The sequence below is a fragment of the Aulonocara sp. 'chitande type north' Nkhata Bay genome, linkage group LG7, assembly GCF_057382095.1.
Source record: "Aulonocara sp. 'chitande type north' Nkhata Bay isolate Kocher_YH1m ecotype deep benthic linkage group LG7, A_spYH_male_GT1.1, whole genome shotgun sequence".
NCBI lineage: Eukaryota > Metazoa > Chordata > Actinopteri > Cichliformes > Cichlidae > Aulonocara > Aulonocara sp. 'chitande type north' Nkhata Bay.
The window spans coordinates 36881840-37170197 of NC_141350.1; the positions used below are offsets into that span (position 1 = coordinate 36881840).

The following is a 288358-nucleotide window of genomic DNA, read 5'->3' on the forward strand; positions in this document are numbered from 1 at the left end:
CATATCATAATTGTTGAGCATAGCATTTTTATATTTATTTCTATGTGGGTCAAAATGCCCCAGCTTGGCAGATGCAGGTATAAATGGTCTTTGTTTTTTATCCCACTTACTCTAAAATACACTATACAGTGGCTAAGCTCATTTTAGAAGAAGTCATGAAAGAAGAGATGGCCAGAGATTGTCTGACTTTAACAGATCTTAAGTGCAAAATAGCAGTAGAGTTATCTAAATCAACAGAATTGCAATCAGCAAGCGATTATAAATTAACTGTAATGTTCTCAACTATGAGGACTTCTATGAAAGACAGACAGTCATCTCCATATTGGCTTAGCCTAACAGCAGGAAGATAGCTATTCGCTGATAAAGGCTTGCAGTAATAAGAATCTCCATTACAGCAGGCTTTTCTCTCCAGGAGGTTAATGACAATTAGATGTATACTACTGTCCATCCATCTATCACGCGGCATGAAGTCAAACAGTTAACCTTAAGAGCTCTATGAGTGTGTCTTCTTTTTTAAGACACAGAGAAACACAAAATCTCAAAGTCATTTACGTGGTATGGTGCGCAGATCAAGGCAGGCAAATTTGATGGTTATACACATACAGCAATCCTAGGATTGCTGATGTGCACATATAAAAAATATACATCCCGGGTAATATCTTTTGATGACCAAGGCTTCGTCTTTTCTATGGATTTATGCTGAACTTACATATTCAGTCCTACTAATCTTTTTTTTATTGCAATGAACTGCAATAAGCATCCATAAACACAGCATCTTATACTTGAAGCCAGAACTCTTGTGAACTTCTATTTTGATGCTAATTACATAGGAAGTCTCAGGTTTCTCTGCAGCAGCCAGTCATTATTCCACTCAATACTGCACATCCAAAGGCCATCACTCACAAAAGTCACAACAGTCACTAGCAAATTAACTTCCTGATGAACGCAGTCACTGGACAAGCTAATTCACCCATCATCTAAAGGAATCACAATTTCCTCCTTTACTCCTTTCTTTTTCTTATCCACAATTTCCTCAACTTCCCAGCATCAAACTGGAGCATTCAGCTTCAGACTGTTCCATTTTTTTGGAGCACAGACAAGGTTCATTACACTTCGAGTAACAGATAGTTAAATGCATGTTATTGTAGTTAATTAAGTACATTTGTATGGTTTTAATTGTTAGACAATTGGCAGAGGGGAAGGAAAATCTGGGGAAATATGAAGAAACATAAAAGATGTGATTGTTCATATTGCTCAGCATCACCCACTTGGGCTGTTGTTTCATATTGCACAATCTGAGATGCAACTCCAGGGCGCAATGCCTATTGAGTGAGAACATATTACAAACCAGCATGGTGGCACGCTGTTTACTGAGGAAATTACACATTATGCCGCTGTGTCCCATAAGGAAATTATTCAATTACACTTCCATTGCATTTGTTGATTCGAGTTTGCCTGAAAATGAATCTTAATGGCAGTTGGGAATAAAGCATTAATAGAAGTAAAGAGAGGAAAAAGGAAAAGGAGAAGAAGGAGAAGAAAATGCACAGATGGAGGTCAAGTATCTTTATTTTTATGTTGACTTACAAAATGTGACTAGCGAGGGGAGATTTACAGAGTGGTGAAAGATGTGGAAAAATAAGTGATGCATACACTTGTGGAGGGGGCTAAGGGATGATAAGGAAAGATGGATGGATGATAAGGAAGATGAGCAAAAGTGTGAAAGAGTAAATAAATGGAGGGGGGGCCTTATTGGTGATGTTTGTGCTGTGTGACAAGCCATGGAGCTCCTGTTCTCAGCACTTCACTGAAACATTACACTCGACTATGAACCGGATCTGCATCGCTATGGGAATATTAACCATCTCTCAGGTTTTTCAGGAAAGAATTACAGAGTTTTTAACTTCGTGCCTTAAAGCAAGCAAGATGAGCTACTATGCACTTAGAAAACTTTCAGAACTTTTAACATTTTAATGTTTAAACAGTTCTCATTTAAGAATCTAGGTCAAAATAAGGCTGCTGGTTTGGCCACTGAAATGAGATACACAGCAGTTAAAGCTAAGAATGTACTTCACCATTCTTAGTTGTTTTATTATATATGATTTTATTTTTATATCTATCAGCTGCTAAATAACCTGTACAAAAATGCCTTATCTAGTTTAATAAGGCCCTTTTCTCAAGCTAACAAATAAAGAGTTCACCTGCTATTGCTGACTCTGGAAATAAGTATAACCTTATATTTTGTTGGTAGTGAAAACCTTTGTGGCACACTACGTCCTTCACTAATAATCATCAAGCTGACACAAGCTGATCTTTGGCTACGTCCACACTAGACTGGATAGATTTGAAAACGGCATTTTCATCTGAAAACGCTCCGCGTCCACACTAGCGCTTTCAGTCGTTTTCACAGAGTTGTGCGTCCACATTGTAATGGCCGAAAACGCTTATGTTCCAGTACTGGACACCCGTCCACTCTCTTAACACATACAAACACGCAGAGATTCCCATATATTTGCTAATATTTTTCTGCAACACGTAAAAAAAAAGACTTATAATAAAATAGATAATATATAATTATATAATATGTAATTTTCATTTAATCAGTTGTTGGAAATACCAACACTGCCAGACTGGCAAATAACTAATATCAGCCTGTCAGTAAATCAGAAGGACTGACAGAAATCAGAGGAAACATAGTCCTTAGCTGAACTGGTCAGCTATGAACAATTCAAACACATGCATATTCCTTCTGTTTGTTACTTGTTTATTACTAATGTAAAACCTCCTCCAACTAAATGAATCAGTATTTATTTTACTTTTATTCTCTGTATCTAAATTTGCCTTTACAATCACTATTTTTGTTACATCCAAAGACTCGAGCCTGCAACCTACAAGTTACTGATCAGCTGCTCTAACCCACAGTCTTTAATTTTTTTACTCAAGTAACCATGTATTATTTTTAGCTGCTCTTCCAGATATAATACACTAGATCTGATCCTTGTAGGGAACCACCAACCACCTGCAAATCCACAGCTGTTTGCAAGATTTTCTTCAACTACAATATGCTGCCACAATGAAAACTTGTCTTTGTGACACAATATACCTTGGTAAGACTAAAAATATACCATTACCACACAATTTTGGATTTTGGGAGGTGAGGTAAGGATTTTAAATACTTTCTGGGATTGACTGAGGGGCTGATTGCTCCTGAAAACAATGCTTGTTTAAAACCTGACTGGCTAACCTGAAAAATTTACCCTGGCACGCTACTGGCTTGAGTGTTACAGCAATTTACTGTTGTACTTAGTGTAAGTGATTTAGTACCATAGACATGCTGAAATGGCCCAATTTGTCTGGCTTTAAGAGTATACCCACCACTTAAGCCTTGACTGAACTGTGCATTGTACTGTGAACGTAGTGGTTTGTTGCAGCTTAGGAAATGTTGCAATAAATCCATTCTTCTCCTTCTCGTGGCTCTTGCCCAGATATCTGGATGTTGCTAAGCTTTAACAAACAGGCTCCCTCTGCTATCAGCCCTAGTTATCAGCCCGTCACACTGTATGGGGAAGATAAATCTAGGCAATTAAAATTTAAATTGCTATGTGCAGTGCCGAGACTTCCTTCTTTCTGTGTATCTCCAGATCTCTCTCTCTCTCCGGCACTTGGCTGGAGTGGTTCAGACTGCTTATGTCAGGAACAAAAACCAGGTGTAATCCTGGAAACTGCATCTCAAACACAGAAACATCTCACTTGAGAGGAGATTTTGGGGTTAAAAACCTAATAAAAATCTAATGACAAAAATGTAATTAAATTGCATAAATAAAATAACTAGTAACACCTCAGTGCAACCAATATTAGATCAAAGATGCTCTGGAGGCAAGAGACTTTTTTTTTTACCCCAGACAGCTTTTAAAAAGAAGTCCCACAAGGCTCTTCAGTCATCTTAATGGAGCAGTTTTCCCAACTGGCCAGAGTAACCAGCCAGTCCTCATTTGGTTAGAGAAGCTCTGAGACGGGTCAGAGGATGAAAATAGCAATAGCATGTAGGGTAATTCAGTACCTCTGGCAACATCAGAGCAACACCTTTCCCTTTTCTGAAAACCTGGATCACAGCAGTGGAGAGAAGAAAGGTAGAAGTGATAGAGACAACAGGGTTTTGAGAACAAAGAAGACAGCTCCACGTGACAAGTGCTCCTTACTGGTTCTCGTGTAAATGATAGGTTGAGTCAACTCACTTGTGTAGGGACATGACTGAAGGTAACTGCTGGAGCCAAAGACGAAAGGACACTTTTTTTTTTCATCATATCTGTATTTAAGCTACAAAAACCTGACTCGCACTTGTTTTACCTAACCTAATCCAAAGTTTAAAGATGACTGACTGTAATGATTCCTTCTTTTAAATAGTTTATTATTCATCTCACTCCACTGACTAAATAACTGATTCAATTTGTCACGAATCATCTGCCAGTTGATTCTAGCCCTAGTAATGAAAATCTGAACAATATTTTAAAGTGAAATATTGTTAAAATCTACCTCATGGCTGAGTGATATTAGTTGGAAAGCTACAGGGTACAAAACGGATTCCTGACTGTGGTTGATCCTGCTTGCCAAAGCAGATGTGTCTCTAACTCGCTGATCAATTGCAATGGATCTAACACCAGGGGTGCTTTCACTGATATCAGTGCACATATTGACAAGGTGTTGGATCGGCATCGGGAGCCAATTCGGGCGCAAGAGTCAACATTATTAAATTGTTGAGGGTAATGCACATGTACTTTGATGAGGGTATTAGAGTTACTTAGAGTACTTGAATAAATAGGTCTGAATGGTTTTAATGGGTGTGAACTCTGCCTTTTTAAACCAGTCTGCTTTGAAATTGTCTATTTGCTCCTTTGTAAATAGGCCAGAGGAATAAAACCCAAGTTAGACATTACAGCATTTTTAGAACCCATACTCATCTCTCTCTCTTTCTCCCGCTCTCTCTCTCTCACTCTCTCTCTCTCACACACACACACACACACACACACACACACACAAATTGCCTAAAAGCCTCAGGGAAGGCAAAGCTCCGACAATTTTCATGCGTCCATTTGCTTTAACTGCTACTCCATCATCACAAAGATAATCTTTGATCTTTGATCCATGACAATGGTTTGGCCTTTCCTTGCCCTCCTCCTACACCCTGCCCATTTACACTGTATCCATCTATGTGGAACAACAACAGTAACATCTCCCTGCCAGAAAACAGCAAATCCAACACAATGCAGTAGCTGTGCCCAGATAATGCAAATGACCAGATAAGAATTAGAGTGATAACCTCACACACACACACACACACACACACACACACACACACACACACACACACTACTGCCGGATGGTTTGCATCTTTAAGATAGGTGCACCACACAGGGCCCACATGAGGCAGAAGATATGAGGATGATGAGTCTCAGACATGTGGTGGGGCTCTGTTATAATTGAAGATCTTGTCCACCAGCTGGAGGAAGGGCTGAGAGTGCAGGCATGACTCAGCTGCAAAGGCCACGCCCAGGAAGAAAAAGCATATGCAAACACAAGAGAGTCATTGAATGAATGGAAGCATGCTGATCAAAAAAGAGACATCCCTCATTTTTCACACATTGCTCTGGCTTCGTGATAAATCCTCATCCAGTTTGCAACAATCCATCTTTCTAATGGTACTACTCTCTTATCCAAACTGCTATGGAAATATAATCCATTATATCAGAGGCAACAGTGTTTGTACTGCTGCGTATGTGCATGTTCACGTATGTGTCGGATGATGTGTACTCTGTGTGTGTCTTTGTTTGCACAATAAAGCAGAGCAGTAAAGCAGAGCAAATGGTTTCATAAAGGCCACTGTGGTTCAGAGCTCTTCCACCTGATTTAGTTTACAGGCGCAGATGATACATACTACCATTACCGTTAATATACAATAAAACGCAGATCATCTAAAGTGGCCCAGAGGAAAATGAATCAAACCTGAAAAACAATTTGACTGAGAACCTTCACAGACAATTTGAGTGTATATTTTCCTTTGTCCACTAATCCTTCAGAGGAGGTCTCTGCACTGCACTATATAGCACTCTTGCCAATCAGTGAGCTACTGAATGCTAATTGAAAACAAAGTGTGTGCTTTTTGTCACAGAGGCAAATCTGTCTAGGCGTGACTGCCTGTGTGGTACCCTCAATTTAAACATGCAGAACTCCCAGCTTGAGTTCCCTTATCTTATCAGAGCCAAAATAAATAAATAAATAAAAAATAGGAATCGAGCCCACACCTTTGCAGATATTTCACTCCTGCTAGAAGAGTTTGGGTTAATGTGGTTTTATTTTTTTCTGCTTTGCTGAATAACAATCACTCAAAGCTTTCTGTTCTTAATAAAGTGGTCATACATAAAAGGGCATTATCATGAAAAACTTAAATAAAAAAACTAGTAATACTGTCAGAAAAAAAAAGAAAAGTAAAAACTAAATGAAAATCCAGGCAGTTCAAACAACCTCAGCTACAGAGAGGGGATTTTCCCATGAGCAAGCAATGCAAACTTTTACAGGCATAGTTCCTGTATACCAGCTACAGTTGAAAAGAAATGAGTAAAATGAGCAACTACCCTAGACACAAAATCAGTTGTGAAGCTTCCTCTGGCTGTTAGTCGACAAAGACAGAGAGGGGAAAGACCTCCCTGCCCTATAAATAAACAGCACTCGGTCCTGACTTCCTCTGCACTCATGCAAAAGAACCATTACAAAAGCCCGTCTGCAGTGCTGAAACTCACGGGTGACCACTAAACTTGCATACCCATAGGGATAAGCTTGGTTAATCACGTCTGAAAATAAGTTCTGAGAGCAAAGAACACCACAAGTCGCACTGCTGTCAACAAGCTGACCATCTGTCCTCACTTCTATGATACAGGCACGGGCCTGGGTAAGACTGAATTAAAAATAAGGTCTAAAATAAGAGGTCAAATAATCACTAATTTAATTTAAAATGCGGCAACCACCCAAACATCACTGTAAAATAACTGAAACGTCATAATATTTCAATACTATAACTTTTATTGATTGGGGTGGCTTGCTTCAAAGAACCTACTCAAACACAAAGATTAAACACAAACACAAAGAATTTCAAACTCGTGCAGCTAATCTGTTTGTGTTTGATTTGTTTGTTTTTAATAATCTTATTTCTGTGTTAATTCTAATGGTCTTCTACTATCAAAATACTACAAAGTCTTTTTTAACCAAAGGAAATATCAAGTTTAGATGCATGAACAATTCTTAACCCATCCATTAGGCTTCATAGTAGAGTTACATCACAACTTCCTCCCAGTGGAGTTCCCTTGGTCACTCAGGGGAGTGTGTGTGTGTGTGTGTGTGTGTGTGTGTGTGTGTGTGTGTGTGTGTGTGTGTGTGTGTGTGCGCGTGCGTGCGCGGATGTTGTTGGGGAGGTAGGACACATCCCTTCCAGATTCCAACCCCATGGTTCAGCACGTCAACCTCTGCATCCCTACCAAACCGGAAACTGCCCCTCACCCCTATCCCTCCTCCCTGTTCGTGATTATTTTAGGATTACTTTAGAGGCTCAGCCATTAGATGTTGTTTTTCCTCCATATCCATTAAGAGACTTGTGCCTGCAGCAAGGGGACATGACTGGCAAGGAGGGAGTCACTCAGATAAAAGAAGAAAGGCACGCTGTGGGAACTCCCTTATTTATAGCTTATAATAGAATAAAGAGGGCTTCTTAACAAAAATGAGCAGATCTGCCTAATTACCTGCAGTGAAGTTACTGTAAAAAAAAGTAGCAGTGATGCAAGGCTCAAGAACCTTGTCTGATTACTCCAATTTTTGGTCATCAACAAGAAAGCAAGGATTTTTGTTAATATTATTTATCTTCTGACTATAGTTTTAATTGAATAGCAAGTCCTGGCTTTATAAGTACCTAAATAACATCTTCTGCTGCCAAAATAGTTAAATGTTTCAAAACCCAAAGATACAAAATACTAAATGTTGAATGACTTCAGAAAACAATCAAACAATTAAAAAAACTTATCAAATTGTACTTCATTTACATGATGTTGATTTAAACATTTCCACAGCCGGTACGCAGCAGAAAACCTATTTTCCCTGAACATAATAACAAGCAAGAAACCTACTGCAAGATGTTATGTTCATTTCCAACTCCATAATTGTATTCTTTGACTCTACAAGCATACCTTTGCAATATTCACTGTTCAAAATATCCTTATTCATCCTCTACTGAGCGAAAATGCAGTGTCTCAGTCCATGCATTGAAACATGTTATAATAGCACCTCTTCTCTTCTCTTAGAAGCAACAAGGGGATTGGCTGTCCTTCACAAACAAAGGACTGGAACAGGGCTTATGTGGGGTGCCTGTGCTCACGCGTGAAAGGACATTATTAAGGACATCTCCTCTCACTGTTAATATTATGATACAAAAATAGAAACATTAACGTCATTTTTTTAACCTTTGTCTATGATCATCCACCATTAATGTGTGGATAGCAATTTCGAACAAACTTGTATAACAGAAAAGAGACTATGTGGCAAAATATCTCAAATGTAGCTGCTGTAAAATGCAAGTTAGTTTAAATTCTGGACTGAAATCAGCAATACTTTGCCTTCCTTTCTGACACTTCACTCGTTAAACAAAACAAACTATATTACATTTTACTGTATATATTTCCAGAAGGGCAGACACTAGTGCTGAGTCATCATCCACATTTAAATTATTCATTAAACCTTGAGCCGGATCCGCCCGGTCAGGCTTTCTGATCAATTTCCGCGTCTAACTGTGTCGTGAACAGCATGCCTGCTTTCCTTCCTTTAACCAACAGCAACCAATCATCACGTTTACTTTCAGGCTTTAAACTATCCATCACAATCCGACACCGTGCTAGTGATGTGCAGAAATCTTGAGCCACCCCCATTTCTTTGGGTTTTACTACCAAGGAATCAGACTTTTTAAGTGGTGTAGTGCAATAGCTCACCCGGCTTTATGAAGGTCTTTCAAAGTCTTTTCTAAATAACTGGCAACTTTTTTCCACTTGTATTTAGGCTAGCCCTTGCACATTATCGTTTGTCACCAGTCACCAAACACATAATCTGTTCCCATTTCTTTAGTTAGATCTAACAGCTAAAATAATAGTTTGACAGGCATCAAACGAACAGTATCTGAGATTCCTGTCCTTAAGAAATAGGAAAAAATTCAGTAAACTCGACAAGAAGACCTGAAAGATGTGCGTAGACTATTAAATGTTCCTGACGACTATTTTAAATAATTACAAGCTTACCTAAGGTGGTTCAACATAAAAGTGGTCATGCCAAATATTGACTTTAATGTCAGTTAGAACTGTGTTTTTGCCTTTTATAGTTCATTTTAGACTGCATTTGCATTCATGTTTGGACATGTCTGAATGCAACTAGCTCCCATTTTCCTAGCAAAAAGAAATGAGGGGTGAATAAAAATTTTTGCACAGCTGAAATAAAAAGATAACTATGACTACGTTTGATATGGCTTTATCTTAAAGGAAGTCCATACTATGTTTATATTTGTTTTAAAGAGGCTGTATTGTAGTTCTTAGGTATGTTTTGCTGGATGAATTAAAAATAAATTAATCAACAAAAATAAATCTAAAAACATCTTAAGTTAAAATAAATAAATAAAATAAAATAAGATTTAGAGGTGGAAAGCAAAGGGTTGATAATAACTTTAACTAGGGTTAAGATTTACAGAAAATAAAACTCTGTGCATGGGTTAACACGCAGAACTCTCACGTTCACCCTGTCAAATGTCAGTATGCTGTACTCACTCTAATCTAATTGGAGTGTTTGAGTGTTTTATGTGCTATGTAATGAATGACAAACACACTACACATCACAGGGGGATGTCCTGCAGAGGAAGCAAATGCCAACACATTGCTTTAATATTCAACAAATGAACAGTCAGATCTTTCACACGAGCACTTTGGTTGAGCCAAATAAGATAGAAATGCAAAATAGACAACAAGCCCACACTTGATTTGCTAAGGGCTGCAGTTAGCCTTAAACAAAGCACAGAAGAGAGCAGAAGTAAGGTGTGAATGGTCTGAAAATTTCCAAAACCAATAATACCTCGCTTTGTTCTTAAACTTTAATCTGTTACACTTCTGCCACTGCGACCGGTGAGTGCTCGAGCACCAGGCACACACAGCTGAAAATGTGCACTTACTGTATATCTAGAATTGCATAAACTCCCATTGTACCCTTTTTTAAAAAATGCATGGTCTTATTTTAAACACTGCTGAAGTTAGAACCAGAAGGCATTGCTGAAGAACAAAAAGTCAAATCAGCATCCAAGTTTGTGTAGTGGCGGGCTTACTTACACAGTCAGCACTTATTAATGTTTTTGAGAATAAACTTGAAAAGGTGGTTTGTGGTTCACACTGACTCTATGGACCACATTTATGACTGCAAGTCATCTAGCTGGCGTGTACATTAAAACCCTGCAGAATTTGCTTTGATGTAATTCATAGTTATAAACTAAAGGTTAAAGAGCTGGGATAGATTACATATATTTATTTTAAATAAGAAAAACATCCCATAAGGTATAGAGTATATAGAGTGTCCATAATACATAATCCCACCAACATTCTGTTTTCCTCTTACAATAAATAAATATATATTCTGAATAAAAAGCAATACTTTGACTACACTTTCTGATGGGTTTCATTTATAAAGCACTACTGTTGAAGCTTTCAATCATCTGCCATTTATTCATATGCACACGCTAACCTCGGCAGAACTGGTTTCAGTTGCCGTGCACCCTTCAATGGAAAGATTTGCTTCCGCGTAGCGAGCTATATTCCCCTTTGAGATCTAATCTAATCTAATGATTTGTGTACCCCTTTTATTATTTGTTGTTTTTTGTCTGTTAATTGGGTTCTTGTGAACATTTCTTGCTCTTGGGTCTCCCTTGGAAAAGAGTCTTAATGAGACTAATTGATTAAACAAAGATTAACGAAAATAAATGACCACTGCGGCATTCACTGAAGTGGTCCTCTACCCCACTTAGGTTCGTTATAAATTTGGCAGGTTAAAAGCCCATCATCATCTAAATTTCCCCCCCTCACAGATACATTTCTTTGACACCTTCTGTTCACAGTTCCACTTGTCTGCCAGACACACAGTTTCACACCCCAAGTTTGGGTAAAAAATTTAATTAAATTAAAAAATGGTCATGTTACACAGCAGGGGGTGAGCTGTGTAGCTTCTTTGAAGCCCTGAAAATGAGAGAAAGTAAGCACATTCAATTTTTTAATGTTTTTTGAGATCATCGTGCATTTCCAGACTTTAAAAAAAATTATCAACACTGACCTTCTGAATGCCCTTAAAAAGCTATTTGCAGTGAGTTTATCTCATGATTTGGTTAGTGTGAAATCGAGATTTTTGTGTGAGGTATGATTTATACCACATTAACATACACTTGTCAGCCAGTAAGAATACTAATGTCATAACAAACAAGCAATAAACACTTAAGCTGTAAATAATTGAAAAACCCAAGAAACCTTCTGAGTAGTTATTAAAAATGACACTTTCCTAACTGCACACTATTCAATAACAAGTGAGCCTCAGACAGCTGTAATGACAGTTGTGATCCTTGCTATGTGCAAGCCAGTAACTGACCCAGTGATTCGTGGTAGCTGAATAATTTAGGGAGCATATGCTGCAGCGAAGAGTAAAGGCATGCAGTAAAAAGATTTTTCTAGGACGTTCTACCTTAATCAACAGTTTTGGGGACACAGATGTGTAAAACACAGCGGTGTGACTATCTCTGAACATGTTAGCTAAGTTTGAAGTTTCTTTGCCCTGGGCCATTGCTATAGAATGTGCTCCTAAAACCACATTAAGCCAAAATAGCCAATTAATCAAGTGTATCGTTAAAAGTCAGTATAAAACCCAATGGCAGGAAATCCTGTGTTCCCCATCACATTATGTTGTCTAGCAAGGCATCCTATTGTTTTTCTCATTACTGCGCTCTCATATGCCCTGAGGCATTAGGAACCTGGCATTAAGTAGATGAGAAAATGGAAATGTCTTCTTTTATTCTGCTAGTTTGATTGCACTTCTGAAAAGAAAAGTTCTGTGCAGAATCCCGTTTGTCCTCAGATCCTTGTGAACTCTTAATGAAGCACTTCAAGTTTTCAGTGGCTGTAGTGTTTATGTTCCTGCTTCTCTCAGTCTCTTTGTTTTTGCTTCATATCTCCACAAGACGCAAAGCAGAGCAGGTAATAATTGCTGTTGTCTCATAACCTTGATAAAAGTACACCTGCCACAAACAGCTCTGTGAAGAGCTGATTTGCTGCACTTGTGCATTTTTCATAGCTGCCATAAAAGGACACTCGTTTTGAAGCTTTATCATTTCTAATGGTGACTAAATAGCCTGTAATACTGCTGTCTGGATGCAGGCAATTTGGATCCAAAGCAGTGAATGTACAATACAAATCTTGCAACATGCGTATAAAGAATGACTGCCATATTAAAAGTGGATCCTCAATTTATTATTTTTTTGTTATCTGCCCATCAACTAAGAACTATAAATTTAGAGTTTTATGTGGTACTTTTAGATCGGAAAACTGTACATTTGGGAACACTTGTAAATATTTGAATATTCTCTCAGATCCCCTTAACCAGGGGTAATGTACAAGTACTCAACTTAAATATTTCAGTAGTCGTTCCTTTGCTGGCCAGTGATGGGAGCCAGGCCTCCTTTAATTAATGGAGGAGGAAGCACAAACGACAGGACTGTCAGCAGGGGTGCAAGGGGCTGGAGGCCTCTAACATTCAGCTGTCTGGTTTTATGAAGTTCTTCACAGAGGAAGTTTCCTTTGTCACCCTGAAAACCTTTACCCCCACTTATTGGCTCTTCTGGCAGTGTCAGAAATGTGGGGTGACAGGCAAACATCACCCTCATCCAAAGCTCCTCAGGGACTAGCTAACACATTTACAATGTCTCACATGTACTGACACCTTTGAGCACATAGGTGCTTAAAGAAACAGAGATACAAAAATACATTTGATTATTAAAATGGAGACGATTAAATAAAACTTTTTTTTTTTTTTTTTTACTCATAGTTAATCCTTTTCACATTCATATTTGAGTTTTATCTAAGGCCAGGAATATGAGCAGGCTTTTGGTCAATCTAGTCAAATCTGCAACTTTTGTAGTCAGTGCATTGTGTGGGAGCCATGCACAATCTGATGGTGGTGCTACAGCACATGGCAGTGGATCACCAAAGTCAATAGCATCCATCCTCAGGGAAATATAAATCTTTGTACAAAATTTCCTGGCAATTCATCTTAAAGTTCTTTAGATATTTCAGTCTGGACCAAAAAGGTGGACCAGCTGACTAGCAGGTAGTGCCATCCATCAAACCAGCCGCTAGCATGGCTAGAGGTTCTCACAAATAAAAGCTTCTACTGGGCTGTCCTCAAATGTGACTCCAACATCAATGATCTCAATATTCAACCTTTGAGCGACAAACTGAAAAAAATGCAATACGACTCAAGAACACAACATAGTATTATTTAAATGGAACTGTCTGCAGCACAAGGTGGTTAAAACCACACACATAACAGGATTTCCAGCGGATAAGAGCAATATTTACATGACCAAAATACTGAGACATGTAAACCAGCAGACTCTTATGGAAATTAGCTCAAGTCACACCACACAACTAGTGTGCTCTGGAATTGTAAATGCCATAATTAAATAATATTAATCCAATCAACCTTATTATTCATGAAAACCAGCCCCTGTATGCATGCTGAAAATAAATGACATGTTTAAATAACATGTTTTAGCTCAGTGGTGTACTATTTTGTTTACTACTACCCAACAAAGCCATGACTGACAGCCTGAAGCCCTAAGCAGATTTTTAGTTATCAATCAAAGCTGGGGTTTAACAATGCTGTTTTCTCAAAGGTTGCCTCTATGATTACACAAATTAAATTCCAGCAGGAGAAAAATACATCAGTTCTGCCAGTCAAACAGCCAATCAGCAGTGCCATTCAGTCAACTGGTTAAAAGTAAACTCATTTAAGCCAGCGAGCCCTATAATGATCTCCCAATAGTGTCATCACTCGTGCTGACATTTAAAGACAATTAAATACCTGCTTCTAAATCCAATATGCTGTTTGGATTAAGTGGGAACACACTTCTAACAAGGCAGAACTTGGCTATAAACTCTATAGTCCTCAAGGATACTATAGAACAGTATGTGTATCATGTGCATGCACAACACACTAATTGGTATTCTACGAATAGCGGACCAAATAATTTGGAGAATGATTTGGAATAAAAAACCTAATATTTAGTTTTGTACCCGCTTAAATCTTTTATTTTCTCCCGACATGAAATGGAACAAAGATAACCCCAGAGAATGGGGTGTAGATCAACATGTATAACGAAAAGGAGGTGTATGTGGGAAAGATGAATGCCATCACGCAGTGTCGTTTATTATCTCAGAAGCCTGTCTGAAGGTTGTGGTCAGGGAAAATGCTATCTGCTACCACCCCCATATTCCACTGTCAAGGGCAAGTCATTTTGGAAAAACAACTGAAGAATGAGAAAGAGGAAGGAGCAATTCCAGAGGCAAAGAGGAACAGGTCAAACTCCACATACATTTAGTCTTAGCTAAGCCAAGTGCAATCCTGAAACACATTTTATAATAAAGCCTACAGCCTTGGCAAGGAAGGTGTTCCAAGGTAAGGACAATAGAAGGTTTCAGGAAATTTATCTTGTTGCACAAGCCTTTTCATCCAGTTAATGAATACATGATGGAGCACACAAGGGAGGCAACGACCCAGACCAATGTGAATGCAATGAGCTAGGATGTCTAAAACATGGTGGTTAAAGTTTAACCCTGGTTAAAAATAAATACATTTTTAACGTTAAAAATCCCACAGGACGATACTCACTAACTTTTTGTTGCTCATTATTCTTTCGTAACAGTAAAACTGAGCAACATTTAGATTTGGGATTGGGTGAAGAACATGTAGATGTTTAGTTACGTTGTAGTTATCTGGATCTTATAAACAGAATTACGACCTTTTGAATAACCAAGAGTTAGAATTTAAGTTAGATACAGCTTTGCCTATAACTGTGTAATCAGTGCAATTAAACAGTGTCAAGTTCATCCCAGATGGATTATGTACAAAGTGAACAGTATACTGACAATATTTGTTAAAGGATAGGCTATAATAAAGTCAGGAATGCAAAATGTCTGCTCCAGTAGACTTTTTGGTATCAGTTAAGACCAAGTTATCAAATACCTTCTTTGAAAAAAACTGCCAAAGGGGAAACTATTCTCTAAAACCCAGCTTTAATACCCCAACAGGTTCCCAACAAATTAATAAGAATTAGCATTTCCAGTAGCTTAACCCTTTACGACCTACCATAGAACCAAGTCCACCAGAGCTTATCTTTATATTTTTACATGCTGTAGTGTCATTTTTGGGAGCATTTCAAGTTGCTAGACATCAATACAACCGTTACAGCCCACATTTTAATAATATGTATGCATTAAATTTTTTTTTAACATATATTTCTAGTTAGAGAAATTTAAGAGGCTTATCCCTCAAAACTGTAAATACAAAAAAGCTGCACAAAATAGTTTCCAACCACAGGAAATTTATTTTGAGTGTCTTCATAGTTTTTTGCAAAAAAAACCAGCATGTGCATCAAAATAAACTATGTCCAGCAGTGCAATTTAGGTTCCAGAAACAATACAGAAAAGCATAAAGTCAAACATAACTTTTAAAAACAGCAGTATAGGCTTATGAGGCCCTGAAGGAAAAAAAACTACATTTTCCGCAAAAATGACGTCACTTCCGGTTCCGGGCAGGTAATGGCGGACACGCGATAGTTCGCACTGATGTCTATTCCAACGTAGGAAGTGTTACAAACAGCTGATCGGATCGACAAAGCATGTTTCTGGAATATGCAATTTTTGCAAAGCTATGTGTGGACGGAAACCGTGACCTAGGACAAGCTAATGGCATAAGATGTAAGTACAACTCCTCCGGTTTCAAATGCAAAAAAAATTATTGCGCTAGCTGACACCATATGAACTACAATAATTATTGGCATGATGTATGCTCAATAACGCAGGTAAGGAAATCTCATAGCGTTTCTCTTACTGGAAAATGCCACGTCCCGATAAACAGATTTCTGGTACAACAATTATTCTACCCAGTATCAGAATATACTATTTTTTATGTATGTATTTTTAAAACTTGGCCTTTGCCACAATTACCATAACAGCTACTCTTTACCGCTATACAGCCCACATCTCTCAATAAAGCAGACATGGTAAATAATTTACATGAGATTGGGGAACTGTATCCCCAGCATCCAACCACTGTCTTGACATGGCAGGAAAGAGCAGAAACAGAAACAGACACAGCTGAATGAACAGGCAAATATTAAAGTCTTACAAAAGCAGAAGTTTGTCCACCTTACTCCACAGCTCTAATTCTGGCTATAGCACCTGCACTGCACACTCACATAAGACCGGTGATGTAGAAAACCTCTTTGTGGCATGAGTGCAGGTCTTTTAATGATAGAACTACAGGACAGAAAAATTGGGGATTTTTCTTTTAAGATAACTGGAAGCTTACAAAATAAAAGCTTGAGATTTAAAAATGAGTGGGAAAACACCTTAAAGGCTGGTGACTCCTCTGGAAATAGATTTGGAGGAACCATGATGGAAATTTAAAGAGGAAAAGTAACACCTTTTGCCCCAGTCAGAGAAAGAAAATTATACATTTTGCACAACACTGAACAGCTGAAAACACCCACATATTCTTCTCAGAAATCAGCGAAGTTATGATAAGAATGCAACACTTGCACAGGGTTTGGTAGGATAACAGCACAGTGTCCAGACTCCAAGTGCGCAATCTGAGCCAAGCATTGTTGGACTCAGCCAAGGTGGGAATGGGTGCGTTCTGAACTCTCTGTTCTCTGTCCAGATGTTTCTTGTTGTCTGGCTAACTTGGGGGGAAAAGGGAGGGAATTATTCAGCTCTTTCTCTCACTCACTTTCTAAGCCACCAAGTGCTTATGCTAAGTAGAAAGTGGGAAGTGGTGCATGTCCTATGAAAAGGAAAGACAAAAAAAAAAAGAAAATGAAAAATGGGGAAACAGATAAAGACAGATAAATCAACCATGTCACTGCCAACAGAATTTCACAGCCATGTGTGTGTGTGTGTGTGTGTGTGTGTGTGTGTGTGTGGGGGGGGGGGGACAAGCCCATAATAACATACAACATATAGGAGGCACCCATAATAATCAAGTGCAAATAAGCTCATTGCCTCAAACGATTGACTCTGATAAACAACAACATAAGTTTAAGTTCAGAACAATAACTGACTTCAGCTAACGACCTGGTTAAGTTCATTGGCTTCTGATTTATAGATGTTAACAAAGGAAAGAAAGGAATCAGTACTAATCAGTGTCTTGCTAACTACAGGTAAAGTTACAGTGAAAGATAATTTCACAAACAAACATTGAGAATTTGGTTTTGCTTAGTACAAAACCAAATTAGTACAAAGACATTTTTAAGAAAAGCTATTGACAACTAAGGGACCACCACAGTGCAGTTAAGACAAGTCTTTGTCTGCTAATGGAGGGTAAGTTGACCAGATGAGCGATGCACATCAGTGCGATGGATATGCTCAATTTGACAAGAGAAAGCCACTAAAAAGGTTCCTCTCAATCTGATTCTCTCTAGCTCTGCATTTTTTGTCCCTTTGTTTTCCCCAGCAGCTTCCGCCATTAATTCCAAATTGTTTAGCCTTCCATCTTCACACTCTGCTGCTTTCATTATGCTAACACCAAACTGGTGGCAGCTTTAATGTTTTCTTTCACCTCTTTAGATGGGATTGAGGACGCTCACCTGCCTTTCTTGCAACTGGCACTTATGAGAAATTGTTTTTTAGAAATATCATCAATCAAAGGACGATAGGATGACATGTCTGTGTTGCAAAAGCCACAGATATAGTCAATTTTGTTTGAAAGACAGAAGGAGAACCAGTCTCTTTTTTCACCAGCTAAACCATACAGTATGACTATACTTGCGAGAGTGATGATAAATGCAAAAAGAAGTGCGACTTTCAGAAAGCAAAAAAGCAGACATTAAATAAAAAGGCTGGAAACTATAAAACATTATTTCATCATGTTATGCAATGACTAACCATAACCAAAGCACAGCCCCAGAAGTCTTATTTTGCAGAAGTTTGAATTGCACAAATGCACCACAAATGTCAGTCTGACACAAAATGCATTATCTGCATTAAAGAAAACAACATGCGACTGCGGACTAAATATAAATACAAGTAATAACAAACAGCTCTGTATTCTGTCTCCTTTGGGCCTCGTGTGTTAGTTCCTGTCCCTAAAGCCTCTCTCATATTTCCTGCATTTCCGAAAATGTTATAAATCCCGCAAGATAACTTCCAAGGCTAATCAAAAACTATGGATCAGGTTTTCCTGGTCTTTGTTAAATGTGACAATTACAGTTTCATTTGTATGCAAGGCAGCAGCCCAGTTGTGATACATTAATATGAAAAAAAGAAAAAGACTAAAGAATTTTAGCGTCTCCAAACGCTGGTTTAAAATGTTCAGAATACAAATGAATGTCTGCTAAAGACAGACATGTTCTACTTTTGCTCTCTCTTTTCCACTGACCAGTGGTTGAACAGTACAACCTCCAACTGCACAACCTGTTTTAGTCCCTTCTGACAAGACTGCCTGTCCTTGAGCATAACACTGGAGGCGTTCTCTTCCTGCGTGATATTATTAGATTTGTCTCTTTAAGCTTGTAATCACCTATCTGACTAATTTCATGTGTGGGAAACTGGACCAAATCCAATAACAAATTTTAATCCGCAGGCCCAGGCTCACACAGTGCAGTTAATTGGCGATGTGTTCATTAGTGCTAAAAAGACCAGTTGATTAGTAGGACAAAAAGATAATATGTAATATCATGATTATTCCTTAATTTAATCAAGAAAACTGCAAATACTTTGTGAGTACGACTTATATACATATATACAAAAAATACATTTTCATTTTTATATAAGGAAAATGGGAGGGGCATTTTATACTTCAGGCTTATGAGTACTAACATAAGAGTGATACATAAGGGACTAAGCACTTAATTAAAAAGCAAATCAATTCACTAACCAATCAAGCGCAGCCCTAACAGAAATACTGTATGTTCAGCTGATCCTGATAGATAAAAATAAAACCACGTTTTTGAGAGATTATAATTGCAAAGCTGAAATTATGAGTCACGAAGCCATGCAACAGGAAATGATCACTTCCATGCTCTACAGCCCACAACACACTGTTCCACTTTGTTTGCATGATTAACAAGAGACTCAGCCGTGGAGAAGATCAATAAGTTTTATGGGACAGAGTCTAACATTGTAACCCTACCTTTGTGCCCTTCCTGTTCCAGAGCTAATTATGTGATATGATCAATACGCATCACTAATGGGATATTGGCGCTTCTTGTGGCGATTTCTGTGGCAAAGGCCTGAAAAAAAGTCTATAGACAGTGAAACTTTAAACACCTCGCCTCTGTTTAGCTGCCACCCAGTGATGGTGTGAGGTGGTAATGAGATGTGTGCCCAAAGCAGGAAGTGGAAAGCAGTGCATGTCCTGCAACCCAGCATGAAACAGAGCAGTTCTACCTCACAGTAACTCAGATAAGATTTCTGGCAATGATTCTGTTCTGACAGCAGCTCAACATGCAGCAGGCTAATGACACCAGCTGACAAAGCAATACGAAAGAGATGTTGCATCTTATATTTCAGTATGCAGTGTGATCAACTCATACAGCATAATGAGACATGTAAAATATCATATATTATAAGTTTTTATTCCCATTCTTTTCCATATGGTAAGACAGACGCCATCAGATTAACAACTAAAGACTTGATTAAAAAGAAAGATCTTCAGTGTCCGGGTTTCATCAGAAGAACTCCAGGGGAGAAATTCAGATATTCAGCCATCTGGCTAACCACTACAGAGGCAGAACTATGGCCTCCTCTTTCTCATTTCTCTGTGGAGTGATGGCGCCCAGCAGAGCATGGCTGGCTCAGAAAAGATCCAGGCGCCATTCCACTGCATGCCCGTGTTAATCACCCCCAACAACCACCATGAAGATGGAGCCTCTTTGGAAATCAGACGGTGACCATAAGGCTGCATGATCTCTTTGTCCATCTCTAGTGGAATGGCAAAACTGGCAATGTGTTGTCTGGGAGGATCTGGCTTCTCAAAGTGAAATGCATCCCTAAAGGTTAGTTAGGTAAGATAATTAGAGAGGATGCCAACAGAATAATTCCTGTCACCATAGGATTCATTTTCAGACAGAAGGATTTAAGGTAATTTTACTGTCAGTTATAAAAATGCTCTCAACTCTTGGGACTAAAATACTCTTGACAACAATTGCGGTAATCTGCCTCTACATGACATCACTTGAGTTCTCCCACTCAGTCAAAGATTAGGTCAACTTGGAGTTCCCCACATAAACGTTGCACTCACAATTCAGACTAAAAGCATTCCCCGAGGAACCCAAAAGAAAGGGAAAAGAGGCATATCATTGTTCCACATTGTTTAGGTGGAGCAGTTTTTGACTGTGCATGATAAAAAACTTAGAAGACTGGCTGACTCATGCTCAAGCAACTACAGAATACCAAATGTCGGAGGTGAAGCATAGCATTGCAGTGCAGTGCTATGAAAGTTTATTACTTTGCATCATGAAGCATTTGGTATAGTTTCAACTACTACAGCAAGCTAACAAGGTGGGTTTAAACCATTCTTACCATACATTCCATGCGGACCCCAAATGAGCTAATCAAAAGGCAAAGAAACTACATTCAAACAGTCAAGAAAAAGATTTATTACAATCCATATCACACAATACGATAAAGCACTGAATTCTAACTTGTAAAAAGCAGGCCTCTGCATTACCGATTTTCTCTGGCTATGTAAAAAGATAGCCCTTTTATAGCCCTATGGTGAAGCATATTAAACAACCATGAGATGCTAATCTAGAACTGATATAAAAATCCTCCCATTTCTTATCCACCCACAACACTTCATTTGCCTGTTTGTTAGTCGTGTGATCAATCAAACTGAGCGGCGAGATTAACACATGGTCACATCCCTATAACACACCTATTCTGGTGATTTTAGGACTTTGAAATTGAATACGCAGCCCCTGATATTTCTGCAGCAGCCTTTCCACTTGAATTGTCACACACACATTGCCCGCATTCAAAAAAGCTGAGTGCTCACAGTTTGCATTTGGATGCATACCATTTCAGCCCTTATAGTTCAGGGGAAGGGGTAATGCTGTGTATCAGTGAAGGAATAAAACTGGACTCTATAGAACAAAATTCTTAATTGAATTTATAACTATGATTACATAATACCGAATAATACAGGATCATGTGCAGCATTTCATCTTTGTAAAGTCCCACCGTATTGTAGTGCAGTGGTTTAAGTGTTGCAGTTATTCCAGGAGGTTTGTTATGGAGGATAATTTGCCTCTGGTAGGGTCTTCCTAGGGTAATTGGACCACTGGTGAAGAGCTAGATGGAGAGTGATCCCTATGATAACCTAAAGATCAAGTGACCAATTTACCCTGCCAGATCAGGTATACCAGGTCCCGTCCTAGGTTACTAGTCACAGGGTCTGCTCTTCTGTGTCCCCACCAACCACAGGATGAGCTTTAGGGGTTTGGTGTCTTGGGAGTTCTGGTACCAGTTTGCTATACAAAGACTGGCCTGTGTTCCACTTTGGAGTTCCCCAGGTGAAAACTGAATTGGATATATTTGTAATCTCCCCTCAGTTTGGTGCCTGTATTTTGGGGTTTTTCCCAATAAATGAGAGGACCCCTCCCAACAACTTCAGAGCGCATTTACACCCAATGACAGTTCAGAGTGCACAGCCTTCTTGGAGTCACTGGAATGAGGTGTTGAGGTTCTACATGGGGACTCTGTTGCCCTACTGGGGATCTTTAACATTCACATAGGCAATGACTGACTGACCTGGAAGGGTGTGATTGAGAGGAACAGCCTGCCTGAGTGCTGCCCCAAGCAGTGGAATTTAAGAGTTTGGTGGCGTTATTCAAAAGTGAGAGAGTGAGGGGAGAGTGGATTGCAAGACTAACAAACAAATTTGTGTAATCTGTTGTTGTGAAGAGGGAGCTCAGCATAAAACCCAAGCTGTCAATTTACCTGTGAACCTATGTTCCTACCCTTTCAACCTAGGGCACAACCTCTAGGTAGTTACTGGAAGAAAGAGATCACATATACAATGATGGCTACGATGGCTAGGCTCTCCCTTAGCGATAGGGTGAGTAGCTTGGACATTCAGAAGGAACTCAGAGTAAAACCGCTACTCCTCCACATCAAAAGGAGACAGGTGGTATGAAGACATGACTAGGGTGCCTCTTAGACGCCTCCTGGGTGAGGTATTTTGGGCATGTCCTGCTGGGAGGAGGCAGTGAGGCAAACCTAGGACATGCTGGAAAGATTACCTCTTCGATGGCTTGGAAAGCCAGCCCTAGATGAGCTGGAATAGGTAGACCCAAACACAGATAAGTGACAGAAAAAGATGGATAGATGGATGGATAATATTTATTTATTGTTAAGTCATATTTAACTCTAGATTTAAATATTTTAATGTCAGTTTATTCCCTGGAGTGACTTTTAAATGTTTGCGTTGTTCTGTAAGTGGCTTCATTACCACATTCTATTACAGCTGTGACTTCAGTTATACACAGTACTTGCAGATGTGCCAAGCAGCAACCGCATAAGCAGCAGGCCCACACACTTACAATGTGTATACATATGACCATTCATTTGCACCTAATGAATATTGACCTCAACTACTATGGCATTTATTCATCTGCTGAATAATGCAAGTACTTAACCGTTTTCCTATTTATGACTCTCCTATGCTGCTATGCATTATTTCTCATGCAGCACTGCAAGTTGTATGCTTTTACTGCCTCATATTAATTTATTTATGAGAGTCTATAGCATACAGTGAGTTGTTATCCAATTAATGACTGTGAAGAAAAGCTCACCTTATGTGTTCCTTTTGTATGACTGTTCTTTTAGCTTTAAGCTATGTTTCAGAAAAATAATAAAAAATCTATCTCACAAAGAAAAAAAAAACTAATTGAGGGGTTTTTTTTCCATCTGTGTCCAGTACTGTGCAAATGTCTTGGGTCACCTCTCATTTCTTCATATTCTGCCTCCAAGAAGCCAGACTTTCTTGCATTTTTTAAGTGGTCTTGATCAATAGTTCTCCAGGCTTTCTGGAGGTTTTTCAAAGTTTGTCTCTGCACACTGGCTGCTTTTTCACTTATATCAATCCAATCTTTGTACCTGACCATTGTCAGATACTTTCATTATTTGTAAATCCATAAACACTGACCTTTCTATTCACTCAATCATAAAAACGGCACCTAAAACAAGCAACAAGGGTTGTAGTTTCAAAGTAAACTATTTTCGTGTACCTCAGTTGCTCCCTTCATTTGCTAAATGTCATGCATTGTTTAAGTCAGCCCTGTAAGAATCCCTTTTGGGCCATTAGCAATATTCAGTTGCTTTTGTTTGTACAGCTGACGCATGGATTAACTTTAAGGCAATACATCTTTGCTAGCTCAGAAAAAAATTGTCCCAACTTGAAAAGGAACAGCTGGGCTGCAGCAAAATTTTAAATGGTCTCCATTTGTTTTTAAATTTGTTGCTTCTGTTTCCAAGTGAATGCCTGCTTTACAGAACAGCAGCCCAGGGAAATACTCAACAATAAAAACTTATTTTGCTGAGAATGAGGGATAATCCTAGCATGCACAAATGTATTGCTCTATTGCTGTCCACTCTGCTATATTGTCTGAAATATATAATACTTTCAGAAGTATTGTCATAGTTTTAAACAACATTTCTATAGTTCTAATATCACCGTTGTTAAACCACAGGTGGTGCAATATTACTAAAACAACATGGTCGTGACCACAAGAGTTCAACCGCCACATATATGAAGAAGAATTACACTTGCAAACGAAGAAAAACGTCCTGGAACTGATTCCATTCTTAATCTGACTTCAGGTTGATAAAATGCCCACATTTGTTAAGCTCCTCACACAATGACTCCTTTATCAAATCTTTCATTCACATTATCTCTGACACTACAGGCACTGGCAAGGAGGAAAAATGACCCATAGACAACGCTGTTCTGAACAAATGTAGACGACTGGCTTAAATGTTTCAGTGTTAATGACATATTTGTGGGAGTGATACTCTTGATAACTCGAAGGATGATTACTCAGCCAGCAATACTGTTCTGTGACCCTTAGGTAATCTGTTCACATAATTAAAAACAAGAATGACTGTAATTATTTTCTTTGTTTTGTTTTTATATCCTGCAGCTGCAGCACAAGATTACCTGACAGTCAAAGAAAAAAAAAAGCCAGGTTAATGTACATCAAAGAGAAGCAACAATTGTTAGTAAAATGCTTTACAGCTTGTTAGTGCCGCACCAGTTTGGGCTGGTTTAAGTTGGGACGTTAGCTACCACTGTGTCTGTGTCATTCCTATCAGAACTAGATATTGTAACTTTTTTTATTTTTAACTAACAAGAACAAGATTTAGGTTCCACAAAAACAACAAGTACACTGGAATCTGTATCCAGTTTTGTGACAGGTCGAGACTAAGGCACGTCCAGTCCCTCCAGGAAATACATAAAAAAAACAAAATACTGTTTATAGGTCAGTCCTGCAAATGTCAGCGCTCAACCCACACAGACGTTAAAATTTTGAGGGGAATTTTGTGACCTCAGGAGTCGGATCACCTTACACAAAGGTTAGAATACACCGGCCCAGACCCATTCTCTCCTTGTCAATCCCATTAGCTTCCAGGGGCACAGTCTCAGCTGTTCAACCCAAGACATATCCCTAATGAGTTCCATTAGCAGTATTACCTGCATCCGGCGAGCGCTGAGGTCATGGGGTCAACAGTAGACCTAACACTGAGATTAAATTACTCCAGAGGGAGAAAAGGGTGGGTGGATAGGTGTCTACAGTGGTTACTACCCCCCTACCCACTCTGGCCATAAACAGAGATTTCAGAGTAGAAAGTGCACTGACATTTAACATGCTGTTTGGTTCATACACTCCCGTTGATCTCATTTTTAACCACGCAGATCTGAGACAGGGCAATAAGTGTTGTAAGTTTGACCTACAGTGAACAATGAATGTATACTGTAATCACATGACTGATGAAGACAAAATGAAGCAGGGTTTGATTAGGGATTTCAATGCAGCTGTCCAGGTTTTGCCATGTCACAGAGAAGGAGCACAGAAAAAGAATGACAGATGCAAAAATGAATGAAGAAAAAGATAAGCAACAAACAGATTGCACAGGAAGTACCAAAATAACAACACCCTAGTCTGATGTACTACAACCTCTTTTATAGCCTTTTACCACTTTTCCTGCCTCATTAAACAGGTATAAAGTAGAAGAATGCAGATATTTTTAGCAAACATTTTTTTGGTAAACCCATTGTAGTCTTACAGATTAAGCTACATGTGCAAATCTCAGCACTAAGGAAAGGCTCTTAAAAATAGACATAAGCAACAAATTAGCTTACATATTTTGGATCTCATTACAGATAGCTTTATGTGAATTTCGCATGGTTTCCCCTATTTTGCCCCAGAGCACTTAAAAAAGAGATACTTAATCTAAAGTGCACCACTTCCTGGTTACAAGAAAGAAAAAAAGAAAAAAAAATCTTGTCTGAAGTAGGGCTGCCACAAACGATTATTTTGATAGTCGACTAGTCACCGATTATTTTTGCGATTAGTCGACTAATCAGATCATCATCCATTGGACGTACAGCGTACAGCTTATTGCACCAGCAGCATCTGCTCTTATATAACTATCATTAGCTTACAGCTTTAAGTGTTTAAGATCTGTGCTAACTAAAAATAAAGACAAGATGATAGTTTATTAAACTTCACCGAAACAATCTGCAAATTTCATTAAAATTTAATAAACTCCTTGCTATCTAAAATATAACAGGACACCGGAGTAAATTCTCGAGCATCTCACACTTCTGATAATCAGCTGTCTGCTTGATGTTTATTCAGTTGTGTAGAAACTATAACTTTAATCTCAGCCAAACCGATTTACTCAGGAACAAATAAAATACTGAAAAAAGCCAAACAATAACATTTTTAAGTTATCTAAGTGACTTATATATCATGTTTAACCTGAGTAGCGAAAGACGGCGGTGGGTTTGAAAATGATTTGCCAGGAGTCCGGTGCTCTCACGGCGCTAGTGAGCCTTGCCCCCGGCTAGCTATCGAGCTGGTGGGTAACAGACGTCTCTGAAAACGTCGGAGTGCTTTTGAAAATATGTGGTGTCTTGATAAACTGAGCAGATATTTGAGGTTTACACAGCTACATTCTCGCCTGAAAATATGTTAAACGTTTATTTTGTGACCCAGAAAGAATAATAAGAGTAACATTAAAACTAACTAGCTGCCGCCATTGTTGGAAACTGCGCTGGGCCGCGCTATGAATTCTGGGACACAGCTTCTTCTTCTTCGGGGTTTAACGGCAGCTGGCGTCCTTGTACATGCAGTGCTGCCATCTTCTGTTTCAGTCCGTTATTACACTCTTAAATCCTACTACTCATTCCTGCGTCTTTTGTGATCTTACAAAGCTTCAAACGACGCGTCGACTATTAAATCAGTCGTCGACGATTTTGATAGTCGACGTAATCGTGACTAGTCGACTAATCGTGGCAGCCCTAGTCTGAAGCTGAAGATCCAACTGTAAAGTCCTGCGTGCAACTGTTTAACACAGCATAGAAGCTGTTTTTTCTCAATGAAAAGTGGCTTTGAATCCTCTTATTTGTATGAAATTTCATTGGCCGGCATCAGTCTGTGAGCCCCTTAAAAAAAAACAAAAGGATGTCTTTATACCACAAACCTCTTGTTGTTTACCCCGAGTCTACCTAGTTAGCATCAAACAGCATCTAGAAAAAGAAAGTTCACAAAGCTAGCCACATACTTTCCAAAGAGCTGATAGAGACAAAACAGGACCTACAAGGTGAATGAAAATACAATTTGTCAAGTGGCGAGAAAAACAAATAAATGCTAGGCAACTAACACGTTTTCCACATCAGCTGTTATCCCTGTGTCTGTTATTTATAGTTATTTCTAATCCTAGCAGCAAAAACATTTCAGTCAGTTTTCTATAGTGTGATTTTTAGAACCGGATGAATGATGCATAACACCAATATCATGGTAATCCAAGTTTGCAGGAATGGCAGAATTAAAAAAAAAAAAAAAAAAAAAAAAGAATTCAGATCTGATCCGGTTACTTTCCATCAGCAGCCAATATTTCTGGTGGGAGCTGGACAAAGAGGAAGAACCTCAATTATGTTGAGTGGAAGCAGCAGGCTCTGTGTGGGATCTGGAGCCCTGCAGAGTACTGAGAAACTTCAGTGCAGCTCTGCAGGCTCCCCAGCTTCAATACTGATTGAGTCTGAACACAGGTACTGTAACATACTTACAAACATAATAAACAAGTGCACGGTCACACAAGGAAACAAAAGCACAGCAAACACACACATACACACACACACACACACACATATATATCCACCTGCTCATCCCATAGGCATTCACAACTAACAAAAAACAAAAGAAAATAAGAAGTGAAGAGAGAACTGCAGAACACTCAAAAGGCTCAGTCTCGTCTTTCAGACACCGCCTGAGGCATTGGATTCTGAATAAGTACACTTTGAGCTCTGAAGCATCTACAGACACCAGCGCTCATTAGCCACCCGTTTACAACCTTGAGGTAAAGGCAAACAAATGCTGAAAAACACAATTAGGAATTCATTTGACCACATAAATGAAGGTCAGTTTCACAGTTTCCTTTTAAGAACTACTCCACCTCCTCTCCTGTCCACAAAGGGGAAGAAAGACAAAATCAAACAATATTTAATCCCCCTTGGTCATGCTCTCTTTTGGTATGTAACTCTATAATTGCAAATCTGATAACAGAAATATTAATGAGGTTAGTGCCATGATGTTTAACCACATACACTAGGAATCAAAATGGACAGTGACAAATTAGTTTCCGAGTGTGTATTTGGTCCTGTATGTTATCGATTAAGTTAGCACAAGTGCACCATTTTTGTTTTAAGAAAACAGCTAGCTTTCAGCTGGGAGAAAAGAGGGCTTGTCCAGTTTTTGGCAGCTTATTGTGAGCACAAAAATATACAATAATATAGCAAGTGATTTTATTACTGAGAGTTTTTTATTTATTTATTTATAATGTTTACGTTGTAAAGCTCATCCTGTTGCCTATTACCAGAATATATAATTAAGAACTATACAAAATTTGTAGATCTGTGAGTTGAAGATGAAAGCTGCCATTTCAGCATGCTCAAAGGGTCCAGGCTTACATACACCGCTCTGTCAAGAGCAAAAGATGGAATTTGCAGAAGCGTAATCTAGAAACCAGTGACTACTGTCTGACACACAGCCATGAGCTGGCATCCCATGTGCCTTACTGTGAAAAACTCTTGAGCCATCCCGTCTTTCTTTATATTTTGCTTCCAAGGACTCAGACTTTCTTCTAACTTTGTAGTTGTCGTGAGCAAAAGCGCTCCAGGATTTCTGAAGGTCTTTTAAAGTTTATCTTTGAACATTGGCTGCTTTTTCATTCATTTTCAGTCCAGCCCTTGTACCTAACCATTTTCATAGGAATGTGTTTTTGTTTGTTAAGCCACTCAGTCACTGAATAATGAATGAATAAAATAAACATAAAGAGGTACCTAACACAAGGGGTGAAACAGTGTTGCGCCTACAAGCTAGCAAAAAAAAACCAATTTCAAATTTTGTCTTTGGTCTTTGCTATTAGCAACATGTTGCAAAAACACATCATTTGTTCCCACTTCTTTAGTTGAATTTCTGAAAAATACCAAAGATAATAGGTTTGATGTCATTTTTGCACCAATAAGGTGACTCCCCCAGAGCTATTCACTGAAAACCTGGCACATCTTAGCGCGCAATGTGGCCTTAAAAAAATTGAGGAACGTAGGCAAAAGATGAAGAGGATAAAAGATCAAGTATCTGCTGCAGTAAAGTCTGAAAGTTACCGCCTTAAGAAAACAAAATCCATCAAAGACACAGGACCTGAGAAATATATCTGCCCCTTCGATTGATCCAGTGTTCATCATCAGAAACGTTTTCAATGGAAGGACGGGTGTCAAGAAACTAATCTTTAAAAAGGGAAGCAGGAAAAAAAAGGCTGAAGTAAGCCAATTTCTTTACTGGAATAATAATAAAGAAAATCAGTGGCAACAGGTCTCTGTTTTTGCCTTATATACTTCACATGTTTCAACACATCACTGCACCTGTTTCCCATTTTACTAGCAAAATATGTAAGAAATGAGGGGTGGCTCAAGACTTTTGCAGAGCACTGTACAAGTGGGTCAAATGAAACACACGTTCAGGAAACTTCAAAATTTTCATCTTAAGACCATGAAAGCATCATCAAGTCATAACATACAAGGTAGAAAAGCACACTGAGTGGAATTTCAATTGCAAATTCATTAACTGTCGACATGCCGTGTTTTGTGAAAAAATTATGACCATCGTGTTTCTACCAGGAATTCTCTTTGATGTCTGCAGAATGCACAAAAGCACCAAGACCACAAACCGGGATCAATGCCAAACTTGAAAAGCATTATTGTGATTAGGCTCTGTTAGCAGTAGAAGTAATGGATCAATAGAAAAAGGAGAAACACATACTTTGTGTCTTTATGTTCTTCTTTCGCCATAAACCACCTTTACGATGCATCGGCTCTACACCTACTACCATGTGTTGAGGGCGTCTTAACTAAATGTTAGAAACTAGTTATATTCACAGACAAAACTCAATTTCAAACCTATCAATCACCGCTAAAGTTTATCCACTGGATACAAGAGAAATTTTGTACTGAGCAAACAATATAATTGCTCTGCTTCAGCTCCTCTTCATTTGGTTAAGCCACTAACTGTGTGTTCTCGGTTTTAAAGCACGTGAGCTTTGACCTTTTCCTTATCATAAATCACATACTACTGTTCTGCTGCCAGGATTTTGTTTAACCCAATTTGTCACCGAGGACACCACTTTCACCCTCGCTGCAGATTCACTCAGTGGTACTGGGAGCTCGGGATTAGTGGGCGGATCAAAGCATGCCATCCAAGTCTCTCTCTCTCTCGCCCTTGTAATCATTGAACCCAGTAGCTTCTGGAGGTGATAAGTTAAGGCCGCTGTTGGTTACCAGGCAAAGAGAGGGGGATGGATAGCGATGCCACTAGCATTTACTTTCATTGATTAATATGTAATTCTTTCTTCTGTTAAGTGTTTATTGTCTTAAATGGAAGACAAATAGCTTAAAATGTCCACCACAACGCGCAGAATCTTACATGACATTCTTGTTTTGTTCAACAGTTGCAAATGATCCCATTTGATAAGCGTGAAACAGAGACAAAAGTGGCATTTTTGCTCCGTTTGAAAAATACACACATACACATACACACTTGCAAATGAATTCCTTGTTGATCTGGCTAACCAAATTATCTTTTCCTGATTAATCAAGGACAAAGAAAGGAGTGTTTACTAGAAAACAGCACCCAACACAGACAGAGCAAAAAAAGCAGACAGACAGACAGTAGACCCACACACACATTCACACATTATTATGACAGAAAGAGGTCACAGAAGGTGTGCCAAGCATATCAGACAAATTTGCTGTCAGTGAGGAATCGCTTCCTAACACAGCTATTAAAGCCCGCAGGTATGACAATAAGAATAATCTAAATATGTCACAGTGCCAGTGCCAAGACTTCTTCACCATGTGCAGCGGAGGCTGTGTGGTATTTCAGTGCAGACATCAGGGTGAATAAAAGTCAATAGACATGTTTGCCACAGAGCACTTCTACTCCACCACCGTGGTCATGTAAACTTCCTGTGGCACCCGACACTTCCTCTTATTGGCTTTGGAAACATGAATGAGCTGAAGTGCAGAGGGAGCTTTACAGAAGCAGAGGCGTGCAATAGCTACAGTTCAAACCTCTAATCTCATTGCCATGAAATCTTGGGTTTCGTTTGAGTTTAATTACATACACACGGGGATACTTCTCTTTGAGTCTCTTCCAGTTTGCCATTTCCCTTCAACTTGAGACAGGTAAAAATTTAAAAGCAAATAGTGCAGCATCCTTTTAAAACTGCTACCACCAGACAAATGGTGTATACTAAATCATCAACCATGGAAGAGCATCACTCTAACGTTCCATAACGTTCCTTTTACTTTATTTAGTGTCCTCGATTTTCTCTTCCCTAAGAAGCTTATTATCTTTGCTCACTTCTGCACAGAGTTAGACTGTCTAGATAACACCCAATTAGCACCCTTGGAAGTGAATGTGAAGATGCTCTAGCTGCCAACTGTATGTCAATTTCATTGGGAGGGGGGGCTGATACTTGCATGAGCAGAAATAAAATACTGGGTAGATAAATGTTTAACCTTTTTAGGGGGAAAAAAAGAAATGAACGGAATTGGCTTTTAAGTGCTCCTGGAGCCACCAGCAGAACAGCTCATCATCAACCTTGAGGCCTATATCACCACATGGATCCAGGTGTGACACCTCCAGAATAAGGTGTTAGTGGGCATAATTGCATTATTTTCTCCACCTGGGAAAAACTAAATGAAGCTTGCATGTTTTAACACACAGAGCCCACCACAGTATGTGTTTAACTGCTGTATTATCACAGATACACTGATAGAATTTTTTTACTGCGCCAAGGAATGGGCTTGTTGTGACAGGAAGGAATCTCTGGATCAGCTGGGGAAATACAGGCAGAGAAATGTACAAAAAAAGCTTTCCAAACAATCAAGGAAAATCGTGGAACATCTCAGTGGGAAGTGGCTACCCAGGGAATCCCAGGGTGTGGATGTGTAGCAGCGTAGTGCATATAAAAGTTTGCCCGGGGGGCGTGTAAATCAAAGCCACCACTTGGTCGTTTAAAATGTATACCGAGGCGGACTCACCTGTGACATCTGGGGTCTGAAATTGATCTCCTTCAGGTCCACTGATCCTGGGGAGAGATTGTGCAACATCTGGCACAACAACACCCCATCACGCAGGGCCTGTGCCAAGTCGAAGACGGCCGACGAGGGCCACACAACCCGGTGGTTCGGGGGCAGGACCTTGCAGTCTATCAACCACCGTCCGCATTGTCTCCACTCCTCCATATCTTTCTCCGAAGTCTCTCCTCGCAAAATAACCTGGTTCTCGAACTGGCTCAGTGCGAGCAGAAAAGCGTTGTTTCACGGCGCACGAGCAGGCACTATGGTTGATTTCCCACCGGCTCCGGGTGTCTTGATTATTCACTATGTACGCAAATCAGGCAATTTCGCAACTTTGTATTATTCGCAGTAGGTCAGCTCACTATATCCCCATGTCCAGGCGCATGTCAGCTCCCCTTTCTCCTCAACGTGAAGGCTCGGAAATGACTAAAATAATAACAGGGATCCACTTCGGCAAACAGCGACGATGTAAGCAGAAAACGGAGACGAGCTACGTGAATTTTCTCCTCTTCATTCTTAAAAAGTTTCCTACTCAACACATATAATCCAAAGAGCGTAAAATGTTTACAACAGAGACAAACAAACCAGCTGGATACAGCAGTTTGTCATGTATCGACTTCACTAGTGTTTCACATTTCAGTGAACCAAACACCACGGGCTGCTGTGCAATGTGGGGAAAGCGGCTTTTCAAGTCTCTGTAGACGATGAATAAAAGCACGGAGTCACCCTTCGCATTTGCATTTATCGTTTCCTTAGTACTCTAAGCGTAAAAACAAGGACTTCCACTCAGTCCCAAAAGCGAAAGATAAAAAGAAAGGGATAACAGACCAGACTCTCTACAACCCTTGGTTCAATCTCTTTTCACAACTGTCTAAACGTCGCTCTCCAGCAGCGGAAACATGTCCAGTCTGGGAAACAAAAAAGGGGGACATCTGTGTTTACATGTATCCTGTAAATGCAACTTCGCCTCGCGCCTTTACGCACGCCCAAAAACAGCGCTATCAGTGTGTCCAGCTTAGGTTTTCTCTGATTTTTGCCTCCCTTCCGCTCACGTCCTTGCTCTCACGTCTCCCTCTCCGTGTTTCCCTCTCGGACAGAGATGTTTAGAGATCCCAGCTACCGATCGTAGCTGTTCAAATCTGAAAGGAGACCAGGCTTCAGGCTCGGTATTGGCCCAGGAGTTTGAACTTGCCCCTATGTGCTGATTAAGACACGTAAAGTTAAAAGTCGGGTAGTTTGCTTTAGCAGCTCCACTCTTAAAAGAATTTGGGTTTCAGGGAGTATTTTTAAACTAAGCGTTAAGATGCGCCCTCTGATGGGTGAAGCGCACACTGCAAGGGCCATTGGCATAAAGGGGATATATATATATATATATATATATATGTATATATGTATATATATATATATGTATATATGTATATATATATATATATATATATATATATATATATATATATATATATGTATATATATATATATATATATATATATATATATATATATATATATGATATATATATATATATATATGATATATATATATATATATATGATATATATATATATATGATAGATAGATAGATAGATAGACAATTCTTATGTTTGCAGAAGCTTTCCGTGTTATTCTGAATATGCCTGCTAGTTGTACTGTAAGTCGAGAGTCTTGAGCAGATCACTGGTAACCTAGAGGTTTGAATTTTCAGTTACTGTTCAGATGTTGACATCCTTCATTTCTGAACACTACATTTTTTTTATTAATTCTGATCCCTCACCAGAGTAAGAATGAAAAGCAACATGACTAATGCTATAACTTTTAATTTGTTCTAATCCAAATCTAGGCGATTTATGTTTGAGTCTTACAATCTGAACACTTTTATTCTTTATAACAGTAACACAGAGCCCACACAGAGGTGGACTCTTTCCAAAAACTCTTTGTGTCTCTGAAAAGACTTCTTACAAATATTCCATTAGTTTGTTACGCAGAGAGGAGCGGTGAGAGAAACATCAGACTTCACTCTATCTTAACTGAAGTAATTGTTTTATTGTCTCTTGCCAACATCATGCACATACAGACAACAACTTCCCAAAAAGGCCCCCAATCCATTTCCTGCTCCCTTTAAATACTCTAAAGACCACGCCTTCTCAATACAGACTGGCCTATAAAAGAGCTGCAATTGAGGCAAGCCTCCTCTTTACTGGGAAAACAAGATGGCCACCACAGAGGTAATCTGCAAAACACTTTGTTACATGAATGCTTCCGAACATAGTTAAAGTGTTACAGTTGGAGTAAAAGTAACATGAAAATAATGAGTACATTTAATTTTCACCTAAACAAAATGTATTGTCACTAAATGTCTCACACAAAAGTCCTTTTGGAGCTTATTTTCATGTTGTTGGGCCGATTATTCAATGCAGTCCTTCCACACAAGTACACAATAATAATACATCCATCTGGGTTTGGGTCAGGGTAGAACGAGTTTATGCAGAGAAGCCCACACCTCCCTCTCTCTGGCCACCTTCCTGAGTTCATACTGGAGGAACATAGTAGGGTTCTCAAGCCAGCTGAGAGATATGGGTCTGCCATGGAGCCTTCTCCTGGTAGGACATGCCCAAAACACCTCACCCAGGAGACATCCTAGCGGTTCCCATATGGTTTCAGCATCTTGGTCAATTGCCGGAACCACATCAACTGTTTCCTTTATTGTCAGGAGCAATTTGGGAGGGTCTTCTAAGACAGAGTAGTCTAGGGTGAGGGGGCAGACTAAGAGTGATCCAGAAAACTGTTTTTACAAGAAGAAAACAAAGGGACATGACTACCCTGCCTGGGAAAGGGTTACACTTTAAGGGAACTAGGCATAAAAATGTATATTTATGTCCATAGTAGTGGGGTCTCTCACTCTCTTGCTTAGTTCCTGTGGCTGGTGGTATTGGCTACATTTTTAGACTGTGAATAGCGATGCATGAACAAAAGCAGTACCAAAGCAGGCTTTTGTGGTGGAGCCATTTTTATAGACAATTAGGTCAGAGGTTTTCAGACAGCATTTACCCACTTCTCAAGCCAAAAGCACTTAATGCCTTTACATGTTTAAGTAGCAATTAAATCTACAAGTTGTTTTATAGTGAAATAAAGATAAACAAAGACGCAAGCTCTTTTGCTTCCCCACGCCTCCACAGAATCTAAACAGTAACTGAGAGGGGTTAGAGGTCAAAGAGGAAATAATATGTAAACTTTTGGTAAGGAAGTTTGCACTCACTCTAGGGAGCTAATAGAATAGAATAAACCTTTATTATCCCACGGATGAGAAATTTTGGTGTTAAATTGTGTAAAATTTGGTATAAAATTAAGTTGTTATCACACCTTGATTTGGGAACTAATAACTAACTAAATGGTAAATGGATTGTATGTGGTTTAATGCTCCTCTAGTTATAGCAGACATTGAAAGCACCTACGCTACAAGCCACCGTCATCCTTCCAGAAAGTCCTGTTTTATTGCATGCATACAGTGTCATTCAGCTTGACACACATTGGAGACATTTTTTAGTGTTCACTGCCTAAGAACACTTCATCATGAAAAGCGGATGAGCTCGGGTTATGTACTTTAGTAAATTAATGTAATTAAGGGAAAAATGTATTTGCTGGATTATTGTCAGTATCCACTAGAGGTGGGAATCACACATTACCTCACAATAGCACACTGATGATATTCTGATGCAGTAATTCTGTGGTATTTGACACTTTGCAAGACAGAAACTCAGTGTCTGTGTAACTGAAGAAGAAAACATACTCCTAAAAAAGCAAGAGACTGTAATTATCTCTAATTTGCTGCACAAGAGTGTTAGTGTGTGCATATTAACATTATTCTTCAATTTAAATAATATGTCAGTTGGCTAATATGATCTTCTTATGTTATGAAGTTATGAAGTAGTTTCTGAGTAAATGTCAGGAGAAACCATTAAAAACGTCTGTTTGGTTTATTAAAAATGCTGATTTTTGGTGACTGTGTGTCTATGATCAAAAGAAGAATCAATTTCATACAATGCAGTTTTGCTATTTTTTTTTTTTTATTATTCCATTAGCCAGTCTACAGTCATCCTCAAACAACATCTAGCAGTTTGTAAAAGGGCAACTTCTGATTCTACAAAACAAAAACGGCGGATTAGTTTAAAGTTAAACAATTTCTTTATAAAAACCCACACACCTACCACTACAAACCACATTTACCATGATTGCAAATGCTCAAGGCTGAAAAATGCAGTTGGCTTGTCATAACTTGTTCAGTAATGGGTTACCTGTTGTTTCTGGGAATGCAATAAAATGTGTTTTAAAAGGAGTTCACAGTACTTCGAAACGACCAGATTCTGAACATTGTATTTAAAATCCAGCACAGATGTAAACAAAGACAGCAAATTAAATTTTGAGTACTCCAGTTTCAGGATCCTGGTAGCATGCATGTTGGCTAACCGTTCCATAACTTTCCACAGTCGACAGACAAAAACTGATTTGCTGGTGGATATGGCTTTCCTCAGTTTTACAAAGACTGATGGCCTCACCTCCATAAAATGAGACGACATGCTTGCTACTAACCAATCTCATCGGTTCTGTTTCCAGACACAGTGGGCAGCTTTTCTCACCAACAGGAAAGAAAGACAGCAGTTTGTGTGCATAGTAAACATTTAACCTGGCAAAGAGACAGATGTTCCCCCCTCAAGAACTGATGGAGTCAAAGCAAATGCAAAATATGGTCATGCATGTTTAAGTTAGCAATTCAGTCATGTACTATCACGTCAATATATTTTATTGTTTCACAGAAATAAAAAAACCAACAACAATGTTTTGGCTATGATTTGTCATTTGATATATATTTTGGGTTTGATTTTGCTCCTTTCTTTAATTGGGCAGCTACCTTTCTCATTTCCATATCCTCCCACTCTACCGGAATGTTCCCCAATGTCATCTTCTGTTAATAAAATAATCACAGTTGGTCAATTAATCTCTTAATTGTCACCAACCTCAATATGCCACCTGTTTCTTGTTAAACCCCCTTTGTCATGTCTCATTACTTTATCAGCTCAGTCATCATTGCATCTTCCCACCTCCACATTCCCACAGGGACATAGCACATTTAGCCAGTTTGTCTCTGGGCATATATGAGAGAAGTAGAGCAAAACCTGATTTCCGGTGCTTCTTTTGAAATTGAAAGATTTTAAAGATTGCACAGCTGCTGGCCCATATGATCTTAAATCACCCATATAGAAACCGGGGATGGCTTTGGTTTTCAGAAGGCTTGAGATGACTTCTTTTTTCTTTTTTTCTTTTTTTTTTTATATAGCAAATTCTGTGCAAGTGAGCAGTTTAAGGCACTGGAAATGTACCACCAGAACAAATTATGTTTTTCCTGTTTGTTTAAGAATTTGGAGAAGGTAGTGAATTCTCATAGTATTCTCCCACTGTACTATCCATGGTGCCCTGAAAGCAGTAAAGGCTGACATGGACAGAATTTATACTAACAAAGAGCAGCTAAACAGAATTTTTCACAGAAACCCACCATCTCACACACTTCTTGTCATCTAGCTCCCTGTCACTGATGAGTAAGGACTTTATAAGCTTCACCTTTCTTCCATCTGCAGCCATGTTTACCTCATAAAGTGACACAAGGGCTTTGACTGTTCACAGATTAATGGAGATATCAAACATTCCCATGGTAGCTGCAGCTCCATAGACTGTATCAAAAAACATGGACATATCCACAGAGCCATCACTTATTGGTTAATGAAGTCTAGGAATAGAAAAAATATAAACATTTGTCACTTAAGTACAGGTATTTGTGTGAAAAATAATCTGGCAGTACTGATTCAACTTCTTTACTCTTAAGTAAAAGTGAAAAAGTAGAGGCTCTGAAATGTAGTGAGAGAATAAAAATGTGCAAACCTAACTGAACCTTGAAGTGAGGTTTAGCATGTGGAGGACCCTACGATCGGGTGTAGCAGTGTAGTGTGTGGAAAAGAATTAATTAGACATAAGTTATAATAATTTCTCCTGTGTAATCCAGTAGACTTTTCTTTCTGTTCAGGCTATGCTGGTACTGCTCTGAGATTTACTGCTCATCGTGCATTCAGACAGCTGAATTTAACAAAATTATAACCCCTACACTGTATAAAGCTAGTGTATCCATAGAATTCAGTGAGTAAATCACCAGTTTAAAATTGGTAATTTATAACTGTTACCCCGTTACGTTGACCATGAACACCACAGCTGCTCTGAAACAGCAACCATAGATCATTACTGCAAACTTTACCAAAGTCCTGAAAATGAGCCATTGTTGCCCGCACTAAACTGCCTTGTACTGTATTTCATTACAATCTTTGAATAACAAAATGTTTGTATATATTTGTTTTGCAAGATGTTCCATGACATGAAAATATATAACTGTCGTCAAAGGTTTTGATACTCATCATAAGCATGAATGTCATGGTAATTTTTGCTTTTACTAATTTCTTTGAACTGTTATTTTTCTAAAACAGAATAGTTGCACAGCATATATCTTTTATGAAAAAAACTGAGTGTATAAGTTTAAATGTATGTTGGACTTCAAAAGTATACATACAGGCTCAGCAAGCTGCACCTTAGCCAGATGGTTTTGGTTACCATGAACAAGTTTGTGGCATAACTGTGGCTGGACATTTGACCACTCATCTTGGCTGAATTGGTAAAGTTAATTTAAATTTTCAGGGGGTTGAGGTCAGGCCTTTAGGAAGGACATGCCAGAAGTTTAGTGTTATCCTGCTTCATCCATTACAAAACCAGTTCTGATGTGTGTTTGGAATTGTTGTCTTATTGTTGCTTTAATTAAAGTTGAAAAAGGTATTCTTCTTTCATTATTCCATTCACTTGCTGTATTGTACCATTACCAACGGCATTAAAACAGCACCAAAGGAGGACGCTATCACCACCATGCTTGACAGCTGTTACATTGTTCTTAGATTTGAAAGCTTCACCTCTTGACACTGTGGCCAAATAGCTCAATCTTTGTCTTGTCTGATCATAAAAATGTTATCCAGAAGGCATTTAGTTGGTCTATGTGGGCAGCTGCAAATTTCAATCAAGCTTTAAGGTGTTGATTTAAGAATAAGGGCTTCTTTCTTGGTCACCATCTTCTTAGTCTATAGCACTGTAGAACTTGCTTGACTCTGGACACTGTTGCTGGTGTTCCAGTAGTTTCCAGTTCATCACATCGCACTTTTACGATCCCTGATTTGTTACTGAAGATCCTAACCAATTTCCTCTCATCTGAGTGTTACAGTTTGGGACTTCTTCCAGATTTTGGCAAAGTGGTAATACAAACTGTTTACCCAGTTCCTGTTTTTTTTTTGTTTTTTTTTAAAGTAATTAAAGATGTAGTGCTGTACAGCTATTCCGCCCTGGATAAAGAACAGTTAAGAATCCGTTAAAAATCCCAAATTACAATGACATTCATGCCCATGATGAGTGTAAGTAAGCTTCTGACCACAACTGTGAACTTCAGGAAGACATCATGTATAGATCAAATATCTTTTTGCTAGATCAAATGAGTGGAACGGCTCTTTTGCAACAGGATATATGAGCTCAAGGCACACATTCTTCTACATCTTCTATATACAGTGTATGTGCAGACCGCATTTCTAATAAAATAATGCATCACAAGTTTTGCCATCCCCATGGGAACAGCTATCCTGCTTGAGACATCAGTGTTTGATTAATAGTGAATTAATTGAACATCTTTCACAACTACATAGAGAAACATCTCCTTCTGGTTGCAGACTTTGCACTGATATGGAAAGGCAGGCAAGATGGACTATGTGGAGGATAAGCCTCAGTAGTACTGTGCCTTTTTGGAGCGAGAAAAGGCTCTGTAAAGATGCTCTTTCTAAAGAGCAAATATATGTACTCAGTGGACATTTGGAGATTTCATACTTTGTGGTTTTCTGATCTTAAAAGCACTTTCTTTGATGTACTTCCTATCTGCAAGAAGCATCAGCAGAAAAAAATATAAGACTGAGTGTTAATGTGAAACACTTTGCTTCAAACGATACCATTATATCAGATCTGCATTTAGTAGTTTGCCCCCCATCTTACTTGGCCCAGACAAAGCTTTGTAATCTTGTATGCAACACAGTCCATATAAAAATATATGAGCAACAAAACTGGACACTGAAAATATCCTTTGTAAAATTAATTCTGTGATGCACAAATGGTCTTTGAGTTTGGCCTTTGGGTTCTGAGCCATGAGATCACTTAACCTTTAAGGACTGTTTGAACAGTTCCATCAGCCTAAAATATGGCCTATAAATCTTTAAGCAGGGCATTTTTTATGTGGAGGATAGTGTTGCTATGCTCTCTCAAATTCCTGAGAGAGAGAAAAAAAGCAAGACAAATGGAGTCCTGGGATTGATTCTGAGAAGAAGAAAAAATGACTTAATTTTGGAGGATTTTTTCAGTTTTACTTCTTAAAGTTCACTTATGGCAATATGTGATCTTTTACAGAGATAGAAGAAAAGAACATATCTAAAATCCCATCCAGACAGATAAATAAAGGTCAGCACATTTCAGTGAAACCTAATGGAACATCCAGTTATGGCTTTTTCTTTTTTTGTGTGGTGTTCCCCATGCATTTCACAACATAACATTTAAGAAAAGCACATGCAGGATATAAAAAAAATCATAAAGTGGATGCACGTGCTAGCTAAAGTTGCAGTAATCTAAAAATGCCACAAACAAGCTTGATGTCTGTGTAATAACAGAACAGGCCTTCTCCTTGCACAGGTGCTACTGGAGTACCTTCGAGTAAGGCACGTGAACCTTAGCACCATCATGCTTATCATGATAGAAAGGACAACGATATAGTGCAAGATAATACATGGCGTGTGAGTTTAATGCAGTGCAATACTGCAAAAATATCATGCTCGGCAAAATATTTTGCTGGGTAAGTAATGGTTTTGAATAGATTAACTAGAAGCATAAAGTTTGTTACAAATTGAAGATATATTACAAAAAAGAGGCTCACAGTATAAGAACATCATCTGCTAATTTGCAATTATGGTATATGTCACATTAGCATAAATCGTTTACCAAACAAAAGTGGATGCATATGAAGCTCAATCTGTAAAGTTCATTCAAACTGACATTGACATGAAACCACAATCATTCACTTGTATTAATTTCTACTGGGTTTTCTACAAGGTGATAAAAAGAAGAAGGGTAGGGAAAGAAAAAAAGAAAACAAGACAACCATTAATCAAACGAACTGTGCGATGTGTTTGTAGAGATGCACGTGTGTGGTCTTCTTAACACTATATTCATGCACTGAGTGATGGCCAGAAGTGGCAGAAATGACTAGTTGTCACTGGAGCTGTGGCATTGATCAATCATGCCCTGAGGTTGCAGAGGGTTGCTGCATGTGGCATGACAGGAATGCAGGTCACAAAGATCACGTCACCCAGCAACATGCACACTGCAAAGACAGCAGGCTGGTGTGGCAGAGAGAGAGGAAAAAAAGAAAAGGGTAAATGATGAATGGCCTCACAAACCTCTCCAGCACTACACAACTGAAGAACGTGACTTTTTTTTTTTTTTTTTTTTTTTTTACAAAAAGGGATCTGCATTCTTTTAAATAATTTTTAGTGGTTTTCTGATTTTTACAAATCAGATAAACGTTCTTGTATGAAATGGCAAACTGTACTGACGAATGATGAAAAAATGCATAGGAAACAGACGAACACTGTAAAATCAAAAGCAAGAAAAAAAAAAGAATAAAGATTAAGATGGCACATGATGGCCATCTACTGGTGAGTTCAATAACTGAGCCACAGGTATACTTTGCACATTTTTTTTTCTGCCAGAAAGCTTTTCTTTGCTCCCACAGACATCTCACACAAACCTTCCCAACTCCATATATGCTGTCATTCTGATGTATGTTGAAAGTTGCACTGAGATTTGATGAGTGTAATCTGGTGCAAGCACCAGCTGTTCAAAGCGGGCAGCACTGGGCTTGTGCCAGTTTTGCAAAGCAGCTGGACGGTCAGATGGAAGTAGAGCTAATGTTTTAGGCAGCTTTCTTTCGCTGTTAGCTGTTTCCTGACAATGTTATAAGCATTTCCCATCCACTCTGAAGGGTTTTTTTTAAGCTTTGTAAGATTTTTTTTTTTTTTGTGGGAAAAAAAACCCTCAAGAACCCAGGAGACAGAAAAAAAGCCAAGATGCAAAGCTCAAGCAAAACACTGATGCCACTGACGTTTTGGGACCCCAGAGAACTTCAATGAGAGCCTTTATCCACAAATAAGGAAAACTTGGAACAGTAGTGAACCTTTCTAGAAATGGTAAATAGACTGGTTCTTATATAGTCCCACCAACTTTTTAGTTAGTAGGTAACCTGCGCTACCTCCTGAGTCAGACAGGAGGCCTAAAGAGTATCACAGAACTGCAGACCTCACTTGCTTCAATTAAAGTCAGCGTCCATGATTGAGTAAGAAAGAGACTGGGCAAAAATGGCATTAATGGGAGAGAGTTCCAAGAGGAAAACCACTGCTGAACAAAAAGAACACAAAGGCTCGCTTTACATTTGCCAAAACACATTTCAATCACCAAGACTTTGGGGAAATTATTCTGTGGATAGACAACACCAAAGTGCAACTATTTGTTAATCTGGTGTGAAACTAACAGCATTTTATAAAAAGAACTACAAACACAAAATCAAACATGGTAGAGGTAGTGTGATAGTCTGCAGCTTCTTTGCTGCTTCAGGATCTGGACAGTTTGCTGTAATTTATAGAGAGCAGAATTTATGTTTCTACCACCAAATCCAGAGGGAGAACGTCCAGCCTTCTGTTTGTTCCCTTCAGTGCACCTGGGTTACACAATAGAACAATCCACCTCTGACTGGCTCAATAAAAAAAAAAAAAAAAGATTTTCAAGTGGCTTAGTCCAACTTTGGACTTAAATTTGACTGAGTTGCTTTGGTATTACATTAAACAGGTCATTTATGCTTGCAAAAACTCCAACGTGACTGAACTAAAATTCCTCCACAGTGGTGTTACACACTCATCGCCAGTTAGCAGAAATGCTTAACTGCAGTTCTTGCTGCCAAGGGTGGCACAACTTGATGTTGGGTGCAAATACTTTTTCCAGGTAGGTTTGGATAGATTTTTTTTCCTTAATAAACACATTCACAATTTAAAAACTGAATTTTAGTTTTACTCTGGTGAACTTTGTCTAATATTAAAAGAAAGACAATATTAGGAAGCAGACAGGTGTTATTTTCAAGTATTCTGATTTTTAGTTTATATAGAACAAAGAAATATATAAAAAAAACAAAATAGTTACTACAGGAATGGAATTTGAAAACAAAACAGTATGCAACAACAAGCACTGTTCATATTCCACGCAATCAACTCTCCATTACATCTTTTTGCCATCACGAAAATCTCAAATTTGTTATTAAGGTTTCTGGAAAGCAATTTTTATGGTGTGATTTGTTCATGGGAAATTACATTCCCACTGTTTGGACTGTTCCTCAAAGCAAACTGCAGTGTTTCATAATGTTCCTGGCCTCTGCTGCTCAATTTCATCTTCATACAGAATAAAAATAAGAAAACTGTTGAGACCTGATAATTCATCAGTCTTATGTAACGTGCATTATTCTTGCATGGTACACCTAAATGCATTTAGTGCTAAATTAACCCTTTATTTACCATGGGCCCGCTGGTGGGCCTATTTTTAAAGGCACTTTTAAATGATCATAACTCCATTACCGTTTGTGCTGAAAAGAAAAAAATTCCAGTGATTTCATAAAGAAGAGTAGAAGAGCTTTATGGGGATATCTGCCTAGATGTTACCATGTGCACTCACATTACTGTACTTCTCAACCATTTTGGGGGCTTTTAAGAAAATTCAAATGGTTACTGTGTTTTATTTGACAGCCAAAATAAGTCCACCACGCCATGTATAAATCTTGGTCAATAAATGGTTAAGAAACAATTTAGTTACACCACTTAATATTAGTAATATAAATTGAAGTATTTCCAAATCAGCAAAGAAAAAAATAAATGTAAAAAAATGGGATAATGGTCAATCAAAGACGTTATCATCTGAAACTGTTGTAATGAAATCTACTCTTACCCAAGCAGAATGCCATCCAGCTCTGTTGCAGATTTAGAGTCTGATAAACACCAGAGAGATCGTTATTCAAAATACAGTACGAACATTTTCAACAGGAATTTTTATTTTAAACATAACGAACAGGTAACAAAATAGAGAGGTTTAATATATTTGACGAAATGTCTTTTGGTCATAATAGCAAAAATAAATAAAATCAATACAGTAATCATGAGTCACTGTCTTCTGTGCTAGAGTCAGTGAAGCTGGTGTTGGCAGAATCTGAAGAACTGCTGCTGCTGCTGCTGGTGGTGCGATGAGATGGAGTTTGACGGCTTTTCTCTGGATGAAGGGGAGTAAAAGAGGCAACATCATTGATTAAATGCTACAGATAGTGATAGCAGGGAAAATCTATGGGTGACTTGTGCCTTAATGTCAAATGAATTCAAGTGAGCCTGTGCTTGGTACTTACTTTGAAATTTCTTAAACTTCTTACAGAGACATGACTTGACATATTGCTCCAGAGCGCGCAGAGTGGATGGCTTTAGCGTCTCAAAGTCAATCTCGATTTCATCTGGGTTGGTGTTGCACACCGAGGGCTCCCGGCTCTGAATGATGTGCACCACGTGGCCCAGTTTCATGCCAGGTAACCGGTTAATGTCCAGGCTTAGCTGGTGCTTTTCAACGTAAGTCATTGGCAAAGATTCATCCTCTGACTCCCATTCATTGCTCCCTTTCCATGAATATCTATCAAAAAGACAAAGCAGTGAAAATCTCTGTTAAAAAGTAATACCACAAAATAAAAAAAAGTTAATGAGCTAAACAAAACATCATACCTAGCACAGGAATTTGATGTACATCTGGAATTCAATACTCCAACATTTTGTCGACTGTTGTCTTTTTTGTCCTTTTCTTTTTTCTTCTTTGGTTTACTCACAGGGGATTCAGACAGAGCAGCAAGCTGTCCATGAACGGCTTTAAGCTGGGAATAAAAGTGCCACAAAAATTAGAAGTCTTGTATTCCTGAGAATGATGAATCAGTAGGAAGGTTCAATACGCAGTTAACACCCATGCTCCCTGGAAGTAGCCTTCCAGCAGACCTTGGAAAGTTGAACACACAGGAACTTTTGGCTCAGAAACCAGACCGCAGTTTTCAGAATGAGAGCGAGCCGTGAAGGTGGTATATTTGGCACAAATGACTTGAACTGTGGATCAAAAAGGCAACTGTATTGCCAGCCCAGCTTGCCATTTTGCTCTCTAAAGCATTTAATTCCTCAAAATAAAATGCAATGTAAGGGTTATAGTCGTGGTGGGGTGAAAGAGATTGCACAATGATGTGCACTAGATCACAAAGGAAAATCTAAAAGTAGAAGCAGCTCTGGAAATGGTGCTGAGCTATCCAAGGAGACTACTTCCTTGTGCACAGTGGACAAACTTAAATCAGATATGAGCTTTGTTTTGCTGTGCGTTGCACAACTTTTTCATAGCACCTAGTAATAATACATGAGGCAAACATCTGTGCAGCAACCCACCTGATCTGCACCCACCTGTTCTTGCAACTCAGCAAGTCGGGTGGCACGCTCCTCTGCAGACTCTGGTTTGTCCAAACTGCCACCTGCTTGTGAGGTCACTTCCACGTGTTCGTCTGGCATCTTTGCAAAACTTTGCTCGAAAACTCCCTGAAGCAAACAGAGTGAAATAGAAAGCAGAGCAACCAAAACTTTCCCCCTCCCACCCATTTTTAATAATAATATTCCAAACCCACCTGAAGTTTTCTGGCCTTAACAACAACATCATGATGTGCAGGATTGTATTTGTAGCAGTTAGAAAAAATTAACCTAACATCTGCAGCAAACGCTTGTGCATCCTGGTACTCTCCTGCATCCACCTTTTTCTGAAAATAAAAAAGGTAACCAAATAAAGCATGTGTATCAAGGCACAAAGCAAATGCATGTATAAAGGCATATAAGCAAACATACTTTAACCGTGCTGAGATCCATGGGGTACTTGATGATGTCATGATAATCGTGTAGCTGCAGAGCTTCTGCGTCTACAGGCTTGTAAAAAGGCCAGGCGTAGGCAGAATGTTTCTTGGACAGCATTTCCTTCAGGATATGCTTGCAGTACTTCAGCTGTTCACTAAGGCCACAGGGTTCAGTGTTTTGTTGTAATGACTCCTCTTCAAAGTCGCTCTTGGCACGGCTTGAGCTCTCACGCCTCTTCCTGCTTTCTAAAAATAATTAAATTAATTGTTACAATTAGTTCATTTAAACAAACCTTTTTCTCTCTCTTATCTGCCCTATTTCCTTCATTAGCCTAGAGTTTTTAAAGATGTAAATTAATTAAAGCGAAAATGCTGCTAAAACTAATCTATAACCTTATTAAAACTTTAGACTTTTAATAAGTGGATAAGAAGCACACATAGCTGTGAAACTGAAAGTCTGGATTGCCAGGATTTTGGAGAGTAACGGTAAAACCCATCACTCTCCATGAACGCCTGCACCCTCTGATCTCATATTTGGTTATTGCTTTACATACAAGGTGTTCAGCATCTCATCAGTGACACACTCCATGTGCTAGCCTATGCAGTCTGCTGAATTCTTGCGACCGAACATCAAAGTACTAGTTTACTACTAATAAGTAGTCAGTGTTACAAGTTCTTTTAAGTGAGTTACCTGGAGTGCTACTTTTTTTGCCCTTCCCTTTGGCAGCATGAGGAACAATCTCCACTTCATTCTGAGGCATCTGGGCAACTTTTTGCAAGTAAATCTTTTCCAAGGTGAGCGCCATCAGGACAATATCGTCTGTAGGCTGAAGAGGACAGAGGGAATGGTTTTTTGCATTTTGTAGCTCAACTACACCAATTTTGGACATGGTGACATATTGTCCTCTTGCATGCCTTAGAGAATTGGTAATTAGTTTAATAAGGAATTTTCACAGTGAATGCCGTTCTAAGAAAATGTTGGCGATCAACGCCGAAAGCCAAATTAACTGCATCCAGGCCCAGTATACAAAACTCGACTCTTGCTCAAACATTCTCCGGCATGGCATATATTGCCCAGTGTGAGGACACGCTTAGTATCTGTAAGGGAACAATGGAAGGAATTTGCAATCACAAAGCTCCTCACCTTATTGTATAAGTAGCAGTTGGTAAACATGGTGTTGAAGTCTTCCAGGCATTCACTCGCACTCCAATAATAGTTGTTCTCTAGTCGTTTCTTAATGGTTCCCATGTCCATGGGCAATGTTATTATTTTATGATAGTCCTGGTTAAGAGAAAGAGTTGATGTCAGATGAATATAGCATTACATTTTGCGCTGCCCCACACTGAGGCTCTGCCAAAGTTTGATTAATGGGGAACAATGACACTGCACAATTTCCAGTTTATTCATGTTGGATCTTAATTTAATTAATCTTTTTCTATAAAACTTGATATTAACTAAATGTTAATTACTTTATTAAGACAGAGTCAAGCGGCATCATTCAGACTACTTAATAGTGTTTGGAACTTAAGGCAAAAATGGAGGTGGCTAATTCGCGACCAACTTAAAATCACCAAGATTAGCTTTTTTGCACTGTCTGAAGTGAGTCAGATAATTGGGCTGGAATTAACATCAATTTATGATTTTTTTTTTAACTGTTTGCATTTTTAGATTCAGCACTAAATTGGGTAAATAAATTAGTTACACTTCATACACATTCTTGATGATGTATTAAAATTTAGGATCAAGGATATATCGGCAGGTTTTCGAGTCATTTCTTACTGAAGTATGGCTAAAACTAGGATATGATGCAAGACAGAGTGACACTGCATTCCATTATCTCTATACTCACTGTGGTATGTAGGTTGTGCGTGAGAATTAGGAACAAAATAAAAGGGAGGAAAAACAAAAAAATATCTTAGACAACATTATATTAACAGTAAGAGAATAAAAAAAAAAACGAAAAGAAGATCTAGTAGTTTCAGAAGAGAAGAACAGACAGACCCAGGAACACAAAGCAAGTTAGCGTATCTGAAAACAAAACTAAAAAACAAAAAAAAGAAATTATATATATGTATAAAACTGCTGGCAGCTACCAGTAAATTTATATTTAACAACAATGGCTAAATAGATCATATAATACAATATAATGCCCACTTAACATCACTTTTGTGGAATTGTGGAATTAAAAAATATTTTCATTATGAGCAAAACTATGACTTACTTGTGCAACTAACTGAAGAAAAGCCCTGCAATCCTGAGGCTGAAGTCATTTTTGTACCATGATTTGTGAAAAACCCATAAAAATGACTTGATGCACTGTAACCCTGTCAGCTGAACATGTGCAAACTACTCACTGGCAGTCCAAGAGCAACTGCATCGACAGGCTGGTAAAAAGGCCAGGCGAACTGGTGCCGCCACAGGGATTTGATCACTATGTTCTGCATATACTGCAGCTGGTTGGTCCTCCGGCCTTGCTTGCTGGGATTGGTCACCTCGGGAGGTGGGGGATTAACAAGCTGAGGGGGGTCCTGGTTGGTGTCTGTGGACATGACGGCTGCACAAATTCTTCTGGGTTCTGTTATCTTCTGTAAGTCATGTAGTGTTCACCTGACAGCTTGTCACACACTCTGAAAACTATGCATGAAGCAGGCTGGGGAATCGTCAAACCACACAATGTGGCCTGCTGACATAAAAGAATAGACTGTTACGATCATGTGGTTCTCCAAATATTAAATATAACACTATAAAAAGAGGAAGCGACTGATTACTTCACACCATTGATATAGTTTCAAAAACAGACTATATCTCATACCTTTTGAAGCTTATCACATTCATTTTACTGTATTATTATGTAAAACAATCTGCACGTGACTGTATAAAGGCTCTTTCCTTGCATGCTGAAAGGAGGCAATTGAGGTATTTCAGGCATCCAGTTAGAATGCCTCCTGGGCATACCTAACTGGGAGGAGACCCTGGGGTAGAACCAGAACCTGCTGGAGAGATTATACATCTCATCCGACCTGGGAATGCCTTGGGACCATGGGGAACTGGAAAGAGTGGCTGGGGAGAAGGATGTCTGAATACTGCAACCCGGCTTCAGATGAGCAGAAGACGCGGAGGCTGTGTAAAGGTTTAGTGGGCATGCGAACTGAGAAATGTTTTCTTGGCAAATACACTGACAAAATTTAAGAGGCTGTTTCACTGATGGTGTTGGAATCAGCTATGTTTATTTAGCTGTCTAGGAATCTGCCTGCAATTATTCCAATTTTAATATTTAGAGAAGGTGGAGAGATGGAGGTATGCATTGGATGGAAGAGGAATCAAGAGGTGAGAGGTGAAGAAGAAAGTGAAGACAAGGCGAAGTGAGTGGAGATGAGTGTCACGGGTGATTTGTGACAGGAGGACAGCAGCAAAAGTGAAAGCGAAGGTTTAGAGGATGGGAGCGAGATGGGCTATGAAGTATGGTTTGGAGCACTAACAAAAAGGCGGGAGGGCGAGCTGGAGCTGTTAAAGGTGAAGATCTAAGATTTTTATTAGGCCTGACTAGAATGGGCAAGATTAAAAATGAGTACATGAAAGGGTCAGCTTAGACTGAGGTTGCTACAAAGGATGATAAAGATGGAGCTGCTAGGTATGAAGAAAAGAGAAAGACAAGAGAAGAGATTCTTAGATGTAGTGAAAGAGAACATGGAGAGTGTTAGTGTGACAGAGGAGGGTGCTACAGATAGGGTGAAATGAAGGGAGATGACCCATTGTGGTGACCCTTAAAGGGAGCAGCAGAAAGGAGCAGGTGATTTCGATTTTTTCTTATTTCAGTTTTATTTGCAGTTCTAATGCATTTCAATTAATTTCGAGGGAGGCTTTGTTCATTTCAGTTTAGTTTTTAAATAGCTTCCAAAACTTTATTCTTCAAATATTATTATATTTTGTTGGTCTAAGTTAACACATTATATTTCAAGACAAACACATTATTGTGAACGCATCCTTTTCTCAATAAATAAAACCAAACTGGGGAAGACTAAATGCATTTCATGTATTTAACTTTAAGTTTTAGTGAGGTGATATTACTGTTTATCTATTTTAACATTTAAATCTATTTTCCTTTATTCCAGATCAAATGTTTCTTCAAATCTAATTTTATTTCATTTGCTCATTTTACTAAACATCGCCACTGGAGAAGGCAGTGAGAGTCTGCATGATCTCAGACGCGGTATAAATCTCAACCTAGCTCATGTAATATCATACCATTAAATACAAGTCAACTAATATAATGCTAACTTAACGGAGTAAGAAGGAAGAATCGGATTGTCAAGTTTTAAATGAGCACGACAGAGTTAAATAATCAGGAGGCCAGCTCTTGGGAACACTAACCAGTCACGTTCAGCACGTTAGCTTCATTTGGCTAGCAGGTTAAGGTAAACCTATATGGGCGCATTGAGAGACAGATTTAAGTCGTCACTGCAAATGGGCAATAAAAAAAACACCACAGTATCTTGTGCAGTGCCTACTGGGGTTTGTGTATTACAATTGGGCCTCGCTCTGCCGCGGTTAACTTACCACTTACAAAGTTTTCATAGGGACGCCAGTCGCTGTTACCTGAACGCTCGCAATTACCTTCAGATAACGGCAACACATACATGTACCACATAACTTGTTTCGCAGAGGATGACGGGAGAGTCACGAGTGTTTACCAACTCGTTTTTTCTTCTTATGAAGGCACTTTAAAATGCTAGTTTCTATTTAAGACCGTTCGCGCCGCACCGAAGGCCAAACAGAGGGGAAAAAAGTCGCGATACGGTAACTCCTGGCTGCACTTAGACCAGCTGAAAACGTCCACACAAACCTGCTGCGGGCATGGCTTCAAGTAACAAGCTACCCTTCGTCGAAAGCTTCGGTGACCAATTTTTTTTAGCCAAAGTTAACAGCGTATACCGCCGCCTGCTGTGTCGGAGGGTATCGAGAATAAAACCAAAATGACCGAAAGTGTAACGGTCCCGAGAGGAGAGCGTTGATTTTTCTTCTTCTTCCGGCTGCTCTCTTTAGGTGTCGCCACAGTGGATCATCAGTCTCCACCTCACCCTGCGTCTAGCTTCCTCCTCTGCCACACCAACCCCGCATGAACCTCTTCACTACATCCATGAACCTCTTCTGAGGTCTTCCTCTTTTTCTCCAGCTTGGCAACTCCATCTCCAACATCCTTTGTCCAGTATATCCACTACCCCTTCTCTACACACTGTTCAGCTGTCTTCAAGCTGATCAACCTTGCTCTCAGGTACTCATTTCTAATCTTGTTCATTCTGGTAATTCAGAATGAAAATCTCAGCATCTTCACATCTGCCATATCCAGCTCAACCTCCTGTCTTCCTATGAGTGCCACCATCTACAAACCATATATCATAGCAGGTCTCTTTATGATCTTCTAAACCTTCCCTTTGACTTGTGCTGCTATCCTTCTCATGTTCATCTCCACCATTGCCTGCACACTCCTCTTCACCTCTCTTGTGCACTGATTTAAACTCCCATTTAAACTCATCCACCTTCACTACCTTTATTCTTTGGATTTTCAATGTTACATGTGTTTCTTTCTCATTCACACATATTTAATATGTCTTGCTTCAAACGGACTTAAATGCTCATACCTACACCTTTCCAGACTCTTTTCCACCTGCTCCCTACTCTCTGTACATCATAGTCCACTGACCTTATCAGTCAACCTGTCCATTACCACTGCAAATAAGAAGTGGTTTGGAGCCAATCCCTGATATAATCCCAACCCTCCTTCAAACCCATCTGTCACTCCTATTGCACACCACACCACTGTCTTGTTGTCCTCCTAGATGTTCTGCACCACCTTAAGATAAAGATAAAGTTCTGATGCTGGTCTATAAAGCTCTGAATGGTTTAGGACCAAAATACATCAGTGACCTCCTGACCCAGTATGAACCTTCCAGATCCCTCAGGTCATCTGGAACCGGTCTTTTATCAGTTCCCAGAGTCAGAACCAGACACGGAGAAGCTGCATTCAGCTTTTATGCTCCTTATATCTGGAACAAACTCCCAGAAAGCCTCAGATCAGCTGAAACACTCAGTTGATTTAAATCCAGGTTGAAGACTCACCTGTTCTCAGCTGCATTTGAATAAAGCACCAAATCCACACTTTTAAGCTTAAATTTCAAAACTTACATTTAACTACTGATTTTATCTACTGTTCTGATTTTATCTGTTTTGATTTTATATACTGTTTTGTTTGTTGTCTGTTTTTTTTTGTTTGTTAATTTGTTTGTTTGTTTGCTTGTTTTAATCAATTTTAAATCATGCTTTTTATTTGTTTTTGTTTCTAATGTCTCTGTAAAGCACTTTGAATCACCTTGTTGTTGAATTGTGCTATACAAATTAACTTGCCTTGCCTTAAGATATTTCTTTGCCGCATTTCATCTCTTGTACCCAATCATATGCCCCATATATTCTCTAGAAACAATGGAACTCATCCTGACCTTCTCTAAACGTCTTTATCAACAGTTGTTTTTAAAATGTTTTATAAAAATGGAAGATATAATAATGAATGACATGCAAAACTCTCTGTTTAATGGATTGTGGCAGTATGCGCGTAAACACGTTGGTTTGCGTCCCGCCGTGAAAACCAAAGAAGAAGAAGAGCGTAACACGCATGCGCAAAGCCACAGCACACCACATTCCCCGCTTCTCTTTCCCTACAGGCAATCATCCAAGAGCAAGTCACTTGCTGTATACGTTCTCCATGATCGTCTGAATACACATACATGGTGTTTTTTTTTTATCCTTTACAGTGTTTACGAGGAGTAACAATCTGACCGTGAAGCTCCATTAATCTGTGAGTACCGTCTTTATGACTGAATCCTCATTGTGTGAATGGAGGGCCCCTCCATGGTACCTCAGCCAGTTTGTCAACAGCACCAGTGCATTTCGAGTAGCGGCGGCTGCATCATCAAATAACCTTTAGCGTCTATATAAAACCACCAGTTTTAAAGTGGCGTTATCGTTGAGGGTTAAACATCTGAATAGTGATATAACAGCGTGGCTAGCTGTCGTTCAAATACGATCTTAGTCAAGAGTTGAATTTTCCAACCAAGGGAGTCCGTATCGCCCTTTGTTTGATATTCTCCTTTCTCGCACGTTTGTTCTATTTAAACGCGAATTCATGTTAATATATTGCAAACAGATGCCATCTAGTCTTAGCTGAATGCATTTGCGTTTCTGTTTGGTGGTTTTAAGTAGCCACAGCGAAGCAATGCAATGCTAGCTAGCTAAAGCTAGCTTAAATGGCTAAACTTGGAGCTAAATGAGAAAGCAGCAACACGAACAAGAGAAAATAGCTGTAGCCTGTACCAACTGGGGTAAATGCGGCGTTTAGCAAAAACTGCAGCTCACATGAGGAGCATAAAACTAAAAGGAAACATCGTGAGCTAAACGACAAGGTGGTTTCGTATATACTTTGTACATTTTTATCATTATGCAATATATACCATTGTTGTCATGTGAGATGGAGAAAGAGGTTTGCCCTTTCATTGCATTTTAATACCACTATCAGACTAAATATCGACTGTATTCAGTCTAAAATTCGTTTTAACTTGACTGTCAGTGAATGTTGCAGTCAGTGCAGGGAGTTATGACCATTAAAAAAATATATATACATATATATATATATATATAGTCTACATTGACTAACTTTAATTTCAGGATTTTAGAGACTAGAAAAAAATTGCATAGTCATCATGTAAATAAATAAACACAAACTAGAAAATTTCTGAAGAAATTCCGAGTGTGCCAGTGTATCTGCTGCTTGAAAACCTATCAGAAACTAAGAATAGTTTTTTCAAACATGTAAGATTTATTGGGTGCATAAAACAGTTGGTTTGAAAAAGTTCAATGAAAAAACAGCTAGAAACATATGTTGAATGGTCATTTTAATAGCAAAGGAACTGGATAGTATGTCTTATTTTATTTTAGGCATAAACATTCACAGGCATTTACACAGTAGTAGTTAATCAAGTTAATGATGCAGTAGTGAAGTTTATAAATACAATCATGTTGTTATCACTTCAAAAAGCGGCTTTAGTATTTTTGAGTTTTTGTTTTGAAAGGCAAGTTTAATTTGTCTAAACTTATTTTAAACCAGTTGTTTGTCAGTCACCAAGTGTCTGAGCGTGAAAGAGACGGTTTGAAAAATGTAATCATACTATCCAGGCTGTCAGTGATATTGTTCATGCAAACCTCTTGAAAAGTTACTGAGGCTCGTTGTTATATCTGTTCATTGGTATTTATAACTGGTATACTGATCAGCACCAGAAGCATAAAGAATCTTTTATGGTATTAATTTTTTCCTCTGCTTTAGCATAGTACACAGTAGATGCTAATTTCTTCACCATGGCAACTGAAGACAAGAAACCAGAGACTGACACAAAACCTCCAGTAGCACCGTCAGCATCTGCCAGCCAAAGCAAGGTTTGAATTTTTGGGACTATCGCTATTCTGTTCCAGCTGTAGCCTTTAGGGCCAGGAAATAGCCATAGTTAGGATTTATAAGAGAATGTATTTTGTTTAATATAGACTTAGATGAATGTCAGTATATTTGTCACATCTCAGCCAAGAGTTGTTAAATGTTGTATTTCCTTTTCACTCACAGTCGGCACCTGCAAAGCCAAACTACAGCCTGAAGTTCACATTAGCAGGCCACACCAAAGCTGTGTCCTCTGTCAAATTCAGTCCAAGTGGAGAATGGCTCGCCAGCTCATGTGAGTAAAAATCACTGCTGGAACTACCTTTTTTTTTTCTTTTTTTTTTTTCACGACTTAATAATTATCAATAAATTATTGCAGCTTCTTGTTGAGTTTTAAGATTGATGATGTGTTGTTTTTTTAACCTATGCTGAGTGCGTATTCATTCTGTCTTTACAGCTGCTGATAAACTGATCAAAATCTGGGGCGCGTATGACGGCAAGTTTGAGAAAACCATATCTGGACACAAACTTGTGAGTTTGACTAATTCTTAGCTATACTCCTGCTGTGTTAATGGTTTTGTTTTTTATTGGCTGGACTAATGTAGAGCAACTGTAGCATCCTTGATGTTTAGTCAATTGGGATCAGATGTTTGGAGTCGTTACTAAGAGCCAAGCCACGGTTCCATTAGTTCTTACATTGGCCCCATGCTAGCTGTTTTCAGAGCTTCAAGTCCTGATCAGTTCCCATGAATCTGCAGGGTATATCTGATGTGGCCTGGTCCTCTGACTCCAACCTCCTGGTATCTGCATCAGACGACAAAACCCTGAAGATTTGGGACGTCAGCTCGGTAAGATGGGAGATTATTTAAATGATTCTGCTGAAATGTGTGATGTAATACTAAACTCTGTTTGCTGCGCATACATTTTAGCAAGCTGCACAGGTATATTACCATCATAGAATATTTGACCAACAGTTTTGGTTATTTTTATTTTAGCTATCCAGCAGTAGGGAGTCTAGTGATGTTATCTGGCATGGGATCTTCTTTCTAGAAGAATCATAAAGATAAATAAGAAAAACCATGATTAGCTGTGGCACAATTATGAGTATGATCTTGGATGAGTGATTGGCAGGTATCAGCGTGGCAACTGAAGTGTAGAGGCACTAACTACAACTATTAGGTTAGCTCATGTAGGTAATTGATTGTCACTTTTTTACATAAATGAAACATGCACAGCACAAAAGAGTTGGAACATCTAAAAAACATTAGTAAGGAAAAATATACAGTCCTATGCAAAACTCTTGAGCCATCCCATATTTGGAGTGAGATGTTCATGTAATTTTTAAAAAGGTCTTGTGTTTTTAGGCTTTCTGAAGGTCATTCAAAATTTTCTTTGAATGACCTTCATAGGATGCTTTTTCACTCATTTTCAGTCCAGGCCTAGTTCCTGACCATTTTAGGAAGAATGTTTTTTGCTTTTGTAAAGCCACGTAACTCAAAGGATGAACTTTTTTTTCTTATATTTAACAGACAACTTTGGAAAAGAACCAATTTTAAATTTTATCTCTATTTATTTATTTTTTACTAAGAGCCTGCCACGAAAGCTGCTAATATGTGCCCATTTCTTTTGTTGAGAAATGCCAAATATAAGTTTGATGGGATGAAATAATATTTTTGTACCAACCAGGTGATTTCCCCTAGAACTATTAGCTGAAGACTTGGCATATCTCAGCATGGTGTACAGCGTGTCCTTTACAAAAAAGGAAACAGGACAAGTAAAGGGCAAAAGAATTGGCAGGCCTTAAAACTATCTATGACAGATAAATATGAAAATATCTGAAACAGTCCTGAAACAGACTCTGAGAAATGCACCTGGCCCTTCAGTTGATCTACTGTTTGCTGAAGCCTCATCATAAAATGCCCTCCCCAGAGCTCGGACATTATTGAAGCAGTGCAGGATCATTTTGACAGAACAGAACAAAGGGCAGCCAACATCCAAAGAGGAGCATAGGATGTCCTCCAGGAAGCCTGCAGAAATAGTCTTGAAGACTACTTAAAGAAATTACAAGAACGTTTTCCTAAGAGAGTGCAGGATGTGCTGAATTGGCTTTCATGCTCATCAGAATTGTTTTTACTTTATGTATTGTATTTCTATTTATGATTGCACAGTTTACTGCTCCCCATTTCCCATTTTCTTAGCACAGTATAAAGAAACAAGGGCTGGCTCAAGACTTTTGTATAATACTGTAAGATGAATATTATAAACACGTACTTTAAAATACTCAGCTGATCTTTGTCCAGTCCTGTGCAGTAGGCTGAGTCATCCACTGCTCTCTCCCCACATCGCCAGCTTGGTCTTAAGCCTGAATCTGTGAGAGCTGCACCCCAGGCTGACAGCCTGTTCTGACTATGACACAGATATTATGCAGTATTGCTGGTACTGCTAAAAATACTGATTTCATTTTCACAATCAATGTTGAGAATATTTGTTGACTGCTTGAATGCATGACTTCAACTAAATCTATGGGGAGGCTTGTTATTCAGGCCCTTATACTGAAAAAGATCATCTCATGATCATTTGGCTGGACTTACTATTCCTGTCTGAGAGAACAATGCAATCTGTGATTGGTTAACTTGTGGGCAATCTCTCCTTTATTTACTCTACCTGCACATTCTCATTCTGTTACTGGGAGAAGATATCACATGCTCTTTTCAGAGAAGTTCAGAGACATTATGATTTGCTTCTGAATTTCTTTGTAAATTTAGCTGAAGTCATGTGCTGATTTTGTCGGATGATGTTGCGTTTATCAAATTCGGATCTTAGCAGAGCGACAGATTAGAAATGGCTTGGAAGTTGCTGATTAAAATGTATTAATGGGTTATTTTATATGGGCCTATTTTCTGATAATAGAGTCAGAAAAATATGTAAACAAGAAGGCTTTGTTTGGGAGTACTACTTGTAATAGAATCTCAGTGTGTTGGAAATGCGGTGTACTGCTGTAAAAAAGGGGAGATAGTGATTTGGTAAGGCTCGGTCTACATCGCTGCTGTGTCTCTTATCATTATACTTTTATGAAGTATGAAAATGAAATCCATGTAGACTCTTAGGTTCATATCAGTGGTTTCTGCTGATGTTAAAATTGTATTACATTTAAAGCTGCACTTGTAGTGTGGTTTAGTTGAAGATGGTCCTGGGTTTTTCAGTGTGGGTGAGAAATGTGACATTTCGACCAATTTTCTCTCTAATCCAGGGGAAGTGCTTAAAAACTCTGAAAGGTCACAGCAACTACGTCTTCTGCTGCAACTTCAACCCCCAGTCCAATCTTATTGTGTCAGGATCGGTGAGTACCAAGCTCTTGGCAAGAAACAAGTCCTACCTAAATGGAAAGCAGATGTTAGACCTTTGCGAAAGCTCTCACTTTGAGCATTAGAAGCAGTTTCTGAGTGGTTTTCCAAAAAATGATTATTTTTTTCTCTTCCGTTTCTAGTTCGATGAGAGTGTAAGGATATGGGACGTGAAGACTGGGAAATGTCTGAAAACGCTGCCAGCTCATTCTGATCCAGTCTCTGCTGTAAGTTATTTTTTTATAATTAATTAGACAAATGCTCTGGCTTTAATATTAACACTGTATTAAAGGCATGATGGTCTGCCTCGGCTTGCAGGTTCACTTCAACAGAGACGGCTCTCTGATCGTGTCCAGTAGCTACGATGGCCTTTGGTGAGTACTTGGATCCTCCTGAGACTCTCTGGCCACAGTTCGGGGAACATGGGTGCTTTTTAAAAGAACAAGCTTGCCTTTGATAAGAACTGGAAATGCTCTATGTCTGGCATATTTGCTCTGCGCTCGAGCTAAAAAGAATCCCTTATCATCCCATTGTAGCTGATGTGGATGACTTTCTAGTCATCTGGTGTGAGATTTATTTATTTTTACACGGAAATGTCTCTCAGTTAATTGTGTTATCTTTCATTCACAGTCGAATCTGGGACACAGCATCAGGGCAGTGTTTAAAGACACTGATAGGTAAGATCAGTCACACACGTGTTCCAATTTTTCTCGTTTGATTTGATTTGTTGCAGAATGTGCTAATTAAACGATTGATTAGTGACAGCAAATCTAATTAGTTTTGTATTGAGGCATGAAAAATGCAATCAGGTTGAAGCTTTGAGTTTTTTCAGTTTTGTTTTGTTTTTTTTAAACGTGTCTTTGTGATCAATGCGTTCTTGTTTTTTGTGTTTCTTAGATGACGACAACCCTCCTGTGTCGTTTGTAAAGTTTTCCCCCAATGGGAAATACATCCTGGCTGCTACACTGGATAAGTGAGTATAGACGTTGCTCAGTTTTGTGGCTTTCCTTCACACTATCGCATGACGCTTGCTAATCGGGGGGGGGGGGGGGGGGTGCTCGATTGTTGGGGTCTCTCACTGTAAAGCGCCTTGAGGTGAGTGATGTTGTGATTTGGTGCTATATAACTAAATCTGAATTGACTTCTTAAGGAGCTGTACAGTTTTTCACAAGCACTACTTGGATTTCACCAGCAGGAGGCAGCACAACATCACAGTGAGCTGCTGTCTGTTTATTTGACTGTCGATTTTAAACTTCCTTTTGTATTTCTTTTAGCACGCTGAAGCTGTGGGACTACAGCAAAGGAAAGGTAATTGCCTTTGAAAGCTGTTGAAAGGCTTGATTATCATTCCGTTCTTTTATTCTAACTGCTTTTATTTGTCAGTGTTTATGTATTAAGAGTTCAGAAATTTTAAATCATAGATGCACATTCCCAGTAGTGTCCTAGCCTCAGTAATGATGGCATTTTATTTTGCTTTAAGATGTGAAATGTTTGTTTAGTAATGAATAAAACTGCAGATTTTAAAGTTTTGTCATTTTTGATTGTATAACACATACAAATAACTTCTGTTTTTCTAACATTTCAGTGCTTGAAGACATACACGGGCCATAAAAATGAGAAGTACTGCATATTTGCAAATTTCTCTGTCACTGGCGGGAAGGTAAGATCATTTCTTTGAGAAAATGAATGTTTATATTTTGTTTTTATTGGTGCTTTGAGTTTCAGTGTTACTTTAAAATTACAAAATGGTCCTTTTGAAATCACTTATGTGTGCAAACATAACTCTGAGCCTAAGTGCCGCTGCTCTTTTGCAGTGGATCGTGTCGGGCTCAGAAGACAACATGGTTTATATCTGGAACCTGCAGACGAAGGAGATTGTGCAGAAACTCCAGGGCCACACAGGTACTGCAGATGCACTGTGACTGAAAACGCAGATAGAATAGCATTTTTGTATGGGGACTAAAAGTCAGAGTTAGTTGTCTTTTAGAATCACTTTGCATTTATTTAATTAAATATTTGAAGGCGCAGCTCATTTTTAAGACAGAAATTTGCAGCTGTGTTTTAAATATTGTGTTCTGGTGCAATCTGTTCTTTTAATTTGTCATTCTTTAAATTTTCTTCCTGTACTTTTTTCAGATGTTGTCATTTCGACTGCCTGCCACCCCACAGAGAACATCATCGCATCTGCGGCTTTAGAAAACGACAAAACCATCAAGCTATGGAAAAGCGACTGCTAAGCCATTTTGGATCTTTTGGGCCACTTGTGTTCCTTTTGTTTTTTTATATATATATATATAATTTTCCTACATTTTATTGTAAGACAGGAGGACTTTTGTTTTCTAACAGAGAGCTCCTGCTGGATTGGAAGAATGAAATTAAACTCCATGAAATGTCATGACATTCAGCCAGAAGAACCAAACCAGACACATCATCCACACACAGTTCTGCAGCGGACGTTATCCCCTCATCAAAGCATGTGCCAGATTTCGATGTCTCATTATGGAAATTTGTGATTGGTTTTTTTTTCTCTCCCTCGTTTTACTTTGCAGCAATATTCTGGTGCTTCAGTATTTTATTTTTTTTAAACACTGCATTAACCTCGATGTCACTGCCTCATAACAGTCTTCACAAGCACGATTCTAGTCTTGTACAATGAATATAATGGTTATTTGGTCCTTCGTGGTATTTTATTTTCTGCCTTTGTGTAACTCAGTAGTACCATTTACAATCAGTGACTTTAAAGAAAAGAGGTGACGGTATACCTGAGGACAACTACTTAATACTTAAGGACTTCGGATCTTAAGTGAGTGCTTTATGCCCTAACAAGATATTTTAAAAAACTTTTTTTTTTTAGGGCAACAAACCAGAATTTGACACAAGTGCAAACATTGAGAATGTTTAAAATTCTTCAAGATTTGCTACAAAAATCAAAATGACCCTGAATGACCTTTAAAAAAAAAAAAAGAAGTACTTACTAACACTTGACCGTTCACAACAGTGACCAAATGCAGTTGTGTTCCAGTATTTGTACATACAACAACGCCACGTGTCGCAGTTTGATTACTTTAGCTGTCTTTGTGTTTTTGTTCTCTGCTTGACTAGCTGATAGTTCTGCACATGAAGCCAGCAGGCTGCTTTTCCTGTAGTTAACCTGGATTCTATGTAAAATATGTTCGCATCTGACAGCTGTAATTCACATCTGAATAAAAACAGTTTTTGTATGTTTCACCCCGAGTCGTTGACAGTTTCATTTCTGTACACCTTTTAACACAAATCAACTGGAAACGCTCACTTAAAATTTTTTAATAACCTTTTTTTTCCTGTCCATGAACGAAGAACATCAGAGAACAACCCACGAAGAACAGATGACAAAATTCCATTTTCTTAAAAATAGACAAAATATAATGAAAGAAGATACTCCCATCTTGCAGCGACAGGTTAAAACATGGCAAAGTAAAAGCGACACAGTTACCAAAGTGCCAAAGCTTACTATTACTCCTGTCTTACATTTTCAATCTGAAAATTATCTCTTGCCGTCAAATAAGCTTTTCCACAATGTACATAACAGCCCACAGTGAGAAGGGAAAGAACAGAGTACATAAGCAAGGGATAAAATTACTTTTGTACAAAAATAGAGCTTTTACCAAGTGTTGTTTTTTTTAAACTACAACATTTTACTGTTTATGCCACAAAGAAAGCAGTGATTGTGTCACATGTTCAGCTTGTCCTGGTTACTTTTTTTTCTTTTTGAACATACAATTGTTAAGCAACACATACATTTCAGAGGGTTTCAAACCTTAACCGTTTTTCCCTCTCTTTCATAGTTTACTAAGGTCCCATAAACTGCTGAGAAGCTGGTTTGAGTTTAACTGCTGCAATTCTGCTGGTTGATCAGGATTTTTTTTTATTAAGGTCAAAATGCAAACAAATCCTCGGGGGGGGGCAAACACCATGAAACGCTTGAAGAACACCTGCCGTGAAACCGTTTGGTCTGAATCACTCGTCTCCTTCTTTCAATGTTGGAAATCCTTAAGGAATAGAGCTGTCGATATATATATTTATAAATATATACACATATACATATTAACAAAATATAGCATTCAATGTAGGTAATCGTTCTTTGCAGGTGTCCATTTCTTTCTTGTCAAGATCGATTTATGGCTTAAGATAGCTGCTGTCACTAATCACAGTAGAAGGAGACATCGGACTCAAAAGAACAGGAGAATAATCGTTTTAACACTTGGGTCACCCGGTTGGAAAACGAGCATTGGATTGTTTTATCATCTGCTTTTCTTGATGAAAATCAGCCTCTAAAAATAGTTTCCTTTGAAATTGTATGAACGTTTTTGATTTAACAGACAAACAAGTATGTATATATAGATATATATATCTTTTTTTTTTCTCAATAATATAAATACTGTAAGCTCAAGCTGGCAGTCAATACTGTCACATGGATAGGTTGTAATATTCAGGCCACCTCAATGAAAATAGAGAATAAGAATCAAACACAAAGCCAATTGGTCTTTTTGACATTATTGCTACTTTACTCAGTTTTACTAAGCACAGATACTGAGGTTTTGTCTGAGCCAAAGGAATATTGATGATAGTAATGCGGTTAGAAAGTGCCTTCTTTTTGTTAACAACAAAAACAACAACAACAACGACAACAAAAATTCAAGTTATGTTGCAGCGCTCTTTCTCTTCCACTAGAAGGAGCTCGCAGCTCTTAAACTGCTACTACATCCCTCCCATTCCTCTTACCCAAACTTCTCCCTCACCCAAAGTAAACCTTGCAGTCGTGCTTGAGCTCTATAGCATCTGACATTTCAGAGCCAGCGTGTATGAACTGACTTTTTGATTTTTTTCATCGTAAGACAAAAGAGATCATTGGCCATCTGGGGGATCAGTTTCACAGAGGTGGAATGACATTTACAAGTTCTCTCCCAGCGCGTGCTATTTATTATAAAACTAGCACCAAATAATGATGAAAAACGGACATACGGACATTTTACAGACTGGTTTGTTTTTTTCTGAGTCAGAAATCTATGGAGTCTTGATGACCCTCAAACTTGATTATAATTGATTAATGTGCTAATAAACTCAACATCAGTAGCTGACAGCTAAACTAAGCTCCGATTGCTTCCCACGAGTTTCATTTTTCATAAACCAACTGCGAGACTGGATATGATGAAATATACATGAAACACCAGCTGATTAAAAAAAAAATTGTTTTATCATTTTAAGCGTGGATTTTATTTCATACGCTTAATTTACTTACATTTTCAGTGCAATTCAGATTTTCATTTATCCATTACTATCAAGCAAATTATTTTCAAAGGGCACACTCTCAAGACTCCACACATTTCCTCAGACCCCATTAAAAATCTGACTTTTATCAAAATGTAATGAAAACACAGTGCTCGGGTTTCTTTTTTTTCTCTTTTGTTTCCCAGGTTCAGATAGTGTAAAGGTGCTTATGAAAGAGTAGCAAAGATGCAGATATAGAAAGAAAATCCTATTTAAATCTTTTTAACCGTCATAAGTATTATTATTATCTGCAGTAGCAAAGCTGGTGCTTTTTTTTTAAATTTGGTTTTTTACACTTGGTGAGTTTGTTTGAAATCCTGGTGACACCTGCTGTAGTGTGACCTATCACAAAGTTTAGGTTTGAGTACTTTCGCTGGTGTTTATATGTCCTTCTGTTTCTGGGCAGATTTTTGTCATCGAGGGTTACCATGTCAGAATTTGTTTTAGCCCTTACTTATAGTGGCCACATTTACTTGAGAGGCTTTGCCTTTTTGCCAGGCCACCGCTGTAAAGAGCAGTTTTCTCTTAATAACTTGCCTGGTTAAATACAAGTTTGAGTTAATTTCAATCAAATGTGAGTAAACCAGAGCTAAATAACCCCTAAATATCTTTAAAAAACAACAACAACAAAACCCTTGGTATTATTTTCTCCTGCCAGTAAAAAACTTGCAGTGGACCCACATTTGACAAACACATTTCTTTAAAAGATCTCAGATCTGTGGACAATCTTTGGAAATGCAATTGATGCATAGTTTTGCAGCAGCTGCAGCATTTACAGAAAAGCAGAGGAGGGGGGAAGCAGAATATGGGCATAAAGCATATTTATACACAACATGTATATATGTAGAAACATGGATATTTAACATTTCAGTTCAACTTATACGACACTTGGTTGTCCAGAGAAGTGCAGAGAGAGCGAGTGTGTGTGTGTGTGTCCCTCTGAGGTGTTAAACAATTGTGGCGTTCCTGATTGGGTCGGGGCCAGAGTCCACCTCAGAGGTCAATTACATCGACATCAGCTCTCTGTTTAGAAACCCGACTCCACGGTCATGAGGTTAAGTGCCAAGTAACAAACAAACAAACAAATAATGGCTCCTGCTGCAACAGCAACAAGTACATCTCTCACATACTGTATATGGTCTAATCCTAAATGGGTATCAAGAACTGAAGGTCCGAAGGATGGAGGCAGAGGTAAATTGTGCATTGCGGTTGTTAAAAGTGAAAACTGAAAATAACGTCAATACTGTTTCTGTACAGGTAGATATGAGGTGTTTTGAAAAGCTAATACCCGCTGTGTTGAGCAGAGTGTGGAGGTGTAAATGGTGTGCTGGAATTCACATGAAACGCGAAGTGGAGAGGGTGGAGAATGGACGATAAGGAGCTAAGAGGCTGGCAAAACTAGGACGTTTACCCACAGTGTGAGTGTGCACAAACTTTCCAGGCGTCCAAGCTTGTCGTGATGAAGGCCAAATGTTGGAAATGTTACTTTCCAAAATATATGTTGTTCCTCCGTGTGCTGGTAGCCTTTCAGAGCATCCAGTGGGCTGTAAAGCTTACAGTTGGGTACTTTAAAACAGCCTGAATGGTCCTGTGTGTAGATTGTACATAACAAACTTTCCCAACTCTCTGTCGAGCAATACGCGAACTGAAGGGTTGATAAGTGGACTACCACAACATTCTCCCCAGTGTTGCACAGTGTTTAGAGTAAGACATGGTTGTATTTGTTGGAACTGGGCAGAGACCTGAGGGTTTTGAGCTCTTGCAACCTTGTTAACCCACCTCTGAATTCTCCAGAAAGCTCACACATTGAAAAAAGAACACAGCTAGTGCAAGACCTGACGTGCTTAGTTGAGTCAGGCAGGAACAGACAAGTTCCTTTAAGCAGACTTATTTCCCCGAACCAGCCCGCCCCTCTTAATTAAGTTCAGTCCTGAAAGACAGTGAGGGCTCAGGTCCAAGTCTAAACAGCCCAAGGCTCTCAAGAGCCCACGATTGTCCCGATCACAACGTTGAGTGTCCAGTTATGACATCATTACTGTTCAATATATGTGTGCGCATATATATATATATATATATATATATATATATATATATATATATATATATATATATATATATATATATATATATATATATATATATATATATATATATATGCAAGAGCAATTCTGTCTTTATGTGTTAAAACCTGATCATCTCAGCTTTTTCTTGTCAAGGTGTAGGAAAAGTGATGATGAAAACAATGGCTCAATATGTTTCTTTTGTCCTCTGTCCGTCCTCATTTCAGTCCACCGTTGTCACTCGTCTTGCTGCGTGGTTTTCATATATAATATTTCTTATTCGTATTTATATTTTTTACAAGGTATAAAACAGACCCATGGGCGTGACGGATTCATTGTTTGAAAACATCTAAGCGAGGCGAGGGGGTAGAAGGGACGGAGGAGGAGAAAAAGAGGGAGGAAGGGGGAGGTTCTCCATCCAAGGCTGTCTTGTGATTTGTCCCTTGCTGGAGATTTTTTATTTTTTTTATTTTTTTTAAAAAAAGGAAAAAGGCCCCCCTCTTGATCCAAGGCTGATGAGGAGGGTTGGGTGGAGGTAAAGAGGGTTCAACCCCTCACCTCTATTATGTCATTTGATGTGGGGCTTCTAGCATCTCCATAAGGAAGGTGTCAATGGGCGTGTCGCCGATGAGCTTGAAGAAGAACAGGTGCTCTAGACACTTAAGACCGATGGAGCGCAGTGCAGGCAATCGCAGCAACAGCTTAGCAAATCTGTCACAACACAAAACAAGAATTTAGCACAGGATGAAAAGCTGAAATAATTTTAAAGTATTTCTAAGCTTGCAGTTTCAGGGGCATTAGTTTTGGCATAAATATGCACTTTGTCATAAGCAGGCGCTCACCCATCCAGCTGCAAGTTATGATTTAAGAGAACTGGTGATGCTTGCACACACAGGCCTCACATTAAATATAAGACTAAGAAAAACCTGTTTTGAGCAAATGGCAAAACTTCAGTGCAAAACTATCACACAATAATAATTTTAATAGTTTTTTATGCAGCTGTAGATGGGTTTCAGCAAACTTTCAAGCTGAAAATAGCCACGAAAAAGCCACAGATGTGCCAGAAACTGCAATTCCTGACACAACCACTTGAGGCAGATTCCAAAAGCTAACCAGTCCCCATATACCCTCATGATAACATGCCCAACATGTTTGCAACCAAATGTAGTAAATATCTATACCCCCCTTGTTTTTGATGACCAAAATTGCCATCCCATTAAAAAAACACAAAGAATTAGTATCACATAAATCAAGCTTATACTATAAGTTAAAACATCATCTACTGTATCAACTCAACTAATACGGTCACATTTGGTTTAAAAAAAATCCAAATTCTGTCAATGATTCATATACCAATTCACAACATCAATTTTTGATATACAGTCTATGTCAAAACTGATAACACGGTGAACTCAAAGCTACTGATAAAACACGTTTCTTGTGTGGATGTACTTCAAGCTTTTTTCTTTGACTTCTACCTCATGAGAGGCTGTCTGGGTTGAGACTTTAAATGTTAATAACAGCTGCAACAATAAACACACTCGTGCTCTTGATTTTCTCAGCACCGCAAACTGGTAATGTAACAATAAGGGCTCGGTGTTTATGATCTTACCTGCCAGGCTGCTCTGGGTATTTCTGTTTGCAGTAGGCCTCTAAAGACGCGTAGACTTTCTCTCTCAGAGCTTCTACTTCGCCTGGGTTGGACAGACCTTTAGAGTCTGCGGAGAGTGGCAGAAAGAACAAAAGAATTCACTACACCACGTGGCTAGGCTGTGCTGCTGTTATTTGTACACAACTGGACATTCTTCTTCACTATAAAAAGAAAAAAAACCCCAAAGAAGTAAACAAGTAGGCGTGAAAAAGCTTTCAAATCTGCACTTTTGCCCAGTGGAAAAACTAGCATAACTCAATATGGAAAAGCATCTCCACATTCTGGGCTAGTCCAATTAAGACCGCAATTCTCAAGCTGCACCAATTTAAGCTTCACTGGACTCATCTTTGATTAACATTTCTGACGAACAAAGCATTGTGAAGTTGACAATCAATGAATGTACATTGGTTGTTAATGGCTGGACCAGATCACACAGTGTGTGAAAGAAAAGGACTGAGGGCCATTTTTGCCTTGCTGTTCCCTTCACCCCCACCACCGTATGTTTTTTCTCCAGTCAGTGTAGTCTTGCAAACCCCTAATTAACAAGGAATCAGGCGGAAAAGTGAACAGGGGCCAGTGGGTCTGGGTATGGCCTGAACAAAATGTGAAACACAGAGGATCAGTGTGTCCAGGGTGAGCAGATCCGCAGAGCCCCAGAGAGATTCAGGGAGCCTCCCTTACTGAGTCACTAAAAACCTGGGTCACATTCATGGGTTAGTTCAGTCCACTTAGATTCCATTTGGATAAGGTTTAAATACAGAACAGCACACTCATAGCAGAAGTGCCTTGGCAAGACACGGGCCTCAATTAAAGAGCGCACTCTTTCTTTGGACCTTTGCGGGGGAACGTAGTAAAATTTACACAAGGTTGGCAAATTACAAAATAAATGAGAATTCATCAATTTCAAGTGAAAATGGTGCCTTGAGAGAATCAAGGTCAACTCAAGGAGATAGTTTCCATTACAAGCTGAGATACCAGAGCTGAGACATAAGTGATGCACAACGCAACAGCGTTCTTGAATCTAAATACGTTATATTTACTTTTAACAAAAGTCTGGCAGCATTTTGAGACCATTTCCCCAATGTGAAAAGTTGTTCCCACTGGAATTGATTAAAGCCAAATGAAAGCTGAGCCAATGAGAATAAGACACATTTGTGATGTTCTATTTTAAGCCTGCTGTGGGATAAGGTTTAATAATCAAAGTTGAAGAGTTTGTGTTGACTAAGCGTTACGCTTCGAGTCCTCAGTGACTCATATTCTATTCCTGCAACGTCTGTGTCGGCTGATTATAGCTAGAAACAGTAGCAGCACCACGCCACAGTGCACAAGATCTTTATACTTTTAATAAAAGTTGCATTTCACTGGAATACGCTGATGTTCAGAAAGAAAAAAAAAAAGCCAGTATACAACAATTACTCCGAAGGAAGAATTACACAGCGCAGTAGTTTGATGACCCATTTCTCTAAAAGATTTTTAGTCATTTTACATTACTGTATATATATATATATATATATATATATATATATATATATATATATATATATATATATATATATATATATATATATATATATATTTATTTTTTTTTTTTTAATGAAAGTTGAAACTAAAAAAAAGAGAAAAAAGAAACAAGAGTTTGCATTGTACAAACAGCAAATGAAAGCTTTTATATAATATACACAATGGTTACCTGGGTTGAAAAGGACAATAGCTCGAAGGCACCCCAGTTCTGTCTTATCCATCTGCATGTCCCTCATCTTTGACACCAGCTCTGTCAGCACTCTGCACAAAAGCAACAGGAGACAGTTAGAGATGCTACTCAGGTTAAAATACTATGTCAAGAATATTTAATTCTTGGCTAATAGGCAATATTTGTGTAAAATCAAACTAAACCAGTGGCAGAAAATTAAAGATCACACTTAACTGGATTTTTTTTTTTTTTTTTTTTTTGCAAATGACACATTATTCTTGACTGGTGCATTGCAAATACGGTTTTAACCACTTTCAAGTTTGCCTCTATTTGAAAAAACATGCACACAAGCTTACTCTGGGCCCACACTGGCACAGTTAGATCAGTGGAAAAGTTTACAGCCCTGCAAAGTAATTATATTTAGTACATGGTTTTCATAAAACGAAAGCCGCAGAGTAAACACAAGCTGTAATCTAACACCAGTGCTCCCACTGTCTGTGTGTGACATCACGGGTGGGAGTGGTGGCGTGTGGAGTCGCTCGAACTCCTCACCCCACTTTGACTCGGTCACACCCTCTCCCTGGCACTCTTTATTTTCCCTCTCACTCCATTTCTTTCTGCTCCTCGCGCCCAGATAGTAAAGTCAATTGTGGCTCTTAGCTCATTCTAATTCAATTTGCTCTAAGGAGGAACAACAGAGCTTAAAAAAAGACAGAGAGGGAGAGAGAGAGGAAAGGGACTCAAGCGTTTAAGTTGATCAGTCTCTTCATTTGTATGGAGAAGAGACAGTGGACCAGATAAAGAAACATTATCAGTTCTCTGCATCTTAATGCTTGCCACAGTTAATAAAGAGATGGAATATGTCCTGTGGCTGTGAACGCTGATGACTGAGCGCACAGGCTGCTGATCAGAGGCGCAAGAAGGGAGACACAAAGAAAGTACTCAAAGTTTGACTGTGGCTTGACTGAGTCTGATGACAGCACGTGCAGCTGCAAATTCTCTGCTGGCTCCAAAACTGTGCAAGGAAACATGCGCTTCATTTGCAGTTTTTAATTTTCAAAATATAATAACAATCCATGACCAGAACTGTTCAAGAGTAACGTAGTTTAAAAAATATATATTTACAAAAAATCCCAAACCAATACAAACAAAATGTAAGATATATTTTTCTTATACGTTTGACAAACTTTCATAAGGGTGGTTCCTGCATCCAGCTGCGCTGTGACTCTATGGTGCATGGATTGTCTATATAAGATATGAGAGGTTCTGTGTGACCCCTGTTGTGTACCGGCGTAAATATTTTATATATTGGAGTCAATCAATTGTGCCTGTGCTGCTTGGCATTCCCCATTTTGTGTAACATTTCATTGTTTCGATTCAATGTTACATGAAATATTCTACAAGGGGTGGACATTTAATAGAATTTTAATCTCGATCAGAATTTTGTCTTCCCACAATTATGACATTTAAAATGCATACTCTGCCAATATAAAACGCAAAGCAAAAGCAATTTAGGCACTCTCTAAATCAGCACTTGATCATGTGTCTGTGTTTGCCTATCACAGCTGGTCCCTGCAGCACAAAGCTTGAAGTTGGACTAAAAGACAAATATACAACAAAAATCCAATGTCTGGCACAGCAGAACGCAAGGAGCTTGTCTCTTGAATTGGATCAACATCCGTTGTTTGGATTTTGGGGGAAGTGATGTTAAGAACAAATCATAATGGAAGAATGCTGTGAAAGAGTGCTGCTTTGCATTGCAGATGCAACTGAAAATATGCCACAAAATGCAGTATAATTAATGAATTAAGGCCAAGAAAAACAACTACAGATGTAAATTGCCCAAGTGCCAATTAAAGGGAGCCTGTACGACACAACAGCGTGTACATCCAGCTCACAAAGACACACTGGAATTGTTACAGTTATTATTCCACATTGGCAATATTTGTGCTGTATCAAAACCTCATGGGATTTCACAGCTGACAAAGACTTTGCTCTGAGTTTTAGTCTGAGTTTCTAATGCTAACGTGTTATCAGGAGAGAGACTGATACACCGATGAGCCGATATTATTGGCTGATATTACTCATTTGCCATTATATTGATATCAGTATTTTTAAACAGCCGATAAATAAAAAATTTAAAATATATGAAGAAACAGGAGAACTAACTTTAACCATGTTACAAGATTGATGCGGCATAGTTTGTCCACCAGGGGGCCCTCTACAACTTCTCTAATGCAATGTGTTTAGACCGCCAAATCAGCTGATCTGACAAAAGTTAGGCAGAGAATAAAGGACTAATCCAAATGTTTTTGTAACAATGAAACAAGTTTATTTTTAAATTTCTACAACATCTTAGTAAGGACTTATAAATAAATAAATACACTTAACAAATGTTTTGTGTCCCTTGATGTTAAACAAAATATCGGCTGATACTAAATATGAGTATCGGTAAGACTAATACTTTTCTAACTCTTTAACTTTTATTAACTTAAAAAATAGGCCACCTTTATAAATCACAATATTATCAAAGCACTACTTTCAGGTTGCATTACATGCTACTCGAGCACACCTTTAGAAAGTGCTACCTAATATATTATTTACAAAAGTTTTTGGTGCAGTTTCTACATGAATTTAGATGTCACTAAGTCCAAGAAAATTTAGTAACCTGTCAAAGATGGCTCCCACTCCGGCACTGTGGGCACTGTTGCGGTGAACGTGCAGCCCCGTTGCCAGCAGAATCCCGTCTTTAACCGCTATCGAGCGGTGCGAAAATGATGCAATGAGGAGCTCGTTCCAACCTGAGAAAGAGATGAGGAGAGGGACTGAGAAAAAAGTATGAGAAATAAAACCACTCACACTCTCCGAAATCCCCAGTACAAAAGTTCACGCAGCATTCGAGCAAAATGAAACTGACAACAAAGGAGGGAATTCCAATGAATCAATTAAGCTGCGCACTAAAAGCATGCAGCTTTCTCAAGCACAGGCATCAGGTTATTACTAAGACATTTGAATCATGCTTTCTAAAGAGACAAGCGTGTAAACGGGATGAACTGCGCCTGCCATCGCAATAAAGACAACAGGCTTGATGCGCCAAAGCAGGGGGCTCGACACGGAGCGCCGAAGACACAAGACGCTGCCGTTTGAGTGACAGGGCTCCTTTAACTGTTCTGCCTGGCAACACCCGCCTCTTCTCCCCAGAGTTGAGTTGGGTATGAGCGGAGCCGGGATGCTTTTATCTGTGATACAGCAGAACTAAAGCGGTTATTTATAGAAAACCTGAGAGCAGAGACGAGCGTTGCCGAATAATGTCTCTCTCCCCGCTTTGCTGAAGTCTTTCCATCTTTTTATATGTGCAAAGGATAAGAATGATGGGAGGATTTATTTATTTTATTTGTTTTTTTAGGGTAAGGGATGGGTGCGTTATAGCATTTTTTTTTCCTGGAGGAGGATTTAGAAAATAATGGTGTAATTTAGAGTGACAAGCAAGCAACAAGGGCAATGTGTTGGGAGAACCCAAAAGACCTTCCTGCATGTGACGTTAGTGACTGTAGCAGAAGTGACAGATGATTCACTCTCCGTTTTACATCGCTGCTTCTGTGATGCTTGCTTTTCCTCATACAGCAGATGCATGAAGAGACTCTGGGTCTGTCTCTTGCATCAGTCACATGACCGAGAGGTATCCAGTGTTCTCTTTTTTTCTGACTATATTATTAATGTTCATGGGCATCTGTTGTATCTACAAATGTGACTTATTTAACAATGAAAACAATGTCCTGTGATTCTGTTATTTTTATTTTTATTTTTGTTTAATCCTTGTTATTTTAAACAGCAGCAATTACTTGCCTTTTTAATACACAGTCAGTGGGCATAATACAATACATCTTACACTGAGTAATCAGTGGTTTGTTGAACCAGCAAATTTGATTCAATTTATTCATATAACAATGACCATTGATTCCAACCCATATCCTGTTAATTATATATCATCACTGCCAATCACTGCAAATTGTTTGCTGGTTAGATCATGCAAAATACTTAAGTCAGCTCGACAGACCTGCTCGTAGAAGGATGACCTGGTCGTCCAGCGGCAGCTCAGAGAAGTGGGGGATTCTTTTAGCCCACTCAACCAGGGTAAAAAGTTGTTTGTCAGCTGCTTGACAGATATTTGTCACTGGGTCGTTGGGCTGCAGGGGACGAGAGACAAAGATAGAACAGGTTAAAATAAGTCAGAAAATCAACTACAGTGTGAATTAAATAAGATTGAAATGTTAGCTTAATAATAATAATAATAATAATGGATTGGATTTATATAGCGCTTTTCAAGGCACCCAAAGCGCTTTACAATACCACTATTCATTCACTCTCACATTCATACACTGGTGGAGGCAAGCTACAGCTTTGTGTCTTTTGGCTGAGAGCCTTGTGCTAGGGCATAATTGAGCTACAGTGCTATGACAACGTATTTCCCCACCCTTCCTGATTTTTTAGTTCTTTTGCATATTTCTCACACTTGCTACCAATGGTGGTACAACCAGGTATTAGGGTTTAGGGGGCAATTACTTTTTCACATGGTGCAAGGAAGGTTTCGATTTCCTTAACCTTTTAAAGCCAAGCGTATCGTATTTGATGCATGTGTTTTTGTGAGTTTTTGAGACTTCTATATCATCAGCGTGACTTTTTTAACCCTATAAAATATAATTGGCATAACACATTTTTTAACACATTTTTAATGACTAAATTGCAAAAATATGGCTAATGTAGCAAATGTAATACAAATTAAAACTCATACATATGCAGATTAAAATTTGATATATCAAATATTTTTTTATATATATTTATGTAGAGAGATTTTCTATAGATTTCTGGCAGTTATTTCATGGTTCAGGTTTTAAAGGGTTAGTAAATTTAAAATATTGATTTTAAAACTCCATTTGTATTTACTCAGTATATCTTTGTCTAATATTAAAATTTGTGTTATGATCTGAAACATGTAACTGTGACAAAAGTGCAAAAAAAATAAGAAATCAGTAAGGGGCTTTTTTCATGGCACAGTACCTATAACTACGTAATCACACACACACTGACACCAACATGAGTGCCCGCCGTGAATAATATCTTCTAAAGAGGTACGGTGAAAAAACAAACAGTGATTCTGTCTCAGCTTGTGGAGGAAATACCTGCAGAGAGCTGTCAGTGAAAAAACAACTTTCGCTGAGCTGACTCTTTCTTTGGGGACCTTTTAGCCAAAACACAAATCAGCCTCTCTGACAGCTAGTAGAGCTCAAGAGGCCCTTGAGAGGCTCCACTGACACTTTACTACAGAGCAAGTGGTTAGGAGCTCAAAGAGGACTTTATCACAGCACCAGGAACGGCTTTGTAAAAAGGTAAACCAATGTGCTCACAGTAGTGCTTCTAATAATGATTGTGTAATTATGCTGATAACCACATTTGGCAGAAATGACTTCAAGTAACACCTCTCAACATCATCGTGGATGAATTTGGGTCCTTTCAAATCTCCCGTTTTTAAGTAAGATCATTGAAAAAGCAGTTTCTCAACAGCTCAGTTACTTCTTAAAACAGAATAATTGCTACGATGCCTTCCAGTCAGGTTTTAGACAGAATCACAGCACTGAAACCGCTCTGACCAAAGTGTTCAATGACATATGTCTGAATACAGACAGTGGAAAAATGTCAGTCTTAGTTTTACTGGATCTCAGTGCAGCATTTGATACAGTTGACCACAACATATTACTCAAACGACTGGAGAACTGGACAGGTCTTTCAGGAACTGTACTAAACTGGTTCAAAACATACGTAGAAAACAGGAAATACTTTGTATCAATAGGTAACTTCACATCTGAGCAGACAAGTATCACATGTGGAGTTCCCCAAGGTTCCATCTTGGGACCCCTTCTGTTTAACATCTACATGCTCCCACTGGCACAGATTATAAACAACAACAAAATAAACTATCACAGCTATGCAGATGACACACAAATATATATCACAATGTCACCAGGAGACCGAGGCCCTGTACAGGCTCTTGGTAAATGCATTGAGGAAATCAATGACTGGTTGTGCCACAATTTTCTCCAGCTAAACAAAAACAAAACTGAGGTAATAGTCTTTGGCGCCAAAGAAAAACGATTACAGGTCACCAGAGAACTTCAATCTATACATCTAGAAACCACAAACCAGGCGAGAAATTTGGGTGTAGTGATGGATGCAGACCTAAACTTAGAAAAACACATTAAGACAATAACAAAGTCAGCTTACTATCACCTCAAGAATATTTCAAGGATAAAAGATCTGATGTCTCAACAGGACCTGGAAAAACTAGTCCATGCATTCATCTTTAGTAGGCTTGATTACTGTAACAGCATCTTTACAGGTCTACCTAAAAAATCAGTCAGACAACTACAGCTCATTCAGAACTCTGCTGCTCGAGTCCTCACTAAGACCAAAAAAGTGGACCACATCAGTCCAGCTCAGAGGTCCTTACACTGGCTGCCTGTCCGTCAGAGGATAGACTTTAAAGTTCTGATGCTGGCCTATAAAGCTCTGAATGGTTTAGGACCAAAATACATCAATGACCTCCTGACCCAGTATGAACCATCCAGATCCCTCAGGTCATCTGGATCCGGTCTTTTATCAGTTCCCAGAGTCAGAACCAGACACGGAGAAGCTGCATTCAGCTTTTATGCTCCTTATATCTGGAACAAACTCCCAGAAAGCCTCAGATCAGCTGAAACACTCAGTTTATTTAAATCCAGGTTGAAGACTCACCTGTTCTCAGCTGCATTTGAATAAAGCACCAAATCCACACTTTAAGCTTAAATTTCAAAACTTACATTTAACTACTGATTTTATCTACTGTTCTGATTTTATCTGTTTTGATTTTATATACTGTTGTTTGTTTGTTTGTTTGTTTGTTAATTAGTTAGTTAGTTTATTTGCTTGTTTTAATCAATTTTAAATCATGCTTTTTATTTGTTCTTGTTTCTAATGTCTCTGTAAAGCACTTTGAATCACCTTGTTGTTGAATTGTGCTATACAAATAAACTTGCCTTGCCTTGCTTCACTACGTTGCTGCAGTTCATTAAGAGCATTTGTTTATGCACAGCTCTCTTTAGGTCCCACCACAATATTTCAGTTGAGTTGATATTTCCACAGATTTGTGGGCCAATGCAACAATTGAAATATTTTTTTTCAGCCAATCTGTTGTGGTCTTGTTGCTGGCCAGTTATATACGACCAAATTTTGGTCACATAACCGGAAGCTCTAGCAGTCAGACAAATGGCCTCACATTTCATCGTGAGTTCATCGTTGACCCAAGGACAGAAAGGTCCCCAGGTCAAATCATCATGCCTCCACTTCTTTTCTTGACAGTTGGTATGAGGTGTTGTGTTTGGTTTTCACCAAATGTGATGCCGTGCATTATGGCCAAACACTCTGTCCAAATGGCATTGCTTGGGGTTTTCATCTCGAGGTTTGTTCAGTTGCAACCTCACGGACCTAAGCCATTCTGTCATGTTCTTTGAAGAGTGAAGAGGCCATACTTGTTCGGTCTTTTGTTATGAACTTCAACATTTAGCACGCTAACTGAGGCCTGTCTGAGATCTTTGTGCAGTGCATCATCTGCCCTTGGGGTGATTTTGCTGGGACGTCTGCTCCCCACTGGGAAGACTGTGGTATTGTGTTAACACGCACCTGAAAGCTCCAGACCGGCAAACTGCCAAAATTGCTTTTATAGAAGTTGTCATAGCTGCACCAAGAGCAAAAAAAACTTGTCCATTGATAGACAACGCAGCATACAAAATGTAATTCCTGAAAACAAACGTTTCCCGCTCACCAAAAAAATGAAAGGGAAAAGAATGTGTGCACCTTTTTAGCTTTAGTCAACAAAATAATGGTATGAGCCTAAATAAATGCATGTCTTTTATTTAGAGCTTTTTTTTTTAACATACAAACTGAAGTTGAGGTGAAAACAAAGCCAGATTTGATCCTTATCTGCTAATGTATATCTAATGATAAGTGTGTTTGTCATGGTCCGCGGCCCGGCGTCCGGGGTGCTGCTGGGATGTCCACGCCCACGAGCGTGGCTGCTAACCCCACACCTGCATCCCATCCCAGGCGATCACCAGGTGGACTATTTAATCCTGCCCTACCTGCTGCTCCACGCCAGTCCGTAGTCGCCTCTCAGCGATCACAACTCGGCGTGTTTTTTTCGAGCCACCTGCCTGTCCACCTGTCCGCCTGAGATTTGGTTCACATTCAGCTTCGCCGTCTCGACCCCTTTTGGAGCTCCACCCCCCTCTGGTTCACTCGGCCCGGCTATCACCCCTCTCACAGCCCCGCTCTCGGCGTTCCCTGTGCGGTCCCTCGGTTTCGTCTGGTTTCATCCGTTGTTTTTCTGGCTACCCTCACGGGACACCTTTAGTTGCAATAAAAATTACTTTCTTTATTCGCTCCTACCCTAGTGTGTGTGTTCTGCTACTGGGTCCTGCCTGCGCTCGGAACTTCGGTTCATGACAGTGTTCTTTATAGAAGAAGACAACTTCTGCATGCAATGAATGCAAAATTGCAAAGACAAGGACTTGTTCTCCTTAACTGTCCTGTCACATTTGATTCAAAAGTATTGTTCTTTGACCCTTGGGGAGTAGCGGTAGAATACTAATGCAATGCATGCTCCATGACTAACTCAGTAAACTGTAACTCCATCTGGGCTTTGGGTTAAAAAAATCCACAACAATACTGCCATTCTCTGACAAGTAATTCACAGCCATCCCAAGAGTACACATGCTACTCTTGATATGCGTGTGTGTAAACAAAGGCTTTGTGAACATGCTTTTGTGCATAATTTTAAATCAAGTCAGCATCCCTAAATTCTAAGTAGCTCCACATGAACTCGCCCTCTGACAAAAACAGTTAGCAACTTCTCCCCAACTTCTCCTCCAAATCCCACAGATCGATGCTAAAAGCTAGGAGGATCCTGACATCAACTGCAGCTCTCCAGAGGAGATTAGCTCAAGATGAAGGAGAAAATATCTCTTCACTCACATTCTCCTTTTATAAAACACAGGGCAAAGACTATCCCATCCTCTCCACTACATTCCCTCCCTGCGGTGTGAAACTAACACACTGACTGCAGAGCATCACAAATACGCAGCTCAAATCTGAAAAACTTAAACCAGACACAAAGCCTACACTGTTTTGAAAACTGTAAGTCATCTTGTTTTTTTTTCTTCAGGGAGAGAAAGAAAACAGGCACCTTATGAATATTTCAGCATCTGATCTCCGTGGGAGATGTGGACGCCGCAGCTCAGTACGACAGTTTTCGTGAACTGCGCTTCCTCCCCAAAACATAAACAGATCCGGTTAATTCATTCCAAAGGGCACAGCCCGCCAAAAAACAAATAAAAACCACAGGGGGCTTCAGCGTGCGCCACAATTGAGCCACCGCTCCCCGTAAGAATACAAGTCCCAGGGTTCTCGTTAAACATGGCAAACCTTATGAATGTTGCATGGCTATCTTAGCTGTGTTTAGACTGACCTGGTTTCTTTGTCACCGTCTGTGAAGATGACGAGGAGAGGGGCTTACAACTTCCTCAAACAATTATTCTAAGTACAGCATTACATCTACTGTACTTACTGTTCAAGCCAAAGAGTGGACTTTAGGATGTTATCAGCCCCTGACCCATGAAAGGATAACCTCTACAGTTATAAAAAAAAAAAATATCTCACAGGTTAGGTATAAAGACTACTTTTTCTTTTAATTTGGAGATTAGTGGCAAAAAATGTGGAGGAAAAACAGCAAGAACACCAAAAAACCCACCTGACACAGAGAGTAAGGTCATAAACTTGCATTCTTCCCTATGAAATTTTCATGGGGAGACAAAAGATTTGCTCTTCAGTCTTTCATTATTGTGCTTGAACCACACTGTACTAGAGTGACAACAGAGAGAAAATTGGGTACTCACACAGATCAGGATAAAAATGAATTACTCAAGTGTCCCACTTTTTAGATTTAAAAAAAAAAAAACAACAACAACAAAAAAAGCCTTTCTTCATATGTCATAATTACAGTTAACAGAAAGATAAGACCTTTTATTAAAATTCTCCATAAAGTAATTCAAATATAGTAGAAATAACAGCAAGAAATAACACAAAAAAGAAAGAAAATGGGATGTATAAAATGGAAGTAAACCCTAAGGATTAGTGAATGATAACATTTTCCCCTCTGCCCTTCCTACTTAGAAGAAGACCTCTCTCTCACTGACTAAAGGCATATTACTAACGACTGTTTAACTCCTGTTCTAGGTCAGCATGAGATAAACACACCTTATTCAGCTTGGCCAGACCCCGACCATTAGACAGTGGCGGTGGCCTATTCATGGTGTACACTCATGACCCAGGTCATGTGATTAATTACAACATGGAGCACTGGTTCTCAATGGAGACCTGGTAGGGGGGAGGCAGGGGAACAGCATTTGGATAGCAGAGGAGTCCTTGTGGTCAGGACAGAATGCATGCCAAGCCTCTGCCAACATTGCAGGCTTCACTTCAATTAAAGGATCCGCTCACTCAAATCAAAAAACAAAATTATATTTCATTTTTTATTCCTCGTCATATCCAGCTATACTTAATGTCCTGGTTTAGGGTTTATATACAGTAGTGGCTAAGAATTTTAAATGCCCACCACAGCCCAGGCTACCAATACTTGGTTGGTGGACAAACTGAGTGACACCAATTGTTGCTGGGCATCTCCTACCAATAGCCTGGAATCCAGTTCACCTTTGTGAGGTTTTCCGCTGCTTTCATCATCATGAAGAAGCCCTGTACCACTTTTATATATATATTCACATATATCTTACAGTAGCTTGGTAACATTAAGTGCAAACACAGCTAGCATTATGAAAGATTTTTTATGGTTGAAGATAATTAAAGAACAACTTCTGTTTATTCTTCTGGCAACAGTGTTTAGCCTTGTTAGACTCTGTTACACTTTATCTTTTTGCTAAGCCCATTGACTAGTATGATGACTTTGCCTCTGGGGGCAGTGGGGATTTTTCACGGCTTCCAGCGTGAGGATATTGGACTCTCTATTCCATTAGCTACTCACTGCTCATGAGAGAAGATTCAGTTGATAAATATTTAAATCTCTAACAATAGCTAATATTCGTGAGATTATATTTCGATAAATACCTTTCCTCTGTCTTGCTTTCAATGCAGACATTTATTTTATTTATTTCCATGCATCGATTAAACTTTGGCTACAAACAGACAACAAAAAGAAACCAAAAAGCTCTTGACCCTTGATGACCCTGAATATTTGTGTATTTAACAGGCAGATATCTGTTTGTAGCTTAGAAGGTAAAGGAAGGTGACTACCAATAAAAAGGTTAGTGGTTTGATCTCCAGCTCCTTCACTTCACATGACCAAAGTGTCCTCGGGCAGAATACTGAATCCCAAATTGCCTTTGATACATTCATCGGTGTAATGCATTACATTTAATTTTTAAAACTATTTTCAGCATATTCATATGATTTCCAATATGATTTTGCTCAGGAGTTGGCAAAGAATACATTTAAAACAAGCCTTTAAACACTTTCATTGCGGTTTTCTAATCTGTTGTGGAGGCCCTTAGAAATCTTCCTCTTGGTGTTGGGCAGGCAGCGGGCATCGAGAGACCCAGCGTGGCAGAGCCCAAACACTCAGTGCATTAGTATGTCTGAGCTGCTAGCCGCTCCCCCATGAATCCCTACTCCTCCTTCCTCTCCCTATAATGCCAACGCTCATGTCCTACATTTCCATCTGGCCCCCCGAAAATAGCTCCCATTTACTCACATAACAGCCTTCACATTTCTACCTTTACTTCACAAGACATTTCCTTCCCCCGAAGCAGATGAATCCCAGAAGAAGTCCCCTCTCTCTCCCTCCCTCATTCAGTCTCACTCTCCCATCTCTCCCCCCTCCCCGCCTCCTTTGGTAGGCTTCTGCACAGCTCCTCTGTTTCCCATGTTTCCCAGCAGAATTCCTGAGAAAGCTGAGGCTTTGTGGTATGCTTTCAGGAACAGTCTGCCTGTTGCATTATTCATCACTCCTAGTCGCCAATGTGTCAAAGACAGCCCACAGTGCCCAGCTGATACTAAGGGGCATATATGAGGAAACACACAGCTGAGTGAAGGAGCTAATAGACCAGGTAAGCTAGTTCCTGAGTCCACAAGTGGTAACCTAAAAAGCCCCGAAGGAGATAACAAAGGTATTTATATTTGATATTCAGTAACATGTCTACCATCAGGCAGCAGGTAGATGAGAAAAACAGCCGCAAGCTTTAAAAAACAGGGAACTAAAATGTGTAATTTATCTGAAACATGGTTGATGTGAAACATTACTACAGCAAGCATATCCACATGCAGGCAAATCTGACTTGACTTATATGTTTGGCACTCTTCACTGCAGAACTGAAATACATGAAGCACTCACACATGGAAAGAATTAAAACAACTTGTGGACAATGGTGGAGCAGCTCCAGTGAGTCTTTTGAAGCATAAATTTCTAAAATATAACTCATAAGCCATAAATCTAAAAGTGAACAGCTCTTTTATACTAACTGCAAACCACTACATTTAGTATTTAGCATGCATATGCAGAGATTTTAAGTTGCCTTTTAACTGAGATTCATTGTATTTACTGTCCAATACCTAGGAGCTCCTAAGTGAAAGCTGTTGGGAAGCTTTCACATTTAAGAAAATGACAAAAGAAAGAAAGAAGTCAGAACACAGATGTTGTGTTTTTCAAGCTTCCAGTCAAGATGTTGAAAACAATAGTGTTAAGCAATAAATGCAATAAAAAAGACATTTTGACAATAATTTAAACAGTAGAGCAGATCTAGAAATGAATCAACCTGTGCTTAATGCTAAGGCATTTTTATTGACAACTAATTTCCAGCTAATCAGAAATTAATAGTTAAGTATGACTAGTACCACCGGTATAACAATGGTGCATATCACTAATTAGTGTGAATGCTGAAAAGCATTCACAGTATTGTTATTCTTAAAGTGACAATTTCAATAAAAATTGCCAGTTATTTTAACTTAAATGAATTAGAAAAATGTATTATATCATTAAACAGTGCACGACTGGATGGGTCTCGCTTATTCAAAGAAAACAAGCCTATGGTGTCCATTAACACACACAAGTTGGCTTTGGACCAAGAGAAACTCTGATATGATTGTGACACATCAATCTTTCATGAACTCACTCACTTTAGCCAGACTGCAACAAACCCTTCCTCCTGCTACTGCTTAGTTTGGATAATGCGTTGATTATATTCCATTGCTGGCATGGACGCAGATAGCTGGAAACGGTAGAGTACGGTAGTTATATTTGTTATATTTCTTTGAAGTCCACCGACTGGAGCACATGCATAGCTGTAAACTAAATTCTCTGCAGAAAAGTCCATCAGGTCACAAAAAATAGACGGGCACTCGGAAGTCCGTACGGACCCTCACGGTCACGTCCGATGATCAAATTTCTGGCACTTGGACACAAGTGGAACCGAGCAGACTCACAGACATGGAAAGCATGATAAAGGTTTAATCGGTGAGGAAGGAGAAATATTTGAATAAGTTCACATCCTCAAGTTGCGATGAACCCAAACCAGTTAAACTGAGAGATTATTCAGTCTGGACATTTGAATGAGTTGGATGAGTTTGGTTTTCTTGAGAACACCATTGGAATACTGAATGTCTTCAGGTGATCGTGACTGAAGCTGTGAAGCCAGCCAAGATGAAACAGTTGACAGATAATCATCCTGTCAAGTGAGTAAAATACTGAGAACGAGAAAAGAACTCAAAGCAGTAACCACGGTATCAAATGGAGGGAACTAAATAGGTGGAAAAACTGACCCACCATCCAAAGTAAGTCTAGATAAATCACTGTGTGTGCTCCTATGAGTGTAAATATAAACATAAAAATCATATAATCTGAATCTGCATTACACAAAAAAACTCACCGAGTTTGATGGCACACCGAGGTTGGTCTCGATGTAGGTCTCGGTTTTAGGTTCTACTGCTTCCTCGGCTTCCAGGATCTTCTCCACGGGCATGTCCTCGTTGGCGCAGCTGGTAGACTCTACCTCGTTCTCATTTTTCTCCTTGGCTCGCTGGCGCTCCTCCTGAACGGCTGCATGTAACAAAACTGGTTTCGGTCACTACTGCTGTTTTACAAGGTCAGTATGTGATCAAAAACACACTTTGAAAGAAAGAAAAATGCAAGCTAATAGGGTTTTGACTGTGAAGCTTAGCAGCTGTTTTGGTTCACATTCACAGTTTGGTTCAATGTGATAAATAAACTGTGCACTGCAAGTCCTGCAACTAGTGAACAAACATCTAGCCTGAGTCTGTTTTCAGTGCTGAATCTTCCCCTTTGATTAATTACTTGAATTCTTGCTGCGTTTGTGAGTGTGGAATAATTGTCCACACTCGGCTCTACATCGGTAGTGAACTAAATACATATCTGGTGCTTGTTCATGGCTGCTCGTGCTTGCCTGAGTCTGTAATTTAGTGTTCGACATTAAGTGCATCTTGGTAAGCAACTGAATAGTTCATAACTCCGAATGTACAATGCCAGCAAAAACATAGCCGAGAGAGTTTAATCATCAATAATTGCTTCAGCAGTGAGGATGGAAAACAGAAAGACCTTGGGTCTGCATTATGTACAACAAAGCAGCATGGAAATGTCCAAGGACATCTTCCAGTTTCCTTATCAAAGATAAGTCTTCTTTACGCAGTGCTCACTGACATACACAGATCATTTCTAGATAAATAAATAACATTTGGCCTGTCACTCTTTTGTTACACCATGAATGGAAGCCAGAACATCTAAAAAAAAAAAAAAAAGTCTCAGCACAAATCAGTGAAGACTTTATCGTGTCTAAAAACACATTCAAACGCAACCGTGCTGGTTCTGTCATCTGATTGGCTTGGCAAGCAGACACAGGAAATGGTTTGTGTGCCGAGCAGACACAGAGACTCACTGCGGCCGAGGCAAGAGAAACCGCACCTCCACCCTCAAGTGAGAATGAAAAAGACGCATGTCTGTGTGTTTTCCGTCTTTTCAAAGGGCTGTAATTCACTTAATTCAAAACACCACCGAAAAAAGTACTGTGGCTTTTTTTTTTTTACATGTTTTTCTTCCAGCCATGGATTAATAAAAAGCTCTTGACATAATGTGTTTTGTGATAAAGGGCTGTTGGAAATTTAAAGTCAGCATGCAGGTTTATATACACACACCTGGAGAGCTGCACTGCCACACACACACACACACACACACACACACACACACACACACACACACACACACACACACACACACACACACACACACACACACACACAAAATCGCACACAATGGGGTTTCAGATCTGACTGAAGATCTGTCTTCTTGAGTTTCCCTTACTCTGGTTTCTATTCCAAGTCCCGAATCAGAGAGGCCGTGGTCTTGTTGTGGGGGGGAAAGGAAAGCAGGGGTTGTTAGAGGAGGAGAGGGAAAGGGGCCCCACTTTAGAGGAACTGCTGTCTGGCAGTGGAGGTCAGCTCAAGGGTAGAATACTTGTGTTGGAGTCAGGGAGAGGTGAGGAGGGCTGAAATCATGTTAGCTTTATTCTCCCCTCCTCCTCCTCTACTCTCCTGACTGGGAGAGCATAAATTCATTTAATCCTGTTTTTCTGTGGATTCGCTCAGCCTTTTGGGCTACTGTTGCCATGTTCTCCAACCACAGCCCCCCGGGCTGCATGGGGAGGCTTAGGCAGCATTGCAAGTGAGGCAGAAGGCAGTAAATGATAATATCCTTGAAAGGAATAAAGAGCCCAACAATGACATAAATAAAAACAAGAGAGAGGAGATGGGAGGCCAAGTAAAGGTCAGGAAAAAATGGCCTTCGATAGAATATCCTCCAAAACATACCAATGAAAAGAAGAAACCTATTCTCCTCATTAACTGTGTTTTCTTCAGTAACCACCCACAGACACCTGGTTAACACATGCTGCTGTTTTTGCATCCTTAGATCTCTTAGCCATCTCCAAGCATCAAGTAGTGTAATCTATGCACTCTTTTCAGTAAACATGGTTGCCTTGATGAAGAAAGGCAGTAACTGGCTTGTTCAACGTGCAAAAGAGTGCTTAACAGCACTGCTGAAAGGGCTAATATTTCTAACACCTAGATGGAGTGTTAAAATTCACACCTCACAGAATGTTTTTCTCCCCTCAGACAACAGAACCACTTTCAACCCCACTGTGAGCTTTCCCTGGAGACGCTTTACTGTGCTGCTCCATAATGAATTACAAAAGCTATCTGTCAATTCAGTGTTCACGTTGTGTTGCTGGGTTTCTTGAACTGCTTTGAGCCAATATAGCCATATTAAAAAAAAAAAGAAGAAGCTGAAGATGACATGAGAACTTGATATAAAAACAAGTGCATGGGTGAGGTTTGGCAGTATGCAGCAGACACATGTTTCAAGATGTGCCATTAATCCATTTCTGAAAAAGAAATGCAAAAAAAGGCAAAGTTGAGAACTGGTAAAACAGAGGGAATAAAGTGTAGCACACAAACGGATCATCAAAATGATTCTCCTTTGAACAAGGACGATTACGGGCAATAAAGCCGAACCCAGAGTACCCAGGTTCACCCCAAAGTCAAGATAAGTCAGGTTAAAACCTGCAGCCAAAAAATCCATTGGTTTGAAGTGCAACCGAATCTCAGAATCTCAATGAGAACTGAAGAGTCAGTGTTTCTCTAAGTTGTATTATGTATTTGTTTGGGGTGGTTTTCTATTTAATACTTGGAAGTAAAAGGTAATTATTATCCAAACACAACGACACCAGATAGTCACGTGAAATTGAATAATTAAGTGTTGTAATTATGTTTGTGTGATGTGAATATTAAAAGCCCGACAAGGGATGAGGGTTAAAAATGAGAAATAGCTAGAAACTCTATGCGCAGCACATCTGTTTCTTGCTCCAATTCAGAACTTGATAGTCTTCATTTCATTGTGTGCTATAACAGCAACAACTACCATGTGACTGTGATTCACCTGTTCAGTACTATGGAGTCCTTCTATGCACTTCTGTCAGTGTTTTTACTGTCATTATTGAAAGGATCAGAGAGATTAATAATCACTGCCTTATATAAGAACTCACAGATGTCAGCAAATCCCTGGAGGGAAATTGCCAAAATTATTGGAAGTACAAAGAAGTGGAAAATCATGTTTGCTTCAAAAAAATCAACAACAACAAAGAATTGGCACCCAAGAGGGTGGGAAAAAAAGTCTTGTGAGTTTATTTGTTTCTATGGTGGCTGGCACCACATATAAAGCACTGGGGCTCGACCACAAGGCAATTAACACCACGGAAATGAAGCATGAATGATGGCAACGGCGTTAGCTACTTACGTCGGTTATGCCGTAACCCCGACAAAGATTGACTGCAGACGTTTAAATCTTTTAGTCTTAAAGACCAACGTCTGATTTAGAAGAAAAAAGGAGATGGAGCTGAAGATTCTGTTTTCAAGAAAGATGGGATTTGCATTTGCACAGACCCAGTCCATGTTAATAGCCTCTGAAAATGGGAGACTATGGAAAAAAATAAGTGTAATTCCTAAACAGGTAAAAGAAAACTTCTGTTAAACCTTTTGAATTAAAGCTCAAAGTCTCTGGTCAAAGTCTGCAGTCCCAGTAAAACAAATATCTATTTATGTGTAGGTAATGGTTTCCTTTTAAAATAACATTAACACTGAAAAATGACTGAATAATGGTAGAAATTGAATAATGATCTTAAACTGGGTTTGAATAATAGGCCCTATATTTCGTCCCATGTGGCTGATCGAATCTTTGAATGTCTTCCAAAAGGACAGCATTATGTGCACACCATCAGCAGCTTATAACTTTAGGAATGTGGTGCAAATTTTTCATCGTGCTGTGCAATTACAAGACATCATCCAGTTGGAGTACTCAGTTGGAGTATTAAACTTCACATATCTTGCAACATAAGTACAGCATCCATCTTTTGCACTGTGTGAAAAATGAGGTGGCTTACAATAACTAGGTAAGCTGTTCCCCACACCACATGTAAATTTCCAAAAATCATTAGAAGGAGAAAAAGACAAAAAAGGATTCCAGGAAATACAGGAAACATAAACTCGCATAGTTTCATAGTTTAACCGAGAATGTTTTTCTTCAGTCTACATTGCTGAAGTCTCCGTGTGGATTGCCTGCTCTCACAAACCCTCATTTGGTTTCCACTCACAGCCATGTTTGATTCATGGCGCTGAACAGATGAATGCATTCTAAAAAACTAATGCTGCAAGCAGAAAATTCTCTCATTTGAGATGCCGGGTTTTCTAAAAATTTGATGCGTCTCTAACATATGACGTCAGTTACCCTTGACATCGCTTGCTGGGTGAGATACAGTTGGTCTTTGCAGCTCTGCATCACTTGCCAAGTTTATCAAAGTATTCTGTTTTTTGTTTTCTTTGGCCTATAAGAAGTGGAAACTTTGCAAAGAAAAGGAAGGATTACATTTGACATGTCAAAGTATTTTATGTCAACTTCTAGGGTATTTTGAAAGCTCTGTCGTTAATGAAGTCGTAGCTTAAATGAGTATTTGTGTGCAGTGTTGGGTGTAATGCATTCCAAAGTAATGTATATAATGAAATCACATTCTTCAGTAACAGTAATGTAACGTGCTCTTGTACTAAATTCTATCATTAGATTAAAGTTAAAATGATGTTGTTACTAAAAGTTCTTCAGCTATCTACATGGGAGGCAGATAGAAAGGCGGAAACATAAAACATCAAACAAACTTTCTTTTTTTCCTGTGAACTTGTGCTACAATCAGATCATTTCAGTTTGCGTGCTAGAAGCAGAAAAATGGTGAAGTGGAAGATGGACATTACTGCATCCAGGAAACAAACAACAGCTTTGTACTACTAACATAACTTCGGCTCTTTGCAAAAATCTGCACAGCCAGCATGCTAACGCAAAGCTAAAGCCCAGATATGTGTGCTGGCCCCAGCCCAGCAGTCAGGCCCTAGACTTCAACAGGTAACAAAGGCAGTGATGAGCAGTCACGCTTGCAGCGCTGCAGCTTCCTTTTCAGCCTGTGCATTATAGAATTAAAGTAGAATCGCTGTGGCAATTGCTTTGAAGTGTCTTTGGGCTGTTTTTCAACTTTGCTTTGTTTTTTCAGCTTTGTGTTCATACATAAATACTGAAAGAAAGATCGTATGTGTGTCCTTATTAGAATAGGGATTTGTTTTGGTGTAGCTTAAGTTATATTGTTAACACATTACTGATGAGTAATGTGAAACTGATATATTGAATAATGCAACAGTTATGTACTGCACTTTCATTTCAAGTAATGACTCCGATACTGTTTCTGCACCAGTGTCAAACGCACCAGCAGTTTGAGTGCAAACCAAATTCAGAATACCTCAAAATTCTGGAATCTCAAAATTCAGTATATTTCTACTCACAGAAATGCCAAAAATACATATCATATGGACTTCTGAATGTACTCCTCGGCTACTCACTTCCCCAAAATTGAGCCTTTTAAAAGGAAGATTAATAAAGATAAGGAAATAGGAAAGTGAGACATTATCCTCAACGGTATGTGCTGTACCTTCTCTCTTCATGCCCATGGCTAAACACTTCTGGTAGCGACAGTACTGACAGCGGTTCCTCTGGCGTTTATCAATGACACAGTCTTTGTTGTCACGACAGGTGTAGGTCAGGTCTTTGCGGACAGTCCTTTTGAAGAAACCTTTGCAGCCCTCGCAGCTGTAGACTCCATAGTGTTTACCTGAGGAAAAGGGAAAAGAGATTGTTTGCTTAATGTTAGTTTTTGATCCTTTTTTTGGAAACATAAGGTGACACAGTGCACATGGAATTAGCTGAGTTGGCCGTTTTGCTGCTTCTTCATTAGTACACACCTATGACCTTACCAACTACAACACATTCGCGGAATTTACTGTGATTTCATGAACATGTTATTTACCATTCTGTGGTTACAATAACACAAAGAAACACCCAGGAAACACTTTGAAAGAACAAAACAAAAATTATGATCACAGACCCTTCTACTAACCCTTTGGTAATGAAGGAAAAGAGAGGCTCACTAAAGGGAATATGTGAGGGGGGGGGGGGGGGCAGTCTAATATGGTGTTGTCTGACCCTGTTTCTAACAGCTCTTTTTTGTTATTTATGACGGATGGAGTCCATTTGGTTTCTCCAGTGTTGATCAAACTGTTTCTTTGTTATCTCTCTGCTGGGTCAGACCACCAGAGAAGATAAATAAAGCCCCCGAGCACAGCTAAATGAAGCATGACTTGCTATTAAACATTGTTTTGATTTTCCCCCTTGGGTGCACACAGCACCAATGACGCAGGATGACAGTAAAACTGTCCAATGAATTAGATATCCACCTTTATCCAGAGGCTACAAACTTTTCATGGTTATCCCCAGAAAAAAATTAAACACATGGTTATTTGTTGGCAGTGTGGGAAAAAAAGAGATTTAAGACAACTCTACAAAGATGAGTGCTGTGAGAGTCATTTCCTGGGATAACCCGTGGTTATCTGTTCACCCAGGGTTAATGTTCTTGTGGTTCAGGTGGTTAAGCTAGAAGTTGGCCAAATGATAGCCAATGTTTAAGAAAACTCTGGAGCAAGCTATTGTTCTTTGAGAAGCCAAAAAGGTTATTTACAATCTTTATTTATTGTGCAACCTAAAGTGCTACGTGAGAAAGTTTGATTTGGGACAAAAAAAGATTACAGAAATATTAAGGGTGCCAGACTTAAATGGAATTTTATGCCTTTTCTTGTAACAGGTTATATTGACTTTGCTTTATTGTTATCGTTACCATCTTTCAGAGACTAATCAAAAAATAGCCTTAAATGACCACCCACCCACCCATCTGTCCATCCATCCGTCCATTACTGCTTATCCATCCATCCAGGAGTCTAAGGAGAGACATCCAGGCCTCCTTCTTCCTGGTCCCTGTCTCTGCCCTTCTAGGGAGACTCCAAGGCATTTCCAAGATAGCTGAGAAATGTAATTTGTCTAGTTTCAGGTCTTTCCCAGTGCTTCCTCCTGAAAATCCACTAAACAGGCTCTGGTTGGGCAAACTCCCATGCACACTCGAATATCCCGAAGAGGTTCCACGATAAAGACAAAAACCACATTGTTTCTCCTGAACACACTGTAGAATATATCTTGTATCTCTATCTGAATATAATTTGCCAGTGTCTGAACTCTAACTGTGTTGAAATGAAAATTAAGAAACTCCAAAATCTGCCTCTACTTGTCCCACTATTCATTGTACTGACTGCTTCACAGTAGGGATGAATGATGAGTTGCGCATGGTCGCCTTCAGACATAGCGCTTTCTTGTTTCAGTAAAAAAGCGATTCAAGGTTAGGTTTCATCCAATCAAGATGATCTTTTGCCACATGATTTAGGTTCCTTTCATGTGCGTTTCTGTTGCTGCCCTCACATGCTTTTTTTTCCAGGAGTGGCTTTTTTCTGGCTTCCCTGTCATTTAGCCCAGATTTTTAAAGAATTCTGATGACTGTTGTCTTTCCAGGAAGCTCTCCCACTCCAACAAGCTGCAGTATGTAGTTCTGCCAGAGCATACTGTGGGGCCATTTTCTGACCGAAGTTCATGTGTGGATCTTCTCCGGAGGTTTCTCCATGTGGTTAGAGCCCAGGCTTTTGCAAGATGCTGTGTAGTCCTGTTTTATTTTAATTGGAAACAGTGCAATGTTATCCAGTCTAAGCTGTTTAGATTTTTTTAAAATAATCTATTCCATGTCAAGTCTCCCTACAATCTTTTAGAAAACTGCATAAAATTCTTAGAAATTTCTGATTGGGAAGTGATTTGTGAACATGTTCAAATAGTCACCTAAGTGCTAAGCAGTGCTAAATGGACTTACATGGAGACGTTTCACCGCTCATCTGGAGTTCTAAATGATTAGTGGGAATTTCCCAGAATTTTAAATACTGTAGTGTAGAGGTGACTCCATTGTGTCTGCTGCACACTGTTGAAGCAGCTGTTAAAAATTTTAGATGCAGGAGATGCAACATTCATTGTTCATCAATCCGTTGATGAACAATGGCATTCCGATCACTGCATCCAGTTGGATGTTACTGCACCCAGTTGGGGGCAGACATCAGAAGGCCCATTTTGAGTAACTACCTATTTCAGGGTCTTCTCTTGTGTGTTTCTGGTTCTTGTTCCCCTCTACTCTTGTAAACCCCTTCTTATCCCAGAGGTGTAGGGAATTTGAAGCTTCTCTCTAAAATGTGTAGTCCAAAAAGCCCCATCCATTTCCACTGACATCCTCCCAAGTGAACTTGGTGTTGCTGTTCACTGCACAGATGTGCTCTGTGAACGTTTCCAGTTCCTGTGTTTTGATTTTCCCCCTTCGCACACCTACCTTTAAAAACAGTAATCTCCAGTGAAAATAACCTTAGCCATTACCAGTTCTCAAAAAGATTTCTGACAAGGTCAATTCTGACATTGAATTATTTTCATGCTTCCTTTGCAGACAGTCATCACAGTCTGATGTCACTCACCTGAGGAGCGGTCACCGCAGATGGCGCAGATGTGTTTGGTGAGTGACAGAGCTGTGCTCGAGGGCTGGGCAGGCACCTTCATCACGCCGTTGAGGCCCAGTGGAGGCTTTATGTCCTCCGTACTGCTGACAGAGTTCATTGGAGAGTTCAGCTGGAACATCAACACACAGAAACACACACGCCGACAAGTCACAATGCAGCCCGCTAAACTCAAAACATCAAAATCGCACAAGCACCGTCAAATAAATCACATAAGCTTAAGGTCAAATTCAACAAGAAGATTATACGCAATAAGGACATTACATGAAACTGGAGTCATGTCACTCAGGGAGTACTGAACAATCTGAAATGTACAAAACAAAAGCCATATTAAGACTACTGATGCGTAATATAGATGGTCAGCAGCCCTAGCAACACCTCTTTTTTCCTCTGTCATTTCTCCCTTTCACTCTCCTCCCTCCTGTTCCCCTCATTTTCAGATCTAAATCTGGCGCAGCAGGATCCTGCACCACTCAACCCCAGGAACTCTTTTATTCATGCTCTCAACAAGCCCTGCTGGCTCCAAAATGTTCAGCGGTAGCATAACTCTACTGCAAAATTGAACAGTACAGCAGAATAAAGAGACAGCATTTGTTTTAGCAGCAGCGCAACTGCAGCCCTAAGTCTAACTTCAATAGTTGCCTGTGTCTCTCTCTCTGAAGGAGCTTTGATACAATTCATCCAAAAATGACCCCTCTTTGCTTTCTGCTGAAAGTGAAAAGCAAGGGGGAGGCTAATTATTATAACAAGCTACACGCGGTTTCCAGAGGAGATAAACGTTAAGGGGAAATGTATAAATTATTCACTAAATATACTGGATGGAACAGAAACAAGCCAACTATTAGTGGGAAAAAAATGACTTCATGAAAAAAAGTAAAAGCACTAGTCTGATCGACTGTGCTAAAACCACAGTAATTTTACATGATGGTAAGAAAGGGGGAAGGAAAACTGCATATAGTCAGACAAGTAGATTCTCCACAGGCACATTCATAACAGAGGGATGAGAGACAGAACACTATTGGCAGAGCAGAGCCAGATGTGTTTTTATTAAGTTACCACACATGAGAAATGTCTTATAGCACAAACACTTTCTGAGTTAAAATTAAGTTCATACTGTTGCAGAGAAACCCTGTCTATATCTGCTGGGATTAGGAATGACAGAAAAGCCATTTACATCTTATGATGACAGGGCTAACATATTTTGTCACTCTAAAACACACCCTAAGCTGTGTTTACACTCATCTGACAAAAGTACATTAAGAGCATAATGGAAGAACATAGAAAAGTATACATCAGGGCAAACAATGCCCTTTATTAGACGCACAGGACATAAACCAAACAGCCACTGAGTTAATATGCATGTTGGTAAGTGGTTACACAACTACAGTTGTAGCTGTGGAATATCTTTATAACTGGGAATTACAGAATCTCAGGTTTACATTGCTACAATTCATAGAAATATCACTTAGATTATACATGAAACTAATTAGAATATTAGCTAAAAATGCCTTGAAATTAAAATGGGTATTATTCTGTTTTTATTCAGAGTACACGAGTAAAGGTGGTAGACTTAAAAACTTTCAGGAAAAAAAAAAAGAGAAGAAATGTTTTAAGTGATTTTTTGCGAAATCACATTTATTGGATACACACGTGTGTCCCGGTGAGCACCAAATGGATTTTTGATCCACATATTGTTAAAAGCAAAATCATACTGAAAACTTAAAAGAAACAGACGGGCTGAAAATCAAAGGAGCTGTAGCTGAGATATACTGAATTTTAGTGAAGGGTCAAGCTCCAACAACCCTCCAGTCCAGAGTTCCCATATTTGAACTCATCAGCATGTTTCATAAGAAAAGAAAGTCAAGGAACAAAGCTCCTCTAGAACCATGGACAGTATATCAGTTTAATTTATTTTTATTTCTCTATGTATTTTTACAGATCATGTATCATAAAGATAAGGCAGATAAGATATGCATACAAAAAGACTTTTATATGCAGCTTATATGTAAATATGTAAATAACTACATACTCAAATTGCAAGTACACACGGCCAAGATACTACCTGCACTGCACACAAACTGTATACAAGCCACTGTGGCATGTCACCTTCAACAGATTACACACCCTAAAATCTGATCCCTCTTTAATGCTGAAAAAAAATGTTAGCTGTGCCAAATACATACATATTGCTGGAAGCTACAATACACCATGCTTCCATTGAGAGAAATATTCAAGCCCATGGTGATTTGCCATCACATCAAATAGGAAATACTAGATGTCTCCTGCATCATTTTACACATATTTCCAGAGAATTCAGCATGACATATGGGGTGTCATGGGAACTTGGGAAACTGAGTTGAATTTCAAAATTATAGCTTACATAAGTTAGAATGTTTGGCTGTGTGAATGATGGATTAACTTGGGAGGGAGGGATGAGTGAGTTAAAAAGGCTAAACCTCCTTTCACCATAAGGAAATGTTTAGTTTACACCCTGGCACTCACCACTGGCCTGAGCCATGCACACAAACAAACACACGCATACAGAGGCACACACAGACAGCCTCAGTTGGAAAAAAAAGGTTACCATCCTGCACAGTTTCTTATAGTACTTTAGACATCAAATAAAGGTTAAAAAGGAAACATTGTAGAAAAACACAATACAATGCAGAATTTCAAGGGACACTAAAGGTCAGCAATGCATGCAATTCAATATCTGAATCAACTCCTGGGAGTCAAAGCTGATGTCATTGTTTTCTTCCAGTATAAGGCCACGTGATAGGAGCGTGACGAATCAATTAAGGATATGCAGTGGCTTACAAGATGCAATCAGCCAGAAAAAGTTGGTATAATTTTTGCATCTGGTTTTCAAGCTAAAAAAAATGTCAGTGTTCATTGTGTATCTACTTATAGCAGAGCTTATCAAACTTTCAAATACCCCCCCAAAAAAGTTTGCAACACCAGTCCCACCAATCCTTGCAGAATCTTACTAAAATAAATATCTTCAAAACTGGATTTAAAAGAAAAACATCCCGTTTGTTTTCCATCATTAGATGATATTCATTCAGATGAACTTCTTTTCATATCGTTCCCCTGGTTATCCAAGCAAGCCAAAAACCCAACTCCCCACTGAGGTTCAATGCCCCACCAGGGGGCCTGTCACACAGTCTGTGGAACACCATGGTTTAAGGGGTCCTAAAACAAAGACCTAGTGTTGATGCTAGTGGTAACTGTGAGAAAGAAAAAAATAAATAGAAAAGATTAGTTTGGATATAGCCTCAAATTTGCAGGACAAAAAGGATACAGGGATATACCTGCATCGCTTTGGCAGCACGTGAACACACCCACATCTATGCAAGTTTATCCACATGCATGCACAAACCCACATCATGAGGTCTTACCTCAGTTAAACGCCTGAGTCTAGTCCTTTCCCCTGGAGTGCAGCACTAACAGAGCTGTCTTCCTGACTGAGACAGTCTCTATCAAACCCTCTTTCTCCCTGACAGAAAAGATTCTTCCCTCTTACAATCTATTTTCAGTGAACCTGCAACTCAATCTCAGCAACACTGCTCCCCAACAGTGGGGTGGGCAGGCTAGGGGGGGACTTTTCTTTTCCTTCTGCCCATGGCGATGGAGACAAGGCAGGGAGATTAAAGTGGCTCAGGACTAGTTCTGGAAATAGAATATATGCACCCGCCCTTACAGCACACACATGTATGTGAACCATTGCAGGGAGGTATGCCAGTTGTGTGTACAGCTCAGGGAAACCCCACTAACAAGCCTCTCTTTAGACACCAAAGAGACACTTTAAGGACAAGAAAGCTTAAAACAGACGAGGGTCATTTAAAATCCAAGACTTTTCAACGTAACACACGATTCCCTGCAGAACAATGTACAAAACAAAAGAGACCTGAAATGGTCTAACTAAATTACACATTTTTTCTCTCTCTGCAGGTGTTACATAACATGTTGTGGAGGGCATTCCAGTGATACATCCAGTACAGTGGGGGTCTGTGTCTGCTTGAGGGTGTCAGATTCTGCACTGAACTGATATGCATGATTATATGTTCTGTGCCACCTGCTGGCTCCAGCATTCTGCTGTAACATTCAAACATTAGGCTAAAGGTGATGAATTAATAGTTCTACAAATATGAATGGAAAAGCGACAGAAAGTATCAGTGGCTGCATGGAAATATATAAAAAACAGCACGTAAAAAGTTATTTATAAGTGTTACTTTGGTTTGGAATTACAAAAACACTATGACACATTGTGCCAAACAAGTGTTTTTTTATGTTGGGTCATGATAGCAACACATATGTGTGGTTCATTACAGTGAAGAAAAAACAAACAAACTAGAGGTGCACCAATCGATTCTCCGGGGACCAACATGGGACGATTTCCGACCAGTTAGCCTCCAGTATGGACACTTATGAACTGGTCCATTTTGTGGGTGCAAAACATGCACACAATGGTGCAGGTAAATCTCACACACACACTTATAGCCACACACTATCATGTTAGTGTGGAAGTTACCCAAAGTAATCTATGGCACACCACCACAAAAACGCTCAAACCAACAAACCACATACCCGATCATCCCCTGTGCATTTTAAAGAAACTACAAAGGAAAAGTGGCTAAAACTAAAGCTATCCAGAGCTCAAAGTGAGACACAAGCCAGCAACCTAAAGTATGTGGTAAGAACAAAGGATGAAAGCACAAATTTAGAAACAAGTGAGAAATAGAAAAGATTTGACAATGAAGCACCTGCCCTGTTATATGTTAAAGGAATAAACGCACTGGAAAATGATTTAAGCACCTGACATTTGCTTTGTTACATAAATCAGTACAAATTGTAGTTTAATAATTCATTTTATTTTGAAAATAAAAATTGGAATTGGCCAATAAAACTGCAATCAGTTCATTTTTAAGCGAAACCAAAGTTTTACTATGTGACAGCAGCCAAAAACAGTACATCATGGCCTTTAATACACCAATATATACTCCAGTTACAAAGTACAAAAAATCCAATCATGAACCAGTGATCTCAAAAACTAAATATACTACAAAAAGATAAATGACAATACAATAAATTATAATATTTTATTATTGAAACCATAAAGAAAAAAAAACAATAGTTCAACAAAATAACGATGAAGAGAAAAAAAAAGTGTATTAGTGCAGCTCACATTACTCATAATTCATTTTAACAGAAATAACAGAATATTCTCGGCAGCTGAACAGCCCCTGTGAACTATTAATATTCTATGACAATACATGGCGGTGGAAATCTAAAGAAAGGAGCGTCCCCTGAGCGAACACAGGACAAAAGAGAAAGAAGAGTAGAGACAGTAGAGGCCTGTGCTTAAGATGAGCTTAGCTCGATTCAGAGAGTCAGAGCACAGAGTTTGCTCGTAAAGATACTTCAAAAGGAGACATCAAATCCTCATGCACCACTCCTTAATGCACAATCCTCATGTGGAACTTCAGTTACTTTGCTGTTCAAGGGCACCTTTGTTAATACAGAGAAAGTTATCTTCACTGGGTCTTTTCAAAAACGCCCTTATAGAATTTCTTCATAAGGTTTTCCATTAAAGAGCGGCACAACATGACCACGAACTGAATGTTCTACTTCACAACCCACTGTTTCCGATCACACTCCTTACACTTGTTCCGCTCCCTCTACTGTGCTTTGCTTAAGAATTATTAATTTTTGTAACTTTAATTTATTTCTGCTTTAAGGCATGAAACTGAAACTATCTGCAGCTAGAATGTAAAAGCAAGGAAGTGTGAGTGGACCTGATACAAATCTGCTGTTGACACGAGATGAAGTCTAACCAGCTGTCGACTGAGAGGTGAGGACAGGGGATCAGGTAATGATCTAGCCTAATGATAACCCCGAGTCCCCTTTCACCTCTGACACATTGTGACAATCACTTCCTTCTAAAAGAACACTTATCTTGGGACTCGTGCAAAGCATGGGTGGAATGAGTGAGAACTTTCCTCTCATCGCTGTGTTGTGTGTGTGAGTGCTATCTTGACATGCATCAACAGAGACGGGGTATCAGGTTTCACACAGGGAGGATGTGGTGATGGACCCCTCTTCTGTAGCCTGTGGGCTTTAGCCACAGTTAGATAACTTATGAGAGATCTTAAAGACACTTTTTTTGAACGCAAACAGCTCACATAACAAAAACTAATCAACGGACACATGCACAGCACAGCTCATGCAGTCATTTGTGGATGAACTCTGGGATCCTCTGCGAATAGGTCCTGTCATGTAACAGCAAATTACATGAGTCATGCTCAGGATGAGGAAACAGGAAGGAAAGGCAAATTCTAGCTATTACAGTATACACTGTATGACCATCATGATTACATCCAGCACTCTCAGAATTACTGTCAAAAAGACATTTTTTGGCCTATGTAATGGAAAAATGTCTGTATACTTTATGCTTCTACAGACTGCAGTACATAATGTGTACTTACATTGTACTTACATTAAGCTTTCTAAATACACAGTAATTAAAAAGCACCGTGTTACCATTATATTCACCCCTACATAGTCACTGCATTGGCCTATTTCAAAAAGAACAAAACGTTATAACAGGAAACAATAATGTGACTATTTTTTGAACTGCCTACTTAGCTGAAGCCTTGGTGATTGCATGTGGAAACCTTGTATTTATGGAGGCTTTTAGCATAACAGTGAATAATTAAGTCTCCCTCAAAAGTCTCAGTGAACGAAAGGAATCAATGAAAAATAAAAAAAGGATCCCTCACTTACACATGGGATCACAACGTGGCCATAATTTATGTATTTTAATAGCTTATTAAGTGAATACATACATTATTTATCAACCATTAAATAAAGCCTTTGGTTACAAAATATAAATCCTTCCTAAGTATGTCTTTTTGTAAAATAGCTCCGTGATTATTGTCACTAAGCTCTATTAAAACGCTCTCCCTACTCTCTCCCAGTAGAATTTAGCAGAAGCAGACATTATTCCAGACAGCTTGGAGGTTTCTAACACTCGCACCATGCTGTGCCATAGCAGATAAAATGAATCATCGCAAGCACTGCCAGCTTATGTGTGTGTGTGTGTGCGTGTTTTGACAGAAACTTTTGTTGCAGTGAAAAAAAGAGGATATTAAGCCTATCAGTGCTGTGGAAGCAGTGAGCCTTGCAGCAGTGAAGCTGGAATACACACAGTAACTTGCAGCTGTTGTCTCACCTCAGAATGGCACTGCTGGGCATGGATTTTGTCTAAGTGTTTTTGGAATCTATTGGAGTTTTTGCACATACTGGGGTGGGTTCACGGCATGAGTGGATCTATGTGTCTATGTGGATATATGAATTTCTGGAGTTACATGCAAGCACAAGCGTGCATTATCATTTGGTCTCCATGTACATGTGTAAGTGTGTCGTTCTGGCTTTGCGTGGGTGTTGATGAGCATACAGCAAAAGCCAGGGTGTTTCCTGCATAGAGAAATTGTTGGTGCCACCCAACGATGTTTTAATCAGAGCCACCAGAATTTAGTTTCAATAATTATTTTAATTAATAATCAATTTGATTGAGTTTGCATGAAATTCAGAAGATATATGCAGCATAAAACTTGAATTATTATTTTTTGATTAGTGTGTGACCTAGAATGCAAATACTCTGCATATATACATTTATAATGGCCAATGATAAAATTGTCTTATTCCAAGGGAAAAAAACAACAACAAAGAAAACAAAAACAAAAAAAACCTCAGTTTTTGCAACCTTTGAATAAACATGTATTTCTAACTGATAAAATGAGCTACATGCTGTAATACTGTCTGACTATTGAAAATTAGAGATGCACTAAATGATCACCCAGCAACTACAATCATATGTATTTGACAGGCTGCGATGGGCTGATTAATCTTAGATAAAGATTCTGTGCTAATCCGTCATAGCTTGACATGCACTTGTCCAGAAATGTAACTAAATATAGGAAAATATGTCACAACAACTGCAATATCTGTGCTAGATGGAAATATGTCGTGCAAAAGACAAAAAATTAAACACAAATTGAATTATGTAAACTGCGAATGCCAACAGCCAATTATCTAACAATATATCATTTCCTATTTCCTCATTTTGATAGCACTGAAAATAAACGTAGGTGACTACAAAGTCTTTTAATGATTTATTTGAGCTGTTCTCTTTGTTGCAATATTAAAATGACTGTTGTGACATCAAATAAAAAAAAAAAAAAACAGGAAATGGGGGCACAAGTTTGAATGTATTTTGGATTTTTTTTCCTAATCTAGTCAGCAGGCCAGACTTCAAAATTATTGAATTATCAAATTATCAGATTTATTATCAAAATCTGGCAAGAAAATTGCAACTGATGCATGTCTACAGAAAATGTATGAATAATGTGCTGCACTTGCACTTGAGTTGTCTGCCATTCAGTATTCCCATATCACACTCTTTGTGAGAAACTATTTCAAAAACTGTACACTGGCATGTCCTCTTTGTTGTAAAGATGGGTCACTATCTTACATTTCACTTCGAGATGGATAAAGACATATTTTTGCTTTCAAGACAGGCACCAGTCCAGAGATTAATGCTCTAGTGATTACGTTATCAGTGTAGCTTTTTAGGTGTTTCCTACCGTGCACCATAAAAATGAACAAAATTATATGTCTTTTATCAAATAACACATAATCTGGCAGCAATTTAAAGACCATTTCAGTGTAAAACCACCAATGAATTTAGCAGTGTTTTGCAAGTCATTTAGTTACATTTCCATTTTCCACCATTTGGCGGATAATGTGATGACAAATCCAACTGCTTTTAAATGATGAGTCTTTTACTTGGGTAATAGTATTAGTGTCAGGCAACTGGATTCCCTTTTACTTTCCATGGCCGACAACAAGTAAACAAGTACTTTATTGATGACTGTTTCTGACTGATTAGCTCCCTAATCCTAAACAAGATGTTGGGTGATCAACACCAATTCTGCCAGAATGAGGTTTGATACTGAACATCTGACATTTGCAAGATTAAACTAATCTGTTTCAACACTCTTTTCATAGAAAATGTCAGCCTTGCCTTCTTTGTGTAACACATCTTTCATTTTTAGTTATGAATGCTGAAGAAAATAATTTATTATAGGACTGTAAAGAGTTTATAAATATAAAATGACTAATATCTGTGCATGACTTCAAGTTTTACAGGCGCCTGGGCAGTGACAAAAGTAGAATTAGTCATACAGAAAGTGTCATTACACTTCACAGACATACCACAGCGTACATGTCTGTCCACAGGCTGCATTGAGTTGCTGTAATATCACACCAGCAGATGCAATTAAAGCCCTGAAGGGATTATTTCAAGCTTTAAAATAAAAGTGTGCCCTCAAGGCATTCAAACAACAATGTCTAGAGCCTGCACTATGAGGCTGCACCGTGAAACTTAAGCCTAACGTTAGCATTTCAATCCCTTATAGCTCCTACCTCCTAAATGGCCCAACTCCTGTGTGGCACAACACAAGCAGAACACACACAGGCCCAAGCTTTATCACGCAATCCATCAGCTATTGAAGCCTTGTAAAATAAAAAGTTATGGAAAAAATAACAAAAATAAGATCACTAATAAAAAGCAAACAAAGGAGAGGGGCTTTAACGTAACTCTTTGTCGAACTATTTTCTATAAAATCTGCATTCTCCCCATCAACACAATGTATTAATCATTTGCTTTAATTCCGTCAGAACTGCACTGCATCTTTACCTTTATAGTGCTATGGGAAAAAGTGAGCGCTAAATTGGTTTCAAAGTTTTCCTTAACACATCTAAGCTTTGATTGGCGTTAGAGAGCCTTGATTGCTCCCCTAAGACCTTACACACAGTTCTTTTCTACAGCCATGGAGCCATGATGTCATGCAAAGTCCATCAAAGACCACAGCAGTGGAAGGGACCTTTATTACTCCCACAGAGAAAGGGGCTAAGGTCCACCTCTCTCTCTCTTTCACTTGAATGTGCTGTGTTTCAGGCTCCTAGCAACACAAACGCCTAAACACGATGTACTGAAAAGTGGCACATGACATCACGGCCGCCGCTCATTTATAATTTATTAAACGCGTGTTCCATTTCTTGTAAAACATTTACACCTTTTTCACATTTGTGTTGTTGAGTCCAGAAACAGTCGAGCTTAATGTGTATTTTGAAAGCCTTACTGTGAGACACTGGTCTGTTGTTGGTTTAGGATTTGCTGCGAGGTTTCAGTGGGAGGACAGAACCCAGAGGGGTACAGACTGCGTCTGGAAAATGGTAGCCAGCCATGGTTCTATGATAAAGAACCCCTTTTTCCTAACAGCCAGACAATTCTCCTCATTGTCACTGCAAGTGTGAACTGTGTTCCAACCACTATAATCCCTTCCATGTGTTTGGGTAGTTGCGGTGTCTGTGATCGGGGGACGGTCTGTCTTCTCAGTAAGTTCAAGCCTACAGACATAACCACTGATGAGTTTGATACTAAGAAGCACGACTACGGTTTGCCAACACACCCAGAGCATATAGCTCAAAAGATGTCTTGCAACCTCTCCCTTCATAGAACTCCAGAAAATATGAGTTGACAACCCTGGCAAAACCACGAAATAAAAGACAAAGTATGCGCTTCAAATAACACACAATATCTTTTATGTATAGTATGTTTGCTGACAATGCATGGTCCTCTTCACAGAGAAAGAACATAACCGCAGTATGTCATTGTGTCTGGATGCTCGGGACAGAGCTGAAGGGGAAGTACTGTTGTTCAAGATGTAAGAACTGGCTGATAATAAAGGACTGTCTCTCTCTTTACATGTGGTTAGCTTTTTTCTGAGGATGTGAGACTCCTGTATGAATAGGACTTTTGTTCATCTTCTCCCAAGCTTTCATCATGTTTTCAATTAAACCTTTGATGTAGAGGATAGTTAAACCTTGCTGCTTTTCATTTATACACTGCTTTTTATTGAAAAATATATAGCTTTTAGGGCAAAGTAGGTAAGCACGATTACCACCTGACCGTGCATGTCCATCTATAAATGTAATCTTTCTACTGGAAGATGCTGCTGAGTGCAGCTGATGGTCAAATAAGGTATTCTTGTGATTATTGTATTTTATAATACTACATATGCATGTATGATCATTAGAAAGAAAGTACAGTATATGCAGTTTGGTGTGTGTCCACGCCTGTGCATTGTGAGCCGTTAGCTTAGGCAGGGTCTCACACTGGTCTGGGCGGTTAAGTAGTGAAAAAGGCTGAGCTGTGACCTCGTTCCAGTTAACTGCTCCCGACAAAAGCAAGTCAGCCGAGTGTTAAGTCTAAGTGGCATATGCCGTCTGACTCAAATCACGTCTTATCAGATGTGCCGCGCCTCACGACCACAGGGCAGTGCCACCATCTTTATGCTCTAAGCCACTGCACTTTCAAATCAAACCACTGTTCCCCACCTTTGCTGAGCAGCAGCAAGAAGCCTCAACAATCTCGGTTATGGAATCACTCATAGTTAACCGTTTACAAGACCACCTGTACAGTTTGGGTTTGGGTGGCATTCGAAATATGTAAAACACAGGTGTCAACAATAACATTTTTGTTTTTCCTTTCTTTATTCTTTAGCATTAATGAAATGAGAATTTTTTTTTTAAAGCTTTGCAATATAATGATAGTATGCAGATACACCTTAAGTTAAGCATAATACTTGTGTGTATACTGCTTCTCTTAGACAGACTAATCAAAAAAGTCAGCCAAAATGATATTTTTTCTTGTTATCTAAAGATATTTTAACATTACAAAAAATGTATTTTCATTATTTTTTGAATAATAAAGAAACAATTAAATCGCACCAGTACGGTAACCTTCGGTTTGTTGGACGCATTTGCCCTCACATCAACTGTTTCAACAAATGAACCACTACAGCACTGTAAATACTAAACCAGCTATAATTACTGTAAGTACAGTATTAAAACAGTTGGCACTAACTGAATCAGTTGTTACTGGTTCTTGACACAGCTACTAAAAATGGTGGGATTGGCTGTGAGGCGGTACAAAAATACCCCAGTATGCTGACACCACAGGATATTTTTCATGAATGCCATAATGTAAACATATTTTTAAGATTAATGTGTACACCTAAAAAGTTATATCAAAACACTAAAGCACGTGTAAAAGATTCATTGAGACAGAGCAGTTTTTCCCCACAACCTGGTACACTGACAGTTGCTTCAGTATATTTCATGATTTACTTTTAATTTTTCAGGCATCTGATTGGTTTATGATTGAGCTAACTGCTAACTAGCCGTTTTTGTTTCTCTGCTCAGTTGGTTGTTGTGTGGTCCTCAGTGTCATTCAGCTTTCTCAAGTCTCCTGTCCCACTATTGGACAAATTAAAAATCCACCATAGTCTAATATCAGCTCTCCACCCCCACACGTGTGCCTCACTATCATCACAATGTAAATCAGTGAAAAACATTGCAGGTTCAGCTGAACCCACCAAAGTGTTTTGCTAACTAAAAATTTCACCTGCAAATAAAGAATACCCCTCCAGGACAGAAATGGCAGTGCAGATGAAAGTGTTGGAATCATAAAGTGCCCAGGAATAAGAAGGAGAGGGTAGGGAGAAGGACGAGGGGCTTTCTAGCAATGAAAGATTTTGGCTGCTTTCACAAAGTGCTCCTAATCCACTCTAAACTCCATTACATGTGGGACACTTTCACTAAGAAGACACAGATAAGCTCAACAATAGCGAGGAGAGCCCATCCAAAAAAAATAAATAAAAAATCAACAAACATAAAGAAGGGCAGCAACCACATTTTGGGGGGAAACTATTTCAATTTTAGATATGGCACCAAACTGAAACTGGGCCACTGTATGCTTTGATGTCTCAATTGTTTGCGTGTGTGCATTTAATAGCAAAGAAACCAAAGCTTATTGATGGAACAAAAATGACAGAGACAAAGGGAGAAAATGGAGATGTTGTGACATAGACAAGGATAGAACAAGACTGGGAAAGTGGACAGCCAAAGAAAAAGGATGGATGAATAGAAAGAGACGAGAGTAAGATATGGCAGGGAAAAAATATGCCTCAGATATAGAAGTAAGAGTGACAGAGCTAAACTAGTGTGGAATCCCAGTTGAATAGGACTTGATTAACTGTGCCACAGGGTCAGAGCAGGGTCTCTGTCTGCTGGGGCCTGGCTTACGAAAATGATATGTGTGCATATATGTGTGAGTGTGCAAGTTTTGACTGTAATTTGCACTTTTGAAACATGTGACTGCAATTTGCAAGACACGATATACGTAAATGGTTTTTCTGGTTGGCTTAGGGCAGCTGCACTTCTCTGTGATCTGAAAGGGAGCACAGAGAAAACCTCATGAAACCTAGGATGAAGGCTTTCTGGTTTCTTACAGTATGAAAAATGTAGCATTAATGGGTGTTCATTTTGCCCTAAACACACTACAGCTTCTTGCTACGAGGCTTTTTTTCTTGATCTTGTGTAATAAATACAGTGCACACCTCACATTTACAGAGATCTGCTTTTGCCCCTCGTTAAAAATGGACAGTAGCAAAACTTTTGGTCAACAATATCTATATAGAAGAATTAAGAGTTGTAAAAGGTAGAAGGGTCATTAACTTAAATTTTTGCCTTTTGTAAGTGCCTCTTGTTGGCCCCAACAAAACAACCAGCTACTAGTAACTCACTTTTTTCCTCATTTATTTCTTTGTTTTTAATTTGAATTACAATTATAGAATATATGAAATCCACTTTATGGATATTGGATATATGGTAATGGATATTTAATTTCCTTCATCACATTTCTTCCAAAAATAGCTAACTTTAAAAAACATTTGTTAAAACGCACAATAATAAAATTACAAAGTAACTTAATGCATTTTGGAGTAACATCATATTTAAATCTATATGAGGAAACAGGTGGAATTGATTCTATTAATGTTGTAAATTTGCAATATTGTACTTTGCCTAAAATAAAAAAGCAACCCATGATGTGCATGACTCTCAAACCTCAAATGAAAATGTAATTAAAACTAATGAAAATCAGAATTTGGTCTATAATGAGAGATCTATAGTGCAAAAAACTGTCAGTTCTTTATTAAAACACAACATATAGACAGCAGTCTAAGTTCTCCAAACTTTTTCCTTTTGATACAAAAATAAACTACACTGTCCCTGCAGTGGTTCTACTGACATTTTGCAGACCACACACCTGTTGACCATTTTGGACATTTTGGATGTGAAAATCCTGCTGACAGTGTAAGATGTAGTGAATAAGGTCCCAGTCGCACCTGGCTTACAGACTGATCAGTGACCACCTAGCAACCGCTCACTGTGAGGGATAATTTAGCACTCCCTGACCACTTGCAAGTTGCTGAAGGTTGATCAAAAGTTGCTGGGAAGATAAGACCTGCATATTGCTTTCGCCTATAATTTGAATGAAAGTGATGGATCTGTCTACAAACACCGTCCAAGCTCTCCAAGCTGTACTGAAACTTTGAAAAGTGTGACATAAACCAGAAACGAAGACCATTTGCCTTCAAACCAAAAGTTTTGAAACATGCTGGCACAACTTCACAACTCGTTCTTTCGCACTTTCTTAGTAATACTGCTGCTTGGCCAATATTTGGCAAGCTTTTGCAAACAAACATGAGAAACTACAGACATTCATGGAACTCTGCTAGCAATTAAAGCTATCAGTAGGAGGTCTTCAGTCCAGCATCTTCTCTGTGACCAAATTCAAGGAAAAACTCCCTTTTAACAGGAAGAAACCTCCGGCAGAACCAGGCTCAGGGAGGGGCGGCCATCTGCTGCGACCGGTTGGGGTGAGAAACCTTTGGGCTAACCACGAGAGTTCCAGGTTTAAACTATTTCAGGTATTAGAAAGTGCAAGCAACAGCTATGGCTGTGAGTATCAAAGAAATATATCTTTTGGTTTATCAGAAAGTGAGCAGATAACTTGTTGTCAGTATGCTTACTAATCTCTATAAAATCATCCTTAAAATGTAAACTTTTAAAAGTGTCTCTTAACAGGCCTCACCTGGGGGCTAACGCTAGGACCGTAGCCCATGCCAGGTGAGTTCATGGAGTGAGGGCCCATGGGTGAGCTGATGACAGAGAAGGGTGAAGCCAGGCCATTCATTGGAGAGCTCAGCGTACTGATGGGAGAGTGGAGAGGGCCTGAGGGCCCCATGGACGTTGGGCTGAGTAGAGATGGGTGCATTCCACGGTGGGAGGTTGGTGATCCCAAGGGCGAAGAGGTCACCTGGCCTGATGAATCTGTTCAGGAAAAAAACAAAAAACAGAAAGATTACACATTTTATCTTGACGATTCCAATGAGCAAAGAAAATCACTGATAATAAACACGGGTAATTCTTACCATCCCGTCATATTTTCTTATGATAATAAGGTCTTTTGAGTTTGCCTTCATAAGATTTTCAAAGCAAAATGAGACAGGAAAAACCTGATGCAAGGCTTCACAATTTGGACCAAAAAGCCACTTTGATAACTAAGTTTTGAATAAACACTCAGAATTCTTCAAAACAACGCTCTCACACTTGGTTTCTTCCAGCCAGGGTCGTTGGCACCGCAAGGCTAGCACATCTGGTAAAGTGTGAAGGCAGTTCTTTAATGTGAGTGCTGTGCAGGAAAATGGACAATTCAGCAAAAAACACTTAAGACAATTAAATCCAACAATCACCAATAGTGGAAAAACCACAAAGTCAGCGGCTGAACGGTTGTGGGTATGGGCAGAATGTCATGAAAAGCTTGTGTACATGAACCGGGTGTTGGTTTTCTTTACTCTGCTGTTTTTCTCCACCATCATTTTTGATGGATTAACATATCCTGGGAAACTTACAAGTAATGTACCAACCATAAATGGACATAGTTTCCAGGTCTGAAAAGTGAAGCCAGCGTAAAAGTGCCTTAAACTCATGTAGTTCCAAAAAAGACTTGTGGTTGCTTAGAAGTGTATGGAAAGTGACATTCGGCTTTCTTAATCTGCAACTTCATTAAACACTTTCCTGATGAGTCTCACCTGCTAGTCTCAGGTCAAACTGAACAGAAGATTAAATCCATTTGTTCAACTGTGGTCCGTCTAAGAGTCACAAAGGAGAATAATCCAGGAAAGGCTTGCTAGCTAATGATTTGTCAACCATAAATCATTAGCCAGCGAGTGCACAGTTTCACAATCTCATTCATCCCTAAGTCACTACATCTGGTTTCCAAGATGGCTATGGCCAAAAAGCTGAAATCACAGATTTAAGTGGGACTTCACAAACCAGTAGGTGATGTCCTGGTGGCAAGATACCCCTTTTAAACTGTCTATGGTCTTCTCTTTAACAGTCAATCCTGTTCCCAGCTATGTGTATAATGCTTAACACAAAGAGCAGAGCACACCGTGAAGTAAAGGCAAACGTAGATATACAATGAGACAAAGGAAAGAAACAAGTGTGACATTAAAAGAAATAAAACACAGTAGAGACTTATGGATATGGGGGGCCATGGATGTGGTAAACACTTAAAAAGACTGTATAACTTTACAAAGCAGTTCTGCTGCTCTCTCACAGACTGCTTCGTTCTGGTAAACTGAAGTCCTTCCTTGAGGCATCTACGAGGTCAGGGATATACACTGGATTTATATTGCATATAGCTTATGAATGGGGTAGTAGTGGGCTCAGGAAAATGACAAGCATGACCTTGCACCACAGCTGAGGAGAATCCTGCAGTGACTGAGACTGAAGTCAGAATGATAAGGATAAGGTCATGTGTACAAAAGCTCATCTGCGCTCACAGCCCCCCCCCAATCATCAGAGCTACTCTTTATCTTGACTGAGCTTTCCATCTTTCCATCAGCTGTCAACACAGAAGATATGAGACAGGTGAGAACATTAGCAAAGAAGTACTGATATGCTGTGCTATGTCACTGAGACTTTGGCAACTTTGTTGTATGTGTACTGATAACAAACCTCCTGTCTCAACTTTCAACACTGCAGTTCAGTCTTGCATACTTTCCATTTATGACTGAGCCTGCCTTTGCTTCCATCATTCTTTTTTATAATTTCACATCCATCGACCCCATTTTTATTCATTAAATGTCCCACAAAGGGACACACCGTTAAGACACACCAGCTTTTTGAACATAAATGTATTTATAGACATTATAATTTATCAAACAACAGTGGCCTTATCAGTAACTGATTCACATAATTAGTTTTGCAAGCAAAATGCTGAACAATTAAATGTTGCAAAAATGTCCATGAATAATAATAATAATAACAATAATAATAACAATAATAATAATAGTGACATATCTCAGTGTCTCCAAAGACATTCCCTCATTTTTGTATTTTAATTTACAACAATTTCTCAATCCATTTTTATAGCTGGCATTAGAGAGCTGAGGTTCACATCAGTTTCTCTGTTGTCCTTAAATACCCTCCTTTATACCCTGTCCTATTTTGACACTGCAAGTTCACTCTGTCTGCTCTCTGCAGTGGGAGCATGGACACATGTTGTGTAATGAGTTGGAGTGTGGCTTGTCTATCACGCTCCCACATTTTGTACGTGACCAGGTTCCTCTATTTTCTGCACAGTGGAAAAAAGCAGATAGCTAAACTAGTTAAAGGCAGAGATTAGCAACTTTAGTTTCTTTTAGGAATTCTCCCCATCCTTTTTATTGCTACGTAGCCAAAGTAACAGCCATACAAACTCAAATCATTTAAAGAAAAATGCTACAAAATACATTTGCAGGAGCACTGGTTTTAGCAGCACTCTGCACTGAGTACCAGTGCAGTTTTCAGCTGAGTCAAACCAAATACTTCCTGCACATCTTGCTTGACTCAAAAGAACTTCCTGTTAGAAACGACACACACACACACCCACACAGAAACACCCTATCCTTTGGAAAATAAACAAACAGACTTGTTAAAAAAGGGGCTAATAACAGCTCTGTATCTAGCTATGTTACTTCAGTGTTGGATCCCATGACTGATACTTCTTGAGCTTCTATCTGTATGATTAGATTTTTTCCTCCAAAAATATGTGCCCACACACACATAGCTCCAAAATAATTCCCATAACCCTTCTCCAACTGGGTTTCAATTCAAGCAGATAAAACGAGAGGCGGTATTAGAGTTGCCAATCTGCCATTGTAGCTCTCAGTGGGGGTGGAGGGTAGGGGAGAGTGGGACTCAGCAAACAGAATCCCAGCAAGGCCCCACCTAGAGGGGGGGATGACAGAGACAGGCTGGGAGGTAGATCCGCCTGTTATGTCTCTTTTTTCCCCTCCCATTCATTCTTTATGTCCCTCTTTCTTCCGACAGCTTTTGGAGAAGAGGAAAATCCAAAGCAGAACACTTTTCCCCTCTAATGTTCCCCCTCTTTATGACCAAGCAGCGAACCATGTGGTCACACTGGATTGTATGTGGATGGTCTTGTTTGGACAAAGCTCCCAGAACATAAAGATTTCTCAATGCGAAATATCTGTGTGTGCGTTTGAGTGTACAGTATGCGTGTGTATGTTTACTCTTGTTGGAGTTGGGTTGCCAGTGTAGGATTACAGCAGGATGAAAAGGACTCTGTCCTAATCCTCCCCGGAGAGGAAAGCAGAAGAGAAAATTAGGGTAGAGGAGACAAGGAAAGAAAGGATAAGGAAACAAATAATGGTTGTAAGGACAGAAGAGTGGAGAAGAAGAAAAAAAGCAGAAAGGAAGATCCAATGAGAGAAGGGGAATCAAGAAGAAACAAAACAAGAAGAATGACAGAAGAAAGGAAAGAAATGACTAGACTGGACAAGAAAAGTAAGCAAGGAGCAAGATGGAAATAAGGTTCCTCTGTACATACACAAGACATGTGCATTTAGGTTTAAATTAAGCTTTGCCAAGTTCTCCTTTGAGATAAAGTCCCGGCTCACACAACAAGATCTCAAATTCCAGTTTCTGTTATCAGTTAACTATAAAAATACAACTCAAAGAATCTCTGTAAAATCTTCAACCAACACTTTGACTTTAAGCCCAACTAATCAAGGAAAAAGAAGTGGAGAAAAAAAAAGGGGGGGGGGCAGCATTGCCACTCCTGCCTGCGTTTCTTCATATAGCCAATTCCATCTTAACCTGTTAAACTGGAAATGGGAATATGCATCGTGAGCAGTCTTGGAAAAACAACCTCTGGCAGCCGTTTGCACTGTATGCAAGATATGAAATAAACCTGTTCAAAAGATAAGAGTGACTGTAAAGCCAATCACTGAAAAAGGGCAGGGCAGGTAAGAGCAAAAATAAAAATTAAGATAAGACTTTATTGAATCCATGACGGGGATTTTTTTGCGTTACCTCAGCTCAGGTACAGATATCAAAATACAAATAAGTACAATCAATGAAAAAATAAGTAAGATAATACATTATATACAACGGTAGCACACACAGTATGTGATTATGGATATGGTTGTGGAACTATGCAAGACATAAACTATATAGCTTAACATAACTATTGTACCACTACTATTCCTATGTACAGGGAGTGCAGAATTATTAGGCAAGTTGTATTTTTGAGGAATAATTTTATTATTGAACAACAACCATGTTCTCAATGAACCCAAAAAACTCATTAATATCAAAGCTGAATGTTTTTGGAAGTAGTTTTTAGTTTGTTTTTAGTTTTAGCTATTTTAGGGGGATATCTGTGTGTGCAGGTGACTATTACTGTGCATAATTATTAGGCAACTTAACAAAAAACAAATATATACCCATTTCAATTATTTATTTTTACCAGTGAAACCAATATAACATCTCCACATTCACAAATATACATTTCTGACATTCAAAAACAAAACAAAAACAAATCAGCGACCAATATAGCCACCTTTCTTTGCAAGGACACTCAAAAGCCTGCCATCCATGGATTCTGTCAGTGTTTTGATCTGTTCACCATCAACATTGCGTGCAGCAGCAACCACAGCCTCCCAGACACTGTTCAGAGAGGTGTACTGTTTTCCCTCCTTGGAAATCTCACATTTGATGATGGACCACAGGTTCTCAATGGGGTTCAGATCAGGTGAACAAGGTGGCCATGTCATTAGTTTTTCTTCTTTTATACCCTTTCTTGCCAGCCACACTGTGGAGTACTTGGACGCGTGTGATGGAGCATTGTCCTGCATGAAAATCATGTTTTTCTTGAAGGATGCAGACTTCTTCCTGTACCACTGCTTGAAGAAGGTGTCTTCCAGAAACTGGCAGTAGGACTGGGAGTTGAGCTTGACTCCATCCTCAACCCGAAAAGGCCCCACAAGCTCATCTTTGATGATACCAGCCCAAACCAGTACTCCACCTCCACCTTGCTCCACCTTGAGTCGGACTGGAGCTCTCTGTCCTTTACCAATCCAGCCACGGGCCCATCCATCTGGCCAATCAAGACTCACTCTCATTTCATCAGTCCATAAAACCTTAGAAAAATCAGTCTTGAGATATTTCTTGGCCCAGTCTTGACGTTTCAGCTTGTGTGTCTTGTTCAGTGGTGGTCGTCTTTCAGCCTTTCTTACCTTGGCCATGTCTCTGAGTATTGCACACCTTGTGCTTTTGGGCACTCCAGTGATGTTGCAGCTCTGAAATATGGCCAAACTGGTGGCAAGTGGCATCTTGGCAGCTGCATGCTTGACTTTTCTCAGTTCATGGGCAGTTATTTTGCGCTTTGGTTTTTCCACACGCTTCTTGCGACCCTGTTGACTATTTTGAATGAAACGCTTGATTGTTTGATGATCACGCTTCAGAAGCTTTGCAATTTTGAGACTGCTGCATCCCTCTGCAAGATATCTCACTATTTTTGACTTTTCTGAGCCTGTCAAGTCCTTCTTTTGACCCATTTTGGGGACTGCAAAGCTCTCCAGCGAGTAGTGCGGTGCTCTGAGCGGATAATTGGAGGTGAGCTTCCCTCCCTCCAAGACATCTACAGGAAGCGCTGCCTGAGGAAAGCGGGGAGGATCATCAAGGACTCCAGTCACCCCAGCCATAAACTGTTCAGACTGCTTCCATCAGGAAGGAGGTTCTGCAGCATCCGGTCCCGTACCAGCAGACTGAGAGACAGCTTCTTCCATCAGGCCATCAGACTGCTGAACACGTCATAGACACCTCAGCTTCACTACTGGAACTTCAACATTATGCACTCCACACTGTATATAAATGCCACTTGTTTTGCACATATTCAACTCTGTATATTTTATATATTTTATTATTATTATTATTATTATTATTATTATTTTTTTTTTTTTTTTTTACTATTTAATTTGTAAAAATGTGGACACACACACACACACACACACACACACACACACACACACACACACGTAGGAAAATATTTAGTATACACATCCAGAAATGCATACACTATTATATATTGTACATATATTTATTAGTTTCAGGTTGGCCATTCTTGTATTTTGCTCGTTTGTGTTGTTGTGTTTGCACATCTCTGTTGCTTGTGGGGCTCGCACACAAGAATTTCACTCGCATGTGCTGTGCCAGTGTGCCTGCACATGTGATGTGACAATAAAAGTGATTTGATTTGATTTGATTTGATTTTGCCAAAGGAAAGGACGTTGCCTAATAATTATGCACACCTGATATAGGGTGTTGATGTAATTAGACCACACCCCTTCTCATTACAGAGATGCACATCACCTAATATGCTTAATTGGTAGTAGGCTTTCGAGCCTATACAGCTTGGAGTAGGACAACATGCATGAAGAGGATGATGTGGACAAAATACTCATTTGCCTAATAATTCTGCACTCCCTGTATAGACATGTACACACACACACATGTGCACACTAAATATACATTTGTATACATATACATACATATATACCTGCGCATGTCCATACACATAGAAGGTCCATTATGCATGAAGTGGTGACCGTGGATGTTCACAGTGTCCAGTGAGTCATGACATCGTGATTGAGGAGTAATAGAGTCTAACTGCTGTTGGGATGAATGATCTGTGAAAGCGCTCCTTCCTGCAGCGAGGGTGTTTCAGTCTCTGACTAAAGGAGCTGCTTAGCACACTCACAAACTCATGCAGTGAGTATGTGAGTGTGAAGCATACTGAAGCATTCGCGAAATGAGTGGCATCTGCCTCTCTTCATTGGCAGTGAGGCGGTGGAGAGGGTGAGCAGTTTTAAATTCTTGGGGGTAACTGTGACCGAGGACCTGTCCTGGGGCAACCATATCACCTCAGTTGTACGGAAGGCCCAACAGCGCCTCTACTACCTGAGGAGACTGCGGAGCGCACACATTCCCAGATCTCTGATGTTGAACTTCTACAACTGTGCCATCAGCAGCGTTCTGACGTATGGATTTCTAGTGTGGTTCCCCAGCTGCACCAAGGCCGATCAGCAAGCACTCCAGCGGGTGGTGAAAGAAGCTGGCAGAATTATTGGAACAAGTCTGCCAGAGATCAGTAATATCTTCCCCACTCGCTGTCTGAGGAGGGTGCACAGTATCCTGCGGGACCAACATCACCCTGCGCGCCACCTTTTCCATCTGCTGCCCTCAGGGAGAAGGTACAGGTCTATACAGGCCAGAACATCCAGACTGGCCAACAGCCTGTATCCACAGGCTGTGAGGCTCCTGAACTCTCTGCCCCCCTCTCACGGACAATAACCATATCCAACTTCTTAATAGCAATGAACTGGTCTGCATTGGTGCATCATATCTTTATTCTCTTCCCCCTCCTGCCCCCCCCCCCCCCCCTCTTTCTTAAATAGATAACTATCATATCTGATATCATATCTCACAGTACAATAATATTGAATGGGTTGCATTGTTGTATTTTGTCATGTTTCTCAGGTCTTTGTCTGAATTTCTACGAACATTATTGCTAAGGATTGTCTTATTGCATTGGAGTCACACTGGGTTAAATATGTACACTTGGGTTTTAAGGGGTATTTATTATTTTCTTCTTTTTTTTGGGTTGTATGGAAGCCCCAAACGCAATTTCATTGTTCTTGACAATGACAATAAATAAATAAATACTAAATACTAAATACTAAATCTGTCCAGGTTCTCTTAGCGTCAACTTAGAAAAAAGGGTGACTCACAGCTGTAAGCCACTTAGAGCGTTGCCGACTGCAGGCTCTCCCTGCCAATTTGTCAAAATCGCTGGGCACACAAAAACAAGTGACAGCTACAAATAAGCAAATTAGAGCTTGTTTTGCTGACAGAGACAAAGTTCTCCACTTATCACCTCTCCACTTCATTCAAAAGTCTCCTACATCTAAACAATGCCTCCCTCCCTTTAGCTTTCCTTTCTTGCTCTTTCGTTCTACTGTTGAGTGTTATTACAAGGGGGAAATTTTGCCAATTTATTATCTAGCTGTTACTCACTTGTGTGTTTAAAGATGATAAACGGATGAGAATCAGATAAGAAGGGATAATGAGATGACAGATCAATGCAAAAACAGGAACATGTTGGAAGCAACCTGTTTACATTTTTTCTGACAGGTGAGCTGCTGCAGTTGTGATTAATGACCACCCTCTCTCCAGAAAAAAAAACGACACCATCTGTTATCTGCACAACAGCACTGGTGTAAACAGTACAAAGAATTTCTGGTCTGTACAGGATTAAAGTGAGTGGGATGTTAAAAGGGGTGCGATTTAACTGGCGCGGAGATGGGTTTGGTTGCTAGCACACGCTAGACAGCACATTTTATTCATTCGTGTAAGCTAACAAATTGTTTTGTAATTTTAGACAGCAGGGGCAAAATCCCATTCATATAGTCTCATTCTAACAGTCAATATTTTAATTTAATCACCTTTACTTCCATAAATTTAACCACTCCTACTCTGGAGAAATCTATAACTTATATTGCACCATATGAAGTTGCGCTTAAATTTTGGATGGTTGCTCCATTTGCTGGTAGTTGAAATCATGTCTCAGAGGTACAGGTATTCAAATATAAAGAAATCCTAACCATGTGGACCTATTTGGAACTGTTCAGAGCACCTTGTTCAATTCATGCCGCAAAGAGATAAGCCAGTTCTAAATGGTAAAAGGGGGATTAACGCAGTGCTAGCAAGGTTTACCTGATAAAACATCTGATGAGTTTACTTATCTACATTGTGCGTACATCTTGGATTTAAACATTTTCAAAGCATCTCAAACAACATGCTGGATCAGTCTGCTTGTTAGCATTAAAGTAAAACAATCAAGCAGGAAAAAAACCCTCGCCGTTCAATTTTCAGCAGCTGATGCACATAAGAACTTGTGACAACATGAAAAGATAAGCAACCACTGTTCTCACATAAAGACTACAAATAACTCAGCTGCCTTCAGAGCTAACACCATTGGTTGCATTCCCTAACGAGCCCATGAGATTGTGTTGCCCCTGCCACCAGCAAGGGATGATGCATTATAGATGGAAAGTGCACCACTATAGTCGGAACAATCCTGAGAGCCGATGAAAAGTGTGTCTTTCCTTTCTTTAGACTGCTGTCTCACAAATGACTTCTCTGGCTTCATATGCTTGTCCTCTCAGCGTCTCATTCACCTTACTTCGGAACAACCTGTTTTGTCTAACCTTTTTAAAAACACATTCACAATCATAGCCATGTGCCTATACAGAGGCAGACAGATGCTCATTTTTCATTCCATGCCTAACTCTGCTCCTCTATTATTCATCTACTAGTGCCACAGTGGAGATTTAGTATAACGCAAGGGCGTGGGATGCTACAAAAACAGAAAGCGAGAACAGATAAATCTCAGTAAATCACATACTTTATGTCCAGTTGCCTTTTAGCTATTAAATCTCCTGAATCATCATCAACAGAATTGACTGTCAGTAGACAAAAATCATAATGCTCTCTCTCTTTCTGTGTTTGTGCATACACCACTGCCAATTTTAGTTTAATACCTCTATAGCTTGTGTCCAATCCCATATTCTCTGAAGACTTTGTTCAGTCTTTCAGTGCAGAAAAAAATGCAAAAACAAACAAAAAAAATATCCAAATGGGCTTGATGTAGACCCTTTGCACAGACGACGTGCTTTCTATACTAACCGTGATTGGCTATGGCTAAGTTGGGGAATGATGGCATAGGTGAGAGACCGGCCAGGAAACAAATGATCATTACACAGACCGACTTTGCAATAAACGAAGCGGTCATGAGTCACTTGCACCTACACTGTGGCACTTTAGTAAACTGCAGCTCCAAAGAAAAAACTGGATAAAAGGGTGGCATGTTAACAATAACACGGGCCCTGTTTTTAATGCACCCCTCTACCCCACACCTTCTGTTGATTTGAGGCACCAAGCAGTATTTTTTTTCCCTTTTTCTTTCTTTTTTTAAATTCTTCGGAACAACGTTTTAGGACATCGTCTAGGTGAGTCACTTTTGAAAAGCACAGAGCGGCACAGAGCGAAGCCGGAATGAAACACTAGTCATTAGCATTTCTCCGGATGTGTTCAGGAAGAAGAGAGAAGAGGAAAAAAGAGATTCAACGAAATAACCCAGGAGATTCAGTGGGCTGTGGGGAAAAAAAACAGAGCCCAAAATAACATGGGAGTTGGTATTACGGTTTCATTTTTAGAGTTTTTACTGCTGATGTCTCTATTGCCATGACGACAGCGGGCTGATATTTTTCTCAGTCTTCCATAAACCACTTTGTGTATGCGCTTCAAAAACTAGATCATTATTCATTGTTCTTTTTTCTCCATTAAGCTTCACACTTTCTGTGTGCGCGCATGTGTGCTCATTAATTGGGAAATGTCTGTCTACTGTTTTCCACTACATAAACAGACTAATCTGGTGCCCTCAGTTATGTCCAAAGTGTAAATATCTGAGTCTGATATGTTTACTCTGTAGATAGGAGAGAGGAAGTGGGGCTGTGTGTGTGTGTGTGTGTGTGTGTGTGTGTGTGTGTGTGTGTGTGTGTGTGTGTGTGTGTGTGTGTGTGTGTGTGAGAGAGGGTGTGTGTGTTTATTGTGTATAAAAGATGGTGTAGGGAGCAAGCTTGTGATTGGCTGATGAAATATCAACTGGTTATGCATATAATCGGCGCACACTACTAAAAAAGGTTTTGTTTTACAAACTTATTATGTTCATAAAATTTCTGAAATTTGGATGGAAAAAAATCCTATTCGCATTTTCCACTAGTAAACAACCTGTTCTGGCTCTAGAGCATAAAAAAATCTGAAAACTTCTGTTTGCAGTGATGCAAAAAATATGGATAAGCGAGGAGTTTTCATATATCTAATAAAAATGTAAGTAAGCAAGTAATTTAAGCTATAAATAAAAGCACTAGCTGTTCATATAGCATTGTGGTGTGGTGATTAACACTGTTGCTTCACATCAAGAAGGTCCTCGGTCTAAAACAGCATACTCCAGCTTCCTCCGACAGTCCAAAGATGTGGACTTAGATTAATTAGTGTGTCTAAATTGCCCAACAATGTGAATGGTTGTCTGTCTCTCTCTATTAGCCCCACGACAGGCTGGTGACTTGGTGTGCCCGCCTCTCACCGTAGGGCAGTTGGGATAAGCTCCACCAATCATTAGTTATTATTAATCTCTGACTCTCTTTCACAGTGTCTTTTGTTCTGTCTTCCTCCCTTCACCTCCAACCAGTTTCGGAACATGGCCGCCCCTCCCTGAGCCTGGTTCTGCCGGAGGTTTCTTCTTGTTAAAAGGAAGTTTTTCCTTTCCACTGTCACCAAGTGCTTGCTCAAAGGGGACCTTTTGATTGTTGCTGCTTTCTCTCTATTAGGGGCGACCATGGTTCAGGGGGTTGGGAAGCTCATCTGTACCCGGAAGGTTGCCGGTTCGATCCCCCAGCTCTCTCTGTCCTGGTCGTTGTGTCCTTGGGCAAGACACTTTACCCTACTGGTGCTGGGCAGAGGGGCCGATGGCGCGATATGGCAGCCTTCTGTCAGTCTGCCCCAGGGCAGCTGTGGTTACAACTGTGGTCTGCCTGCACCAGTGTGTGAATGTGAGAATGAATGAATAGTGGAACTGTAAAGTGCTTTGGGTGCCTAGAAAAGCGCTATATGAGTGGTTCTTAACCTTGTTGGAGGTACCGAACCCCAGCAGTTTCATATGCGCAGTCACTGAACCCCTCTTTAGTGAAAAATAAAATATGATGTTTTTCAAATTCAAGACATAGATATGCTTTTTACTAGTGCACAAAATGAGCCGTGCATGTCACGGTGGAGGCTCTGCCGAACCCCTGAGATCGACTCACCGAACCCCTAGGGTTCGATCGAACCCAGGTTAAGAACCACTGACCTATATAAATGCAATCCATTATTATTATTCTAACGTCTTCACCTTACAATATAAAGCTCCTTCAGGCAAATGTTGTTATTATTTAGCGCCATATATATAAAGGGAAGCAGAAGAGAACGTTCACTAAATAATCACTGGTGAAACAAATAGTTAGTCATTATATTGTAGCTAATTGAAGCAGATTTTTAAAAATAATACTTATTTTCAAATTCCAAATATTTTACCCTGAAATAAACCCTCTTTCTTCTGTTGACGTGAACTTGGCCTTGTGTTTTCCAGTGGGATTGATGCAATAAATGAGTCAATAAATAATAACAGAATTTATGTATTATGTACTTCTTGTAAATCTTAGTGGAAAGCTTTGTAAGTATTTATAACTTAAAAATAGTTTGGATGGTATTTCTCACACACGCCTCAGTGTTACCTCTTTAACGCTGTCTTACTTTTAGAAACGAGTGGTTGCAGACAAAAGAATCTTATCAGCATCTCTGCTGACTATGAATTTAGAAAGGTGTATTATAGGCTCATTAAATGGGTTTTTGTTCTTAGTCCTTTGTTTCCTGTGGTCTTTGTGCTCATTATGCTCCTTGCACAATTAACACTATGCTACAAGATAAAACAAAATACCATGTTTACATGTTTTTGTCATCTCAGTTTTTATTAGTCAAGTCCTCCATCCTCAGTACAGTAAGTGAGGATTGAGGACAGTGCAAGAAGCCACATGGTGATCAAGGAACTAGATGATATGATCAGACAGGCCAGCTGCAACTATACCTCGATCTTTATGACAGTGCTAATCAAAAGTATCCAGACTCTCTTTATACTGTCTGTTTAAGCCCACATCTGCTGGGATTCATGAACCAACTTGTAGATTAAACAAGAGAGTGTAGGAGCAACAGATAAAGGCCTTAATGTGGAATAAGTGGCAAAAAAGAACCAAAACAGGCCACCCATAATTTCACAGTAGGTGGGCTGCTAACAGCCATCATTTGATACACTGTGTTGATATAACCCGCTTCTTTTTGCCTGCTGAAACAACTGCCCTCATTAAAGACTTAATTCTCTCCCTCCCACCTCCCTTTTACTCTTTTCTGTCTCTCACAGGCTTTATTTTCCTCCCATTTCAGTTCATTTCCCTGATAGCATGTGGATAAAAGAGCCAGCTCCTAGGGCATGCTGGTGCCCTCAGTGACTCTTAAGTGTCTGAAGAGGCCATGAAGCTGTGGCTAGATGTGGCTAGGTGCCAGCTAAGCCACAGATTACTGGCACTATTGCTAACAGTGCCCCGGCTGCCAACACTATGATCTGCTGTTATGGCCTAATTGTTCTCTTTAGCTCTGAGGTGATATACCATGTCTCCCTGGGAGCTCCACGCAGAGCACCAACCAGCTCGTGCACAGAGATACAGTTGACTGAGGTTGGGCCAAATTCTTATGTACAGATCATTTCACACACTGCTTGTAACTTTCTGGTCTAACCTTTAAACAAGGCAGATCTGAAGAGTTTGAAGCAAAGCCAAATGCAACTGGTTGAACAACCTGAGAAATTACAAAAGGAACTGTGAGCATCAAATTTAGTTTAACATATTTCTCACTGGGTAAAGACACACTTTAGAAACCTTGCTCATCATGTGAATGCCACTAATCACCAAGCTTATCCTTATCCTTCCCATATTGCTTTATTTAAGTATGGAATTACTTGGTGGCTGTTTGTCAACTGCACTGTAAATTCAGTCATGCTCAGTGATTTGCTAGAATGAGAAGGGAAGGCTTTCTTTGTAACGTGTCTTCAACTAGGGCCATATAGACGCCATAAAGATTTAACCCAAGGAACTCTGAAAAATCAACAGTAACCAGCACCCTCAATTTAATGTAATCTCGCCAATATCATGAGGAAGCAAATCCAGATATTTTATTATTCATTGTCTGTAAGTTAGAAATGTAAACAACTGCTATACAAAACCACAAAAAAGCAACAAAAAATTTGCACACACAAATACACAAGACTTAGCACCCCCAAAGTAATACTTCTCCACCCCTACTCCAATGACCATGAAGGATGAAAAAGTTTTGAATGTTAAAGGGTGTCTTTGTTCTGTTTTTAATGCCTGCACAAGTGCAGGATCATTAATATCTAATCTGGCTGCAAAACTGCTCAAGGTACATACAGATATGGGACTATTAGCTGGTTACGGATTATAATTTGATGATTAAATATTGAGCTGAAGTTAATTGTATTTGCTTTACTTGAAGAAAGTCAAACACACTCGAAGTACTACCTATAGTAGGTAGCTTTATTTACACACCAAATTCATTTACACACATTTCTCACTGTGAGGAGAAAACTAGTACACCAAGAGATAGTGAAGAGGGCAACAAATGGAGTAAAAAGGCCAAAGGCACAAAGAATGAAAGCAACATAGCTACTGTGAAGGAAATGTACTCAACAAATGAATGACAGCCATAGTGAATATATCTCACTTGCTGTGCTTTGGTCAGTGGCTTATGTCATAGACATCAACTGACAATACCAGTTGATCAAAGACATGGCGTTGAGCGATAATTACTTCTGCAGCCTGCAGAGCAGCTGTCGGGTGAAGAAGATTACACTGCAACTGATGTTCTTCAGCTCTGTTTGAGTATTCATTACCACAGCAGCTTAGTAAGTCAAAAGAGGTCAGTAATATTCGAGACCGTCAAGACTGACAGGCTCTTTGAATGACCTTAATCAGATAATGTGGAGGTTTTGGAGGCGATTTTTGAAGTTTGCAGACAAAAGATGATGAGAAAACATCACCTTTACCACCTGCTTTATTATATTATAAATCTCTATGATTAAGATTTGCAAAGCAAAAAAAAAAAAAAAAAAAGAAAAAAAAAGTATTTAAACCTTTTAAAGACATGTAAGGTTTCATGGCCAAGACTGCTATGAATACATGTAACTGGGGAAATACAACACAGCCAGGAAGCTTCTGATTCATTGAACTTCCTCTTTTGTTGAGCCCAGAGATGAATATCACAACACAGACCCTTATCTGACTTGCTCACTGCCAAAACACACTTGAAGGCGCACGACCGAGTATATACTTACAAACACAGAGAGATAATGAGCTGACAGCAAAGCACATGACTGAATGCAATTTAGCAACAGCGGGTACAAAGAATCAGATCTTTTTTTTTTAACTTTCATACATAGCTAGGCACAATGATGCATTCATCATTACAAACAAGGGTCATGTTTCTGCAAGGTCACGCTCATGAAATAAAATGAAAATGGTTTGTGTAACGACAAAGAAAGAAAAACACTAAAACAAACCTTGAAAATTCTCTCTCTCTCTTATATATATATATATATATATATATATATATATATATATATATATATATATAAATATATATATATAAATACACTCAGAAAGTATTAGAGAACAAAGTGGTTTATTTTTGCACATAGACTATAAGAGGGGCCTAAAAGCACCAGTGTCAACAATTAAAATAATAAATGGTTGCTCGATGATGTCGTACAACTACACAAACTGAAGTTATCTGAGGTCTGTGTGGCCAGTATTTCTTTCTAAGAACACTGCAAGCCACACTACAAATAATAAAGCCATATGATTAAACCAACTAAACAGCTGAATGGATTTCTGTATTTCACCTTCAGGCTAGTCAAAAATGAATCCAGAAACTTTAACTGATCTTTTTCTGCAATTTTTAGAATAAAAGTCAGCAAAAAGCCATCACAACTAAGTAAATAATGAAGAGCAGTCTTTAAAAGGTTAATACAAACACTGCTAGCAGGGAAAATAAATGTAAATGCAGAAGATTTAAAAAAATTCAGCATTATATGTGGAGGAGTGGAAGTGAAAATGTTAGGTGTGTCTTGTATTTACGGTGGAGTCATAAAGCCATCAGTGACTGATGACTAATTATACCAATTACCACGACGGCAAAAACAAACTGCCCCTACCCTTTGGTGACATCAGGATGAGGAATTTGTCACTTCCTAACGTGTTTGGAGACAGTGGGCGATTGACGACTTCCATTTGTGTCAAGGAACCACTGAAACACTTCAAAAGCTGAACACTGTGTGTCTAGGCTCTGTTTATGTGGCTGTTTACTCTCTGCAACACCTGGAATTAGCCCAAGGCAGATGTTGACCCACACAGAGCCTTATGTCCACCCTCCCTGCACTCATTTGCCGAGTCAGTATTCAGCCTATAAAAATGGTAATCGTCCTCTTACACAAATCTAGATACAAAAATACAAAAGTAGATTGTTCACATTTAGTTCTGAGACACAGAATCAACACCAAAGCTTTATTTCCCATCCCAGCGGAAAGATTAAATATACTGACTCTATTACAAGCCTTTTAGATGTCTTCCACCCACCTTTTATTTTCTCATTTTCCCCTTATGATGATTATTCTTTTGTTGTAAGCTGTGAGGTGCTGGTCTGTTTGTACTGAAATCCAAATGGAGAAGGAGCTGGCTCCTGGCCGTAAGCTGGAACTGCCATACTCCCACCCCCCACTGCTTCTCCTTCTTCCTCTGGGGAACAAGCCAGAGATGAAGGGAATGGGAATGATGGGTAGAGATGGACTGATCGATGTATGAACACATAGAATGAGCGGCTAGAGATTCATAAATAGATAACAGAGATTCAAATGGGGGAGGAAAACAAAGTGCGAGAAAGTCTCTCAGAGAAAGCTTATAACACTGGGGGCCGCTCGGAGGGTGATGGGAAACTATGTGTGTACGTGCTGCAGGAAGAGGCCTCGCAAACTGGGTGGGAACACACGCGCTCCAATAAGACCAGAGGTTGTGTGTCCTGAAGAACACGCGTGTGTGTTCTGTCAGTTCTGTCACTGGAGGAGTGTACTTTGGATCAGTGCATTGACTCACCGAAAACAAACACAAAATTCTGCAGGCCAGAGGATCGGAGGCACGCTGTATCCAAGACAAACAAGCGAAATCATGAAAATATAGTTGCATTGACTGAGGCCCAACCTTACCACCCCCACGCCTCCATCCGCCCCCTTCTGTTGCTCTATTGCACACAGACAGTCTGTCCAGTACACACAAAATCAATTACCTTTTGGCCCATTATTAACAAAATAAGTCAGATGGACAACTCAAACAGCTTGTGTCAACAGCGTAACGTTTCTCCCCTGAATGCTTTATTTCAAACCAACAATTAATTCAGCTGCCAAGTTCCAAAAGAGCTGCTTAGTGACACTGCTGGTTCTAAAACTCATATTTTATTTAAGCAAGTGAAAATCTAAACACCGCCCTGTGTAGCAAATTTGCTGCAGAAGAAAACAAGCGACAACTTTGGAAATTTCATGAAAGAGACAATTGTTCTTAAATCAAGGTGAAAGCCAAGCTGTTGTCATGGCCATGTGCTGTGTTTTTGTCTGCCTATTAGCAAGATTTTGCAAAGACTAACTGACATGTTGGAGAGCCCATTAACCATTAACCACAAAATGATTTCTCTTCAGGTATCCTTAAGATCTGTGTTTTTGTAGTGTAGACCTTTGTAATCTGCATCTCCAACAAGTATTTTCTGCTAGAAAGGACAGATCACATTTGATTTAAAATGTCTGAGCCTGGAGAGATGATTTTCAGGAAGATGCTAGATCAAACAGGGATATGGCTCATGGCTGAATTACCAGCATGGGACATTTTTCATGGGGTCGAGAGAGGTTGCAGAAAAAAAGAAAAGAAAAGAAGAAAGCGCAAACACGGTCAACTGAAGCATCTTGAGCATCTGCAGGTCCTTAAGTGGAGCTGACATATATGTGGATCAGAGTCTATAGATGCATGTGTCTTACCCCTCCCCAGTGCACATGCTTTCACATTTAATTTTTCCCCATACTTCCTCTCCTCTGTTACTGTTTCCTTCAATGTCTTTCCACATCTTTTATTCTGCCTTTGCTGCTCATCACAGGAACTCCCCAGAGGTGGAGGATAATCCCTGTTCGGAGCAGCAAGTCTTTTATGTCCTGGGAAGACACACTGGTTAGAGTGCTGCCAGTTCTTTTTCCTCTCTACTGATACCTCGATCAGCTTCCAAGCCTTGCTGTCTCCCGCTCTCTCTCTATTTCTTAATGTTTGTGCTTTTGAACATGTTCTTTCATTATATAAAACCCTTTTCTTTTGCCAGGGATGCGACTACCACTACTAGCCTGTGTTTACACAGCATCAGCAAAACAAAAACACAACGAGTCGGATGCATCTCGAGGTATTGGAGAGGAATCTGCCACTGACTGATTCTATGCACTTATGTATGCTCTGCATGTTTTCTAAAGCGCACAGTCAAGGTTATTTTACAAGAATGTAATAGAAATGACTCTAAAAGCTATGTTCATGCAACTAGGACTATTATTTACTGTTATCAACTTCAGCAACTCAAGGCTGGTAGCTGCCCTTGGTCACTGAAGATTTATTTGTCATCCACAACAGCCCCAAAAATATATTGTTGCATATTTCAATTGCTATACCATAGTCTAGCCGAATTCTTTTCAAATCAAAATCACAAGATATAAAATCACCATTGAATATTTATTTTGGTCCAGGTTGTTATTTCTCTGCCTTCCTATACATCATTCTTGGAAAGTCCAGAAGATTGTGGCTTTCAAGGAAGAATGTAAAAAAAAAAAAAATGCAGCCCAACACCAAAAAAATGTGTAATGTTGATGAAAAAGCCAAAGACCAGCCAAATTTAAGGGGAGTTAAGCTAAAGCACCTCCAATAATGCTTGTATACAATTGCAAGTGCTTCTTTATTTCCAACAGATTCACAGCCCTGCTTTTCAATTGTAACCTATAAACATAACATTAGTGAACCATGACCTCCATCAAGCAGCCTGTTCAAATTAAGTCTTGTTTGAGATTGAGTTGGTTACAATGGCGTCAGATATTTAATCAACAGTTTAAGCACAAAAAAGGATCGTTTTTTTAATGCAAATGTTTTTTCTCCATTTTGGTAAAGAAATACACTTTATATGTTTTCTTTAATACTTGTATTATTAAAGTGAGGTTTTAGTACAGTTTTATAAACTGAAGGCTGAAGAGCCAGGTTAAACTTACCACATAAATTCACAGGTTGCTTTCGTTTAACGTTATTGAAAAGAAAAAAAAAGTTACTGTGTAAAAGCGGATATCTGATACATAATCTTGACCTTAAGAAAAAATTACAATGACAGACAATAAACCCTTATAACAAGCTATTTGGTGAAGCACAAAGACTTTTTCAAAGCTTTGAAAAAGCTTCACTATCAGGAATTTGTTTGCGTTTGGCCAGTGCAAAGAAATCTGAATGGCATCGACTAACAACACCGCAGCAGCTCTTAAGTGACAGTTACTATATGTTTTTTAACCAGGCTTGAAAGAGGAAAATCTTTGTAATAAAATAAAACATATACATGTTGGAAAAGCTAAAACATGTGATCCCTTCGACTAGTCTCAGGTGTACACAGAAACATGGGGAAAGTTTTCAGGCTTTCAGGCAGAAAATGAGTCATTCTTCCACTCTTACCACCGAACAATGATCCCTCAGTCCTATCAAAAGGTTCCTTTACTGCATGATACTTTTTTCCGATGATGCAATGATGCAGCACAGATTCTCTGTGACATTTGTGCTGGGAAAGTAATTTTCGAGAAAGTCCTTTCCCCATCGCTAAAATCCATATTTCTTCTTGCCTGTGCCTCTCATGGCCTGGATGCCCGTGAATTACGTGTTGAGATTGGCTTTGTGACAGAGGCCAAATAAAGTGGGTGTTATGACTGGCATGTAGAACCACTCCTGAGAAAAACAGGTGTCGTTCATTGGCTTACACCAATGTGCCCATAACTGCAGAGCCATGTGATTGGTGGAAGGAAGACACCACTGCACAGAGAGGAAGCCGCTGATGCCAGGCGTGTTTGTGGGCATGGGGCAGCGGAGGTGAAGGGAGAGAGGGAGGATGAGGAGGGAAGCGGGCGCCGCAAAGAACAGACCACCTGGATTACAGGCCTCAAAGGCCAGCCTGACAGAGTCAATCTGAACAACAGTGAACAGAAGACAGCCAGTCTGCTGACTTCCCCTCTCTTGCATTTTCACTGGCAGTCTGCCAACAAACACATGCTGCCCAGCAAAACTTTCAAAAGAGGCTTCAGCTCGGGTTTTTCCACCAACTTAAAGGGCTTTTTTCCCCCTTTGCCCACTGAAAAGCCAAAGTAAACTGATAGACTCAAAAACACAAATTGCAATATTAAAAAAAAAAAAAAAAACATTTAAAAGAATACTTCAAGCCTTCATAAGATGCAGAAGCAATGCTCACATTGAGATAACAATCCAGCATTCTAGGATTAACAGGATAAATACATTAGCTGTAGGCAAATACACTGGGAATTACCGGTTGATGGACCAACATTAGCTGACTGGAAGCTTTTAACATACCACTCAACCCGATCACTTACAATTTTTTCTTATTTTTATTAAACAAAATTTAAATACTCACTTATACACCAAGTCTGTAGTACTGCGAAAAGTATTTGTCCCTTCCTAATTTTTTTCCTTCTTTTTTAAATCCATGCAAACAGTGGGGTGGAGTCATCAGTCAGTCGCAGGACCAATCTGGTCTCTATAAATGAGAAAACAATTGCCCCCTAAACCTAACTGGATGTGCCTGCTTTGGCAGCAAGAACTGCAATCAAGCATTTGGGATAACAGACAATTAGTCTTTCACATTGCTGTGGAGGAATTTCATCCCACTCTTTGTACAATTGTTTTAATTCAACCATATTGGAAGTTTTTCTAGCACCACTCTGAAACCATTTGTTTTGGGGTTGTTGTTTCTTTTAGTGATTCAGAGGTATACTTGCTGGTGTGTTGCAGCAAATCATTCAGGTACATGTTTGATACAGTGCTTTTAATGAAATGCTGTGTCAGCTTTACACCAGATGTAACGGGAATAAAAAGTCTCGTCGTCGATAGAATATTTTTACATCTTGATGGGAACCACCAATTAACATTTTCTTTTTCTTTTTTTTTTTTACCTCTTCTTAATTTCAAGAATTATCAGAATCCAGCAGTGGTTTTTTTTGTTTGTTTGTTTTTTTGTTTTTTTTGGGGGGGCGGGGGGGGGGGGGGGGGGGGGGCATTTTTGCAGAATCTCTAATTATTAAACCATGAATTCTGACTTTAACTGAGGCAAGTGAGACCTTCACTTTTTTTAGATGTTGTTCTGGGTTCTTTTGTGACCATTGAGACATTCTTTTGTAGGCTGGCCACTCATAGGAAGGTTCACCACTGTTCTCCATTTGTAGATAACGGCTCTCGCTGTAGTTTGCTGGAGTCCCAGAAATATCCAGACTGACAAATGCCAATGACTTTGTTGCTTACCTGTTTTTGGATTTCTTTAGCTCGTGGCATAATGTGTCGCTTTTTTACCAGACAGGTTCCTACGTGTACGTGATTTCTTGAATCAACACGTCTGTGACAAATGTGGTTAGCTTTGATTTAACAATAGCGGCAATTGCTTTTCAATTTCAAATTTGGAGCTTTTTTCCTTTAATAAAGGAAATTGTCATTTAAAATCTCATTTTGTATTTACTCAGGTCATCATTTCCTAATACTAAAATCTGTTTGATTATCTAAAACATGTTAGTGTGACAAGTACGCAAAAAATAAAATGGCACTGTGTATGAGGTCTTAGTGTATTCATACTGTTTAGTGTCCATGTGGGCTTTCACAAATGAATCAGTATGTAACTTCTACAGACTTCGCCCTTTACCCAGACAGATGCTCCAGTCTAGCCAAAGGCTTTAGATGTGGTGCAAGAGGAGTCATTTCTTCACTTCAATCTATTTTCTTTTCTTCATATTTCTGCCTTTGCTTTGAGAAAATTATTTTTCCTGCCCTCTTGGCACCTCCACTGTGAGGTCACTCTGCCATATCTAACAAGGATCCTTAAGGCAACGAGGGTGTGAATTACTCTTTTCTTTATACTTGTTGCATCCAGAAGTACAACACAGAGGAGGAGACAAAGAAATGAAAACACACAACCTTCAACAGAAGGCAAGGGCTCAACCAAATCAGCAAACTAATGGGAGGAGGCCACTGGCAGATAACTTGCACAAACAGGCACACTCCTCTTTACCACACACATACTGAAGTGTTTTGCTTGGACTCAAATCCTTGCGATAGGGAATGTTCAGATGCCTGGCTGCCATCTTCTCTCAGCTGAGAAAATGCTGTCCTCTTGCCATTGGAGTGTCAGAGGAGGATAGTGAGGAGGACAAGACTCCCGCGGTTGTATATTGCCTCTGTAGATAAGTTGCACATTTTTCATAAACACACACAGATGCAAACACTCACCAATTAGACGAGCAAGTAGCAGGCCTAAGTTCCAACCCCCCTGATCCCCTTATCTACCCACCAATTGTTTTAAGTCATAAATATGTTACCACACATGCAAACACACTGCAATGATTTGCCATGCATGACAGCATGGGTATGAATACATAAACATAAAAGAAACCATGAAGCCATCAACAGATTATTAATTTCAAAAGCCCCACGTACACCCACCCACCCACACACACACATCGGCTTTTAGAGTTAAACTATAAAAGATGATGTGCCTCGCATATATGCTTCAGCAAGTATCTGAAACACATAGATGAGGAGGATATTAAAAAAGAGCAAAAACAATAATTAATCACTCAATTTATTCAATGGAATTTTATTCGCACATGACATATTATGTATTTATGTAACTACTAAAAATACATTCGAAAATGTTTACAATTTTTAACCATTAAGTGGCTACTTTGCTTGGCAAGTGACCTGTAAAGTCAAGAATTCACAAACCGACTTATCTTAAGGCTTGTTAAGCCTCAGCTTTGTTAAACAGAAAAATATAAACAAGGGAGGATGACACCTCATGGAAAAGTTGCAGGTCATTCCCCTTTTCTGACAATCACTTAATTAAACTCAAAATGCAACATGTGTTTGCCTATTTTGAAAATAGCAAACTGCAGCTCCGCTATACGGCTATGTTACAGAGCGGCATGAAGCAGGATATCTGACAGACAGAGGAACCAATCTGAGTGCTGTGCAGCTCGGCCCGACGCTGATTGATAGCTGGCTGTGGATCCTGAGGGGCATTGAGAGTTTAATCACCCATAACTGCAATTACAGACGAACACGTCAGACTCATAAAGCACTGAAACAAGATGAGCACCTCCTTCCTCTCCTCCCCTCGGCGCACATCAGCCAAATTCCACTAAAGCTCAAGGAGGAACAAGGGAGCTGAAGGCATAACCTCAGAGAGAGAGACACACACACAGAAAATCCCTACCTAGTGCAAAGCATTACAGAGGAATTGCAGAGCATTAATTAGTACTTTTAATATACTCATATGCTATAAAACAAGTCATTATGCACTCTACTTGTAGTACTGTTACCTTGTTGTGAAAACGAGTGGGTGTGCCATGTTTCTATAGAAGACATCTACTGTAAGGATCTCGAGGAGCCTTGATATACAAGATTCAAAAAGACTTTACCACAGCATCAGTGAACATTAACATATCAAATATGCAAAGCCACATACACACACTTATACCTAAAGCATGCATGTGGATGTGCGTGAGGGCACACACTCCTAATGATCACATAAAAGCTTATAGCACAGCATAAGACAGGCCTTAGGATGGATTAAGATGCACGCCTTTATCAGTGGGTTCCCACAATCCCCCCTAGAATATCTCCGCTCTCTCTTTCTCCCTCACTTTCTTTTTTTGCTCTTCTCAGTCTTTCCATTTCCTCCATACCTTAGGGAGATTGCTAGAAGGAAAAATAAAGAAACAGAAACATTCTTCAAATATGTATGTGAATGGACTGGCCGCTGGCAGAGGGTCACCTCCGCTCAAAGCAGCAAAGGTCCAAAGTAGTCATATTAATACTGAGGATAAGATTAAAAGTAGATGAAAAGGACAGGCTCCTTTTGTCACCAGGTCAAATGTTGGGGGGGCTGGGTGGTGTCAGAAGAATAGCTGATGCCATGATGGGAAACCAGAGATGAGAAAGCAGAGGTGGGAAAGGGAAAGCAGATTTTTTCTACAATGGTTTCATAGAACTGCAGGTCTAATAAACACTGTGCGCCTACCTTCTCCACATGTAAGGCTTTTTCCACTGTCAAGTATCACTTTGCCGCTAACAGCTGCTATAACAGACATTTCTGTGTAGGTAACCTTCCTTACTCTGTCATATGTCAATCAACAGTATACTTAGCTCCCACTGGTTGTTGCTTCAATCGCTTGTGTCAAAGTTCAGAGAACTTTGACAGTTTGAAGTGTCACTGATCTTCCATTATTTGAGCTATGTATCACTGCTATTCTATTTCTCTGTTAACACTCCTTCAAGGAGGGGAAAAAGGGGCTCTTTGGGTCAAATTTTCAAAGAACAATAACTGTCATTGACTACTTCCTCATACTATAAAGCTGTGCAAAATACCCATAATAAGCTAAGGTGACAGCTGGAAACAGACAACAATTTGAAAAACATGAAACCCTTCACAGCTGGTGAGCTAGTACCAGAAAATGTCAAACATGAGCCCAGAAATGTACATCCAGTGTAATGCCAACGGAGGGCCAATTTAGACCTCTCCTCTCTTTTGGAGTGCAGATTAGAGACAAGCTTGAGAGACAACCTTTAAACTCTGGAGTTTACCGGGGGGCACGGCTGGTCACAAGATCAACAGAGCAGTTGATTCATGACACAGTGGCTACATTACAACACACTGCTGTCTGCCACATCTGGTCCCTTTAATAAAGAAGCCTTCTGCCAGGGGCAGTGAAAGTATTCCTTTGTGAACAGAGGAGGAAAACATCCCATCTTCCCCCTGTCATCCCCACTCAGGCAGATCTGAGTGTGTTCCTCTGCTATAGTAAGCGAAACCTTCCCACCTGATTGGCTGCAATCTACTCATCAGCTGCACAATGATGCGAGATAAAGAGGGTGAGCTGCCCTGTGTGTGAAAGGTCAACGCCTCTTGGCGCAGGGGAGCGCACACTATGTAAACAGGACAGGCAGAAGGATCAATCATGTAGAGCGTATTTATTAGTTTAGTTGGCCGAGAAGTACATCCACTGGAACATGATTCAGGACTAATCATATGGAGAAAAAGAGGCAGAGGAAAGAAACGGGGAAGGAGAGGAAGCGAGATGGAAAGAAGAAGGGGGGGAGTAAGGATGTAGGTTCAAGTAGAGACTGAAAGTATTTTCCTCCACCTTTCTTTATGTATATATTTGCACAACTAAAAAGACTGCAGGGTGGGTAAACACAGAAGAACTTCAGTTTCATCTTAGCTGAGCCATATGAACAAATATTGCTTGATAAATTATGATTGCTTCATAAATATAATAATTATATCCACAAGAAGATAGCGAATAAAAATACATTGATTCAAATTTCTTCACAGATTATTTTTTATCACATTTTGATAAATATATATGTTTCCCATTACAGGGCTTCAGCCGAATAGAAAATATGTCATATACACACACCTTCATGTAGACCTGTTTTGCATGTTAGACTCCACATTTACTGAATTTTAATAATTACTACACCAACAGATGATATTAGCAAGAGCCTCACCTCCCATCCCACCATGACTGGGTGGCTGTAGCTCAGGTGGCAGAGCAGGTCAGCCACTAATCAGAAGGTCGGTGGTTGGATCCCAGGCTGCCTCCTGGCTGCATGCCAAATATCCTTGGGCAAGATACTAACCCCGTGTTTGCCTACTGGTGGTGGTCAGAGGGCCCGGTGGCGCCTGTGTCCGGCAGCCTCGCCTCTGTCAGTGTGCCCCAGGGCAGCTGTGGCTACAATGTAGCTTGCTATCGCCAGTGTGTGAATGTGTGTGTGAATGGGTGAATGACTGAATGTAGTGTAAAGCGCTTTGGGGTCCTATGGACTAGAAAAGCGCTATACAAATGCAGGCAGGCCATGACTGTTGTTTCATCTGTGCGGGAAATGGGTTTTCCCCATTTACTTAGTAAAATCTTTTTTGCCAATAATCCAGATGATGGTCCGCCTCACTGCATGCTGTGCTATGTGAAATTTTCCTGGCATCTTTCAATATTTGATATGGCACACCCAATAAAAGCAGCAGTGGAGTTTTTACATCATCCATACTTACTGGACATTTTGAATATTTCTTGGAGCACTGATATGTTTTCTTGTCAATCTTTAAATTCACTCTAATCAGTGACAATTCCTTGGAAATCCACTTATCCACTAACAAATACATGTTAGCAGATAGTATGTGGTTGCGCATGTCCTAATATGGACTACTGCAATTCATTATTATCAGGAAGTCCTGAAAACTCCCTGAAAAGCCTTCAGTTAATCCAAAATGCTGCAGCAAGAGTACTGACAGGGACTAGAAAGAGAGAGCATATTTCTCCTGTTTTGGCTTCCCTTCATTGGCTTCCTGTTAAATCCAGAATTGAATTCAAAATCCTGCTGCTCACATACAAGGTCTTAAATAATCAGGCCCCATCTTATCTTAATGACCTTGTAGTACCATATCACCCTATTAGAGCACTTCGCTCTCGCTCTGCAGGTCTACTTGTTGTTCCTAGAGTATTTAAAAGTAGAATGGGAGGGAGAGCCTTCAGTTTTCAGGCCCCTCTTCTGTGGAACCAGCTTCCAGTTTGGATTCGGGAGACAGACACTATCTCTACTTTTAAGATTAGGCTTAAAACTTTCCTCTTTGCTAAAGCATATAGTTAGGGCTGGACCAGGTGACCCTGAATCCTCCCTTAGTTATGCTGCAATAGACGTAGGCTGCCGGGGGATTCCCATGATGCATTGAGTTCTTCCTTTTCAGTCACCTTACTCACTCACTATGTATTAATAGACCTCTCTGCATTGAATCATATCTGTTATTAACCTCTGTCTCTCTTCCACAGCATGTCTTTATCCTGTTTTCCTTCTCTCACCCCAACCGGTCGCAGCAGATGGCCGCCCCTCCCTGAGCCTGGTTCTGCTGGAGGTTTCTTCCTGTTAAAAGGGAGTTTTTCCTTCCCACTGTCGCCAAAGTGCTTGCTCATAGGTGGTCCTATGATTGTTGGGTTTTTTTCTGTATGTATTATTGTAGGGTCTACCTAATAATATAAAGCGCTTTGAATCGTGTTGTGATTTGGCGCTATATAAATAAAATTGAATTGAATTGAAATTGAAAAAAAATTATATTTTACTGCTTTATTTTACTGCTGCTGCTGTTTTTGTCTTAAGATCCTGTTGATGTCTGACGTAATGATCCAGAGCTACAGAAAACACCTGGAAAGCCATAACAGATTATTTGCTCATGTCAGAAGAATTCCATCTTTAGCATGTTTTTTTTTTACTTTACAAGGCAAAAGTATTTTTTTTGCGTCTTTTTGAATTCTTTGTTATGTTGACACCAGCAAATTTGCAATTGTGTATAAACACTACCATACATCAGTCTTCAGGGGTTGTTGTTCAAAATTGATTTTAGTACGCCCTGATATAACTAGTATCTAATAAAAGTAATAAGGTAGCCCCATGATGGATTAGCAACCTGTTCATTGTGTTTCCTGCCTTCAACAATACACTGTTGCAGTTCTGAGCAACAATACACAGTAAGGTCAGTAATCTTGTTTTGGACCTGACGATTAAAATTTTAAACAGAAAAACTTCCTTTTATTTTTTATTTACCCTTAGTGTAGTGGATCAAACATGAAGTAAAAAAAAAACTCTGCAACCACTGCAAACATGATGTCAGACATGATCTCCCTGATGTTGATTTTAGACTATGATCCTTTTTTAAATTTTTTAAAATTAATTTTTTACTAACAGAACTTGCCAATGATCATATTTAAATAATGTAACATGTTCTAAAGTTAGATATTAACCCTCATTTCACAGAACCCTGCGCTTACTTTTAAAAGTAACGTACAGTATATGTGAAATCTGCTTTTGTGAAAGTACAGAACATGTCAGAAATCTTTTTGTAAACAAGACAGTATAAGTAAAAGGGAGTATATATCTACAGGTTGCATAAGGTTTTGTGACAAATATTAGGTCATATTCTGGGAAATACAAGATCAATAACACAGTTTCACAACACCGAGAGCAGGTCAAAGTTAACCTCTCATACTTTCTTCAGATAATATCAATATCTTAAGTCCTAATTCATGCAGTGAGATAACAAAGTGCTGTAAAACTGTTAAATACACTTTTTAGCATGCTGCTCAGAGAATAGGGTTGTGCTCATTATGTAACCTGCAGGACTGCTGTGGTTAGGCATTAATTTTTGCACTCCCACATACTAATTGTGTTGCATTCAAAAATAACCATTATGTGGACAGGTAGTCAGAAGCAAAAATGCTTGAATAACAGCAAAACAAAACTGGTGATAATAGACCTGTTTGTTTTTCCATGAGGTCTAAATGCTCCTTTAACCCTTGTGACCTCTGGCAAGGCAGATGGAGGCCAGAAAGCACAGCAAGCTGTTGTTGTATTAAACATAGTGATGTCTATAGATACTTCAGCTCACATTCAGCACATCTCCAAGTGTTTATGCTGGTGTATGCATCCGCGCGCACACCAGTATAAAACTTACATTCTGTGTGCAGCTTTTCTGTGTCTCTCTCTTTTGATACATGTGTTTTTGACACTCAATAGTCTGTTTGGTTGTCTTGTTTCGATTTGCGCGTCGTGCCACTGAGCGAAGTCTGAATAATGGTGTCGGATGAGACAGTGCCACCACAAAACTAGCCCGGCTGTTGTGTAATCACCAGGCTCACACACACGTGCCCCGTCTGTGTATCACAATACATGGAACAGATGGCGGGGAGGGTGTTAAATAAACACAAATACACGCTCATTATCAGCTTGGGTTACAGGCAGCTGCTGCCGCTCATTTTGCCTTTGACATAGATGTCCTATAAAATCGCATCCCGATGAACACTTCACATAGAAGGGTGAAAACCAAATCACAGCAAGGCAACCAAACAAGTCATTTCGGATGTGGCGGGGTATTGGGAGTGGACAGTTGGGGTTAAATAATGTGAGGGCTCAGCTCGTTCTAATCACTCCCCTGAATGGTACACGCTAAATCTAAAATGCAATCTGCCACAGCTGGCAAAGAGATGAAAGGAACACAACATTGTAAATACAATAGATACAGTACATCAGCACATCAATGCAGGTGTACATGCACATTTGAGTCCAGAGACATAAATACAAGCACGCAAAGACACCCATAGCTATACAGCGACTGATCCTGGAAAAAGCAAAGCATTAGGCCTGCAGTGCTTTTCTTTCTGGCACTAAGCTCTTGTTCTGATGCTGAGGAGCTCTTAACTTGACCAGCATTAATAGATGGCCACTAAATGCCCCATGTCTTCTAGATTATTTCATAATATCTAGCGCAAAACTTGTGTAAATGATTAACTCCTTCTTACTTCAACCATGAGAGGATAAGATGTGATATGACACCCGTGACACATATTAAGTGTCAGAAAAGGAGAAAAACAAAACAGCAGAACTTACAATGATTGCCTTAATATGCCTTGTCTTGTTTTGACTACCCACCCAAACCCCACCTCCCTATGCCCCTAAAAAACACAAAACAATATTACAGAGAAGACTGGACCGGTGACTGTTTCCAATTTCTGTTTAATGAATGACCTCATTCTTTTCTCCACTACTCTAAATCAAACACAGGCACCTATGAGCACGTGGCACTTGTTTCGGATCTGCTGCATTTTTTAAACATTACCCATTTTAATTGATCTCATTGCACTGCTTTAGCTTGCCCCTTTCAATCTCCCCACATGTTTGTGAACTTGTTATAGTGATTCATAAAGGTCTGGCTTACTGAACCGCACAGCAAAACCATCTGATAAATAACATCCGATGGTGTGTCAATGCTAAACCATCAAGTTTAAACTCTCACTCTGCAATCTTTCACTGACTCTGCCACCAGCTCTTAATATGACTCTTCCTTTACCCGTCCTCTGTATAAAGTCATGCCACCACTGCTGCACAACTACACCAGTCGATTAACTCATTGTCAGTGACTGTAATGGACTTTTGGACACAATGCCCCCATGGCGTTTGGTGCGCTGTCCCTACTCCATCACAGTCACATTGACTGACCCGTCTGCACGGGCAGACACCAAAGGTCAACTTTCTGCAACAATGCCCCAGGTCTGCCCAGCACTCAGAGCCCAAAGACAGTGGGTAAGAGTATGGCTGTTAATTGAATTTATGGCATTTTAGGTGCACAAAGTCCACCAGCTTGCTTGTTGAGCCATCAACCACAATGATTGAGTAATCTGACCAAAGTGTTTGAGTGTTTACAACATGCATGATTATGTTCCTGCTCTTCTAGTCTCTGCTGAGTACATAACTGAGGGATGGAACTGGGATGTTAATTGTAATAGTCTAGCTTTAATACTTTGATTTTGCTCATAATCAAACCAATTACCATGGTCTTCATGAGACGTCACCTCAGTTGTTGTTCTGTTTGTTTGGCAAAACAGGGGCTAAAGCTTTAGTGCTGCTAAAGCCAGTTCCTAGAGGGTCACCAGCTTCTCAGACCAACACCATGTCCCAACAAGACATTTCCATTAGGCACTGCATTACCATCACTCCGTCAATTGCTTTCTCCATGCACCTCAGGAAGTGGCTCTCTGTGGAGAAAGCACGGAGGATTGCAAACACTTCTCCCTCCACCTTTCACATCCCAGCATGTGCTGGCCTGCATTAGCACACTCGGATGGGCCTGTTGCTGTGCAGTGGGGGACATGTGACATTGAGATATCAGAGTTCTGCAACCCTGCCTCCACCCACCATCCTCATACACACACATACAAACAGACATTTTTTTACAGACCTCTCTGGCCTTTCGTTCTCTAACCTACACCCATCAATTCTTGTTTTGCCCTTTGCAGGAGTCCAAGGGCGGAGCCTGCACGAGGTGAGGTGGCAAGTGATACATTTTTGACCTTCCACTTCATGAGATCGGCTTCATTGACATTCAGATACAAGTGCTCGTTTCCACTGCCTCTCCCTTCCCCCACCACCAAGCCAGCTATAATGCCAAGCATGTCGAATCACTTTAGCATCAAAATACCAACAGTCATCTCCCCCGTCCTCTCTCTCCTGCTAACTCCTTACCCCTCGCTTTCTCTCCCCCAACAACCCTGACTGTCCGTTTCCCTTTCTCTCCCCTCTGTTTATCCTCCTCTGGGGGTGGAGGGGGGGGGGGGGGGCGCACAGAGTGGGATGATCTGTCGCTGCCACTGCCTTTCCAAAATCCCATTGACAAGGACAGAAGCAACTGACCATAGTGAGCAGAGGAATGGCTAGAACTGCCCCTGACAGCACTGAGCCCCAAGTGCACTCTGAAAGGACACCTGAGCTCCCTCACCACCTTGTTGACAAACAGGCCAGTGAACAAACAAGAAGTGAATAAGTCTGCTGTAACATTATGCTGGATCTCATTTTTGTTTATGATGGAGATGTTTGTAATAGACAAAACAGACAAAATGAGAATGTCTACCTCCACAAAGTCAAACTCTACATTGAAACTGCAAAGATACATTACAGGTTATTAAACGCTTCTGCATTCTTGTTACTTTCAATCGTGACTTAAGCCATGCTGGATGTTGCAAGCGAAGGATAGGAACAGGGAAACCATGGCCCAGAGAAAAAATAAGACTTTTGACCTCTTCCTTCTGTCTGGCCTCATCCAAATATCTTAGGTTCATCCAGATGCTAAATGGTAGCTTTCAAGATTCTTCATCATCTTAGAAAACAGAGAAAAAACAAAACAGGCGCCACAACAGATGGTATTTCTCAAAATCATGTCTTTTCACTCTCATTGTTTATTATGGTTATCTATCAAACATGGCTTTTTTCCACTGGGAGTAAATATTTTTGTCCATTGTACTTGCATGATTTATCCAAGCCTGTAGCATATTATTCTGCACATAAAGAACACAATTCTCACTGATTTTTTGAAGAGTATAGTACAGTAAATAATGGCTAAGTGTCCGTTTGTAAATGACACATGCAATTTTCTTGTATCTTGGTGCTTTGATGTTTGTGCATGGTTAGATGAGGCCAGTGCCCCTCAACACTTAGTCAGCCTGTCTAATATAAACAGGGCACTTTGGATCACGCTCAAGGATCCAGAAAAGCTGCACTGCAGGCTGATTCAGATGTTTCTATCAGCTAGCCATAGCAGAGATACAATCAGGAGTGAGATATCTGGGTCAAGATGCACGCATTCATTTATATTCATGCCATTGGTTAATTTGCCCATATATTCCAGAAGAAACCGACGTGCTTGGCTGTCATTAACATACTGTTCTGTGTTAGGCAACATGGGGCCTCAAGAATGAGAACTTGCTTATTCATGTTTAATTGAAGTTAATAAAAAATGCAGGGTTTATTTTTTTTTCCTCCATTTTTTTCATGCAGATGCAAAGCCTCACATACTGTACTGTTACTCTCACTCAAGGGGTCAAAATAAATTCCAAGGACAGCTGGCAGGATGAAGTTTCACCTTATCTACGTAAACTGTCTCTGAGAGAATATATTATCTATAGTCTAAATATAACGCAGCAGTAAATTAAAAAAAAACCAAGTGCTTTCTGCTGAACTCCTCACTGTTTTTAAAGGGGGGGGGGGGGGGGGGGGGCAATGGATAATTTGTATTCCACTGTAAGATTAATTAGGCATTCAATTATTCTGTACTCCTGATAATTTCCATTTAAATGCTGCTTCCAGTGCACAACCAAGATTTAAATTTAAACTCAGAGCCTTTGAGAATCTGAGCTCAGGTAATTATTCAAGTTCAACTCCCAGTCCTCAACTCCAGCACCCATATTTCCACTGCGGAGATGATAATGACCGCACCACAGCGACGATATGACAACTCCTGTCCATCCCCCATGTCCACGGCTGCCCACTCTTTTCACTCACCAATGGGTCTGAGCTGTAACAATGAGCTAGCATTTCACTCTGATGGTGCTGCTCTGGGATTAAGGGCTCAGAGAGTTATCAAAGGCTTAGTCACTCTGATTTCTAGTGACCCACCGAGGATGGCTGCGGATGGCATTCAGTACCAGCACAGAGACCTCCACCTCTGCAGATGCATTCTAGCTGCTGTGGCAGCTGGCCACCAGGGGCCATGTCACTTTAGGGAATCCCATGGGACCAGATGGACAGTATTTAGTGAATCCTCCTTAGATAAAAGGACTAGCTGAGAGATTATTAGAGAGCAATACAAAAAGAACATGAAGGGCAAATGTGAGGACACACACACACAAACCTCCTATCACAAAAATCAATACATAAATATCAATTATGGGGGAACTGATGGCTCAACTAATTAAGGTGTTAATCGTGGGAATTAAATTTAACACCAGAATCTATTTAGCTATCTGGCGAATTTTAGTTTCTTTATATTTTAGTCTTAACATTGTGATATTTTTCGCTGTATTGCATTTCATCCACACACACACACACGCACACACACGCACACACACACACACACACACACACACACACACACACACACACACACACACACACACACACAAAAACTCAAACATCTAATTAACTCTAAAGTTTGGCAGTTCTTATCGTAGTGAGGACAAACACCAGTGCTCTGGCTATAAGTAAACCACATACAACTAAAAACACGCAGAAATTAACTGGGCTTAGCATGAGATGAGTTGTGATTCTTCGAATTTGTGTATTAAAAATATAAAAATAACTTGTCTGTCCCGATGAATGGGGTTCAGGACCCATAAACTGCAGCTTAGTTACTTCTAGCCCTGTTGGCTTCTGACCTAGCAGGAAGCAGCCGGGAACAGCACTGACTCCAGCCAGCCAATTAGAGAGCAGGGAGCACGAAGCACACTGAGGCTAACGAGCTCCCTCCCTATGACCCTCCTCACCTCTTCAGGACCCCACGATGGGAAATATGAGGAGCCGGGAGCCACTTTAACTAGACATTAACCCCACTTCCCCACTCCAACCGCTACTCTAAAACCCTGCTGTGTGACCACAAGGTCCACAAACACATGCTGCCTCTCTCCAGAGGCCCACCACATGGAGTATTTCTGCAGAACTAATTCTGAAAAGCAACACACAGGAAAAACAATGAGCAAGTAAACACATATTTCTTGCAAGGAGATGGAGCTGTGTCACTAGCCCTACAGTTTACGCTGGGCTGGTTCTAAGTGGAGGGATAATGAAGCCTCTTTCCATGTAGTCAGAATAGAAAACGGGTTCCAAATGAATTGGCAGGATTTGTGAGGCAGTGAGATAATTCTGAGGCACTGCAATGAAACAGGGCTGCATTAAACACTAATGCTGCTTGGTATTATGTGTAATTGTTACTTATTAAAACATAATCAATAGAGAGTTAGAAATCACAAGATAACAATACACCTGGAGGGTTAATCTCTGCAGGTAGTGCCGGATACTCAAGATTGAGTTTCTGGTGCATCAGTCACATCCAGAACTAATGAAATAACAAGAGAGGGAGCCAGTCGTGATCATCTATGTCCAACATCCCCACCCCCTTTTCTCTCCAGGCAGAATTGGTCCTGTCATTTGGACCCTCCAAACACGGACCATATGCGAGTTCAGCCCTGGCAATCAGACTGCATTGTGGAACAGGCAGCTGAGTTCATCAGGAAAAAATTAGCCCACCGCTCTACAGGCCTCGCTCCCATTGGCCAGTCACGAGGCCTGCTCCGTTTGAGGGCACCCCAGACATTCCTGCGGATAATCTTTTCCATTCCTCTGCTCAGCTTGGTGAGGACAGACCAAATCACAGCACAAGGCTTGCATTGTGAAGGCCTTTTTCAAAAAGCTCTGTTTTCAATGCTGTCTCTCTTTTACACTCGCTCACCTCATGCACCACATTTCCAAAATAGAAAAAAAAATATCCCATCATGACTTCTTGTTCTCATTAAAAAGCAACAGAAAAAAAAGTGAAAAGAGGCCCTAAATGTTTTGCCTTTTTTCTAACATTATCCTGTGGAAAAGTGAGGTCTTGAATACTACATTTCTCACGGTCCCTTTCCAGTAAAAGTTTGTTTTTGAAAAGCCCAAACAATGTAAAACCACTGAAACCGGAGCCGAGCCACATCAGTGTGCTGCCCGGAGTTCAGCAGATCACTGCTGAATACAGCTCCCCCGGGCGAGGCTCGCAAGCCTTCCCAGAAACCTGCTGCTTGGTCACCCCTACACGCCTCACGCCCCCCACAGCAACTTGTCATTGTGGCCATAGTTGGGCAGCTGGAACATCATGATTGGAAGACAATCACACAATCTAGGGGCACTGGTGAATTTATAGAAACATATTCCATAATTAGACCCACAGATTATTACAGAGTCTATAAACTTAGACTCCAGAGCGGCTAGCCACCCCTCTGCTGCTATGACTTAACAGTTAGGTAACTTTCTCTGGAGGTATCCAGTGCTCTTGGCTGCTTAACACACCACCGATTTACTTTAACAACTCATGCGAGAATAGCAACAAGAAAAGAAACTTCACTCCCCTAACTCCTCCTCTCTTCTCTATTTGCCCCTGAGTCTGACACAGACAAAATAATCTAATGTTACTTGTAACCTGGTGTCCTACCAGTCTTAAAATAGCCACAACACAAAGACGTAAAACCTTTAACATATTTCAGTGAGACTACACAACTTATCCAGATGGTCCCAATTGTTCGGAAAACACATCCACCCTCATTATTAAACTCTGACAGTAAAATATGTTGCAATCAATCAAGACAACTCTGCAAAATACACAAAGATGGGGGCGAGGTTGGTAGAATAACTGTGCACCTCATCGTGCTGAAACTTGTCCATATGAAAGTATTTGCCTGTGAAAGAGAGGGTAGTGGGTTCTCATTTTCTCCCCCCTTCACAGAGCAGGAAGAGAAAAGAAGACAGTTAAGATTTACTATTGATTTTGAAAAAAATATAAAAACCAATAATATTTTAAATAAATACACAAACTATGGTTAAAAAACAAAACAAGACGCAGACTCCCTCCGTGAACACTTGGCCAGTGAATTTTTGGATATAAAATACCATCTCTTCAAGATTCTACTTTAATAGTTAGCAGTGTAAAATTTTGCAAGAATTCACCTATAATTTATTCAATACTGCCAACACTGTGCAGTCACAGTGACCTTGACCTTTAACCACCAAATTCAAACCCGTTTACCTTTTAGCACATGGTGTACGTTTATGCCAGGTGTAATGAAATTCTCTCCATGGCGTTCGTGGTTTGCACAAGAGTGTGACAGACATGAGGTGACAGTGACCTTGACTGCTTATGAGGAAAATCTAAGCATTCCCTCAAGAGTTAAAGTGACTGTTTGTTCTAAATTGCATGGCATCATTTAAGAAATACAATAATATGAGAATAGCATGCAGATGGACAACAAAACCCACAAAGCTTAGGTCACAATTTGCACAAGCATTGAGGTATAAATCTTGTATACAACATGAACAATATTATTCCATTCAAAATTTCCCGTCTTTTGAGCCCTTTCAGTGTTTCAAGGATAACAATGTGTCTCATTCTCAAGGGAAAACGTTTACTGCAGTAACAACTACAACAAGACAAAGAAATGAATAAAATTAGTGTAATCTTATTATTAAATTGGATTGCATCTTTTCTTCTTTTGGATCACTGTCAGATTTAATAAGACGATTTAAAATGTGGAAAGTCCTAAAGGCAATTTTGATGCAGACTTGAAAGAAACATGCATGGATACTATCTTTGGTTATCACGCACAGATTGTACAACAAGACTGATCAGATTTTGTAGTTAAGCAAAACTTATGATTCAAAGCCTTGAACTTTTTGTTTCGAATTGTGTTGGTAATCCTTAAAAAGGAAAAAAAACCCACAAATTTACTGATTATAGAACTATTTGAGTTTTTGGACATGAGGTGTTTTCCCTAGCTTTGAAAACGTATCAACAGTTCTCGAATGTTTAATAAGATTTACTCGTTATTTTTTAAATCCAATATACCACCTCAATAAATGAATTCCTCAGATGCATCTGAGAGCACTTAATAAGAAAAAAAGGGGGGGGGGATCAAACAAAACAGGAAAGAATTATGATTAATTTGCAGTTCAGTGCAAAATGAAACAAAATAATCAAAACTCTGAGCTAATTTGTTTCTAAAAGGAAACAGATTTCTTTCAGAAAATGTTTGTATTCTCCAACAACAGAAGGCTAAAAAAAATAAAGGTTTTTGCTTAGGAAAATTGTTTCAGAACTAATAAAAAAATTTTAGATTTCGATTTTAGAACACTTCTACTTTGTGCAGAAGAATCAAACAGATGTTCTCAGAGGTTGTTTGTTTTTTTATAGTGTATGTTGAAGTGACTTTGTCCTAGCACACAAGTCATGCTCTCATCACAAGGCAGGCAGCTCAGCTGGTAACAGCACTGATAATGCTGAATGAGGGAGCCTCAGGGATGGAATGATAAATGTATCAGCATTAACCACATGTTCTGCACAGTTTGGACCCCTATTCATTAGCCACATACCAGACAGTTCAGTTCAGAATACCCACTGATGTCAGCCTCTGCTTGTCTGAGAGGGCCGACTGAGATGGTGGGAGGAAGGGGGCCATTCTCAGAGCACCTCTGTTAACTTGTCCATCATTGGGGCTCCACATGCAAAGACACCATTAATCATAAAAACCAGACGGAACACTGCCTCCTGAAAGGGTCCCCGAGCCACACCTCAAACCAGAGGTTGTGAGGCGTATACATGTATGTGCATCAGGTTTGGAGATGACTTCTTACCTGTTAGATTGCACAGTGTATTCCCTCATATTTTCCCCAAGATCAAACAAAAGAACAAAGCAACATAGTATCAACAAGAAGTTTAACAAGTTGGTGTTACCTGAGGATAGACGGCGGTCATGGAGGGGGCACACACCACTAAAACAGGAACAAGCGTCACCTGAGCGACCTCGCTGCATCGGAGGAGCTAGAGAGCACTGGGGCTTCAAGAACCCTGTAATGAAAGAAATACAGAGAAATTAAACACAAAAGACAGGAGGAATATGGAGAAGATGATAAAGCAGATTAAACTTTGACATTACAGTGATTGGGCCACCATCAGCACCAGCATACTGTTCAAAATGTATAGCTTTGTCACCTCTTGGCCAGGACTCCCTTGAAAAAGAGGTTTTTAAGCTCAATGGGACTTTTCCTGGTTAAATAAAGGTTACTAATAATAAAATTTGTAATCAGGTGTACATCACCCTAAACACCTCTCTTGTGGCACTGAGCCAGCTCACTGCCCATGAGTTTTGTATGTCTGTATCCAGCCTTGAAGGCTCCACAGAGTGGACAGAACCTGCAGAGCGCTGGCTAGGGCTGGTTTGTGGAAAGGCAAAAGGCTTTTGGGCACAGCACTAAGGTTAGTAGCTCTGTGTGGTCAAAATGCCAGAGTAAGTTGGGGTGCCTGAAGGGGATGGAGGAGGCCGTCATACTGTCTGTCTCAGGGGTCGCAGTGGTCATTTTCAATAGGGAAGCCATTATCTGGCACAATAAGGCAACTGAGGATGCTGTATGCCCTCCAGGCAAGTGCTCACAAGTCACTGACATCATCCAGCAAAGAAAAGCTCAACAAACAAATCTAGATTGTTCAAAACAGCAATGTTTGGAGAAATCTGTCCTGAATTATAGAACCCTAATACTATCCCAAAGTCCTCAATTTGATGAACTTAAAACAAAATAGAGAAGAATACAGGAGGTTCATGATGGAGCTTAAAGAACTACAAATCTATTAATATCAAATTACAAAAATGTCCCAGACTGAGTAGCACTAACCTTTATGATTGATGATGATACCATTTTTTATTATTTCTTATAAATGGACTGAAAGTGGAATATGAGTGGTATTTTGCTTCACCTACAACGCAGCCAAAAGGAAAACCTGTGTGTGCAGAGAAGCAGTCGCTCCATCTTTATTGACAGGGTAGCTCAAGCAGATCTTATTGGCATTAGAGGACCTCTGCAAATCCAAACTTTATTCACTCCTTAGGAGGACTTTTGGATTTTCTGCAAACATCAAGAGCAGCAAGCGGAAGAGCCCTCCCCATCGCTGTTGTCTGAGCCCAATAAAGCTCCTTTATTACCACCATGAAAAACATGTCACTCCAGATGAGCTCAGAGAATGACATTTAAAACAGGCAAAGAGATATTGAATTAGTTCCCCATGATAAGCTGTCTGAGATGCTGATATTTATTTTTCCTGCTTTTAAGGGTGTACCATGTGGAAGTGCATGTGCAATCATATGGACATGTGAGCAGGTGGGGCTTTCTTATTCGACACATTCATTAGTATTACAGATGATTCAGGGACTGGCAAGATAATTCAAGTCTGGATCAGTCAGAGCAAAGAGACAGACTGAGGTCATCTTGAATATCACAAATTAAATAAAACAGGCAAAGAGGAACACATGAAACTAAAATAAAGCCCGTTTATTCTCGTGTCACGCATATCACTTATTTCACTGTTTAATGAGCATCATATCATTGTCATCAGATGTTGGAAAATGTCATCTTAAAATAACAGCAAAGAGTCCCGAGCCCCGCTTTATGGGAACCATGAAGATTACAGGCATCTTGGATGAGGATCAATCAAATGTTTGCGATTCAGAAAACAATACCCTAACAGACTCTGTGTGTGTGTGTGTGTGTGTGTGTGTGTGTGTGTGTGTGTGTGTAAGTTCTGATTTGTAAGTGCGCTGTCAATTTAATGGGATTAGTCCAAACCATAATGCAGTTAAATCTTTTACTCTTAGCTTGGAAGCCAAGTATGAGTTAAGATCATTTCAATATGATATACCAGATTATATATTTGTGCAAGCCATCTCATCACCACCCTAACACAGTGACTCAAATCACTTTTATGGCATTATTAATTACAGATAAGAATATTCTATTGTAGACTATGAAATAAATTAACATGACTTTTCTTTTCTTTCCAAGCTGAATAGAAGGACATCAAAATGAATCAACCACACCATTTTTTAACCAAACATACACACAAGAGTAGTTCTTCAGAAGGAACTGTGTCAGGACTCATGGAGAAGGAGAAGAAGGGTGCAAGAGAGGGGGAGGGAGTGAATCTCGGAACACAATAGTTCTGCCATACTCAACCATATTTTTCCCGTCTTTGCCAAATTAAGTTCTTCAAAAACACGACACACTCCCGGTTGAAGAAAGGGGCTGGAGGCCAAACAGTGACACATGGTATAGTGCTTCGAGTAATGTCACTAAACATTAAGGAATTTCCATATGAGCCCTACCTACCTCCCTACCTCCCAGTCAAGTTGCACTTTTCCAAAGTCAGGAGTAAACTAAGGAGACAGCAACACCCACCTCCCACAAAAAAAAAAAAAAAAAAAGCCTTACTCTGAAAGCAATCCACTGGAATAATGTTCCCACGAGACAAAGTAATGTTAAAGCAATCTGAAATTTCACTACAGAATAAGGAAGAGGTAAAGACAAAAGAGAGAAAAATTCGTTTGAAGCTGAAAATGATCTCAAAACCTCAATGTGTATTGTAAAAACACCTACCATATATCAAAAAAATGGTTTAAAAAAAAAAAAGAAAAAAAAAGAAGGAAGAAAAACTAAGTTGGTTACGTTGCTGCTGATAAAAAACTTGAGTTTAAATCTCAAAAACATAATTAAAAGGAATGAATCATCAAATGTTTAGTTGGCAGCTGTAAAAATACTTCAAGAATGATACATTTGACAGGAATCCGTCTTTTTTTTTTTCTTTCTGTTGGCTCGATAAATCATTTTGAGTGAAGGGCTTTACATTTTAAACCCTGAAGGACTTGATGAAAGTGTACGACATGTATGTGCAGGTTCCGGACCTGCTGTTGTAAAAGGTAAGGTTGGTACATGTCTCGTCATTAAATCTTCTCCAGCACTGCATCATTATGCCTTAGTTCATATACTCAAGCAGGATCTTGATTACTAAAGTGTTTGATCTTGCACTTCATTTCTAAGCGGCAAGGATCTCATTGGCTTTAATAACTGCATGATCCAATCTTCCAGGGACAAGCTCAAAACCTTCCTTTAACAGCCAATCGGCATTATCCTTTCCAGCCATCATGGGGGATCAGGGCAATGTAAACACGCTGGGAGTTTCCTCATTAAAGACAGCCTGCTAATGAAATCCCATCCAGCATTTACAACCTTGTGCTAATGAAGGCAAGCCTTTGAGATGTTCTGCTAATGAAAGAAGGGCTTTTTATTGATATAAAGCTAATAAAAGAAAGGCTTAATGACAAGGTTCTAATGAAACAAAGGTGTGTAAATGTGGCGTTATAACAAAACCCACTGATAAGGTGAAATCTGCAGCATTTTCATTTAAGCACATTTTTTATTTACTGCAGATAAACAAATGACTAGGTCTCCAGAATTTACAAGACCTCACAAACTGGGGCCTGTTGAAGAAAATGCATTCAAGCATTTATGAGTTTAAGGGTTCCTAGCTGAATTCTCCTGAAGAGTAAGGATTGTTCATGTCCTACAGTATGTTGCCAGGGTGAACAAGCCCAAGGTCAAAGTTCATTGGCCCGCTAATGCATCTCCAAGGTGCAATAAAAAAGCCCTTCCTTTATGGGACTTCAGGGGCTAAGATCCTGATAGAGTGCTTGGAAGGATGGGACAGCGGGGGCCATCAACCGTTACTGTTACCATCATGACTGGCACCTTCGGCTGAAGGAGGCCTCAAACCTCCATGCACAGAAGGAGATTTCAACTGCTCAATTGTGTTTGCCGACATGTACTTGAGATATGTATTTTACTGAATTCTCTGTGTATAAAATAGCATACAATTACACTGATTATGCTGTTCCAAGTCCTTCTGTTTTTTTTGTTTGTCTTACATCGGTTTATTGATTTTTAAAAATCCCCATTTTTAAGCCCCACCTTAAGCTAAATTTTTTTTTTATTTTTCTGTGCTCATGATATAAATGTATTTTTTTTAAATTTATTAATTAATCATGAAATTAATTGGCCCGGTCTTATGTTAGCACTATGTCAGAGGTTACTGTAACACACTGTGTTTATATTTTAAATGACACACATCAAGCGTAGCTATTTACTTTCATCTGATTTCCATCATCCACCTACATCGCCTCCTTATGCCTGTAGTTACCATTCAATAAAACAAATCCTGTGTACAGACGCAAATCTTTTTTTCCCCCCATCTGTTTAGATATATAAGATGCAGGATCCATCCACTGATAATCAAACATTTCTTGAGTGAAGCATTTCTCTCAGAAATGACAGGAATGCTGCCCTTATTTGTTGATCATCAGCCTGTCCCTGCGTGTATTTGCTTCATCAGCAAACTGTCTCCCACTAGATGAAATCTATTTTGAAGAAGGAAGCCGTGCAAAAACATGTCATTAAACTTGCATTTATCTCAGCCAGAGCAAAGTCTGGGCAGATCTATTACGACAACAAAGCCAAAAAAAATTTAAAAAAAATCAATGATCTCTAGAAGCCATACCTACTTGCTGATAATAGCAGGATGCTTGTTCAAAAAATAGCTATGACATATTTTACAAACTTGGAAATAATGCACTTGTTGTTTTTACATGCCTCTCTGTATTGATTACACACCCTCATTCAGTTTCAGAAACACTACCTCTGGGCTAAAATTTCACCTTAGCTTCGACCACGTTAGACAGGTGTTAAACTTTCCACATTCGTGAGTATGCAAGCGCCCATTTGGGTCCAAGTGGGTACATTTTAGTGAATGCAGGCTTCTGAGCAGACCTGTCTAACCGTCTGGTGACTGAACAGGCACTATACATGCACCTTTTTAGCAGGACCTCAAGTGGACTTGGGGAGAAAAAACATATAAGAGGAATTCCTACTTCCCTGGAATATAATCCCCCTGTTAGTGAAACCTCAGGGGTCCCTGAGTATCCAAACCAGACAGAGGTCAGTGAAAGACCTTATCACACACTTGTAGGATTTGCAGGCCTCTGCTATGTATTTAATTTCTAGCCTAAAACAATAAGTTCCTTTTATCAGTGCTGATTTGGCTTATAAGCAGAGAAACTGAAATCTAAATCAAAAATTTGCAGATTCTGTAGGTTAATGACTTGCTCTTCCTTCCGATTATGAGGCTTATTTTAGTCACAATGAACGGTTAAGAAAAAATCTGCTGACACAGACCTGTGAAGACCTTGGCAGGAAGACATAATTTTCAGGTTCAGCCACAACAAGCCTAGATTATTTGTAGCAAAACTACCTTTGGAAGGAAGTTTATTAATCATAACTGAAAAACAACAACAACAACAACAAAGAAAAGAAAAAACTGCGACTAAAATCTGCAACACCTTTTTTTTTTTTTTACTTTTAAGTTGTGAGTCACAAAACCAACTGCTGCTGAGGTCTGGACTGGCAATAAAAAAAGTTAACTGGACAGCTTTATTGAATGACTTATTAAGCGACTGTGTTTTGTGAGACCTAAACTGAGGTGCTTTTGAAATGAACAAGAGCACCTTTCTGTAACGGTTCTTAAAAAAAAACAAAAAAAAAAACAACATGCCTTCCTACTTTGTCTGAAACTGAGTCTGCACTTTCACACAGTCAGGATAATGAAGCTGCCCTGGTGTCACATTCGAAGCTGCAAAGCCTCTATAGAAAAGGTAGAACTGACATGAATGACCTTTTTTAAAACAGTAACATTAGGGCTGTTATTGAGAAGCCTGTCTGTCTATAACCTATAGCCTTTTTCTAGTTTTGATAACTTTTGTTCTCTAAATATAATTGACGGAAAAAACGTTTGCTTAATCAATAGAGAAAGGTAAATATACAGGTAATTGCATTAGTTGGTATTGGAATGTTAAGCAACAAAACCAAAAGCAATAACTGACATATCTATTTGTCCTTTCATTTATACATAATTTGGGTACAAGTAATCAAACCCACCACCTCCATCAATACAAGCTGTTGGATTGATTGTTGTTCTCAATATATGCCATACTTTCCTTCCATAAACTTTAATGTTCTGACACAAGAGTTGTGTGACAATTCAACGCAAATGACAGATGGAAGTGTTTAGGCATAGCCTCCATTTCACCTGACCACTCAGTAGGGTTTCTAACCAGTTACCACCAGTCCAACAGCTGCTGGTTGCCAGTACATTTGCAGAGGAGTGTGCACTACAATCTACACCACCTTGTTGGCTCTTAAATGTGTTGCACTAGAACACTTTTGCTTTTTTACTTCCATATCGACCTTATAATCACAAGGCATGACATTTGCTAGTCATGCTGATAAGAATGTGCATCACTGTCTGCACATAACTCTCAACCAGAGCTCAACACAACAAGCAGCAACTCTGCTTTATGTTTCTTTACTTGTTGCGTTGAATTCTGCAGGACTAAAGTTTGCAGAAAGACCCAAAATAAAAGCCATGCATTGTTTGCCAATATATTTATAGAATGACTCAAACTTAACTGAAAGCTTCCAACAGGCAGGCATGTGCAATTTTCTTTTTCTTTTCTTTCCTTCTTTTATTTTTGCATAAAACATCCCAAAGCAGTAGTGTTTAGCAGAGAGGACACAAATGCAGCAGTTCATGTTCACATCTAAGAGTTCTAGGTTTCACTTAGTGTGATGTGATGAAGCCAGCAGAAGGCCTCTGATGAGCGGACAGACAGAGGCAGGAAGAAAAACTAAGAGTGTGGTAAATGAGGTTAGAGGGGAAGGGGGGGGGGGGGGGGGGGGGGGTTCAAAGGCTACTTGTGTACGTCAGAACCTTTCTCCAGGGCAAATAGGGGAACAAAGGTCTCACTGCCGCCCAGCAGCCAGAGTAGCTCCTTGGGCAAACGACTCTAATCAAATTTGTGTGATTGGACTCAAAAAAAGCTGTAAGGGTAAAAGAGGCTCCTTTCACGCAGGAAGGACACAAGGAAGCATTTAAAAATCTACTATCCCTCTGCTGATCTTTACAGTAGCCGTTCACATGACGGACTATCTGCCCACACCAGCAGCCCTTGGCAAAGCACACACTGGCCCTTTCTCAGCTGTGAAATATTAGCACCAGAAAGGGAAAGATAAAACTTTGTTTTATGTGCTTCCTCTAATGGATCATGGGTGGAAATTCAGGCCATACTTTGCAGTATTCACCCTGCTCTGCACGGCTTCAGTGTAGCATCAAAAGTGCTATTTTTAGCTGTGATTAATAGTTGCAATTGGACACGGTTCTGGCCTAAGTTCAGGGCCTCGATTTTATTTTTCCTTATCATAGTTGACATTTTAGAGTGATCAAAGAAAATTATGTTAGAAAGTAATGTAAAAAAATGGCTGAAATTATTCAGATTTTTGTATAAAAAAAATTGAAAAAAGAAGCAGTTCATGGTAATAAAATCGATGAGTGGTAAAGGCTGAACCTGTGGGAGCGGACACAAGCTATGTCCGAAGAAGATGTCGTGAGGCATCGCATTGTGGATTGCATCTAAGGTTTATCATTGAGGCCAACAAATACGATTCTTCAGGTTTAATTTGGACAAGTAAATGTGTGTGTCAAGGCACACTGGTACAAATGTTGTTTAAGTTGATGAGAACTGTTTTAGTGGTACCCATATGCATTCAAAAGGTGAAATTCTCTCCACTTTAAAAGGTGTAAGGAAACAGTTTTGTTTATGAAAGAAAGAACGGTTAGAACTTAAGGGACCTGGTGTTTTATTTTGAAAATCTTTATCCCATGCACTAATTTTTACATTGGTTAATTGCATTTTAGTTCATTTCATAAAAAAGAGTGACTCTCCTTCATGTTATTTTTTTCCCTTCAGAAATAAATAACTGTTGAGATACATTTTTTGCATAAAATACAGATTAATTTAATCAGAAGGTATTGGTATAAATTAGTAATACAACAAACTCAAGCCCAGTTTCATTTTATGATACACTCTAGCTTTTATCATAGTTATGTGGGACCTGGGTTACAATGGTACACAGATGAACATTCTGCAGGGAAAATCTAACGCACCAACAGCTGAACAGAGATGCTCTCTGGCAAAATGAAGGTGTGGTACTGTGTAGCGACCTGTGCCCCACTCACTGTCTGCCTGAGTCTTAGCGGAAGGTCCCAGAACACGCTTCCTGTTAGCTTGCTAAATTGTCTCCACACGCCCACGCTTCCATCTCTACAGGAGCACACAGTCTCCCATTAACCACCTCCTGTTGCCTCAGCCTAGTACATCTTCAACCCACATGCCGAGGATGTAAACATGTACAAACAACGATGGTCAAAACAGAAGGAAGGACCTGTGCTGCCACAGACGTCATCTATTCTTCTCTTCTGAACAATATGTTTTATAACTCTGACCCAGATTCAACAATCAAGCTTTACACTTGCTTAAGTCAAGACTTACATTAGCATTTTCTCATTCTCCGTTATTGGTACTTCCAGTCTCATTTGAGCTGACACAGTCAAATTCTAACCAACTCAACAACAGCAAAAAGTTTAGTGTTTTCATGTTGGCTAGAAGAAGCTTTTACTTCTGAAATTACTGATAATAGAGGTTACGCGTGGAATGCTTCACAAGACTGTGTAAAAAGCCTTTAACAATCCAGAAATTATTATTTTCAATTTTTACCAACCTACAACCAAAAGATTGTACAACGTCCTCACATTTTTTCTTAATCATCAGTGAAATAATTTGCTATAAAAGCATTTTTAAAAAAACAAACAAACAAACACGCACACAAGGTAATTTGGAGGTTTTTAGACCCTCATGAATAAGTACATCAGTTTAAAAAAATAAGTTATAGCAACATTTCATAAATACTTCAATAACAAAAAAATACATACATATGTTGAGAAACTGAGTCTCCTATGTGAAATACATTAATGTGAAGTAGTACATAATTCAAAACTTGAAACAAAAACATCTGGTGCTCCAGCTGCTCTGCATGGGTGTGGACCAAAAACCAGCATAACAATAAAAAAAACCAGTGAAATTCATAATACAGTAGAATAAGAATTACACAAGGCAGACCACTTGCAAGACAGTTTCAAAGACAAGGATAAAGTGCACTCTTTGTCTAAAATGCTTCTTTACGTTGGAGCCATTAAATATGAATGGAAAATTATAAAACCAGCAATACTGATTCCAGATTTTTTGACAGGAAAGCTCCATTAGGGTCAGATGACTCCAGATTGAAAAACAAAAACAAAAACAAAACAAAAAACACTTGCATAATCCTGTCCAGGCTTTCAATTCAACATGAAATCAGTTCTAAAATATACACTTCTCATTCAGTATCAATATTTCAGAAAGACCCAAGCTGGACTTAGAAAGAATTGGACAGGAAGAGAGTGCTTATGGAGAAAAGTCAAGTTTTGGAATGAAGAGTTTGGGCCAAAATAACCAGTGGAGACAACGGGGCTCTCTCCAGTATAAGCCTTCATGCATCAGGTCCGATATTATGGACATACCTTAAGTGTGCTGAACCTTAGGGAAACGCAAAAATGCACATATACTGGAATTACCAGAAAACTCATAGCAAATCATAGTTCTTCATTCATGCATACATTTTATATGTAAATATATAATTTATAAGTATATAATAGAGTCTGTGCTCATATATGAACAGTTATAAAAACTTTGGAAAGTCTTAATGAAACTGATTTTCCACCAAAGGTTTAAGTAATCCTCTGATCTTTACCAAATACCTGGAAAGGTTCAGTTTTCCAGGAAAGCTCTGGCTAAAGATCTCAACTTGCTCTTTGGATCTTTACACGTGTAAAAACTTGTGAAATGCTATGAGGAACCCAACCTTGCTGAGTCTTTTGGTTCAGCAGTCAAATGCTTACTCTCAACTGCAAACAGGTTCATCTTAATGACTTTTATTACATTTTATAGAAAAATATTACATTCATGCCACAAGCACCACAACTGCATGCGATTCATAATTTTTTCTGTGCTTCATCTCTAATTCTAGACGTCATTTCAGACTTGGTAGGTCAACCCACTGATTGCACTCCTTTGCTTGTAGATCTCAGCTGACATTAGTGGAGTGTATCCTGGATAGGTCGTGAGGCCATTGCAGGGCTAACAGAACGAGACAGACCACCAAGCACACGCTAAACCTATTGGCAATTTAGAATCACTAATTAACTCACCATGCGTGTCTTTAGACTTTGGAAGGAAGCTGGAGCACATGGGAAATATCCATGCATTCAGTGACATGTAAAGTGTGTAGTGCTCCATGAGTGAGTAAAACAGCCGAGGCTTGTTATGGGTTGGAGTATTATTCCAAAGCCTGAGTGATCTCTCGTGCTCTTCAGGAACAGATGCATGCCACACATTCCAAGAGGCAACCAAATCATTCCAGTTGAGGATATGCCAAGCTGGCTGGAATTACGCTTTCATCCAGATAAGTGTCAGTTTATCCATCTATCATATCCTCCAATCTAAATGGTATTGTTTGAAAAGTAATAAAAACACCACCCCTTTCCTTTTTCTCTTGAAAAGCTTCTGACAGCAATGTTTAGCTTAGCACAGGTAAAACTGACAACACGCACAAAATGTCTACAAATGAATAAGAAAACAAACCTCAATTTGCATGCACGTGCATGACAATCAAATGGAGAACAAGCTTATTGATACTGTTTAAGGGCAGATGGAAGTGTACAGTTCAACTTAGCTTTTACAGAGAAAAAGGAGAAAACATGGAGAAAAGTGTGTTTCCAACACACCTGTAGTGTCAAAGTTAAATGAAAAAGAAAAAAAAACTGTTGGTAAAAACTCTAGTAGGCTGTCAAGGACAAGTCATAAATTCAGTAATAACTCTAAGTTGGCGTCACATCTTTTATATGAGAAATGTCTCATTTTTTGAAGTTGGTTTGTTTTAAGTCCATAATCAAGGACAAAGTTGTCAGCTACATTGTTACAAGATATTAACACATCATAAGGAAAAGACAAGTCACTGGATCAGTCATGTAAAGGAGCAGCTGCCAACACGTGGATGGACCACGAGTTGGGAGATAAAATGAGAAAGAAGAGGCAAAAACAAGTGAAAAACAGACAGTGAAAAAACAATGGGAGAGCAAGTCAATGGAGAAAAGGAAAGTGAGAAAGAGAGAAAAAGGGGAGAGACAGCCAGTGGGAGGCATAGAGAACTAGGTCAAGTCACATGACTGGGATTGACTACAGGCAGGATTAAATATCCTACAGCATGTGGTCATTTACACAACAAATGTAGATTTCATTTTATAAATTATTTCTCTTCCATGGGGGAATGAGGCTCAGCATAGCAAGTGTGTAGCTACTCTGTATGCTGGTTGGAAGCGAGGCTTTTCAATGAGCACAAAAACAGAGCATTAAAGACTTGAGCGAGCCGTTCCCTCTGAGACAGGAAACAAAGCGAAAGCCTGCGATAGCATGAAAATGATCATAACAGGAGGGGACACGGTTCCAGCAGGAGATGGTTCCATTGTGACAGGCTAATGGCTGTAACATACACTGCCCATTATCCTGGGTAAATGCAAAGGACAGTGAAATGTTACAAAAACAAAGATGTCACGTATTTTAACCACTTACAGTGTGACAGCAAAAGTGTGCCAGCAAGCCTGAACACGAGGTCTTGAGGAATATATTGATTCATACTCATATTATCGAAAGGCTAAATGCAAAACACACCACATAAACAGCATGGTCCGTTCTAGTGGTGCCTGCATGTATGTGTGTGCAGAAGGAGGCACACCCACCGCTAGGGATGGGTACCGGTGTCCGGTGCCATGATGGCACCGGTTCTGACATAAACGGTAGTAACCAGACCGAAAAGCAGCGCACATTTCGGTGCTTTATTTCGGTGCTTTTTTTCCCTGAGCTGTGATACACTTCTAGCCAATCATTTTACGTTTCCGAGGATAGTAGGCGGGGCCAGGTACGTACGTTCTTTTATGCAGAGCTACAGATTAAAAATGCCCAAGGCGAAGCGGTCAAAAGTCTGGCTGCACTTCACAGCAAAAGATGCAAACTCAGCAGCCTGCAACAAGTGCTTTAAGCTGATACTGTCAAAGGAGGTAACTCCTCAAATCCGATGAAACACCTGGCGACGCATAGCGTTTTTTTTTCCCCAAAAACCAAGAAATGCACTGTATTTGATAGCTTGCTGCGAGACCTCACACCGAGCGCATCTACTGCGGTGTGGTGCCTGTTATCGGACCCGGAGTTTGCAACATACCCAAAAACACGAAGAGGAGAGTCCTGGCCCCTAGCCCTGCCAGTGTAGCAGAAATGATGACGGATGATGATGGCAGCAGCAGCAGCCGTTCTTCTCTGCGTGAGTAATTTACGTTGAGTAGGCTAACCACGTTATTAAATTAATGCATGTAAGGTGAACTAGCAAACATCATCATAGCTACATGCGGCTGTCTTCTTGTTTGATGGCAGATACTCCCTTCACCCTGGCCAAAAAGGCTAAAATGACCAAAGAAAAAGAGGGAAACAGCTGAACATGAGCGGTTTTTGGACAAAGTTTGTGTTTTTTCCATTGTTTATGCACTGCTTCCAGCCAAGAGTGATACCATATATGCCCTATAGCTGCAGAAAAGGCTAACATTGTTATCTTTTTACAAAAACCAAATCAAATCAAATCAAATCACTTTTATTGTCACATCACATGTGCAGGTACATTGGTACAGCACATGTGAGTGAAATTCTTGTGTGCGAGCTTCACAAGAAACAGAGTTGTGCAAAATACAATAATGTAAACAAGCAAAATACAAGAATTGGCTACATCTGAAACTAATAAATATATGTACAATATATAATAGTATATGCATTTCTGGATGTGTATACTAAATATTTTCCTACGTGTGTGTGTGTGTGTGTGTACACATATTTTACAAATTAAATAGAGTAAACAATAAATAAAATATATAAAATATACAGAGTGAGACATGTGCAAAACAGTGGCATTACTGTACAGTATGGAGTGCATAATGTTAAAGTTCCAGTAGTGAAGCTGAGGTGTCTATGACGTGTTCAGCAGTCTGATGGCCTGGTGAACCAGCTGAACATGAGAGGTTTTTGGACCAATTTTGTGTTCTCCATTCTTTAAGCACCGGTTTGAGCACCGTTTAAGCACCGGCACTGTTTCAAAAGTACCGATTTGGCACCGGTATCGGATAAAACCTAAACGATCCCTACCCACCGCAGGTCGGCACAACAGGAACCCGGTCCGGCTGCAGGTAGGGGCTGGCTGGGTCGAGGTAATTTAACTTTCAAAATAAGAGCAAAGTGATTGCCCACTAGCAAACCAATTGCAGATGCCACAAAAAAAGTAATAAAAGAAAATGTCAAAACTAGTCATAATCATAATATTTAAGAAGGTTAAGAAGTTAACAGTGGAAATAAAAATTGGTGAAATTTTCACTGACCAAAACAGCCTCCAAATTAAGCTTTTCAATAGTGATCTGGCATCATCATTACTCGGAGCTTGTCTGAATGCAATAGTATGAGTGAGACATTTATAGAGTAATGCAGGATGGCATGTCGCAAGATGCAAAATGTCACTAGTACCCCATCAACCCATCATTTCCACCACCATCCATCCACCCTACTCCACTGAGGAAACTGCAGCTGCCAATCAAGCACAGAACTGCAGGCTAAGCTGGCCATAAGCTCAGTCAATCCCCTGAAGCCCAGTATGTGGAATACCAATCATTCATTCACTGTGACTCTGTGGTCGGTTGAGAAGAGGAGATACACAGCGGAAACATAAGTGTGTGTGTGTGTGTGTATGTATACGTGTGGGTGGGTGTGAGAGAGAGAGAAAAAAGCTGGTCAATGGACTGAAATCTGTCACTTCCTGTCTAACAGGAGATTCTCCAGCAAATGAAAGCCAATCAATGTGATGTAATGTAACACCAGTCTCCAGAACAACATGTGCCCCTTTGGCTCTGATCGGTTTGACCCTCAGGTTTTGAGGTCAGAGGCCCAGCGCTGTGCATTTTCTATCAGACCTACAACAACAGCAAATAAATGATTCATCTGTGACATATCTGACACAAATATTTGGGGAAGCAGAGGCTCAGGAGACAGAGAAAGACGTTTCAGAAGGTTGGTGGTTTGATCCATCAGAGAGTGTGAATGTTAGAACTTCAAATTGAGTAGAAAAGTGCTTCATAAGTGCCAGCCCATTTAAATTCTCTTTCTAAATAAAGTGAAATGGTACAAAGTGTAATTATCTATTTTTAGATTTTGATAATTTCCAACAAATTAATGAGGAATTTAGCTTTGCTTAAGCCTCTTACACAAAAACTCACTAGTTGTAACAGGGATACTAGAATAGAAAATCAGAGTTTGTTTTTTTGCTTGAATTTTTTTTAAATAAGACTGCAAGATATAATCTAATATTTTATTTTGACGTTGTTTATGTTTCCACAGCTCTGCACCTCACAGCGTGTACAGCCTTGGAATTTAAGGTTTATAACTAATTACTTACCCCAAATCTAAACAATCATTTGACTTGGTGTATATATTAGAGTCATTTATGATGTAAAAGTAAAACTCTCTGGTTAACCTTAAAAGAATTATTTGCAGTTTTACCGTGTGCGTGTTTTGTATGTGTGTTTAAGCACTGGCCCTAAGGTGCACAAAAAACGACATCAATAAGAACAAAGCCCTTTTTTGATAGCGTGGGGAGCTCCAGGTTAATAGGTGAGAGGCACCTTTCGGAAGCTACCTAAATGCCATGGATGACCTCACTCGCATGTCTACCTGCAGAAAGCACAAGATATGATGAGCCAGTGAAGCGCAAGACTGCTCCAAAAATACTAAATCTGCCTTCCAGGGTAAAAACTCTTATCTCAAATAACAATTACTGACCAAGAGAGACAGACCGTCATATTTGTTTAGCGCTGAGCAGTGGTGCCCCCTTTCAAAAACTGGGGTCCAAAGGAGCAAAGTTAATTTGGATCAAAGGATGGGCAAGTGGACAAGCCAAAACAAGGTCATTCTGCAGGACCACACAGAGATGTGTGTAAATACAATGGCCTTAAGGCACGTGGACAATGTTTTCTAGTGTAGCTTGATGTCAAGGTAGTGTGTATATCCAATAATCCTCGGTCCCTCCGGCCATTAGATTCAAATTTTAAAGAAAGCACAACCCTCTAACTAAACTCACTACATTTCTATTTTTTCCTTTTTTTTACATGTTCCTCCACTATGAAATGATATCAATATTTAAAATAAGTATTAGAATGCACTGTAAGCTAACATCACACACACACACACACACACACACACTAGTATCATCAACATCAGCATTCCTAGAAGGACGTGCAACTTGTCAGCTCAGCCAGGCAGAAAGATGTAGCTCAGCTGCAGAGTAACGTCGAGGAGAAAAAAGAACACAAAATCACAATCCTCACAGAAACACAAATGACTGACAGCGTATTTGCTGTCAGACACCAGATAATAAAGGAAATTAGATCAACATAAAAACAGGCTGAGCGAGATGATTGTAATAGCTGTAACAAATAATTATGATATTTCCAAGGCCTAAAACTGAGAAATGTTCAGTCAAAGACTATGTTGATTCATTACCTTACTGATTGGAGGCTAACTGCTCTGTATTCCCTATATTTCTCCCTTCATCTTTCCTGATGAAGGATGAAATGCCTGTCATTTATCCCCCCTCTTTATAAGTATCTCTTTCTTCCCCTCCACTCACCATCTCTCTTCCTCTATCCTCCTTTCTTTCTTTCACTGATCACTGCTCTGTTCCTGCCTGTACATACTGTAGCTCTCAAGGGGGCCCCGCATAAGTAAGCCCATCAGAAGGAGCCCAACGATGCATCCCTTTTGATCAGCACAGTTGCCACATTAGCATGTACCTCTGTGCTCTCCTCTGCACTCTAAGAGAGCTACCTTCCTGTCAGCGCTGCCGACCCATGAGGAGCCTTGCTCAGGTAAGACAGAAGGTGCTTAGAGCCCATCTGAATCTTAATCACTAATGAACACAGGCTTGCTTCACCAGTGATGAGAGGGGAGAGAACCGCTCTTGTGATCTCACCGAGGAGACAGACAAAAGCCTGGTTGTGCATCTGTAATGTACTGTAAGGGCCTCTTAGCTGAACAGAGCACTGCAGACTCTGTGAAAACTAAGTGATATAAAGCAAGTTGAGGCGTTGATTAAATACTAAGGTCTTTCGGGCCGACTTGGGATACTACATCTGAAAGGAAGGCTTGTGAAATCATTCTTCGTATTTTTTATTCAATGACAACAAACCACATAAAGAAAAGAAAAAAGAAAGAGAAAATGTTTTAAAAATAACAAAAGCCCATTTGTGTTTCTGTAATCACACACAGTGGCCCTTTCACAGCTATATCAGAAAAGTGCGCTAGTTCTTTTATTTATATACATATATATGGTATTTTTTTAAGCACTACGAGTAAAAGTTTAAAAAAAAGTGGAGGAATGCTTTTCCTTTTTCCTCAGTTTTATGAGGAGCTGTGTTTGGCGCAGGTCTGGCCTGAGTCTGGATCCACAGCCGGGTGCCCTCTCACTTCTCTGCCACTTAATTAGCCCAGCTCAGCACAAAGGGGAGTTGGTCACATGGGCCCAATTTGGGCAGCTATAAAGTCTACAAGGGCTCTACATGCATTACTTTGGGAGTATTTACATGCATGCTGCAAGAAGGTAAGAGACTTTGAAGATGCAAAAAAGAGGAAGAGAAAAAAAAAAGGACACAGAAGAAGTTAAAAGCAGAAAAAAATTAAATGAAAGGAGGGGAGCCTTAAATTCCAGGGAATTTTTCCAGATGTTGCACAAATATGCTGCTGAGGCAATCCAGATGTGCTCACTCTGTTTATTCCCTCCTTCTGCTCACTCTTCCAAGGACTTTGCTTTCTTTGCCTGGCCTCTCTCTCTCTCTCTCTCTCTCTTTTTTTTCCAGCCCCTCTACCCCTTCCTCCTCCAAGCAGCACACATCTTTGTTCCCTGATAGTCCCTTTTAAGTGAGGGCTTTAATAGCCCCCACGGCACCTTAGCATCCACTAGATCCTGCAATAAACATCCATTCTCATTCTCTACAGTCCATATGTGTGTGAGTGTGTGTGTGTGTGTGAGTGTGTGTGTGTGTGTGTGCCACAGAGACGGAGATTAGCTGTCTCTTTTTAATCACTCTTTGGATCAATTAACAATTAACTCTGTTACTAACAATAGCTGCGCTGATGAGGAAAAAAGTCATGCACTGAGTGAAGCAGGACCAAAATAAAGGCAACATGCTTCCTGCTTTCTCTTCCCTGACTTCACACTGATCTGTTTTTCTTTTTTCATTTTCACCCTTACCATCACCTCTCCCTTCCCCTCACTTACATACAATCACTGTCATCTCTGCTGAGCATGCTCCTCTCCCACAGAGTGTGACCCAGCCACAACCCCTGACCTTACTTCTCCCAGACAGCACACTGATTCCCATCTGCTCCACATATACCACTTCATGAATCAGCGTTGGGGACTCCACCCGCAGTACATACACGCTGTAGCATCAGTTAATCATCCCGACGGCATACAAAAGCCAACATGCGTAGACTTGTACACAATGAAATGTGCATGCTCAACCACAGGCAGAAACCGCTTTAGGATCCTCAAATATATTTTTTATAACGTGGCGAGAATAACACCTTCAGCTCGTCATGAAAAACTGACATGAGTCAATGTATATAGTGAAAAATATCTGATATGAAAGCTGAAGACCAAGTGCATGCTTGCGCACACAGACACATCTAAACAGCTGAACACTGCCAATAACAACAACTCAATCGTCAGCCTTCTCCCGTTTCCAGTTCTGGGCTAAAAACAGAAGAACGCATCCCAAATGATAGTTGAACTTGTCAGAGCCGTTCATGCAGGCAACTGTCAGCACTTTGGTATGCAGAATGCTGACGACAAAGACACGGCCGGCACCTGCACGCTTGCCTGTCTGTCTGTCTAGTAAACCTGGTTTTTCAACACTCTTCCCCTAAATAGCACAAACAATATTCTAGATTATGTGGGAGAGTGAAAGAGGAAAAAAAAAAATCTTACTTCCCTTACTCAGGCAGAGATGTAAAGCCATGTATATAATCCATTTACATTATCCTGAATGTTTTCCTTGGTTGCACAATGAGGGGGTTTTAAATAAGCATTTAACTCGGTATTCACTTGATGCGCTTTCTGCATTCATTCATTCTACTTTAGAGTAGCTAAGTAGCCTTGCTCAGTTAAAAAAAGAAATAAGTGCACCCAGCATTGTGGACTCACTGTGGTCAAGATGGGTTTATATTAGAGCAATTTACTATGCGTTTCATGGCTGTCTAGTTATATGCGGCCTTATTGTTTTGTATTAAATGGTTCTACGGTGTGGTTTTATTGCGAGGCCTGTCTGCAAAGCAAATTTCCCAAATGGGACAGTAAAATACTAAAATAGATTATAATAAATACACTGAATATTGAGGCTGAAGGGAGTGAACAGCCACCTAAATGCTCCTGATGAAATGTCACTTGTAGAAAAATGTTATATTTGAAAGCATGCGGTGCTTTTCAAAAGTGGAATAATTAGCACACTAAATTCATCTGTCTTTATGTGATATTGGCACTGCCCTTTGTGTGTGTGTGCATGTGTGTGTTTTATAATCCTTTCTAGATAGACAGCCCTTCCTCCCCCTGCGCTATTAAGAGCCTTCCACCTTTGCACCATTGAGTACATTCCTAAAACCAGACGGCTGTAGCATGGTCTGTAACCACAGGTGACAAAACCCTCCAGACTATCCGCACATGTTCATGTCTACATGTGCACAAGCACACAGGTGCGTGTTGTTAAGCCAGGAGGCCACAGTCTGGGCGGATGTATGAACATGCTAGACCTGTAGGCGTCAACAAACAGTTAATCGGTCTTTCACTACTGCAGGCGGACGAAAAAGCCTACAGAGGGGCCCTGTTATCTCACATGTTATCATTCTGCACTTGTATCTTTCATGCATGAAAATCTGATCTGTGGCAATAGTGCGAAAGCTCCGACTTGTTAGACATATTTAGGCTGCGAGTCTAAATCTGAGCTGACCTTTGTCAATCTTCTTCCGTATGCTAATATCCCTCCATATCTTCAAACTCATCGGTAACACAGACTGGAAGGTAGTTCCTGTAATAGATCTACTGTTTATCATAATTGCAGTCACAGCCTTTAATCTTCCAGGCAGATTTAAAGGGCCTCTGCAGAAGTTGTGCCCAAATCCAGTTCTTTTATTCTAAGGTGGGCATGAAAGTCGAACAAAACTTCCTAATGCCTGGTATTTTGAGAGCTCACAGTTATAGGATGAGGAACTACTCTAGCTGGACAGCAGCTTCAACTATCCTCAATTCAAGCAGGAAAGACTCCAAGGAAAAGAAAAACAAAAAGACAAAAATAATAAACTACAGATTTCTGTAAGTAACTAGCATCACAAGACTGGCAATATAAAATCACTTTTATTTTTTAAGATTTATTCAATTCAATGGAATTTGATTTTTACATATTTCTATATTATATTTCAAAAATTTTGTTTTTATGTATTTATAGAACACCAAACAACAACAACATTTGCATCAAGGCTCTTTATATTGTACAATAACACAAAGAAAATAGAGTGCTGTAATCTTCATATTTAGAGAAACTGAACAGGATGGCAGTTAATGCAAATGTGGACATTTGGAGTGCGTGGCAACTGGGAGCAAATGTATATATATTATTAATGTATAATAATCAATACAGGGAAAAAAGAACAGTCTTGCTCGTGGCTACTGTAAAACTGCCACTATCAACAATATAATCATTTTCTGCAATTGAGGCAGTTGTGAACAGCAAGCACAGTCATTTAGCTGATATGAGGACATTCATTTTTTCCAGTGACCACTGCTAATTTCCCAAACAAATGACCAATAAAACCCATAATGTCATATTTGTCAAGTAAGCAGAAGCGTTTGTTCTGATACAATAGCACAAATTATTAATGAGTAGGTCTCGTAATATGATTGTACAATGTGGCATCATAGTGCTTCGATTAGTGCTAATGATGCAAATCCAAAAAAATAATACAATGTTCCATCAATTCCCCCTAAAATTTAGGATAAATCCTAATAAAAGTTGATTGAAAAGATGCTTGAGCTCCTAAGGTGAAGAACTGTTAAAATAAAAAGGGCTTATGAGGAGTTAACGAGTTTTCTAGACGAGGAAGAAAATAAGCTTCAGAACTTTTCTTTTATTTTGGGAATATTACAATACTTGATAATACCATTTTTTCTGATTAACACTGGGATAACATTAAATCTATGAGGTCCCCTGAAAATGTGTAGACGGCAGAAACACAATGTTAGAGAAGTGAGTCACTGGTTATTATAAGGTACCCGTGTTTGCACCCATGGGCCACTATGCCTTATTCTGTATGGGCCTATTTTATATTGTGACTATTCGCATACAAGTTAATTTTCCAGGTTCAAAAGCTTCTCCGTGTGTTCAAAGTAAGCACATACAGATTCTCTGTCTAAATTTGAAGTTTGAGTTTGAGCTTGTCTCAGATTTGACACTGTGAGTCCAGCTTGGCTCGTTTCATTTCACGGCAGTAGTACCTGGCTGGGAATAGTACAAAAACTGAGGGACAAAGTTTGTGATTCAAATTAGAATCTGGGGATCATTCTTTTATGTGTGAATATATACATATAAATTATATCCAAACATATACATTTGTGAATTGATATTTATTCAGTGGGAGTCACATTACTGCAGTGACTACGACTGTTATTTACAACTGCACCTTTCTCTTTTCACTACTATCACTGTTTCTCCAACACATGAGCCGTGTGTGGAGTGAAGCTGATAAAACACAGAGGAAGTGAAATAACATTAAACAAGTTGACAAAAACTCATTATGTAATCTTAAGTGTAAAAAAAAAGTGTTACTCCCATTTTAAAGAGAGTGAGATAGAGAGAGAAGCCCGGCGAGGAAAGTGTCATCGTCTGAGGTTTTCAGTCGTGTCAACTCAGTTAACCTCAATCTGCCAGCATAAAAAGAAATGCCGCCATGAAATATTTCCAAACTGTTTTCAGCCTTTTGTTGTCGTCACCCTCCATGCTGTACTAGCTCACCTGCACCTACTGCTGATGTGCAGCTTTGTAGGCCCAAACTTTCTACTTTTGGAAATCAGGATCAGACCAATATCTATCTATATTCTATATTTAATTCAAATATAACACTGATGCATCATAAATGCACATGCACACTATATATTTTTTAACAAGACATAATGTAGAATAATGTGTCTGGGGTTGTTTCAGTCAGTAGCACAAGGTTCAGAGGACAGTAGTGTGGAGTCAGCTGGTAGCTTCATGAAATGTTGTGTTACTCATATTTTTAAGTATTTTGTGAAATAAACTGCCTGAAAGTAATGGTTATACCGCCAGTTTCATTTTTAAGACTACAGCTTAAGAGTCTCAGAGAGCACCAGTTGATACATACATTTATGTCTTCACTCTGTAAAAAAATCAGATTTCAGCAAAAATCCCAGCTATTCCTGTCATTTCTAGTGATGCTGACAAAACCAGCATTGAACAGAGTGTAGTAAACTTAAAAGTAAAAAAACTTAAGAAATAAAAATTACAAATACCGGTAATAAAAAACAAACTTAAAACCATCACCTATGCATATAACATATGCAAATACAGCATTTGAACATTAGGCTTAAAATAAACAAGCCAAACAAGGCGATCCCAAGCACAAGAAAGTAGATAGCGGAGGAGGCCGATGTCAGTCAAGATACGCATTTGATGGTGCACAGGTGAGAATGGACATAACTCTCACTCTTTGCTCTCAAAACTGCTGCCTTGTCTTGCACCCAAACATCCGCCCACTGACACAGAGTCATACTTGCACATACAGAACATAACCAGGGAGTTTCGCATGCTCTTTTCGTGGCCTTGCGCCCAGCAGTGCATGAAAGTCCACCCCCATGGTATCTGGCAAGGTGACAGACACGGTAACAGAGTTGGTGATGGTGTTGGTGAGGAGAGAGGAGAAAGGAGAGCGTGGGACACGCTGGGACACCTTTCACTGCTCGTGACCTCCAAAAGAAACTGCGACGGAGCAGCATGAGACAATCTTAATCATCTTACTCCGTTTCTGCTGTGGCAGCCTGTGTGCACATGTACATATTATACATACGGACGCATGTGGGACATGTTTGAAAAAGACTGCGCAAATACATTTGGTTATTGATCAATTAACAAATGAATGGTAATACACCCATCCAAAGATCTGTAGGAAAAAAAGGTATAAATGAAACTCAACAAATTAAGCAATTTGTTAAAAAATAAATAAAAATTCTGTTGTTCTCATTGGGGCCAATTACTAGTGGCTTGAGGAATAGCAAGTGGGCACGAGGAAGTATAATGACACGGAGGAGCACAGCACATCTAGGATTCTCTCCTTTCGTCCTCACTCCCGAGCGAATACTCATCAAAGCATGTGTGCTCATAGCATAATTAATAAACACATCATAACCGCTAAACAGACAAGTTATTTTCATGAATTACTGCAATCGCAGAAGCAGAGTCGACAGTTGTTTTCATTACTGCAAATATGCCAACTTGAGGGATGCGCAGAAGAGGACAGGGTAGTTAGCTTCTGACAGCCCCCCGTTTTCTCGTAGCATCTTAATTTCATAACAGAAGCCTAACATCCAGCGCTCTTTTTGTTATTCCTTCTTTTAATTGTTACTGTCTCGGCCTGCATTGACTTTCTTGTCCTTTTCCTATTCTTTTTTGCGATGCACACAGAAAAGAGAGTTTTGGCTTGAGTAGGGCAAACCGACCTTGCTCTCAATTCGAATTATGAGTGTGATCTGGTCAAATCCCCACAGAGACTCCGTTTCCACTTCAAAAGAGTGGCTGTACGCACCCTGAATAATGCCAGCCCACAGAAAAGCCATTCAGACACTCTCAGGACCTGCAATAAACCCCGAGACCAGTCGAGCTCACAAGATTGCAATACAGAACACATAAGTGCTCACAGCAACGACCAAGTTTCTGAACAAAGTGTGGCTGTAAATGATGAAGTCGATTTAATCAACAACAATTAAGCAGTTAGTGGCTGCATGAATAATATATAAGAAATATTCTCCCATTCAAGCACTAAAATACGTGCTTTTTTGCTACCGCTTTTATTTATTTATATATATATATATATATATACACATATATATATATATATATATATATATATATATATATATATATATTGACCTTTCTGCTCTTTGATTGAGTAGAACATGTAAGCAGTGGGTCAAGGTCACCTTGGGCTCTGAGCATTTGTGGCACTCGTCTATTAGCATTTTATAAATAGACTCATCCTTAGTCGATCTAAGATCCTATCAAAAAGATAGGAATATAAAAAAAATGAAGAAAAGGTTACTCAAAAAAGAAAGGTGAAGAAAATAAAAAAAAACTACGCGCTACTGTCTTTAAAATTTTTAAAGGCCAGATCAAATGCCAAAGGCAAATTCTTTAAATGATCAAGTATATGGGGAGCAAAGGTCAAGGTCTGTGGTGCAAAGTTCAGTGTGGCCACAATCAATAAAGACCTCCTGTGAGCAAGGAGCTTCTTACACAAATAATTAACGAGCCTTTGAATCATTCCATGATTTGTGCATTAGAAAGGCTCCAAGCACTTTCTGATTCGTACTATGTTTAGAACATAAACAAGTGTGGGCTGCAGAACAGAGATGGAGAGAAAAGCGTGACAGACTAAATATGCACGGTTTTATCTGAAGCCAGTGTGGCTTCTTAGTCATGAAGTATAATTACTGATCAGCACAGATGTTCCTTTAAAAAAAAAAAAAAAAAAAAGCAAAAAAACAAAACACTTTCTGGTCTACATGTGTTTGGTGCGCTCAAAACTGAACATAAATCTATTTTTTTCCTCTCATATAGTTAGGTTTGGATGATGGCATGGGTGATGGGTGGGAAAGTGAAGGGCGGGCACGTAGAAGGTGAGCACATTTTCTTTGATTTGCTTGAGTAAGAGGCCTTGTGGGTGAGACTGGGAGAGGAGAAAAAGAGAAAGGAGCTGGAGAGAGAGAGATGTCACTTTAAGCCATTAAGTCTTGCAATAAAACCCCTCCAATAAAAATGACAGCTGCAGCCCCTTTTTCCTCAAAAGGGGAGCAAAAGCATCACATCAGGAACAAAAAACTGGACGGCCGTAAAAGACAAACTTGGCCAAATGCTTTTGGCAGTGTAATTCCATCAGCCCACTCCCACCACCACTACCACACACACACACACACACACACACACACACACACACCCTCCAGACACACAGCTTCTTGCAGTATTCGCTTTGTTCCTGAGTTACTGCCAGAAAAGGAATGTAGCCTTCAGAACCCCCACCCCGCCTCCTCATCAACCACTACCACTGCAAATCTCACTTTTTCATCAAACACCATGAACTTCATTGATTGTGCACATCTGTGACTATGTATGATGGGGGTACCTTATGTTCCCTCAAACAGAAAGCACCAAAGAGTTTAGCTCCATTGAACTCGGGAAAAACAACAAACACCTCTTCAGCAGGCCTAGAGTGAGCAATCAGACGCTTTGCAATAGTGTTAAGCTTAGTTTGTGCTTGCCACCATGTGATTACAGCTCACTTTGGTGGCACTTTGGCTGGCCAGATATCTCCCAATTTTTGAACCCTCGTGCGCAGAAAAGGTGGCGCAAAGGCAACGGTGCATGAGTAGTGGAGGGAGACTGCTGCAACAGCTGGAAAAGATGAGACTTTTTAGTAGAAAACTGTTGAAAACCTAAAGATGTGTGTGTGTCTGAATGATGTACTTCATATTGTTACTCTCTCTATTGTGATTCCAACGATGCAGTAGTGTATTATTGTTAGCAGTGACACCTATTAATTAGGAAAAGAATGCAGCTAGTCAAGTCCATCCCAAATGTAAACGTGTGCACTGTGATCAAAGCATCACGCAACCATGGCTTTAAATAAAGGATATTAAATTTAGTCCCATTAATGACTACAAAGGGAAATTAGAATTTTACATCAACATAGTTTAGGAATATGCTTGTGTTTATTGGGACTGTATGCCCAGGTAGCCTTGTTTGAAATACAGGTCTGACTGAACTTTTTTTCAGTTCTACACCATCGCTACCATGCAGACAGTAATTTGACTACCATGCCTGAATAAAACAAAGTTTCATTATAAAAAGTAACACCCTGCACCTTGCATGCAACGTCTATCACCAAACTTTTTTTTTCTTTTTTCTTTTTAAATTCTGCATCTGCTTGAAGCACAACTCACTATACAGACAACATCTAAAATGAAGCGGGCCAAAAATTACTTAAAAAATTGATCTGAGTGATCTGAAAGGCAGACTAAAATTAGCAAAAGGGAACTTTATCGCTGTCTTATTCACAAAGAGTCACCACACTTTGTGAACAGCTCCCACAATCAAACCAGGAATCTTTCACTTGTTAGGTAAATGTGAAAACCACAAACTGATATACTTGTCAATTAGTTTTGTTTTGTTTTTATTAAATCAATTCTTTTGTTAAAGACTTTTTTCTGTTTGGAAACATTTCATCTGTTTCCATCATATACATATTTGCTGTTTTTAAATCACGTCTTAAAACATATCTATTTACCTTGGCTTTCAGCACAGCAGGACTTGTTGATGTCTCTTATTACGTTTCTTATTAATTATATTATTTTTTAATTTTAGTGCGTTATAAGTAAAGATGCTATGCTATATATTTGATGCATCAAATACACAATTAATTATAAATATGGCTCTACATTTCTTACAGTAGTCTGTGACTTACTGTAATCAGGACAATTTTATTTAATTGTCCAAATGTGCCTCTGAATGCACTACACTGTGAATAACATACTCTACAGCATCTTCTCATTTTCGACCACTGATATAATTAATTATAAACAAAAGTCAATATGACCAATAATAGCCGGGCACGCACAACATTTAGCTGGTGAGATTTCATTAAGAAAGACTTCCTAGATGTTGACATATTAGCCATGAAATAATCAACCAAACAGACACTCAATACTTATGGAGCAAATGACTTTGAGAGGAAAAAAGACTTGAATTCGGCATGGTTAAAAACCTCTCCTTTCCTTTCATGTTCCAAAATGTTTATTTCACTGACAGACTCTAAGCCCAGTAATTCTCGGACAAAAGGACACATTCTCCTTTTAATGTCATCCATTCAGTCGCCACAGTTTATTGCCAGATATGAATGGAGGATGGTAGACAGTGGGATTAGGCAGCGCATGAGCATCCAGTACTGGACATACGGTGCCAAAGAGAGGTGTCGTCATCGCAGCCAACAAGCGATCTATAATTGTAAAATGTACCGTGTGTCATCTGAAACAGTATCACAATTTCTAATGTGGTATGACAGATAATTACCCGGGTAAGCGCTTAATCAATAAATTCAAGGACTTTGCAGATAACGGCGTCCTTGAATTAACAATAAGCGCTCGAGTGGACCTTTGATAGAGCAAGTGCAAAAATAAACGGCAATTTAAGGACACACAGATTAAGACTATAGGCGATGAAGAAGTTGCTGATACAGCACGTAGCGCAGCTTGAAGGGAAAGATGTGGGCCAACTCTGATGGGAAAGTGTCGAGCCTTACACCAGCCAGATACCACAGACTTTCAGATACCACTTTGTTTTCCATATACGCTCCACGGACCACTCTGGTGCTCAATTAGGTAAAGTGAAACTTGAATCACTTTCAGCATGGACACACAATACACTTGCACCTGTAATAACAGCCTGTCAGTGTGTGTCACACTGGCGGTTTAGCGTATTTCTGAGAAGCCACATAAAGGGCGCTGTGGCAACAGTGTCAGCAAGCGAGGCCTGTAACTGAAGAAAGCCGCCCAGTGCCTCAGAAGTCCCTGTGAATCTCCTTGGTGCATACAGGCAGCTGATGATATGTGTCAAGGTGTAACACGATGCCCCCATGAAAGTGCAGCAGACACAATAAAAAGGGCTCGCCTACAGCTCTGTGCCCGTCTGGAACAGGGGACAAGGGTCTGTTTCATTCACTTTGACAAACTTACAGTAGCAGTCATAATTAATGATTTACGTTGTTCTGTGTCTTTAAGCTGGAAAAATGCAAATGACCCAAATATTTAAACATTAGATCTAAACAAAAACACAGGCACTTATTAAAAATATGTTGCATCAGCTACTAGAAATTATTACTCCTGTGTAAATACCCTGTTCTCCTTTACTTTCTGGAAAATTAATGTGACTAATGTGACATTTGTCACATACAGGACCCTTCACAAACGGAGACCTTAAGTGGAAAATTCACCTCCTTTAAAAAACACAAACAAAACTATACTCAGAGGTTCCTACACCTGTGTCACCTGTGTGTGCTGGCCTCAGGTTGCCAGTAGTTCGTTTACCTGAGCAGTGTGCTAGGAGATGTCAGGCAATGTTAGGAGAATTTTAAGCTCGGGAGCCAAGTTTTATACTGCCTGTTTAAACCACAAGTACAAACGGAAGTCAATTTAGCCGCGAGGTAAACCAAGTCACGTTTTTTTGTTTTCCTTTATGTTTTATTAAGGACTGCCACTTCAACACAACGCACCGCTAGACTTCCACAACGCAAAAGCGAGGCATATTCTGCTTTAAGGATGGTAACATAAGTTAAAAAAAAACCCATAAACAAATAAATACATTGCCCGTCCTCTAAAAGGTACATGTGTCTGTTACGCGTATAATTTATCAATTCCTGCTTGCTAGTTTAAAGCTTCACCTCGGTGTGCATTTTTCCCCCTCATGAAACTTACAAAAGTGTCGACGGCCAAAGTCAAAGCGTAAAGTTTTCTTGCTTCTTTTTTTCTTTCTAGAGTTGATTTCACAGCAGCGCACGCGAGGAATGCGCGCTCTACAGCGAGCGTTGTCATCTGTATCACAGCCAAATGTCATCAGCTCAAACGGCTGAATTATAAGCGCAACACCGCGAGGATAAGTCTGCTTTGACACAAAGATAAACTACAAGTCCGCGTCGGAGGTAAAATTCTGTACAGCCACGGCCGCTCCGCCGCGTCAACAGCCCCAAACGTGTAGATGCATTTTGGCAACTCGCTCCACGCGCTGTCAAAAGACAGAAAAGGGGGCAAAAAAATATCAGAAAAAGACAAAGAGACGCAGAGCGAAGACACGTTGCACACTAATATACGGACTCAAGTGCGATCACAAAACTACCGCGTTCATATTAAAACGATGCAATGTCATTAAACAAACAAACTTACCCAATGACAAGAATGGTTTGGTTTCCATGTCTAACTCGTAGGTTAGCTCATGCCAGCTGAAACCACCGCGTTTGGGAGTTTTCTGTTTTTTTCTACAGGCGGCTGCTCGAATAGACCAGACCAGGGCGCTGCTGCTGCTGCTGCTGTTGACTTCTCGAAGAAGACAGAATTTGCTCAAAGCGGTAAAAGTGACAGATCGATGTGTGATGGTCTCCGAAGATAACCTAATGTCTCTACCTCTGTTTGCTCACTCTGCTGCTGCGCTCACACTCCTTTCCTCTCCCTCTCACGCTCAGTGTACAACTCCAACTACTGGATCTGCACTGCAAAAGGGACCTGCGCAGGGGGTACTCCCACAAACGTAGACCGGGCTGCAGCGACACGGAGAGAAACTGGAGGCTCGCTGCGTGAACTTTGAAATGAGCAGCGTGTAAAGAAGGGTGGACGAGACCGCACGGCGCAGTCCATTCCGAATATGAAAGTTTTCGAAATCAAGTGGAATCAGTTCAGCAGCTGAGTAGCAGCTACTTACTTTTTCCACCGCTTATCTCTTGTTATTTTAACCTGGTCACACGTGTTGAACCTCGGCTATTGGCTCAGCAGACACATTTTTCAACCGCATTTACTCACTGCCGAGGGCAACACGAAATGAAAACACGAAAAGCACATTGAGCTACACAACCGGAACTGGGATTTTGGTGGAATTGTAACCAATCTAAGTCCCATCTCATATGTGCTTTTATAGATTTAAGTCACTTTTTTGGAACTCTGGTAAGAGGACATTTGACATTCTTCTTTCAATGTTCTGCGCATTCAAATGGTGAATGAAAAAGTCAACAAAGCCATACATTTCTTCTCCTGCCACTAGATACTCAACAAATCAAATTTTAACCAGTGGAAAAAAGGAAACTGAGTATTACTACACACTCCAACTCTTAACAATGAGTTATTATATTTATACATCGTGAAGGCCAATAAGAAAAAAGGGCAAGGAAAGACTTCTCACTACTTCCCTCAACTCCTTCCACTGTACATCTGGTCATATGTATTAAATTCCTACTCTAGCTTTCCAAAAAGGAAAAATTAGAAAGGACAAAATATGCATTTATCACAGATACAAAAAAAGTTTAGGTTAGAGTCACAGAATCCCCTCTAGGCTGTAGCTTTACAGCAAGCAGTAGCACACTCATTTGCATAACCCTCACTGCATTAGGCCAATGTGCAGTCTAGATCATTCCTCTGTTATTGTTCTCTGTGCCATATCTGTGCAGTGCCAGTGGATTCATGTCACATCCACCTTGTGTGCTCCTCCTCCCCCTCAACATTCACACATGAACCAGGAACATGTTTCAGGAGGGTGAAAAATGTCCTTTCTTTGGCACAGATTGAAAGGGGGGAGTAGCTCAGATGCAAGGTTTGCATTTTCCCTTATGCGGTGCATATTGGAGCAGTGGAATGTAGGCATACGCCTCCTGCAGCCATCCTCTAGGCCTCTGTGATGAGCCTGCTCCTGTTACAAACTTGAAGGTGTTCGCCACGTTTGTACTGAGGCAAGATACATAATTAATGCAATGCATGGCACATCAAAGATCAAAGACAGTTGTGCAAAAAAAAAAGGGAGAGGGAAATTAAGTCTGACTGGGCACTGATTCGAGGTGTGTTTGTGCACGTGTGTGAAAGAGAACGTCTATGTTTCTGTGGTGTACAGTGGCATGGGTGGGGTGTCTATGTGTGGGGGTGGTGGGGGACTACCCAGAAGATTGTCCGTTGTGTTTGTGTGAATTTTTCTATCATCTTTCTTCCACATTATGCAAACACAGCTCCATCTGATTATTGATAACTGCTGAGGATGTTAAGTGAGTTGACACGCTGGGTGAATGCGCACCAGAAGGGGCTGGAGAGAGCAATTGGGCATCCTGTTTGTACTTAGCTGAGTAGACAGTTTTGCCTTGGGCTTTCACTGTGTAATATAAGACAGACATAACACAATCCTTTTAAACACCTCGATCAGGCTGGGTTCTCTCATCTTCCCGCTAGAGCAGGCTATTTAATCCTCAGCTTGGGCTGTGATTAATAGCACTTTGACCCTTAACCTTCATCCATATAAATTTTCTGGAGGCTGTTGTGGCTCTTCCAAAGTTGTCACACCTCTCCTCCTAGATGCCTGGAGTATACACTTTCTCTAAATATCTTTTGGTTTAGTTCTTGCTTCTTGCCTTCTGCTTTTGTTTCTCCGCTTTATGCAATGTGTTTGAACCTCAGGGGATGAGAGACCACCACTGATATGATACACTCTGCTGTGGTTGCTTTGACAGCCCCACCTCCTCTTTCCCACTCCCTTGAAATGAGTGATAAATGAGACAAGGTCTCCTTTATAGTATGACCATTCACAACAAACTCATCCATAAAAGTTATTATGGCATCCTTTAGTGGCAGTGACATGGATACCAAAAACTGAAGATTGTACAGATATATACAGATATTTTTTTAAATCTCAAAAATGATTAATGCTGAGAAACACGTCAGCATCAGATCCTGAAGGTCTGAAAGGAACTAAATATTTTAAGACTAGTGAAATAAATAAACAAAAAACTAAACCAAGGTTGTTAACAAAATAAAAGAAAGCAAGCTGCCACACAAAAAGTAGAATTTGTTCTTATCTGGAGGACGTGTAACTTCTCTTTTTTAAAAATGTGACTTCAATTAAGTGGGGGGGGGGGGGGGGGGGTGTGCTACGAGGAACACAAAAGCATTTTAGATCATTAGCCTGTTTGCTGAGGTGTTCAGCATTGTCCGCCCCAAGGGAAGGTCTTGATCGTCACAGCCCCGGGTTCACATTCCTTAACCCTCAGGGTCAGGGCTTTGTCTGAGGATAGCACTGAGGCAACTTCCCCTGCGGAAATCAACAAGAGCAGCTGACACACTGAAGGCTGGAGACACTCACAGAGACAGGAAGAAGTACCACTACACACAAAGAAGCAAGTACATGGTCAATCTTGCCTATTTTCTCTTAAAAAAATGAGACAAATTTTAAGGCAATGTGTAAAAGGATAACAGCAGAGTGTGTGTATGTTTGAAGGCATTACATTCAGTGCACATATCCATCCTTTTACCATAATTTCTGTACAGTTCAAACAAAAAAGGAGTCATGCTTGTGATGTGTTGTGTACACAAGACATATATCATTACGTTTACCTTCATTTGTATCAGGATTACAGTTGGACATTGTGTGTGTGTGTGTGTGTGTGTGTGTGTGTGTGTGTGTGTGTGTGTGTGTGTGTGTGTGTGTGTGTGTGTATGATAGCAGCGATGTTGATTCAGCAATTTCATAATGCACTTTTCCTTTCAAATCACAAATGAAAACATAAACCTATTTTGAAACAATCGTTGGGTTGCAGTCGTACGTCTGCAGTGCTCATTTCATCCCATATATACATTGCCAGTTTTCAACACTCTATTTTCATTTCATTGGGGTAGATAAAAGCTTTGTGGATATCGGCCCATCAAATCAAACTGATAGATGGAATGAATCTAGGCATATGTCCAAGAAATGGTAGAAAAACCCCCAGTATTTTCTTAAATTATTACAGCACATTCTGCTAAGGGCTGTTATCAATACTAAACATTACATCAGCTCTATCACTGTTTTACCATGCTGGGTTTTGAATGCTGCCACAGGCAGATGAAACTCCCTCAATGGAACAGTCTGAAGCTCAGACATGCATCATTCTTTAATATCATATTAAAGTGAAATTGGCTACATTTAAACAGACATGATGATAAATCTCATATGCAGTTGGCCGAAACAGGTTTTATCTTGGAGGGGAGAATCACCTTCCCTGAAGAGCATCATCTTCTCACCTGCGATTGAATCCAGCATTATTGCATGATGATGGAGCTACTGTGCTCCTGGAGCCGACAGATTGAGAGGTTAAATTATGGCTGTGCAAAGGGTTGAAGGTGTAGTCAAACATTTCTTTCTTTTCTTTTTTTTAACCATCCCCTTCTTCCTCTGTAATGGTGTGGATGAGGATGATCGAAATAAGAAAATAGATGCGTTAGATTTTATTTTCAGATATTATTTTCCAATAAATATAAAAAATATGAATTTATTTTGATAGAATAAGCCATATTTTCGTTCCTTCTCCCCTTAGTCATAGATGCATGAACTGTCACCTGCAGGATGTCCCATTTCTACCAGCAATCCATCCAAAACAGAGAACCCGTCTGTCTTTTGTGCACAGAAACTAAGAAGTGTGGGTAAAAAAGTATCTGCACAGACTCATAAAGCAGATCTGACAGCCATCTAGATCAGCAGTTATTTCAACTATATTATCCATCACATCTTTTTGTTGTTTGCAGCATTAATATGTTCACTGAACAGATTTTGCAAAAGGATTTTTTTCAATGCAATGCTGCCATTTTGTTTTGCAAAGCTTGGCTGCTTCGTGTCGCATTGTTGCCAGTCCTGCTTCCTAATCCTGCTTTGATTTGCAGCATTGTAACTAGAAATCAGAGCATGTCCTGCAACAAAGCATAGGTCCCACACAGTTTGAATAATTTGGAGGTGGCATTTGATTAGCTGGATAACAGTCTTTTTAATACTTGTATCTAAAATCTTTGTGACAAATAACTTTTTTAACATGCTGCAGCTGCTGTGTGGGGTAACTGAATACACAGATTTGGACACATTACAATCTAAAAATAACAATTAAGTGGAATGAATAAATATTTAGCTCTAAAGCTAGGATTTACATTTTCAAATTATTTAATATGGCTATAACGCTCTTCGAAACTCTTATGTGTTCAAAGTGACTTCCTTTCCAGTCAGCACAGTACAGCTGACTGAGAGTGTGACTCTGTTGGACTTCAGCTGGGTAAACACTCCCTACTGAGGCCAGAGATCTTGTGTACACACAGGGCACAGCACACATTCAGCAAGGGGGGCCTCACAGCGCTGTGAGGATGGATGGTATAACAAGGCCAGAACAGTCAAAATATGACGAGAGACCACCCCATCTGCTGAAACCATTAAGTCCCGATGAACAGATACAGGCTTTGGTTGGGGTCTAGATGTGTCTGCTCCACACCTATTGCCTGCTTATACATGCCTGTTTACAAAGATGCAAAATGCACACATCACACGTTGAGAGATTCTCAGACTCCCAGTCAAGGAAATTGACTCAATGGTGCTTGAAAGAGAGTCATTTCACTGAAAGCAACATTAGAATGAAGTGGAGTAATAGGACCCCTCTTCTCTGGCTTCCTGCACACTCACCTTCAGACCAGTTCCGTCAGTTGCAGCTAATAATAAACCCCTGTGAGTCAACTGTGGTGGATGTGACACCGATAATACATTTTTATTTGCTAAAATCAAAGTCATTTTTCATGGGTTTGAAAGGAAACCTGTGGAGATAAGCCTCAGTGTTAGTGTGTGGGTAGTCCAGTTAGCCAAGTAATGCTAGCCATCTATCCATCTATCCATCTATCTATGCAAAACTGGTACAAGATTAAAGAGCAACAAAAAAGGGTGTAATGTCTAGGTAAAAAGATGCTGTTATGGGAGAGGACTCCTGTGTCTCCTCATTGGTCTCCTTTGGCACTGATGCAACAGTAACTCTAGTTGCAAAATAATGAAATGGGAGGGACAGCTCAGTCTCAGAAATGCCCCAACCAAGTGCGCCAAGGCAAACATACCAAGAGACATGCAAGCAGCTTCTTCTCAGTAAGTCGCTGTCTATTCTCCTTTCTTTTTTTCTTTTGAAGTACACAGAAAAGGATCATTATCTCTCTTCAGTATAATTCTAAGATAAAATGATATGACACAATGATAATAATAAAATACATATACTGCAAGTAAACAATATTGTCCAAAATATCAGTATGCTTTACACACCCACAAACAAAGCAGCAAGATCTCAGGAGCTTTTTAGATAACACACTTAAGACCAGAGTTGGGAAGGTTACTTTTAAAATGTATTCCACTACAGATTACAGAATACATGCCCCAAAATGTATTCTGTAACGTATTCCGTTACGTTACTCAATGACAGTAATGTATTCTGAATACTTTGGATTACTTAACATATTATCATGCTTTTTTTCAATTACATGAATGTGATTTATTACTATTACTGAAGACTACTCGCCATAGCAATATCAACTAGATTTTAAATCTTAATATAAAATGAGTAACAGTAGGGTGGACATTGCAGCGAAACTATTCCGCGCTTATATAAAACAGGTCCGCGGCTCCGAACCGTAGTAAAGGGACCTCTGGCTAACATGTCGGGTTCGTGTCGGGCTTGTAGCCGTGAACTAGCTTTACTTTGTTGTCTGGGTCAAGTTTGCTAGCGAGAGACAGAGAGAGGCGTTGAAAGGCTGCTTATTGTTTCGGAGGAAAACACGAACACAGTGTACAGTCGAGTCTTAATAGCTTACTTACAACTGGGCTGGTCAGGCACTCTTTTTGGCTGAAGTGGTTATTATTATATTTACATGCTTCCAGCTCCCGTTTCTGCCCGGTGACAACTCCACTCTCCTTTTTCTCCCTCCCTGGCGCTCACAGACACATAAATGTCCATTCTCCCTGCAGCACGGACTACACTGCCCATGAGGCTACATTCTTTAGGACGTTGCCTGTAACGCTCTGCTATTGCCTTCATATTAAATCATTTTTAAAAATATTTCCTCACGTCATTGAGACACAGGCATTTGAGCCTCTTAATGCGTGTTTTGTTTGGGTTTCCACCGGCGTGGAATTACCAAAGATAGAGAGGGCATAGCCTAATATATGAAACAGGAAAAGGCCGCTGGGTAATCCCTTTATTTCACCAAAGTAACTGTATTCTGAATAGCACCTTTTTAAACGGTAACTGTAATGGAATACAGTTACTCATATTTTGCGGTACATGTACTCTGTTACTCCCCAACACTGCTTAAGACTAAAACATATGATTTTTTTCTTGGAAATTATTACGTTTAAACATATTTCTCAAAATTAAAATGACATTTATTTTTAAACTTATAAACTAAGTTACATAAAGTCAACTGTTTTTACATGCAGTAAGAAAAGAAAAACAAATAGTACCTATTTACAGAGAGTAATTCCATAGACAAACATCAAGAAGCATGCAAGAGACACACAAAACATGCAATATTTCATTTACACAATTAGCAGTTCCCTCAGTGCAATTTTTAACATACAATTATACAGATTTATTTCAATGGTATGTTGAGGGGCAGCCACTTTCTATCCTATAATGTCCAGTCATGGGTAAAATGTAAGTTATTACTCGATACATCGCAGGGTAATTTGCTGGAAAACCCTTCTTCTTCATCCATACACTTGCATATATATGAACACTACATTGGCATTTTGTCTGCATGTGTCACTACAGTAATCTAACAAAAAATTTCATTGGTAGGTATAAGCCGGAGGCCATGACTCTGACTAACTGGTTAATTTTACACAGTTCTTGCTTGTGCAAAAGCCTTTTTTTTCGTCCCTGAAGGAATTCTGGCATTCTTCAAAAGTCACGGAGACCATAAGCCAATCAGTATAGCTGGCTTTCATTACTCATATTTTGATTCAGTTCTGACTCTAGCTACACACACACACACACACACACACACACACACACACACACACACACACACACACACACACACACACACACACACACACACACACACACACACACCAAAAATCCTTAAAAGTATCATTGTAACATTAAAAATTAAGAACATCATGAGTCTTTAGTAAAAGTAAGAGTGACTTAGTAATGAACAAGTTATTTTACTCAGAGGCAATATAGTGAATTTAAAGTTTCAAAAGTCAAAAAAGAAAACAAGAAACAACCACACATTTTTCAAGACTTTTCATTTAAAAGCAGCTTTATCTTGTCAGCTGACTACTGGAGAGCTGCTCTTCCTTCACACATTATCTGCCTGTGAACTGTGAGCCTAGGCGATGTTTGTGTGTGTGTGTGTGTGTGTCTGGGCCACACTCTCGTTGTGATTTATAGCTCCTCTCACACTCTCCCCTTCTGTCTGCTGGTCAACTGCCACAGTAAAGGCAGCTACAATGAACGGCTATGAAGAACCATAAATCTGGACACTTCCTACCACTGTCTCCCATTTCAAGGGGAAGCCTGTCCTGTTGCAAACATGATTAACCCTCTTCCTCTTTGTCCACAACCCCTTGCACACAGCTTCCAAACTCTGTCTCCTTTCCCCCCAAAAAGAGGCCCTGTTGCAGGGAAAAGCAGAGCCTCCTTCACACCTCTGAGGCGAGGAACCCTCCAGATTTGCCATTCCTTCCCCATGCAGGAAATAACCATTAATGTTAGACTATGGCTGTCAGATGTTAAAACTGAGAAAAAAGAAACCTAAATGTATAAATTGTTTTAACAGCAAAACAGTAAAAGTATTCATAGAAGGATGAAAATGGTACCCGAAAGGCTCATAGGCTAAACTTTACATAATGCTTCAGACCTGTAAACACTGTGGGTAAATAAATAGTTACAAATAATGTGAAGACAAACAAAACAAAACAGTCAATCTGAGGAGTTACAGCATTCCTCCCCTGCAATATGCTAGGTATAAAAGCTAAAGCCTTTAAAAAAACTTTTCTCCCAATGACAATTTAAGAAAAAAGTTTTCAAAGGGATTTAGAACCAGAGGACTTCTTCAAGATGAGTGAAACGATATTCCCAGCATGCCAATTTGCAGCTTAGCAAGGCAGTTTGCTTGGTGCGGGGAGGTTTTCAGAGCCAGAATAAAGACATGTTGTCATTGAGCTGCCCGAATACATCTATGAAATTTCAGATGAAAAAGGGAGGAGGGTGTGCTGTCAGCAGCAAACGGGTCCTTCAGTGAACTGGGGCAGCAGACCATAGCCTGAGCCTCCAGCTGAAGTCCCAGCCTGTACAGTCTACCCATGACCAGAGGAGACACACACACAAATGAAGCACATACTCATAATAATCATCCCTGAGCACACAAAAGGACACTGGGAGGCTAACTATACGACCACCTGCCTACTCACACCCACACACATACACATAAAGACACACATGCACGTTCAAATGTACGCATACCCACACGCCCAATCATTAATAATGTAGAAGCACACACAGATGCTTGATCTCCTTGCTGTCAGTCAGGCTTTTTTATATTGGGTTCCAGCTGAGGACACTGATGTAACGTTCTTTGAAAAACTTTATATGGCCAATCAAGCTGTGGCTGTCAAATGTCTTTGAATTCTGATCTATTAAAAAAAGTGTCAAAATATTACAGTGGTATGGCTTGTTGGCTGGTAATAATTAACTGGTTGTGGAAGATTTGATATACATTAGTTGCATTAAACAAATGCCTCTATCAACCTGCATGGCTACACTGAATACAATCATCAGTACAAGAACTATGTTCAGCTGTTCCCTTATTCATAAGAGGCCACCACAGCAGGTACCGCCACATGTTTGATTTGGCAGATTTGTTTTTTATATGCCAGATGCTCTTCTTGACAGAATCCCAAAGGGATTTGTATTTTCTCCTGGGATCAAACTGGGGATCTTTCACTTATTAGGTGAATGTGTAAACCACTCCATTATGGAGTCACTGAAATCACCAGTTTAATGGTATCACATTTTTAACTAGCATGTGCTAATGTTTAACATTTAACGTGATGCACATTTTCTAGAGATTTCAACAAAAATCTTTTATATCAAGATGTATCTTTTTATAACACAGCCTAAATAAATGGTTGTTTGTACCATTTCCTGTATATATTAAGTGTCTGTCTACCTGCTTAACAGAAATTTTAGACTACAATAGGGCATCATAAGAAAACATATGTACTATGAACTTTACGTCTTGTAAGTTCAAAATATTTTATTTGAATCACATTCAGGATAACATATCTGCAGCCCGAATCAATATAGGAAATCCTGTCGATGCTACTGTAGATATTGTATACAGACTGCACAAGACTAAACAGTTATGAGGCAACTATTCTACAACATCCAAGTATGACCTCCAGCAAAAAAAGTTCAACAATTAAAGAGTCTAATGCATTAAGTATTCCTAAATCTATTTCCTATGCATTTATTCTTTTTAACCTTGTTGTAGTGTGATATTTAAAATCTGTTTTGTAAAGTGATTGAATTTTTATAATATATTATTTTGGTAATATTCCACATCTACTCCACTACAACTGTAATGCCAAAGAGTTAACGCTATCATTCCACTGATTTCTTCATTTATTTTGTGAAAAGTTTAAAGAAAAAAAAAAAGCTAAGTACGATGATGGTGATAATGAAAAAAAGTTAAGAATAAACAAACAACAACGCAGTCCCTGTAAGTGTTTCTATTGACTTTACAGGACTTTGACATCATATAAAAAGCTGCAGAGCCTGAATGTCCTTTAAAGAAATCCATTTCTCCAGGTTTTGAGAGCAAAAACATTATCAGCATGCCAGAGCAGAAAGCAAACATCCAAGCATTAGAGATTCAGTGTATGGCGGACATCCTGATGACTAATTCTCATGTCATTTTTTCCATTATAAATAAGGCCCAGTGTGGTTAGGTGTGGGTGGTAGAGTCATGCTCCTCTGCTGTCTAAATTTTTGATCAGAAATTAGCTCACGCCCCCTCTTTCCCACCTTTCCTTTGCTAATAGGAAAAACACTGATGTCATGAGCCCATTAGCCATGTGATGATTTACACTCAAAGGGCCCAAGAATGAGATGCCACCTGCTCACATGCTCTTTTTGCCCCCCCTGAATTGCCCTACCTCACCACCTACGTCTGAAAGTGTGATGAGGTCATTATGTCATTATTCCGATAATGCCGTCAATGACGTCCCAGCCCCAGTAACAACACCTGTTTGATGCACCCCATGGGAACATATACAGCAAACAGCTGGCATCTTTTCTTTACTTTCTCTCAGATGGGGTGGGGGTGGGGTCAAAATAAATAAATGACAGAGTAACAGTGGTTATGCAAATCTCATTTCACATGCGTCTTGTGTCCTGCCATGCTTGCTTGGCAGCTCACAGCTGAGATTGCAGGGCAAATGACAGCGAATAGGCTTAATATGAGTGATTTCCTCTGTAATGATAATGCGACTGTGCACACTATTTGTGGCAGGCACAAAGGGGCACATTAATAAGAGACGGTTCGAGTTAATGTGCAAGCGATCAGGCACTCAGAGTACATATATTAAAACATGTGTTTTACTTCAAGGGCAGAGAACAGCCTGCTGTATTATTCTGATTCTTACCCCCTATTGTTTGTCTTGTTCGCCTCTCACTCTCTCACTCTACAAGAACTGTCATGTGCAGGACTTCCACTATATTATAAGTGAAGTGTACAGTAATGCTTTTGGAAAGATTCTGGTTAAAACAGCTGTTTAGTGCTGAATCTGGAACTAATGTTAATGGTACGGTAAGTAAAACAGTGCAATCTTATGTGATTGTAAACCCTTTGTAGAATTACTCGTTGCCCTTCTATTCATCCGCAACTCACGCTACAGCTACAAAATCAAAGACAGGTTTTAGAAAAGTAAAATTCCCTGCCAAAGGTCACATAACAAAATAATATTGACCAAGATATGAATGGAATTGGTTAAGAATTTACAGCTGAGCATTCTTTGGTCTGATTTTACCTTACCATTAAAGTTCCTGGTATTTCAGTGAAAGTAAACTCAATTGTAAAGAAGTGGATTAAATGAATATCAAAAAGCACTTGTGTACCATGTCTCACTGAAGAGCCAGACACAACCTCAACATCAAAGCGTCACCCGTTATGCTTCCACTTGTTGGACAGATACCTCTACTCTGACAGCACTGCTGTCATTTACACAGCACACCAGAGAGACAGAATCAAAAGCAGACACATCAAAAAGCTGCCAAGAGTTTTTTTTCCCCTCCCATCATTTCATTTCTGCCTTTTCAACCTCGCTCTCCTCACCCCAACTCCTAATCATCAGCCAAGCAGATTAGCATGTCACTGCTGGGTATCCAGTTCTCCTTCAGAGGGGCCCCTAGATTTTTTTCTCTCTCTCTCTTTTATTCTGAGCGAATCAGCCACTTCATCGGAGTATGAGGGAGTCACCAGTTAGCTAACTTCATTGTACAGATGGGGTCAGGGACAGGTCAGCTCCCAGGCTTATCCAGAAAGGATAGGCTCTGGCCTGGCTTTGCCCTGTGGTCTGCAGTCCCTCACCCCACTACCACCAAACTCCTAGCCTGTTCTTATCTTCAGCTCTCCCACCTCCCCACTCTGCACCCTCAGGACCTGAGACGCTTTGGAGGTCAGCAGCCTATTTGCGAGGACACTTGGCTCTTCACAGGGGGTGAGATATCCTTTACAAGAGCTCCTGTCATCTGGACAGTGAGTAATGAAGCCAACTTGGTGACAAGTACTGATGAGCAGCCCCGGGCTGGTTTGGGATCCATTGCTCCACAGTTAATGAAATCACTGGTGGTTGTGACTACCCGACTCCTGTCGTGGCAAATTTCTTCTGGGGGGTCACTTTTAGAGTCTAAGGTCACAAACACGTCAGCTTTTATTTATTAATAAAGCTCAGGTTCATGCAGATACCAGCAACAAGTAGCTTCTGGGGCTATAGAAACACTGGGTTCCCATGGTTTGATACCTCATTGGCATCCAGACAAAGACTGGTGATGAATGGCCCCAAAAGGGCTAATAAAACATTAACATAGACAGTTAGTCTGATGGGAACAGCATGATGGATTAAAAGATGACTCCTCAGTTTGTGTGAAGCAAATGTCTTTCTTGTTATTTTGCTGTACAGGGGGAAAACAGCACAATACGAGCTTTGACAAAAACCACACACACAAAAAAGCAACAACAAAACAACATTAATAAAAACAACATGGAGTCACGTTGAGGTCTCGTTATTTAACGTGTTTTTTGGCTGTGTAGCCGATGGATGCTGGAAAAAAATGACAACTTGAGGTGCAAAGCTGGACACAAAGCGGTCCTGCTCCACCTCTGGCATCAAGTCAGTTGGAGCAGAAACATTCATTATTCACAAGCTCCATGCTTGCATTAGGTAATGTGATAGGTCGTTCCCAACACTTTATATGAAGCATTTTCAACTGAAAGCAAATATGGGCTGCCACAGAACAGAGTTTTATAAAGTAAACCAATTCCACTGGTGAAAAAATGAATACTGCATGTTGTGCCTTTCTCCAGAACTTCATCTTATTTACAAAAAAACCCCCCAAAACATGCATTTTAAATCAGATATTCTATTTTTCATTAAAAGATACAAAAACAAAATGAAAACATCTATTTTTATGATGGTGATATTTAAATTATCTTCATACTTTAGAAATTACTACACTATATGAAGTTACCATCTAAACGGTACTTTTTACAAGGTAATCCTTTTTAAAAACTTCAAATGGGATGATGTGAAAGTGTAAATCCAGATCTGCGAGAAGCTTAAATAACCTTATGTAACCCAAAGGAGGAAGACAAGCTTTGGCCTATACTCACAGCTTGCTTTAGACCAACATTTTCAATTAACTGTACTGTAAAAATGAGGCTATAAAATTAATTGTTGAATTTTGTACACAAGGCAACTAAATGTCTTGAGCAGTCACAAGCAAGAAAAAGATCACACACAGTTACACTGAATGCAAAATTATTTAAACATCTGCCGTCAGCAGATTTAACCAGGTGACATATGTGGCTAAAGGTCCGTTAGCAGCTGTAGAAGCCAGAACTGAGGCACCTGCACAGAACTGATTTCAAAGGAGATGGACTAAACGTTCAGTCTGCGTATAAATATCCCTCCCAGGTGTTCTTTTCTACTCAGTGTTTTCTCATAATGTGATTTATCAGAGATGGGATTTTAGTGTTTTGTGTCTTTGGTGTTGAGGGCTTATTCTTTAATGTATCACCTTCTAAATATATCTGGTTTTCTAAAGAGGGGAAGAAAAAACAGCACACTGTATCCGCTTCCCTTCCTCCCCACTCTCAACCTGAAGCGCTTATAGCTCCGCATCAGGGATGAGAGAGAATATTTAATTTCAAAAGATTAAAAAAAAGTGTCAGACCCTGTGCTGCACATCCAGCCAGGGAGGCCATGGATTGCTGCTGTCTCCCTTGTGTTCGCCTGCTGTGAGCTCATGGGAGGGAGTCGGACTTATTCTTTTGTTTTGCTTTTGTTTGTATGGAAACAATTAAATTAGTCAGAGACAGACTGTAGAGATATTCTGCGGGGCTGGAGTCCTTTGTAGTCCTTTTGCTATACCAACAACCGTATTTGTTTAATTTATTCTCATTTTCTTGCTTTGTTGAACCATGTGTGCTAAAAAAATATATGTACAGAATGACTTACTTTAGAGGATGCTTTACCAGTTTATTGTTTGGAATATTTATCTATTCTGTAGGCACTTTCTGCAAATGCATAATAACTCAAATCCTCGGAAGCCTGTCTTTGCCTTGACATCCCATTCTCCACCCATCTAAGGCATACAGAAAGAAACAAATGCACAGTATTAATTGTATCAGCCACATGGTTCAACCCTGACCTCTTACACTCTAAATATCTCATTGCCTATTTCAGATTCTTCGAATAGACAATGTAATGCTCAGAAAGATAAAAGCTGAAGTTTATACATCACATTTCCTTTGTTCTTATGTTTTGAAAGAATAGTAAGAAATGGAAAAAAAGAAGATTAGCCATAATACAGAGGAACAATAACTCAAGCACAAGGACTTTCGGACAAAAGCTAATCATGTTTTCTGTGGTAGGATCCAGAGAAGAAACACATGGCAGAATTTTAACCCATCTTCTTTCTCCTGCTGTCCTCTTTCTAAAGATTGTGCTACAGCGTGGGGGTGAAGCGAATATAGACCTTATAGGATAGTTCTATTTGAATTCCCATACAGTTTGACTCAAGCTTTTGTTTGTCCACCACAGAGTGTCTGCTCATTGTTGGCAAGTAGCATCCTATATAGCAGAGTTTTCAAAAACAGAGCAGCCATGCAGAAAGAAGTGTTTTATTCAATATTCTGCAAAGGGAAGACACCCAAACCACACAACAAACATATGGAAAATTCCTCTAAAGTGCGACAGTGAACATATAAATGGTTGGTAAGCCTGCGTGAATGAATAGTACAGAGACGAAGCAGTGTGTGGAGGGATGGAGAACTCATGAAACTCACATATAGTACAGCATACATAAAGCAAAGGTGCAAAAAAGGAGAATTTTCTGTATTTCTGTCTTACATCCCCTCATGAAAATAGGTCTGCTTTTCAAATACTGAAGATAGAAAATGCCATAATATCTATATGTTCATACATACAGGGACTGTGTTTCTATAGAGTTATGTAGAGTAGAAAAAAACTTCATGTAGCTCTTATGATAATACATTGATGTATTAGTCAATGTTAAATCATAATAACACAGACTTCCAGAAACATAGGTGTTGCTGTTCAAGCAACCAATGTGAAATATTCCTATAACCAATATATTGGTTAAAACTGGAAAGACCCCAGAGATACTGAGGAGTATCAGAGAAGTAAATAATAAACGATTTACAGATTTAAACGAGCGAGTCATCCAACATAATGGCGCACCCACCATGGTCGCTTTTATCCCCCACTTTTATTTTCTCATCAATGACTGAACAGTTACAGGGTGGAGGTGTTCATGCTCAAAAAGCAGTGACCATAACTCCATCCATCCACACAGTCCTGATCCCAGCACAGTAGGAAGAGCAACAAGAAGACATGTAGAGGCTTTGTGCATAATTACTGCCGAGATGAATGTTCTGTCTGCACCCAACTGCTCCCGTCCATTTTTCTTTCTGATGAACGAGGAAAGGAGACGGCACCCTGTCATCTGCTGCGTTGCTACTGGCAGCAACAGTAAATCTCCGACTCAAAGTCACCCTTGCTTTAGGATATCAGTGTGTAGTGGGAAGGAAAGGGGGATGTTAAGAAATAGATAGGTGATACCCCCCACCCTTCCTCCTAAACACATGCATACAGACACATGCCCTACACTGCTGTAAATTCAACCCAAACTGCAAACTTTCATACTTTCCTATTGTTTGTAGCTCTTTTAAGTGATGAATTGTGATTGTGATGCAAAACTCATACAGTATTTATCAAAAAACTCGGAATCATTCCAGAATATGACATTTAAAGGCAAAGTGATGGCAGCTGAATGTTTCACAAAACTACTCCCAAATTGCTAAAGATACTCCTGCACTACAGTATATTTGTGTCTATTATGAAGCATCTTACCCGCTGAGAAAACAGAAGCTCTTTGAAAATCAGTGTTGTCAACATTACCATTCAGAACGGGAATAACATTTATTGCAGTTTTGTTAGCTATATAGTTATTTTATTGGATGTCTTTCTCTGCCATAAGTGCAATCTGCAAGATAACTTGACAGGATTGTCACATGTTCTGAAAACCTTTGAATTTTTTAGACCTATTTTGTGGTCCGATAATTAATAAAATGTATTTAAAAAAACAGTGTTCCAGGGAATAATTTAAACATTATTATTTTTGTTAAAAAGCGATCTAAGAATTAGGCAACAATTGTTCGTGGATCAGATGAAATTAGAATGACAAGATGGGCATTTACAGGCAAAATGCCCAGCTGTGAAGGGCTGCTGCAAATAGGACAAATAAGCAAATAAGATAAACAAAACAAAACAAAACAAACTTTTTTTTAGTAATTATTTTGAACAAATAGAGTCCAAGAATAAAAATAAGGAGCTGAAAATGACCATAATGCTTTGTTTCGCTAGCAATAATACATAGACCTTAGGTTTACTTACTTAGGTTTCTATGCTTACTAGGTTGTTTTGCCTGGTAGGTTATTATGGGTTTGCTCAATTCAGAATATTGATGCTGTTATTGTCAAAAAAAATAGAAAGCAAAGTTTTTGGTTTCATGGACTCAATGCAGCTTCTTTAGGCTGATAGTAGCCCAAAGACAAATACTTTTGTCAGTAATGGGACATAAAGGTAGTCCAATCTAGCAGGAAACTGTGCTGCACTTTCATATGGAGACCGCCTTGAAGACAATAGTGAGCAAATTTAAATCAGATCTGCAATATATAAATAACTTGTGTTACATTGTTGTAATTGTCATTTAAGTGTTTCTCTGCATTACTTTCAGTTTGAGATCAAAGGCTATTTAATGTTGATATTGCAATACCAATTTGATTCAAAAGAAAGAGATATAGGTAGTCATCTTCTCTTGTTATCAACTTTAGACCCAGTTGCAGCCTGAACTAACCTACATGTTAACATTAACTGACCTAGATCGTATATATTGAATATACAATGCTGTGCAAATATTGTAGTTACTGAAAGAAAGGATATATTAAAAAATAATGCCAACAGTAGCTGAGATTTATTAACATCAACAACAAAAAACATTACTCATAGCGATATTTAGTGTTTATATTTGTGCCAGCTATGCTTGGTTTTTCAAATTCAGTAGGTTTCAATAATGTCCAAGAACCGGATGCTCCAGTAATTTTGAGAAAAGCACAACTTGCTTATTAAACGTGGATTAAAGAGCAGATGGTCTTAAAAATGTCAGTGGTTTTTGAACTGTTAGCTCATGATAACTTGAGATCTCTGATACGTTTTCCTAATTAATTTGGGATTTGACTTATCCAAGGGGACTCTATCCATAATCATCCTAAATGTGATCCCATAACTCAGTCATTCTCCCTTCTTCTCCATTCACGTTTGCCCAGCCAGTAACCTCCTGAAAACAGGTAATCCACACTCTTTAAACCCCATAATTCCCTGGATGAGGAACAACTTTCAATAGGTTAAAGTCACTAAGTTTTTCACTTTATAAACACTAGAGACATCAAGTGATTAGTTTAATACAACACTGGCTATTTCATCTGCATCACAGTGAGGATTACAGCATGAGCATTAGCAGTGAATAAAAAGTAGTGATAAACTGCCACTTTTTTGGTCCATTGTTGACTTTTTTGACGGCCCTATATGTTGAATACATTGACGGTGGACAGATAAAACCAGTCACTGTAAATATTATGCACCACATAGTAAAAAAAAAGTGATTTTGGGTAGGGTATACCCAGAGGCTGTGTAAAGTATGTAGCTGGGGGAAAGAAGGAATACCCAGATCCAAAGCCGGGTCCATGCATTTTGGTCTCTTTGAAGGCTTTTTTCTCTCTTTGCGCTCTCTCGTTGTGCCTCTGCCTCCCAACTCTCCTTTGATAGCTGTTTGTTCTGTGTGGCTTTGACTATGAAAAAAAAGCTTTGTATGAAGGTGGCAGGACATTAAAGTCTGAAAAATGTTTCATGTACCGTATTTCTTTCACTGAGACTAACTCTGTGTATCTTAGACGGTGACCTAGCAGTGCCTCAGACGCAGTGAGGATGTTTTTGTTGTGGAAATTGGAGTGTGAAAAGGTGGGACAGAGGGTTACCACAATGGGCTTTGTTTATGTTTTGTTGTTGCTTCGCGTTTTTGTCACTTTGAGTTGCTCCTTTACTCATGTTCATTTTCCATCCTGCAAATACAGAAAGTCTCCTCTCTCCCAGCTCTTTCTTCCCTCTCTTTCTCCCCACTCATTTCAGCTTTGCTTCACTTCTCAGGAAATAACCTTCTATTGCCTTTTCTAGTCCCAGAGGACTGAGAGATAGAATCCCTCCTCGGTCTAGGGAGTTCTGTGAAGATAGTGTAACAGTCTTTTCTCACAGTTACAGCTCCAGGCTCTGCGAGGAAGCCTCTGCTCGTCTTCCACCTCCTCCCTCCTTTCCTCTTTCTAACTTTCTCTTTGCAAGATTGGAGCAGTTCTCAACAAGGTGTGATAGTTTATGAGAGGCAGTGGTGCAGAAGAGGTGAGACTGGCAGTTACCAGCTGCTAAAAATCCCATTTCATGCTTCCCATCGTAGCTGGTGTTGCTCCTGCATACTGGATATGACTCCGACCAGCTTGCCAAAGCTTTTCCAAAACTATAAAAGACTTTAAATTCCTGTCCCTCATGCATACAGAAGCAAAGATAATAGCAAAATCCATGATTTTCACTTCAGCCAAAAGTGCCTTGGTGTTTTGGTATGCCCACCACTTGGATGTAAAGACCAAAATGCCTCCATATCTCAGTATTGTCATGAACCCTTAAGAACATTTCTTTTGGTTGTTTTTATTAAAATACCTTGAAAAATATAATACAAATTGAACTAAAATTTTGTAACTATCCACGTTGACCGAAGGATAAAATTGACTAAATGCCTTTGGAATACCTAAACTTTTCTCACTGGCATGACATCGAATATACACAGTTTGGCCTTCAGGGTACACCTCAGTGCCTGAAAACACTAGATGAGATTATATTAGACACTAGAAGCAAACAGTCCTGTGCAAAGGCTGACAAAAACATATTAGAAGACAGGATGGTTGGAAGAGGGTTGTAAATCATAAAACTGTAACCCAGGAGAATTTGGTATGTGTTCTCTTTGGGAGCATTGCTCTAAGACTTGTTTACTTAGTGTTTAGTTCCATTTTCACTGTTTGGTTTGGTTTAGGCATCAAAACTACTAATCCGTGTGTGTGAAAAAACTAAAAATTGTGACCACAAGGTTACTGTCTTTCACACTCAAAACCTCACAGCCCCTACTTTCTGAAAAAACAAAAAAACAAAAAACAAACAAACACTAGGGTTAAATGTGCATTTTTCCTGCACATACTGCACCACGCAACACAGCAAAGAACACACCAACAAATAAAATAGCAAGTTTAAGCTTACATTTTGATCTTTCTTTTCACTAAAGTAGGTTAGCTAACATAATATGATGATTTAACAAGAAAAAATTATATTTTATAGTAGCATGACTTTATCTAAATGACTAAAACAGACTCAGATCCATTCAGGTACATCTTCATATGGGTAGGAACCAGCTGACAGAAAGTGGCATTGAATAGCAAACAAATAGCTGCAAATGGCGGTGCATGGTGGTTCAGCTAAGTCTAGAATTAGGTGTATGTGGGTGTTTAGCATGTATTTGACTTTTAATAGTCCGTGACTCATAGCGGATAGTTGTTTATTTAACCTTATCATTGGTTGTCATCCACTCAGGTGTGCACAGGATGGATTTCAAAATGGAAACACCATTTATTACTTTCTTGTGAAAGCCTTTTCCTTCTCAGAAATAAGCCCCATGCTCTAAAAACAACTCTTCATAGGCAGTGTTATTTGAACAGATTATAAAAGTACTGTAGTTATGTAACACATTTGACTCATTTTAAAGTCAGTTTGCAGAACTGTTTTCTCTTTCTCTGTCTCTCTCTCTTTTGTGTTTTGATTTTGTAAAACCACAGAGTACAACCCCAGATGACATGAAAGAGATAATAAAATGCAGCAGTGTTTTTGAAAAGAAAAAGCATTGTGTTGAATGAATGACTGATTAAAGCCTTGTTAGAATCTTCCTTTTAATGTTAAAATAGACATGAGACAGCACAGTTCCAACAACTTATTTATTTTCCAACTAGGACATAAGAAATTCAACGATTCGCTTAGGCCATTTTAACCTAATACTAACGGTAATGGAAATAATAATTCTGGAGCTTACAAATACTTTCATAGCAGCTCTGAATTCACTTACAGTATTTTTAACATTCTGTTTTGACATTTTCTTGAGAGGAAAAATGAGAAAGGCAGGCAGTTACTTAAAAATAAAGGACATTGATTAGATAGTTGTATAACTGCACTTGATAACTCAGGAAAATGGTTTAATTTTGGTTATGTGATGTGTAATTTAGGAATTAGCCTTTGTCGCTTTGTTCATACTGTGTCAAAACCTCATTGGAGGTGTGATTCAAACCTGAGCGTTCAAATGTCAAGAATGACAAACCGCAAACAACAACCAAGAGAAGCAAAATGGCAAAAAAAAAACCCCCCCAAACCTTTGTATTTGGTGAAGTCATCAACAATCTAACTAAGTACCATTTTCATAACTATACAATAAGCTGATTATTTTATTGTTTTATCAGTCTTTTAAAGCTTTAAAGTGTGCACCACAGTGTGCTGGAGTCCAATGTGATACCTTGAAATATCTTTTGTCTCACCAACAATCCACAAATCCATCCATCTGGAGATGCTATCCGAAATGCAGAGAGACAGACAACCCAACACTCATATCCTCATTTATGCTGAATTCAGAATGCCCAGTTAACATAGCGAGCATGTCTTTCGACTGCGGGAAGAAACTTCTGTAGACAGAAGGAGAACATGCAAACTTGACACAGAAAGGCCTCAGGCAAACAGGAGATTTGAACTCAAAGCCATCTAGCCATAAGGTGACAGTGCATGATAAATGACTTAAATCAACAAGATAAATCACAAATTATAATAATGAATGAATGAATAATGATGAAATCAAGCTAATATACACAAAAATATAAGATGTAAAATGGATAGCTTTTAGTCAGTTTTATACAATAAAATAAACAAACTGATTTTTTTAAACAGAACAAACAGAGAAGAATACCCTCTCTACATTCAAATTAGAATCCAACCCAATCCAGTTTTATTTATAAAGCACTTTAAGATACCCAGGACAGGACCAAAGTGCTGTACAGAAAATAAGTTAAAAACAATAGAATAAGAGAAAACAGCAAAAATAAATAAATAAAACACATAATACATAAAAATTTAAACACCCCTAAATTAAAAAACAAGATAAAACGGCATAGAGTCAACTAAAAAATACTAAAATAAAACTAAAACTAAAAACCAACATCTCACATTGTGTCGAAGGCCGTAAAGAGGTGGATTTTCAGGAGTGATTTAAAAACAGGTACGGAAGAAGCCTGTCTAATCTCTAAAGGGAGACTGTCCCACAGTTTTGGAGCTGCTACAGCAAAAGAACGATCTCCTCTAAGTTTATGCTCAGTCCTGGTACATTCAGGAGCAGCTGATCAGCTTACCTGAGAGAGTTGGTGGACATATAAGGCTGTAGCAGCTCAGAGAGATAAGATGGGGCTAGGCCATGGAGAGCTTTAAAAACAAATGAAAGAATTTTAAAATGAATCCTAAAAGAAATTGGCAGGCAGTGAAGTGAAGTTAAATAGGGAAATGTGCTCAAACTTTCAAGTGCCAGTTAAAAGATGAGCTGTGGCATTTTGCACCCTCTGTAGATGAGTAATGTATGATGCACTAACCCCTATATAAAGTAATCCAGATGAGTGCAAACAAAGGCATGGATAACAGTCTAAAAGTGCTGCTGTGAAAGAATTGGCTTTATTTTTGCCAGCAGTCTTTTTATCATTTAATTTTAAAAAGTTAAGAGACATCCAAACCTTAATGTCATCAAGATACTGAGGTAATGGCTGTGTGGAATATGCACCTTTTTTCTTTAGAGGGACATAGATCTGGTAGTCATCAGCATAAAAGTGGAATACAATGCTGTGTTTTCTCAGTATAGAACCAAGAGGGAGCAGATATGAAGAAAAGAGGAGGGGGCCAAGAACTGAGCCCTGTGGGACCCCACACAAGAGAGGAGCAGAGGACGACACATGGACACAAAAAGTTTGCCCCGCCAAGTAGGACCTGAACCACTCCAGTGCTGTGCCCCTAATGCCCACCCAGTGCTCCAAACAAGACAGTAAAATGGCATGATCCACTGTATCAAACGTAGCTGTCAAATCTAAAAGCACCAGAACAACACAGTCCCCAGCATCAGTAGCTAAAAATATGTCATTAAAAACCTTTAAAAGGGCTGATTCAGTGCTATGAACGGGTTTAAAACCAGAAAATCTAAAACATTTTTCTTTTCCAGGAAGGTCATTAATTGGCTGTGAACTATCTTTTCAAGAATTTCGGAAAGAAAAGCTCAAACTGTGGTTTACCAGCTTGAGAACCAAAGGTCCAGCTGCTGGTAACACCTCTTTTAAGAGTCGAGGAGGGACAGCATCATTTGGAGATCCTGCAGGCTTAAAACGACCAACAGTCTCCTTTAAAAAGGACAGAGTCACCGGCTCAAACCTGTCAAAGATAGCAGAGCAGGTAGTAGAGACTGAGGGGTCATGAGCACAAGGAGAGATTTGAGCCCTGGTGGAGCAGACCTTCTCAATAAAAAAGTGTAAAAAATTTTCACAGGCTTCAGACGAGGGCTCAATACAGTCAGTATGTGTTGCACTAAGAACAGAGTTAATAGTTTTAAATAAAACACGCAGGTTGTGACAGTTTGACAGAATAATGTCAGATAAGTGTTTTCTTTTGGCATCTTTTACAGTTTTTTGATATTGACGCCAACAGTCCTTTAGCATCTGAAATGACACTTGTAGTTTGTCCTTTTTCCACTTGCGCTCAGCTCGATGGCACTCGCATCTGACAGCTTGGGAATGAGGGCTAAAACACCCTTTAAGGAATCCCAGGTGGATCTTTTTTTTATTTAAAGATGGAGCATTCAAGGTTTAGTGTTTTCTTCACTACAGAAATATGTGGCGTAATCACAGCAAGAGTTACAGAAAATCAGGCTGTGAATGTCTGTGAGTCTGCCAGAAGTTTCAAAAACACCTTCAAAATATTCTCCCAGAAGAACCCCACAATGGCATCACATGGAAGCTTTTTACGTTGCCGTTTTTGTGTGAAAGTGCAATCAAAAACGATTGCACAAAACGTACCTGCCATGAGAAAAGGCAACTGCTTTTCAGAGAACATTAGATAAAACTACAGTTTTATTTTATAACTTTATAGTGAATATAAAGCCAAAGATCAAGTCTTTTAGAATAATGTGCCCTGGGAAAAACAAATCAACATTGTTGTTCACAGTAGCGGCAGACATTGTTGTTGCAGACCAAAGACAACTTTTCAGGAGATAAACTTCATACCAACTGTCAAACATGGTTATGGAAATGTTATGGTTTTTGGGGGGTGGTTTGCTGGGACTAGGCGGTATGTTGCCATTGATCCAAGTATGAATTCTGCATCATATCAAAGTTTGCTTGAAGATGATGCAAGGCTGAGTGAAGTGAAGTTGAAGTGGATGGTCAATAAATAGATGGAAAATGAAGAAAATGAAATGGCCTTAAAACATCTCAATGAATTTAGCATAAAAACGTTGTTAAGCTATTCAGCAAACTGGTGATAGAGTGATGGGGCCAATGGCGAGCCTCTATTTTATAATTTTATAAAACAGAACAATTTCAATGAGATGTACTAATATATATATATAACAACACCCAGCACGCCCCTGTGGGCAGTTTATCCTTCAAGCTCGGGTCCTCTACCAGAGGCCTGGGAGCTTGAGGGTCCTGCGCAGTATCTTAGCTGTTCCCAGGACTGCGCTCTTCTGGACAGAGATCTCCGATGTTATTCCCGGGATCTGCTGGAGCCACTCGCCTAGCTTGAGAGTCACCGCACCTAGTGCTCCGATTACCACGGGGACCACTGTTACCTTCACCTTCCACATCCTCTCGAGCTCTTCTCTGAGCCCTTGGTATTTCTCCAGCTTCTCGTGTTCCTTCTTCCTGATATTGCTGTCATTCGGAACCGCTATATATATATATATATATATATATATATATATATATATATATATATATATATATATATATATATATGTATCATGGAAGGACAGGCCCCTGCACGGTATGTACCACCGGCAGATAGAGGAGGTGGCTGGTGCGTTAGCGCAGTTAGCGCAGTTAGCTCGTTAGCGTGTTGGCCGTCCAGCCCCAGGCACGGGGCGATCCGCGGTAGCTCGTTAACGGAGATTTGCGGTGTTGTGGCGTTAACGTCATTTCAGATTAACACTGACAGCACTAGTGGGAACACAACGAATATGACTGCACATTAACTCCGACAGCATCCTAGTGCAAAGACAAGTGGAAGCAGACAAAAACAACAAGCACGCATGCTACAAACTTTACCCGAGTCATTTAGACAGCCGTTAGCACATGATTCTCCTTATGGGGACCTGATATGTTTAATATGCTGCTGAGAATATAGCCCAGAAGAAGCGTATAGTATAGCTTTTATTTTGGAAAGAGACATTTCTCTGTAATAAACTCTCTTTTCCAAAGATGAGTGATTTCTCGATCAGATAGATTTATTTATTTTTTATTACTTTGTTGTTTCAGCAACATTAAATTTAAAAACTGTACTTTTGAGTTAAAATATATATTTATAATTTTAATAAATGATAAATTAAAAAGGCATGAACATTTTTTTTGTATCGAAAAAATATCAAACCATGACACCAAAGTATCGAACTGAACTGAACCGTGAATTTTGTGTATCGTTGCACCCCTAATAAATATGCATATATATATATATATATATATGGCTTGTTTACTTTACAGTATTACGGTACAGACTGGATCAGTCCAAAGCAAATTACTATCATTATTATACAACATTTTTTGAGAAACCTTCTACATTTTGTATGATTCCAGAGCATAGTGTCCACAATATCAACTCTGCAGCACAAAATCCTCATAGACTGTGACAACAACAACAGCACCCCCCAGACTTTTGGACAGTAGCTGCACTCTTTCACATCTCCTACACACTTGAACAACGTCTGTTGTGTTTTCTTGACACATAACAAGCATTAGCTGAAGCTCAGTGGGATTCTTAGACAACAAAGTTCTGTGTTTTGGCGGTTGATTTATGATGTGATTGTATGTTTCAAAAACCTGCGGCATGGTCACATCAGTGTTGGTGTCATCCCACTCATTTTGTCTGACAATGCAGGACGCAGGCCAGGCATGCCTTGGCAAGGTGCCTGAAGGACAATCAGCAAGAAGCATGGAAATTGTATTTCCATTGTTTACAGGATAATTCAAGACCTCAGGGGTGGGGTCTTAGAGTTTGTTTTCGTCTTTTCCTCCTTTTTGTTTATGGAGCATAAATATTACATGATTATCAAAAATTAAAGAGGACAAATTTGGGCTTTAAGCATAAAATTCAATAAAATGCAAATAAAGGATGAACATAATCCTGGGGGTAGGTGACAAAGAAGTATTTATTTTCAAAAGTAAAAAATAATGCATTAGCAGGGTGAAAAAAACAGTACAGGATATTCATTTTCCCCCCTCCCCTCACCAGCATCACCCTTACGTGTGAATAACGTTTGGATGCACCCGGAGTCCTTAATTCTTCTTCCTATAACATTATATGAGCTATGTCGGTCTTTCACTATTTGAAGTGAAAATACTGGCTTCATTGTGTCTGAGGTCTAGAATATACAAAATATATGTACACTGTAATATTTAGCAAAGTGTTGTTTCAGTCAAGGTGCATCAAGCAGATATTTTCTGCTAAGCAGCAGAGCATTTCACAGGGATAAAATTATGAGGAGAGATACAGAAAAAGTACTTTACCAACAGAGCTGGCATACATCAAACACATTTATAAGACAGTTAATATGCTAGCTATGAGAAACAATTTTGGCTCCAAATAAACACTGATGTTGCTCTGTAACAGCTTGATATGTAAATTCATTCGTTAACCAGTTTGCCATTTTAACCAAAAGATGATAAATTTCAGTGTTGTTTTCTTCTTTCTGTTGCAACCAAGTTGCCAAGAGAATAGATAATGCAGACTTGAAATGGCCGAAGGTGTGTTCAGGACAGGACGTGTTTTACAGTGACTGTAAAACAGTCACTGGGGTCTAACAGAGACCCCAGCAAGTCAATGATATTTGGTGACATCAAGCCAAATGGCCAACAAGACACCTCTGATGCAAAGTGAGCAATCCTGAGATAAATAATCAATGAGAGTGCAAGATATCATTTATTGACATATAGCAGTCAATGAGGCAACTGGACACGGGAATGTAGGGAAGCGACCATCTGTCATCTCCAAAGTGATTCATGCAGATAAATAGGCAAAATAGGCAAATAGGTATCCAAATAATTCTATTCAAGTCTTCTAATCACTTCCATGAGAACAGGTGTATAAAATCAAGCATCCAGGGATGCAGAGTGTTTCTACAAACATTTCTAAAAGAATGGGTAGCTCTCAGCTCTCAGTTAACTTCAGCTTGGTTCCATGATAGGATGTCACCTATTGAGTTGTGAAGTTTCCTTGCTACTAAAAATTCCACAGTCAACTGTTAGTGGTATTACAGCAAATTTGAAGCAGTTGAGAACAACAAAAGCTCAGCCATGAAATGGTACAGCAAGCGACATAAAATCACAGTGGAGTGGAGTCAGCGGCTGCTGAGGATAGCGTGCATAGGTTGTCAGCTTTCTGCAGATTCAGTGCTACAGACTTGCTACAGACTTGGCCTTCAAATTAGCTCAAGAACAGTGTATACAGAGTTTCATGGAATGGGTTTGTGTCTGAGCAGGTACATCTTAGCCTTACATCACCAAGCCCAATGCAAAGGACTGGACTCTAAAGCATTGGAAACATGTTATCTGGAGGGACGCCGTCTGGCTATGTCTGCCAATCTGATGGATGAGTCTGGGTTTGGCGGTTGCAAGGAGAGTCTGACTGCACTGTGCCAAGTGTAAAGTTTGGTGAAGTGGGGGATTATGGTGTGGGGTGGATTTTCAGAAACTGGGCTCTGCCCCTTGTTCCACTGAAAGAAACTCTTTATGCTTCATCATACCAAGACAGTTTGGACAGCTTTTCCCATTCCAGCATGACATTGCACCAGTACACAAAAACGCACAACCTGATAGAACACCTTTGGGATGAATTAGAGTAAAGACTTTGAGTCAAGCCTTCTCATCCAACATCTGACCTCACAAATGTCAAGTTAAAAGACACTGTAGAATGTTCAGCACCACTTATTAAAAGATTAAAGTGAGTGTGTACAGAACTTATTGAGTCTATACTTTTCACCCTGTGTGGATTAGAGAAAACTCAGACTTGTGCATCCAATTCTTTTTTGTAAGTTTTAGGTTTTTTCTTCTTTTTTTTAAAGTCATTAAAGATGCATGCTGCACAATCACTGTCCCTAGAAAAAGAACTTAAAGTTCAAAGAATGTACAGTGGTCCCTCGCTATAACACGGTTCACCTCTCACAGCCTCACTGTTTCGCAGATTTTTTTTGTGTGCAATTTTGCATGCTTTTTTTTTTTTTAACAGCACATTGTGTTCTGTGTCCTGATTTGCTGTTGACCATTGTCAATCAATCTCCTCCGTGCCGTGTCTCCTGAACAGTACAGAATGCGTTCAGCTTATCAAATTTACATAAATCTTCAATCACAAGCAGTGTGACTCTGAAGTGCTGTACTGTATGTTTGTAAGTTGTCTCCCCAACAAACACAACACTGTCCACGAAAGGTTTGGCACTGTTAAAGGCACCTATGGTAGCAACCAAAAGGCAGAGGAAGATGCTAACCACCGCACAAAAAGTTGGACTTCTGGACATGCTAAAGGAAGGTAGAATTTACCGTATTTTTCGGACCATAAGGCACACCAGATTATAAGGCGCATTAAGTGAAACAAAACAGTCAGATAAGTCAAACTTTACTCAACTCATTCTTTTTGCTTCCTCCACTTCCGTACCATAGAATCATTAATGTGGAATTCTCTGGCAGCTGCTCTATTCCCATGTTCTGGACCTGAAAACAGGGTTTGATCTTTGGTTTCATTCTATAATACTGGACTTATTTTTCTACAAAGGTTTGAACTTTGAGAGTTTTTAAACAAGAGAAAAAACTGTGACAATGTTCATGCCTGTCTGAGAAAATATCTAAAGTGTGTAGTGAGGGGTTTTACAGCCTTAAAACATCTATAATAACTGCAAAAAATAAAGCTGACTACTTCGTGGATTTCACCTATTGCGGGTTATTTTTAGAACATAACTCCCGCGATAAACGAGGGACCACTGTATTACAAGCCGAAGATTACCATGACAATCATGCCCATGACTAAGTGTATGTAACCTTTTGACCACAACTGTAATTACTATAGTCCACCAAATATTTAAGTATCTTGATGTGCAGTGATTCTTTGTACATGATCATGCGTATCGTTAGACTCAAACAGAGGACTGAAATACATTTGGAGAGTCTTGCCTGTTTTGACCTCCTAGCCTTGTGCCCTTTGCCACCCCCGTCCACCAAGTCAAGCAGAACAAAATAAACAGCAAACATACCCCATGACCACAAGTTAGCGCTTCGCTGCTCTATTCACAAAAACCCCACTAGCACCGCCTAGTTAAAAAAGCCACACTTCCACCCCAGAAACACACTCCCACATAGAATCAACCACAGACACACATTTGTAAAAGTTGCGAGCAAGTATCATCCTCTGTGGAACGTGTCAGAACTGAATGCTTTCACCATACGTTGCCATATACTATTTTAAGATAACAATCATCTTATTGTGGCTTCCGTCCATAAAAATGTTAAAAAAGCTGTACAGGATGTTCTGTAACTCTTTAGAGCCTGAAAGTAAATTGCTGGGTCCAATTCTACAAAAAAAAAAAAAAGTTAATGCTTGTGGAAAGTATAAACAAGGACAACACAGCCAGACACCAGAAAATTAGACTGTAATTGTAGTCTAGGCTACAGATGATAGATAGTAACAAATGCTTAGATGCAGTGTTTATTTAAGGAAGCATAAGCAAACCTAAAGAGTAATGTCACCCAAGGTAACAGCTTTCATTGTTTTAGCCACAATGGTTTGTTTATGGTTAAATAACCATTTGTTTACTGAAGACTCTGACCTCTATCTGCAGGCTCACTTATGCACTCATCTCTATTATGCATGCGTGTGTGTGTGTGTGTGTGTGTGTGTGTGTGTGTGTGTGTGTGTGTGTTTGCATGCATTTTTGTCTTCTACTTCTTAGCCATCAAAGTGCCATCACAGTGTTCTTACACTGAATATTCCCAAAGGACAGCAAAAAAAATTGCTATTAATAAAACTGTTTTTAAGCATGTTTTACTTCCTCTGTTCAGGTTTTGTTATAATAAGCAGGAGGTTTAAACTTTAAATTAAGCAGTAGTTAAACAGCAGTGTCAGCCTCTCGTGGCACCCGGCACGCAGGATGTTGAAAGTGTAAAATAACAAGCTGGCAGAGGAAATACAAGTAAATAGAGTATGTGACTGTTGCACAACAGCATGCAGCCATGCAGAGTGCTAGAGACAGCGGTTTCACTTCAGCTCGCCTCCTTTTGTGGAAATCCAGCAGGAGTGGCTAAAACTTGGGCTGTGATTAAAGCTGAAATGCACAAGAAACATTTTTTTTTAACTGCTTGGCTAAAAATTTAGATTCTGAATTTGAAAGAAAAAGTTACTTATAGTAAGGTTCTTGCTGGTTACACCAAACAGACCTTCGGCTTGTTTTTTTCTCTATTTTTACTTGCTCTGAACATTTTGTTTTTCTGTGGCACAAGTCACACTTTCCATAGCTCTATTTCCGTCTATGGGTTAAAGTGCAGTGCAGACAAAAGAAAGAAACCACTCAGTTGGCTAACATCCTGTTTTCTCAAATGTGCCTGCCACTTCTAGACTAGAACCAAATAAAGTATATACTGTTTATACATGTGTACATGTGAGGGTTATTAAACAGAATGCACCACTGAGAGTCTTTAAGCCATTATGTGTGTTTTTGTACAGGTAAAATGTTATGTTATTATTATATAATAAAGAAAATGTTCAAGTTTTTCCAAGTTGAAGTGTGAATGTTTCCCTCACATCAGAACTTGTCTTATTCCTACTTAGAAAAGGTGAACAGGTCATTTAGTGGTATAATGTGCTTCTGTGGATAACACCTCTAAGAATTTGTAAGGCTACAGTGCTTTCACAAAGCTGAGAAATGAATGTGATACTTCATGCAAAAGATAATGCTCCTGTTTCCAAGAAAGATATCAAGATGTCGAGTGTTGTCTAGTGCCCTCAGTTATCTAATCATCTACACATAAGTCCACAGCAGAGCTATTGAATAAGAATAGTAACAGTGTGTTCGCGATCCTACCAGTGCTGCCTCGATCATTTGTTTAATAGCACCGTTTTTCTATTAATTAGCTGTCCGTTACATTGCTGGTGAAATTAATGAAGTTCTGATTTAAAAATGCAAACGCTTGTGGATTATAGGGCAGGTTGTGACATAGCAGCATAGCAACAAGGACATATGACAAATCAGATTTTTCTTGATGATAACGCCCTATGAAACCACCTGAGCAGACAGTAATGAATTTTTGCATCACTTCATTATTCCCTTTATCAGTTCTGTATTTTCCTTTCCTCTTTGCATTTCCTTCTCTTCTCTGTAACACATCTCAGAAAACTATTCCCTGAAAATGATTCCCTGAAAATGAGCAATACTGCTAATTTAAACATCTGTGCAGCACAAAACGTATAACATATAAATATGTCTATTCAACTGTTTGCTTTTTCAATCATTTTAGGTACAGCCCTTACATCTGATCATTTTTAGAGTATTGTTTTCTTTAAATTGTATCTTAATGGTGGAAGGCTCTGTGATGCTTTGGGGCTGCATTTCAGCCAGTGGTGTAAATTTATGCAATTATGAATGTAGAAAAAACATGCAGTAACATCTGGAAATAATCTTTTGTTACAATTACAATTACAAAAATACAAGAGGAATAAAGGCAGTCATACCAAATACTGACTTTTAAGCTTGCTTGAACATAACATGTCAAAACTGTGTGTTGTGCTAGGCCGCTGGCTACAAAGCAAATTGCCCCTTGGGGATAATAAAGTTTATCTTGATCTTGATAAACCAGTGTGCGATATTAGACAGGCTACATGCATTTTTCTTTAGCAGTCTATATTTAGCCCCCTAGTGGTTTAATAGTGTTTATATGGGAGAAAATAATCACCATATTTTTGGGGTTGTTGGCTGAGTCACAAGAACACAATAAGGCAAACCTTTTAAATGTTCTAATCATATCTATAACTTAAACCAATGGAAAATCTTTATTGTGACATTCCCAGATCATAAATGGATTAAAAGATCAATTTAAAAAAAAAAGTAGAACTGATATCTTACATTTGCTCTAGTCCCGCTACACATACATCGATTGTATAATATAGGTGATCAATTATATTTATCAGGAGAGAGAAAAGTTGCTTATGAAATAACTCCTGCAGTCAGAAGTGATAAGACTTGTGTTCCAAAAACTGGCAACAATCAAAAACCCAAAGACATATGTCCTTGGGGGTGCAATGACAGAAAAGGGAGAAAACATCACCTCTTCACATCATTTACATTTAATGCCAAACCAGGCAGACTACTCTACATTTTGTTAAAATATATATACGCAAAATATTAGTAAAGATAACCTAAAATATAATTGCTAAATTAAAGGGAAATGTCCTCATGAACCTTTAATTGCATCAATGACACGAGTTATACTGAAAAATAAATCCTCCGTTAACCCTAATGTAAGACCCAAGCCTTCGCCAAGCCTTCTAACAAATTGCACTATGCAGTCAAGCTCTGACTTCTTACGATATCATATGATCAAACACTGAGATGTTGCCTGTCTTTGTCAAGGCATTGCCTGTCACTGTTAGGCCATGTGGTTTTGTTGACTGTGCTTTCTGAGGAATGCCGATAAGGCTCGGCGGTGTGATCCCTTGAGCTGGGAGGACTCGGCACATGAGCAGAGATCCATCAAAACATATGTGAAGTGGACTTGTGGCTGATTGAGGTCCTGATATTCCCTCCTCTGGTCCTCATTAGGGAGAGGAATGGGGGGAAGGCAGGGGGGTTCTTTGCCAGAGGGACTATGGCATAATGAGAATAGAGCTAGAATAAGGGCTGCTGCTATTCTTATTCAATAGCTCTGCTGTGGACTTATGTGTAGATGATTAACTGAGGGCACTAGACAACACTCGAGTTTTTATATCTATCTGTAAAATACATGTATATGTAATAAAGCTGTCTTGTAGGGGACCTTATATTCTGGTATTTGGTGTGCTTTGGAAATCTGAGAAAGTTTTTCATTCATTTTGTGAAACAGACTATTTTTGCATTTCTGCCAATGTTACCTGTCATAGTCTATATTTGTAAGAATCTTCTAATATGATTAGAAATTAAAGTAGCAGTTCAGATTTGTGGCGATGAATATTTGATTACAGTTAAAGGACTTAGTTAGACAACTTAGCTTCAGATAAACCAAATGGGTAAAGTAAGCAAAATGTTAACAGCGATGCTCTAATTGTGCTGAACTTTCCTGGTTCACATTCCTAACAAAAAATGAACATATTTTAAATAATGTTTGATTGCAGTAAGTAAAGTTTATATTTAAATAATGTTATATTTATATTTAATCAGCAGGGTGGTGTTAGCACTGTTGCCTTACAGTAAGAACATCCTGAGTTCAGTTCCACGATCATGTTCTCCCTGTTTTTGCCTTTGTTTCTCCCTGGGTACTCCGGCTTCTTCCCAGTCCAAAGACATGCAGTTAGTGGGGATAGGTTAATTGGAAACACTAAATTACCCCTAGGTGTGAATGTGAGTGCGACTGGTTGTCTCCTGTCACTCTGAAAAAAAGTATAATGCATTTCTGGGAGATCACTCCAGAGTCTGTGTTTGTGGAACAGGAGCGGAGACACAACCTCCTTTTTATATAAGCTTTGACCATGGGATGGTCAAGAGTGATTAGTAAATGGATATGCATATCTACCTCAATATGCTGGTGCAAGACCATTGACACTTTAATTAAAAATAGAGCCAGTGCAGTAAAAATACAGACATTTAACATCTATTTGTTTAAAAAGCATCCACATGAAGTAGTTTGAAATCCTTTCACTGACAGACCAGCCTAGAAGTAAACACAGTGTGGTGAGTGATGGAGACTTCCTCTGTATAGCCCAGAAAATGTGATGTAACACATTGAAGGTGAAAAGTGGAAAAGCTCTGGCTAAAGTACAATCAATATTACACTGAAGAGCGGTCACAACCTTTGGTTATTTTTATTAGATGTTCTTTTAACTGAGGTGGTCCTTTCTTAAGAGATTTGGACATTTGGTATAACTGCATAATTTGTCTTGTAAACTTGAAGGAATTACATATAAAAATGGGAACTGAATTTAGTAAATTTATACTTCTTTTTGGCAAACTAAATCTGTATGTGTAACAAACATTTTCTACCTTTTTTTTATGTTGGGAACAATAAACAATTAGCTCCTGCAGCTGTTGTCAAAATTGCCCTGACATGATGATCTGAGATATCTACAGAATAATGGAGCAGGACAAGTCCAGTCTCCAGCTCACCGCAAATGGAAAAAAGTAACCAGATGGCCCAATATACATGTTTCATTTATTAACTAAAACCTAGTCCATGTTTCGAGTGTTTTTTCTCTCTCACACAAACAAAATGGCAGAGATTAATCTTCTAATGACCACTCCACTGAATTTTGCAACACAGAAATAGGTTGTTATTTTTCTAGGGCTGTAGGTTTACTGAGGAGCCAGGTGGCAGCTGATAAGCATGCCTGTTTTTTTTCCAAAGACAAATGTTACTGAATGTGCATATTATTACTTATTTGTTGGTTTTTTTATGAAATAATATCTTTTTTTCCCTTACCTTTAAATCACTCTTCCAATGGGAATTATGCATTTATTCCATACTGAAGCAGCAGTTTGTCACTGTAATAATTTTCCTCTGTGTTCTATCTCTGTTTGTAGACCTCAGTCAATTATTGTCACAGTTTCCACCATTCCTTCCTCTTCACACCCTCTTCACGACAATATATGTGGTGTTCTCTGTGAATGATCTAAACTCAGTAAAGAGTTGAGATCATCAGCTTCATGAACCAGGTAGGAGGAGAGGTATAACTGTGCTATATAGGCATTCAATATTCATGGTTTAAGAGGCCAGACTATTCGCAGTCATTAGTGCACTTACTGCCTCTCTGCCATCTCACTCGGCAGCTCATCATAGAGCCAGTAACTCAAGACATGTTCTCGTGCAATAAATATGAGCCCATCAGTTCTAACAATCCCTTCACCTTACACAAACCGCCACCTCTTCAAGTTCTTTAAAAATGAAAAAGGTGCTATGAGTCTTATTGAGATGTGAGAATTTTGAATGAGATAAATAAATATTATAAACTCCTCCTGAGGGCTACAAGATATATCTAAGAGTAGGTTTGTACCATGTCTGCACAATATTGTTGCTATAGAAACATTGTGCATTTAGTTTCCCTACTGCATGTAGCACAGAGGCAAGCCTGGACATTTCTGAGAGTGAGAGCCAGGTATCAGCCTCCTATTGCAATTTATTACCTTAAGGGGGAGAAACTTCTACAACCTTGAAAAAAGCACAGAACTTTGCAAAATGTGCAGGAAAAGTGTTCCCATTAAATGTGGAAACAACAAAGTTCTTTCAAAACAGCTTTGAGTACAACCAGGGTACAAAGGAGGAGGTACTAGCAGCTGGTGATGTGTGACCCAAATATAAACAAATGACTCAGCCAAGCATCGATAGCTGCACTCACTAGTTGGACTCCATAAGACAGGAAGAGCAACAAGAACAGCAAATGGAAAATACAGATGTGGTTATACGGTGGAAAACCAATGGCTATAAAGCTCAACCTAAGGTGGAACGTTTGAGGAAGAAAATATTTTTCACTTTTATTTATAGTAATTATTATGCAGGCTCCTGAAGAGTCACATGGTTAAGTTTCTTAGGTTATTGTTAAGCGCTTATTTTATACTTTTACTTAATATTTCCAGGAAAAACACAATCTAGACTACACTTGTTTTTATTTTTAGCTTACCCACTTATCACTGCAAGGTAAGAGCATAGATAAAACATTGTTCAGCATATCTCATTGATCTTTCTGAGTAAGCTTCAATAGTCCCTTCCTCCTCCTCAACCATCAGAGTCTCTGTTAGACCCAATTTCTAGATGATCACTGAAAGAAGTGTTCTGATCAATCTCTCTGTAATGGAGCACATAAAAAAACAGGAATTAATTAAAATTCACAGATACTGGTACTCGGTGTTTAAATGCATTTGATTAAAAACAGAAAGCAAAACAACAACAAAAATCCAAAACGCAGCTTCTTTCTCAAGCAACAATATACAAAAGAAGTAGAAAACTATATTTCAGCAGAATATATAGCTTTGAGTATATTAAATTAAAATTTTAATCACTACATTGTTGGTTGCACAGATGCTTTTTTGTGTTTTAAAAAAATGGATATACTTGTAAATGAATGAGCATGCTTGATGGTACTGCAAATTATTTATATCGACAGTCCTTTTATTCTGACCTCTTCACCAGATGTCTTTTATCTGAATAAATAAACGTGGTTAAAATAAAAATAAAGAAACGATTTATGCTTCAAAGCAAAAGATTAATTTCTGGCTTTGGATTAGGCATTGCAAAATTTATGTACTGAGATGAAGCTCAGATGTTTCTTTCTGCCACTATATTATAACTGTATTCCTTAATGATTGATATTTAATTGCTGCCAGTAAAGTAAATCTTAGGTTTCTACTTTTTTTTTTCCATCTGAAGCTCAAGTTGAAGTCCTGAGCCCTTTCAGTAACCAACTGTCCGTCTCTGTGCTATTCTCTTCCTCTCCTTTGTTTGTTGTCTGGTTTAGGAGTGCTCCATGACACCATTTGTCTCCATAACAAGTTTTAGTGAACAGCGCTTTGGTGGGCCCACCTGCAAGAACCCTGGTGCTGGTCGCTGCTCACCACAGGCCTCCTTGGAGTACCCACAGAGGAGGAGGCAATTAAGGTCTGAGGAAGGAGCAATAAATCTCCATAAACTTCAGCTAGCCACTCTCCCCCTACTTTCGCTGGACACTCAGATAATGCATCTCTGCCACTAAAGCCCCCATATGGACTTGAGAGAGATGAGGAAATTTCCCACAGCTAAACAGCTCCTTCTCAAAGTCTTTCATTGGAGATAAGCCCATAATTCACATTGGAGAAAGTTTGGACAATGTTGATATGATGCGCTGCTGAAAATATTCAAGATTTTATTGTTCAGCAATACTAGCTTTTTTTTTTCTGGTTTGGGAAACTTAACCTATTTATTGGGCTGCCAATAAGCCTTAGTGTTTAAATCTAAGCACCAAAGTCAATCACTTTATAAAAAAAAAAGCAAGCTAACTGTGTAGAGGCTGGAGGTGGGTAATACGAGACTGCCCTTTGTCAGGACAGTTTCATGATAGATGGCAAGCTAGGACAGATTTATGGGTAACAGAAATATTTTTGGTCCAGAGACCATTTTTACAGCATGTCTATGACATGAAACCACTTTTTGTGTAAATATCTAGAAAATATTATTTAGCAGTGCAGTTGAGAGGAAGACTCTCTGGTCTCACTAATCAGACAGGACGTGCAGCGGAAAACATCCCTCTTGAGAAGGAAATGCCTGCTTCCTCTTTATCATATTCTTAAGGACATGCTCCTCTGCAAAGCTGCTGATGTATGGTTTTATGACCACCACCTACGGACAAATAGGTAATGTGTGAGTGCTTATGTGCATCTGTTAGATAAAGAATAGAAAGAGACACACAGAGAGACAGAATGGTGCAATTTATAGCTGTTTTCCCCCCAAAAGAATTTAATTAAAAGAAAAAATTGAATCTTTTTGAATATATTTCGCTATTGATGAACACTGTATCCAACAAAAGTAAATTTACAGTAACGTACTAACATTATAAGAACTGTATGCAAGTCTCTGTTTTTTCTTGGCATGTACTTAAATGCCTTTGTGTGTACCGTGTATACCAGGCAAGCAAATAACTCTTATTGGCTAATGGCTTTAACTCTACTGTGTTTGTAGCCAGATTTCAGAAAAACAATCTTGTCAGACTGTTTCTTCATTATTCTTTGGAAAGGACAGCATAGTTGAGTTTGGAGTCTCTTTTCTCCCACTGGACTACTTATTTTTAGGATGGATGCCCATACATGGTCAGCTCGCTATTTTCTCCATCTTACTCAAACACCTCTATCAGGGTTCTTAATGATAAAAACACCTTTAATATAGGTAACATTTAATGATTTCACAATTCATATTCCTTTCAATTAGCTTAATACTTATTTTGATACCGATGTTTAGCGAAGAATTTCAGAATCACTTTTTAAATCACTTATCACTAATAATTTAAGTCACTAAGGACATCATCATCAAGGGGAAATTGGTATTGTTTTCATCCTCTTTACTGGTCACATACAGTATAATGCGCAAAGCAGCCACTACAGGCACAAAGGTTTCTGCTTGGTGAGTGCTGAAGGGAATACATGTTCTCAATGGTAACTTTCCTTATAATTATATTATTATATTTGCACTGCACAAGACATAATGTGGATTGCACAACACTGGTCACTATATTTTTCATTTCCAGTTAATACTAATACAGCTGCTGTTATTGTGTATATATACACACACACACACACACACACACACACACACACACACACACACATATATATATATATATAAAACACCCAGCGCGCCCCTGCGGGCGGTTTATCCTTCAAGCTCGGGTCCTCTACCAGAGGCCTGGGAGCTTGAGGGTCCTGCGCAGTATCTTATATATATATATATATATATATATATATTTCTTCATAGATTCTTATATAGTTCTATACTGTGTATTGTGTATTTTGTTGTACAGTTATTTTATTTTCAACTTTAATTTATATATTTTATCTTGTTCTTTCCCAGTTAAATTTACCCTTTTTAATTTTTCATATTTATTTCCTATCTTATTCATAGCCTTTTCCTTTTTTTTCTTTAGGTCACGAGCAGTTGTCTAAGCATTTCACTGCATATCGTACTGTGTATGACTGTGTACATGACAAATAAAATTTGAATTTGAATTTTATAAAGTCGAATATCGGCCATGTGAGTTGACCAGACTTCATAAAGTTTGTGTGTTGAAGCAAACATGGGAACTGGCTATTTTATGACTGGTCACTTTCAGCCATAAACAATGTCATTGATTAAAGACTATATGGTGGTAGGACTGTCCTCATTTTCCAAATATTAAAAACAAACAAAAACTGGCACAATTGGCTCTGATAACCTCATGTAGGCTACTGACAAAAAACTCCCCCCAAACTATTATATAAATTGGACACATAGACATACTCTTTAATTTAGAGAATCCAGGTAAAATGTAAAAATGCAATTCTTAAAATATCAACGACCTCCTTTTTCATTTTCAATCAATATAAAATTAAATATCATCTATGAACTTAACCTAACCAAAACAACATTGTTTAGAGAGATGCTGAAAATGGTTACCATTTGAACAAAAGCCTTGCAAATTATCAAAGTGATGAAACTGCATCCTCCGTTTGAGTGACTAAATATGAGTGAAAACTGTTACTGAAGTTGTGTTAATAGTTCTTTCAGCATTTGCTGCTGATTGATATGTAAAAGGTGTCGACTTGATATGTGAACCATCGTTCCCCTCTGCCTTCAAGTTAAACAAGCTACCTGTCTGGCACAATTTACATAACACACATCAGAGGGGGGGGGAACTGCTGTGTGAGTGTGCATGTGCATATTCTACCTTTCAGTGACCTGGAGATGCACTGTTTCTGTGCACTGGTAAAACCACATGTGGAGGTGGCAGTACAGCTCATTCGATCCCTACACCTCTGTGCTGTTCTTTTTTCCTCCTGCCTATTTCTTCTCTTCGGTGGCGTGATATCATTTTACCGGGTCACCAGATTTCCCAAAGTCACACTGGGGCCATGTTGCTCACCTTTTGACTTTTTTACCTCTTGAACTTAGAGAAATTTCCTTTGATAGAGGTTAAGACTGCCAGCTGTCATTCTCACCTCCCACTTATTAAAGACTGAAACGATGTGCAGTAGAAGGTGTGCAGTTTAGTGAAAGTAAAGAGGCAAGCAACAGAAGAAAACTGATAAGCATCGAGCTGTACTTGTAGAGCAGCTCATCTAACATTAATGGCAGAGTAATTGCTTTGTAACAGTAACACTTACTAGGCCATCAATAATGACCAGGGAGGTGAGTGTAGAGTTACTTGGTCGGGATAAGGGTCCATTGTGCCTGAGCTGAAGCCACAGGATAAGCTGAATGAGCCTGCAGTTATGTCGGACAAATATTTATACAGTATAATGTTACTAGAACATTCTAACTAGAGGAGACAAGAATAGGCAGGGTGATTGAAAAGTCAGCTACACATGTACTCCAATTCTACTTTATCTAAGGATCTACTTTTGGATCACTCACTAATCAAAGTTCAGGAAATGCATTAATGAATGTGATCCCTAAAACTTAAAGAGTATTTCTTTTTAGGGTACTGTGAGAAGCAGAGTTCTTGAAAGCTTTTATACTGTTCAGTTATACTGTTAGGTACGTCACCGTGCACTCAGCTGACAATTTATGTGATTTGTTAAAACTGAGAAGATAAGAGCACTTGCCATCAACCAAAGTCAGTACACATAATGAATACTTTATTGTAGTACAACACATTATGCGTTAAGTTCCCTGCAGCACAAACTCCACCCTTGACTGAAGACAGGTGTATTTAGTGGTTTTCAATTATCTGCAAAGAGCTGGTCTTTTTGTTTAAGCAGGCTAAGTTCATGTCTAAGTATATAATTTTAAACAACTAGAAAACCCAAACATATTCTGTGAGTAGTTTTTGGTTTGGATCTATTGATCTATAGTCAATCGAAAAACATTTGTGTATGCACAACATTTTTATTAGTCCCATCATGCTGCAACAGACAGAAGTAATACTATAATAAGGAGCTCCAACTTGAACTTGGCTGTTTCAGCAAAAAACCCATGCTCCTCTACTGCCAGAGTAGTTGTAAAGTAGTAAAAACAAGAAAAAAGTGTTCAAAACACTGTCATGGTCAGGATTTAGTCTCGATATGTCTTCAACTTAACATGCTGTGGATTTTATTTTTTGTCCATCTGTCCAAAAATAAGCACACTTGCTTTTGTTGGTATCAGTTTCTTTTAGGTAAAAATGTTTCACATCAATCTTTATAACATGGCATGGGAACATTTAGAGTGGATGAAAGATTGCAACAAAAACATATAAAAGAAAGTCTACATGAAAAGATTTTGTTCAATAACATCTCCTGGAAACCTGAGTTGGATGAGCAATTAAGAAAATGAATAGAGAAATAGATGAATAGTGTCTAAAATGTTTTTGGCCTTCATTGATTGGCCACTACAACACAGCCCATGTTGGTCATTCAGCAGTAATATATCTTTAATTCACTTTAGGGCAGCGGTTCCCAAACTTTTTTTGCTGAGCCCCCCTTTGTTTTACAAGAAAAATGTTCGATCTTCAGTTTTTACACGCTTACATATACACACGCAGTTACTGTCCCTCCATTTACAAAGTCAGAGGCGTCACTGTGTGATTATTTTACATGTAGTTGTTTTTTCCTGTGTAATAATATTCAACATTGCTATCAATACATTTTTCAAAAAATGCCTCTCTGTGCAAAATGAGTTCAAAAACATAAACAACTGTGGGATACTGTTTGTCCGTGATTTGAACAGGGGAACAAATTACAGCAGGATAAGCCTGATATTATTTGTATCCCGCTGTAACTTTACTGTATAAAGAGCTAACATCTCCAAAATGTCAGGAGTAGTTAGTCTTTACAACAAGTGTTTGTGAACTAAAAATCAAGAATGTGGGATACTGTTTGTCTGTGATTTGAAGAGCCCAGCGCTGCTCCCGACTGCTCCCCTGGGGGGCAGGCCCCACACTTTGGGAAGCTCTGCTTTAGGGTACGCTTATTTGATTTATGTCAGATGATGGTACATATAAAATAGTATTGATACTGGTTTAAATCACCTGTTTTAGTATTACCACAGTGACTAATATAAAGAAATGTATCAAAATGGATTTGTTATTTGTGACACTCAAAGCTGAGGTAAACAGCCTATTTTTGTATGAAATTAGTCTGAGAAGTAGATAAACACCTTGTCAGGGCTCTGTTTTCAGGCTTTAAAATCATGGGTCTCTTCAAATCAGAGAAGACAATAAGTATATTAAAGAGTGAAATAAAATGGAAATAAAATGTGCTGGTGCCAAACTTTAGGAAAAAAGAAGAGGGAGCTGGATATTTGTCTGGACTACAAACAGTACTACATTTACAGGCTGTTCATGTCTCTGCTAAATAACCTTGAATTCAGCATTCATGTAAAGGAACAGCATCAATTTTAAATGCCAGTTGAAATCCTCAGAATTATGCCAAATTCTGTTGAAATGGAGACGTGTCTTTGAGATGTTGTGAAGAAACTTCCTATATTTATTATTCAAAATGTTTTCAGAAACCAGTACTATGGTTATGTGGAAAACCATTTTCATGCAAAATAACATGTAAACCCACTTGAGTACTGAGTGATTATGTTACAGAGCTGTGGCATACAATATTTGCACCCAATAGAACTTCAGAAAGTACAGCTATGTGTAGCCTAGTAAATAAATTGTACTCTAGGTGAGCATGAAAAATGGCCTAATTAGCCTAATTCTTTCCGTAATGAAATGAAAGAAGTGTGTCTTTCTTTCGAAAAATTGGAAGTTAAGACAAATACACCAACTTGGGTTTTGAGGTTATATTAAGTTGCCATGTGACCTTACATGCCACTCTTCTCACTGCCAAAATAGCCCTCTGAACATCCACAGCTGTTGAAGCCCTCTCTTTGAACTTGCAGCAGGAGGCCTCAAGCACCGCCTGGCCCTAAGCTATCCCGCCTCCCCACCAACTTTGCAGTTTGTAACCATAGCCTGAGGTGGACTTTTAAGAGGGCTCAAGCCTCCCACGGCAGCTGCTCGGCTGGTAAATGGATCCACATACTGTAGGCAGATCACCTGAGAGCTCCAGGGGTAGATCACTGGAGAGCTGCTCATGTGTCCTGCTGCCTGCTCTGTTTGCAAAGAACCACAGAGAAAAATACATGGAGGACCCATGAGACTGACCAGAAATGAAAACTGCATACTTTAAAGGCCAACTGTTGTATTTAACAGACACTGTTCTACAAGGTGTATTGTAAAACTGAGAATAAAAGTATGTATCATTGAGAAGAGAAGTATGGTGCAGAAAACCAAACAAACAAATAATAAAAAAAAAAACCCAAAATAAATAAACAAACAAACTGTGTACTTAAGGGATAAATGCGCGGAAAGTAGGTGGTATCTACTAGTGTATAACACGCATTAACATTTATGTTAAAAATATCTGACAATTCAACTGACTTTTATTTATACTTTTCTTTCTTTAAGCATCACTGTTCTTTTTTCAGCAATATTAAAAAAAATAGAACACATAACAAACCAAAACAAGGAGTACTTTTTCCAGGTGATTTTTTTTCTTTTGAAAAAAGGAACAAGTATTTTTTATTTTTATTTTAGGCCATTTGATTTTATTTATTTGTTTTTAAATGTGTGTTATTTTCACTGTAAAATAATATTGCTCATTTACTATTATTCTTTATTTATCCCCAGATATCCCCAAATAATTTTATACAGTGCAATAAAAAGCTGTAGTATTATTTATATTCATATCATGGATTATGCCATTAGTACAACTAATGACTGACTAAGGCACTGACTCTCTAATAAGAAATAGATGTCAAATGGAAAAAGACTGGGTCACTGGTACAGTGACAGCTGGATGGGACATATAGTCATTAATGAGCAGTGACTAATTGCTTCATTACTCTTTGGGATTACAGTGAATTTCTATGGGATTTTTTAACATTCCCACTTCAAACAGTAATCATGCCTCTTCTTTTCTCTCACTTGGGTGTGCAGTGCTTCAACCATTCAGTTTGTCACCCATGAGACCATGTTATGAATTAGAAAATATTATTAATAATATTGGATGTCTGCAGAAAGTTACATTTTAATGTTGCTTGCGGAAAGAGTCAAAGTCTGTGCAGAAAGTCTGTTTAGACTGGGTCAGTGACTGCTAGGACAAAGTCTATGTTAATGACCTTATCTCTGTTTACAGCTGAAAAAAAAACTGTACATATAATCCATTACTGCCTTTTTCTTATGAGTAGTGACCCTAGTTGATAGAAACATTCCAAAGTAACAAAGGACACTGTCTAATTTGTCACAATTCATATTAAAAGAAATAACCAAAAGAGACAAAAAGACAGAAGCTGTAAATCAGCAGTAAATAATGCCCTCATCACACTGATTGGCACTGTTTGTCCTTCACATTGCTTCATGGCTATTACTATATATTGCTGTCAGCATGAAATTATATTCTATTTTTGCTCTGGTCAACTTGCAGTAACTCCTTATAATCACAGCATGAGCAAGAGCCTTCTATTACTTCAGCAGAACTAGAGACCGTATGCTTTATCACAGCTGTGATGGCTCATCATAGATCAATATTATCTTGTCAAAGATAACACTTTTCTTCAGAGAGAATCTTTACTTAGCATCTTTATTCTGTAAAAGAAAAAAAAGTGAGCTTTTAGTTGGTTGCAGAATGTGAGCCATGTGAACAGCCAATTTCTAGTAAGACCTACCCTGCATTTCTCCCCCCCCCCCCCCCCCCCCCCCCCAAAAGAAAAAAAAAACCTGATATACACTGTTTTCCTTCTTCAAAGCCACTGTGATATCTCACTATTGGATACATTGCTATGACAGTTTACATTTGCATTCATGGTCATGGGCTTTGAAGATCCTCTTTGTCAAATTTATTGACAATGACTGTACTGGATGCATTGTTATAGTGTTTTTTGCATTCATAAATACACATTTATATCAAGCTCAGGGTGATTTGCAATAAATTTGATCATTCTTTTTATTATTTGGAACCAAAGTCAACAGTGAAACACATATAGTACTTTGATTTATGACATCAATTTAAGCCTCAGCTGTACAGATGTCATTTTGCTAACAAGCTAAACCAGAATGTTGAGCAGGGTAAACATTATATCTACAACATATTACTATTTTCAATGTAATCATGTTTACAGGCTGTTATCGCTGCTGTTGTACTTTTGTGTAACTGGAGTTTCTTTCTTTTTCTTTAATAAAAAAAAGCTTTGCGAGGTGCGCCTCAGAAAATCATTAACAGGCTAACTGCAATGTTGAGGTGCTGTGGCAAGTTAGCTGCTCTAACCCTCTCTAACCTGCCTTAGCTCTTGCCACATGCTTTTCATTTTTTTTTTTAATATTTTGAATAGTTATGTAAACTAGCCGGTGCACACTGATGTATTTTGGTTTATTTATTTTACTAAGATTATCTTGATTGTCACTCTACAGATGTGATAGTGTTACTAGACATGCTGAAGACAAATAACTATAATGTTTTTTTGGTTTGCTTTTTTGAAATGGTATAATATTTTCATTCACCACAGTCAGGTTTTCTTTAATGCACGGACCACATATTTATCGTCAAACAAGTAAGTACAAATTTCCTTTGAGGTGAGGTTAGTGTGAAAGGAAGGAGGGAGTGTGGGGCAGACTGAGGCTGCAAGGCAGCAATCACACAAAACACATTTGGAGATCATTATAGAGCCAGTCATGCTGAGTGACTCCAACAGACTGAAACACTGCTTACAGTGTTTAAAGTGGATTTGATGAAAGCTTTCATTCAGTCCAGCTCATTAGTTTGAGCCTTGGATTGTACACATTCTGAGATTACTCACTGTGGGCCTGTGCTGAGCCGCCAATGCCAGAGGGTTTACTTTTCATTTATTTCTACATAAATAACTCAGTAGAAGCACAAATCTAAAGCAGAACACCTAATATGTTCAGAAAGCATAGCACATGTCCTCAACATCACTCTGCTGTTTGAAAAGCAATATGTGGGTAGCATTTCAGGCAACTCTAGCAAAAAAAAAGCAAAAAAAAAGAAAAGCTTTCACTGCCAATGTTTCACCAAGCCTATATTAGAAATAATTTAAAAATGTGTAATAATTTGAGCAATCCTATTGAAAAGAATATTGTTAACCTGCTGGTTATTCACACAAGTTGAAGACTTGTAGCCGACCATATGGCAACCATTGGCTACTAGGCAAAAATGTGTATTCCCCAATCAGCTGCAAGCGGTTGCTTTGCTAAAGCGCTGTTCACGTGGGGCAAGAGACCTGTCACTGACCCTCTGGTCACCACCACCTTGGGAAAAAATTGTTTTCCACAACTAGCAAGTGGATATTGGAGTTGCTGGTTGTTGTGGTTGCCGATAGCAGCATGGAATGTGCTAACATGACTGCAAACACTCACAAACTATTTACCTTCAAAGTAAAAGCTTTTTGAAATGTATTTTGTTGCAGGGGAGAATGAAAGGCACCGCTTTTACTTTGAAGGTAAGCTGTCACTGTTTTTGGTCTGAGGGTAAATGGTGAGTATTTGCAAAATTCTGACTAAAGCAAAGATTTTTTGTTCAACTTTTGCTTGTCAGTAATAAACAAATATCCACTTGGAAATTCTCTTTAAACATTTCCACATGCAGAACTAAAGTATCAAAAATACCTTAGGGCAGTGGTACCTTTAAATACAGACTTTGAGTATTTGGCCCATAGCTGGTGAGTTGACTACCTCTGTCTCTGATTCCTGTACACAGTACTGCATCACTGTGCTATAAGAAACACATTTTCCACCATTACCTTTAATAGAATTGAAAAACCTTAACACAAAAGGGTTTAAAGCCAGACCCTATTAACATCCACTCCAGAGCAGTATTGTTGTACTTTTCTAGAAAAACATGGCTCCCAATGTTTCTTAGAATCCATTGAAATTGTGAATGTAGGCATACTCTGAGTGTACAGGGTTGTTTGAGTTACTTCAATCCTTATAGATACGTGGACCAATGAAGAACAGGACTGTAAATTGAATATAGAGTCTCCACTTGAAAAATGGCAAAAAAAATCAATAATATTTTGCATGGCTGGATCGTGAAGGTTCCAAATAGAGCTTCAACATGCAGCAAGAAGAAATGTGCCGTTTGACGCCCCTACACCTCCTGAAAATCCATTGTTCCACCGAAGGAAAAAGGACCCCAGACCATTACGGTGCCCCATCCACTGTGGCACGTAGAAAACATCTCAGGTGGGATCTGCTTGTCATGCCAGTAACGTTGGAAACGATCAGGACCATCAAGGTTATTTTTTTTTCTCATCAGAGAATAAGACTTTTTTTCCACCTTTCAATGTCCCATGTTTGGTGCTCTTGGTGTCCAAACGGTCAGTTCTGTGGCGTTCAAGGAAACAAGACCTTTGAAGACGTTTTCTGTTTGTGAAGCCCTTCAGTGTCAGATGCCATCTGATGGTTATTGGGCTGCAGTCGGCACCGGTAACATCCTTAATTTGTGTAGAGGATTGTCTGGTGTCTTGACGGACAGCCATTTGGATCCTACGGCTCAGTGCTGGTGAAATTTTTTGGGGTCTTCCACTTGACTTTTTTGTTCCACAAGCCTCGGGATCATTTAAGAAATTCCAAATGACTGCCTTACTGGGTCCCACCTCAGCAGCGACGGCACACTGCAAGAGACTCTGCTTATGCAACAAAAAGGAAATTTTTTTTTCCCTTTTCCATAAGAACGTCATGACAGTGAATCCACGTTTTTGGATAGATTTGGTCTTTTAAAGGCATGTGGTCCTAAACCTTTGATCAGCTGCAAAACAGCCTATTTAAGTGATGTTTTCAATAAACTGCATGCTCAAAAAATGTTTTGTCTCACTCCCATTTATTCTTGTTGCAAGTTGAACATTACTTGGAAGCTTGTTAAGATTCAACCATGCACCTTAAACTTTTGATCTGGACTGTATTTAGGTTTTGGACTGTTTTGGAGTGTTGATTGGATAAAATAAGGTGTGCTGTTGGCTCTGGAAGTAAGATTGGCAATTTTAATATTTTCTAATGTGCCCTTAAACCAACATATTAATTCATATTAATGTTCTCTAGAGATAGTTAAAAAAGGAATTTGTTGAAGAATGGATTACACAACACTATTACTGAATTAACTGAATTCAACTTTTAAATCTGATGGCTGGCAGTGAGGCTATACGCTGGGAAATTATTCTCACTGCAAGGTCGACATTTAGCTGATGCTCTTATCTAAATGTTAAAGATTGGAGCCACATTTCTCTTTTGTTCTGGTCTCCTTGATGCCTTGAAGCCTGTGTCCGAAAGCATTCATGCGCATGGAATGATGCAGTCATTCACCAACATGGCCCTAGGCCCTTACGGACGGAAGACAGAACAGGCTCCTGTCTGACTCAGCTCAGGTCCACACAGTGGGCTGTCAAAAACCATCATCTTCATACACTCCTGCAATCAATACCTTACAGCCTCCTGACAGAGTGTGTTAGTGCAACACACTCCTGTTTATTTCGTACTCTTAACCACAAAGAGGCTCAGTAAAAGGATAGCGTGGCAAAGGATATAAAAGGGAACAATAACATTTTTAGTGACAACACAAAGTCTGTTCATTCCTACTTTGTTGGCAACAGTGACAAAAAACAAATCAGAGGGTTTTGCAACAGCAAAGTGTTGAAGTTATTTCACAAATTCCCACAGTTTGGAATTATTTAATGCTTTTTGTCCATGGCGCCACATAAATGCAACATTTATTTTCTCTTGCCTGCTAAAGTTGCAAGCAGGGATATTTTGCAAATGTTACAAGTTGTTGCAACAATTCTTGCTCAAAGTCTGTGATTTATAGCTCAGAAGCTGAATGCTTAAGCCTTTCCAAAAAGTTTTGACATAGGGCTCAACTTAGGAAGCTCTGGACGAGTCTATACAATAATGCTATTTGTGCTACAGCACAGTGCTGTACATCAATGTACACTCGCAAGAGAAGAAACACATTAAAAGCAGTGAAGTTAAATATGCTTTAATTCAATTACATTTATGCATTTTTTGTTGCTTATTGTGAATGAAAAACTACACCAAATAAAATCAGCTGAACTTTAAAAACCTTGACTTTAGAGTGTTGAAATATCTATCTCTGGAGGACTGTTAGTGCTGAAGCACTGTTGAAAATTTTCACAAATTTAAAGTTAGCAGTAAGTTGATGTAATTAAAGCAGAGCTTTGGCTGATGAATAGCTACAGTGTCCTCATCTCAAAACATTACTTTCAGAATTTGCAAATGCAAAACTGAAGTATATTCATTTTGTTAAAGATGCACCAGGAAAGCCAGAAATGAGAATGAAGATTTTTGACCTTTCGCCTACAGTACAAATGTCTCTATGGAAATTATATGTATGAGGCAATCAAAAGTACAGCCATGGAGTTTAGTCTGTATAATGTAGCCTGCTGTCAAAGTTACCATATCTGTTGCAACATCAGCTACTTGTGTTCCAGGGCTACAAGCCAGCTTGCCCTTAAAACACACACATACAGTGAGATGCACACAGACACACAGGAACACACACAGACGCACTTGCAAAATCAATAATCTTCAGTCTCACTTGACAAACAAGCACACCAGAGCCTCTCTGTGGTATGAGGGTTTTCCATCCTGCCAAGTCTTGGTTCCAAAACTTGTGTATAAAGTTGCATCTTCTTTTTTTTAAGATGTTAAAAATCCAAAAGTTTGCTTACAGACTTGTGCCCAAACTCAGCTTTGTTCCACAAACAGGAATAGAGTACAGATATACTGTAGTAGCTCCAAGTCAGACTTTCACCTTTGAACTACAAAGACTGTGTAGGGCTCAGTGCCAAAACAAATACATTCTGTCATTTATAATTACTTTCAAATCATTATAAAATCCTGCTAGAGGTTTTAATGACTTTGAAAGTTTTTGTTGAAATAGTGGTCAGAATTATAATTAGGGCCGGGTCACATTAGATTTATCAACAAACTTAAGACAAGAATTTTGATAAGGAATGCATACTACGCATAGACATGCGTGCACAAAAAATAAAACGAGAAGAAAAGAGTAGTATTGATATGCCAAGCACAACTCTGCATAGCAAAAGAAACTCTATTATTGCTAATAAACTGTGATGTGTGATATATAAACCCTCTGCTTGACTCACCCATGCTAACGTCCAGAGAGAAGGGGTCCATAGTGAGCGGTCTCTGCCAGACAGACTAGAATTCTGTCTTCCACTCTCAGGTGATAACTTGTTCTGGAGATCAGAGAAGGTCTATGTATGTCAGACTGTTCTCCCAACAAACTCTTTTTTAATCTTTTTTTTTTTTCCGGGCTAGCTCACTTGCAAAGAATGGACAGTCCCCTGATGCAGATCAATCTGTTTAGAACTCTCCATTCTGGGCATTAGGAAATCCTGGCTTTCTTTGGGTCTAAAGCAATCGAAAGAGAGCAGTGCATGGCTAAACTCCTAAACAGGACTTTCTCATGCTTGCTGGTACCTTCCAGGACAATGCCACTGGTGATAGGGGTTTGTTTTTACTATTTTTTATGCTTCAACACCACTTTGTGCTGCACATGCCATCATACAAGAACACAATAATGAATATTATCAGGGCTTCACACACTGGTGGTGCATGCTAATTTGTATATATATAAAACCATACCGGTACTACAAAATGCAAAATCCAAAATGCAAAAAAAAAAGAAAAAGAAAATGAAAATCTCCCCAATGAACAATCAACAAAGACTCAAATAAATGAATAAAAAAAATATTGCTAATATTCAGTTTCACATCAAAAGCTAAACCTTATATCGAAAAATAAAATTTCCACCATTAAGGCAGTGGACAGGTCATTTGTCAAACAAGTTTGCAGTCTTGGAATGATATGTAACATCATTCCATCATATAAATTGTGGCACAAGGCCATGGACATGTATGAGCCTATTTGATGTTTAGACATCTCAGGGTTAGCAGTTCAGTCCCTGAACTGTAACGGCCCAGTTCAATCAGCTTATTGTGTCTTTCTAGAGTTCTTGTTCATTGTTACCGTGTTCATTTTCAGAACTAGATTATACTCTAAATCAAGGTAGTTTTTCCTTCCTTCATCATTCCCAGCAGTCACTTAATCCATAATGAATTTGCTTTTAATATTTGAGATTCTTGCTGTGTCAAAACCTATTCGCTCTCAACATCCATAGAGGTGTACAGTTAGATCCACCTTTTTACCACTGTACACCATTATCAATATGTGACTGAAGTCCAGACTTTTAACTTTTATTCAAGGGATTTTACAAAAATGTTGCAATGTAATGAAGTTTAGGCATTACATAAATTATTCACAATTCCCACATTTTTTAAGGCTCAAAATTAATTGGATACACTACCATAATTTTAATTATTGGGATTGTTTTAATATATGGATGAAAATCCTTTGCGCTCAATGAAAAGGCTCTAATCTCTGTTAGGACTTTCCTATAGCCACCATTAGTTTCTTCTTGTTTGTATGTCTTTCTGCATTAAGTTTTTCTATGTAATATGAAATTGAAAAGCATGCTCCACAGCTGAGATCATGGCTGACATGGCCACTGGAGAATATACAATCTCTATGACTTAAGAAACCCCACATTTACCCTCTTCTCCATGCTTTTTGCTTCCTATCATTCTGCTACAAGTTATTCTCACTTTCATCCTCCCAAGTAATTTTTAGATGGATACAGGTTCTGTGAAGATTATGTGTGTGTGTGTGTGTGTGTGTGTGTGTGTGTGTGTGTGTGTGTGTGTGTGTGTGTGTGTGTGTGTGTGTGTGTGTGTTTTCTTGTCAATTGTCAAGTCTAATATTGTTCATCTTGTTCTTAAGTGTAATCAGTGGTTTGCCCTGACATCTCTTTGCGCTTCATATTTAAAATTGCAGTTAAAAATCTATATAACTCAGCACTTAAGATGTTATTTCTGCTTCATTTCTCATGAAAAAACAAGTCAGGAAGCTTCACCTATAATACTGCTAATTAGTCAATTGTGCGATTGTCAGCAATTGTCAGTAATTGGCCAAAAGTGTTTTTAAGCAATTTAATCCTAAGTGGCAGTAATTAAAAACATTTTGTGATATTCACATATTCACAAATGTCTCATACTTGTCAATCAAAATATAGATGAATATATTCACCATGCAGGGAAATAACAATTCTTCACTTAAAAATAATACAGTTTAAGTATAAAATATTTCATGCATATTCACTTTTAATGCATTTTCAATATCTCCCCTTGCTCCATCCAACAATATAAAGAACTCATTCGTTAATACTGATAATGCTTGCCATGTGTCTTTACTGTACCTTATGTCAAATAATTTCTCTGCTCTTTCATCAAAAGTATATAATTATCTTATAGCTGCTGCTATCAGCTCTGCTAATATTTTTTGCAAATTCTTTGCATCCACACTACTGAAGATGCTCCGTATACAATATCTTTGTCTGTCGATATTTTTTAAATGGAAACTTACCTAGTAAAATACATATGTGCATGTGGCACCTATGCTAATGATCCAAACCCTGGAACCAGCACCTCCTTGCAAACTTCCGCAAAAATTCTATTACATAACATTAAAAAACAAAAGTTTGAGCACGCAATAATTGTAATAGTCTGGCCTAAAAAATAAAATCAAAAGTACTCTACTACTTTATATTTTTGGACTATATCAATATCATAAACCAAATGAACTAACCTGTCTTTTCTGCAAATTACTGGGCAGCCAGTTATTAATTCACCCCATTGGATGAACTGCCGTGAAAAAACAAACAAACAAACAAACAAACAAACAAAAAACAAAACCCTGATTCATGATGCTACTAAACCATGCACTAACTTTTGATAATTTATTTCATGCCATCCTGTGGTTGATGTGCTATATATTACCTTACCTTTAACGCCCACATTCTGACCTACAGCTTGACTTGGAGGTCACACCCCTTTGCACGGTCACTGGGTAAATATTTCCTTCCTGATTCAGCAAAGCAACGTCAGCTGGGAGGGACAGACTGGCTTTGGATTTCAGGGGCTGAGCCAGACAGACTTGTTTGAGGAAAAAACACAAAACAAAACAAAAAAGATGATAAAAGAAGCAGTAAAGGCTGGTTGGTTGTTTTCTTAATGTACCAAGGAGTGGGATGATTGGCCCAAGGAAGATCTCTGTATGTCAATCTTCTTAAAAAGCAAGGTCCATGCTGCTTCAATTAATTTCTGGCCTTGAGGGATTCTTGACCATTGCTTGGGGCTCCAGAAGTACACACACACCACATGTGAATGTAGGAAATTTGAAACCGTTTAAACAAATCAGTGAAGAATATCAGTTACTTGGATTCCTGCTGTCATTCAGTCTCTTACCCTGCTGCACAGGCATTTGTCTCCATTTGATTGACTATGTTGTCGTTTGCAAAAGTAGGAAGAAAGAGAGAGACATTTCTCAATGTATTAAGACAAAGTACTTGCACATTATTTCTCCTAGCATAAAACCACGCTGCAAAATTATTGCAATCACATGTAGCTGCCTTTTAAGTTGAATACAGCTAATAAGCTATTGGCTGTCTGTAGGACCTCTGACATTTGTGTGAGTGCATGTGGATCTGTCTAGCAGACATGCACGTGTAAAACACAGATGGTCAGATGTAATAAACATGGCCAGTGTTTTTGGCTCACATAAAGGGCATGGCGCTGGGGTTTTATTTCATCACAGCCTTGGGGCATTAATGTGTTCATCCAGACTCTCAAGTGGTCTTTATGAGGGAGAGGAGGGAAGCCTGTTTCCACCTTGTTTGAAATCTTTTTTTTTAAACAGGGTGTGGCAATAGGGAAGTGCTGGAATAACGGAGGCCATGGGGAGTAGGGAGGGAATTAAGGTGGCTTCCAATTGGTGCCGGATGTTTGAATAGGGCAATATGACAGCAAGGGCCTTGTGACAGAGGCCTGTTTAGAACCTCAGTTGAGCAGGCTGCACTGTGAAGCAAGTAACCACATCTGTTTTCACTCAAAACAATCAGAGACCAGCACTGCAGGCAGCTTGTGCCTGTTATTAAAGGCTTTCTGGGGCCTGCTGAGGGACGGCCTAGACGCAGTGATTTATCCACTCTTTGGTGAGTGGATGAAGACAGAGTGTGATGTATATGGACATGGAATTCCAATCAGTGAATCTTGCCAGGACACCTACCCTGAAAGCATGATGAATTGAGGCTGTCTTCTGCAACAGTATGAAACTGGTTCTCACATTCTGGATTAGAGAACAGATTTCACTATTAATGGCTGTATGTCAAGATTGTTTTCTGTCATTGCCCATAGTGTCTTACATGGTTCAAATCCAAAGATATGAAGGGTAGGTCGGCAAATCTTTTGACATTCGCTGCTTACTTATTGTTATAAAAGCAACAGCGTGAAAAACGTGCCTTGTGGGGCAGTGTTGCCTTATACATGTGGCCTGATGTGTACAAGGCGACACTGCCAGGCTGTGGCTTACTCAGCAGTCTAAAGTTTTTCAAAGCTTGAATAAACAGCTTTGTCTCAGCAAATTACCTTCCAGTTGTCTCTTTTAGACATTTGAAGGTAAAACTCATGGAAACCAAAAAAAAAAAAAGATTCTGTGCATTTCCTTAAGACCCAGTCTAGTTCATTGGAATCCCAAAGTGGGCTTTTAAATAATTTGAGGAGAGCCCTCTGGAAGCTGAATAATTCACAGCAGCATGATGAAGTCTCTAGCCAGCTGGGTGTTCCATTAGTAGACTCACTACTCGACAGCTCTATTGCACAGCGGTTCTAGCAGAGGGACGGAGTGCTGGGGAGATGAGTGTGTCTCTGTGAGGGGAGTGTAGGAGAGGGGGCAGGGGGATCATCCCATCCTCACTCTGCCCACTTCAATTACATCAGCCACAGGCTCCACACATCAGAATCAGGCACCGTCTGCCTCTTTTGCTTCAGACAAGTTTGTCTCCACCACACCCAGCACGTGCCAGCCATTCAGCATTTGCTAACCAACCTCAAAGGACCCCAGTGCTGGGCATGTGAGGAGAAGAAGAGGGTGGGGGGGTGTAGTAGTGGTGGCGGAGAAAGGTTTGCCCACTGAGCACTTCACAGTGCTGAGTCTTGACATCTAATTCTTCTTGCTATAGAACCCAAATAGACAGTTTTAGGTGTGAAATGGCTGCTGAAGTCAGTAGACCTGTTCTCGTCCAGGTAGTCGCCATCACTGGGAACAGTTCTTTGGGACAGACTGTTGAAAAATGCTGCTGTGGCATCATTACCAGCTTAGCTCATATAAACTGTGCTGCCAGAGGGAGGTATTAAAACGAATGGACATAGCAGATCAAACTCGCTAGCTGTGAGTAAAATCTACTTTCTTCTGAGGCATCAAGGAAAATAGGATTTTCTGCTGGGGATATCTGCCTGGTTACTGTCTCTCCCACATGCCAATTATTTGTGAGCTGGTAACCATGGTTTGAAATGTGATTCAGACATTTATCTCTCAGTGAGTTGCTATACCATACAGGTACACACGCATTGCCAGAATTCCATTCATTATAAGAAATAATGCAGAATTCCAGTGCACCCTGTGGTGCCCTATAGTCGTCCTTGTGTTCTGAGGATGGTTAGTCTATCCATTCAAGATATCACTCAGATTAACCTTGCCTGCATTCCCAAGGCCCGTCTCCTTGTCTATACATAAACCCTGTCAACTCTTCCCTGAGTGACAGAGTATGCAGCCTTACCTTGTGCTGCCAACCACCCACATTCATAACATCATCACCTTCACTTGGCCATGTCACTCCTCTTGTGGGAGAAGGATATCCTCCACCCTTCCCCTCAAGGACAGCTGGGTAATGGTCCTCATCCTGACTTCTAGCTGGGATGCAATCACCTGTCGTTCTTGTTCTGTACGGCACAACCCAGAAGTGAAAGACAATACAAAAGGGGAATAAGTTGTTTTATTGAAGGGAGGCATATGCATTGCAGGGAACTGCAGTTTAGGTTTGACATTACATTAATTATCATTCCACATGCTTATGTATCAGTACTCTCATTTTATTGTACCTTGTTTGTTTTTTTAAATAATTTTTCCCTTACATGTTTTTTCCTAACAGAGTGAAGTGGTAAAAGATGTTTTATACTGTTTCTTTATTATAAAGAAGAAATTGTTGCTTATACTTTTTTTATATATAAAAAAGATGTTTAATTGATATTTTATTTCAAGTAAATAAATAAAACTATCGCTTGTTGCTTATACTTTTATTCTAACTGTCGGACTTGGAAAAACTCTAAAGCTTGGTGCAGCTTTCACTTGCTTCTAGATACTATTTAGTTACTGTAAAAAGTTTGAATTAAAATGAGCCTCACTGAACCACAGAATAAAACTTTTTAGTAGTTGCCTCAAGCTTATATACCAGGCATGCTGCATGCTACCTGCCAAGCATAAAGCTGAGATCAAAAGAAGCCAGTGTCTAATGATGGTATTCAAAACCTTAGCAAGATGTAGAGATCAAAAGATTATTCCTAGAAGGAAGAGTAGGTATATAGTGGACTTTAAATAATCACATGCCAGAGAAGGCATAGCTGTGTTCCTCTCTGTGGTGTATGTGCAGAGAAACAAGTACAACAAGTTTTATATTGTACATGGCAATTATTTTTCTCCATTTATCTCTTAAACAAAATTGCACTTGCAGAATACAGTTTTTTTTTCTTTACATCATTCTTTATTTTATTTTATTTTTTTTGTTTTGTTTTAGTACCTTTTCTAGTGATGGGTAGTTGATGCCAGACATGGATTCTATAGTTTAATGGTTTATCACTATTTACCAGTAAATTGAAACAATACAGACCATCACCATACAGATCTTCCTCTTTAACCCTTTAAGACCTACCATAGAACCAAGTCCGCCAGAGCTTATATTATATTTTTACATGCTGTGTAGCCATTTTTGGGAGCATTTCAAGTTGCTATACATCAATACAACCATTATAGCCCAAACTTTAATAATATGTCTGCATTAGGTGCATAGTAATTACATAAATTGCAAAAAAGTGCAATAAACTACAAAAAAATTGAAAATCGTTTTTGTTTTTTTAACATATATTTCTAGTTAGAGAAATTTAAGAGGCTTATCCCTCAAAACTGTAAATACAAAAAAGTTGCACAAACTAGTTTCCCACCACGAAAATAAATATTATAGTGCAAATTTGCAAAATAACAGCATATGCATCAAAATAAACTATTTCCAGCAGTGCAATATGAGTCCTAAGCATCCCAGAAACGACACAGAAAGTCATAAACTCAAACATAACTTTTTAAAACACAAGTATAGGCTCATAAGGCCCCGATCGTAAAAAAACTACATTTCCGCAAAATGACGTCACTTCCGGTTTCGGGCAGGTCATGCGGTCATGTGATAGTTCGCGCTGATGGACGTAGGAAGTGTTACAAACAGCTGATCGGATCGGCGAAGCGTGTTTCTGGAATATCATGTTTTTGTTGCTGCAAGTGATTTTTATGCAGTTTTTGCAAAGCTATATGTGGAAGGAAACTGTGACCGAGGACAAGCTGATGGCATAAGATGTAAGTATAACTCCTCCGGTTTCATATGCAAAAAAAATTATTGCGCTAGCTTACGTGGTTGCAGTGCTACCGGGATTTAAAAATACTTACGCAAAATGGAGCGTGCCCGCTCCGATCGGCTGTAAAGGGTTAAGCTGAGGACTCCTGCATTGTGTAAGTCTAGACTAGACTCTGATTAAAATTTAACATCTGCCAAAGTTCTGTAAATCTTTCATTTTCCTCTGGGGCACAGCGTGATGACTCTAGTGAACACTAATGAACATATAATGAGCTGCAAATAGCTCTCCAAATGGTCTGGTTCCTACACTGCATCCTGTGTCCCTAGATTCATCTCAGCTAAAAAAAAAAAAAAAAAAAAAAAGTCAAAACAAGTAAACAAGATTACTTCATCTGATCACAAGCAGAGTGATAGGTGAAAGATAGACAATGGTATGATAATAATACCCAAGATACTCAAGATTTGTGACACAATGTTATATAGCAAACAATCCTAATTTGGATATGACTGAATTTGTTCTCTTTTGTGACTGCGAACCTCTTGGCTTATAAAGCAAAAAAAAAATCCAGAATATAAAAAGAATGTAATTCCTTAAATCTTCATTAATCACAATGATGACAGCATATCGATAACTAAGAGTGCTTTACCCTATTGAGACCGCGTCTAAAATCTCTTAATCCATCACCAGCTTGCTGTATTCCAAATTCCCAAATAGTCAGCTCTTGCATATGATGCAAGCGGCTTTTTTAAAGGGTTTGAACTCCCTCCAGCACTAGGCAGAGAGTGAAAATGACAGAGGGATAACAAAATGTAGAACAGGGATAAAGAAAATTGCTTTAATTCATGTGTTACCTTCTCCAGAAGCCTACCTAAATCTTCTGTCTGTTAATAAGAAACACTGACGTAATGCTGACTGCTGGTGGAATATCATTTCCATCACAAATCTTTTATATGCAACCCCAATTTTTAAGCTCTTGCCTTTGAATGAAATGTCAAGTGTAGGCCTTAGCCAAAGGACCTCGCCCTCAGAGCCGCTACTGACCAGCAAGAGTTCAACAATTCTCCTATCTATTATTTGACTACATAACAAAGGGAATTAAAGAAGTCCTCACTTCTTTCTTCTCACTCACACACACACACACACGCACGCACGCACGCACGCACGCACGCACGCACGCACGCACGCACGCACACTTTCATTTAGTTTTAATCTGCACAAAACAGCTTCCAAAAGGTCTTCCTCAGCCAGTCATTATGATTGTCAGTATGTGAGTATGTGACTGCTAATTCAGCACTTTCCCTGTCAGCAGCAGCATGTGACTTTTCACATTATTTTCCAGTGACTATATAAACCACTGCATGCCAGAAATAGGGTACCTGTCATGTGATGGCAGAAGCCAATTCAAATACTGCCCATGCATCATCATCACTTGTGAAGATGCTCGACGCATACCCATGCAGCAGATTTTCCACAATAAATTGTGTCCTGTGGCCCTATTACTCTACTCATGCCAAGCTGTTGAAAACCTTAATGAAGCTATTGTATTTGTCAGGTGGTTGTTTATGTGAGTATGAGGGCACTCTGCCAAGTTATGTGATGCTGTTAATGTTTGCGTTAGTGCCTGTTACATTATCTGTAAGTCTTGTATGATTAAACTGTGGTGCATTCACGTAGGTACACTTGTGTTACCTTATTTTGATGAATGTGTTTAGGAACCTGGACTGATCTTGGATGGGTAAAGGCCCCTTGATTTTCTCTGTGCTTGCTCACGTTTTGATTTATGCTTATACAGCTGGGGTAGGGACCCACGCATTAGCTCTTTAAATAGGCCCCAAAGGCTTAAGGGTGCCACTGGAAATATGCAACACTCACCCTCCTTGTTTTATGTTTTTTTTTCTTCCCTTCGGTAAATTTTCAATTTTTTTTTAGAATCCTCAAAATGTTCACGGTACTATTTCAGTCCCCTTAGTTTGACTTTCATTTACATCCATGGACAAAATGAAAACTGAGCAAGACATGCATGAAGAGTAAAGAATGAATTCAAACACAGCATTTTCTCTTAAGGTAAAAAAAAAGAAAGAAAAGAAAAAAGTTTTGATTGATTGGAGAAAACCGAGAAAACTGGCAGCAGACTAAAATACCCACCTCTGTGGGACCCAGAGAGTGTTCTTTAATCTTCCCATGAATCAAACATAAATTGCTCTCTGCAGTGGTTTAGGTGCATCAGACTGAAGAATTAGTATCCCTGTTTATCTTGCTGAACTCAAACATCAACAGACAAAAATGTGCACTGGATTTTCTTGTTTTATCAAATTTCTGTATATTTGTGTTAAATGTGCACTGAATTCACTAAAAACCTGCCAATTGCCTCTCTAACTATATCACATGTTTTCAGTTTCAGTAGAGATGCTCCATTTTCCATTTTCATTTTTGTTACTTTTCTTTATCTTTTTGTCTATCAGTCATTCAGTAAGAAAATCCTGTGTTATTAGAAGGATGATTTACAAAAACTGGTCATTTTTGTCTCCACAATTGCAACTATATTCAAAATTTGTGTTTTGAAGTTCTGTGCACATAAAGAGTGGAAAAGGAATGATTTTAACAGACACAACATCCTGTCATATAGGCCAACATAAAGAGGGTTAAAAAGATGAAGGTGATGAAAGGGAAAATAAATAAAACGAAATAATTATGATTTTTTTTTTTCTTTTACACACTATTTTGTCCTTGTTGATTTAGATCATTCACACCACAAGCCCTTATGAGTACTCTGCCCAACTGGGACCAAAAGGAGCAGTTGAGCAGATCACAAAAATCTACCAAAAGTGTGTAAACAGACAGGAAGTGAGGGCTTTCCTGTAGTGTAAAACTGAAAGTTCTGGAAACGGTGCAACATGGATATTCCATTTGCACACATGCTGCAAGCACATGATGCAAGCACAAAACAATCTGTAGTTTATACTGTGGGCTTTTAGGGCATGCTCGTAACAGAGGAAAGTAAGTAAATCCTGCTTGAAATTGCTTTTGATTTTCTCTTGATAAGTAAATTGTTACATTACTCAACCTATGCCTCCCTCTTTTCTGTTCTCTTTTCTTATTTCTCTCTGTTTTCTTTCAATTTCCTGCTGTACTCCTCACAGTCTATTTTTCACTTTAACCTCCATCCATTCTGGTTACAGCAACCAACCTGAAAGCTGCTGATAAAGTCATCATCATTCTCCTTTACCCGTTCCCTCCCTCTGATACCCCTTGACAGCTCTTCTCTTCCTATAGTAAATGTTTACTTTCCCAGCAAATGTGCACAGACTGTTGGGAAGCTGACAGCCACCTGCTTGTATGGCAAATGCCCCCTGAAGAGTTGTACTTACAAGCACTGGTATCAAATACATAAGACATTATTCAGATGAGGGCGTGGGGTGCCGTGGGATTGCATTCAAAAATTACATCCTGCAGAGACTCTTAAGGAGGAGCGTGGATAATGAACATTCACAGACATCTACACTGTGCCTGTAGCACTGTGGTGTGTCTCTGCCAATCCTGTACAGCTGTGTTTTTGCATGCATGACTGAGTGAATTGTTGTCCTGCCCTGAAAATGTTGTGCAAGCGGTAAGTGAATATCTGAAATGCTCCGAAAATGAAATCAGTGCCTGTACCAGACATGAAAGGAATGCTTAACTCTGTATACTTACATCAAGTTATGTTGTCAACAACTATTTTGATAAGAGGCAGCATGACATACAATACAAGCTCCTTGTTTAAGGTGAGAAGTCTCTTTCTATCAGTCCAGTAGTCTTTTTGATATTATAGCTTTTCCGTCTTTGCCAAACATGATGTTATTTTTCATGTCAAAAAGCAAAAACTAACATTATTAACATTATTTCTCAGACTGCACGTCCTCCATTCCACTCCTCGACACTTCTCTCATCTTAGTCACTCTTACTAGAGATGTAAGTGTAAGGGGCTAGTTAAGGATTAGGCCAACTTTCACAACATGGCACCATGTGACAAGATATAAAACTTTTTTCTTTATTTGCACAGAGATGCAAAGAGAATGTAATTGTTTAAACAACTAAATCAACACATATTTGTAAAGGATGCAATTTTTAAAGTCCACCTCTCCCCATGATTTGTATATTCCAGCTGTGTGCCATACCTGTTTCATGTGTCGAAAGTAAAAATAAATCACATGCTATTATTTGTTGTATGAGTAATTGCAGTTCTCTGTGTGTTCTCTGTTTGGTTTCTGTGTTTAGGCCTCAGTCTATTTGTATTTCCTTGCCTGGCGCATTTTTAAGCGTTAGTTTTCATGTCAGTGTTAGTGCCCTTTGCTTATGATCAGTTTTAAGTTGAAGGTTAGTTTTCTTTTGTGTCTAACTTTTATCTACAGTATTTACTGTCTCTCCCCAGCCTCCATGCTTGTAATTGTTTCAATTGTTTCCTCTGGTGTCCTTTTCCCTTTTAGGCTATAGACCTGTGTTTCTCTCATGTATTTACTAGTTTGTCTTTGTTCCTGTGGCTCATGGTTGCTTACCTAGCCTGATCATTTAGTGATCTTCTTGGTGTTTCCTTTGCAATAGTGGAATTTTTTGCCTAAGCTCACTTTAAGTTACTTTTTTTGGTTAGTCTCCTGTCTTTATCACTGCCCGTTACAGTATTTGCAAATTAATCACTCAATTTTGATGACAGGTCTTTTTCAAGTTTTTTTCTTTACAGTGTGTAAAATGTCACTGCTACAGTAGATGTCGGTAGATGGCAGACTGCAGTCAACAGAATTCTCTTCTTGTCCTTCTTAATTCAAGTGAATAATCCTAGCTACAGTGACCACTGTAGGACCAATAACTCTGACCACTGTTCATCTGTATTGAGTGTAGGCTGTCAGTTCACTGTTTAGATCATTGCTGAGGTTATCTTTAATTTTTCTGTCGGTAAGCACTGCTGGTTTTACTGGTTTTTGTTGGCTGTTGTTACGAAGCATTAGTGAAACTTTCTTTGAAGTGGATCTAACATAGCTGGACGCTTAGCGAGTAAAACTTCATACTATGTGTGAATGGAATCAAACTGTGTATGAGAGTATATACTTAAAAAATGGTAATCTTTAAAATAAAAATAACTCCTAAAGTATACTATACATCTGGCAAGTCTCCAGTCACGTAGATACAATGTGATTAGGCAGAATAGCGATACCCATCTTGGCCACTGTACTCAACATGGCACAGTGCAGCACGGAGGTTCTAAACTAGCACCCAAATCTGTGTGCTTTTAATGGTTTTAATTCATGGCTTATATTTATTAGAATGCATTCATTGTTGGATGTAATTATACACCAATGGATGTATGTTATTGTACATATTTATTTCTATTAAGTAACCTTGAAAACTTTATGACTCTCCCTATAATATTATTTAAAATGATAAATTGAATGAGGATATTTAACTGTGCAGTCCAGGGTTTTAATAAATGAACTGAATAATTAAGATTTAGGGCAGCAATAGCTAGAAATGCTTTAGTAACTCTGATGAGTGTGGTGTTAATTAAAACGAAACTAAATAAAACTAAACTAAACTAAAAATAAAAAATAAAAAACAAAACAGCTTAATTATTTACCCAACATGGCAATTTGTTATCTTAGTACAAATTAAAAATTGTTTGTTTGCTGTTACATATGATGACAGTGAAATTGTTGTATTTTTCATTTGTTTTTAGATGTAACTTTAAAACGAATAGCATCATCATTTTCTTCAGTTTCTCTACTCGCCCACTCCCCCACTCATTCATTTACATTAATTGTGCTATTCTGTACAATTCCTTTGTGCAACAGAAGCCAGGCTGAATAAATAAGGTGCAGTGCTAAAAACAAAAAAAGAGTATCCTTTACTTTCTCAACCTGTATTGTGCCTGTGTTATAATTACTTGTTTATTAATATTTACTAACACATCAAGTTTTTCACCTGCAAAGTCAAACCTGGTTGGTGCAGTAATGTAGCTAACGTAATCAATACTGAAATCTTTTTTTTCTATATCATTGTTGCTCTTGTATGATGCACATAGCTTAAATCTCTCTTATAACATTTGCTATTCACATGAAGAGAGAAAAAGTGAGAGAGAGAGAGAGAGAGAGAGAGAGAGAGAGAGAGAGAGAGAGAGTGCCCGCTGCCTTCTTCCTTCAGATTCAGTATTGATTTGAATCAATATGACATATGCCGTAGAATCACTTTTCCATTCATCACAGCAGTGGATAAGAGTAATGCCAAACTCACCACAATTGATCACATTGGCAGAAGGAAAAAGAGAATGGCAAAGCACATCTCAAGTGCACTGCATACCACAGGCTGAGTCTTTGTAATATGATAGATGGATTTAAGAATGAATTAAACAGCAAGAATGGAACTAATGCACATAATCGTTATGGGATATGACAAAGATATGTATGCTATAAAAAATTGATTTATTAGGTTGATGTTATTTTGCAATTTTTATTTTCATGATCAAAATATGCTTTCATTTTCCAGAAGTTTAAAAGTTTACATTGATTTGCAAAGACTCATTCTATACGTAGGCTTCTTGCTTTTTGGTTTGTATTGACTTCAGTCATCTAAACAGAAGGATGAGGTTTCTGTGGTACTGGCAGAGTAAAATAAAGGGGTAAAGGGGAACTGCCTGTCCAAAAGCCAAGGTAAAAAAAAATAAACAAATAAATGGAAAAACGTGTGTTTCCAAGAAGAGGCCCACTTCAGAATGTGGCCATGTAGCCTCAGGAATTACATGAAGTTGAGGTTAAAAAAAAAAAGAGAGAGAGAGAAGAAGAAAGAAAATGCATATGGAAAATGGATGTGCTTAAAGGGACAGAACTAAAATGATGCTTTACATCAAAAGTCCTTTTTGCATTGATCCTATTCTACTATTTAACTTGAAACTTATGAGATATATATTATTTGTAAATGAGCTCATAGCTCGAAAATATCTACAGTATATGACAGAAAACTGAGCAGAGTGAAACAGAGATATAAGGAGTCGGGACAAGAGTCGCTGCTGCACCCAAGTGGGCCGGATGTTGAATCCTTTGGGAGGGCCAGTGTCTTTGATGAACACTGATTCTGGTAGATCTGTACTCGTGTTGTCTTATGCAGATTGTTCTGCTGTACCTTTATATGGCTATCACAGTCGTTTCATCTTATTTATTGCCTTTCCCTGTTTATTTGCACATGAAACAATCCTTACTAAGACACGCACAATTTATTGAAACATAGTAGCTGGAGTCTGAATGTCTTCTTGTGAGCCAAAGAAGTCAATCAAAAGTCAAATGTCAGTAGACAATTTCATCTGTAAATTCAGTTGAATGTTTTTAGTTCTGTTTCTCTGGTGAACTGTCTGTTTGAAAGTTGAATATTGGCAGACCATACGATACAAGCTTCAGTACTTGCATTCGTGGTCTATCGGCACATATGGAAATCAGGGCAAAAGCAGGTCAGATAGAGCCTGGGATCTTTAACCGCTCATTTGGGGAGATAATAGATTCACAAGAGAGTCCTTAATGTTTAGGCGAACCCAGGGCTTATTTGTGCCTTCTGTAACAAGACAGTAGCAATAAGAAAAACATAGCTTTTGTAGCAGCATGAAAGACTGAAAAAAGAAAACATAAAATTGCTGCAGAAAAAGGCTTCAACTATTAACTTACACAGTGGCCCCCTAACTGTGGATTTCTGTCTTCTAAGGGCAAAGCAAACAATACTGCATGAAGGCACTGAGGCAAGTTCACTACACTAGAGTCTACATGTAGTCTTTTCATAATAGATAATCCAATTGCACAATCATTGCGCAACTCATAATTTATGTTTCGGACCTAAGTTATATTACAGTCACCCTGTCGTTGCCTTTATAACACTCTCTCATTTTATTATAGTTGCATTTTCTTCTCCACTCTTCCAGCATTCTGGCACATATGTGCTTACTGTGATGATAGTGTGCAGATGACTGGGTCGGGGGTGCAAACCCCAACTGATAAAAAAGGTCAAATTATTGGAATTTCTAAAAACAATACCTTCCTGACATTTTCCTGGCCCTTCACCTTATCATATTAGGGTCATGAAGCCTAAACTTGAACCTGCTTACTTCACAGCATTTGGCTTGCAGCCACCTCAGATTAACCCAACAGCCTGCTGAGTTATTTTTAAGTGACAGCATATACAAGCAAAAATCTGCTTTTTTTCAGTGCAAAATGTCATGTTCATAGTAAAAGAAAGGATTAAACCTTACAATTTCCCTCAAACTGCAGTAAGTTGCAAGGTCGCCTTGCAGTGAAACTACTGAAAATAAAGTACTCTGCTACTGGAAAGAGGTACAGAAGTACTTACAGTCCTTATGACAGTACTTACGCCATTTTCATTAAGTGTATAACGTCAATACAACAGTGACTCTTCTCTCTTAATATCCATTTATCTCCATAAATTTTCTCTATTTAGTATACTGGACAACAGATAAAATCTTGCTTCTCTCAAAACAGTATAAAAAACTAGTATTTGATTGATTCACATAAAAATGTTACCTGTTGATTCATATTTTTCAAACTGCAACTTATTTTTGTTAGTCACATGCATGACCACTGAGCTCACAAACGAATCAGGCTAAGCAATTAAAAAGTATGACTTGGAATATATTGGGAATTATATATTTGTACATATTTATTTATACTTGTGGCCTGGTGTTACCCTTGATTAAAATCATAAAAATAAATTTCTTTCTTTCCCACAGTAATGTGGTTTTTAGGCCCGTATGATTTTCTTTTTTCTTTCTCACAAAAAGAGACATTTATAGGGAGTGCTGTGTGTGCCCTTGGTATATCACGGCATCTCCTGTGGCTATGTACAAAGTCTAAAATGTAACTGAGCATTTAAGCTGTTACATTGTTTTAAGGATATCTGCATGTCAAAAATAACACTCACTATGTAAAAAAAACAAAACAATCAGAAATGTAGCATGCTCATTTACACTTTCCCAGCTAAAAGATAGCTGATGTTACAAAGAAAGATTTTTGAACTACTGTCTGTAGGCTTCCACACTGGCCTCCAGGTACCATGTTGTTTGTTTTCTTTCTCATTTTTTTGAAAGCTGATGTAATGAGACCAAGGACATTATCATAATGCAGAGTCTATGAACTAAGGACCTCCTTATACATGAGCTTTTTGTCAATCGCAACAACAACAACAACAACACATACCCTAAAGCACATGTTTTGTTTTGCTCTATCCATTTTATTGAACATACTTAACAAAATCTATTATATTGGAGAAGACTTGAAACTAGAAAATTAAACCATAAAGTCACATAGAAAATTTTTTGAAGTAATAAATCAACAGAGAGTAATTTCTATGTTTTTGTAACCGGAGAAGTCACTGTATTTTGGCCATTAGAAAGAATGCAGGTTTAAATCACTCTAGTATACATTATCTATAATACTTAATTTTGTACAAATCTTGCTCGATCCAACAAATAAGTAATTAAACATGTCTAGTCTGTAATTGTGTTCTCTGGTAAAATATGTTTTAGGCTGCAGAAGTAATGCTGAGTAACTCACACAATATTTAAACTTTAATTTCAATTAAATTAAACTTTAAGCACATTTTTATTTGTGTTTACAAAAACACTCATCCCAGTGACAATCCGCTTTGAGCAAGTACCTGCTGACAGAGGGGATGAAGACCTCTGTTTTAATAGCAAGACATCACTAGCAGAGCCAGGCTCAAGTATTGGGAATCATTTGTTGTGATCCTCTACATTCATAGGCAAAGGTGAAGATTTTTCTTGTAAAACAAAGGGGGCCTAACAAAAAAAAGTTTGGCAACCACTGGCATATTGCAAAGCTGCATGTCACGGTTCAAAAAGTAGAGAGAAACAAAATCTTAGCTTATTTGGAAATATTCCAAAGGTTTCTGGCTTTAGTCCAGAGATGATCAAAAACATCTTGCACCTTTATGAATACCTCAGTTTAATTTGTTTCAAAAGTGTATGGTATTAAGTATTTTCTCATAGCTTAAGTTTTAAGTCTGCATTCAACAAGTTTAAATGAAAAATTTGAATTAACCCACAAACCAAAACCTTTACCAAAAATAGTGGCATTTGCTCACTAACAGATTTCTAATAGATGACAAATGGATGATTATCCCTCTTCACATTACAATACAATCAGTGCAAGACATTTAAGTACAATAGCTCTTAAAGACAGCCTGACAAATGAAGGAATCACTGAGAAACTCAACAACTTCAAAACCCTGTCAGAGCTTCTTTGTCTTATTCTAGCATTTATCCGATCTTATTGCCAAGAAAGAGAGGAAGACAACATAGCACAGACTGAAATGAAGCAACCACACCATAAGAATATGTATGACCTGCAGGACTTAGACCCCCTGCTGCTGACACTTTATTTTATTGTACTGTAGTTGAGAGCAGATTTGCATTTTGCTCCAATCAATTAAAAAGAGGAGGATAGGTTTTCCTCACATTCAGCATTGCTTTTAAATATGTGGTTGATCTCATACCCAAAGGGAAGTTATTATACAAAGAGTCATCCTTTAAACACATCTTTGATCTTCACTCTTCATTCCCACAAAGAATGCTTTAGCAGTCACAATAAATTAACATGAGACTAAAAACATCTGACACTGATGGAACCAAATTCAAAAGTGGTATTAGATTTTAATTACAGGGAAACCTTTATTGTTGTATTAAAAAATGCTTATATATGGAGCATGATTTGATGGGAGGTATTTCCCCCTTACTGGTCTACATTTCTTTGGATCGAATTATTTTTATCGATATGCAAATGAAGTTTAAAAGCAGAGAGGGTGTCTGCTGTTCCACAGAAGACGACCTGCAAGAGGGAGGCTCTGTCTCTGCCACTCTACTTTTAAAAACTCAACCACAAGCATGCCAGCAGTCTGAGAGCAAAGAGCTCAACTGGGACAATATGGTATTACGAGGTCTTTAAGATATGATTATTCAAAACCTTGAAAGTGAGAAGAAGGATTTTAAATTCCGTTTTTATTTTAACAGGTAGTCACTGACAAGAAGCTAATATGGGTGAATATAGATACAGTTAATTAGAAACTGACGGGAAAAAAATATGAAAAAGGGGCCTAAAATATTAAACTGTGACAGAGCTATGAGGTTGTAAGCACCTCTGGCAGAACATAAATAGCGTAACATGTAGCTTTAATGGTAAAGATGGCAATCATCAGCAAGCTTCCACTGCAACATTATTTCACATTGATGGAAAACACAGATACTACATCATTACTGCTTCTGAGCAAACCCCACTTTCCGCTCAAGTACCATCTCTGTGAGTGAGACAAAGAGGGTTTTGTGCACAAAGCTGCCCTGCTGCCAAAGACAATACAATGTGGAAGCCGTACCTGTCTGCACTCTTCCTGACTTGTGGAAAGTGGCATTTATTTACAAGATAGGACTGGTCTTGGATCACTTTGGGTAATATGATTAATGCACCCACAGGCTTCACTTGTAATAATTAAAGGCTTGAACTGTAGCTAGGCTCTGGCTCCTGGCTATATTGTGAAGAGAAAAGAGAAGCATTTATGTGGCTCTGTGACTCAAACTGTGTGCAATGAAAGAGCCAACTGTGCTGAAGAGTGTTGAAGGGCATGAATTCACATGTGCTCTCTTAGAAGCACATTCATATATCATATTGAAAGGCCTACACATGAGGAGATTGCATTCTAAATCAGACATGCATATGCACATGTTTTAGCACACTCTCATACAATAAAAACATCTGTGCTTTCTGCAGAGGTGGACTTTCTATCTTGATAATAATGCTTTGTTTTTAGCTTGACATCTGTGCAGTTGAGGATAAACCAGGATTGGGGTAGTTTTACATGAACACTTTTACAGTAGCACAGAAATAACCCGTAATATAAAGAGACCTATAAAATCCATACTTTTAGCAGTGAGAAACTGATTCTTGACTGGAATCTGTTTGACAGACAGTTAACTTGGATTGAACGATTATTGCCTGTGAGTGGAAATACTCCTCTGCGTCATAACATTTACCTCAAGTCATCATCAGGCAGATGAAGGCACAATAGCTGGCAGTGTATCTTGCTCTCTGTGCTGTGCCCTACTCTGTTATTAAAGATCATTAAACAGGCAAATATGACAGATGATGAGGAAGACAGCCCACCCCAAAAAGAAGCCTTTTAAAATCCCATCTATTTTTTGCCCACTCCACAAAACCAATTTCTGCTGCAGTATTAAGCTGTCAGTTGTAAGTGTGGCGCCACAGACTCACAGTCAGGCCCCAAAATATGGGGTCCAGAGGAGGGGAAGGGGGGTGTTGGGAAGCGGGATAGACTGTGGGTGAGTGTGTTAAAGTAAGCTCATGGTGCCGTTTGCTTTATGTCTTGCTGGGAATGGAAATGTGAACATGTCGCAATAAGTCACTCATAATTTTTACAGCACTCTCCTATTGATACTTTTTCCACATGTCCCTTAGACTTATAGTGCCGCTACATGTTTTTCAAAATCCTATGTTCTCAGCTGGCAAAGAAGCTGCTGCCTATCAATCCTTACATAAATAAATAAAAAACAACTGTAATGAGGGCTCTATTTATAATTCCTTATTTTTATGCCCTTCTCCTTTTCTCCGCTCTCTCAGCAACATTCTTTTACCAAATTACTGTCCTCCTTCCAGCTTTCTGCCATCTTCTTTGGTGTTAATCAGCCAAAGAAAAGCTTTGACTAATGGGCTGGGGGAGATTACCATCAGGCTATCACAAATTCAAGAGACAGAAATGAACATACATACACATATAAATTCACAAACCCTGTGATGAAACTGTGTTTTGATCTGATGCCTTAGTGCTTAATGTTTGACTGGAGTTATGCACATGAAGGAAAGGAAAGAACGCATCATTAAGAGAAAACATTGTTTGATATTAGCAGAATATGGAATAATAACCTCCATGTTGAAAGCATTACCATTTTTCTTAATGCTTATATCTCTTATACTGAGCACGCACTCTAGAGAGCAATTTTTGAAAGTGTAAATATTAACAACAAAATTATACCATATATAACAAATTATCAACAATACAAAACAGCAGCTGGTGTACAATGATTATTTTTTAGTTTTCCAAAGTGTCATAGTTACAGTTATAGCGTCATGGTGTTGAGTTAGACAATAATTGGTAAAGAGAGCCATCTTGTGAACATCTGCATGAAGCGCCTGGTTTGGTTAATCAGACCATTTGACCATATGCCAAATGAAGAATATAGTTACACCTGGGAGAAAATTGCATCGTCAGGTGTGGAGAATAAATACGGCACATTGTTAAACATTGGTTTGGAGAACAAAATTACATTCAGTTACAAAGATGCACTCAAGCATATAGCTGGTATGTTTCTTTACCGATACCAATCTCTTGCAATGTGTTCTTGCAATTTCTGTGGGGACAACTCACCTTTAAGAAAACAGTAGCCATTAAAAATATGAAATGTATTCACTTTAATGTTGGTATAGGTAAAACAGGGTACAGAGATGGAGTATGTCTCGAAGCTTAGTTAGCTATAGTAGACTTGCACCCTCTAGTGGTTGCAACAAAAACCACTGTTGGTAGCATTTTGTTTGACTGACAACTACAGCAATAATATTAACTTCATTTATGCAATACTTTTCATGACATATTTTGTTGAAAAATGATCCATAGTACAATGAAAGTTTTTCTTACTATCAAATATGATAAAAAATTCAGCCTATCCTGTTACATGCCATATTTGAGAAGCCACTAAAACAAACCTAAAATAAAATAAACAAACAATAAAAACACATTGAATAAGACAACTAGTAGCAATTTTGAATGGTATATATTTCAATTTCACAATATTATGAAATAAAACAATTTTTAGGGGCAGAAATGCTGTTTTCACTGAAATTTCATCCTGTCACAGGCTGGGTCTCTGACCCAGCATTTTGAGTTTATTCTGTATCTTTGAATCTCTTCTGTTAGTATTTTAGGTGCCAAGCTGGTGTTATTATGTCTATGTTTCCATGTTTTCCGGTTTTGTCATTGTGTTTAGTTTCAGTCAACTGTTTCCCCATGTGTTCTCCCTTCCCCTGATCACCTCATGTGCATTTAAGTCCTCTGTTGTCTGTGTTTCATTGTCAGGTCGTCTGTTATACTTACCATAGTCTCCACAGTCTTCATCATAGTTTCACAGTGTTTCATAGTTTTTCTTAGTTTCATATTACTGCTGACTTCCAGCCAAATAAAGGCTCGGTTTTTGTTCTAACTGCAACTCCACTCTCTACATCTGCTTCTGGATACAGTTCACAACACATTGGCGTACCCCGCCACGACACATCCTGCATTGTGCAAATATGACACCTTACCCCACTAATCCATTTTCTTTAATTTTGTGACTAAGACTTTTATGTTGAAAAATATTCTACACATAACTAAAAACTATTCTGAAATTGTCACAAGTTACCTTTTGTGATGTGAATTTTTTTAATTTGTCTTCTTAGATAGTCGAGTTTATAGGAGGACTTGATTTTTTTCATATTTTAATTACCCATTACTCGGGCATTTTTTTTAAATGTATCATTTATTTTGACAATGCAGACATAAGGCATTAATACTGTTCAAAACAATTTTATTAGCAAAATACATGATTTTTTTTTCTTAATTTACATTATTTTGTTTACTGAGATCATAAATGAAAAAAAAAATCACTGAATGTGGAAGAAAAAGCAAAATGAGAAAAGCTAATGCAATATTGTGTGGCAGTTAGATTTCAGGTTGAGGGTCTTTGAATGTTTACTGCATGAGGGCTAAGGCTGAATTTCATTTTCTCTTTACCTGAAGGAGCAAATTATTAAAATTACCCCACAAAGCCAAAGGAATTAGTACACTGTATAATGAAGAGTCTGCAGTTATATTTTAGGCACAAGAAACTTCTTTAAAAAACTTCTTACCTAGGCATTAAGTACATTTGGTAGAGAAGGTTATATTAAACTAAGAAGTGACGTTCTAATCAGTTCTCCTGAAAAGAAAAAAAAAAGTGCAAACATTCCTGGAAGATTCCTAGTATGTCATGGATAGTAAGATAGTCTAAAGACAGTCTGTGAAGTCCTTGTCTTTTCCTGGTGAGCACCAGTACAAAAACAATGTATTCTTAGAAACAAATTTATTCTTTGAAAAAAAAAAAAGTACCATAAGACTTAATATATCTCCTAAAACAGGGCACCTATTGTAGTTGCTGACCTCAAATTTGCAAGTAGAGCTTACATTTGGATTATGTTTTTATATTTAGTCCTTAAACTTAATCTTAGATCATTAAACACCCCTAATGCAGCATCCGGAGGGAAAAAAAAAACTTTCAAATATTCATTTATTGTAATTTGTTAGACTCTCCTTGTCTTAATGACAGAGTTTAACTACTGAAAAGACTGTTAATGTACACAGTCTGGATTTTACTGGCCTTCCTTCCTGGCTTCAAATACTTTATTTGACTTTATTGCATTACTAATGGTCTCCCAGGTTCCACCTCTTTGGCTGCAGCAGCTGTGTTTCTTTCAGTCTGTACAGGGAGTGCAGAATTATTAGGCAAATGAGTATTTTGTCCACATCATCCTCTTCATGCATGTTGTCCTACTCCAAGCTGTATAGGCTCGAAAGCCTACTACCAATTAAGCATATTAGGTGACGTGCATCTCTGTAATGAGAAGGGGTGTGGTCTAATGACATCAACACCCTATATCAGGTGTGCATAATTATTAGGCAACGTCCTTTCCTTTGGCAAAATGGGTCAAAAGAAGGACTTGACAGGCTCAGAAAAGTCAAAAATAGTGAGATATCTTGCAGAGGGATGCAGCAGTCTCAAAATTGCAAAGCTTCTGAAGCGTGATCATCGAACAATCAAACATTTCATTCAAAATAGTCAACAGGGTCGCAAGAAGCGTGTGGAAAAACCAAGGCGCAAAATAACTGCCCATGAACTGAGAAAAGCCAAAAGCACAAGGTGTGCAATACTAAGAGACATGGCCAAGGTAAGAAAGGCTGAAAGACGACCACCACTGAACAAGACACACAAGCTGAAACGTCAAGACTGGGCCAAGAAATATCTCAAGACTGATTTTTCTAAGGAGTTAACAGCCCGTTTGCCTGTGTTACCGAATAAACGGACAAACTGAGATCCAACCGTCTGGTTCTTGTGAACGTTACACTGGTGTCAGAAGTGAAGAAAGAAAAAAAAAGAAAAAAAAGAAAACGCCGACACCCTGTTGCTGGCGACGCTTACCGTCACGAGACACGAGGATGTTGCCGGGCAAGATTAAGAAGGAGACGGAGGACAGGGAGGTTCGTCCGCGCTCGCCTGCCCATAGAGTGAGGGAAACGGCGCTGCGGCTGTCTGCTGAGGCTGGATTTTCTCCAGGTTTGACTAGGCTCGGGAACTTTTCGCACAGCGGCCGCGATTCCGGCGGGAAGGAGTCGACCTCGCTTGGGGCGCCGTCACGTGATGTAAACAAACATGACGGCGCCCAGCAAGCTGCAGCGAATATAAAAACGCCTAAGTTCAGCGGCAAGACGCCATGGGAAGTGTTTATTGCACAGTTTGACCTGTTAGCTGTTGCAGCTGGCTGGTCTGAGGAACATATAGTGGGGCAAAAAAGTATTTAGTCAGCCACCGATTGTGCAAGTTCCCCCACCTAAAATGATGACAGAGGTCAGTAATTTGCACCAGAGGTACACTTCAACTGTGAGAGACAGAATGTGAAAAAAAAATCCATGAATCCACATGGTAGGATTTGTAATGAATTTATTCGTAAATCAGGGTGGAAAATAAGTATTTGGTCAATAACAAAATTACAACTCAATACTTTGTAACATAACCTTTGTTGGCAATAACAGAGGTCAAACGTTTACTATAGGTCTTTACCAGGTTTGCACACACAGTAGCTGGTATTTTGGCCCATTCCTCCATGCAGATCTTCTCGAGAGCAGTGATGTTTTGGGGCTGTCGCCGAGCAACACGGACTTTCAACTCCCGCCACAGATTTTCTATGGGGTTGAGGTCTGGAGACTGGCTAGGCCACTCCAGGACTTTCAAATGCTTCTTACGGAGCCACTCCTTTGTTGCCCGGGCGGTGTGTTTTGGATCATTGTCATGTTGGAAGACCCAGCCTCGTTTCATCTTCAAAGTTCTCACTGATGGAAGGTGGTTTTGGCTCAAAATCTCACGATACATGGCCCCATTCATTCTGTCCTTAACACGGATCAGTCGTCCTGTCCCCTTGGCAGAAAAACAGCCCCATAGCATGATGTTTCCACCCCCATGCTTCACAGTAGGTATGGTGTTCTTGGGATGCAACTCAGTATTCTTCTTCCTCCAAACACGACGAGTTGAGTTTATACCAAAAAGTTCTACTTTGGTTTCATCTGACCACATGACATTCTCCCAATCCTCTGCTGTATCATCCATGTGCTCTCTGGCAAACTTCAGACGGGCCTGGACATGCACTGGCTTCAGCAGCGGTACACGTCTGGCACTGCGGGATTTGATTCCCTGTCGTTGTAGTGTGTTACTGATGGTGACCTTTGTTACTTTGGTCCCAGCTCTCTGCAGGTCATTCACCAGGTCCCCCCGTGTGGTTCTGGGATCTTTGCTCACCGTTCTCATGATCATTTTGACCCCACGGGATGAGACCTTGCGTGGAGCCCCAGATCGAGGGAGATTATCAGTGGTCTTGTATGTCTTCCATTTTCTGATGATTGCTCCCACAGTTGATTTTTTCACACCAAGCTGCTTGCCTATTGTAGATTCACTCTTCCCAGTCTGGTGCAGGTCTACAATACTTTTCCTGGTGTCCTTCGAAAGCTCTTTGGTCTTGGCCATGGCGGAGTTTGGAGACTGTTTGAGGCTGTGGACAGGTGTCTTTTATATGTCACAGGGTGGAAAGGGACAAGTCATCTAAGTTTGTCTACTATGCATGTTTTGCTGCGTTTTACCTTTTTAAGGTTTTAATATTGTACATTGGGTTATTTTATGAGTTTTACTGCATGTTTTAATGGTATTTATTTGGTGACTTGTCCTGGAAAGACTCTGCCCCTACCTGATAATAAACTGATCACACCTGCGAGAGATCCCAGAGAGGCCAATAAGAGGGCCTGGCAGACCAAAGGAAGGGTTCGACCGAGAGGCTTGAGAGACGGCCAGGAGTAAGTGGTGCTAGGCGGCGGCGGCGCCTGCAAGCCGAAGGGGCTGGTGGAGCCGGGCGTTAGGGGAGATGACCAGCGACTGGGGACGCGCCACCACCAGCGACTAGGGACGCGCAGCGGGCAGTCAGACGGCAATAACGACAAGAGCCAGCTTGTGCACTGCGGGAGAGCAGAAGCAGTGAGACAGCTGGTGCCGATTGCAGTTTTAAAGAAGTTGAGAGCTCTGCCCACCCGGGGTAAGTCTTTGACTTATCCCTTTTTATAAAGTAAAACTGTCGAAAGGAATAGTGACTGCTGCTCCCTCCCTTTCTTCAGTGCACCGGGACGTGGAATGCGGGGAGGAAGGCGAGGACTCCGCTGGGTTTCCCTCTTTTACTACTACGCTGGATTTCTTAGTTTTTTGTGACTTTTATGCCGTGGTGGATCCCACTGGACTTTTAATGTTGTGTTTTATTGATTTTTATTGTGTTATCCCTTGGCCAAGGTTGTTTTAATTCATTTTACATTTTTAACTATTTAAATATAATAAATTATATTTTTAATCTTACAGTTTAAATTGTGTGCTTTCCCTTGGCGGCTCCACTGCTCTGCCCGTTTTGAGGAAGGTTTCCTTCCTTTTAAAAACACAAAACATCTTGGAAATAAAATCAGCCTTTCCGCTCCGTTACATATACAGATGATGAGTTCAAACAGGTGCCATTCATACAGGTAACGAGTGGGGGACAGAAAAGCTTCTTACAGAAGATGTTACAGGTCTGTGAGAGCCAGAGATTTTCTTTGTTTGAGGTGACCAAATACTTATTTTCCACCCTAATTTACGAATAAATTCTTTACAAATCCTACCATGTGAATTCATGGATTTTTTTTTTTCACATTCTGTCTCTCACAGTTGAAGTGTACCTCTGGTGCAAATTACTGACCTCTGTCATCATTTTAAGTGGGGGAACTTGCACAATCGGTGGCTGACTAAATACTTTTTTACCCCACTGTAAAGCTCTCCAATTGGCTTTGTGCCTGTGTGAGGATGCAGCTGCATGCTGACCGAGGAGCAAAGGAGAGATTATAATGCTCTGGTTGGGGCACTTCAGAGGCACTTCGGGCAGTATAACCAACCAGGTCGGAGTTCCACAACAGACGCAGATTGCCAGGAGAGCCCCTTCGCATTTTGACCCATGAAGTAGAGTGTCTTTGCCGGAGGGCGTATGACAGCATGCCACCATCAGTGCAGGCGGAGTTAGCTCGGGACCAGTTCCTGCAGGCCCTGAGCCCTAAAGAGCTCCGTATGCAAACTCAGCTTGTTCGACCGGCCACACTCAGTGCAGCCCTGGAGCTAGCGTTGGAGAGGGAGATGCTTGCAGGATCCTCTGGGGACACTGATGACACACATGTGGTGAGGGCTATGTCAGCACCTGTGGAGCAGATGGAGATGCCAGCGGGCCTGTGCAGTTTGGTTCAGACGGCTTCTCTGCAGTCGCCTTCCCCTCGGGCTGGCCCACACCGCCGACCACAGAGCTGCTGGGGATGTAGACAAGTCGGACACCTCATCAGGCAGTGCCCCAAGCTTGCAGCGGTTCAGGGAAACGCCCACGGGCCCGTGTAGGCGGGAGTACACGGGCCAGGGAGAACGATATCCCCACACCACCGCCATCTCCACCCTGTGTGGTCATTGCTGTGGGCTGGACCCAGGTTGGCAACTTTTGCCATGTTCCAGTGACGATTGTGGGGGTGTCCTGTACGGCCCTTCTGGACACGGGATCCAATGCAACGCTGGTCCGACCCAATGTTGTCCCAGCCGGAGCTGCTGTGCAACCAACTAATGTGTAACTTAAGACTGTGACCGGTGATCTGGCCCCAATTAGAGGGAGGGGAGTGTTCCAGTTTAAGGTGGGGGACCTCGGTGTGCCTTATGCTGCCTGGGTGGCTGACGTGCAGGATGCCTGCATCCTTGGGCTGGATTTTTTGCGAGCCATTGGTGGTGTACTGGACTTAGGCAAAGGCTTCCTCGTGCTCCCTGATGGGAAGAAGGTGCAGCTTATTCCTCCCCCGGTCTGCCCAGCATCTGCCGCGGCGTCCACCTCCACCTCGGAGACCCCTGCAGACCCGCCAGCAGAACAGCAAGTGGGGGAGGAGGAGAGGCTCTCAGCAGTGAGGAGCATCTGGTCAAAGAAGTGTGAGGGGCTGACTCCACAGCAGCAAGAGAGTCTATGGCAGGTACTAAGAGAGTTTAGTGACATTTTTGCCCTGAAAGAAAGTGATGTTGGCTTGACACACTTGGTAGAGCACGTCATTGAGACCGGGGATGCCCAGCCTATTAAAGTGCGCCCCCGCCGCCTGCCCCTGGCTCATCAGGAGGCCGCTGACAGAGAGTTGTGTGAAATGATGAAGGCGGGCATCATAGAGCCATCTGATAGCCCGTGGGCCTCCGCTGTGGTGATGGTGCCTAAGAAAAATAGCCCAAGGATGCATTTCTGTGTGGACTACAGACCACTCAACAAAGTGACGAAAAAGGACTCTTACCCCCTTCCCAGGATTGATGAGTCTCTCGATTTAGTAGCCGGATCCTCCTGGTTCTCCACCCTGGACCTGCGGAGTGGCTACTGGCAGGTGCCACTGTCCCCTGAATCCAGACCGAAGACAGCCTTCTGCACTAACAGGGGACTATGGCAGTTCAAAGTCCTGAGCTTTGGTCTGTGCAACGCTCCTGCGACCTTCGAGAGACTTATGGACAGTGTGCTGGCTGGCGTCCCACGGCAACGGTGTCTGGTTTACCTGGATGATCTTCTAGTACACGGGAGCTCCTTTGATGCTGCCCTGGATGCCCTGAGACAAGTGTTGGGGAGGGTGGCGGCTGCAGGCCTGAAGCTGCACCCCGACAAGTGCCACTTCATGAGGAGGGAGGTGGAGTTTCTGGGCCACAAGCTCGGTCATGAGGGCATCAGCACTTTGGAGGAAAAAATTCACACCATTACTGAGTGGCCCACACCAGCGGACCAGAAACAGCTCAAAAGCTTCCTAGGACTGGCGTCTTATTACAGGAGGTTTGTGAAGGGCTTTTCCTCCATAGCTGCACCACTCTTCCGCCTGCTGCAGAAGGACCGTGACTTCATCTGGACCCAGGACTGTCAGCAGGCATTCAACACTCTCTGCAGATCGCTGACAGAGTCCCCAGTCCTCGCCCCCCCTGACCCCACCCTGCCTTTTGTCCTGGACACTGACGCAAGTAATGTGGGGCTGGGAGCTGTGTTGTCGCAGGTTGGGCCGGAAGGTGAGAAGGTGGTGGAGTACTTCAGCCGGGTCCTAAACAGGAGTGAGCGGCGCTACTGTGTCACACGACGAGAGCTGCTGGCTGTGGTGGCAGGGGTGAGACACTTTAAGTACTACCTGTGTGGCACATCATTTGTTATCAGAACTGATCATGCTGCCCTCCAGTGGCTGATGTCTTTCAGGGAGCCAGAAGGACAGGTGGCTCGCTGGCTGGAGGAGCTCCAAGCCTTCAATTTCACTGTGGAGCACAGAGCAGGGACGCACCATTCTAACGCAGACGCCCTCTCTCGCCGCCCATGTGCTGCAGCTGGCTGCCGTTACTGTGAGAAGCGAGAGGAGATAGAGCGGGAACTCACAACAATAGACGGAGCAACGCAGCTCGCCTGCAGGGCTCTTCTGGTGGTGGATGCAGCGGAGTGGAGGGCACGGCAGGAACAAGACACTGACCTGCTGCCAGTCCTGCAGTGGCTGGAGAGGGAGGAGCAACCCCTTTGGGATGAGGTCACTGGGTTTTCCATCTGTACCAGGGGGCTGTGGGCCAAGTTTGCAGCTCTCAGGCTGAAGGAGGGGGTGTTGGAGCGTGCCTGGAAGGATCCTGCCACAGGGAGGTGGCAGGTTGTGGTGCCAAGGTCGCTGAGGTTCAGCTGTGCTGGAAGCCTGCCATGGGAGCACTGGCTCTGGCCACTTTGGGGTCTCCAAGACCCTCCACCGCCTCCGCCAGGGCTACTACTGGGGTCAGCAGCGGAGGGATGTAGAGGACTTTTGCCGCAGCTGTGATGCATGTTCCTCGCACAAAGGGCCTCAGGACCAGTCCCGGGCTCAGCTTCAGCAGCAACCAGCAGGAGCTCCAATGGAGCGAGTAGCTGTGGACGTCATGGGCCCATTTCCTCGTACAGACAGAGGAAACCGCTATGTTCTTGTGGCGATGGACTATTTTACCAAGTGGCCGGAAGCATATGCCATCCCAGATCAGGAGGCTGAGACTGTCGCTGATGTATTAGTGGAGGGGATGTTCAGCCGCTTTGGAACAGCAGAGACCCTCCACAGTGACCAGGGGCGTAACTTTGAGTCCAAGGTATTTGCTGCCATGTGTGAACGCCTTGGGATTAAGAAGACCCGCACCACCCCACTTCACCCCCAAAGCGATGGACTGGTGGAAAGGTTTAACAGGACGCTGGCCCAGCAGCTATCCATCCTTACCTCAGAACACCAACGGGACTGGGACTACCATCTTCCCCTTATCCTCATGGCCTACAGGTCGGCAGTGCAAGACTCCACCTAATGTTCGCCTGCCCTGCTCATGTTAGGGAGAGAGCTGAGAACTCCTGCAGAGTTGGCTTTTGGGAAGCCCCCGGACGCGCCAGAGGCACCACCAGGCCGGGACTACGCAAGGAAGCTTCAGGACCGGCTGGATTCTGCACATTCCTACGCCCGGGAGCAGCTGGCAAAGGCAGGCCTGCGCCAAAAGAGGAATTATGACATCACCACTAAGGGGAGGCACTTCCGTGCTGGGGAGCTGGTGTGGGTCTACAGCCCAAAGAGAAAGAAGGGACGGTGTCCTAAACTGGATAGCAGCTGGGTGGGACCCTGCAGCATCCTGGAGCGAGTGGGGGAAGTTGTTTACAGGGTGCAGTTGCCTCCTAGAGGGAGGAAAGTGGCGCTGCACAGAGACCGGACGGCCCCCTACAGAGGGCAGTCCCTCCCCTCCTTCCCTGAGGGATGTGTACAGAGCTTCCATGACCCTGCACAGAGGGACCCCCGGCCGGAGCTGCGTTCCCCTCCCTCGGACTCTTCACCTCAAAGCCCCGAAGCTCCGTGTACACCCCAGGGGCTCAGGAGGTCAAGGAGGGAACGTAGGCTACTACCCCGCCTCAGAGACTGTGTTGTTCCCTCGGGGACGAGGAACTTATTGCTGGGGGGACAGTGTAATGATGATTAAATGTTATTTTACAGTGACATGTTGGTTATCTCTGCACACTGTTGTTATTTCTTTAAGATACATGTTTGGTTGTGCTGCAGGAAATAGGGAGTTAATGTGTGCAGGAAGGGGAGGGGGGTCCTTGTTGTTGTGTGACTGTGCGGGGCTGAAGTGAAGTGTTGTACGAGGGCACTCTCCCCAGAGTTAACGGCCCGTTTGCCTGTGTTACCGAATAAACGGACAAACTGAGATCCAACCGTCTGGTTCTTGTGAACGTTACAGTATGTTTTCATAGTATTTCCATGTTGAGCTTAACAACCGATGTATGGAGCCACAGCTGGACAGGCTGTCGGTGTTGTGTATTGAGGGGGGAAAGGAAGCGATTTGTTTCGTACTTTTTCCAAATTGGTTTACCTTGGTGAAGAGGACAGAAGCCTTATTCGGGAGTACTTGGTAAGTCATTTAAGTCATTGTAAGCAAGTCATCTATACACACACTTTTTAGATTGGTGTGTGTGTGATATACACACACACACATACGTATACGTGGAGACAGCAGTCGCCTTATTATTCTTACACACAACACAAAACTATCCACAACACTACACACTAACTACACAAGACAACACATTAACTACACACTCCAAACTCACAAATCTCTCACATCTCAAAACTCTCTCTCTCTCTTTTTCTGCTCTCTCTCTCTCTCCTCGTCACTCCTTCCCCCTCTTCTTAAGCAACTAAATGTCATGTTGCCATATCATTTTTTTGATTGGTGGACATGGTGCATTTTTTCACCAACAGGAACTGGCTGTTTTTTGTTTACTCATAAGCAGAGAGTGCTTGCTAGTGCTGTCCTTAGTAAACGTGACGAAAAAACAGGCGTATATATTGTTTATCATAACTCTGGTTTTACGTGGCATATCAACACAATTTAAAAACTATATCACCTTGTTACTTTGTCTTGAAGTGGTCATGTGATTGGCTTACCCCGACTACTTTATGCTCCCTCAGTCAAACAGCAGCACTCATGCGATTGTTTTGCCCACTTAGCTCCAGGTGTTGTGCCAAAAAGTGATCGTCTGCCAAAAAGTGATCGTCTGCCAAGAAGTGATTGCCGTCTGTGGAAGCGCGCGCAGCTGCTTGAAGCTGTAGCACCCAGATTACTTACAGCTACTTCCGTGCAACTGATATAAGATGCGGTAAGCTGAACACAGCTTCAAACGTCTGTTTGTTGAAAAATAGTAACGCGACCGTGCAGCATTTTCTTGTTCGTAACGGCGTTGTAACGAAAGGAATAGTAATTAGTTGGATTACTCGTTACTGAAAAAAGTAACGCTGTTAGTAACGCCATTACTTGTAACGCCGTTATTCCCATCACTGTACCTTACACAATATGAGTACTCTTATCGATCATAATAAACACAAACTGGTGTTTTTAACTACTGGATAAATCACAAAATGAACCCCTGGCACTTGTGGTGTTCAAGGTTCAAGGTTCAAGGTTCTTTATTTGTCACATGCATAGTTATACAAGTATAACACACAGTGAAATGTAGCCTGACACGCTCCTCGACATGTGCAAAAATTGGGGGTGGGGGGGGGTGGGGGGGTGTAGAGGAAGAACATTATATATATCTACATATAGTATATACACTGGGTGAATGTGCAGTAGTAGCAGCAAGCAGGTGAATTCTGTACATTAATATGAATAGACATCTGACTATTTTACAGGATAGACAATATAAACATATTTAAAATTAAAGGAATTTGAAATGTACATTGTGCCTTGGTTTAGAGTGTTTGGAAGAGAGTCCTGTCTCAGTCAATTATAGATGATGTGAGAGGGCGGGTGTGTGTGTTTAGGGCACGGATGGCTTGGGGATAGAAGCTCCTCTTGAGTCTCTCTGTCCTTGCCCGGAAGATGCGGAACCTTCTACCAGATTGCAGAAGTTGGAACAGTTTGTTGCCAGGATGGGACGGGTCCTTCAGTATCTGCGCTGCTCTAGTCCGGCATCTCCTGGTGTAGGTGTCCTGAAGCGGGGGGAGAGCAATCCTGCAGCAGCGTTCTGCTGTACAGATCACTCTCTGGAGAGCTTTTTGGTCCTTCACACCACGATGTCATGTTCTGTGTGAGGATGCTCTCCACAGCGCCTGTATAGAAAATCCTGAGGATCTTTGGAGAGACCCTGAACTTCCTCAGTTGTCGTAGGTGATACAGGCGCTGCCTAGCCTTTTTGGTCTGGACCTGAATAGAGATGGACCGATCCGATATTACGTATCGGTATCGGTCCGATACTGACCTAAATTACTGGATCGGATATCGGAGAAAAATAAAAAATGTAATCCGATCCATTAAATATCACGAAAGCACCTCGCAAAACTTGCAACATGCCGTAACTCACCTCAGAACGTTAGCAGTCGGAGCAGTATGCATCACGTGATAGAGCAGCTGTGGCATGCGGGACCTGTCAGTGGTCTGGATAGCATTTGGAGCTTCGCTAGCAACCTGGCATTTCATCTCCGACAAAGTTATCCCCGAGAGAAGTAAAGCAAGTGTGTAAGTCCATCTCTGAATGTTTGTAAAGCATTCCCACGTTAAGCTTAACAAGCGACTGCCTCTCGCTCTCCGGCTGCTACTTCAATCGTGAAACTGCTTAAATGATCAGCTGATCGGCTTTTCTGTCGCGAGTCCGTCTGTCTTGTTTGTTTTTGGCCCACTTTGTACCAGAAAGAGGAAACCAGCGGCTGAACAACAGCAGAACGTTTAAGCTTGATCAGCTGTTGTTAGAATGTATTTAATATAACTTTCTACTCGAGGATCTTTTTCTACGTAGCTGACGCTGGTAACTGTGCAGGGGCGGATCTAGCAAAGTTTAGCCAGGGGGGCCGATAGGGCATGAACAGGGAAAAGGGGGCACAAAGACATACTTTTCTTTCTTATTCTCATTTAAAATGTCGAGCTTTTAATAAATAATTATCTGACACCCAAAGTTTTAATTTGATGTAAAATGAATAGAAGTGAATTACTGTATATAGTAACTATTAAGTCTAATATATACCCTAGTAAGCTATAGTACTTTTTACTTTGGGAAGGTACCATCTGTGCAGTCTGCAATTTTGTTGAAGAAAGATGTTGAATCTATTTAATATTTCTTGAAAAATAATTGATTTCTGTGCATTTTTTTTCACACTGCATCAAATTAAGGTTGATTACGTCGATTAAGCATCATGAGGTGGCGCGTGAGGGGTGGTTCCCTATTTTTTATTTATTTATTTTTGTTGTTGCTGGGAGTTGGAACCCTATTAGTTAGGTTGCTTAATATTTACGCCAAGTACTCTTTAAAATACCAGAATAGGGAGGATGGTGTAGGTCTAAGTTTATTAGATTGATCAGTATTGCTGAACTATGAAATATTTTTTTTGTATACAGGTATAACAGAATAGCTTTAGTGTAGTTGTTGTTTTAAACTTGAGTATGAACTTGCAGACTTGCAAAATGCAGCAAGATATTTAAAAAAACAGTTTTGTTGATTAAAAAACACTATATCGGATTCATATCGGTATCGGCAGATATCCAAATTTATGATATCGGTATCGGTATCGGACATAAAAAAGTGGTATCGTGCCATCTCTAGACCTGAATGTGGGCAGCCCATGTCAGGTCTGAGGAGATGTGGACAGCAAGATACTTGAAGGACTGCACCCTCTCCACTGGAGCTCCATTGATGATAATGGGCTTGTAGTCTCTGTGCTGACCCCTTCTGAAGTGCATCCACCAGCTCCTTGGTCTTGCTGACGTTCAGCTGGAGGTGGTTGTCCTGGCACCACGATACCAGATTCTTCACTTCATCCATGTAGGCCGCCTCATCATTGTTGGAGATGGCACCCAACACAACTGTGTCATCAGCAAACTTCACAATGGTGTTGGAGCCGTGGGTGGCCACACAGTAAGTAAGTAAGTAAGTAAAACTTTATTTATATAGCACCTTTCAAGATAAAAATCACAAAGTGCTTCACAGAAGCTAAAACCTAAAAATAAAAATCAACTAAAAGCAAGTTTAAAAAGATGGGTTTTTAGCTGTTTTTTAAAAGTGACCACTGAGTCCACAGATCTCAGGCTCAAAGGGAGAGAGTTCCACAATCTGGGGGCCACAGTTACAAAAGCTTTGTCGCCTTTTGTTTTCAGCCTCGTGTGCTGGACAGCAAGCAAGTCAAAACCTTAAACTGGATCCTGAATTTAACGGGGAGCCAGTGCAGCTGAATCAGCAGGGGTGTGACATGGGAAAACTTGGAGGACTTGGTCAGAAGCTTTGCAGCAGCATTCTGAACAACTTGCAGACGATCCAAAGAGGCTTTACATAAACAAGTAAACAAAGAATTACTGTAGTCCAGACGAGATGAAACAAATGCATGAATGACAATTTCTAATTCGGAGCGCGATACAATGGGACTCAGCTTAGCAATGTTTCTCAAGTGATAAAAACAGGAGCGAACCAAAGATTTTACATGGGCATCCAAAGTCAGAGCTGAGTCAATACTAACACCAAGGCTCCTGATAGACGGTTTTGCAAATGTAGCAAGTGGACCCAAGTTTTCCATAACACTAGGTACAAAAGTTTTAGGAGCACAAACAAGAACTTCAGTCTTCTCCTCATTTAGTTGAAGAAAGTTTCCAGCCTCCCTCTACACAGTCTGAAGTGTAGAGGGAGTAGAGCAGTGGCGAGAGGACACATCCCTGAGGTGCTCCTGTGTTGATGGTGATGCTGTTGGAGAAGCACCTGCCCACCCTCACCACCTGAGTTCTGCCAGTGAGGAAGTCCAACACCCATGCACACAGACGGCTGTTAAGTCCCAGTTCCCTCAGCTTTGTGAACAGTCTGCAGGGCACTATTGTGTTAAACGCTGAACTGTAATCAACAAACAGCATTCGCACATAGTTACCCTGTTTCTTGTCCACATGGCTGAGAGTGGTGTGTAGGACGTGGGCGATGGCATCCTCTGTGGATCTGTTGGATCTGTAGGCAAACTGCAGCGGATCTGTGGTGTCTGGGATGGAGCAGGAGATGATGTTCTTCAGCAGCCTCTCAAACACCTTCATTACTACTGAGGTCAGTGCAACTGGCCGGTAATCGTTCAGGGATGAGGGTTTGCTGTTCTTGGGCACAGGGATGATGGTGGATCTTTTGAAGCATGTGGGGACCACAGACTTCGCCAGGGACTCGTTGAAGATGTAAGTGAACACACCTGCTAGCTGGTCAGCACAGCAGCACAGCAGCGCAGCAGACGGCCGGTGATGCCGTCTGGCCCCGCCGCTTTCCTTGTGTTCACTCTCCTCAGTGCCGCTTGGACGTCATGCTCCGCGATGCTGGTCACCGGTCTCTTGCTGATGATGTCACTGTCCTCGGTAGTCAGGCGGTAGATAGCATTAGCCGCCTGGCTAACCTCGAAACGGGCGTAGAACCGATTCAGCTCGTTGGTGAATGCAGAGTCGGCGTTGATCGGCGCAGTGTCCCTGGCTTTGTAGTCCGTAATGGTGCGTAGTCCGTGCCACATACTCCGTGTGTCGCCCTGGTGACGTTCCCGGTACCGGCGTTTGGCATCTCTCACCGCGCGCCGCACGCCGTATGAGGCCGCTTTGTAGGCGCTCATATCGCCAGTGGCGAGACCCGCGTTGTAGGAGGCGGTCCTGGCGTTTACTGCAGTGCGGATCGATCTGTCCATCCATGGTTTCTGGTTTGGGAATGTGGTGACTCTCGCAGTGGGGATAATCTCCTCCGCTAGCATGTTGACGAAGCATACTGCTACTTCCGTAAACTCGTTGATGTTGACTGCGCATGCTCTGAACATGTCCCAGTCTACGTCGTTGAGTGCGTCCTGTAGCGTAGCTTCTGATTGGGCAGTCCACCGTTACAATCAGTGTTGGGTAAGTTACTTTAAAAAAGTAATTAATTACTAATTACTTAGTCAATATTGTATTTAAAATACTTATCTAATTACTGTCAGAAAAGTAACTTAATTACTCAATAAGTAATTTAACTAAATACTTTTTAAAATCCCTATAAACCTTGAGTGGACAAACAATAGAAATTGAACTCTTTAAATAATAAATACATTTTTTTAAAGACTGAGACTCTACAGTACACAGTGGTAGCATCTCTTCCACAATATAGGCTGCAATTATTATTTTTTTAAGCTCACCTTCAGACGCTTTCTGTGCTGCTGAAGTAAAATCACGTTTTGCCTGCTTAGCAGGAGTTGCCGCGGTGTTCTCCATGGATGATGAACAAGGATCACTCAGAAGTGTTCGTCTATGCTCTCGTGTCAGGCACTTCAGTAGATTACTCATGCTATTAACAGCGGCCGATAGTTTTTTCTCCCCAGGACATAGCTTACAAATTACCATAATGTTCTTGTCTGCTTGTTTCAGAAAAGTGAAGATACGGGAATATTTCCATTTCATAAAGCTTCAGCCGAGTCCGACAGTTTCCGCTTTAGAATACGACTATGCAGCAAACTGGCGCGAAATGACATGCACCTGCACTACAGCGATGTTAAAGCGGCAGAGTTTACTTCTACGTTTAGATAACAAATTTTTGAAATTAAATAATGATATTCAGCGAGTTTAATTATTTTACAATGTAACGCAAGTACATTGTAAGTAACTGTAATTAAAATACCTAAAAACTAACAGTATTTAGTTACTCTATTTTTTCAGTGGAAAAGGAATTTAATTACAGTAACACGTTACTTAGTAACACATTACACCCAACACTGGTTACAATGCACACTGAATTATTGCGATTGTGCAAGGTTTAACTGCATAGCAATCAAAATGTAAATGCTGTTGACATTTACTGAATATTTAATTCCCTAAATCACTGCAAAGGTGACCAAATATGCTTTTGCTCTCAATGTCAGCAAAGAACAAATACAACCACAATTACACACCATACATGGTTTAAAAGGGTTGTGGAAACCAGGTACTAATTTAAATCTACAGTACAACAATTCAATAAAATCAGAAACCATAATAGCAAATCTAATGATGAATGTCAGATACAGATAAATTGTTTTTCATTATAAATTCTTGTATTGTCTATTAGCGGAGGTTCTCTGGCTATTCAAAGCTTTATATTTTCATTTAGCTTAAACATTTTATTGCTGATACATTTAAACAGGAAAAGAATAATGGTTGCAGAGTAAGTGCATATGTTTCCATACAAGTGACAATTACTTCCCGCAATAATTACTATGGGAACAAATCAAGAATCCAGCTGATAATATAGTGGTGGATTGACTTAAGCATGGACAACCACTTTTTCAAAACATGAAACATTTTTTCTAGAAATCACTCAAAAGAAGTGCATTCACACACATGACTTGGCATCATATGTTTCCTCCTGCACACCCTTCCTTGTGTGGATCTGTGGGCACCTCTAAAGTAAAAGTGTGTGACATTTGGGGAAGGATAACTATAGAAAGTATCCCAAACTTTTTTTTCTGTCTAAATTGTTCAGTGTTTATTAAAACAACTTTTCCTGCCCTGTTGTTCTGAAACCCCATATAAACATATAAGGTACATTTGTTATTGTTAGGCTCCAGAAAACTTTGAAATAATATTAAAGAAAAAGTTCTTAAGGCAAGAGTATGTGCAAAAAAGAAAATGTGCCAGTTATTAAGAAAAATCTTAATGAAAGGAAAGAAGAATATAAAACCCCAGGCAGCTCTGTCAACTAAAATAAAATAAAAAAATCAGCCTTACTGCAAGCTGCCATGTTCTCTTTCCTTTCCTGCTCAATTCCCAATATTCATGCCTTCCTATCTTTACCTGCATGGACTCTTACACAAGTAGGGAAGGTATGATCCTTCCAAGAAATCTAAAAAGATATGTGTCCTTATTAAAATACTAGCAGCAAGCACAACACTTTTAATGAACATTTTTTATGAATGCATTTATGTGTATGTTCTTTCAGTGACAATGCATGCTTAAATAGCTGTTACATCTAGACAAGGCCATTGTAAGATGCTTTAAATGCTCATTATTTAAATACACCTCTTACACTACAATGTTATCAAAAATATGAATATTTCCATGCTGAATGTTTTAAGCAGTTTCATATTTTTCACAGTACCAATGCAATAATACCACTCAATTTCTCACTCTCTCTTAACCTGACAAGTTGACATGCACACTGCGGTGCCCACAAAACCCTGCTTTCTCTCACACAATCAATCACTCACGTAGTCATGGTGCTGTATCTTGCTGTCATGCTACAGCATTGTTCCAGTTTTATTCCATTGTTATCTTTTCATAAGGATCCATCCTCAGCGTTTCTGCAATTTTCCCATTTGACATATTTTTCTACATTTTATATCAAAGTCGAAATTGCAGTGCAATGACAACATTAGAACTTCATATCCACACCTGCTACAAAATGCACACAGTTAGAAGGAAGCATGATTTAACTCATGGTCATTAAAATGGGTGGAGGCTGAAAATTTGGCCTAATTGAAGCAGTAATAATTTAGGGCAATCTTGAATCAGGCCTGTTCCCTGTTCTGCTTTTTAAAAGATAAACAATACCAGGCTAAATCCAGTGACGTGTGAATAGTATAACATCTACATATTTACAGTGCAATAGAAGTGGTTTAAAAGATAGGAAGGTGTAGTTTGAGTTTACAGTGCTACAGTGTACCAGTCATAAACTGAAATGCCTGCGTAAAATACGTTTCTCGTAAAATAGGTTGCTCCTATGGCAACGTCTTAAGTTACAAGGCACCTTGTGACTTTCTTTTTAAACAGCTGAATCGCTTGTATGTCTGTTGTTGTGCAGCTGTAACATCTATGCTTGTGTGGGCTGAACAGAAAAAAGAAATCTTTTAATAAAATAGATACAGATCAGTGTCATTGTGTTGGTGTATTTTGCTGATTGACCTTGGAGGTTTACCTTCAGGTAGAACTGTAAGAGTGAAAACTGAGGTTTATCATTGTGATAGAAGCTGAGCACGGAAACTTCAGCACAGCAGCCATGTATCAAAAATATGACTGACACAAAGACTTCCTTAGAGCTTAATCACAACCTTTTTTTCAAAGAAAGAAACATAAAGTTGGCATTCTTTGAGTTATAGAGCATGTGCCAGAATTTGACATTTATTATTCTAATATATGACATTTATTATTCTAACCACTGTTTTAAAGGATTATTTATCATGTACCTAAAAGCTGCAATAAACAATGATTGATGCATTCTGGTGTAATGACAGTGTATTCTGTCTCATCCAGCAGTGTTGTATCAAACCAGAGAAAGCATTTTCTCTAATCTCTCCTATTTTGCATGACACAAATTGATGAGGACATCAACACATTTTGTGCTCTTGACAGAAAATTACAAGCAGAAAACAGATCAGAATGGACCAAATTAGGTATTTTTACCCTCAGCTGGTCTTTCTTAGAAAGAAATATCGCAAGCACAATCATATTAAGCAGCAAGTTAAACAGCTTTTTTCTGCAAAGTAATAGGGAAACTTGGAGCCAGCTGTAGAAATATTTACAAAAGGTAAAATGTAATGCAAAAAAAACCTGAATTGATTTTAACTGACAAATTCAGTCTGCAGCCACAGTAGATGGCAATGTTGCTCTATCTTTGCTGAAACAGGCTAGAGCTCTTGAGACAGGGGTAAAATTCCAGTGGGCAGTAGATGGCAGTCTAGCTTCATTACTCTGTTGGATGGTTGATTTTGAAGACACTCTAGGGAATACCGAGAAATCCATCGTCAGACAAACAGGAAGACAATGGCAAAATGAAAATAATGACTTGACCAGAGATGGCAGTCTTGCCACAGGGTTGGCTCAGACTAAGCAGAATCTGAGGAAGGAATGGAAACAATGGGGTGTCAGAAGGATAAAATGGGAATGAAGGTTGGAGGTCGGACAGAAGGGCAGATTGTGTGAACGACAGAGATTAAAGGGGCTGGAACACATGAGACGGAGTGGATAGGAACAGACGGCTAGTTTCATACAGATGAGGATGCAGTGAGGGATGGGTGGGCAAATTTGTAGGCTCCTACCATGGCCTTGGACCACTTTATCCATAGACTTGCACGTGAATTCAGTGTAATTTAGTTATTAATGCCTGTTGATAACATTGTAGGATCATATTTGTGTGACATTCACAATCTATGAGACTTTTGTCCAGGTGGCATGCTAAATTATTTAACAAAAACAAACCAGTCACTGTGCAAATGTGCAATAAATAGCTACAGTATGCTCGTCATCCACACGCCAGCACCCCCTGTTTCTTCCTGCAAGCCACCTCCACACTCACTTTGAGTAGATTTCATGCACACTAATGCATAATGTTTTTGTGTACATTATAAATCATTTGCATACAGACAGTGGACAGAGGACAAAAAAACAAGAGGCTAAAAGCAATGATAACTTGCTCAGCTTGTTTTTCATGATGTGACTCGCATGAATTACTAAGCCCCTGGCACCTATTTCATTTCCAAGAATGGAACATACTGGCAGCATTGTGCAATTAACCAAATGACCCCTTAATCATGTCATCTTGCTGTCTGTATATCACTGACAGAAACAGGCAAATCTGACTGTTCATTTCAGCCTTATCACCCAAAGCAAAATATAATGGAAACCTAATGACGTGTATAAAATATTCTTATATTCTAGGCCATTGTATTAAGCATAGGCATGTCCTAAATAGAGATAGTCCTATGTTCATCACCATTGTGAGAGAAATAAAACAAATAAAACATCAAACATCAGCAATTCAGCGTTGCAAATGAATCCTTGTGATGTATATTTTTGTTATAATATAGATAATCACTTTCCCCACAATGAATTGTAGTTAAACAATGGCAATAAATACACATTGATGAAGGAAGTAGCCTTCTTGTTTGTGTGCACAGTGTCCTAAAGCTGGTCATTAATTTTCATTAAGTGCTGTCAGTAAGGACCATTAACCAGGCTAGAGAATAATCACCTCCCTAGAGAGCTGACCTGTTTATGGCACAGGTAAGGGTTAATAGAAACAGTCCACCTTGGTGACACAACGCTCATAATGCACACACCATGGTAAGCATTCTGTAATCATTCATTTTCATTTAGGCTATTCACTTTGCATTATCAAAGGAAAACACCCCTCTGAAGGGCCAAACACTTTTGGCAATTTATTTCTCGATTATGACACTGTAGTACCACTTTGGAATTTCCTTATGAAATTTAAGCCTCACTAATCAAATATTCTTTTCCAAAAGGGGAGATAAGCTCAAGTTGCTCAATGCTCAATTTAAGCAAATAAATATTGCATAGCTCTCTTTACTCCATCATGTATCAAACGATCGAGGCAGATCACCCACTTTAGATGTGCTGTGTGTTTTCTGTATTTGCTACCCAACTAAATGGTGTAATGAACTTCCAGATCACAATGTGTGTTTACTAAGTTAACTAAGTAAAATAAATTATTATTCAAGCAGAAGCAGCTAGTTTCTTTCAGGCAAATAAATGCCTTTAGTCAGGGCCGGCCCGTGGCATAGGCCGTATAGGCAAATGCTAAGGGCGCCGTCCATCAGGGGGCGCCACGCCAGTGCCACAAATGTTGAAAAAAAAAAAAAGTTGGTACTATTATTTCTAAATACAAAAAATAATCCCACGTTAATTAAAATGCAAAGTAAAGCTTATTTAATAGAAATATTATTTGTTACAACATTACACTACACTGCTGATGTAGGGGGGCGCCACCTAAAATCTTGCCTAGGGCGCCAGATTGGTTAGGGCCGTTTCTGCCTTTAGTCATACAGTATGCTCTCTTTCTGGCTCATCAAAAAAGAGATTTTCATTATTCTGTTTAAATCCAACAAAAAACTTTGCTAATGGAAATCCAATGCAGTGCTTAAGGGTTAACGTGCTATTCACTTAATATTTTTTTCTATTTAGTCTAACACCCTTAAAAAAGTTAGCTACCTAGAATCTGAGAAAATCACTATTTAATAAATGTTGTTTCTCCTTAAAACTAATCCAAAAATTAGCTCGTAGACATTAATACAAACAAACAACAACAAAAAAGATTTTCATGGATGGATTGTAGTGTAAGGTTTAGGATTTTAAGGCTTTACAAAGCCTTGATCAGATACATTACCTTTTAAACATTTTAGAAATGTAAGTGTTATCACTTTTTATTTTTATTTTCTTTACAAATCAAACTTTTTTCCCTTCAAATGTTAGTTACACTTTAAAAATGTCTTTACATTTGTCTGTGTTTTTATGTTTTTTTTTTCAATCATTATTTTTGTTTCTGCACTGAGTTAGAAAAAGATGACTCATATTTGTGTGCATTATTCATTCATCCATTATTATCATTCATTACAGTTATATTGCTTACATTGCTGTCAATCAAACCACGCCCACTCAGTCCTAATGAAGAGGAATGACTGATATTATGTGTGTTCTATTAAGTGTAATACCAAGTTCTGCTTGTGCCAGTCAAAAAAAAGCATGTTAACTAACACTGACCCAGATGCCCAGCTATAATTCATGTGAATTCCTAGAGATGAAAACAGCTCCTCTTTGTACTTTTATCTCTGTTGTCTGTCCCTGATGATAATACATGCAGCAGCATGCAGTCAAAGTGTGATAGAGCTCAAGTGCAGCATTATCAGCATGCAGGTTTCACAAGAGAACTTTGGTATCATGATAAAGCAGCTATCATTACAACCAATCAGCTTTTTAATCTTAACAAAGTTGGAGTTGATCAGAATAATAGCCCACTTGACAGCTGGGATCTTTATAGTTGCAGAAAATTCAGAGACCGGATCTGGAGGATTATATTTGCTACTTTCTTCTCACAAGTCTGTGCATGGATTATCATGTGTATATGACATGCTCTCCAAGTAATTTGGTGAGGGTTGAAAAACGGATTTAGGATTAGATCGTCTAAATCTGCTCCATATCTGCCATATGGAGGCTATGTCTATCCATTATCCATCAATGTGTCAAAGACTGTGCAAAGGAGCATTTGTCCATAGAAGGCCAGCCACTTGGTTTGATACAAGTGAAAAGTGATGTATGATTGCCTTAGCAAAGCTATCACTCTCAGTCTACCAGATGGCTTTGGCCTAGGGACATCACAACCATATTAGACCTTTATTTCTTCATACTCTAAGGGTTTCACCTCTGTGTTACTATCTTAGTCTGGCCTTACTTGTTGATAAGTGACCTCCCTGCCGTCATTCCTTATTTGAGCAAACTAACATTGGCACAATCCTCTCCTGCTCCAATGGTTAATGGCAAGTTATCCCCATAGCGGCAAAACATTAAAAAAGTGACTGGAATGCAATCATGTCTGGAGGGAGAAGCAGAGAAGAGCTGGGACTGGCTGAAATGAAGACTGCAACGACCTTTGTCAGTATCTCTGCAGAATACATGACATGTGTGGATGGCCTATTGTGTTTAGGTACACGTAGTGGGTGAAAAAATAAAACAGAATTCTGGAAGACTATTTTAAATAAAATGAAAATAAACAAACAAAAATATTATAAATTAAAGACAGAGTACACTCTGTACACATTGCCAGACGATCACAACCCACAAACACACATTTAGATTAACCGTTTTCCATATTACAAAACACAAATGTTGGGTAGCATTGGGTTGTTACTGAAAGTATGGAGCTATTCATCACCAACCTTAATGTAGCTGTTATTAGACTTGTAGTCAAGACCGCCTAATCCGAGACCAAGACAAGACCAAGGCCAAGACCAAGTTGAGACGAGACCAAGACTGAGACCGAGTCGAGACGAGACCAAGACCAAGACCGAGACAAAAAAAGTCTTTAAACTGCAGCCAGATGCTATTCTATATACATATGCAGGACACCTTAAACTAGTTTTTTAATTAAGCAGCAAGGCGGAACAAAGTCGGGCCTGTATCAAGACACAGGGACTAAACCCCAATTCAACCAGACCTAGAACTGATCCGGAATTAAAACAGGACTACATCAGTTCAAAATCAGGACTACTGAGGACTTAACCAAGACAGAACCAGAATCAGAGCTAGATGATAGTAGCACTAAAAATCATCATAGACCTGCACTACAATTATTTTTTAATTCTACCAAAGTACAATATTTAGATTCAGAAAAGTTTATATAATTATTTAGCCTTGTTGTGCAAACAAGCCTGCATAACTTAATACATATAGAATTTGAAAAGTAACAAATGATATCTAAAAAGAAACACTAGGTACTAGATACATGTTCTGATGAGTTTTGGCAAACAACAATTTGACTAACATGTCTGTCTCACCTGCTCTTGTTCCATCTCTGTTCTGTCCTCATTCTCCTCCATCTCCCTCTCTGTTCCTCTCTCTCCCTCTTTGTGCTGACAAGCAAGCCAAACACCAACATCATCAAATATACAGTTGAAACCAGATATGTATTACTCTTCAGATAAAAACACAAACACTTTTTTAATTGTAACATCAAATCAGACTAAATGTTTATTTTTTTAGATTGATAAAAATAAAAAACATATTTGTTAACTTTAAGAGTAAAGAGAGAAATTGTCTGTATTTCTTAATTGCACATGGCACCAAATTGTATTCAAACTGAGCCACACTTATGGAGCTCCACAATTCTTTTCCTGGTGTTTTGGTTGACATCTCTTGATTTTCCCATGTCAAAGAAACAGGCTCTGTGTTTTTCCTTATATGCATCCACAGCTGTGCCACCAATTTACTCACATGGACTCTACTAACCTATCAGAAGCTTCTTCAGCTCAGAATGGAATCGTCGTTTTCTTATTAATTAACAATAAACTTAGTGTACATGTACTCCTAAATTTGATGAAAGTGATAAAAAAATAGACAGCTCTGTCTCTCTTTATTCTGACATTTAACTAATTCAAAAGATATTTCAATATTTATTTAACCAAAACAAAACAAGTTTACTCTAAACTGATGTTGTACAGTAAAAAAAATGTTTTCCCTAAAGTGTATGTAAATATCTGGTTTCAACTGTGAATATACTGCTGTGTATTGAAATTCCTCTTGTTTTGCATAGATATACTGAACAACATCCAAAGCATAATATATAAAATAACATCTACCTGAGTTTTTTCTTTGAAAGAAGCTCCTTATGTCCTTGTGTTCATCAGTCACAATTGAAACCGATTTAGAGAGTTTGTTTAGCTGTGGAGGGTAACAACTGAAAATATGAAATGTAAGCTAAGACTCTCTAAAAAATCAGCATTGCTGTTCGGCTTTTTATTTATCCATTTGTTGATTCACTCGAAGAGCAAGTAACGCAACCAAGTGATCAGTTTGATATCAATCTTTTGTGATACACCCGTCATATTTACATTATTAGTTCAGTACGAATGATTTGCTTTGGTATCTGGTCAAACTTATGCTCTCCTCTGTCTGCAGCAAACTCGCAGGCAGCAGCTTCTCCCCCCTCGCTCACATGGGTGCTGTGCTCAGTCGCCTAGTGCCTGAGCTCGGATCATACCAAAATTAGGGGGAATTTACGACGGTGCGCTCTGTGCTTCGTGTGTTGTTTTTGTTTTATACAGTTGTCAGTCAGGCATCTAACTAACAAATTACACTCCAAAATACCCCATGCTTCTGAAAAAATGACCCGGGCTTAAGCCCAGTAAGCCACCCCCCCCCCCCCCCCCCCGCTCCGCTGATGGTTGACTCCAAATCTCCCGAACACTATGTCGATTTGAGAACGCAAGACCGAAACAGCGAGACCAAGACCGAGACCAAGACAAAAGTCCGTCGAGACCAAGACCACGTAAACGTGGTCTCGAGACATCCAACTCTAGCTGTTATTACCAAAAAAGAAGATGCAATACATAAATTACCAAAGACTCGATTGAAGGCTAATAATATAAATTCCACTCAAATTAATACAAAAATACTATATATACTAGCTGTGATTGAAAAGTGGTAGACATGTTACTGACAAGGAACATTTTTTGTGGACATAACATTGCGCTGCCAGCTGAGGAATGCATATGTATTACTTGCTCAGCATCTTTCTCAGTGGTGTTGCTGTTGAAACTAGTTTTACTCAACAGACTGTTTCGAGTCCTTCATCAGCTGATGCAAATGTTTGGCCTCACTTACTGGACTTGCAACTGAACCTAACATCTGTTTCAGGTCCTCTGTCATATATAGATTCTAACTTAATAATCTCTTTTTGTATGTCCTGTCTAATTTATTTATTTATGTTCTGTCTAATATCCTATTTTAGCATTGCACTAGCTTTCTGGGATATTTTATCCTGTGCTAGTTTATTTATTTTACTGAGCCATTTGGTCTTATCTTCCTTTGTGTTATCTAATCTTATCTTAAAGCGGTGATTTATATACTGTAAATTCCAATGATGGCAGGAGGCAACACAGTAAAGCTGTTTTGAAAAGCTAAGCACCATGCGCTTGAGAATTGCAGAGGATCTTTCAGTTTAACTCTGAATACTATCTGCCACGGACGTGTTTTAGCACTTACCAGGGCACATTGCTGTGGTAAGTTTTGCTGGAGGGCTAACTATCCCTGGCAGGTTTGCTCAAAATAATAACATAGGACTTTCACTCAGAGTATTTAAAGGTCATACAAATTCATACAGCTATGTTTGGTATTAGGATATACTGTAGCTTACATATGGTAAAGCACTTTCCCTATCATACTGGCACTGTTATAACTCCAGGGCTGTTGCTTTTAGCCTGTACAATCTATTTTAACACTTCTGACTTTTCTACACATTACTTTTTCCTGTTCCATTTTAAAATATGCCGCTCTCCTGCCAGTTGATCGTGTGCAATTGTCTATCCTGCCAACACCGTCTCTTTTGTCTCAGTGCCCTCATAGCTAAATTGGAAAACCCTGGGTTGACTTATCAAGTTGATAAGACCACTTAGAGGAATTGCCAATGTTAAGGAAGGTGAAGACAAAGATATTCTGGGTATGTCAAAGTTGCTTCATAGTATAGGGCCCAGATATAACTCTGTAGGTATTCCAGACAGGAAAAGCCACTGATTATGTTTTTAGAGTGTAAAATCTATTGCCACTAAAACGTGTAGGTGTGGTTGATCTGGCAAAAAAGTTGAGTCATCAGATTAGCTCTGTGACTGGTGACAGGTTGGAAAAAATATAGGTGATGGGGATTATATTTGAACCAGTGATCTGCAACCAAAAACACCTTAAGCACCTTTTTCAAATTGAAGCTAGAAACAAGATGACAGCTTGGCATTTTTGTTTTAGGAAGAAATAATTATCCAAAAGATTAAAGTTTGTACAGTGTTAGCATGTGCTAAGGTTCAATTAATTATTAGTTGTTTCCACTTCGGGGGTTTATACCAACAGATGGCCATCCATTAATATTTATGAAGCTTCTACTTATCACATGCTTAAGTTGGAAGTGAATCATTATCATAACAGAGTTCCCCTATTAACACACAAATACATGGTTATAATGCATATTAACAAATTTCTGTGATTTCTTGACTTTTGAGAAGGAACCCCAGGTATCTTCTAAATTTTCTAAGCCACTAATTCTATAATGTTGAAAATTGCAATGGTTGGAAAATAAATTGAAATGAAATTTTAAATAAAATACTGTTTTAATTTTTTCAAATTAAAACAATTACGCAGTTGATGTGTTGTGTTTGGCCACCCACGAACAAATCCTATGTAGGCTATGAAGCACATTGCTTCCACTCCAGCATGGCAGGTGGCATTAATGCAGAAGATGACTCTCTCTAAATCAGAAAACTTACCAAGATATTCCTATACTTCCCCTTAAGCTGAGCGGAATTAGTTTTGATTATAGAAACTATATGTATTTTGGTTTCTTTGATTAGATGGGATTGTGTAAGTGTGTGTGTGTATGTGTGTGTTTGTGCAGCTGTATTCAAGCAGCGATTTAGTAGTGACGTTTGCATGCAACTTTTAGGAATATCACTTCTGATGTAATTTTAGCAAAATGGGAATGCTATTTACTCTACTTACTTACTTTCAAATTATTAACTGAAGCATTCTGAGTGATTATTTTCTCACTTATTTTTCACTTTGTCATCATAAGATGTAATATTATCTACAGCTACTCTTAGTACCATTGATGTTAAGTTAGACTCTTTTTCTCCAATTGATCTTTCTGAGTTAACTTCAATAATTACTTCCTCCAAACCATCAACGTGTTTTTTAGACCCCATTCCTACAAAACTGCTCAAAGAAGTCCTGCCATTAATTAATTCTTCAATCTCAAATATGATCAACCTATCTCTAATGATCGGCTATGTACCACAGGCCTTCAAGCTGGCTGTAGTTAAACCTTTACTCAAAAAGCATCTCTAGACCCAGCAGTCTTAGCTAATTATAGGCCAATCTCCAACCTTCCTTTCATATCAAAAATCCTTGAAAGAGTAGTTGTCAAACAGCTAACAGATCATCTGCAGAGGAATGGCTTATTTGAGTCAGGTTTCAGTCAGGTTTCAGAGTTCATCACAGCACAGAAACAGCTTTAGTGAAGGTTACAAAAGATCTTCTTATGGCCTCTGACAGTGGACTCATCTCTGTGCTTGTCCTGCTAGACCTTAGTGCAGCGTTCGATACTGTTGACCATAATATCCTATTAGAGCGATTAGAACATGCTATAGGTATTACAGGTACTGTGCTGCAGTGGTTTGTATCATATCTATCTAATAGACTCCAATTAGTGCATGTAAATGGAGAGTCCTCTTCACACACTGAGGTTAATTATGGAGTTCCACAGGGTTCAATGCTAGGACCAATTCTGTTTACATTATACATGCTTCCCTTAGGCAGCATCATTAGAAGACATAGCATACATTTTCACTGCTATGCAGATGACACCCAGCTCTATCTATCTATGAAGCCAGATAGCACACAGTGCAGGAATGCCTTAAAGACATAAAGACCTGGATGGCCGCTAACTTTCTGCTTCTTAATTCAGATAAGACTGAGGTTATTGTACTCGGCCCTGAAAAGCTTAGAAATATGGTATCTAACCAGATTCTTACTCTGGATGGCATTACCTCGGCCTCCAGTAACACTGTGAGGAACCTTGGAGTCATTTTTGACCAGGATATATCCTTCAACGCACATATTAAACAAATATGTAAGACTGCGTTCTTCCATTTATGCAACATCTCTAAAATTAGAAATATCCTGTCTCAGAGTGACGCTGAAAAACTAGTTCATGCATTTATTACTTCCAGGCTGGACTACTGTAATTCATTATTATCAGGATGTCCAAAAAACTCACTGAAAAGCCTTCAGCTAATCCAAAATGCTGCAGCAAGAGTACTGACAGGGACTAGAAAGAGAGAGCATATTTCTCCTGTTTTGGCTTCCCTTCATTGGCTTCCTGTTAAATCCAGAATTGAATTCAAAATCCTGCTCCTCACATACAAGGTCTTAAATAATCAGGCCCCATCTTATCTTAATGACCTTGTAGTACCATATCACCCTTTTAGAGCACTTCGCTCTCGCACTGCAGGCCTACTTGTTGTTCCTAGAGTATTTAAAAGTAGAATGGGAGGGAGAGCCTTCAGTTTTCAGGCCCCTCTTCTGTGGAACCAGCTTCCAGTTTGGATTCGGGAGACAGACACTATCTCTACTTTCAAGATTAGGCTTAAAACTTTCCTTTTTGCTAAAGCATATAGTTAGGGCTGGACCAGGTGACCCTGAATCCTCCCTTAGTTATGCTGCAATAGACGTAGGCTGCCGGGGGATTCCCATGATGCATTGAGTTTTTCCTTTCCAGTCACCTTCCTCACTCACTATGTATTAATAGACCTCTCTGCATTGAATCATATCTGTTATTAACCTCTGTCTCTCTTCCACAGCATGTCTTTTATCCTGTTTTCCTTCTCTCACCCTAACCGGTCGCAGCAGGTGGCCGCCCTGAGCCTGGTTCTGCCGGAGGTTTCTTCCTGTTAAAAGGGAGTTTTTCCTTCCCACTGTTGCCAAAGTGCTTGCTCATAGGGGGTCATATGATTGTTGGGTTTTTCTCTGTATCTATGAAGCGCCTTGAGGTGACTTTTGTTGTGATAAGATAAGATAAGATAAGATAACCTTTATTAGTCCCACACGTGGGAAATTTGTTTTGGCGCTATATAAATAAAATTGAATTGAATTGAATGATATGAAAAAGGTGTTTGGCCAATTATTCTAATTAAGAGCAACCCATCATCATTACACACAGTACCAGATTTTAACAATGAATGATTAATTAAACCACAAACTTCTCAAAATGTTGACTTAAAAAAAGACTTGAAAACAAATTTAAAAAAAATGTTTATGAAAAAAATTGCAAATTGATATCACTGATGTGCAAATGACCATCAATGACTGACACCAAACCCACAATCTAATCAACCCATTAAATCAAATCAAATCAAATCAAATCACTTTTATTGTCACATCACATGTGCAGGTACATTGGTACAGCACATGTGAGTGAAATTCTTGTGTGCGAGCTTCACAAGCAACAGAGTTGTGCAAAATACAATAATGTAAACAAGCAAAATACAAGAATGGCTACATCTGAAACTAATAAATATATGTACAATATATAATAGTATATGCATTTCTGGATGTGTATACTAAATATTTTTCTACGTGTGTGTGTGTGTGTGTGTGTGTACACATATTTTACAAATTAAATAGAGTAAACAATAAATAAAATATATAAAAATATACAGAGTGAGACATGTGCAAAACAGTGGCATTACTGTACAGTATGGAGTGCATAATGTTGAAGTTCCAGTAGTGAAGGTGAGGTGTCTATGACGTGTTCAGCAGTCTGATGGCCTGGTGGAAGAAGCTGTCTCTCAGTCTGCTGGTACGGGACCGGATGCTGCAGAACCTCCTTCTTGATGGAAGTAGTCTGAACAGTTTATGGCTGGGGTGACTGGAGTCCTTGATGATCCTCCCCGCTTTCCTCAGGCACCGCTTCCTGTAGATGTCTTGGAGGGAGGTAAGCTCACCTCCAATTATCCGTTCAGAGCACCGCACTACTCGCTGGAGAGCTTTGCAGTTGTAGGCGGTGCTGTTGCCATACCAGGTGGTGATGCATCCAGTGAGGATGCTCTCAATGGCACAGTGATAGAAGGTCCTGAGGATGCGGGGGCTCATGCCGAATCTTTTCAGTCTCCTGAGAAAGAAGAGGCGCTGCTGCGCCTTCTTCACTGTTTTGTTTGTGTGTACTGACCACGTAAGATCCTCAGCCAGATGTACACCAAGGAACCGGAAGCTGCTCACTCTCTCCACAGCAGCGCCATTGATGGTGATGGGGGTGTGTACTTCTCTGCACCTCCTGAAGTCCACTATCAACTAAAGGATACACCTTTAGTTATTTAACAAAAGATGTCAATAGGCTCACGTTCATCTAATGTAAGTATAAATCATTTTCTTGTAATAGCCATCATTTTCCTCAGCAGCACAGCTTCACCTCAGGCCACCTCACACTGAATCACTCTGAACTGTTTTTTCTTTCAATAAAATTAAACGACATTGTCATCTTTTAGATGTTTTATGCTCTGTGAGCTTGATTGAATCACACCTCGGTGGCCACAAACACATGCTTATCTTTTTTCAGCTCAGTGAAATGGGGTATCATTTTACCCCTGTGTGGTTCGTCAAAGTTGCCATTTCTCACCTTAAGGTCTGAATTCTTTATCTGTCTTAGGGGAACGTTAAAGCAGGCAGACCATAGAATTGCCTCTTTGTTGTGTACATTGGATTTGTGTTTGAACAAGATGTAATGACACTGTCTGCTAGTTGCTATGGTGCCAGAAACAGACCACAGTGCATTTTTTTTGTAACTGTCTGAGAGCTTTTTGTAGTCCTTGTCTATTCTTTTCTTCCTTTTCTCTCCACTTTTGTTTCTTCGTCCTTGCTTGTATCTGTAATAACTTTTTTGCACCAATGATCTCAAAGCTTGATGCTTATTTAATGGTGTGAAAGCATAGCAGATGTGGTAAGCTACTATTAAAAAGATATAAAAGATATAAAAAGATATGAAATGATCTGGCACTAAAATCACAAAGAATGTCAGTGTGTTTAAATGAATATTGACATGTTTAACATGGAAAATCAGGCTTACTAAAGACAATTCAACCAGTCACAGGTTTGCCAATCTAAGACAAGTATGCACGTACAAAAATGAATTTAAGCTTAAAAATTCACCCCACTACTCGTCTCAGCGCTGTGAACTGTGTTCCTGTCAATAATACCTGGATGACAGCTGTCAAAAAGCGGAAAACATGCCTCTGTTTTGAATTTGCAAATGCTGTTGAGCAGAGCTTTTCCCCCACTTTTTTCTTTTCTTTCTTTTACTCTTGTTTGGTGTCACCGGTGAATTAGACTTACACACCTGACAGTAGAAAAACACAGCTCTAAATAAAAAAAACAAAACAAAAAAACAAAGCTTCTTTTTAGGTGCTTTTGCTTTGGCTTAGGACCCTGGACCTTGTAATGTTTTCACTTTGAACTGATAAAAGTCAGCCGAGAAGTAGGCCTTTTTTTTTTTTTTTTTTTTTATAAATCAGTTTCTTTTTGAGCCCGTTGAAGTAGGAGGTAAACAGTGAAGCAGAATCATTTTAATGGTATAAAACAATACTTAACAAGAACATTATACAGAGATATTAGGAGTATGTTTGTTTGCTTCTTTGAAGTTGTTGCACTTGTGGCTGACTTGTTTCATTAAAACATCCGTAAATCCCCCACTCCTGCCACACTAAATAGCTTAGCTTACAGCTTGAAGCAATTGCTTAGTTGGTCGCCTTTCAAGTTTAACGTTATTAATTTACCCACAATGCCCTAGGAATTAGTCCCACTTAAGATAGTCTCGAACAAGGCAATTTTGTTGGATCAGAGTCATAATAAAAGGCTGTTCTTCTTAAATACTTCAGACATAAAAAAGCAATTACAATGAATGTAGTATTTTCGCTCACCTATGTCAGTAGAGCTGTGTCCTTCAGCATGCCAAGTGATATCTTCCTTTTTATACAGACTGAAACCTCAATCGTGCTTGTTTCAGAATAAACCACAGTGGCCATGTTTACTGCAGTAAAAGGCTGTTTCACCAGCTGCAGCAGTATGGCTCTGCAACGTCTTTTTAATAGCTTCTGGTTAACAGTGGAGTTCTGTGGAACAAAAGCTATATAAAGCTGTGCTTACATGGGTAGTACTTGTTAGGAGGATAAATTTATTGTTGGCTTGGATTCTTCAGGGGATGTCAGTGATAAAAACACAAAATCTGCTTCTTTTATCTCAAGAACAGAGCAACAGAACAGAGCAAAAGACACTGTCAGACCTGAAAATGGCGTCCACTAACAGAGAAATAATGACATTTTATTGAAGCAATGGGAGCTGTCAGATCTATGAGTGTGTGACAAAGGCAAGATGGAGACCATGTCGATCAATACTTTAGTCTATATGAAGCAATAGGCATTAAATACTCCTCTTTCTGGTCCCCAAGGAAAGGAGCAAACATATCAATCAAAACCCAATCACCCACGCTGACTCTATACACAGAAACCTTGTGGCTATACATCACCTGTCCATTGAGATTGAACTTTTTTTTTTTTTTTAAATAATACCTTATTTATAAATCAGATATTTATGCTTTGCTTGTTAATGACTGAATGACTTTAGTGAGGTTAGGCTCACAGAGGGAAAGAAGTACGGATTCAGTAGGGAGGATTCTGGCCTCCCTCTGTGGACAAGTTTATGAGAAGAGATCTTGCAAATGACTGTTGACAGAGCAGGGGGCATTCATCAAGAAAACAAGCCGCATGAGCACCGAGACCAGAGTTAGGGCTGGAATGAATCTCATAGAAACAAATCTAATCTAAGCTCTGCCAGAGAACCCATTTATAATGTTAAGATCACAACACAAATACACAAGGAGGACTTTAAAGGGGAGGCAACAAAGAGAGCGAGAGACTGAGGCAGAAAGGTAACAGGTGTATAAATAATTGTAGAAACTTTGGAGCTGTAGACTATAGCCTTTTTGAGGCATTACTTACTTACTTCTGCCCCATTGTTAGAGGAGAAAAAAGTAACTTTGGTATTAAAAGGTTGCTGGCAGGGAATCCTAGTGGGAATTGGGAGTAATGTGTGCTACTACTTCTTATGAACAAAAAGTTTAAGAAGAGTGTTTTGTTTTGTCCTCACAAACAGTGTTTTTGTTTACTACCTGACACTTTTCCAGATGTGCCTCTGTGAAACTGTTTCCCCAAAACACATGACAACATGGGAGGATCTGCATTTGCTGCTCCCACTGCACTTTTTCATCTTATAGGGCTAATGGATAAAGCATTAATGATGTTTCCACGTTAATGTTAGTAAAAAGGTTGACTGGATTTATCCTGTGCTCATGGTTGGACACAAAAAGTCTGCATTTTTTTTTGAAGCACAAAGTAATGTGTTTGCTCTCTCAGTATTTATCAAACAAGCTGTGCACACCATTTAGATAAACACAGAAACACTGGTTAACCCTGAGTCGTAAGTTATAGTAGTGGTTGCACGCTGAAATTATTTCTGGGAGACAGGGATGTCAATAGGCATATCTGAATCACATCAGATATGGAGTCTGAGCAGATGGTTACTTTTCCCATCTTAACAATAGGCCAAGCACTCTCTGCACTGTGGCTCTGAAAAGCTTATCTCAGTTATTATCATCTTTTTTTAAAAGTGCTGGCTAAATAGACACATTTGTTAAACCACAGAGTGACACAGGCAATATACAGTAAATATGCTTTCACAATAATTATAAAACACCCTTTGTGCTTTTTTACACTATTTGTGATTATCTTTCATTGAACAACATTTTTACACCTTTTGACAACAGTACAGCGGTTGTGGAGTCTGGGATATATCTGGTATCATACAGTAGGTCAGAGGTGGGCAGTTCATTTTCCCAAGGGGCCGTATGAAAAACTGGGACTTTTGTTAAGGGCCACATTGCTAAGCTTATGAGGAGATAAAGTTAATATTGACAAGAACATCTTATGTTACTTATTAGTTTGGTCCTGGTCCTGGTCCTCCACAACAGTCCTAATTTCTTATGCAGCCTCCCCCTGTGGCAGATAGTAATCAACCAAGTGAGCTAAACTTTAATCACTTGAACTAACTCAGGACTTTACTAATATGCCATATTCCAATTGTAATGTCATAATAACATGCATCCTCTAAATCCTGATGAGCTTTCACATAGTAGTCCAAAAAGAAAAAACAGCTGCAAGGGGAAACAAATGTTGAAAGCTTTGTGAAACAACAAATACATTTCAGTTTAAATGTAAAAGAACTAAAAGAACTAAATGAACAATATTACATCCTGTGGATTTCATGTAAATTGACCTTCTTAGATTGTTAATACGGGCAGTTTAGATCAAGATATTTTTACCATTTATTCTTGTTCTCTACTGATGAGAATTGGCAATCATGTAATAATCCACTTACAAGCATGGAAGCTTGGCTCACAGCAGACTCAGCAGCAGTTTTCACTTCAGAGGCCATGACCACCTCAGGCTGCTATATCATGATCTCTCCCAGGCCAAACGTAGATCTCTCATCTTAGAGCTTCCTGTGTAATCCCAGATCAAAGGTCCCAAAGAAACGAACGGGAATGGGTTCTCTGCTCTAACAAGCAGACTTTCTCAGATGGAAGAAATTGAACCCATTTTTTTCTTTATCTTCCTTCTGCAGGTTAGCTCACTCAGTGCACTGTAAGATAGAGCTTGTCATGATGTGGGCCTTGCTTGTAGCAAAACACACAGGAAGATAGGCTGCAACGTCTCTCCGGACATTTGATGTCTGTTTTCAGCCCCCTGTTTTCATGTTCCCCAGAGTTAACAACTGATGACAAGCAAAATAGTTGGCAGTAAATTCAAGCAGAATAATTTGTCAACAAAGATGATGACTTTATTCATATGCATTAAATCCTAACTAATAGCACACAGCAAAACACAGTTTTCAATCAGTGTCTTTTTGTTTAGAACATCATCCTACCCATAGGGGCCATGGGAATTATCTCTCAAGCCTGGAGGCAGCCAAATGGGTAAAGGCACAATCTTTTTAATTTTGCCCCAAAGTCCACAATGAGAGGACACTGGTGGGAATAGGTGGCCAAACAAAATATGACTTTAAACTGGTAAGCAGTTTTCTCTACTAATGTGAGATGTTACCTTTTTTTTGTTATCACGCTTATTTCCTTTATCCTGCTTTTACTTTACTTTTTTACTTTCAAAACTTCTGACATATTGTGCTGTTTATGGTGATTTAACACATTTTCAAGCAAGTTTTTCTCATGCATTTTGTGTGCAATTAAATTCTGCTCTCATCAATACCAGTTGAAGTAAACTTGGTGCCTTAACATAACCTAGCAGGGAGTGAAAGCAAAAACAAAAAACACAATAGAAGAAAAAGTGAAAAAACACGTGCAGAAACAAAACTCCCTATGAAGGACACAAAGTGTGCTCTTTTGGTTGATAGTCTCTTCATTAATACCACCTCCATGACTTCTGCCTCATTATAAAGATTTATCTGTCTTTAAAACAGAAGCATTCATTTTCATTCATTCATTTTCAGTGTCCAAAATTGCTTTGGTCAGTATATCAGTGCACCTGTACCAAAGGAGAAATGGCAGTGCCTTGGACAAAATGACCATATTTGACACCTAGGAAATGAGAAAGAATTTGGTACCAAAATTCAATAGTTGCCTGTTGAATGCCTGTCTGGCTTGCTGACTATCAGGAAAACAGAACAAGACAAAAACTGAGAGGCTTACTGAGATAGAGGCAAGTGAGAAGGGAAGATCACAGAATGAAAATCTGGCCAATGCTCAGAGTCTCTGTTTCATGCTCCGGAGCCTTTGAAAATCAGAAGGGCTGACTGGCAGCTAGATCTAAAATGATGGAGGGGGTATACGAGGACAAAAAGAAAGATGGATCCAGACAAAAAGCAAACACTGTTACTGTTTTTCATGTTTCCTTCACTCCCACTGCAAAAAAAGAAAAAGAACAAAAATGGCAACTGATAAAAGACAAAAACCCCAAAAACAAATAAAACACACACACACACACACACACACTATAGTCCATGTCAAATATGATGGTGACAAGACTTTATAAGTATTTCATTTATGTGAACTTCACTCCATTATTTATGGGTTTTTTTTAGAAGTAATTCTACATTAATAATTCATGTGCTCTGAACGTTGCATGTTCCTACCCAGTACAAATTTAGTACTCATAAAAAAGGGGAAATTATTTTCTGTGTTCTGTGGGTAGATGCAAGGGCAAATTAGCACTTCTCACACTATAAAACATCTTTACCTCAGCAGGTGGTATGCCTTCCACTGGGCTGCTAACAACTTTCAGAAACACAGTGGGAACCCTAACATTATAAACAAATTGGTGGATATATTGTAGTATATCAGCGTGCCAGTTTAGGTAATGAATGTGATACCAAGTTTTAAGTGTTTTACATACGAAGCTTTGATTTCTGCAACATGACAGTTTGATGGAGAACACAATCATGCTTTTTCAGAAAAAGCATGATTGCACACACACACACAAAAGCCCAAGGCTTTTGTGTGTGTGTGTGTGTGTGTGTGTGTGTGAGATATATATATATATATATATATATATATATTAGGGGTGCAACGATATTCGTATCGATATTGAACCGTTCGATACAGTGCTTTCGGTTCGGTACGCATATGTATCGAACAATACAACATTTGTAATTTATTTTATCAACTTTCCTTCTGACGATGCTGTCTGTGTAGAGCGCTCAGTGAATCTGCGTTCGACTACTCCGCCTAGGCTGCACCGTCAAGATCCACTGAGCGCTCCACACAGACAGCATAGTCAGAAGGAAGAGCGCAGGGCACCTCCCCCACCCTCATTCAGATCTGGCGTTTGGAATTATTTTGGTTTTCATGTGACGTATGACCCTGAAGGTAAGCGCGTCATGGACTAAAGTAAAACAGTATGTTGGATGTGCCACACAATGCTCAATTACATGGGTGGGAGCTAGTGTGTTAGCGCAGTTAGCTTGTTAATGTGTTGGCCGTCTAGCCCCATGCACGGGGCTATCAGGGGTAGCTCGTTAACGGAGATTTGCCGTGTTGTGGCGTTAAGGTCATTTCAACGAGATTAACCTGAAAGCACTAGTGGGAACACAACGAATATGACTGCACATTTACGCCGACATCATCCTAGTGTAAAGACAAAAACAACAAGCATGTATGCTACAAACTTTAGCCGAGTCATTTAGACAGCCGTTAGCACATGATTCTCCTTATGGGGACCTGATATGTTTAATATGCTGCTGAGAATATAGCCCAGAAGAAGCGGATAGTATAGCTTTTATTTTGGAAAGAGACATTTCTCTGTAATAAACTCTCTTTTCCAAAGATGAGTGATTCCTCAATCAGATACAGGGCTCGCAAAATCGCTAGCCCGACGTCCTGGGGCTAGCGATTTTTCCAGTCGGGCTACCAAAATCTATCTCTGCCCTGCCCTTCCGGCTATTGTAGGAAGGAAAAATATATGTCAATGCTTGTGCATTCTTTCGGAAATGTAGCTGGGTAATTATGTCATTGGCATCGGTGAGCCACTGTCAATATGTGACATATTGAAATCGCGTTTGAATTTGCGCTTGTTTTTTTGCTTTCACTTTGCAATCGCGTGAACTGTATATAGAGAGCGACAGTACTGATCTGTGAGTGATGATAATTTGTGCAACTATTCCTCTGACATCGTCTTATCAATCGTTAGCTTACTATGCAAACATGACAAGTGAAATCTCCCGCAGCTTAAACATGTGAGAGGTTGATCGCGCAGAGAATCGCTGAGCGTTATGTGTGTGTGTGTGTGTGTAAAAGCAGCAGGATATATATTTCAGTTCTGCTGAGCCAAATAAGACAGGTCAGGGTGAAGAAGTGACAGCCAAAGAAAAGCTTACCACAAAACGGAAAAGTTATGACAAATCAGACTATAAGGCAAAAAGAAAGTGCAGCTTTATGGTTTCATGGACAAAAGAATTTCTGTGGCTGCGCTAAATAACCAGGGGTGCACATAAGTGGTCCACAGGTGCGCATTCGCTGTCAAAATAAAAAACACGCACAAGGGTTAGGGTTAAATTTAAAAACTGTACTTTTGAGTTAAAATCTATATTTGTAATTTTAATAAATGACAAATTAAAAAGGCATGAACATTTTATTTTGTATCGAAAAAATATGGAACCGTGACACCAAAGTATCGAACCGAACCGTGAATTTTGTGTGTCGTTGCACCCCTAATATATATATATATATATATATATATATAAAAACACCCAGTACGCCCCTGCGGGCGGTTTATCCTTCAAGCTCGGGTCCTCTACCAGAGGCCTGGGAGCTTGAGGGTCCTGCGCAGTATCTTAGCTGTTCCCAGGACTGCGCTCTTCTGGACTTCTCCCATTTTGACCTCGGGACTTCCAGGTTATACTCGGCACAGATGTTTCTGTACACTATGCCGGCCACTTGGTTATGGCGTTCCATGTATGCCTTGCCTGCTAGCATCTTGCACCCTGCTGTTATGTGCTGGATTGTCTCTGGGGCATCTTTACACAGCCTGCACCTGGGGTCTTGCCTGGTGTGATAGACCCCAGCCTCTATGGATCTTGTACTCAGAGCTTGTTCTTGTGCTGCCATGATTAGTGCCTCTGTGCTGTCTTTCAGTCCAGCTTTGTCCAGCCACTGGTAGGATTTCTGGATATCAGCCACCTCCTCTATCTGCCGGTGGTACATACCGTGCAGGGGCCTGTCCTTCCATGATGGTTCCTCGTCTCCCTCCTCTTTCTTGGGTTTCTGCTGCCTGAGGTATTCACTGAGCACTCGGTCAGTTGGGGCCATCTTCCCAATGTATTCTTGGATGTTCGTTGTCTCATTCTGGACTGTGGTGCTGACACTCACCAGTCCCCGGCCCCCTTCCTTCCGCTTAGCGTACAGCCTCAGGGTGCTGGACTTGGGGTGAAACCCTCCATGCATGGTAAGGAGCTTTCTTGTCTTTATGTCAGTGGCTTCTATCTCCTCCTTTGGCCAGCCTATTACCCCAGCAGGGTACCGGATCATGGGCAGGGCTGTTGATGGCCCGGATCTTGTTCTTACCGTTCAGCTGACTCCTCAGGACTTGCCTGACCCTCTGCAGGTACTTGGTGGTTGCAGCTTTTCTAGCGGCCTCTTCATGGTTCCCATTCGCCTGCGGGATCCCCAGGTACTTGTAACTGTCCTATGTATATATATCTATAAATATATCTATATATCTATATATATATATATATTAGGGGTGCAACGATACACAAAATTCACGGTTCGGTTCGGTTCGATACTTTGGTGTCATGGTTCGATATTTTTTCGATACAAAAAAAATGTTCATGCCTTTTTAATTTGTCATTTATTAAAATTATAAATATATATTTTAACTCAAAAGTACAGTTTTTAAATTTAACCCTAACCCTTGTGCGTGTTTTTTATTTTGACAGCGAATACGCACCTGCGGACCACTTATGTGCAGCCCTGGTTATTTAGCTCATCATATTGCAGCCACAGAAATTATTTTGTCCATGAAACCATAAAGCTGCACTTTCTTTTTGCCTTATAGTCTCATTTGTCATAACTTCTCCGTTTTGTGGTAAGCTTTTCTTTGGCTGTCACTTCTTCACCCTGACCTGTCTTATTTGGCTCAGCAGAACTGAAATGCTTTTACACGCACTCACATAAGCTCAGCGATTCTCTGCGCGATCAACCTCTCACATGTTTAAGCTTGCTGCGGGAGATTTCACTTGTCATGTTTGCATAGTAAGCTAACGATTAATAAGACGATGTCAGAGGAATTGGTGCACAAATTATCATCACTCACAGATCAGTGCTGTCGCTCTCTATACACAGTTCGCACGATTGCAAAGTGAAAGCAAAAAAACAAGCGCAAATTCAAACGCGACTTCAATATGTCACATATTGACAGTGGCTCACCGATGCCAATGACATAATTACCCAGCTACATTTCTGAAAGAATGCAAAAGCATTGACATATATTTTTCCTACAATAGCCCGACGGGCAGGGAAGAGATAGATTTTGGTAGCTCGACTGAAAAAATCGCTAGCTCCGGACGTCGGGCTAGCGATATTGCAAGCCCTGTATCTGATTGAGGAATCACTCATCTTTGGGAAAGAGAGTTTATTACAGAGAAATGGCTCTTTCCAAAATAAAAGCTATACTATCCGCTTCTTCTGGGCTATATTCTCAGCAGCATAAGGAGAATCATGTGCTAACAGCTGTCTAAATGACTCGGCTAAAGTTAGTAGCATGCTTGTTGTTTTTGTCTTTGCACTAGGATGATGTCGGCGTAAATGTGCAGTCATATTCGTTGTGTTCCCACTAGTGCTTTCAGGTTAATCTCTTTGAAATGACCTTAACGCCACAACACGGCAAATCTCCGTTAACGAGCTACCGCCGATCGCTCCGTGCATGGGGCTAGACGGCCAACACGTTAACGAGCTAACTGCGCTAACACACTAGTTCACACCAATGTAATTGAGCATTGCATGGCACATTCAACATACTGTTTTACTTTAGTCCATGACTCGCTTACCTTCAGGGTCATACGTCACATGAAAACCAAAATAATTCCAAACGCCAGATCTGAATGAGGGTGGGGGAGGTCCATGTTAAAAGGAGAGCTTAACTTCTGTCTCGCTAGCTTGCCCTGCGCTCTTCCTTCTGACTATGCTGTCTGTGTTGAGCGCTCAGTGGATCTGCGCTGGACAGTGCAGCCTAGGCGGAGTAGTCGAACGCAGATTCACTGAGCGCTCAACACAGACAGCATCGTCAGAAGGAAAATTGATAAAATAAATTACAAATGTTGTATTGTTCGATACATATGCGTACCGAACCGAAAGCACTGTATCGAACGGTTCAATATCGATACGAATATCGTTGCACCCCTAATATATATATATATATATATATATATATATATATATATATATATATATATATATATATATATATATATATATATATATATATATATTAGGGGTGCAACGACACACAAAATTCACGGTTCGGTTCGGTTCGATACTTTGGTGTCACGGTTCCATATTTTTTCGATACAAAAAAAATGTTCATGCCTTTTTAATTTGTCATTTATTAAAATTATAAATATAGATTTTAACTCAAAAGTACAGTTTTTAAATTTAACCCTAACCCTTGTGCGTGTTTTTTATTTTGACAGCGAATGCGCACCTGCGGACCACTTATGTGCACCCCTGGTTATTTAGCTCGTCATATTGTAGCCACAGAAATTATTTTGTCCATGAAACCATAAAGCTGCACTTTCTTTTTGCCTTATAGTCTGATTTGTCATAACTTCTCCGTTTTGTGGTAAGCTTTTCTTTGGCTGTCACTTCTTCACCCTGACCTGTCTTATTTGGCTCAGCAGAACTGAAATATATATCCTGCTGCTTTTACACACGGACTCACATAAGCTCAGCGATTCTCTGCGCGATCAACCTCTCACATGTTTAAGCTTGCTGCGGGAGATTTCACTTGTCATGTTTGCATAGTAAGCTAACAATTAATAAGACGATGTCAGAGGAATTGGTGCACAAATTATCATCACTCACAGATCAGTGCTGTCGCTCTCTATACACAGTTTGCACGATTGCAAAGTGAAAGCAAAAAAACAAGCGCAAATTCAAACGCGATTTCAATATGTCACATATTGACAGTGGCTCACCGATGCCAATGACATAATTACCCAGCTACATTTCTGAAAGAATGCAAAAGCATTGACACATATTTTTCCTTCCTACAATAGCCCTATGGGCAGGGAAGAGATAGATTTTGGTAGCCCGACTGAAAAAATCGCTAGCTCCAGGATGTCGGGCTAGCGATATTGCAAGCCCTGTATCTGATTGAGGAATCACTCATCTTTGGAAAAGAGAGTTTATTACAGAGAAATGTCTCTTTCCAAAATAAAAGCTATACTATCCGCTTCTTCTGGGCTATATTCTCAGCAGCATATTAAACATATCAGGTTCCCATAAGGAGAATCATGTGCTAACAGCTGTCTAAATGACTCGGCTAAAGTTAGTAGCATGCTTGTTGTTTTTGTCTTTACACTAGGATGATGTCGGCGTAAATGTGCAGTCATATTCGTTGTGTTCCCACTAGTGCTTTCAGGTTAATCTCGTTGAAATGACCTTAATGCCACAACACGGCAAATCTCCGTTAACGAGCTACCGCCGATCTCCCCGTGCATGGGGCTAGACGGCCAACACGTTAACGAGCTAACTGCGCTAACACGCTAGCTCCCACCCATGTAATTGAGCATTGCATGGCACATCCAACATACTGTTTTACTTTAGTCCATGACTCGCTTACCTTCAGGGTCATACGTCACATGAAAACCAAAATAATTCCAAACGCCAGATCTGAATGAGGGTGGGGGAGGTCCATGTTGCAAGGTGAGCTTAACTTCTGTCTTGCTAGCTTGCCCTGCGCTCTTCCTTCTGACTATGCTGTCTGTGTTGAGCGCTCAGTGGATCTGCGCTCGACAGTGCAGCCTAGGCGGAGTAGTCGAACACAGATTCACTGAGCGCTCAACACAGACAGCATCGTCAGAAGGAAAGTTGATAAAATAATCTACAAATTTTGTATTGTTCGATACATATGCCTACCGAACCGAAAGCACTGTATCGAACGGTTCAATATCGATACGAATATCGTTGCACCCCTAATATATATATGTATATATATATATATATATATATATATATATATATATATATATATATATTTTTTTTTTTTTTTTACACCTGTTTGGGAATGGATATCTCATGGTTAATACAGATACCAACTGTATTAACTGACTCTTTGACTCTGATTGCAAATCACTCCACTTGCATGTGTTAATGCATTGCTTGTCATCACTCTTCTGTGTGTGTTCAGATAGCGTGAATATGCTTAAGGCGCTTTTGCACTGGTTACCATATTCTCCCTAAGTGTGAAATGTGTGGCAAAAATTATGGGTTCTACTTTGGGCAGTTGTAAGACATAAATAATGAGAACTAGCAAAAAGAAAAGGTGTCACGGTCCTGGGTCTCCTGATCCAGCGTTTTTAGTTCTTTGTGATTTTTGTATTATTGTACTTGTGTGTGATTTATTCTATGGCTTCTAGTTTTGATCCCTT

At 39.5% G+C, this 288358-nt stretch overlaps 4 protein-coding genes across 23 annotated transcripts in view; 1 reads left to right on the forward strand and 3 right to left on the reverse strand.

The window, feature by feature from the left end:
• vav2 (vav guanine nucleotide exchange factor 2) overlaps positions 1-33457 on the reverse strand; it is a 194088-nt gene extending 160631 nt beyond the window's left edge. For 6 of the 12 annotated variants that reach the window (XM_086300244.1, XM_086300250.1, XM_086300246.1 and 3 more), the window contains exon 1: positions 32209-33456. In XM_086300244.1, the coding sequence (XP_086156370.1) occupies positions 32209-32412 (204 nt within the window). In that variant the 5' untranslated portion in view covers positions 32413-33456. Of the gene's footprint in view, positions 1-32208 lie in introns of all 12 variants that reach the window. The other 6 variants (XM_086300252.1, XM_086300248.1, XM_086300249.1 and 3 more) reach the window with 3 other exon arrangements.
• An 11022-nt stretch (positions 33458-44479) lies between these two features.
• On the reverse strand, positions 44480-51350 carry LOC147325650 (bromodomain-containing protein 3-like). Of its 7 annotated transcripts, none has more exons than XM_086300255.1 (10): positions 51203-51350; positions 48714-49042; positions 47503-47640; positions 47050-47185; positions 46354-46604; positions 46140-46268; positions 45907-46053; positions 45211-45356; positions 44847-45121; positions 44480-44716 (listed from the first exon to the last, which is right to left on the reverse strand). In XM_086300255.1, the coding sequence occupies exons 2-10, from the start codon at positions 48906-48908 to the stop codon at positions 44604-44606; spliced, it is 1530 nt and encodes a 509-aa protein (XP_086156381.1). In that variant the 5' UTR covers positions 48909-49042; positions 51203-51350; the 3' UTR covers positions 44480-44603. The 7 variants fall into 7 exon arrangements, with proteins under 7 accessions (XP_086156381.1, XP_086156382.1, XP_086156380.1 ...); XM_086300256.1 differs by having other exon boundaries at positions 48714-49039; positions 50917-51280; XM_086300254.1 differs by having other exon boundaries at positions 50917-51280.
• A 1677-nt stretch (positions 51351-53027) lies between these two features.
• wdr5 (WD repeat domain 5) lies at positions 53028-61407 on the forward strand. Its single transcript, XM_086300261.1, has 14 exons — positions 53028-53209; positions 54731-54840; positions 55022-55130; positions 55293-55366; positions 55594-55683; positions 58086-58175; positions 58323-58406; positions 58498-58553; positions 58810-58856; positions 59077-59152; positions 59454-59487; positions 59765-59839; positions 59994-60081; positions 60316-61407. Exons 2-14 carry the CDS (start codon positions 54763-54765, stop codon positions 60414-60416), a joined length of 1002 nt encoding a protein of 333 aa, XP_086156387.1. The 5' UTR covers positions 53028-53209; positions 54731-54762; the 3' UTR covers positions 60417-61407.
• A 4216-nt stretch (positions 61408-65623) lies between these two features.
• Positions 65624-223708, reverse strand: rxraa (retinoid X receptor, alpha a). Of its 3 annotated transcripts, none has more exons than XM_086300262.1 (11): positions 223231-223708; positions 144833-144946; positions 106626-106864; positions 91523-91673; positions 88570-88749; positions 82909-83093; positions 72945-73074; positions 71556-71688; positions 68888-68979; positions 67159-67264; positions 65624-66257 (listed from the first exon to the last, which is right to left on the reverse strand). In XM_086300262.1, the coding sequence occupies exons 1-11, from the start codon at positions 223259-223261 to the stop codon at positions 66110-66112; spliced, it is 1509 nt and encodes a 502-aa protein (XP_086156388.1). In that variant the 5' UTR covers positions 223262-223708; the 3' UTR covers positions 65624-66109. The 3 variants fall into 3 exon arrangements, with proteins under 3 accessions (XP_086156388.1, XP_086156390.1, XP_086156389.1); XM_086300264.1 differs by having other exon boundaries at positions 82909-83078; positions 223231-223703; XM_086300263.1 differs by lacking the exon at positions 223231-223708 and adding an exon at positions 173314-173763.
• Between the last annotated feature and the right edge of the window lie 64650 nt (positions 223709-288358).

Excerpts from the sequence above, each read along its gene's own strand:
- LOC147325650 (XM_086300255.1), bottom strand. The coding sequence starts at position 48,908 with ATGTCCACAGACACCAACCAGGACCCCCCTCAGCTTGTTAATCCCCCA. Across the intron at positions 46,269-46,353 it reads TGGATCTCAGCACGGTTAAA|AAAAAGGTGGATGCAGGAGA; the intron begins GTATGTTTGCTT and ends TTTTATTTTCAG. Across the intron at positions 46,054-46,139 it reads TTAAGGCCAGAAAACTTCAG|GGAGTTTTCGAGCAAAGTTT; the intron begins GTGGGTTTGGAA and ends TGTTTGCTTCAG.
- rxraa (XM_086300262.1), bottom strand. The coding sequence starts at position 223,261 with ATGGACCCCTTCTCTCTGGACGTTAGCATGG. Across the intron at positions 88,750-91,522 it reads CTGCGGTGACCGCTCCTCAG|GTAAACACTATGGAGTCTAC; the intron begins GTGAGTGACATC and ends CCTTTTCCTCAG. Across the intron at positions 71,689-72,944 it reads GGTCATCCTTCTACGAGCAG|GTTGGAACGAGCTCCTCATT; the intron begins GTCTGTCGAGCT and ends TCTCTTTCTCAG.
- wdr5 (XM_086300261.1), top strand. The coding sequence starts at position 54,763 with ATGGCAACTGAAGACAAGAAACCAGAGACTGACACAAAACCTCCAGTA. Across the intron at positions 59,488-59,764 it reads GGGACTACAGCAAAGGAAAG|TGCTTGAAGACATACACGGG; the intron begins GTAATTGCCTTT and ends CTAACATTTCAG. Across the intron at positions 60,082-60,315 it reads GAAACTCCAGGGCCACACAG|ATGTTGTCATTTCGACTGCC; the intron begins GTACTGCAGATG and ends TACTTTTTTCAG.